This window comes from Cyanistes caeruleus, chromosome 4, assembly GCF_971803275.1.
Source record: "Cyanistes caeruleus chromosome 4, bCyaCae1.hap1.1, whole genome shotgun sequence".
Lineage (NCBI taxonomy): Eukaryota > Metazoa > Chordata > Aves > Passeriformes > Paridae > Cyanistes > Cyanistes caeruleus.
In genome coordinates, this window is record NC_141704.1 from 27963275 (window position 1) to 28187161 (window position 223887).

At 41.7% G+C, this 223887-nt stretch overlaps 3 protein-coding genes and 2 long non-coding RNA genes across 35 annotated transcripts; 3 read left to right on the forward strand and 2 right to left on the reverse strand.

Annotated features, from left to right (window-relative positions):
- Positions 1–3165: 3165 nt before the first annotated feature.
- Positions 3166–36659, reverse strand: PAH (phenylalanine hydroxylase). Of its 5 annotated transcripts, none has more exons than XM_086887137.1 (14): positions 36083–36659; positions 35784–35910; positions 31629–31736; positions 21675–21858; positions 16218–16306; positions 14081–14148; positions 11562–11758; positions 11051–11186; positions 10063–10132; positions 8543–8599; positions 7435–7530; positions 6980–7113; positions 4794–4909; positions 3166–4232 (listed from the first exon to the last, which is right to left on the reverse strand). In XM_086887137.1, the coding sequence occupies exons 2-14, from the start codon at positions 35823–35825 to the stop codon at positions 4189–4191; spliced, it is 1341 nt and encodes a 446-aa protein (XP_086743263.1). In that variant the 5' UTR covers positions 35826–35910; positions 36083–36659; the 3' UTR covers positions 3166–4188. The 5 variants fall into 5 exon arrangements, with proteins under 5 accessions (XP_086743263.1, XP_023792596.2, XP_086743264.1 ...); XM_023936828.2 differs by having other exon boundaries at positions 36025–36190; XM_086887138.1 differs by having other exon boundaries at positions 35784–35860; positions 36025–36160.
- An 8117-nt stretch (positions 36660–44776) lies between these two features.
- ASCL1 (achaete-scute family bHLH transcription factor 1) lies at positions 44777–45794 on the forward strand. Its single transcript, XM_086887139.1, has 2 exons — positions 44777–45524; positions 45715–45794. The coding sequence occupies exon 1, from the start codon at positions 44852–44854 to the stop codon at positions 45500–45502; it is 651 nt and encodes a 216-aa protein (XP_086743265.1). The 5' UTR covers positions 44777–44851; the 3' UTR covers positions 45503–45524; positions 45715–45794.
- Positions 45795–49094: 3300 nt separating this feature from the next.
- LOC111936091 (uncharacterized) lies at positions 49095–76792 on the forward strand. The gene is made up of 4 exons (XR_015286331.1): positions 49095–49170; positions 66733–66828; positions 67463–67541; positions 76594–76792. It is a non-coding gene; the product is annotated as an uncharacterized LOC111936091 (long non-coding RNA).
- LOC111936086 (uncharacterized) lies at positions 49749–61057 on the forward strand. Its single transcript, XR_015286332.1, has 4 exons — positions 49749–50075; positions 50324–50407; positions 56563–56660; positions 56744–61057. It is a non-coding gene; the product is annotated as an uncharacterized LOC111936086 (long non-coding RNA).
- Positions 62441–223655, reverse strand: LOC147653510 (uncharacterized). Of its 27 annotated transcripts, XR_015286307.1 has the most exons (11): positions 223410–223655; positions 176461–176584; positions 163671–163956; positions 162760–162882; positions 157335–157473; positions 144334–144433; positions 142480–142645; positions 141159–141205; positions 131221–131301; positions 127318–127569; positions 112210–114837 (listed from the first exon to the last, which is right to left on the reverse strand). XR_015286307.1 is itself a non-coding variant. In XM_086887140.1 (10 exons), the coding sequence occupies exons 6-10, from the start codon at positions 131293–131295 to the stop codon at positions 107403–107405; spliced, it is 333 nt and encodes a 110-aa protein (XP_086743266.1). In that variant the 5' UTR covers positions 131296–131301; positions 141159–141205; positions 142480–142581; positions 157335–157473; positions 163671–163956; positions 223410–223491; the 3' UTR covers positions 101743–107402. The 27 variants fall into 27 exon arrangements, 1 of the variants encoding a protein (XP_086743266.1); XM_086887140.1 differs by lacking the exons at positions 127318–127569; positions 144334–144433; positions 162760–162882; positions 176461–176584 and adding exons at positions 101743–107461; positions 108033–108087 and having other exon boundaries at positions 112929–112999; positions 114765–114837; positions 142480–142581; positions 223410–223491; XR_015286326.1 differs by lacking the exons at positions 176461–176584; positions 223410–223655 and adding an exon at positions 190719–190941 and having other exon boundaries at positions 113234–114837; positions 127472–127569; positions 142480–142581; positions 157294–157473.
- Between the last annotated feature and the right edge of the window lie 232 nt (positions 223656–223887).

The window sequence follows — 223887 nt, forward strand, 5'->3', positions numbered from 1 at the left end:
GTGTCTGCAAGCTGCTCAGCCCTGGATAGGGGTTCCTTTGTGGACAGGCAATTAGCCCGAGCTCCATTTACATCTCTCAGTCTGGACTGACCTACACCATGTCTGAGACTGTCCTTCATCCCCACTCTCTCTTACCTCACTGGCACTCTCTCTGTACTGTCTATAGCCTCTGTGAACCAATGGGCTCTTCTCCCAAATCACAGCCCAATCCAAGTGTTGTCTCTTCCGCACGGACACAGTTCCAGGAGTGCCAGAGAGACCTCAGCCAGAGTCAGAACTCATTGCTTACTTCTGAGCTGTTCCTACCCACAGGATCTGACCCTGTTCTACCCTACCCCTGCAAGAGAGGAGTGTTCCAGTCTCTGTTCCTCCATTGGAACTTGCTTCTGTCCTGGTTTTATCTCCAGTGAAACAGGCTTCAAAAAGACTAGAGTCACATCTTTGCTGTGGGTGGCAGGACAAGCTCCAGGGGAATTCAGCTCTGGTCCTGACAGGGCAGGCACATCTTCCCTTCCCTTACACTTGACATCAAAATAAACATTTCTGTGTATGAGCACCCATATCTTCATAATCTCAAGATACAGTGTGCCAGACCCCCTGGGGAGGCCATCTGCAGGTCCAGAGATTAGACCACCCCTCTGGCCTCCCTTTGCAGATGGAGCCATTTTTTATGTGTCCCTTACCTTATCCTGGCTCAGTCACACCCCTAAGGGCTTTTTTGTGCTCGTACTTCTTCCCTAGCCATGGAAGATAAACAAAATTTTGTCCTCTAGAGATCATGACAGCACCATGTTTTCTCTTGGGCTAAGAGAGAGCACTGGGAAGGTCTCGATTTCCTTACCTATTTCCCTACTGGCAGACAAACCCAAGGCGAACTTCGCAGCACCATGCCCAGGAGGGAGGTCTCAGCATCCTGAGGAATGTTGGCTCCTGCAGACCTCAGGTGCAGGGGGCTTTGCAGGGTGTGGTGAGTGCTGGCCTGGGAAGAGGGGTGTCCCAGGTGTCCCAGCCATGCCCAGAGGCCATGGGTCAGGCCACTGTCTGCCACGCAGAGCCCGCCCCTGACTCAGAACCCATCCCTCATGCACACTGCAGCACCCTCCAGGCCTGCCTTGTGTCCCAGGTGCCTCCAGAGGGAAAGGGAGCACCTCAGAGGTGGCTGAATGACAGCTGCAACTGAATTAGTTGGGTGGAGAAATGGACTATAAGAGGAAAAACCCCTCTTCCCACTCCCACTTCCCTCCACCAGCAGTGGTGGCAAAGCTGAGCACAGGAGAAGAAGGCCCTGTCTGATCACCACAAACAACCTGCCCTTTTTTTCATCTGGTACCATTGCTGGTATCTTTATCCTGTATGAGCAAAGCACCACTCATTTGAGATGGATGCAGCATTAATATTTTTAGTTTATTTAGGTTAATTTAGATGGTTACATCTGAACATCAAAATGTCTTCTCTGACAGCTGCCAGCATGGTTTGAAGCAGCAGAGGGAGGTTCAAAAATAATGCATTCCTGTGGACTGCCCCTGTGCTTAATCCTTTTTTCAACAATTTCTGCGTTCTTTGGGGAATTCCTTGGTCCCTTCTCCAAGGCTGCTGTCAGATGTAGACATCTTAAGACACCCAGAGGAGTCCACTTGTGCCAAAAAGTCCTCTCTCCATCACAACCATTGGCCTGGGCCAATGTCTCTGTAAAAGAAAGGGTCTCACAAAAACCTTTGATCACCTGGAACTGAGCTGGAGATGAGGACACCAAGAAATGTCATCATAGTGGGACAGAAGAGAGGAAGGTTACTTGAAAGCTTAGCTGGGGATAGGTTACTCAGAGTAGCACTCCAAGACTTATGGAGTATGCAAAAGTAGAGCAAGCTGGGCTTTGTTGCGCATTTCTAAGTAAAGGCACACATTGGGAAGGGTTTCTTTCAGGCTCATAATCTTGGCTGGATGAGTAACAACCAGCCAGTGTGAGAGAAACTTTTTCTGTGCTGGGTATCCTGTCCTACCTGGGTATTTAATTCTGGTAGACTTGAGTGGTTCCCATACAAGGAGGATTTACACTGGTCAGATAATGCAAAAAGCATTTTCCTACATAGCTGGAACTTTCTTTAAGCCTGGAAATAAGAAGTCACCCATTAAGGAGTGATTTATTTATTTTATTTTATTTAAATAAAAGAATATTATTTAAAATGTGATTTATTTGTAGCATTTAAAGTACTTATGTACAAGATTATTTGTTCTGCAAGAAAATCTACTTTGCATACATTTCCTCTGCTTTTAAAATGCTGAACATTTTATTTTTTCTCATCTGTCTTGCTGAGCAGCCATGCTATGCTGCTTTGGCTGGAGCTATTGCTCATTTAACCCTGCATCCATTAAAGGACAGAGAACCAGACATGTGGCATCAATAGTCTCTAACCATTCCACTTGCACATAAAAGAAAATCATGAGTCTTGGGCTCTCAATATCACTGTAGAACTACTGCCCCTGTCATTCATAGCAACAGGCAGAAGCCTGGAGGAGGAGCTTGGAAAGCTGTCTGAGGATTAGTTTGAAAGACTTTACCCTAGGGATGAAATTGTCTCTTTGTAGCATACAGTTACCTCATGGGTCCTATTATATTATAATATAATATAGTATAATATTATATGGGCTACTTTCACACTGAAAATACATGTCAAGTGGGATTGAAAGATCTAGAGACACAATGTGATGAGAAAAAAGGAATAAAAAGATGCTGAGATAAAAAAGGCTACTTCAAAGCACCAAAATGATACCATTTTGCATAAGCATATGTCTATTGAAAAGGTTTCCAGCTGGTAATCTTAGATTAATGTTATTACCCACTCTATATAATGAAAAGAACTGTACTTTCTTATCTTCCTAAAGGATGATGCTTACATTAAAGCACTATTGATTTTCAAACCATAAATAGAAAATTAGTGCTATGGCAGGTATGAGACTCATGAGCTTTAAAATCCCTCTCCATCTTTCAATCTTCCAACAGAAATGTGACCCCTGAGCCATGTTAGTGTCATGATGCAAAATTGTTTCAAGCTGGAAACGCTGCTCTGCTTCACTTTGCTCCATTCTGTTCCAATGCCAAGTCCCCTCCTTCAACCAGGGAGCTACAAGGAGACACTATAAAATGTGAACCAGTCCAAGAGGGCATTTAGCTGATTTGAGTGAAATTTATTGGATAAATACAGAAACAACTTCCTGAACAGCAAAACTCCTCTCTCCATGCTCAGCCATTGAGTTAAGCTGGAGCCACCTTTGGTTCCATTTGCTGACTCAGCTGACATATACTCCAGGAAAAACAAAACTGCTTTCACCTAAAAAAAGGGAGATTAAAGCTCAGATGGGCAGTGGAGATACAAAAAGGTGTTGTTACTTAGGACCTGTCTTGAAAGATAACATGTTTGGGTTTGAATGCAGTTAGACTGGGACAGAGCTGACCCAGGTCTTCCATGGCTTTGGTGGGGACTCCAGCCACAGATGCACTGAGTTAGGAGTTGGGAGGCTCTGTCATCTTCAGCTGCATTGTAACAGGCTTCTTCCTCTCCCTTTCCAAGGTGCTGCTTTCCACCTTGTGAGACCAGAAAGCTAAGAGACACTTCTCAGGGAAGGACACACACACAAAAAAATGTGGCCTTCACACATCAGCCATCCACTGTGAGTAGCTGCATATGTCCATGAAGAGAAATCTCCCTTTGTACCCTGAAAAATCTCCCTGTATACCCCAAAAGGTATAGAGTTTCAGACTCCATGGGAATCTTGGACAACTGGGAGGCGCTGAAGGGAGAGTGACTGTGAGAGAAGGCAAGGAGCATCAATCTGTTCATCATTGACATCCCACCCCTGGTCTCAGAGCTCATGGGTGCAGCAGATTATAGCTCTGCATGGGGAAGATCTCCTTCTGCTAGCCTTTGGCACAAAATGTATGCGGACTTCTCCCAGATTCCCAGGAAAAAGATAATTTTTATACATCAGTGAGAAAAAAATGGGTTAGTGTCTGAAGGCCAGAAGAGTTGAAAGTCTCCTATAGACATCTGTTTCTCTGCTAATCTCTAACAATTAAGATATATAACATAAGTGTTAATGCAGTACATTAGAAGATAATAGACTGAGGCTAGATCAAGACTGGCACTTGCACATGATAGCTTCTAGTCACTAGCAGGTTACAGCAGATCTTCATTTGATCTTCTGGAGGGCATTGCAAAGGATCCCAATCTCACCTGCAAAGGAAATAATCAGAGTAGTTAATTCCAGAACCAACACATTTCTAACACTCCTGAATGTTTTTACCCTTTATATCCATTCTCTTAAAGAATGAGGTGAGCAGAGAAGCACTGAACTGGACATGTTTATTAGGTTCTTATGGAGTTAGGTCTGCAGAGTCTTCCCTTGCCTTCATTAGCCATAGGAGGCTGGCTCACAGGATCAGAGGAGCTGGCTCTCAGCAGGCCAGCCAATGTGAGGGGGAAGATGAAGAAGCTATGCTTCTCCTTCTCCTCCTTACTGAAAACAGCTAGAGCCACAGGATCCACCTCAAGGCCATCTGACTTTTCCTAGCATCTCCCCCAAAAATGGGTTTTTCAGATTTAACAAGTTACAGTCAAGCTTGTTGAATCTTGGCTGGAATTGGGAAGTAATTTTTTCATGAGAAGGAAGATGTATGCTGCCTTATCTTGGATAGGCTCAGAGCATTAAATGCAACCAGATGGAATCCATCTTGTGGTTCCTATTTCTGGCCCAAGTTTTGAGGAATTCAAGGTAACAAATCTGCAGTTCCTTACTATTGATGGTGTCAGCTAAGTTCTTCAGCTGCTTTGCATTGTCCAAGACTTCAATCCTCTGTGTGTAGGGATTATAGCGAACAGAGAAAGGACGAGGGATTGTTTGAGCAAATTTCCTGAGGGAAAAAACATAAACAAATGTACAGCTGAATTTTATTTTTTTTCACTAACTCTTTTCTTGGTGTGTGCATTTGTTGATTGTGAGGATAAGAAAATCTATGGGAGGAAATAGCTGAAATTCCTACTGACTGATCTGAGACCTACAGTGTTCTGCAGCTCACTTGTAACTGCATTTGTCCTTACCACCTGTTTTTTTCTGAATAAGACTAACTAAGCTACTGGCATGGCAACACTGCTCCTGGTACAGGCCAGCTATGTAGCAACTGGGATCTGCCGAGCTTGAAAACCTCATCTTCCTTTTGTTACTGCAAAATGTTACTGCATTCTAATCCAAGTGTGAGCTCCAGGAGAATTAAGGCCAAGGGTCTATGCCATCCTGGCATGCCAAGGAGCAAGCAGAGACCTAACTTCTGACATGTTCTAGCTCTTAAATTACCTGGTAGCTTCCAGGGAATTTAAGAGCTAGACGATAGTTAAGGGAATGAAGCAGCATTCTCTGTTGCAAAATAGTTAAGTCCATGTCAGAATCATTAAGATTTTGGTGTCTTGGGAAAAATATTAATTTGCATAACCACAGAACTGTGGAAAGAAGGGCTCTGAATGGGATGAGATGGTCAGAGCTATTGTTCCAGACTCCTTGTAGACCCCAGCAGGATATTGGCTTATATATCTGCTTTGGATTACTGAAGTTATTGCTGAAAGAGGAAGGGAAGCACGCAGGAGTTGATTATGGAGCCCCACTACACAGACTGTGACTCAGCAGGGTAAATCCCATACAACTAGAACAGTGGAATATGCTGGATGCCACCCCCACAAAGCTTCTTCAGTTTAAACCTTATTATCACCAGCTAAGGACATTGTCTCAAACAGAATTCAGTAAGAGCAGGTCACCAGGTGTGAGAGTGAAAAAATATTACATTGACTATGATGAATTTAGCAGCACTGGTCTATTTTTTCTAAGAGGAGAGATCACATTAGAAGATGGCTTTCCTAAATCGTATCTGAAGATCCCAGTTAGAAGATGAATGCCTTAAACTGAGATCTTTTAGGTCAATCTCAGAATATTTTTTCAGAAAGGTATTCTGTGACCCACAAACATGCATGTCTAGATTCAAGTCACTAACACAGGCTCTAGACCAACCCCCAGAACCTCTACTTTAACCACTTTTTCAATTTGGTCACTGAAACGAGTGAAAAAAAGCTCCAACATATTTTGTTGCAGCTAAGTAAAGCAGGATTTTCCACTTCCTCAAGTGGAAAGCACAGCCCAGAAGAGAAGGCCATCTTTCCCAGAGAAAAGGACACAAGGAAAGGCTGCAGACTTATGACAATTAAGGAAGCAGCAGGGGAGAGAGCTAGGAAGACCTCAGAGCTGGGGAGCCTGAGGTAGCAGAGTATCTTGGGGTGTAGCACAATTTATCTGTGAATGATAGAGGAAGATAAGGGACTGCAGGTCTGGGACAAGTCCAGCATCTCCAAGTGAAAAACATGTTTAGTGTGAACCCAGGCTAACCCCCAGTGGCTTGACTAACACCCAGAAATATGGTGGTGTTTCAACAGGAATAGGAATGCTGTCAAGGTGAAAACCAAGCCAAACACCAGCACGAGCTGAGCCATTCCTGTTTGAAGAATCAGAGCTGAACCTGGACATAACTTCAGAGAAAAAGGAGTAGATAATACAAGGTATTTTGGGTTTTTTTACAAGAACTGCTAATTCTAGTAATGGCTCAAGTTACTTGGTTTGCATTAGTTAGCCAGATTTGACCTTAAATGTTGGTATCACTGCAGTTGAACAGAATTTTTTTTGTTGAATTTTGGTTAGACAGATGAAGCTCTTAGTTACACTTAGCACAAATTCTTGTCTTCATGCACGAGGTATATTCCTGTTACTACTCATTCTTCCCCAAGATTCTGAGGATATAAAATGTTTGTTATCATTAAGTATTGCACAAATTTTTCTGATGCCTCTCAAAACATGATTGTCAACCCAAGACCCATTATGGCAATGAGATCCACTGTATTTGCAGCAGGCAAGAATGGGTTCTTCTCTGGAATGACTGGAGTACCTTAGTTTTTCTTTTGCATCTTTGAAACTTTCAGCAACGTAGTAGATAGGCTGGAACTCAGTAACAGGGTACTTCTGCACAGAAGTCTTCTCCAGGACAAGAGGCTGAATCTCAGGCTTACTTGATAAACAATACTATGAACAAAAAGGTAAGAAATTTATTTCAGTGTAAGAGTGTTTGAATTTGCTGTGAAGGAAATAAAGAGCCACCCCATTTCAGACAGGGAAGAGTTGCTCCTGTGGTATACAGTGATAAAGTCACTCACTGGGAAAGAAGGAGATGTGAGTTCCCTGTGTATCCATACACCTACACATATATCAGAGCTCTATAATGAAGTACTACATTTCATGCTAGGTCTATGCACAAAGTATGAAGCAAAACCAAAGATCCAAAGACATTTTGAAAATAAATTTGAATAATTATAAACATATTTGAAATATTTTTCTAGAACACACCTGCAGCTCCCCAAAAGAAGACAGAAGCCCTGCACCATATGCCTTGAGAGAATCTCCTTCCTTACATAGTCCAAACTCCACTGTAAACCAATAAACCTGGAAAGAAAATGAGACAGAAACTTACAATTCCTCAATAGAAAGTAATATGTGTACACCCTTTATTTGAATACATCTGAAGTTTTCATTTCTGTGTGAAATGTTGCCCTGTGTCAAATTCAAGTGTATAAATGCAATAAATGTCTGAATTCAGACTAAAATTCTTCTTCTGGGAGAAGCACAGCACTAGATTCTTTCTGAGAATCAGTTCAGTTCCATGACAAACAAAGCTGTGTTTTACTCTGCTTATCTTTGTCAGCAGGGATGGTGAAATTATAGCAATAAAGCTTTCCTTTGGCTGGCCAACCCTGGAAGTTCTAACCTTAGTTTAGAAAAATTCGAGTTCTGCTTCACACTGGGCATCTGACTGCAGCAGGGGCGTGAACAGGCGCTGTTGGTGCCGTAGGGAAGGAAGATGGAGTGTGGCCTAATTTTACTCCTGGGTCTGTCCTTTTGGAGGGATACCTGCCCTGGCTCTGAAAAAACTGCCCCATCTATCAAGAGTGTCGAAGTTGGCGGAATTCTTTGCCCAGGTGGCCTCCATTTGGCACTGGGGACACTAATCTCAGAGGAAGATCCCTGGTTTTGTTCAAAGTTTGCGGCTCTGGGTCTCAGTAGTCTCAGAGTAACACCCAGGTGATCTATGCTGACTACAGAGGATATTGCCTGCCTGGCGAAGTGGAAGAGATGCTTGAAGGTAAAACAAATACAGAAGCTGCCTCTTGAAATTTCCTGTGGGGATGTAGTAACATATAATCTTTTCTTGCCCAATATGTTTGTGCTGGAGGAAATCTAGTTTGGGCTTCTGTGTTTAATCACAACTGTCACTTTGAATAAGGGGTGCCAAAGCTATTTTCCTTTAGTGCAACTGTTTCAGGGTGGGGTTTTCCAATCATGGTCTTCACTCTGATCCCATTCAGCTCTATGGGAGTTCTATCAGTGACTTCAGTGGCAGCAGAATTAAGACAACACAGGGTGCTTTGGAAAATTGAGCCCTCATTTATTAAATTACCGTAGCAAGTTTCTCGATGAAATCATCTGGAGCACCCAGAGATGCCAGTCCAATTTCCTGTAACAATAAACCATTATTCTTCAAGCTGTTTATTGCAAACATTCTTCCTGCCCCATCTTATGTAATTGCTCACATTTTAAATGTTACCATTGCTTGCTGCCACACACAAATGTTTACAGGACATGTTCCTATCATGCAAGATCAATTTTAAACCAGAAATCTCTCCAAAAATGAACAAAGGGTCTTGTCCAAATGTCATTTACAAGGCATGATCCTTTGTGCCTGGTACAAAGCCCATTGAGGTCAAATAAAATTTTCCTCTTGCTTTGACAGGCTTTTGATCAAGTCTACAATGAACATCTGAGAGCATGATAGGGACAAAAGGAGGCAAATCAATCACACCTACACACCTTATATATTCCTCTTTGTTTTGATGAGTCCTGATTAAAAGAGCTTTCCTGGAGCCTTGAATGAGCTGTTTTTTTCTGAATGACAGGGCATGATTTGAAAGAGCTCATTCATACCTTGGGAACTAAAGATTTTTCCAGGAGGCATGCAACAGTAGGATTCAAAACACACACACATGAGACCACACGTAACCAGGTTCCTTTCTTGATTTGCTCTAGTGAGGACTGCACAGTGCAAAAGTCAGAGGGTTCCCCCCACACACAGCACAGGCATTGGACCAGCTTCTCACCATTTCAAATCCTAGTAAGCCAAGGTACAGTAGGAAACACCAGTTCTGGGAAAGGGCTAAGCCTGAAGACAATACTGAGAACTTACTAATTAGATCAAACTGACTTTTGTCTTTTGAGATGTTACATTAAGCCTACGTTCTCTTCCTCCTTTTCCTTCTTCCTTCTTGCCTTTTCTTTCCTTCTTTCTTTTAACCTTCTTTTCTTTCTTTTTTCTCCCTCTCCCTCCCCCTTCTCTGTTTCTCTCTTTCATCTGTCAGTCTTTCTGTCTTTATGCCTTTCTGTCTTCGTGTATTTCCATGTTTTCTGGTAGGATGCAGCCAAGAGTTTACTGCTTCACCAGGCCTTGGCTTCTTTTCCAGAGACATTAACACTACCAAAAAGCAATCTCCTCTCCAGCCTTCTCCCATGTTAACAGCTGAGACAGTTCCTCACTTTACTCAGCCTCCAATGTCACTTCAACAGAAAGCAAAACAAAATCTCCACTTTCCCTAACATTTGAATATCATGGTGAGGTAACAATCCATCTGACTCATGAGCTATGTGACTTCACTCAGAAGGATCAACATCTGCAGGGAGGTTTTAAGATGATGGCTTCACAGCACCTGTCAAAAAGCAACTCACTCAAGATCATGTTTGGAGTAGGACTTTATGATTTCACCCATGTGAACTGTGTCCAGATTTCAAGCAATAAACAAGCCATCTCAGCCACTCTTACACAGTATGCTTAAAGGTGACTCTTCATCACCCTTCACAGCCCTTGGATCATACTCTGAATTGCTGTGTGTTTGACTATATAAATAATATAACCACCAAGCAACTTACCTGGGAGAACTGAGCAAAACTGGGATCAGCAAAAAGAGGCACGTGTCCTAGCAGCTCATGACAAATATCACTGCAGGGAAACATGACATCAGAATAACTGTGATTCAGGAAAAGTCCAGCAATGCTGGAAGAATGCCCTAGAGCCAACACACAGTCAAGAGTGCAGTGCATTTCCTCCTACAAAGCAGATGTCATTCACAGTAAAACATTTTGCTCTGAAGCTTTTCTTGTGATGGAAAGGCATGCAAATCCCAGGGGTTTTGTATTTTTTGTGTCACACATCCCTCAGCAGCAGGGACTGTTAGATTTTTTCAAATACAGGGAAGTGATTTGGTGAGATGGGAAAGGTGTAAGATGTCCAAAAAAGGCCAAGTCTGTGGAAAATGTTTCAGCCTGGCATGATGACAATGGGGTAAGGAGGAAGGAAAACAAGTAACAAAAATAGAAAAAAGAAAGGGAAAAGAGTTTGTGGAAAGTAGGAAGCAAAAGAACAAGGAGGAATTGCAACAATATGAAGCACAATAAGCAATCTGTTTTAAAAATGGCAAGTGGAAAAGGACAATGGACAGGGACAGAGAGAAACACTCCAAAAATGAAAAAGAGATGGGTTAAATAGTCTGGGCTTCTCCTGTCTTACTGCCAGGAGCTTGCTTGCAACAGGTTGAGTCCTTGCTGCACTACTTGAGTGCTAATAGCTTAGCTAAATGCCCTTGTACACTGCTCTCTTGCATCCCAGCCACCACACAAGCAAGCCTTCACTGGCAAAATGATCTCATCTGCCCCAGGAGAACTTGCAGAAGTGGATGCAGGCTGTTGAACAGACTAGAAACACTCCATATGTGTTTTCAGAAGAGAGCAGTGCCTTGGCTGCTCTCGCTTAGCTCTGCTCCCAGGAGTGCTGCAGAGTCCCTCGCAGTTATTCCCAGCTGGACTGGCCCTGCTGCTGGTGTGCCCCAGCTTTACACCCTTTGTGTGCCAGAGTACTTACGGCTCTGGGGTGTACATGGGCTTGGAGCCGTGGCGGATGTACTGCGTCGAGTGGAACACTCGGAACGCCAGCCCCGCCAGGAAATCCCGGGAGGAGAGCAAGCCTGCAACAGGGCGCAGCCGAAAGCCAGTGCAGCCTGGAGGGACAGAGAGACAGCATCTTAAAAACAGCTGATATGTTTGATTTATCCTTCTCCAGACTCCTCACAGCAGGAAAAGTCTGCTGATGGTTGGTTTTGTTTTTTAGTTTTATTCTCCTTATGTTAAATAGAGTTTAATTGCAGGCAATTTTCTGCCCAGGTATACCACCAGCACAGTGTCTGAGCATCTGTCCCATTGTACCCCTGGAAGCATTAGAGAAGGGTCTGGGACACAGGCTAAGTGATGTGCCCAAACAGCACAGGGAACCTTTGATAAATCAGGGATTGTTTTTCCTTCTCTGGAAGCACCACCCCCCACTGATGGTTGAGCCCTTTCATTCCATTTTGTTCTTTTAGGTGCTTTGAACTTACTCTGCAAGAAATTTGAAACATCTTCAAGCTGGGGAATATTGTCCTCCCTGTAGCCACAGTACTTCTCCAGCAGTGGGAACACGTGGTTGTGTTCATAGCAAGCATGAGTTGGATACAGACTCTTCAGCTCCCTGAAGACAGTGCCCCAAGTTTTCTTTTCTTCTTCTGTATAGGTGACACGAGGAATAGGTTGGCCACTAGAAAGAAAATGGACACCCTCAATAGCAGCCACAGAAAATGTCCTATTCCATCAACATCGTGCTCTTTGTCCTTTCCCACTTGCCATTTACAAAACATGTAAATGTTCTTCATGTTGCAGCTTTACTAGGGCTGGCCAGGAGCTGCTGGTGCAGGAGGGGAGATGCTTTTGGGCTGCCACACAGGTGCAAAAGGAGCCTCACTTGTCCCTAGGTACTGGCTGGAAAGGACTCTACTGATCTTGGCTGAGATAATGGCCTTTAGGCAATGCTCTTTGCATTATTGTGTTAAAAATAAATCAGTGCTTTTTTGTCTTTTAAAGGCTTTCTCCTAAAATACTTGCTGGCTGATTGATTTCAGTTGATTTCAATTTATTTTCCTACTAGATATGAAGGAGCTCTTTTACTTGCTCTAGTGAGCATTATATTAATTATTTTTGTAAAAACATGAAACCATCAGCTCCATAAAACTCTGTTGCAGTGGCAGAGAAATTCTGATCTGTTCTCTGTGCCATAAGAGGCACAGACTTCAGCCAGTTGGACTTTATAATTGTAAGGAGTACTTATGAGTTAAATCCCACCCTCAGGCCTCCACGTGCTTACTTGAAGCTAACAGGAGTTGTACATCACTAGCAGTGCAGTTTGGCCTCCTGTGAATAACCAACTTCTTAGCAATAATGTTAAGGTCATAGGTGAATCCAGCAGCTTTGAAAAATCAAAGGGGTTTAAGTAACTTAATAGGGTTAACAGCACTGCTAGAATAACTCTGAAGCTTTCCAAGCTCCAGAGATCCATTGTAAAACTCTTGATAACACCCCACCATCTCCCACTCCCTCATTTTTTTCTTGAGCCTCAGGGCAGCTCCTCTGGAGAACCATCACTTTCTGTCTCTCTATATCAGTTCTCCTTGATCTGTGGAGCTTTAAACACGTTGAATTATGAAGATTGCTGGGGGATTTTTTGTTCCTACAGCACTCCTAAATAATCCTCAACTACTTTCCAGGGATACAGGGGGAAGCTCTGGCTTAAAAACCTTTCAAATTTCAATTAAAAAAAAATTCTAGGGTCAATGGGGCCAGAAGCAAAGTAAGGCAGAGGGAAAAGGCAAGCTAAAAACAAAGAAAAGAGAAGTCAGGGAAATTGAACATTCAACAAAAACAGTGGGTAAATCTATCACGAGAGGAGGCAAAAAAGCAAAGGCAAAGTAGAGACACACAGCACAAAGGAAGAGGACAGAAGAGATGCAAAAGAAGGGATACAGAAAAGGAATAAATTAATGTTAGGAAGAAAACAACACAAGCAAGCACTGACCCATCTCACTGTTGCAGCTGTGTAGCACCTTCACAATTTAAGAACCCTTGCTTTTTCAGTAAAGCCTGATAACTTTGGTTGTGCCCCTCCTCCTGCCCACTTCTCTGTATCTTCTGTGGGATATCAAAGAATGGACATTAGATCTGTTCACATCTGGACACCAAATCTTATCCAAATTTTCTAGCTATAAACTGGATTTCTGACTTTTTTCACCTGACACTTCGTACTTTCCAGCTACCAGTTCAATTTTGTCTCTCATTTTTTGATTACATTATTAGCTCTTTGGCTCAGGGGCTATCTTTTGATCCTGTGCAAACATAGCCCAAAATTTACAATATATGCTAATTTTTTCTTTGCAAACACACTTTTTACCAGTCCAGCAAGAATCAGGCCCAATAGTATTGACCTATACACGTGAGTGTCTCTGGGAACGTATTTTTTTCTCCTTCAGATCTGATCATTGAAAGCAATCAAATAAGCCTGTTCTGACTAAATTTATCATCTCAATTTATTTTTCTTGGGAAATGAAAGCCTAAATTGCTGATTGCAGCTGGATTAGGCATGATAAAAGTAGGGTAACAGACACAGGATTAGCAGCAGAACCATAAGCTACTCATTATTTTAATAGTGTATGCAGATCCTGCTTTAATGTTAATGATAGGCACTCCTCCCTCAGCCCCAGTTTAATGGGGAATACCAGATTTATTCAATGCTCAGGTCTTTGTAGTAGCAACAGTCTGCTGCTCAATTAGAGAACAAAGCTGGGAAAGAGGGGTGTTGTGGGGAGAGAAGGGAGATGTCTCCTCTGAACGTGTGCCTGGAACAATTTACTTTTGTTTTGCTGCGATTTGGGAATAAATGCACAAACGGGAAGATTTAAACACGTGGCAGGGAAAAGCCAACAGCAGGAGGAAACAGCTTGTGGAAAAGCAGGGCTAGCCAGCAGGGTGAGCAGCCTAGGAGAGGGCAGGAGATGAGGGCTTGCTTTCTGCCCATGCAGTGGGCACTCACTGTCTGTAGTTGTAGGCGATATCTGCAAACTCCTTCCTCCGGGCCCGGTACACAGGATCTTTGAACCCCTGAAGAGAAATGGCCACGGTCAGCCCACACCAAAGTGAAAAGGTGAAGAGCCTTCCTCGCAGAGAGCACCCTCGGGTGTGGCTGGTGCATGCAGGCACAGCAAGGTGGGTGGGAAAGTGGCCTCCAGCTCCTCTCCCTCCCGGGCTGCAGAGCCACCGGAGCAGCCACCGCTTCGTCCCCCAGGCCCTTTTGTTTTCTCATTCCCTATAATACAGGTAAACTGTTCCTTTACAGCAACAACGAGGTGCTCCTGGCAAGAGCAACCCAGAATTATCAGTGCTTGGATAACCATGCCCTTCTGGTTTCCCGTGGAGCTTGCTGCTGTCCCTGGCACAGCTGGGCTGCTCTAGAGGAGCAGAATCAAAACACATTAGAAACACAAACATCGGCTCGATCGGACCTTTTAGGCAGATTTTCAGCATGAACCAAGCTTAAAAGTGCTCATTTTCCAACTGCTGGAGGATCAGTAGCCATTTATCAGGCCAAAAAACCCTATTTGTAGTACAAATTCAACCATTTGAATTGTGGCTGGGAGCTTGACCTTTGCAGCTAATTAGCTAATTAGCAACAAACCCAAGGATAAGAAATAAAACCTCTAAATCTTCATCTGGGATAACCATTCTCCTGTCCCAGTGTGCCTGCTGTTTAGACTAAAAGATCCTCAGGACCAGGAGTGACTTCACCAGCTGGAGTGCAGGAACATCCTCCTTCCAAGCCAGGATGCCCTTCTGCAGGACAAATTGGAACAGCTCCTGGGTGCTGCAGCAGTCCATAAACATTTCTCTTAGTGCTGAATGGCACAACTGGACTGAGGGGGCATAAAACACAACCAAGTACAGGAGGCAGCTGGAGTGTAAATTCAAGGGTGTGAATCAAAAGGAGATAAGCAATGGCTGAAAAAAATGCACTGTTCAAGATTAACCTGTCATGGAGGTCATTGTTATTAAATTCCATGCATCACTTAGCTACTAAAAACACGGTCTGCTTTAATTTCTCTTTTTCTGCACTTTATGGACCGTCATGCCTATTTACCCCAGCAGCTGGCTTTCTTTTTTAAGGCACAAGTGCTCACTAACTAATTCTAGGAACTGGAGGAGAGATGCTTCATTCCTTTTTATATATTTTTTTCTTTTCTTCTGGTTCTTTTTTCACATACAATCTTGGTCTATTCCCGCATGACACACAAGGGGGCCATTGGCTCAGTGTACCTCCTTTCATTCTGCCTTTCATGTGACCACAGTGAACATCATGGATCATTGTACATGGTACATAACACGTCTGGAATTAAGCAATAGGTAGTGAATAACTAATCACCCCATCTCAATTAAACTAATAGCAGCAATTTTTGGTGCGCTGCATGTAATTTATTTATAATCACCCTATCTCAATTAAACTAATAGCAGCAATTTCTGGTGCACTGCATGGAACTCAGCGTGTTTTGACAAATGAAAATAAGTTGTTGTTTGCTTGGAGAGGGAATAGAGGCAGAAAATATTCTTGTATCTGAACAACCAAAAAACCACAAAACAAATTTTTTTATCAGCTAAATCAATGAAAAAAACTTTCTGATGCTACCATTTAAACCACAAACTTTTTGAACCAAGAACCTTTTCTTTTGTTGTGTTTCACCATAAAAATACCGTGTGAGATTTAGCATCCACATAACAATACACTGAGCTAAGTCATGTGTAATCAAGGATGAAAAAAGTCTTTCTTTCTCTGGACTATGATGTGTTGCTTCTTTTTCTTGTTAGTGATACATAAAGTGAGCCTGAAATCACTACTACATCAGAGCCTCCTGGGAAGACTAGACGTGTCCCTGCAGTAGCCCTGTGGTCTGAAAACCACAACAACTTTTAAGGTCTCCTGGCATTTGCTCAATTACAACAGCCTTTGATTATTTCAGATTTATTCCATAACCAGGGATTGTGCTGATTATAACCCTAGAAATGTGGCAGCCTTCTTGCACCGTGTGAGACTCACTCTACTAGATCTGTACTAAAGAAAGCACATATGAGAGAAACATCAGTGCCAATAATTAGAAAAAAGTGCTAAAAATAATTCTTACAGGATGATCAGCATCCAATTCTGCTCCATAGCTTAGGATCTGATTGGCAAATCTGTCCAGCTCCTGGATACTTCTTGGGAACCACGGTACTGCAAAACAGAAAATAAATATAGACTGGTATCCTTCTTTGTTACTTGATTTTGGGCTGCCTTCTGACATTTTTATCTTTTCATCATATATATAAAGAACCATAGGCAAGGGGCTAAATTCTTTCAATCCTTTTCCCCATAGTAAGAAACAAGAACAAACCAAGGAAATTGGCTTGAGTTTCTGATTGTTTTACACTGTTGGAAGAACACAGAGCATCAAAAGCATCTGACCCTTGGTGCAGAGCTAGCTTGTAATGTTTATGATTTTCTGTTTATTACTTCTGGTCTCTTGGCTTATCAAAATGCAGAAAATTTTCACAATAAGCCAGAATTATCCCTTTCAAAGGAACAACAAGAAACCCCACAATAAGGATAAAGAATTTTTTGGACTGTCTGAAACACTCTAAGACCCACTAGAGCTAGGATTCTGAAACAAAACGATAAATGGCATCCTAACACCTCAGACTAGTGTCACATCACTGCAGTCATTACACAGTAATGCATTAACTTGATTAACTTCCTTGGTCTGGTTCTCTACTGCCTTGTAACTCGTATTCTGTGTGCACTGTCTCGGGCACAGCGAGCATGTGAGAAGGGACTGTGTTGGCCACACAGAGTGTAATGCCCATGTGACCCTCTTGTTACAGAAGGACATCAGGTGAAGGACAAAGAAGAATCACAGGGATTTCCAGATGCAATGTGTTGAGATAAGAAAAGAGTAAGTCAAGCATCTTCACAGCAATTCAATACAAGGACTGAACAGGGGCAGCCTCTATCAGTAAAAAGTTTGCAATTCATTGAAACTTTCTTGTACTAATGGGTGTTGTCTGCTCAGCCAGTGCTTGGAAAACAGCTGATTCCTCTCTGTGGCTCTCTGCTCAGCTGGGAGTGCCCATGCTGGGCCTTACCTCCCCATCTTACTTTGGGGGCTGTGCCAAGTGAACCTGATCCTCGGCCAGCAGCTGCTGAATGAGTTCTCTGCCTTGCCTCGGTGATGGGGCTCACCCCAGACCTGATGGACCACCTACAGGATAAGAGGATCTCTGTCTCCAGGACTATCCAGCCGTGCTCACAGCAATGGGTTTCTGCAGGGAACCTGCACCGAGGCGCTGGAGCAGCAACAGCGGCTCTGCAGGGCTCGCTTTGGGGGCCGCTGCTCAGCCCCACGCAGAGAGAGGGACAGAGAGCCCACTCCCCTGACTGCTGTCCCATCTCCAGCCTGGCTCCATGCCGGGAGCCCTCACGTTTGTTTCCAGCAGGAAAACTGGCTGCTGGCCAGGAGGATGCCGGGGTGCCGGAGCTTGCCGGGATGCAGGGACCCGCCTGCCGGTACCCCCGGCAGTGCCTTCTCCCGCCCAGCAGAAGCGGGATTTGGTCTGCATCCTCTCTGGGATGCGCAGGCTTCTCTTTGCCCGGAAAACCAGACCTGAGCAAGTCACTAGATGGCAGCAGCAGACCCAGGAAGGTCCCTAAATGGGTTTCTCTGCTGCTAGATGTGCCGCTCGAGAAACAGCTCTTAGCTGCTCGAGAAACCCTCTCTCCCCTCTCTGTTAGAAAGTTTCCTGCACCCCCAACCCCTTCACTTAAACTAGTCACAGGGGGGAGTAAAAAAAAAGGTGTGTTTGATCCATAGAGATCCATCTGATCCATGGTTACTACTTACACCATGTCCTGCCCATTTTCTATCTGGGTTTATCTCTTGGCTGTACCACTGATCTTAGTGTGATGGTGGGGAATTGCTTCATTGTGCTTCAGACTCCCCACTACCAGCCTGGGGTTAGGCACACTGGTGAATGGTTTTGTGTTAGGCACTGGGGAAGAAAAAGCTGCCTGGCAGTCCCACAGCAAAGGATTTGTCAGTGCTGTAGAGAAAACCACTCTTCTCAGGGATGCACCATGACCTGAAGGGTCCAGGCTGTGTAGAAAATTGGTGGGGGCTGAAGTCTGCACTGTATTTCAGCAGTGATGTCTCCAGGGCTTTGCTGGCCTGAATAAGAGAGGTCTCATTGGGCAGGGTTTGAACCATTGCTGACTTACCTTCCATATTGACTTACTTTCATTAAATATTTTATTCTCAAGATTGCCTTAGTACTTGGTGCAGACCTCATTAAAGACTCGAGGAAAAACTGACGCCAGGCTGCTGTGGTGTCAGGCCTGGGTGTGGAGATGGGTGACTTGCTTTTCCCCTACACAGGAGCAGCAATTTCTCTTCCTGGCATGCAGTCCTGATCCTGCCTACCCAAACACCAGCAGCAGCTGAACGAGAGCAGCTCTGGGCTTGCAGAGTTGGATGAACGTGGTGGTCAGTGAAAGGGAAGTCCCCAAGGAGACTTAGTGCTGCTTGCACCAGTATAAGTCGTTAAGTTGGGTCATGGAAAGTCTTGAGCTTTCTCAGCTCTTAAGGAAGCAAGAATCAACAACTTTGAACACAGTTCTGGGGCAAACACTTCATAAAGTCCATACAGCCCTCACATCGAGGTCCAGGGTGAAAAAAGGCTACTGGTGGGTCTTCTGCCTAGATGTGATGTGCCAGGATGCTGTCCCCAGCCCTCCCAGAAACTATTCAAAAGATCAAATCAAATTACCCCCGGCTAAATCTATCCCGTATTTTGTTTGCAACATCCTCCTCCCACCCGTTTGCCAGACTCGCTGTCTGTCTGCACAGCCATTAATGAATTGCCAGGGCGAGCTCTTGCAACACTGGCCCTCTGTGAAGGTCTGAGGAGCAAACGTGGGCTGATCAGTAATAAATATTGATTTGTCTGTAAGTGAAGCAGCAGCATTTATGGGATGGTGCTGGACACCCAAGTGGTGACCAAATTACCGTGGGGTCAAATGCTGAGCAGAATGCTAATAAGCCATTTATATGAGAGGCAGCAAAGCAGGGGCAGCGAGGACTTCTGCAGAATCCTCCACTTGGACCATTGTGAGGAGGGTCAAAGACAGGTCTATGCAATTTATAGCAGTTCAAGGCCCAGGTTTAGCCCTTTTTTAAACAGTCTCAAATGCTCTGGCCAGCCTCAGGGTCTAGCAAACAAGGCCCCTACAGATCCTCAGCTCCCAGCTTGTTTCAGAAATGCAATAAATTGTCTGCATATCCCTAATGCTGCAACAGAATAATATTTAATTACTTTTATTCATGGGCTCCAAGTAGACTGCAGACACCCATCTTGTTTTTCACAAAGAGACATTAAGTGATGCACTGTGATTTTACAACAAATCTTTCCATTTACACAAAGAGCTTTTGGCCCAGGAGCTGACTGTCCTACTCGTCTGAAGTTCTAAAGCTACATTTGGATTTAGAGCACTTTTCTGGCCTACCCTCACCTAAAATTTCACTGGTGATCCTAATCTGATATTTGTAACTGTGTAACTGTATCATCAAAACTGATATTTAAATGTGTCAATTAAATTTTGCATTTAGTGGAGAAAAGCTACTAAAAGCAGCTAAAGTGACCCAAAAAAAAAAAAAAAAAAAGGAAAAAAATGAAAAAAGAAGCCATTCCTTTATCCCTAGCCCAAGAAAACACATACACACAGTGTTTAACACTGAGCTATACAGAAGAAGCAGAACAAAGAAGTTTCCTCTGAGTGCCCACAAAGCAGTGCCCCAAGAAAGGGACTGTGTACTTCCCACAGGAAACAGAAAAATACCGTTTTTCTTCCTCAAATCATGAGCAGGAGCAAAATCTTTAGCAGGGAAGAAATAAGAGCATCTTAGGCAGCAGTAAAAGAATAAGTCCCTTGGGATTCCAGACTGCCTCTGGAAGAAAAACCTTCCCAGCCTTTACCTGCCCACTGAGACGAGTGTGGCAACATCCCCATAAACCATCTGTCTGAGATTTTGCTCCCTGGAGGCATTGTGCTCTTGTTCTGTGTTTTGGGAATAAGATTTCACACAAGCACGTCTGTGGACTATGACCAGATTTGCCAGGAGAATACATTTGAAAGACAAGCTGGCCTAAAATGCAGCACAAAGTCTGTTATTTGTTGATGCCATCACTGATAAAGGACAGCATCTCACCACACTTCCTACAGCTCGGGCTGTTCCCATCTCACACGGCCCCTGTAGCTGCCTCTGCCCAGGATTTGCCACCCACAGTTCATTCCCTAAGCAGGGCTTGTTTGACCTTTCGAAATACGGTCCTTTGGGGATTTCAGTTTGACTGGACTGGACCCTTATTACTCATGAGAGGAGTTGAAATTTAAAAAAAAAAAAAAATGAAAAAGGGAAAAAAGAAATATCAATCTTCCTCTCCCTCCTCAGTAATAAATTGTTCCCATTTTATACTATTTCTGAAGCTAACAAACAAATACAAGTTATCCTCTCAGACAGAAGAGGATCAAGTCCCTTTTTGAAGCACTGACAGGATAATCTAGCTCAAAAACTCCTTTGATCAACACAGTAACATGCAGTGAAATCCTAATCCTACAGCTGACCACAGGAGTTTTGACTTCTGTGAGGTCAGAATTTCACATGCAAGACTTTCCAGGAGGATATTTAGAGCTGTATCTCTGTCTGATTCTGGCATATGTTTATAGGCAACTTTATTATTTAGTAAAATCTATTATTAACTTCTTCATAGTAACTAGAAAATTAATGTTACGCCCTAGTAGGTCCTCCATCTTTCTTCTGAAAATAAAAAAGCCCCCAAAAGTGAACCTCTTCAATCTGACATGATCATAAATCACCTAATCAACCTTTTGTCCCTTTGTCTATGAATGGAGAAAACTGACTCCAAAGAGAATCTGCCTTCTTCTTTTTCATCTTCAAATGTAATGTCATGGGTAGGACACAAAGGAAACGGTAAAAGGATTATGAGCACTGATCTCAAGAAGGTATTAATGTCCTTTCATGTTGTTCCTAGGAAGGAAGAGGAAGATCCAGACCTAAAGTATTTAAAGTCTGAAATCCTATTAAAATCACATCTGTTATCTGAAAAGGCATTTAAGTCTGTCTCAGACTATCTGCTGGGCAGCCACCACTGCACCAAGCAGCCTCAACTCCAGCAAATTTCTGAGAATTAGGAACATGAACAACTCACAAAATCATTCCTTATTTCCCTCTGAAGGCAGAACTGCAACTGACCTCCTTGGGATTTCTTACAGTAATAGCAAGATAGTCCTGTTCCCACCAAAGTGGGTGGTGAAGCCTTCCTAGTTTCCCATTTCTGATTTCTAGTCAGAATCGTGGCAAAAATTTACACTGACATAAAATCTCCAAATGAAAAACTTACAGTATAGAAAATACAGAGACAAATGTAATCATAAAGACCCAAGAGGATCTCCTTTACTGCAGGGAAAAAAAAAGTAATTTCAGTATGTGACATAGTCTGAGTCAATGTTAACCTTGTCAGCATATCCTTACCAGTGTCCTTCTTCTTAGTTCGTGAAAGCTCATGAACTGTCGCTCCAATATCACTTCTCAAGGACTTGATGATCTTGTCCAGTGCTGGGACATTCTTGCCTTCCAAGTTAATGAAGAATTCATACTCATCTTTGTTGAGACGGGAAGGTCGGGACTCAATGTGGGTCAAGTTTATACCTTTTTCCTATAAGAAGGAGAAATTTTGATCCCACAGTTCTTGGGGGAAGGAATAAGACAAAGACTGAATAAATACACGTGTCAGTCAACAAACCATACTGTACCATCCAAATAACCCAAAAGCATCCACTGGACTTGAGGACTTTCACAACAGAGAGAGAAACAGAAAGGAAGAATGAGAAATATGTGGGATTCACCCTTGTACAGAGCACCATCACAAACACTAGGCACTACTGAAGGCTTAGAGGAAGGTGGAAGCAGAATATAAGTTGTAAACAGGCTTTCTATTGTAAATGGCAACTCCAGTACCTCAAGCACATAATGAGAGCTTGTCTGTGTTGACAGAGACATTTCCCCAGGTTCAACACAGGAAGGAGGCATTCCACCTGTAGAGCATCCTCTCATGGGAAACTGAATGCTGTTTTGATGAGCATCTTGACAGAAGACTAGATGAGCAGGCAGCTGGGCACCCTGTGAGATAAGCTTCTGCCAAACCTCTGCACAGTCACCTGCAAGGCCACCTGCACAGTTTCCAGTGCTGTGAGCAGCTGTTGGGCAAAGATCCAAAGGGAAACATGGATCTGCACCAAAAAAAGGCAGCCTACATTTGTACAAATAAAAAGATGATGTTCTAAACCACAGAGTTGGTGATGGGACCTCTGGAGATCAGCAAGTACAATAATCTGCTCAGGTTGCCTGAGCAGATTGCCTAGGGCTATGTCCAGTCAAGTTTTGAGACTCTTTAGTCTCTCTGAGCAACTGCTCATGAGCCTAATCACCCTCACAGAGAAGGAGTTTCTTATCTCAGAAATTCAAGCTCTGTCTCACCAAATATCTTTGCTAACCATCAGCAGTGTCTCCTAGCTCTGAAGAAAGAGACCATTGGCACCCGTAGCATTGACAACTACAGCCAGTGGGAGCCTGACCTCAGACATGCTGCCATGTCGATGTGTAAGTTGCAAGTGCAAGTAAGCAGTTGAACAAAAAAGTTCAGGAAAACAAACACAAAACAAAACAAAACCAGAAAGTACAAAAGAAAAGTCTACCCCTGTTAACTAACTCAAATGTTTTACTGAGCACTATAAGTTGAATATGAAACCACCGGGGTTTTTTTTCCTTTTTTTTTTTTGAGGAAAACCTTTCAAACAGGTTTCTATGGGCATCGATTTTGCCACCTGACCTTCCTGACACTCACACTGTTGCTGCAGACACAGCATGCCATGGCCAGGTCTGGACTTCTGTCCCCTGGGAGGAATACACAAATCTCTGGACAAAATCTGGGCCGGGCCTGGCCTGAAACCACAGAATCATAAAATCATTACCCACAGAAGAGTCAAGAGGGGCTGACACATGGTGATCAGCATCCCTGGAGAAACTTTTGGTTTTTGTCTTTCAAGCTAAAGATGGCTCCAAACTCCATGGGGTAAAGGGATGGCCCTGCTGCTGTCAATGTCTAATCTCCTGCTACGGTGGGATCAGGATTTCTTCCACAAAGTAACACTGTGAGGATCTACTTTTGACCTACAAGGAAGAAAAAGGGAAGATTTTTTAACTGTACATCCCTCTTTCTAAGCCTTTTTAGGGTTTTCTTTGCTCCTCTCAGTGCTTGCACAGCGCTGGAGGGCATCTGGCAATCAGCAGCAAAGGACTGATTTACTCCTCCACAAAAGGCAGTTTATTCCTTGGTAGGAAACATATATGTCATTACTCTGTTCCCTGAGCATTGCACACTACAGATGAACTCAAACTGTTTGGCTAGATACCAATACAATGAGTTGAAAAGGTCAAAAGCACATTCACCAACTGCTGCGCTCAAGAGATGCTGTTCTTGGGAGAGAATGGGCAGCACTGTCCTTGGCCCCAGGGACAGTTTGTTTTAGGCCTCCAAAGCCATTTCCCAAACAGACTGCACATTGTCCCATCCGTGTGGTGAGGCACTGGGAGCTCCTGACAGAGAGCAGCCACAGGGAGCTGCTTCGCTTTTGCTGTGTCTCAGCATCCTCATCCTAAAAGTTTGCTTCCTTATGCCTAGTCTGGATCTACACTTTTTAGTTTAAAACCATTATCCCATGTGCCATCACAAAAGGCCTTGCTAAAACTCTGTCCCCATCTTTCTTTCTTACAGGACCCCTCTGAGTACTTGAGGGCCACAATAAGATCACTCCAGCACCTTCTCTTCTCTGGGCTGAAAACTCCTTAAACTATATCCTTTTGTTTTTTGATCAGGTGATTCTTCTATTGTACCAGCTCTCCAGCTGGGCTCAGTGAGCAGCTGCACAGACAGCAATGCCCCCAAATGAATGGAATGATGCAGGGGCTGGGAATGAAGAGACAAACTGCAGGGTGGACACGAGACATGCTTAAGGCAGCAGGAGTACCAATACCTCTCAAACTATCACAACCTAATACTGAGACAAAGAGGCGGGAGGGAGGAAAAGAAGATGGAGGAAGGAGCCCATGGAAGAAGGAGCCCACAAAGAGAGTTACCTCCTTTCTTACACCTGAGAGAAGCAGAACACCTTCCCACAGAGTACCAAGCTGCTTTGCTGTTTATTTGAGGGATACCTGCCACTCAGCAATGTGCAGAGCCAACCTGTTACCTCTTTGTGCTGAGACTTCAGCACTTCACAACAGCGAAACTGAAGGGAGAACCCTTCTGGTGACTGTTTTAAGAGCAAGAATCCAGCAGCATATGTCCAATTCCCTGAACTGGCACTCCTGGAGAAATGTGTTCTTGCGTGCTGTGCCTTGCTACTAAACCCTTGATTTCAAAATATTTACAGTGGCTCTGTTACTAGAGTTGCTTTACAATACAAGTCTCAATTTCATTCTAGTCCAACTACTCCATCTAGTGTTTAATCTTCATAGTTTCACATTGTTCAGGACTTTTTTGTATCCTTGATGTTGCCAAATCTTGCTATTGCATCACATTTCTCCCAATAGCTGATGTTTTCTTTAAAGCTCAAACTTCTGGAGACAAATATTTACCTGAGAAAGGAGAATAGAGGTATTTTTTTGGTTCAGTTGTACATTTTAGGCAGTTTTCAATCTCTGTTTTTAGTAGAGATTGACCTCTTGACAATGTATGTCTTCAAAAGTCAGCTAATAAAAATTTTTCCATTTATATGAGCTATTTTTTGTTGATGGAACCTAACTCCTAACACCTTTGGAAGATGTCAGCTGTCACATATTTGTGGCTGGATTGCCACCTGAATTATGAACATGGATCTCTTCTGCCCTTCCTATTTTAGAGCTGGTGGGAATCAGATGAGCCCATGGAGTGAGATTAGACATGTCTTTGCTGAATTCATCCCACCACCCATTGCAGCTGCAAGGAACTTGGAGAGCAGGTTGGGACTTCTCTCCTCTTCAGGTTTGTGACCATGGGAGAGGTTGAATCTCTCCCCTATTGACTCATCCTGTCATACAACCATGTGTCTGCTGTAGGTTTTTTTTTCTTAAAACCCTCAGTCCTAGGGGTGGAAAACTCAGCTTTTGTTATTTTAACACCCAATTCAACTGTACCTCTATCACTGCCCATTAGAGAAGGAAGTCTCAAGACATTCTTGGAGCTCCAAAATCAAGTTAGAATTAGTTTTAACTGAGTTAGAAGGGGGCAGCGATACAAATATCAATTTAAAACAGAAACAATGGTGGATGTAGGGAGGAGATTGCCCATGTCCCTTCCTGCCTTACCTCACAGTGCTGGATTTCAGCCTTGGCTCCCTTTCAGAGTCTGTGAAGCAGCTCCAGCCCCTTGCCCAGGTTATTCCAGTTATTCCATCTTTACTGAGCACCACCTATGCTGCAGCTGCCCACACCAGCAAGAGAAAAGCAGACTGGTGCTGCACTACACTGGCAGTCTCACTGAGGTCACTGCCAAGAGAATTTAGTCCCACCCTCTGTTTAATGGCCTGGTCACTGGAAAAGGAAAGTTGGGTGTTCATAGCTACACAGGGAAGCTTTCAGTAGGGACAGATATCTTCTGAAAATATGAGTTATTACTTCCCATGAAACTCATTCATCCTTCTGTTCACTAATTACTAAATGCTCCTATAGCTGGTTCTCAAACTAATTACAGCTGTGAAATCCAGCTGCAGTTTGTTTTCATGACTGTTGTCAATTAAGTTTGGCTTCATCAGGAGATCCCACACTGTTACCGAATGAAGAACTTTTGACCACACTATGGTGCAACTAATAAACATTAAGTGAGAATTTGGGTAAAAATCTTCCAAAAGAAAGATTTTACTTGCACTTTCTGGTACCAAAAAAAAAAGAGATTACATGTTCTTTTAATCCTTGCCATGGTATAGTTCAGGGTTTCATGAGGGAGGACACTTTCAGAAGCACAAGTATAAACTCAGCGCTTAATTTTCATGTATCAGAGGACTTAGAAAGTTACAGTGGTGCCTTCAGCCATAGATTCTCAAAGCAAAGGCAAAGACAGCCATTTGATTCAGCTTTACTGTCCAAGAGCCTGCTTCTCATCTGGAGACAGTGCTTCCCCATCTTCTCCTTCCCAGCTGCTAGGGTCTTCCTTCCAAACTCCTGGAGGAAAAGTGTCCTAGAAGAGGTCACTGCCAGCAAAGAGCACGAGAGGGCAGCTGGCCTGGAGCAGCCCCTGGTTTCCATCACTCAGCACTTCTAACCCAGCCCTGAAATTCCATATGAGGCTTGCAGCAGAATCTGCTACAAAACACGTGGAGCAGGGCAAACCAAAAACGTGACAGCATTTGACATTACATAAGTACCTGTGAAGAGGACACTCCTCTCTTTAAACCCATGCTGGTTCTTTAGATCAAGAAATCCCGTTCTTGTGGCCATAGGAAAAGGAGGGATAACGCCAAAGATGTGGATTTGGAAGAGTGCAATGAAATGATCATCGCTGTGCATATGTACAGTGTAATGAAAAAACAATCTTGTGGTAGAGGCAAGCCTGGCCTGTTCACCTATCGCTGTAGGCACTCCCAACACACCCCCTGGCCAAAGTGACTGTTTTCTTCCCCTGATTTGGAAACAACCACCAAAGAGCCAATACCTTCCCAGGGGACAAAGCGATAGCAGTCACGTAGGACTTCTTGCAGAATAAACTTCCTAAACAGAAGCAGAGCAGTTACCTCTGCTGACTCTGGAAGTGCCAGGTCTCCTTTAGTACAGCCTCTTACTCCCATCCCATCCTTCCAGGAGCAGGAACTTATCCCCATGGGACAGATGGGACAGTAACTTACTCTGGGAGCAGGAGTACTTAGTGCAAATCAACTTTTTTTTTTTTTTTGAGCTAGAGCCCTACCCACTGATGGCTGTGCCTTTCACTGAGGTCCTGCTCTGTATCTGAGAAGGTCCAATCAGTGAGGAAAAGATAGAAGACTGCTCTCTGACAATGGGTTGAGCAAGCTTTTAATGTATCCCAGTGTTTGCCACATAAAACAGCTGATGATCTACTACTTGTAAATTCATCAGAAAAAGAACTTCAGAAAAAAATCAGTGTATTTACGAATTCATGTGGAAAATCTGCAATTAGAAACTGAAGGCAATCCTTTTTTTATATGAAAATCCATATTTCTGATAATTTTGATGATGAATTTAACTACAGAAAAGGCAATCTTTGAGGGGGAACAATGTGGGTTTTTCTTAATTTCTTTTTTCTTTCAGAATGAACTTGTTGTTTAAAAAGCTACCTCAATTTCAATAGGCTTTTATCACTACAGAGAAACAAATATTTCTACCACATGTAACACTTGGGTCAAAGTGCTCAGTTTTGCTTTTTCAGTTTTGATAAAAAACCTAGAAGATTTCTCCTTTTTTTTCACCTCAGCTTATATTCAGAACATATTTGCTGTGTCCAGTGAATCAAAAAAAGAAACAAATTTCATGATGACTGTTCTGTCTTCCTGATTTTAAGCATGATATTTTACTCATGTGTGCTGTTCTGTTTTAGATGAAGGTATTTATTCTATTTTTGGCTACCTAGCTGTCATCTTCTACAACACAAACAGCACAGGGCTGCACCAAGGAGTACCTCAGAGTACAGCAGATCCCATTAAAGTGAAGCTGGTGTGAAGACCCTGCTGGTGGGTTTGTGCTGTCCCTACAGCCACCCTCAAGCCTGCAATGAGGACAGAGGTGACAAAGGGACTTTTCAAGTACAAAACAATTGGGTTTGACAAGCAAAAAGTGAATGTCAGCCACATCCCAATATACAAACAGAGCAGTCAGTGCAGAAGCAAAGTGGAATCAGTTTTAGCAATCTGCTTACTGCTGAGCATGATTGAGCTGCTAGCACTTTACAGCACATCACAGTGTGAATCTGGCCCTGTGGACACATCTCTCCACAGGACAGGTGAAGAAGTGGCTGCAGGGGCTGTACCGCCAGCAGTGGCATAGAGCAGTCCAGGAGGAACAGATTCATGCAGTCAGACAAAGATTTGCTAAGGAGAGAGAAGGAAAAAGAGCCAGGGATCAGAAAAGCTTAGAATCCTACTGAGGTCTGGTGTTCACATGAGTTTTCCTGAGTAAACATGAGAAAAAACTGGAATTAATCAAATATTTTTTGGACATAAAGCCAACAGAAAAAAAGAGTTGAGTTCATTGAGGAGCTCAAGAAAAAAACCTTCAAGCAAAACAGGAAAAACAAAAGTTGTCACTGTAGCCACATACTTGTGTGCAACTGGGACATGAACAGAAGACTAGAGTTTGGGTCTGAGCAAAAAACAAATGTGAGAGCATGCAGTACTCTGCCAACTGCATGAGCAACCTGAGGGATGTTTGAGTAGAACAAACATTAATTTTTCCCAAAAACACATTGAAATTCTTTTAAACTTGGTGTCTCAGAGGACATAATTCTGTGCCATGAACACTCTGTAGTCTCTAGCCTTGAGCTTCCACCTACCTGGGGGAGGCTCCCCTACCTTCAGTCCATCCTGGCTCCCGTAATGGGGGCTTACCCCTTCCATCTGGGCTGTGTCTGGACACCAATTCCTTTCCTGGGTGGTTTGCTTTGTGGGTGAGTAGAGAGTCTACCTGCCACAATGCCTGATGAGCCAGAAGTCTTGAACCTCATCATATCCAGGGGCAGACCCAGCCTAGAGAGCACACCTTTTGGGCTCTTGCTGCCCATGGAGAACAAGCTGTGACAGGGGCTAAATCTGGGCAGTTTCACCCCAGCACAGGAGTGGGACATGGGCAGGATGTGCATCCCAGGAAGGGACTCAAGAGTGGCTGAACAACATTCCCAAAGTAACCATTTTTTTTTTTTTTCAGTTCTTAAACCAAAGAGAGGATGAACCTCCCCAGGTCCATACAGAAACCTCCTCTACAGAAAGACATCCTGTGTGCTGATGGCAGCTCAAGATCTCTCCTTTCTTTAGTTGTCCCCTTAATTCCCTATGACTTAGCCTTGATCTTGCTTCCATGATTCCTTCCCTGGGAGAGAGGGCAAAGTTTCAAATCTTTTATATTTACAGCTCATTCAACACTCCTCCTCTCCCCATCATATCCCAGACTAGTTTTACAGACTGTCTAGAAAATAGGAAAAATTGTCAAAGCCACTGCTGGAGGCAGCATCCCTTAATCACTCCCAAATCCAAGCTGGGAGGAGAGGGTTGAGCTGTGCTCACTCCCTGCATTCCCATGCATGAGTGCCCAGGGAGGTGCCAAGAGTCTGGGCAGCTCCCAGCCTCAACAAGGAGCAGAAAGTTTACAGACATGCAACACGTGGCCATCAGCACCAGCAGCTGCACAAGGTGTGGACCCCCTCCACAAAGTCAATAATTGCTGCACCACAGCTGCTCCTGGAAACAGTCTGATCCTATTTGTGGCTCATCAGTTTTCTCTTTTCCTTCTGCATGTGGCTGTGTGAGTCAATGACAGCTGGAGCAGTCATCCTCACATCTCCTCCTGTGGGGCCCCTCTGAGACAAACCCACCGCATTTCCACAAGCCAGCAACAAGCTGATGACACAAACCAGGGGACAAGGCTGGGTATCTCCCCACCCAAGGAGCCCACCCACAGAGAATCTGAGCTAACTCCTGTAGCATCTCACAGTTAATGTTGCTAGGCAGTGAAGGAGTACAAGACAAAAAAAATCCCTGAAGTTCTTTCTGTTTGTTTCCACTCTTCACCTGCATATCACCACTTTCCCTGTCTGTGCTGTGGATTCACTGGACACAAAGTGTGCTTCTCTGAGGCACCATAGCTATGGCCCAGGTGGAAAAGGAGGGAAGGCTATCTCAGCTGGGCATGTATGTGAGACTTACACCTCTGTGCAGTTCTTGGAATGGAGTTACAGCAGCCCAAAGGCAGCTGGTTCACACCAGGAATTCCCTAACAGCAGCCCTGAGGAGCTGTTCTCCTACCATTAAATCCCATCCACCCACCTATCCGTTTTCCCACTGCAATGCCAAATGTAAAACTGATATAAGAGCAGCTACGTCAGGTCTCTTGTCAAGTCCTGATGCTGGAGGAGGCTGCAATTTAGCACAGAAAGAATTGGCTTTGTTGGGATGGAAAACCAACTGAGTCCCAACCTCTCAGCTGCAATCAGGGTCACTTGGAAAAAACATGACTCAGATGGCCTAGTTTAGGTAACTGCTTCAGGGCAAGAAAAGTCACATCCTAGAAGTGGTTACTTCTCTCTTTCCTGTACTAGCTCCTCTACAATTTTTTTCTTTAGAGCTGGCAGCAATTTAGCTAGTAGACAGCAATGCATTTAATGAGAGAATATCTGGTCTCATTAATTCACTTACAGACATGCACATCACTGACATATGGACATTTTGCTGGACTTTACTGGTCAGTTCGTAGATTCAGACTTGCTCTTCTGTTGTTGGTGTGAATTTCCTTTTATCTTAGTTAATCAAATATGTCCTATTTTTCTTTTGTTCCCATAACACATAACCTTTCGTTTCCTGGTAAATTCAATTTAAGAATGGAAAATATGCAGGCCACAACTTTTTAGAAAGAAATTTCTGTTTTCAGGCACAACTATTACGCAAAAAAAAAAAAAAAAAAAAAAGCCACAGAACCAATATAAAAGTGTATTTGCTTGGGAGCACAGAGTACACAGTTGTGTGTGTTGCAACACAACCATCCTGAATTGCAAGGGTTTCATGCTTTTCAAACAATATTCATGATATCTGGACATATTTCTGCAAGAATTAATAGGCACACAATGTCCTGAAAGGTAAATGGCTCCTTTTTTTCCCTAAAGCTTTTCAAATCACTCAGCATAAGTTACTGAGTCCCACTGGTATAAAAAAAAAGTCATCATTTTATGCTGTTCTGTAGGCACCCCCTACTCACTCTGTAGAAGTACTGAAAGTGGGAGATGGTAGAAATTTTTATATCAGATTTATTGAGGTGGACAAGAGCTAAGAGCTGCCCCCAGCAGAATTACCTTGTGCAATGTGCATTGGGAGTCACATGGCTCACATGCAGGTTTTATTTGCCTTACAAGTTATAAGGCAAATTATTTTGTTTTAAGTCAGTCTTACAGCCCAACTTACTCCTGTCTCTTACTACAGCAGTTATAATTAAATATTTCCCTCTTAAGTGGAAAAAATGCATTTTTTCCCACCCTTGCGTCAGTTAAAAGTAGAGGTTTTAGTTTAAAAAAGCTACCTCTTCTCCAAGACTTTAAGGGATTTTAAGCCCAGAAAAGAAATGCAAGCTGATTTCCCCTGTAATAGCAATGAAATAGAATCACAAACCAAATCTCCAAGACCCCGAGAAAATGTGGTTGCAATGCAAAATTGTAAAGACCTGAAGGAAAATCTTTACCTCAAATGTGCGCAGGACTTTAGCCAATGCCCCAACTTCTTCTTTCAGAGAGAAAATCAAAGAAATCACACCATTTTTATTGGGGGAGTCTTCAATATAACTAGATTCCTGAAAGGAAAGAAAAAAAAATACACAGACAAAAATGACTACCGTTCACCCTAGGAGTCAGTTTTGCCTTTCTCCATTTCCCTCTTGCACAGCAGCAGTGATGTAAAGAGGGTATAAAACAGCTCCCAGTGGGAATCAAGGCAACTGTTGCTGCGAGAAGCAGAGCAGCTGTGGGGCTGCTCTGATTTATGGTGGTAGAGACACAAATCCCTTCCCTCAAACTGGAGCCCTCACGAGAGCAAGGTAGTCAAAAAGAACACGCAAATAAGCCTAATACCATCCTTGCCTCGATTCATCCCTCAGGGAAGACTGAAAATATTACTGCACTTCAGTTTCAGCTACAGTGCAAAGTCCTTCCCCTCAGGCTTCCCTTCCATCAGCACTCAGGGTTAAGCAGAGCAATGTAGATGTGCTCTGTGCAGAGATGCAGACCATGATCTGCTTCCCTTCAGTTCTGCTTGTACCTTCCAGGTACCCCCAGGAGAGAGGGGTAGTCACAGGAAGGATGGAAGGTGATTTTAAAACAAAATAACATCAAGCAAAGAAAACCAAAGGGAAAAAATAAAGAAAATTATTGGAGCAAACAGTTAGATCTTCCCTAAATCCCATAATGAGTAAGGATTCAATTAGGGCAAGATGTGTTTTCATTTATATTTGTTCCCTTTTTCTTATTGATTTTCTGCTGTGCAAATTCCAAAAGGAAATTTCCAGTACTCTCAAAGGTTTATTTTTGTTATTTTCACAGTTCTCATTACTAGAATGTCTTTGCATGTCTCTACATGTGTTTCTTTTCACAAAAGCCCTGTTAAGCAGGGAAGAGCTACTTCACCACTTCAGAAAGATTAAACTGAGCCCTGGAGTAGAGGCAGATCTTAAAAGCTGGGTACTTGGCATGGTACTTAATTTTTCTGATATCAGAATACATTTGATGCACAACCACCACAAACTTTTGGAGGCCACATTAATATCTCATTTGCTTGTTTATTTCATTTTTAAAAAAACGTTTACTGGCCTTGGACAAATTGCTTGTGGTTGGCATTTCAAAGATCACACCAGACATCTGCAACACAGATGAGTCCTGGTGTAACAAGTCCTGGGCTAAAGCTTGATTCAAGGTACTCATTCAAATATTCCTTATAAAGATCCGTATTTTTGGGCAGAGCTTGCCCTCGTTATGGCTATTGCACAATTAAACATATAAATCAGAGCAAAAAGAGTCCCAGTTCCCAAATATTGTCCTCAGTAGAGATAGCCTTTTCAGAAGACAAATTAATGATCAAACCCAGCTGCCCTGAAGCCATGAAGTTCTTGGTGGGCCTACATTTCCTGAGGCAGAGCTATGAAGAGCTGCCTTCTTTTGTAAAGTAAATAATGCTGATTCTTCAAGCCATCTCCAAGGAAGCTGCTAACAGACTGGCCACACATTTTTCTATCCAGCTTTATTTCCAGAGGCTGAAAAGGTTTTCCAAACGTCTTCCAGCTTTATGAGGGACCTCTAGTGGGAACTGTAGTAGAAGTGCTGGCTTTATGCACCAGAAGGAAGATTGCCACCTGTTCAGTTGTGACACTTCCTGCAGCATCTGTGTGTCTCCTGAGTCCTCATCCAGCCAGGGAGTCAGCCCAGCTCCGACATGGGGAGGACCAAGAGGAAAAGCAGCTGGAAGTGATGTGTCAGCTGGCTAATGAAACCCATTTACACCTCAAGCAACCACAAGGGAAAACGATGACAGGAGTCTGGCAAAAGTCAAAACAAACGTCTGTAGTACAGAAATTTTATGTTAGCGTGACCAAAACTGTCATCTCAAATACTGTCCATGCATTGATTTTTCCTTCTGTTTTCACCCACCACAGCCAAAACTGATCTTAAGGACAGAACTGGCTCCACCACTGTCTGTTCAATGGATCGAGATTTTGGTTTTCACTGTCTGCAACAAAACTGCTCTAAAAATCATGCAGTTATATATTTAACATATTCTTGCCAAGTCATGCTGTGAGGACCAACTTATATGACAGCTTGACTTGAATGTGTGTGACAAATGAAGAATTTGTGGTTTGGATACTTGCAAGGGATATAATGCAAAGTTGAAGTCCTGCAAGGTAATTCTGATGATTCTGATCTCTTAGTACAAAAAAGCCTTAAAAAAACCTTTCAAAACTTATTGGTCACTAGCCTTGATTTGTTGAGATCGGCTGCTTTCAATCTGTCCTCAGTCATTTTCCCATTCTTGCAAATTGATTTATATTGGTGCTCAAGAGAAAGGCACACTGTAGTAGGGAGTAGGCACTAGTGCTGTAAACAGCCTCATACTTGCTTAACTTCTTGCACATCTGCATATGCACTCAGTTCCCTGGAAGGCCTTTTAACAAGCATCAGTCCATGCCTGAGGCTGTCACAGAGGTGACATCTTTAATTGCAAAGGGGGAGAAGACTAAAATGATTGTTTTCATGGTACCCAGTTCTTGTCAGTATATAAGGAGGTGGCCTGCATCAATACACACTGCAGACAATAATCCTCAACACATGCACTGGAGGTGATAGCAGCAAAACCACAGCCAACTCACGTTATTGCTGAGCTTTTTGTAGTACTTATGCATATTTTAACTGTTGATCAGTTTTTCCATTCTTATTTTGGACTTTAACTTCTCATTCCTCAGCATACATGGAGGAATTGCAGCTTTGGGGTAGTTCTACTCTTCTGTTACTATTGTGATTATGATTCAGAGTTGAAGAAATAATTTTATTGTGTAGAAACATTGTTTCTTTGATATGTGTATGTGATTTATAGTGTGCAGTAAATTCAGCTCTAGTTTTCTTCCAGCTCTGTTTTTTTTCCAGGAAATAAAATAATAACTAGTTAATGAGCATGAACAACCATCCCTGGACCTAATACAATCTCAAAGAAAGTGATGTATGTAGATGCAATTTACCTCACAACAAACCTGCAGTTTTAGTTAGCCACTTTGCACATAGACTGGTATTGCCATTCTGACACAGGTGGCAGTATTAGGGGTCAATAACACAATCCTGTCAGCCTTCTAATCCATTGCTGAGATATTTAGCTAAAGCCCTTTAGAGTGAATTCCAACACTGATAAAGCCTGAGAAAGCTTTTCTTGTAATTTCCAGGATCAAAAATTTTCACCAGTCTGCTGTACATTTCAAACTTACTAGATATGCAACATGGGGGAGGGGGCGGGGAATATTTCAAATTAAAAGGTTTCTAAGTTACTTGTGAACATGGAACTACTTTCCAAGTCAGATTTCTTAAGGCATTTAAATGCTGATCACTGCAGTTCGTTGGAACCAAGCAATTACACAGCTTGGCTAAGCAGAAAGGTGAGACCCTAGAGAAATATTGTGGGAGTTCAGCCTCAGCACACAAAGCAATAGGAATAGAGGCATCTCTGCTCTTATAAAAAGTAGAAGCCCCTTTTTTTGCATATCTGATGCAGCTTGTCTCTAGCTTCAGCAGCATTGCATAGGACACACAAGTGCAGAATTTTGTCCTAATAATTAACCATGCTGGCCTCAGGTTACATCACTTGCCCCTGCAGTAACATCAGTGTCTGTATTCAAAGGCATGAAGTTCAGGTCTTTCCTGTACTTTCCAAAGTAGAGAGTTCAAAGTCAGTCAGTAAACATTTAAAAAGAGGACAAGAGAGTCACAAAATTTAACAAAAAGCTCCACCAGAAGAACACATAACTTCATCTGTTTTCCTTTAACAAAATAAGACAGCTTTCTTACATCACACACGTTTAAGACCTCCAGTAAGCTGATGCTTTGGTTTTTTGCCATGTATGTAAGAATACTGTTGCAATGTTTGTTTGCATTCTCTCTGCCTTTTTGTGAGCACAATTAACAGCAGACAAGCATGGGGGCTGCCAAAACTGTTCAGGTATGGCCAAGCATCACAAGAGGCCACCTTGATTCTTCCCCTCTGGAGTCACACTGCCTCTCAGAGAGTGGAGGACAAGCATAGGAGTGAAGGACTGAGGCAGGACATCCCTCCACCTCTACAAAAAGCAGACACAGACCCCCTTACTTACCAGGGAAGAGTCACCATTCATTTTGCAGTGCTGTGAGTCCATGTTGCAGAGCCAGCAATGCCCACACCAGGAGGCCCCTTTAATACAGCAGGTGAAGCCTTCAGACCTAACTGCAGTGGCCAGAAATCTGTGCAAAGGTATTTAAAGTGGAGCAAGCAAGGCGAAGCCACCCCCTTCCCCAGCTCCCTCCCCTGGACAGCGTGCCAAGGGGGCGTTCTCCCTGCACGCCCCCCCCACCCACCCCTGGCACACCAAGCAGCCGCTCCACGCTGGCCATCCCCTGTGAGCCCCACGCCTGCCTGCAGCAGCCCTACAGCAGATTGTTTCTATCTGCACCCAACGTGGAGGAGCAGCATGCTCTGAATTAACAGCCTTCCTCCTCCTGATCAACATCAGCTGTTTTCATTTTTTCACGTCAACACATCGTTTTCAGTTCAGTCTCGGGCCCGTTCCTTCCCGCTGCAGCTGCGTGTTCAGCCTCAGGTGGGTTTCCCATCGGAGTCACTTCCCTTGGACAGACATCAGACATTCTCCAGGATGTGTTCTTTGGATGTCAAACATCAGCCATGGAAGGCTCTGGCAAGGCACAGCAGCTGAGGGATTTGTCCTTTAATAGGGCCTCAGGGACTGCTTCCAAAGAGGTCAGAGAGCAGCAGCCACCACCCCGCTCACCAGACACTGGAGTGAGACACCCAGTACAAGGGAAACATGAATTAGGAGTTAGCTGCAGGAACCTCACAGTGGGATATTAACCTGAGCATGGGGAAAGGAAAGAAGGTAAAGGAGAAAAAGGAGCAAGAAAGAGTAGGTGAGAGCTCCAGGGCAGGAAGATGTGGAAGAACTGAAGATGATGTAAGTGTGCTTGCATATGGTGTCAGCACAAGGGGAACAGGGTGGGACATATAAATGATTTCAGGTGAGTAAAGTACTGATATGGAAGAGCCCAGATTTGGCTTAATAAGAATCACCAAAGGGGGTAAAGGAAATTAGAAAACTCTAGCCCAGTATCAGAAGGCAGGTGAAAAAATGAAGCAACTAGGCAAGTATCTATCTTGCTATTTAGGAAGGTGAAGTCTTCAAGAGATTTTTAGAGACAAATTGTGCCAAGGTGGGTAATCTTGCTGTATTTTCATGATGAAGACAAATTCTCTTTAGAGTTATTTTGTCCTTGAGGGAAGCTCTACTACACACACCTCTCTATGTGCTAGTGGTGAACACTAGCAAAGACTTACTGTAAATTGTTCATATGCAAAAAACCCAGCAGCCTTACACTGGGGAAACTGAGTGGAGCCATTTCCATGGTTCTCAGTCCAAATCTGTGTTGGACCCCATGACTGTAGAGTCAGAATTCATCCCACTGAAATTATCAATTATATAATATGCATCTGCAGTAACTCAGTGCTTTGGGTACAAATACATACCTTTTTCAGAAGAGCTGCTTCTTTGTGCATCCTGAAGCTGCCTGTAGGGATAGAAAGTTATTTCTGAAGTGATCAGCAAGCCTGTGTTATGGACTGGCAGGTCAAGATAGCCAAATACGATGCACACTAAACACACTGGACATTGCTCATATGACAGTAGGATGGGGCAAGGAAAGACAGAGCAGTAGGAGAAAGTATCCTCAGTAATTTCCAGGAGTAGAAAAACTACTTGTTTGTTAACTACTCAGCCAGTGAATTCATTAAATAGCCAGTATTTTGTGTCCTGTGTTTGTGCAGCACAAGGCACAGCCCTATCCATGACACAGATACACGAAGTCTACATTGGAAAAAAAAACAACAATGAGATGAGAATGGTGGCAACTCTGATTAGAGCCCATGTGCAGGACAAGTCAGACTCCAGGAACTAGTCTTGTTTACTTTCCCCACACACCATGCCTTGCCACCTGATGTATTTTTCAGTGAGATAAACTATTCTTTCCTCTGTTTGTGCCTTCCTCTTTCTTTCCTCATTCCTTCTCTTTACACTAGTCTTTTATATCTCTTTTACTTCTTTGTGGCTTTTACATGCTTTGGGTCTTTGTTCCTTCCCTTTCTCCATCCCTTTTCTTATACCTGTTCACTCTCTACCCAATGGTAGTGGCAAGACAAAGTGAAATATCAAATACCCAAAATACTGCTCAAGCCAAATCTTTGTCATTATGTATTTTGCCTCCTACCCCCTGCTTTTTGTATTTATTTTGCAAGACTATCTCTTAACCCTGTTGTTACACAATCATAATAATACCACCAGTGTACTGCCACCAGTTCACTGTTTAATCAGTCTGCACTGTCAGAGGCTGCCTGGTCACAAAAGGCACTGGCTGGAGGAAACAAGGCTCCATCTTGCCAGGAGGAATTCCCAAATTCTCTTGTTTTGGAGCAAAGTGGTACACGGGGGTGTGTGAGTATGTGTGGGCCCAGTGATGTTACTCTAGGAATATGCAGTTGCATCAGCAGCTGTTACCTTGGGCCCTTTCAGAGTCCAAACTGCGGGATCTTCCCTGTCCTCTTTGAAGTGCTACTTCAGCGTGCCAAGCATGAGTTCATCCCCCTGCAGTGACACTGCCAGACAGGTTTTCCCACTTGTGTTTCAGGTTCCCTCATGTGCCTGATTCCCCAGCCAGTGTGAGCACCTCAGCTTTAAGTCTGTTAGTCCTGACTTCTGCTGCAGCACCGTGCACTCCCTCTCCTTTCAACCATTTGAAGATATGCACTGATGTCCCACCTTGCTTTTGCCTAAAAACATGTGTTCTCCCTCCAAAATGCACTTTCTTTGTGTATGCACACACCACGTGTAGTCCTTTCTGGCTGTGCTCTCAGCCACAGCTCACAGAGTTCTTTGCACTGAAGTTGGCAGTCTCCCCTGGCCGGCACGATGCAAGTTCAAGGGGCCATGGACTTTGGCTGCTCTTCAGACTGCTCTTTGCTGCCCATTTGCAGAGTGGCAGCTCCTCTGGAGCTGTGAGTCTTTGTGTCTGGGTGAGGATGTCCCTTCTCCTGCCAGGACACTGGGCCTATCCTTGGCCGGCGGTTCCCTGCCGTCCCTGCTGGTCCAGGATGTCCCAGTGCATGAGAGGGAGCAGTGACGGAGCAGCGAGCAGTGGAAGGGAGATTTTCTAGTGAAAAGAGAAGCTTGTGGGAAAAGTTTCCAGATGAGGATTCTTGAGTATTTTAGGTAGTTTGTGTGTGTGTGTGCGTGTCAGGGGCACATCTCCCTTATCAATATCGTGTGTGCATTTAGCCAGAGATCTCAGGATGCTGTAGCTCTCGTTTACACCCCAAACAAGCAGCATTTCCCCGCACCTCCCTCTGCATCGTGCGGGCAAAGCGGCGCAGCCGTATCCCCTCTCACTGCAGAGCCGGGCTCCCTGACACCTCAAGGCTGCAATCCCTCCCCGGATTTCCCTGGCTCCTTCAGCGCTGGGCGCGGGTGGCCGGGAGGTGGCACTGTGTCCTCACGGCAGAGGCGGCTGCGGGAGCGGGGACCCGCCTGTCCCCTCTGCCTGCCCTCGCCGGGACCAGCGGGGGATCGGCTTCCCGGCCTGCGCAGGCATCACCCAAACCCTCTGCTGCCCCTCCTGCCAGGGACCACCGCCTCGGAGGGGCCGGGAACAAACCACCTCCCACCCAAGAAATTCGGCTCTCCGAAAAGCGGCGCCGGGGGGTGTGCGGGAGGGCAGCTCGGTGTGATTTATCCCCCGGGGCTGTGACGGACGCACAACTCGTGGCCGCACAATGGGGCCACCCGGCGGGCGGGGAGGGCAGGGGAGAGCGGGCGGCACCGCCCGGCTGGACCCGCGGGAGCCGCGGAGGGGCGAGCGGGACGGGACCGCGGGGGAAAAGCTGCTTCGGCGGCTGGTTTGGTTTTAGGATTTCGTTTTGGTGGGGTTTTTTTCTTTTTTCCTTTTTTTTTTTTTTTTTTCCTAGCCCTATATGCAAACTGTCACTTCAGGTTAGCACAAGACCTGATGTAGCTCATTAGCATGAGCTGTATCTAATATGCTTAAAACTTCTAATTATTTATTATGCACTAATTGGCAGCCCAAGAAATGTCTGCAAAGTGATGAGTGTTTATCCCAAGAAGCCTTTCGAGGAGAATTCAGAAGTGTCCCTGATCAAACGTCATTTTTAATTCTTCACTGGGGCACAGGCTTTATTCCTCTCTTAGATGATACAACACCAAGAAAACTCGAACTTGCTACCCGGATAACCAGCCTTCTCCACCCTGGGCAGGATGGGCAACAATTACTCAAGAATAAGGTTTCATGGTTCAGTTCTTATTTTCATAAAGGGATTGCTTAGGAAGAGGCATCAGACTTTATCAAGTATGCAAAAGTTCAAACAAAACGGTCCGTAAAAATTATTTATCTGAAGGAACATCTTGCCTTTTCAGGAGAAAATCACTTTTCTGACTTCTGAAATTTTGAAAATTATATTCACATGGAAACTGCTTCAAAATAAGTTTACCTCTCTGGGGTTGACGGCCCCCCCTGCCCCACTCCATTCTAAGTGCCTTTTTTTTTTTCTTTACAAGTCTGTATTATGTTTCTTCAGGCCGCACCAACTATTTATTTATCTTTATTCTTTCTCTCTTTCTTTTCATTCATTATTCTCTCTCCCTCTCTTTTTTCCCCCCTTCCTTGTGTGTGTGGCTTCTCGGTCTGATCTGTAGCTTGTTACCACCCACTGCACGCTCTCTCCTGCAGCCGAGGTGTTTCTATACAAACTTCAGCGTCCAGTTGTCATATTAATTATTACACTGAGTAATGACTGAAATAGTCAAAATAAGGGGAGACTCAAGAGAGCTTTTTCTTGCTGCTCAAAGATTCAGCAAAGAAGCCTTGCAACAAAGCACTAATTGGTCCCCAGAAATACTCTGACAAGGCATGGAAGATAGGTTTCATAAAGCCCAGCAATTGTGAAGGGGGAAAAGATCCTTGAATAGACCCCACGCTTCTTTTCTAAACTCTCTTGCTGAGCAAAAAATGGACTGCTTCTTGAATACTGGACTGATCTTGAATGCTATACCCAGCAGAGAAAAAAATGCACCATTTATTGTAAGTTTTTTTTTCCAGCTATTCATGTGTTCTATGTGGAGAATAAGCTGGTTTTGTTTACCATGAAAGACCTTTTACTTTATTTTCACTCTTGGGGGGGAAGCTGGAAAGGCGAGGGGGAGGGCGAGGGGAGGGAGAGAAACACATGTGCCCAAATCCAGACGAGCTGCCTACTGTAACAAAATGGAGTGTAACAAATCCTACAGAAGTCCCGAATGTATCAATTCTTTGAAGATCTATATAGATTAACGACTTTCGTTCTGCTTTTCCAAGACAGCATTTAATCATAACGTAAATGGCCTTTAAAACAGAAAAGAAGTGGCAAGGGAAAAAAAAAAAAAAAAAAGCATACCAGAGTTTTGTTTTTTGGTTTTTTGTTGTTTTTTTTTTTAAAAAAAAAAAAAGCAAGGACTTCAAAAGACCTCATGAGTGTGGCTACAATTTAAGCACACAAAATGTCACTAGAAAACAACGACAGTTCAAGATTAATAAATAAATAAATAAGACAGAAATAAAAGTGGCAAATGAAAAGAGCAAGGGCTATTTATCATTATATTAGAATTAAGAATTTTAAGGCGCAGGTGCAGGACTGTGCATAGGAGTGAGTGAAGGCGGGGGACCTTGGAACGATATTTATTATCTAGGAATCTGGTCCCTTACTCTGTGCAGTGAGCACACAGAGGAGCTGCTGAGATTGGAATTACCTCAGACGTGATGGGTGAGTTTGTTTCCCACTGGCAGTGGGAGGAAAGAGACAAGGGAGGAAAAGGCTCTGACCCCCTCATCCATCCCCCCCACACAAACACATACCATGACCCAGGGTAGCCAAATGGCCACAGGGCCACAGAGGCACAATTACATGAGTTACACTGGGTGACCTCTGGGACTCACAGGCTTTGCCTTTTTAAGAGCCCTCTGAAACTGGAGAAGAAGGGACACAGAAACTCCAATCTCATCCTGCCTCTTCCAGGAAAAAGGGCAGGAATGTCCCTGTACAGTGTTTCTATACCAGTTCTGGAAGTGGGCTGCTCCAAGAAGAATTACTCTGTTTAAATATATATATATACATAGTTTACAGGGCTGCAATTACTTTGATATTTCTGTTTGTGCTTCCCAAAGTCACAATGCAGAGCTGGTGATGCAACAACTGCTTCCAGTGTAGTCTGTTCTGACATCAGACAAGGGATGTTGAAAAAACCATCCAGGAGACCTGGTACTGAACATGGAGAGTTCCCCAAACAGGAAATACAAGCAAACATTTTATCCTGCTAGGGTCTGGCTGTTGTGCCCAGGAGTGGATAAAATAAGTTAAAACATTTCCCATGTGATTTCTCCCTTCCCAGTAGGCTAGAAGTCAGAAACAGGTCAGCCATCAGTGAAGAGGCCCCAGAATAAATATGACCACACGGAACTACTTCACATTTTTCATCACACGCGCCTTTAAAGCTGACATGTTAAAAAATCATAAAAATTCTAGCTAGCAGGTGCACATTGAGGCTCTCCTGTCCTATGTTTCTGATTAGCACTTCTTAAACTCACACACACAGCCAGGGTCAGAGATCCAGGGGCAGATGAGAAGTGATTTCTGCAGCTCCAGGCTGCTGTAATCGAGGTCAACAACAGCACAAGGATTACTTTTGCAGTCATTTCCACTGAAACTTTAACATGGACTGTGCAGGTCCCCTCCTTCCATGCTTTGGAAGCTTTTGGAGCTGGTACTCATACCAGGGATTAAAGCCACCTGCCAGGGACTTTCTAGGGACATAACACCATGACAAGGCTGTGGTACCATGGCTCTGCTCTTTTTAGGGTTAGAGAGCACACACATCGGAGTTTACAGGGTGGAAAGGTGCAGAGAGAAGTGGAAAAGAGACAGAGTAGAAGGCAGAAAATGTGCTAAAGATTTCAGAAATACATGGATCTCTGAAAGGCAGGAGGACAGGGACAGAATGCCCTGATCAGCATTCCCCCAGTGCTGAGCCTGTCCATGACTCCCCACGCTGCCTTCACCCTTGCAGCCCCAAGGGTCAGGGTGATCCCAAGACACACCAGCCTCAAACTCTCATCACCTCAGTGCTGCTTTTCCTCATTTGGTCCTGAACCACAAGTGAGACTTCACCTGGGAGCAGCGATAATTTCCCCTGGAAAATAGGCCACGTATAGCCTGACTCCCCAGTCACAGGCCAATGCCATTGCTTGCTTGGAAAGTTGGTGACATACTTTCACTTTGCAGGGTGCTGCAGGAGGAGCAGGGGGTCTGTGGCTTCCCCGGGCCCAGCAATCAGACTGTGTGACCTGGGAAACGGGATCTGGCAGAACGGCGGGCTGACCCCACACCTGCCAGCTCTGCCCGAAACACCCTTACTTTATGAGGCAAGCCTCCTCCCTCCCCGTGCTGGACCGTGCGCGTGGGACGTGCCCAAGAGCGGCTTGGCCTTTCTCTCCTGACAGGCTCACCCTGTGGTGCTCAACATTCCAGAGGGGTAATTCGAGGTGACTTCTCCCGAGAAGCCTCTACCCTGCTCTGCTCTCAGCCGCCCTCCTCCTATCACCCAGCGCGGCTCACCCGCCGTTGTCGCTGGCTAATAGAGCCATCAGCCCGTCCGGGGCGTGCGCGGCGCCGGGCACACGCGGCTCCGGCCGCTGGAAGCGGGCGGAGACCACAGCCTCCGGCGGTGGGGCTCGGACACTCACGGCGTTCAGCCTGGCAGCGCTCGGTGAGCGAAGGGAGCTATACCAGGCATCCCGGAGCTCTCTAGGGACAAGCAGAAGCCGATGTCCCGCACACGAAGTTTTCCCGAACGCGCCGCATCTCGCAATGGCAGGGGCGCTCCTCCCGCGGGCGAGCACCGCTTTGCCTGCCCACGCCACGGGACATCTCCGCGCCTACACATCCCGCAGCGCGGCTCTCCCTCCCCTCCAAACCCCGGCAGGTGCCGCTGAGGTGGCCCCAGCAGGGGATGCCCCGCACACCCGCGGGCTCCGCCGGGAGTCACCCGCTGCCTCTCCCTCAGCCGGCTCCGCACCCCGTCTCGGACACCCCTCGGCGGCCAGGGCTCCCCCCTTTCCCTTTCTCCCTCACGCTTTCCCGCCCCTGCGCCGCCCCCCCCCCGCGGCGCCCACGCGCGCCGCCCCCGCCCCGCCCCCGGCCCGCGCGGCGCCCCGGCGCGGGTGTTTGCTCAGGGCCGGGAGCGCGGCACGCGCCGGGCGCACGCACTTGCGACAACAAACCCGCGAGCGGCGGGGGCGGCGCGCGGGGCGGGGGCGGCGGGGGGAGGCGGGGCCGCGCGGCCGGCAGCGCGTGTGCGGCGGGGGGCGTGGGGGCTCGTGTGCGTGTGTGCGTGTGTGCGTGTGTGTGTGTGTCTGTGTGTGTGTGTGTGTGTGTCTGTCTGTCTGTCTGTCTGTGTGGGTGTGCGTGTCCCGCGCTGAAAAGGCGGCGGCGCTCCGCGCATCGCGGCCGGCAAAGCTGGGGAGCGTGGAAAGCGCAAGGTGCAGGGTGTGCGTGTGTGTGAGCGCGGGGGGTGGCGGGGGGAGGTTTGTCTCTGTGTGCGCGTGTGTGTGTGTGTGTGTGTGTGTGGGTAGGAGAAGGGGGGGGCGAGCCCCGTCCGCCCCTTATAAGAGACACAATCCTCAGCCACTTTTTTGCAAAAGGGGCTTTGCAAAGCAGGCTGCGCACACGCGAGCGCCACGAGCCTCCCCGCGGCCGCCGCACGGAGGGCGAGAGGGAGGGGGGCGGGCAGAGCCGCCCGCCCGGCTCTGCCGTCCGCTCCCGTTCGTCTCCGCTTCCCCTGTCCCCTGTCGTCTGTTGCCTAGCTCACTATTTTTTTAATTTTTTTTTAATTTTAAATTGAACGGGCAAGTTTTTTCTTTTTCTCTTTTTCGATTTTTTTCTATCTCTTTTCTTTTTTGGGTTTTTTTTTTTTTTTATTTGTTTGTTTTTTGGGTTTTTTTTTTTTGTGGTGGTGGTGGTGGGGGGACGGGGACCGACCGTCACTCGGGCGCCCCCGCCTCGCAGGACTCCCCCTCGCCCATGGCCAGCGGCAGCCCCGCCAGGATGTCCAGCGCCGCCGGGCAGCCGCCCTTCCTGCAGCCGGCGTGCTTCTTCGCCGCGGCGGTGGCCGCCGCCGCCGCCCCTCCGGGGCCGCCCCCGGGAGCGCCCCCGCCGCAGCTGAGCCCGGCGGGCGGGCAGCCCTCCCCGGGCGGCAAGCCCTCGGCGCCGCGGGCGGCCAAGCGGCAGCGCTCGGCCTCGCCGGAGCTGATGCGCTGCAAGAGGAGGCTCAACTTCAGCGGCTTCGGGTACAGCCTGCCGCAGCAGCAGCCGGCCGCCGTGGCGCGGCGCAACGAGCGGGAGCGCAACCGGGTGAAGCTGGTGAACCTGGGCTTCGCCACGCTGCGGGAGCACGTCCCCAACGGCGCTGCCAACAAGAAGATGAGCAAGGTGGAGACGCTCCGCTCCGCCGTCGAGTACATCCGCGCCCTGCAGCAGCTGCTCGACGAGCATGACGCCGTCAGCGCCGCCTTCCAGGCAGGCGTCCTCTCGCCCACTATCTCGCCCAGCTACTCCCACGACATGAACTCCATGGCGGGCTCCCCCGTCTCCTCCTACTCCTCCGACGAGGGCTCCTACGACCCGCTCAGCCCCGAGGAGCAGGAGCTTCTCGACTTCACAAGCTGGTTCTGAAGGCCGGCCGCCCTCCCGGCAGGTGGGTAGGAGCCGCGGAGGCCCGGGGGAGGCCGGGGGGGTAGCGGGGGGACGGACGCGGGGCGGCGGGGCCGCAGCCGCCGGGGCAGGGCCGCAGCCGGGGCTGCCCCTCGGGCGGGCGCCGCTCGTCCCGCGGCACTTACGAGCGGCTCTGGCGCAGCTCTCATCTCTTCTCTCTTTTATTGTTACAGGACAGTTGCAAAAGGGAAAAGAAAGAAACAAACAAAAAACAAAAAAACAAACCCACACAAAAACAGGTCACACACAGAAAGACAAAAAATCCACGCAGAAAAAGAACCTGTTGCGTTCCGGCTCCCCCGCCGTCGGAGGGCGGTGCGGGCACAGCGCTGCGCGCCGCGGGGGCGGTCGGGGCGCTCGGCCCCGGCCCCGGAGACCGGCCGGCCTTTGCACTCCGTCGCACTGCCACGGACTGCGCCCCGGAGGAGCGGGTGTGTCCGGCGGGGGAGCCCCGGGAAGCGGGAAAGGGCGCTGCGCTCCTCGGCCGGCGGAGGAGCTCTTCCTCTTCCTCCTCCTCAGCAAGAGAGGCGGCCCATCTTCGCACCTCGCCGCCGCCGCGGCCCTTCAGACACTGGCGTTCATCACCTGTGGACAAAGTTAGTTTCCCGATGTCTGTGGAGATGCTGAAGTTAAGCTATGCTGTACTCAAAGAAGTCCCTGGATCCCCGTCAACCCCCCATCTCCCCGTGCCTCTTCCTCCCCTCGATCCAAGCTTTTCCTCTCGTTTCCATCATAGAATGCTTCCAATCCTTTTTTTTTTGTGAATTTTTTTATGATGAGAAAATCTATTTGTATCTATCCTAACCCGGTTGGGGATATATTAAGCTATTTTTGTACATAAGAGAGAGAGAGATTTATAGAGGTTTTGTACAAATGGTTTAAAATGTGTATATCTTGATACTTTTTTTAATATGTAATGCTTATTACCTCCTCCTGTTTAGACTCGTAGTCAACGTTACCTTACAACTGCCATTTTTGTATGTGGTTTTGTAAAGGACTTGGATTTCCTCCAGATGTACTTTAGCACCAATGTGTCTTACTTTATAGAAACTTCGTTAATGTATTAATAATGTCATTAAACAATGTTCAAAGTGAACAAAGTTTATGCAGCTATTGTCCAAACGCAAAACGGTAGCTATTTGTTTTCATATGCTGCCTTTTGGGAGAAAAAGGAAAAAAAAAAGAAAAAAAAAAAAAAAAAAGAAAAAACAGACAAGCAACAAACAAACCCCCCCCCCACACACACACCACTGCCTTTTCTTACTGTTTTATTACAAACTTACAAAGGTCCTGTATAACCCTATTTTATACAATCTAGTTTCATAATAAAACTTTTTTTTAATTAAAATGAACAGCTGCCTACCGCATGCATTTTTTTTTTTCTTTCTGCCATTGGCAACGATGAATGTAAGGACAGAATGTTAACCGATGTTATACCGGAGCTAAGTTGCATATGAAGTGTTTGTATCTGATGGATGTAACATATATATCTTTATCTCTATATAAAAATGCAAAGATCTAGCCCTATCACCGTTGTTTTCTTGCCCTTCTGTGTTGCAAATGTGTATCCAAATCAAAAGGCGAGGGGATGATTAATGATTGCATTGTCCTTCCTGAAATCACTGCACATTACAGAATTCCCCCAAAAGCCCAAGTCTTAAAAAAAGAGGGCGCTCCATCCCGCGTTTGGGCGGTGTGACCCTGTCCTCCTCCGCGCCTCTGACCCAACGGGGCAGGAAAACACGGGGGATGGCACAGCCGCGCCACCCGAAACACGGGGCGCTCTGCTGCCTCTGCGAACACACTGGCTGGGGAAATAAAACCATCGCGGAGAAGACGGGAAGAGAGAGGAGAAGGGAGATAAAATTAAATAAATAAATGAAGTAGTAGAAATCGGTGGAAACGTTGAGATATTAGTCTTTCCAAACTTGTTATTCTGCCTAAATAGCGTGATCTGCCTGTAAAAGTAGCCAATTACCAAGACTCAAAAAGAAATTGGACTCTTCCCCCTATTCTCCGCTTCTTTTTTTTTTGGCTAGCCTGCTTGTTGTCAGTTAGCAAGGACGTGACCAGAATTCGCCTTCTTTTCGCCTGGCTCCTGCATCACTTGCAAATTCAGTTTGCGTGCACCAAGCCAAGCGGAAAGCAAAGCTCAAAATGCATTTTACAAAAAAAAAAAAAAAAAAAAAAAAAAAGAAAACCAACAAAGACCGGGGAGAGCCACTGTGCCGTACGGAGTTACAAAGAAAAAAAAAAAAAAAAAACTAGTCCACTCCGCTACAAATGTGCCGTCGAGTTGCGAGGGATGCGCTATTTTTAAGAAAGAAGAGGAAAAAAACTTTGGTGGAGGAGCCCGGAATTTTCCCTCTGTGTGTGTGTGTGTGTGTGTAACTAGAGCTAGTTAAATATATAAGCATATATATATATATGCACACATGGACTTTTATACGTGTGTATGTCAATGCACAGTCCTTCCTGCATTGCTTTAAAAGTATACACACGTTTGGCCCTTCGCCTCCTCCCCCCACGCCCTGAAATGATCAATACGTGATTTAATCGCGGGGGGAGGGGGAGGACGGGACGGGAGGACGGGACACGCTGGGGTCACGAAATCCCTCATTACTTTAGCACAAACACTCATTGTTTTAACCGCTCGTGGAACTAATGTTTAGTTATGAAAATAATAACCGCTATATGCCGCCATCCGCTGTCCCTTTACAGCATCTCCCTTTTTATTTACCCACTTTTGCAAGTGTACAGATAAGGTATGCAAAGAAAGTGTAGCGAGTAATTTATAGCTATGAATATAACATTAGGATAATGTTTCATTCTGTTACAAAGGCGAAATTTCTCTTCCTTGTGTAGACAGGTGTTCTTTTTTGCTCACTTCTGAATAGTAAATATCCAGACTCATTAAACTAAAGGCAAAGTTACGCTGTTGTTCGCTACAATGTATAAGACGGGCTCAGAAATTCACCACCTCCTCCCTCCCTTTTCCCCTCAGCCCCCTCCAGAAAGAAAGAAAGAAAGAAAACACACACACACAATTTTACTGAAGATAGGGAAAGGGCAAAGCAGGATTGGGGTAAATCTCATTACATCTGCTCTAATCGCTTAGCAACACAAAGCCTTTTCTTGTATTAGCGCGGAGAGCCTTTCAGCGCTGCCTGACAGACAGTATTCAGTTAGCATTAGTAAACTCCATAAATCAGGGACTTCTTTGGGCGCAGTATAAGTTTTAGAACTACTCAGGATTTGGTGGGGGGGGTGGGGGAAGAGGAGCAGAGAGGGGATATGCGTGCAGACGAAGGTCGCTTGGCCACGGATTTATTAATTTATCTACCTGCGTGTTTATTTATTGTAAGGCACCAAAAGCGTCCCGGTGACAAATGCCTCTGGCAGAGCGTGTGCCCTCCTCCAAGCCAAGGCCCTCGGGTAGCAGGCGAGGCCGGCGGAGGTGGGCAGCGCCTCCCCACACCACGGCCCGCGGGAGCCTCCCCTCGCCTTGGGGTCTGCCCTCACTCCCCATTCCTGCTCGGCCGCTGCCCCCCGCCCCCGTGATGCCACCTCATGCCCAAACTTTCTCCCGCACGGGGGAGCAGGGCCGGTCCCGCGGAGCCTCCGCACGGGTAAGAATGGAGGGGGAAGCCCCCCAGGCCCTGTCCCCGGGAAGGGATGTGGGGCCCCTTTGAGCCTCCTCTTGTCCCCAGCCCTTCTCTCACCTTCCCCTCAGAGAGAGGCGCCGGCCCTCACCCAGCTCCGCTAGCACTGGCTTTTGGGGAGCCTGGGGGTCCTTTCCCTGTTCTAAAAATCCTTTTTTTTTTTTTTTTTATTTTTTTTTCCTCTCTCTCTTTTTCCTTTTCCCTTTTTTTATTTTTATTTTTTTCTTTTTAATTTGTTTGTTTGTTCCCCCTCCTTCTTCCTTTTTCTTTCCCGCCCCTCCCCACGGCGCAGCTCCTGCCTTTTGTGTGCGGGCTCGCAGGGGCAGGCGGGGGGGCGGCGGGGGCCGGGCAGGCAGCGGGCAGCGCTGTCCCCGCGCGTGTCGTGCCTCAGCCTTTATCCCGGCGGCGGCGGCTCGGCGGGGGCCCGCGGGGCTCGGGGGCGGCGTGCGCCCGCCGCAGCTGCCGCCCGCCCGCCCGCCCCGCGCCGCCCGCCCCGCGCCGCCCCGGCCCGCCGGCGGCTGCGGCCGGCAGCACGCGAGGGGAGCGGGCACCTGCCCAAGGAGAGGCGGGCGCGGCCGGGAGGGGAACGGGGAAGGGGGGCACACACGGGACGGCCCCGGCTCGCCGCTCCGTAATGCAGCGCCTATTACTCAGTGCATTCAGGGATTAGCTGGACTTGAAGTGTGGGGCGATTCTGCGTCTCCCTGCTCCTCGCCCCTTGGAAAGGGGAGAGGGGAGAAGCGCCCCCTCGGTCGCACCCCCCCCGTCCCCACTCCCGGTTCGTCCCAGAGCGCAGCAACTTGGAGCTCCCAAGCGAGCGAGTTCTTAGCGTGTCAGGCCGCACAATGCGGGGCTAATTCCTGCTGCAAAAGGCAAGTGGTGAAGAATCAATCGCGGGCTTTATACAATCAAAAGGGATGATGGGCTTGGGGTTGCGAATTTTCTTTTTTTTTTTTTTTAAGTTCCCTGCCCCAGTCTGAGTTTCTCCTGCTCCTTACCCTCGTCCTATTAATAATCCCATGCAGGCGATTGCAGACCGAGGTAAAGCTATCATTTGTATGCGCCTGAAGATTAATTTCCCCCATGTACCAACTCAACGGCATAGTTATCTCTTTAACAGGGAAAACAGTTTGGCTCCATTGTCGGGTTGCCAAGACCGCCTTTTGAGAAAGGGAGCCCGGCTAGCCTCTGATCAAACTCAAAGGTTAGTTAAAAGACAAAAACAGCTGAAAATCTTCATGAATAATGCTGTTTCCCCGAACCCAGTATAGTGCAAGCGCACATTTCAATGCCAGAGCATTTTGTTATGCTGCTCGCCTAAGTCAGAATTTCACAGAAAAGGCAGAGAAGAAAAGCTCCAACAATTAGAGGGGGCCTGTCAGAAAACATTAACGCCTTCCTCGCCCAGCCTGTCAAGCGTGCTGGAAATAAAAAACGGGCATAGCGAATCGCACCTCCACCCTCCGGAGCTGCAGGAGGGAGAGGGAGGCGGGGTTAGAGACAGAGAAGTAAAGAGAGAGAGACAAATGGACAGGCCCAGGCAGTTAACAGTCCCCCTCGGCTTTGCAGTTCATCCAAAAGCTGGAAAAAGAAGGGGAAAGGACCTGCAGCTGGATGTTCTCGCTTGATATTCATCCTTCTGTTTCATGCTCCAGAATTAGATTTGTTCTCGGGAGCACTGCACACACACACACACACACACATGCACGCACTCACACCATCCCTTTACACCTTCAATCCTTTCCTGCAAAGCACGAAGTACCTGGTGAAACAGCAGCCCAGCAGAGCTGTTACCACTTTCTGCTTTCTTCTCCCTCCAGCCTCATTTCTGAGCTTCCATGTCTGTAACCGTGCAGATGCATGGTGCAGCCAACCTGCAGCTGGGCTGAAGGACTTCATGTCAGAGCTGTGCTTATGTATAGCACAGAGCTGTCTTACTCTTTAGAATTTTTTAGGAAAATGTGTTTCAAATGTACAGTTTTAACTAGACAGATCAGCTACCCATATGCTTGAGTCCTTTTCCCAAGTTAAATACCTACTGACAAGGACACTAAAATATTTAAATCTTCCCCTGCACTGATGCTGATTTCTGTAAGTGAACATCTAGACTTTGACTTTCCTGGCCAAAGCACAGAGTTTTACCGGTCATTTAAATAACAAGAGAGCTCTGGTTCATCTCTTACTGTGAGCAAAACCTCACACCATCACTTAAATTCTTTTTTTTTTCTTTTGCCCTTGTTGCCTTTGTTGTCTTATTGCAAATACATGTATATGTTAATAACTGATAAGGAGCAGATCAGCACTGAGCAGCTTCTCTATTCAGCCTTCTGCTGGGTGGGATAGAATGGGGGAGATTGCTGCTATGCATTGTAGTATTCATATGGGGGTTGGAAAAAATGAAATTCCAGCAATATACAAAGTGACTGAAGTAAAGGAGTACCTCCAACCATCCAATCTGAGGTGTTCCAGGGATTATATCTCTAAAGGGATTCAGCAACACAGCATGTGAAATACATCAGATTGTCCATGGTTAGAGAGATGTGTGATTCCTATACATCCTGTGGGGAGGAAACTCTAGCCTTGGGGACAGGAACCCCAGCCCTCCATCCCATACACACCCTGGAGCAGCACAGTACATCCAGGTGAAATGGTACTACTTGCTGGTGTCCTTCAGAGAAGGCAGGGATCTCCTTTGGCTTTGGAGCCAGATATGTCCCTTGAAGGAAAAAAAGCCTCGCAGAGCGCTGGGATTTTCACTGGCTCTGACGCTTCTGTCCTGGAGAAACACAAGCAACCGGTAGGAGAGGGGAGAAGTTTCAAGAGATACTTTTTCTCCCTTTATCTGGCTACCTATTACCTACTATTCTAATGACAGAGGCGTAATATGGGTAAAAATGCAGGCATGGGAAGCTAAGGGCATCAATTATGGACTGAAGCTATCTAGATTCATTGCTGACTATGACTTTGTCCTGACTAATCCATTTTAACCTGAGATCTGCAAGTGCTAAACAGAGATCATAAGATGCTCCTCACAGATGCCTGGGGATATGCAGCATTGGGAGAACATGAGAAAACTGGCAAGAGCAAGGGGACCTCTGACCCAGACCCTGCTTTGTGCAAGGTGCTGTGGGAAGAGCCTATGCACACTAATAATCTGCTTCATTTTTCTGGGAAACAAACAACCTGTGTTTCCTTTCATCCCACTGCAAGCAGGATTCAGTGCAGTTTTTGGTCTTTGTCTTCTACCCAGAAAAGGACAGCTACATATCCTAAAACATCAGAGTAAATATCCATGTGTTGTCCAATATGTTACCTGTAAATTATTTAGGAGTATAATTCCTTTGAAAATGTCACCCACCAAGCTATGTATTTCAATCTTCTCTTAGACCCTGTCAACAGCTACAGCAGTCAGTTGCAAAGTTTTCTGCTGGTCACTGCTGCTTTGCACAAACATGTAGCTTTCTTGCTTTCTGCTTCTATATATTCCCAATAGCACAGGGGAAGGAAAGGTAAATTTCACAAAGACCCCCTGCAACTGGCCCCAGTGGCATAATCCAGGCCTCTGCTCTAGCGGAGGCAATTGTCTTCCTAAATGGAGCTCAAACTCATTTGGTCCAATTTCACAGAAGCAGATCACAGAAAGAGTACGGGTTCCTGTTCTGGGATGGGGTCCTCCTCCCTCCCCATCAGTCACACCACGCTCTTTCTCACTCTCCCCTCCTGCTGCTGGTCACAGCTTGGAGCTATTTTAATTTGCACTTGCTGGACTGGTAGGGCTATATTGGTCTGGAACAGGAAAGGAAAAGCCCCATATTAGTAAAGTGTGAAATGCAGTTTTGACTGAACAAGGAAGCCATTTCGACATGATTATACCATGACAGTGCAGATTAAAACCCTGCCATATGGCCTAAGATAGGTTTGTTCTTACTTTCAGGTAACAACACATTGCTAATTAAGTGGTGATGACATATTCAAATGAAAAAGAAAAAAAGAAAAAGAAAAGCCACCTGTATGTGAAATAAAGACAGTCAAGAGAAGGGAAGACATCAATCGGTACTCATAATAGTGGAAATCAGCTCTCTTTATCATTGTGGTCTGCTCTGAATAGGAAAGAATTTGTTTGATTTGTTATTGAGTAAACAATAATTCATGTGTGCACTTGCAGATGTGAACACAGTGCTCCTGAAAGGCACCCGCCTGACAGTGCTGGAGAGCAAAGTCCTGCATCACATCCAGGACAAACACAGCCTGGGCAACAGCACAGAGAGGTTCCCCACCCTGCAAGAGGGTCATGGAGGTTTCCCTGAGCAGGGCAGGAAGCCAGCCCACCTCCCAAGTGGCAGTCACATTTAGGGACCTACTTTAGTCTCTCTCTGTGCAGAAGATCTTTGCTTTTGCTTCTCAGGGGATGCAGCAGCAAATGATGGTAGGACCAGCTGACACAAAACCTACAGTCCTGCTACATCCACTACTGTGTCTCTGTGGGATATCACTAGCTTTAAGAGAACAAATGGAAAAGTAATAGACTGTTGGTTTACAAGCAAAGGGTCACTTTACCCACTAATAACCAGCCCTTTGAGACTTTCAGATGAAGGGCATTCTTTAAAGACCCAAGATTTTACTTGCAGTTTCTTTTACTTGCACATATAAACGTGTATATATTCCTCTGTGCCATACAGACTCCATTTGGAGCAGCTGATCCCGAAGTCTGGAACAACAGGCAGTGGGACACATTTTGCTTCATCTTGTTTTATGTTTCACAGCAAACCTCATTTTAGGTTGCTCTAATGCACATCATGTGGGCCTGCCTGGTTATGAGCTCTGACTTAGGAAGGACAATTTCAGTAACTATCCTGTCAAGCAGGAGGCATTGAAAAAAAAAAACCAAAAACCAAAGAGGCACAACCTCCATACTTCCACCTCTTCCCGACTGTTGCTGCTCAGATGAGCTCCAGAGCTTCACGTGGTTCTCACAGATATTGCATGCTCAATGATTTGAAGTTGGAATTCAGCAACCAATTAAGGTTCTAGACAGATGTAAATCCATGGATGGGCCTGGCAGAACTTTATACTTTCTGCTCTCAATTTTTTGCTTCTTTCTCTTCTACCTCTTTGACCTCACACTTCTCATATCTGGGAGATTAAGAGTTATGCTTGAACCGGCTTCCAGGGTAAATACCCATTTGCAAACATCTTCACATAGGCATTCCCACATCTCTCACTAGCACTGTATATTGAGAACAACTGTGGGTTGGAAGGAGACCAGGAAACCAAGAAGAAAGCACAGATGAAGCCTTCAGAAGTATCTTATAACAGGTACTACCTACCTGAATCCCAAATGCCCCTGGTCTTCACCAAGATTTGGCTTCTGCCCCTTAGGGACTTACTGGTGAGGATGGTGGCCAACTTCTGCCTCTGAGGCCAGCAAACCTGTAGAAAATAATGCTGGGTACAAATGCTGACAATCGTTTCTACAAGTGCAGAAAGGAGGATGGCATGAACCTGCAGTGTCAGAGGATGCAGTGTAAGATGCTGTGGTGGAAAGTCACAGAAATCATGTCAGGGAGAGGGGGCCCTAGCAAACTGCAGTGCTGTGTGTACAGCACAGGGCAGGGTTCTGATGTGTAAAATGGGAGCATATAGAAAGAGCAATGCTGAGAAGATCCTCCTGACACCAGGCACTGCCAGCCCCAGACTATTCCATAGCAGCCAGCAGCACCCCAGGCTCTTGCAGGTCCCTCTTCTTGTGTTCATGTATATGTCAGTAGAGATGTGTTTGTGCAAGCAGAAAAGCTTGTAGAGAGGACTTTCAGGAGTGTGAAACAAACACAGGAGGATAATGGCTTTATCCTTAATTCAGCTACTTGGTCTCTTTCTGAAGGCAGGCGTATTTTCAATATATTTTCACCTTCTCCGAGATCCTGTGGCAATCACTATGGAGAAATTACAAGGTACAGACAAACAGAAACAAATAGCTCCTGGAGAAAGCAGTGAGCAAACCTCCTTCCCTCCTCCCCTACTCCAAGTTAAATGTCAGAAGACCACTGCAGCCCCAGGGCAGGTGACAATGACAGATCCAAGAGGGGCACTTTGCTCAGTCTGGGTTGTCCCTTGGCTTCCCTGCATGGCCAACCCCCGTCTTCTTGGCACTTCACTTTTAGTTACCACTAAGCCTCTCTCTCTGTGTGGGGAGCTGCTACTGACCAACAGAGCATTTATAAATAGAACAATGTTTAATTAACACAACAGTAGGACAGACTTGTTGAAATACTTCCCAGACAGCAGGCAAGAGTCCTGACAAGGAGACTATTATGGGAATTTTAATGAATTCTTCCAGAGTGGGACAGCTTCCATACACCTATACATTGCAATGACTAATTTTGTTTGTGAAAATTGCATTGGTAAATGATGCAGAGTGACAATAACTTTGGGGACCAGCAAACTGAATAAAGTCACTGGGTGACTGTGTGAAATACTGCCTACAGACAGAGCAGAGTGCTTACTAAATGCAGTGCAGTCATGGGTCCGAGTGCCCAAAAGCCCAGCTACAAATGGAGTTTGCATAAGGCAGGCAAAGAAGCAATTAAATAAGCCAAACAAGGATCTAGCTGTGCCAGATGACACCACAGCATGAAAAGAAGCAGGGGCTGAGCAACTACTTGTGTGAGACACAACCAGGAGCATGTGCCTTATTAACACCACTGTTAAATGCATGCTGCATTCCTGCTAGCTGCTGCTGCTGTAATTGAGACCACTCACAGATATCCTTGCCATCTCCCTTTCTAAGAAAACAGGAAATTAAAATGGTCTGCCCCAGTGCTGGGCCTGTGTGAAATTCCCCCCCTGTGATACAGCAGCCCACCTCTTCTATCAGGGATGTGAGAAATGTGAATCAGGGGGCACTGGAGGGACAAGGTGTACAATGTCAGTGCATTCCCTTGAGCTCACCTCCTCCTAGCTCTGTAAACTTTTCTTACTCCTCTAGCAGAGACATCGTACACCATCAGTAACCCAGAGGCTGTAATCAATAAGTACTAACGAGCTCAGAATTTCAGAAAGAGCTTTTAATCCTTAAAAATCTTAAGAAACAAAGCTCCCAGGAAGACAGTCTGCAATGAAAAATGCGTTATACTCAAATTTTCCAGTTCAGCTCTCTGCTGCGGTGCCGTATGAACAGCAGCCACAGCAAGGGACTCTCTGCAGGCCCTGTTCTTCTGACTTCGTTGTTATACATCTGAGGTTCTTTTCCCCCAAAGATCTAGATTTTAATGAATGGATCCAAGATATGCCTTATCTATCCAGGGACTCTGGGCACCACCAGTTATCTTCATTGATTTTGCCTTTTTCTCTTCCTTACAGACACGTCATATTTTTTTCTGGAGTATAACAAATTAGTTGAACGCACATTGACTACTGAAACATGTTGTAATGCATTCCAAACAAAACACTGTTGGAAGGTAAGCTTGGAACAGAAGTGTATGCCAGAATAGTAAGAAGAGCAGTAAAATAAAGATTTTGGTGCATTACTTCAAAAATACAGGAAGAAAATCATCTCTGAATTGTTGGGGATGACAACAACGTACACAAGGCTGACAAAGAAAGTCAACAATATTATTTCTCAAAACTTCAGTAACACACAAGGATTTCACAGAACTGGAGTCAAACTTTGTAAACTGCTTACCATAAGCTTTGGTTTGCTGAGGAAAAGATTTGAGGAAGGAGAGAATAAATTCTTCCTACTGCTACAGATGCTGCATTCAGAGGTGCAGGTTGCAAAAACATTGATTAATTTTTATCCACACGCATCTGTTTCCTGTTGAATTCTTCCTTTTGCATAATGTGGAGCCTTGCCTGTCAGATTAACGCAATGCTTCACCCCCAGACAAAAGTGCTGGCCTCTGACAAATCCATCTAGAGCACACCTAGCTCCATCGGTGGGCATATTATAAAAGGTAATGAGCTTGACACCCCCCCAGCTCCAGCTGCTGCAGCAGCGTGTAATGAGCCCTGCTCTATGGGCTCCGACACTCGCACTAAAACGCCATTGAGAACTGAGACAGCATGCCACTGAATTTAATTTACTGCTTAGCATTAGCTGGCCCCAGATGATGGAAGGTCATCTGTATGGAGGGTCAAGTGGGATAAACAGCTCCAAATCTCCCTCTGCCCAAGGGCTCGGAGCTGGTAAGCCCCAGGGCAAGCAGGCACAGACCTGATGGGGGCATGTTGGCTGAGCAGGCAGATTCCTTCGGAGCATCTGCTCTCCCAGATGAGGAATTCCTCCCATTGACCACATCCCACCAGCATTTTCACAGAAATTTTGGGAAAATCCAATGCAATAGACCAGGTTCCTTGGAGGAGTTAGTCTGCCATTGTAGGTATTTCTTTTCTGATGGAGTAACTTTCCAACTTTCATAACAACACATCAGACTGTATTTTGTTTGTAAGGTATCAAGAATGTTCAGATCATAAAGTACCATCACTCTGTTTCAAGAAAGCGAGGCTGAAGAGAAGGTTTGAATAGCCCAGAAAGGGTCAATGCCAGAGGTAGAAGGAAAAAATAACAAAAGGGAAGGACATGGTGATGCTACCTTCAGTGTAGTGCAGCTCAAGCATGTGAGGAGCCAAGGCAGTGATACTGTATTTAATTCCTCCCAGAGATCTTTTTTTCTGCCATACCATAAATATGCTGTAAGTGACTCTAAGCTTTGGATGTATATAAAACTAATCCAAATCAATGAGAAAATTTAAAAGATTCATTTGTTATGTTCAGCCTAACGGCTGGATCTGCCTCTGCTGAGACACTAGCAAGTCATCCCATGCTACAGAAGATTATGATCTTGGGAGAGAAGGACAGAGAAATGCAGGTCTGGAAGGGAAGAGGGTCTATTTCCCTCTGAGAAGATGAGAAATGCTCTTTTAAGGCTGTCCCAGACTTAAACTCAGAGATGTGACTATGCAGTAAGAAACAGCACAGCCAGATTCAGGCCTCTGAAAGGCGTAAAGATGCTAATGGGGATGGGGGCCTGGGGCATGGTATGCTCCAGGCAATTTCTGCATCTGCTCTTCAAAGATACAGCTACTGAATCCAATGAGACCACCTGAGGAGTAGGAAACCTTCCTGAGAGAGCAACACAGGCAGAATCAGACCCCCAGGGAGTGTAATATGGGTCTTTATAACTTTGCCTCACTGTGTGATGGTAGATTTCTCGCTGGCTTCTTTGCCTGCACACCCGCCTGCGTGTCTGTACTGGCAGTGCGTGCACTTGGTTTGATGCAGCCCTTACATGTGCATGTTCTTCTTGTTCACAGGACACCAGGGGCTTGGGACAGGCCACAGACACACACTTGGGGCTGGCAGGACCCAAAGACAGAGCTGCACAGCTATCTCCATGTGGGCAGGCTGTGTGGCACAAAGACAGGTACCATCGCTCTGCCTGCATACTGGTGCTGCACAGACATATTTATGCCCCAAATGTTTTCCTTTCTTTAGATATTGCCACCTCTTCCAGTGCAGACAAAGACCTGTTGTGAGGCTATGCTCCTTTTTTGTGCAGATGACAGGTGGGAAAGGAGGTTTGATATAAATATACCCTGGTCTGAAGTGGATCGGGAGCAAGATCTGGCCTAATTTTCCACCCTGAGCAAACAATTTTGCTTTGCTCAGTAATTTTTCTAAAAAGAATAAGCTCAATTAAGAAAACCACAACAGCACAACTTTTAAAAAATACCATTGTTATTGTTCATGTGGGTTTTGGGTGGGCTGTGGAAATTGATTTACGAGTCAACCACTTTTCTCTTTTCTTGCCATCTCTCGCTTGAGTGGTTTGTAGGCCTTGGCCCTTTCTTTCACTCAAGGAGAATAAGGTTGTCTATGGAAGAGGTCAGCATTTCAAATTGGTGGAGTTCAACTGCACAAATGACATAGAACTGACAAGAAAAGACAGGGGGTTTGGAGGTCATAGACTGCATAGGTCCTGGTTAGGGTTTTCGCTTTGTGATGGGACCTGGCACCAAAATGAATTAAATAACAGGCTTAAGGACTATTGAGGGAGGGCTGAATGCAAATCAAAGATAAGTAGAAGTTTTCTTTCCTAAAAGGGGAATAATTTTTTTTCCTTACCTCCCCCTTTCCATATCTGCGCAGGCAAGGTCTGCATGTTAAACATGATTTAGCAGGCATTATTCTGGAGCCTTTTCATCAGGTTTCTGCAGTGATTGCCTATCTTGGCCTATGATTAATGATCTGCTGTGCAATTTGGAGGCTATAATGACTCAACAATCCACACACAAACTATATAGTCGCATTCCTTTTGCAGATTTGCCAAGCTGTTACCAAGGGGCCCACAACCAAGCAGGATTGTTAGAGAGATAGCTAAACATTTCTGCAAATGCCATTCTGCCCTTATCTTGCTGAGAAGTGCGTTGGGTAGCGGGCTCATTTACAAAATTCAAAGCCTAGATTTTAGCGGTTCCTTTAAAAAAAAAGAAAAACCTGGACTGAAATAATCATTAAAAAGGCTGGTAAGAAAAGATCCTGGTATATGGCCTCTCAGTGATTATACAGACAAAATACTTTCTTTGTTTCCAAATTTTGAATCTGATTAATTGATGCCTAATGCTATTAATGCAGTTTGAAAGCAAAAAAGTTAATCTTTGGAAACCCATGCTATAAATGAAATCTGAAAATCTAAGCAGATTTTGAAGTGAAAGCTTTGTCTCCGTTTCAGTTTCAGAAATAGGCTATGGGATTTATTTATAGACTTCAACTGGATCTGTATCCAGTTAAAAACTGTCTGTAGAAAACTACTCTACAAACTTTTTTTTCAAAGCATGGGCCTTGATAATAATGATTTTGGAAAATCTAGCTTCTGTTTATAAGGTTGTTTTGAATAAAAGTAAATATAGAAAGGAAAAGTGAAGACAACTACTAATGGAGTCTGTCTTTCAGACATAAGTTATCTTCCAAAAAATAATTTTAGGATAATATAAATATGTTCCTGTTTCCATTGTTAGTTATTACATGAAGCCCAAATAATTCTGCCACGACCAAAAAGAGTTCTCATATTAGCTGGGTTGCAGTCACATACAGTTTAATAATTCATCTAGTTTTAGTTTCTGTCTGTCTTTTTTGTGGGCAAGAGGGATTGAGAACTAGAGGGGCAATATAGCATGTCCATGCACCTATGTCCATCCATGTCCATGCTATTGCTATTGTTGCAGTTGTTTTTATTATTATTATTATTAAAGTGATTGTGAGCTTTAAACACTGTGCTAATATTGAAGCCTCATAACAACACTGAGTCCCACAAAGAACTTTGTCTCCTAGTCCAGTACATAATGCCCTGAGATCCTGAATGCAGAGAGGCTTCATGATCCCAGATTTAAGTACAAGTGTAAGTGATTCTCTGCATCCAGGTTTAAGCAAATTAATCAGGGTTTACTTTATGTCCAGAGTGAAGACAGAGAAGTCCTCAAGCCTTTGGGAAGAAGGCCTTTTAGATTCCACTGTAGGTAACAAACCTCAGAGCCCAATGTGTTAGAGAACACCTGTTTAAAAAAATGCTACATTTTTAACACTGTAACAAAAACAAGAAAAATATAATATGCAGCTTGAAGACTTGGAGCAGTTACAGTTCCTTATTCCTTTCCTACTGATAGGGGAGAGGAGTAAGAAACATCCAGCTACAAATGTAAGCAAGCAAAGCAGCATTTACCCTCTCTTTATCCAGAATTTCATCCTTATGCCAAGAGTCAACCCACAGCTATGCACTGTGGATGCCCTACTGTTTTATAGGTTTTAAACTAATCTTTGCCTCAAATATGTACATAAATAAATAAAATTAGCTGTGAGCAGTCTGCTGTACAGCCATGATAGTGTTGCTGTGCGTGTAAGTCTATTAATCTCTGAATGGTTGTGTAGCTGACTCTGCCTTCAGGGCAAAGGATTGGACTAGATGAGGGTCAACAACCTTTTAGTGATGCTCTTCTAGTCTGAGGTTAATCAGCCCCAAAGTGGGGGTTAGGCAGGACAGAGACCACTGTTAGCTGGAAGATACTGCCTCAGAGAGGTAAAAGGCTGCTGCAGTGGGATCATTGGCCTGTGTGAGACAACCACCCTCCTGACCCAGGAGATGAAGCAAAGGCAGCAGCAGGGAGCCCTTTCACTCTCAGCACACCACGGCCTCTGGCTCTCAGTCTTGCCTGTGCCTCTGAAAATCAGTGACTGTCCTCTCGGGTAGATGGTGTCTCCAAGTCTGTTTGGGACTCCTTTGACTTCACTGAAGTCAGGAGGCAACTAAAGTATGCAATTTCCATACAATAAAAATAGGGTCAGAGCAGGCCTATACAGAGGAAATATTTCATCTGGGAGCCCACAGATGATTCTGAGAAAGATGAAAAAATCGACAAAAAATTAATTCGAATTTAGAAGCATCTTTGGTTGCTTCCTCGGGATGTTCACATCCATATGAATAACTTGGATGGGAATAAGGCAAGAGTCCCCACTGGTATCAGACCTTCACCATCCTCTGTATAGGATGGCACTAAGAGGGATACAGTGTCTTCACTAGAGCCACGTCCTTGGCTTTTCTACTGGAACCAGCTGTTAGAGATGTGGGATGTGCTTCCTGGGAGATAGCCAACTGCCTGCTGAGCAGTGTGATGAGCTCAACCTTATTTCACACCTCTCACCCTCTCTGTTTCTTTAGTTACCTTAATTTGAACTGTTGCTTAAAGGTGAACTGGATGGAGTTTCCAGAGGTCTGGGTGGCTGAAGACCATGGTGTCTGGGTATGCAAAAGACACACCTTATATTCCAAGAACGACTTGTATATGGACAGAGGAGAAATAAGCATGAGCTTTGCTCATGGCATCTTTTTGTAGTCCAGATGCTTCAGAAGTAAAATCTGTGGTCTTCAGTGATGGCTCAGTATTCCTGGAGGACCAGAGTTCAAGTGCTGGGATTTAAGTCTTAGGGAAGTTAGAAACTTTTGCAGGAGTCTTCAAGGTGCAAACTGATGTGTTTTGGAATCTGAGAGCGACTTAAGTTGTACTTCTCCTTTGATGAAAGAAAATTTTGTACCCTCAAGAATGTGGACAAGTGTGCAATTTTACACATCAGTGAGACAAGAAAACTGAATTCCATCAGAAACTGAGAAATCTGCCCCAGAATCACCCAGAATCACTTCAAGCACTGGCATATATATCAATGAGTAGTTTCCAAACTAACACACAGTGACTATCTCAGCTAGTAGATCATTTATTCAAAATGGGTGTAACAGACAGTTGTGCTGGCTATTGGCAAACAGTGGCTGACAATTGCAAACACCATTTTTATGGGTTGCTTTTAAAGTGAAAATTGTATCATTTGAGACAGGCAAGCAGGGATGACCACAGCTATTCCTAGGTAAGCCTGTCCACAGAACAGCTTGCCCAGAGTTGTTGTATCCCTCTGTTCACTTGGGAACCATAATTTTTTTCCCAGTTTACAGAATAACATTTAGGATGCCTGTCAGCCAGTTGCAAAGGCAGGAGCTAGAAGTTAACCCTTTTAAACAAGAAGAAAGTATTGAGTGATCAGTCCCTCTATAGAGAATCCCTTTCTCCATGCCTTTTTTAAAGTTACTTGAGCACCTTTATGTGCTACAGATAGGTTAAATGGGGTCATAAGGCTAAAGAACTTTGGAGAGACTTGGAGAAGGAATATGAATGCCTCTTGCCTACACTGCCTCTAGTCAAGCAGTAGGACAACAGTGCATGCTCCAGAAATAAAAATCTTGGCCTTCTGAAATATCTTGCTATATAATTGCTAACTAAATGCAGAGCAAGGCAGAAATTTCTATTATGTCTTGTGTACTCCATTGGGTTTAATAGGAACTATGGGACAGACTTTCCACAGACCGAGCTGCTAGGTTTTGATGTATTTGCTCTAAGACAAGCAGTGTAATCCAGACATTAATAGAATAAATATCAAGGGTTAAAACACAGTATTTCTCAAAGCTATGAACAGTTGTGTTATAGGGCTGGACCAGAAATCTGAACTTCAGATTACCTAGATAAGGGATCAGAAACACAGAAAGGGTTAATATCTGCTCTTCCAGATGTGAACTTCATTAATTTAATCTAAAACATCTTGAGAGATAATAATACACATATTTCCAATTACAACAATTATTTAAACAGCCCTAATCTTGCACTTCATGAAACCATTTACATTCACTGTAATGTCAAACTCCTCAGGGGAATATGTTAACAGAGGAAATCTAGCATCTTCTAATTACAGTACTTCTATGAAACAGAAACAAAACTGAGTTTTGAAGGCTGAGCTGAGAGCAGGAGCTATTCCATGGCAGATGCAGAAGCACCAGTGCAGATAGATGGTATAGTATATTTCACTTCTCTGCAGAGACACTGGCAGACACGTCTGGAAAAAGATGTATTATCATAAAACCCACACGTAATTTTGGAGTAAGTATGCATTCTCATTGACTGAGTAGCTTCTGTACTTATAGGTCATAAAAGAGAACTACCATATAGTCATGTGCCCTAATCTTTCTAAAAACCTGACACTGCTCATCAGAGAGTCACAATCCAAAGTCATATACAAAATGAGTCACAGCTATGCAATATTTTCAGATTCTTGCTCAGAACAAGAAAGGCAACTGTGACTCTGGCCATCTATTGGGGAGAGAGAGCAGCAAACAGCAGCACAGCATTTCCCTGTCAATTCCCATCTCACTCCTGGGGCTTTGCTTCAGCTCTGAAGGCCTCCATGGTGCCCCCACCACAGGCAGCTGCCTCAGGCTGCCCTCCTGGCTCTGTAAAGCTCAGCTCTTGGGGCTACCACAGCAGCGTGGAGGGTATGGCTAAGAAAAAGGTCCCAGGCCCAGGATGACATGTTAATGAAGCTTTAAAGGACATGTCAGGAAACACAATGTGAATTTGCAGATGGGAAAAGTTCAGATTATTACTCCAGACATGGTGCTGACAGTGCACCAGTGTGTTGTCCTCCATGGCACTGGGAGTGCCGCCACTGCTTTCATGGACACGTGGGTGGGTAGCTCAGAGGTGCTCATGGTCCGCTGAAATTCAGGATGAGTTGGGTGCCACATTGCTTCAGCTGTCGTTGTAAACCTTGGCCTCACTTACATTTCCTGGTTATCAGATAAGGTTTTCCCAAAAGTGTCGATGACTTCAGTGCTTTTTAGCAGTAACAATCTCCAAGTAATGTGATAGAAGCAAAGACACAAATTTATGCTGGAACTCTTCGTATGACATCACACAAGGAACAAAGACTGTTTCTATCAAGTGAGACTTGCTGTAAAAAGCTTTTCTCTCACATTATTACACTTGATCACCAAAATATGTATGCAGCTTTTTGGAGATGCAGCAGCTTGGTTCTCTCTTTGAACTTGACTGAACCACTGACTATCAGTAGCTGACAAAATGACTGCAGATATGCAAGCATAGGAATATGCAATTCCTGAAATAAATCCACAGGTGTGTGCATCCACCACCCGGGATTACCTCAACCCTTTGGTGGTGTGACTTGCTGGTGCCATGTCTATGCTGTACAGGTATATTAGTGACCCCCTTCCCACCCTACATCCCCCTTGGGAATTGGTCATTTGCTGCTAGACAACACAAGAAGTATGGTGGCTCTTGTTAGGGCTCTGGCACACACAAATAAATGAAAATCTGTCTTAAAATAATGAAGTAATCTTTTGTGCAAAAAGATTCAAAGTGTAGCAAAAGCTCATCCATCTAATAAATGACCCCCACCCCCCTGCCAGTGGAAAGGCTCAGCAGTGCAGGGAACAGGGGCTGGGAGAAGGTGATGGGGAGGGATTTTTTTTTTCAAATTGCGATTGTTTGGGTTTCTGATCCAAGGTAAATGACAAGAAATCGAAAAACACCCCCAACACACATATTTCAACTAAAGCAAGTGCTTGGGATTATTTTTTCCCCCTCTGTGTCTGTTTGAAGGTATTCTCTGAAGTTGACAAGCACGTGTTTTGGAGACCATTGAAAAGTTTCTGCCATAAATAGAGGAGGCAGCTTGGCTTAAGTGTTGCTAGGGAATACCTGGCAACAGGCAACAATAGTCCTTTTAGAGAGCCATGGGCAAACAGTGACCGTGGTAATGGGGTGGGCTTAGGGAGGTTCCTTGCCCAAAGCCCCTCCACTCACACTGTGCCTCCAGCCCTGGGCTGTGTTCCGGAAATTCCCTGCACAAAGCCCACCATTCAATGGGAGGTGGGCCCGTGCGTGTGCTTTTCTGGCAGGGAGGGGGGGCTGCAGAGGGAGGGGGCCTGCTTGCCAAAAAAAAAATCCAAATTTTTTTTTTTTTATTTTTTTTTTTTTTTTTTTTTTTTTTTTGCAAAGGCTAAGAGAAGCACAGAAAGTGCTAAGTTTGTAAAAGAAGCTGAAAAGGTTCAGAAAGGAGCATAATGGGGCCAGGGAATGCCCCATGAATTTTGAACAGAGAGCAGAAAAGAGACCCTAAAAAGCAATTAGTGATGCTGCTTGTCGCTGAAGAGGGAGCTTGAAGGAGGTGGGAAGGCGCAAAAGGAAGAGGGCAACTCCAATCACTTAGTAAAGTAGGAGGGAAAGGGAGGGGGGCAGGCACAGGGAGAGCGGCACCTTCGGCAATTTTTAGAGTAAAAGTAGATGGAGGCGCACGGCAAGGGCAGCGTCCAAGGAGCGTCTAGAGCCGACGGCACATGCCAAGATGCCTTTTGGCTTTGCCTCCCCTGCCCATTTCTGCAAAACCAGGGATCAGCAGGACTGGGCTGCTGTCTCTCTGCTAGCCCGATGTCACAGCCTCAGCCTCAAATCCTAAGCCATCCCTGCGGGGACGGCTCCACAGCCAAGGATCTCTGCCTGACAGATGAAGGCGATGGGGACATTTCTAAAAGACCTCCAGTCTCTCTTCCTCTGCTTTCCTCATCTCGTTCCAATTTCCAGAGACATGCACAGACACCTATTTAGCCATACATTCCCTGCACAAAATAAAAGTAACGCTGTCTGCTCATTAGCTGGGAGTTGTTAGGGGGAAAAAAAAAGAAGAAAAAAAGGGCTGTCTGAACAGAGCTGAATAGCTATAACCTTAATGGGTTGTCAGAAGTCTGCAGGCAGCAGGGTGAGGGGAGCCAATCCCCCTCTAGTCTTTTGTCCTAGACATTGTTTAGGATCAGTGGTAGCTCATTAGGTCGGGACAGTAATATTCCTAACGATCCTGTGGGGCTGAGGCTTCAGAATGTGTCTTCAGCTGTTTTCCTGATGTCAGTCTGATTCATGGAGAGGCATTTATCTCGACAGAGATCCAGGGTGGAAAGCCTTATTTACCTTCCATACTCTGATTATTAAACTTTGACAAAAGTTGCAGCTGGAAGGGGAAAAGGGGGAAGCTAAGAGAGTCCTGTTGGTATAAACTGAGGTGTGTTACAGTGAAAGCAAGCTGGAAAAGCCAAAAAGATGGGGCCTTGGCCTGCAATTTGACCCTACAGTTTGCCTCTTTTATTTCAGATTCCATCGGTAAAGTAAGGATTATCACCCATTTTGTGATGTGGTGGTGGTGGAAAAGAAAACACTGGAGTGTGAGGTTTCCAGGCAATGGGCCAGGTAAGTAGCTAAATTAATACCTTTCCTGCATTCAGGGATCCTAGAAGGGCTGGGACTTCTTGTTGTTCTTTTGTTTTGGTAGTATTTTTTCTGGTTTTCCAACAAAAACAAAAACCCAACTGAATTAAATTGTAAATCAGAATGGATTTTTCAGTTGTTTATGATTTTCCTTACATCCTGTACTTGTTTTCAGCCTAGAAACAGGAATCTGCTGAGGGAGGGAACAAAGTTAAACTCACACCTTCCCTCAGGCATTTCTGCAGGCATGGGGCTGAGCAGATGCTGTTCACTGACACAGGCCAAATCCCCCTCATTGGTCATTTGTGTTGCCCAACAGTGTCACAAATTCAAGATGACATATTATTAAAGTGATGACATTAAAGAATAATTGATCACAGGACAGAAATCCTTGTGATTAGGAAACACATTATATATCCATTTGCCAGTCCTGCCAAACAGAGGGAGAAGTACATTGTCATTCTTTACCCTCTCCAAGAGTTTGCTTCTGTTATTTAAGGCCTGGGGTTTTCTAAGGAAACTCTCAAAGCTCCGTGCAGCTGCCCTACATCCCTATTAAAAAACAGCCAAACTAACAAGTAATGATGAAATTATTTCCTTATTTATTTTGTGTTAGAAAACAGAGTGGACAATGAACTGCTCTCTGAAACAAAGGGGCAAGAACTACTTGTTCCTTTCACTCCAGTAAGAGGAGGGTAAGTACGCAAAGGTCAGCCTACAGACACTGAAAGGTTCAAACCAAGAGCACGAGGCAATGGAAAAAACATCCCCCAGATACTCAGTGAGTGCAAAGCAGCTGCCTCTGTGGTGCTCCAGAGCTGGCCAGAGCTGGAGCAGCTGCTGTGGGCATCCTGTGAGCCAAAATAGCCCCTAGTGGTTCTGTCACATTCCTTACTCTAAGATCCTGGGAAAGGATTTGGTACCATAGGACCCCATGAAAACACGTGGAGAGAGACACAGAAAAAGGCTTTGGGCTTCTCCACTGAGGCTTAGCTGGGATTGCATTTGGGTAACTCTGCTGCCTGGGGAGAGTTGCAAAGGAACATTGTGAATCATGAGGTCTGCACAAAGAACCATCCCACCACTCCAAGGAGGGATGGAATTTCAAACCCACATTTGTATATTCTAACAGTGGGGAGCATTATTCTGCTGCCAGTGAAAAGCCTTCTGGGCTAAATGGTATTCTTCACAGCTTACCTACTATAAGAGAGAATGAGCATCAAGAGGTACCTGCCACCAGCAGAACATGACAGAATGAAGAGGTCATGCCTCTTGAATAGATCCAGAATAGTTTTCTACCTGATGAGCATCAAAAGAAATGCTGCTCAGAAATGAAGCAATGGGACATATCTCATCATCTGCAAGACAGCTTTTGCCCAACAATTTTACTGATTTCTCTGGTACCCCAGAAATATTAAATATGAATTTCCATACCTGGGCTGCAAATGGCAGGTGTCTATTCCCATAATCACATGAAAGAATCAAGCTTGGCAGACTGTAGCAAAAAGGGGTGTTTTTTTAATGCAAGAGTCAAAATAAACAGCAGCATTACTATCATATGACAGAAATACTACAATAACTAATGGAACACATCCTGCTCTCTACCAGAATCAAGCAGAGAAAAAAAAAAAAATTCAGCAGAATCACTCAAAAGTTTCTGAAATATTTCAGTCTCTTAAAATGGTCTCTGTGTGGTATTTCTAGCAGGGGAAGTAAAGGGATATGAAGACAATACTAACTCATACAGTTTTTCCTGGTCCATACTGATTTATCTGTCTTGTGAAAGGTTTGAAAACTGCAGACCTCTAAAGAACTTGTGACTGTTGAACTGAGATCCTGACTGTGTGTAATCATGTTAAAATGATACAATTTTTAAATTTTATTGTAAAAAGGACACTGGTGAGCCACTGGACCAGTTTTACTAAAGAAGCTGGGAATCTTCCATCCCTGTCAGTGTCCAAGGCCAGGATGGATGCGCCTTGGAGCAATTTGGTCTAGCAGGAGGCATCCCCGCCCATGGCAAGGTGTTTGCAGCTAAATGATCTTTCACATCCCTTCCAGCCTGACCCATTCTGTGATTCCATGATGCATCTAACACATCAGCACCAGCAGGAGCAGTCTGCACGCCCCTGTACTCTCTCTCACTCTCACACCTGTGCTCTCTCAAGCGTGCCCGGGCGCTCACGCCTCCCACCCGGGCACCCCCGCGCCGCCGCCGGGCAGCACCACGGACAGCGCCCGGGCCAGCTCTCGGAGAGCACGGGCATTCTTCGGGGAGCGCCAGCAAAAACCACGCGGGAAACGCTCCCAGTTCCCGCAAAATCCACCAGCCCAAATCCCTGCCGAGACCCTTTGGTTTCAAAGGGAAGATTTTTATAATCACCTGGTTATATACATTATATATAATAAGATTATATTATATTATATTATATTATATTATATTATATTATATTATATTATATTATATTATATTATATTATATTATATTATATTATATTATATTATATTATATTATATCATATCATATCATATCATATCATATCATATTATATTATATTATATTATATTATATTTATTATAATAAACATATTTATATATATATATAATATAATATATAATAATTATATATAATGCTGAAGAAACATGCCTACCTGGAAAACATTCCTATGGCTGAGCACATCAAGAAAAGCTTTATTTCCATGCTGCACCTCTGGACAGCAAAGGCACAGGCATTTTGCCTGCCATGGCCAGGTGTTGTCAGGTACATTTCTAATACTTTGTATGCAGCATAGTGATATGAGGCATAACAGCACTGCACCTCCTCATGCTCCTGCATGAACCCACAAAACAGCTTCTCCCTTTGCCAGTGAAGACTTCAGAAGCAATGGCCTGGCTGAGATGACACTCCTAGCTTTGAGGTGAATGTGGCTGTTGTTCTTGATGAACATGTAATGATAAAAGCACATTTGATGTTATTGGGACACAGCAGCTGGGGTTCTCCAGCCTTCGTGCTCACTACTTGGGCACAAAAGAGGCCATTTCAGCACCAAGGTTGGATAGGCTGGGCCTGCTGGTGATATTTAGAAAAGAAGATTCATAGATGGATGACATACAGTCTACATATAGAAATTAACTCTGTGACCAGCAGGCAGATCTCAGTGACATCAGCACCCTGAGAGCCACTGGTTGCAGGCTCTGCTCACACTGCATTGGTCTAGATGTACTGCAAGGTTCACAGAGCTCAGGTGAACGCCTAATTTAACATCTTCAGTGCCAAGTCAATATCTTATTTTGATCAACACCCCCTTTCATGATACCAGAAAATACAGACTTTGGGTGCTACAAAGCAGCATTCAGCCAGCCAAGCCTTGAGCTTTGTAGAACTGCAGATGTGGGACTAAAGGAACAGTTAAACAGTGATTCTCAGATACCTTGTGTGGTCATTCCTCTAGGATTTTTAAAACACATCTAATAGAAAGGGTGTTCTGAATTTCTGTGAATGTGCTGTGCAGAGCATGGATTTTGTCCAATGACCATGAGACCCTTCAGAGTGCTCTGTGGTGCTCAGCCATCCATAAACACCTCCAGAATTTCTTGAATTAGCAATGCTTGTGAGAAATAAGGGTTTAGATGTGCCAAGGTACAACCCCTTCACAGCTGTAATAGATCTGACAGTTCAAATGGGCACCAGGTGGGAGAAAGAAAGCTTTGCAGCCACCCTTTCACAGCAAGCAAATTATCCCTTTCCCAAATCAGTTTGAAGTGGGGGCAGAGCCCAGTGGAGCACAGTGCTCAGGGGGACTGTCCCTCCGTGGGAGAGCATGCTGCCATGCAGACACACTTGCAGCAGGATGAGCGGCTTTATCAGCCTGACACACACATGGGCTTTTCCTCTCAGCCAAGGAGTATTCGCTTGGGCTCAGCTCAGCACCCTGTCAACACATGCATGGCCTTCAACTAGCAAATTCAGAGCCAACAGGGTCTTCTCACTGAACTCCCTGACAATGCAGCCATGATCTCTCTCACCCTGTCTGAGGCTCAGCCAAGCATGCAGAGTAAAAGACCCTCCACTATCCCTCCCCTTTGTGCTTTCTGGTTGTTTTGTGAGGTATCATGTGAGCCAGGGAAGGACACTCCTGCAAATTATTACCCATCCTAACTTCTTACATGTCTTTGCAATCATCCTCCACGACAAACACAGTGCCAGATACTGTGTACAGTGCTGTAACAAAGTACTGGCGTTATTACTGCATTTTTATTTTCAGCCTTGTGGCTGTCAAACAGCATTTGGGTCTAATTCATGACATCACCACAGAGGCTGAATGCAGGCAATACAGATCAGGGCAGCAAGAGATGCAGCATGTGCTTGAACAGCTAAAGTTGGCCCAATTTGCTCAGAGAGGAAGCAAGTTTGTAGTAGCCCAATCCCTTAAACAGCTTATCTCCTCCTCCCTGCTGGAGCACAGGGCACAATGGTGCAGTAAGGACTCCAGCCCCTCCCTGCTCATGCAGAGACACTTTGGGCAAGTTAGGATGTTGTCATGAGGTGACTTTGTGATGCTTGTATCCCCAGTCACCTTGTTTATGTTACATACTAAGTTCTGCATATTAAAGAGGGGGAAGAAGCCCCAGTTTTTGTTGAGAAAGAGCCCTCACTCCCTGCATCCTGCTCCTGGACTGTGCTGTCTGGAGCATGGACAGACAGCAGGACAGAGCCCTCCTTTTCTCTTAGTTTTTTAGCTAGCTGAGGCAGGGAAGTTCCCCAGACTGTTTTTTCCCTTGGATCTGTTCAAACCTGCTCTGGACTGAAAACTCAGACAAACCCTGGGAGCTCACACCTGTGGTCCATCGAGGCCTGGGCCTCAGCACTTTCCAGCACCAGAGGGACTGATGAGAACCTGAGTGAGCCAAGCTACACCCCAGGACAAGGACCTGTCTGGATGTGCCATCTCTTTGAACAGCAAGAGGTTTCATTGTTTAATATTGTTCAATTTCTCTTAAATAAACAGTTTTTTCCACTTTTCTCTAAGGAAATCTTTTCCCAAACCAGTTGGGGGAGGTGCTGCCTGAATTTGCTTTCTAGAGGGACCCCATTCGGAGGTTTCCTCCCAAATTTGCCCTAAACCAGGACAGATGTCCAGCAGAAACCTAAGAAATGGAAGAGGAAGATCTCTGATCTGCATTCTCAGAGAGGAGAATTGAACACACAAGTTCCAAAGGCAGAGGACCAGGTGCATGAGCATAGGTGGAGGTGAGCATCACTTTACTCTGGTGAGAAGCTGTTTTGTGATGCAGACTCTGACACGTCCCAGAAATGAGTACAGATCCTATACAGCCGGGAAAACAGGGCACCTAGCTACAGTTTGAACCTCCTGGCTGGGACTGAACTACCTGAATGTTACAGCCTGAAGAGTGGAAAAAGCCTTCAATGGTGTGAGTCAATCTATTCCTACCTAGATAATCTTCTGGCAATTAAAACATAATCAAAAACCCTCTTGTAGAGCCTGTTGGAAGGAAAATAGTGAGATGAAGAAGCATGAAGGCCTTAAAACACAAATTATCATTTCCCAGCCCAAATCATTAGTCAAGAAACTTTCCACAAAAGGAATAAACATAGAAAAACATTTTCAAAATAATTGTGGAAAAAAGGCAAATGTCCTGTAATGTATTAGGAATATTTTTCCCCAAAGTAATATATGAAATGACTGCATAAAAGAGAGAAAATGGAATTTTAGGTAGAGCTGTCTGAAATTAACCTGACAAGAGGACAAGGTAAAATTGCTTGTTTCTATTTTATGAGGAGGTATTTGCCACTCCAGCTGTGATGGTGGTGTGTGATGCCTGCCTGCCTTATTCCCACAGGGATTCATGGTGCCTGCACAGAGTCAGGCAAATGTGAGAGCCCCAGGGCCAGCTCTTCAGAACCCCCACCTGGCCAAGACCTGCCACACATCTGCCCAGATATGTGCTCTGTCAGACCTGGAGAATGTTCACGTGGAAACCCTCACGAAGCAGTGTGGACTTAACCTTGTTCCCACCACAGCACGTTCCAGAGCTTCCCACTGACTCTGACCATTGCTGGGCCATGCCTTGAAACACACCAGCAACTAAAGCACAGCATCCCCTCAGTGGCTGCTCTGTGTCATGAGACACTGTGTGAACACACCAGTGAAGAAAAGGAAAATCTTGTCCGTGATTTTAAATAGCCACAGGATATAGATCACAGCAGCAGCCAGCTAACAGTGTCTCCCAACTAGGAAAAATACTGTCTTTTCCCAGGCAGAAATGTCTACTTGTTTTTTTTTCTTTCAGCTGTTGGATTAATAAATCCTTAGGACAATTAACCTCTGAAATAACTAATCCTTGAAGGGAGAAGAGGGACAGATTGTCTCTTTGCTGAGGTAACTGCTGCAAAGGTAGGCCTTCTCTTGTGGGCTCACCATTTATTAAGAAATGATGTCATTTGTCCTTGATGCTGGGGGCCAAAGCTGAATCCATCTTTTTTGTTTAGCTCTTCCATGACAGTTTGGAAAGATTTATTTGTCCAAGCAAAGTTTTCATCCCTTCAATTCACCTGCAGAGATACCTCTTCAATGATGACCCATCACTATCGGGAAAAAATTTCATCTGTAATTGTTGAAAAATATTCATTTCACTAGCACGTAAAGCAAAATTGAGGACTCACGTATTTTGGGGAATAGCAAGACATTAAAAAAAAAAAAAAGTGAGAAACCATTGTTCAATATTTTTTTAAGGAAGCATATAGAACAGTCTTTAGTGAAATAAATGATCAATGCTTGCTTAAAATTGATCTTAAGTTTTCATGAGCTCTTTTCAGCAGTGTTACCGAGTTTTGGTGTTTTTTCTCAGAAATGTAAACTTCTTTTCTCTCTGTCTCTCTCCTTTTCTTAAAATAAACAAATAAATAAATAAACACATACATACATACATACATACATACATAACACATAGCTTTTAGTAAAGACAGTCAGTGAATTTTGAATTCAAAACCATTATGGCAGTCAAGGATGCTGTCCATCTTTTCGAAACAGAAATTGTGTCTTTACTTTGGTGCCCTCATCCCTCCCAAGACTGACTTTACCACACGAAACCTTCTATTTTTGTAGTTTCTCTTGGCTTACAGCAGCCTCTAAGAAGGAGAAGATTCTTTCTCCCCCATCCCTTGCAGGGCTGGCTCTTTCCTGTGTGAGATCACTTTGAGTAATTAACTGCTAAAAAGCCTGTGCCTATATTTGCACTGTAAACACACACACTGCATCAGAAATCTCTTTTCAGTACATTCTGCAAAGCTTAAACAAAATTCTTGATTTTGGAAACACTAGACAGGACATTGTAAATCACCACCTTTGAAGGCACAAGTCAATGCCTTCCTTTTGCAAAGTACACTTGTAAAAGTGCACATGGGCATTTACCAGAACTTTGAACAATTCGTTGTCCCAGTTAGACGAAAAAATGGTTTGCATACACCTGTATGGAAAGTGATATCTAATCTTTTATGTTTGAGATTGGAGAGTGCTCAGGTCAATCAACATGCAATAGAAGGTAGTGACAACTCTTATTTTCTATTTAATTTTACAGTCAAGGTTGAGTATTTGTTTTTGAAAGATTGGTGGAGTTGGTTGGCAGTGCCAGGGAATCGGACTCTTTTTATCTTTGGCGTGCCTGTTATGAGGAGGAGGCAGGTGCACAGCAAGCCTTCTAACACCGTCGGCAGCAATAATCCCCACCTGAGCACGGCCTGGCCACCTGCTCTCCAGGCTCAGAGATAACCCAGCCTCTAAGTCAGTGCTCTTCTAAGTCTTTGCTAAGTAAAGACTCATAAAATACTCAAATTACGGTAACATCAGTGGGTATGACAATATATCAATATTTGATCACTGACAGTGATTTCTTCCGGATTCACCCCAAGGCATGCAGCCCAATCTGAAATGGCTTAACCCAGCATAATGCACCTGTGTTTTATGGAGCCTGTTAAAGCCTTGCTGAAGATGGCATCTAACTTCCTGATAACCCTCATGCCACCAGTCACTCAGCTTGTTACTAGAGCCAAGGTACCCTCAAAGCTACTGAATGCTGGTCTTTCAGACAGTAGTTAAAGTTAAAATCCATAAGCTTCTCATGCAGAGATTGCCCTTCAATTTACAGTGGGATTTATCATTGCTATGGGAAATTACTTTCCCCTGCTTAGTGACATATCCATCCTAAAACACACCGTGAGGTGGCTGCCAATGGGTGCAGCAGACAGGAAAAAGCAGAGATGTGCAGAAGAAAGTATGTTAGGAGGTAATGCAACTTCTCTTATGTTGGGTTAAAAAAAAAGGAAAGACAGATGAGGTTTGGCTTCATTTTTCTGTTATCTAAATAGATTCATTTATAGCCTGTAAATTACAACTGTCTGCATGGCAAACATTCCTTGCTCCCCCGTCCTGATCCAATGACGTTCTTTCTCACTGATTGAACTACCAGGTTTTACTCCCCTGAGAGATTTTAAAGCTGCCCATTACAGAGATGCCAAAAAACACACCAAGGAAACAATCTGCAGCAGAGAAACCCTGCAGAAATAGGGCTTAAACAGCTGATTTGTTTATTCCTTTCAAAGAAATATGTTACATGCCATTGAAAGACCTGCTAGATACCTGTTTACATCACTCTTGCTTTCCTGCAGGGCAGACATCCCTGGGCTAAGGGGAGGTGGCAATGGGTGAGCAGTGCTATAGTCTGAGCTCAGCTGAGAGGCTTGGAGTATGATGTGTGAAGAGATAAATACTCAGTAAAAACCTCAATAGCACGTAATTAAGAAGCAGAGAAAGTTATTGGAGGCTGAATTTACCACTATGACAGGGGAAAATTAAATAAAGGCCTTGTCTTTCCCAAGTTTACAAGGGACAAACTCATCCATCATGTGATAGGGATGATAAAAATGAGACAGTAAAGGAACTGGTCATTGCTGACTCCTCACATGGACCCAGCTCAATAAACCCACAGTAAAAATCTAGCCCAAACCATCAAATTTTCCCTCACCCACTCCCCCACTTTAGGAAGCTGCTAAAACTCACAGCCTACTCTCTGCACTGCAGGTGAAGCAGGCAGTTACCAGTACCACTCTCCACAGTGCTGTTGGCTTCTTCTATGATATGGTGTGGGATGGTATGGTGTGGTATGATATGATGTGGCTGCAGGTGTCATTGTCACCACAGTGCACACAGGAAATGGAGGGGTTGGATGAAATGTGGAAAAAATGGAAGGGAGAAAATGAAGCTACCTGGAGAAAATGAATGACAGGTATGTACTGCTCGTGAAAGAAGGACTATCATGAAATTGTGAAGGTTTTGAAAACTTTTTCATGCCAGAGTATGCAGAAATATTATTAACTTTTAAATGTTTTTTATTTTTTAATAAAAACATTATTTATTCCACTCTTTCAAGCAAGGGGAAAAAGTAAAATAAATTTAAAAACCAAAGCCAAAAAAATCAGCAACTCTTCTGCTAACCAGATTATAAAACATTGTGATGCTGCTACCCTCACTACCTATAAGCCCCTCAAACCTCACAAAAAATTTAAAAATATCCTAAGAAGTCCACTTGAAAAGCCCCATCAAGAAAACAAAGTCATGGTCTCATGTATTCTATGAGCACTTGAAACTATAATTCGTAAACTCTGTAAATGTTGTCATTGAGCACACTGTATGTCTTCAGTTTATTGACTTTGTGTGTTCCTTTTGTCAGGATGTGTCCTTCAGTTTGTTCATACATGACACCTTTTCTAAACAAGTGCTGCTGGTGGCTGACTGAGGATATGCAGGCAATAAGAGTACAGGAAACTGCAGCAACGCTGTAACTTTCATCATTCCTTAACGTGGAACAAGGCCAAGAATATTTTAGCATATTCAGGAAGAAGAACTAAAAAGAAAACAGCACGCAGAGAACCGTTCTACACTCTGAATGAAGAGAGCACAGTTACTTCATGCTGGATTCATTTCAGCACAACATCATAACGGCTTTCCACAAAGTGGTTTAGATGGGATTCCCAGGTGACTTCTTGTGTATTTAAATACTGCCTGCCTAGGATTTAAATAAACAGCTTTTATATTAATTAGAAACAAATTCTCTCAATTGGAAGGTATTAACAGTTTTTAAATTGCACACACAACAGTTACTCAGACTTTGATTCAGTTATGTGCTTTTAAACTTGCCAGCCACTCGTAGTCTAATACGCTATAACCACAGTTTACAGCAGTGCAATAAAATATTGATTCAACTGTTTTTACCTTTCATCGATCGGCATAACACGTAATTAAGTCCTAGGAGCAAGCAGGCAGCTCATTGCTAGCACATCAGCCTAGGTACACATTTACAGCACAAGCCTAGCAGTATTGTTTTATGCATGTTTTGCAGTAATACACATGCCAATTATCTCTTTGCTGGTTTCTGATTACAGTTTAATCAAAGACACTCCACACCGCACAAGTAGGACCTGAATATAGACTGCCAGGCTCTTCATTGACCAAGTACATTGATTTTACCAGCTGAGAGCCTGACTCAGATGCTTTGTACTACACTCATTGCAAAATCCCTGAGAACGCGCCTGTGGCTCTCAGAAAGCACAAGAGTTGTAAGTTCCACCTGATCCTGGGAGTGCCAACTCCCTCTGAAGGCAGAGAAAAGCTGCCTGCTTAAATTCACAGGGTTAGTTAGTAGCTCTAAAGTTTTTAGAGGCTCAGAATCATCCCTCTCCATAAGATAACTGCCTTGTCTGGCTCCCAGGAACAATGTTCTGCTTTTCTCAGCTTTGACCCCATTAGGTAAATCCATGTGGATTTTTTTTTTTTCTGGCTAACTAGCTGAAAAAAAAAAAAAAAAAAAAAGATGTTTTTTCCCTTGGTTTACCTCATACCATTCAAAAAAGCTAAACAGATTCTCAAAATGTTTGTGATCAGATTGAATAGGCCAAATTAATCCTTTGTGCTTGCAGCCTGTTTTTCATTAATTAGTGGAAACCCAACCTGACAATATTCAATATCACAGTTTCCAGACTAAGAGTGCATTGCTGAGATAAATGGAGTAGAAGGAAGATGTCAGTTCCTGGCATTATCATCCTCCTGTACAATAGCATTTTGTTTGTTTGTTTGAATATATATCTGATAGTGGCAGAAAATACATTTTTATTTCTTCCAGAGCCTAGGACATTTCAATAAATTCATGTAAATAAAATACACAAAGAAAAATGGTGATTACCCATTTCTTTTTGAAATCTCCATAATATTGTACAAATGTCCTCTTTTGGGTGCCCTCACAGACATGTTGAACTCTGCTCCAGCCAGCTGTGAGTGGTAAAGGTGACCATGGTTAGAATATTACTTTTTCTAGATTTAGTCTCTTTCAAAAATAAACACACTCACAAGAAATGTTAAAATTCTTTAAAATGGCTCCAGGAAAAAAAAAAAAAAAAAAAAAAAACCAAAAAACTTTCATGTGAGGAGCAGGTATTAAAAAAAAAACCAACTTAAACCAACAAACAAACAAAAGAATCCAACAAAACAAAGCTAAAGTCAGTTTGTCTCCTTTGTAACATTCCTCTCTTACTGCGGAAGAGTGAAAGTTTTGCTTGAAAACCAAGTCCCTGTGGATTTGCTGCTTATTCCCTGTACACAGTGATCAAAGAGCAGGCTGTTGTTCTGAGCAAACCACAAAAATGATAGCCAGGGGCTTTGGTCTGCCAGGAAGGCTGACACCCTGCTCTGGCAGCGCTGCACAACATCACCTCCATCGCCTCCAGCGCCTGGAACACCTGACTTCTTGTGCCACACAAGTCAGTCTGACAGCCAGCACTTCCCTCACCCTGTTTATTCCCTTGCAACTGGAAAATAAGGCACTGTTTCTCTTTTGCAGGGATCCATTTCTCCATTAGCCATATTTTCCTGGGCTCTCGCATTACTTCTGGACACAGTTTTGCTCACTGTTGTGACAAGAGCTGTGCTCTGTACTCCACACTTATTTCTGTCATACAGCTATTTCATAAAGTTGAATTTACCTGAATTTTTCACTAGCTGTATAACAGGTATGTCTGAGCCTATTTGACCAAGACATCTTTATTTATTTAAGAAAAATTCACTGTGCTCTAAATGGGTCATTTTGTAGTCAATGTGTTTGAACTTCAATTACAACTTAAATGTTTAATGGCTGCAAGGGGGTTGCCCCTGGAAATCTTCTCTACAGAGTCTTTACTCTCCTACTGTTGTTTGATGAGTCCTGTGAACACAATAATCCAAAATCTAGGTAAGTTCTGTGGCCAGACCCTGCTGCTGGTGGGAAACTGGAATCATCCATAGAGAACCACTGATTTTTGCCCCCTAGCAGTCTGGCTTATATGAAATGAGGTGAAATAGTGGCTTTTAAAGCTATTGCAGAAAACACTAGGATTGAATTTCTCAGGCTGACAACAGATTCCATTTTGCTGTCATCCTTCTTAGTGGATAATTCTTGAAAAACATGAAGTCCCACAGGAGGTCAAAGGAACCTGGTGCTGTCTCAGCAGGCCAGCAGCAGACTTGCATCTGCATTTTTCTCACCCCTCTTTAGTTCCTCAGCTAGTAATGGTATAGCTGAGATTAGGTTTCAGGCTTTATTCCAGTAAGAAAGATTCATCTGTCTGCTTCTCTTCTGGACAAGATGATGAGTTCAAAAAACAGACCTGGACCTAGCTTAATCATGCATCACTTCCTAGGGAGCAGGGTTAATAAGGAGGAATACGAAAGAACCTCACCATATCCATATCCATATCCATATCCATATCCATATCCATATCCATGGACCAAACTTCAGGCAAACCAGCAAAGCAGAAATACTTTGCTTGGCAAGCTTTGCTGTCAGCCATATCTAATGAAAGGATGTCTTGTACACTTGTGCTGATCCCATCTACTGCATTATCACACAAGAAGCACAAATTTTCATGCAGAGCTTGACCTTCAGGATCATGAAATATTCACCCACAAGAAACTGTCCCAATAACATGCAACTGGCCTTATCCTGCATTTTCAAATTAAATACTTTCTTAATAGGCAATACAGACCCTGTCAACAAAACTGAGTTTACTTATTTTTTTTGTTTTACTAGAAACAGGAAAAAATATCATTTGGATAATGCCAAAACATTTTATTTCAGTAAAGTTGTTCCAAAACATAAAGAAGTGCTGTTTTTTCATGTGTATACACAGAAGTGAAAAAGCAACTCGAAGGGAATGAGTTTCTGATTTGTGGCTTCCTCTAAACCTAGGCATGATCTCAGATGTCTCCTCTTGGCTATGTTATAACACAGACAAAGGAATATAACAATGTTGAGTTACTGTCATCAAATCAACACCACCGCTTTAGATGCAGATAGAAACTGAATCTGACTGACCACAAATTCTACTGTGTGTGTTATCTCAGGGCTCTCTCTGGGACAGGAAAGTGTCAGCCCTTCACCGCCGTGGCTGGAGGACTCGTAGCATGTCAGCTGAAGGAGTGGGATCAAAACAACAATCAGAAGGGTGACGGGTCTTGCTGGGCTGACAGGCAGGGCGTGCATGTGGAGTGAGCACATACATGTGTACTCTGCTGCCCCTAAACTCCCCGCTGGCCCTTTTCTTGTGAGCCAGCGGGGCACCAGGCCCGCCGAGAGGGCTGACTTGTGCAATTTCAATGCCCTTTAGTGATGCACAAGAACAGAGCCGACAGGAAAACAGAGGGGACAGGGCATCGCAAGGCTGCTGTTTATTTGCATAGCCGTGAAACCCATGGTTTGCCCTCACCACGTGATTCAGGGACCAGCAATTACAGATATTTATACTGATAATTCTTTATAGCATATATTCTAAGGAGACCTCCCTTTCAGAGACTGCCATGTTCTAATTACAAAACAAAACCACTGATGCCTTCAAAGTCTTGCTTAGAATCATAGAAATCCCACTGTAGCCATTAGTCAGGGGGAACATCAATAAGTCATCCCAGACCCGTCCTACCCCTCTATTACTCTTACAGATTTTTGTGTGGACCAAAGTGGTAGTAACCAGCCTATAGTTACCTGGAGGTTTACCTCAAAAGCAGGGCAATCAGTAAGCTAAAACATTCCCCTTTTCTCAGTGACAGCCAGCAGAAAGAGGTAGCACAGAAATCTGAGATGGGCCACCTTCCCCAGTGACCCAAATTCCTGAATTATTGCTTCCTTCCACCACAAAATGTTCCCAAACCTACCATTTGAGAAAGAGGATGGAATACCCAAATGTCCTGTTCTGTCTCTCCCCAAATTATTCTAGATGTCCATATCCAAAACCTTAACAGCTTTGTTTGTGGTAAAGTAAATGCTGAAACCCATCTCTTGATATATTTCATACTCAAAAGTGGCACCAACAACTTTTTATGAGTTTAATCTTGCAAAGGAACTGTGAAAAAGTACATCATTATTTTCTGAAGAGGTTAAGAAATATCCATCTTGCTCTAATGTACACAAGTAAATCATCACACAAATACATACAAAAAAAGCAACACCAAAATATAATGAGCATGCGCTTATGTTGACTGTTTTGTTTGTAAAGATATTTTAACTTCGTTTAGAAATGCCTTCCTCTCTCTTTCTGGATACAAACATGTGGAACATCCAGAAAGAAATCCCAGTTTGCAGCACCCAGTTTGCATAGGGAGTTCTTGGCAAGCAAATTTCAGAGTCCATATTCTTCTTATGAGTCACTTTATCCACTGAAAAATTATTGCAATGAAAAGGTTTTTTTTTCTTTTTTTCTTTTCTTTTTTTTTTTCTTTTTTTTTTTCAGTTAAAGCACAATTAAAGTGACCTCCTTTGCTTAAGTTAAAACAGGAGTGAAATGAAGAATCTGACCCATTCCTCTAATTTTACAGGCTCAATAGTAATCTAGCTATGCTATTCACTTAGAGAAACCATTAATTTTGCTATGTGGCTGAAACTAGGAGGCTTCAGCTTTCTTTCTCTCACTTTCCTCCCCTCTTTTTGCTCTTTGTCTATGCACCTGTTTGCACCACTTTACCATCCCATTTGAAAAACTTTGGGTAATCCTCTGGCACTAACCCTGGTGTGATAATACTCCTGTTATTCAGCAGCATAATTACAAAGGACAACACAGATAAAACATGTCTTTCACTTCTGCTGTGAATATGCCAGTTTTGCCAGTCTTCAAGGTGAATGATTTCTAAAACCTTCTGTATTTAATGTTAATCTAAATTCTTCACACAATGAAACTTCCAGCACTTTAGGGAAAAATGGTTACTTTTGATACATCAAAGTGAATGCTAATGGTCAAAACTTTTACAGCAGCTTTTTTAGCAGCAGCCCCTTCTCCAAAACACTTCATCAACCTTGAACGGATCTGCTGAGGGACAGTTCAGTATTAGATTTTGCTTTGACAAGGGCAAGGTATAGCAGAGGGAAGTGACATGCTGGAACCAGGCAGCAGACCAGTGACATAGGCAGAAATAATTCCTTTGGTTGCTCAAAATTATGAATTGGGTGGTGTTTGCTTTCTTTTGTTTTTTGCGGGGCAATTTTAACTAACTTATCTTTCACCTGCAAGAAAGTTTGCTGCCCAATTAAAGGCTCAACAACACAATTAAATCTTGTCTAGTTCCCTAGTTCCTATTAGGGAAAGGGAATTCACCATATTCACATCCCTTTTTCCCTCCTGTTTTGCTCCTCAACGGGGAAGGCAAAGCTTTTCTTTTTTCTGTGTTTCTTAGCAGGTTTGGACTCATTGGGGCTGGAATCAAGTGGGAAGTGTCCTGGTGGCTTTGGTGTCTCCTCATGGATTTCAGACTGATAGCCACTCTTGTTAAACCCACAGGAGCATTTTCCTGAATGTCTTATGTAGGTGCAGTGGCTGAAACACTCAAAGAGGCAACAGGGAGCACACGGAGAGCTATAAAACAAGATAAACTACCCTGCACTTTCTTTTTGATAGCCTAAACAAATCATCAAAGTTTAGAAACAGTTTTTCTCCACCACAGGAGAGACAAATGTTGTTCCCTTGTGTTTCTCAGGCATGTTGTATTTTACTCAGACTGCTGAGCAGTTTGGGGCAGGACAGCTGTTCCAGAGCCTTGCTCAGCTCTGGGGCCACACCTGGACATGGTGATGATACAGTGAGGATAACAGCAGCAAATCTGACAGATAAGAGGAACAGCAGGTAAGTGCACATCCACCATGAATCTTAAAAATATTTGTGATTTTTTTTCTGGAACATTTGCTCAGCCAGAGGAAGTCCCCAAATATAGTGCTTGCAGACAGGAGCCAGTCTAGCACAGCCTCCTGTGCTGTCTAAGAGAGAAGAATAAAGTTATTGATCAGTGCCTAGAAGAAAGTCAACCACATTATGTGGTCCAAGTCAGCTGGAAGAGCTTTGGGTACTCTCAAGGTCGTCTCCAAACTACTGGATTTTACCCTGCCCCCCAGAGAACTGAATAAGGTCTAAGGAGAAGAGGGACATCTTCACTTGGTTCTTCACAAATTTCTCACCAATCTTTTTAGCCAAACTAGGAAAATTGTCACACAGGAACAATAATTAGCCACAACGGCAGCAAAAGGTAAGCTAAAACAGAGGGAAAGATTACCCTCTCCATCTATTGGTTTTGTTCCTCACAGCCTGTCCCAGCATCTCAGATTTCTCTGTAACAACATCCAGCCTAAATCAAACCATGTGCAGTGGGGAACAGACCTCCATATATCCTTTCTATCACTGCAGAAACGCAGTGATCGTTTCCAAATCTTGTAATTTTCTGCTAAAGGAACCATGGGATTGAGAAGTTTTTTCAATGTCTGAATCAAAACAGAAACTATCTGGGTTTGTGTCCATGAAAACTTGAAATGCATAAAAAACATTATCCCAAAGACGGCACAAATAGCCTGTGTACATATCGAGTCCATGAGGAGCCTTCCAAGGTCAAGAAAAAATAACATCTCCACAAAGAGGCAAAAAATAAACCTCATTAATTAATTCTCTGTACACAGGTTCATCAGGTGAAGGATGCCAGTTATTTTATGGATGGGCATATTTTCAAAGTTTCAATTTAATTAGGGTCATTATCTAACAGTTTGGCTGTTCATCAGAACCTCATCAGGATAGAAATTGGGCAGAAACCCTTCTAGAACAGACCTGACTGTGAGAGATCTTTCATTCCATGGTCTTAGCCAGCTGGAAACACTGTGAATAGCCTCTTCCATGATATTTCAGTCTCCTGCTTTTGGACCCAGATGAAACCAGGAAGTGCTGTGAAACCATAAATACCATTAAAAGACAGAGAGGGAGAAAGATTAACCAGATTTTGGCTAAGCTCCAAAACTCTGCATTTCAGTTTGGGGCAAAGGTTCAGGCTGGTTTTCACAGATCGGTTTGTCCACCTCAGTTATTTCCCACTCTTACACGATATAAAGTGCCTTTGTTTATCATTTACTCCCTTGTACACTAAGTGCCGGTCATAATCCTTATACATCAGGCAATGCATGTGCAGAAAGAGAAAGAGGACTGAAAGCATGGCAAGACTCCACAGCTAATTTAGGATCAGAAATAGTGGGCGGGAGAAGCTGATTCCAGCTGCAAGGGGTTATATGGAAATATCCCTCAATTTTTCAAAGCCTTGTCCTGTGTAGCATTGTTGGTCATTAACTGGAAATAATAATATGCATTATTGATCCCAAATGAATAGAGAAATTCATTGCATAGGTCAGCAGAGACAAAACAAAAAAATATGGTTTTTGTTATGGTTGTTAGCAGAGAGAGAAGTCCATTCCTTCTTACCTGGTCCTGTGTTCCAAGAGTCAGACACATGGTAGGAGTCAGTAGGAGCAAGGAAGGAGGGCTGCTGACCCCTTAGCCTCCTGAGTTTTAAAATAGCTACTCAAATGCCATTAAACACAAATGTAAGTGGTGTCCTAAGCAGAGATTGGTGTATTCTCTTACATTTGGAAACACTCTTCTCAGGTGTTGAGCAGCTCCTGCACCCACAGGGTGCCTTCAGCACTCAGCCTCAAACCACAGTGTGGGGTGCTGCCTCAGGATTTGAAACTGTGTTGTAGGATCACCTGGAGAGGACAAACTGATTGCTTTAGTGCCCACAGGGCTCCTGTGTGTGAAAGCACAGCCACAGATCCTGAGAATACCACTTGCCACTGCTGAAAAAATAAGGAGTGGACAGACACATCTGGAGCAGAGTGAGGCAACATCAACAAAAATGGCAGGTAGAAAGCAGCATATGATTTTCCAGAAATTATTTTCAGACAAATATATTTACTTTTCCTTTTGGGGAGAGCAGGGTAAAAGAGAGCTGCATGTCCTTTACAAACAGTGCTGGTATTATTCACACTGCCAACCAAACCACTTAAGCTAAAGAACCTTTGCAGTACCACAAGTGTAATACAAAAAAACAACCAAAAACCACTTACTTCCTTTTTTCCCCCCCTGAGTATTGACATTCTTGTGCAGTATTAGGAGAGCTAATTTAGCTTCCAGTTCTAAGAATTTTTGAATCTATAGCCAGTAATTATTTGCATTCAGGGGTACAAAAGAGGAAAACAAAGCCCACAAATTCTAGCACATTCATGTGGGATTGGGAGTTGAATTAGGATCCTCACACCCCATTGAATTATCGGCCCCCCTATTAGAGCCTTATTAAAATGGTAATGATTATAATGCCAGTCATAGGCAGGCTGTCGCACCTGTCAAAAAAAATACCCCGATTATCCTGTTCATTCAACTGTCTGGCATTCGAATCCGTGTCTCAGGTTTACTGTTCTGTGAAGTTTTTCTTTCTCTTTCTTTCTTTCTTTATGTGCATGTTGTTTTTTTGTGGATTTTTTTCGTTTTTATGAAGTAAAAGAAAAGATACAAGAACAAACACTTCCACAAAGGTGATTTAAAAAAAAAAAAAAATCCCCTCTAATTTAGCACATCTACTACCCATGTGGTGTTAAGGTATCTAGGACAGCAGTCTGAGGAAATAGATACACTTTCATTGGATTTCTCTGTAATGAGAAAGAATACAGAGGGCTACAGTAAGATCTCTTTATAAACAGTAACACTGGTTTTTAAGCACAAAAAGAACAATTGGCCTTCCTCTTTCCACACACACACCCCAACCATTTCTACACGCAGCTAGGATTACGTTACTCAGAGCAGTAAAATCTTTCTTCATACACAAAATAAACACCTTGGTTGGTTTAAAGGGACAGTCCTGAAAAGACCAAAAGTCTTTTCAAAGTCAGACTTTGCTAAGGAAGAAATTGTATTAATTCATTTTCTCCTTTAAAAGTAATGAACATAGAATTTGAAATAAGCAGCACAAATCTAGGGTCTAATCCTGAACACATTTAGTAAAAGGACACTGGGGCTTGAAGACCTCAGCCAGCTTTCAATTTAAAATCCTGCAGGGATTATTCCAATAACTTGTTAATAGCAAAACCAACATTAATTTTAATAAAGATATATGGATACTTGGCTTTCCCTAAAGTAGAAAAACAGCACAGACAAGTTCCTGAGAATTTAAAAGATAAATCAGGTGGAGAGAAGATTAAATATTTTCCACCCTATTCAAAAGATGCCTTTTTCCTTTCCTCCAGCCCTGTTGTATGAGTTTTTCAAATGCCACAGCATAAAAGAACGTCAGTGGAAGAGCATTTAGAGGCTGAATGCCTTCAATAGCATCTAAGACAGATGCTGTGTCACTGAGTGCCCCGGACCCTTTTGGGAAGTGGAGCGACCAACAAAAGACCGGTTGGGTTTTGTTTGTTTTGGTTTGTTCCAGAAAAACATTTTTGATGAAACATGAAAAAAAAAAAGAAAAAAAAAGCTAGGGTTTTCTTAGCACTGGGAATAAAGAAAAGTATAAGAACTGCACTTAGCAGGCATCAGCTCCTGAGTGCATAAAGCACTAGATTTGTTCCTGTTTTCACTGAAGTAACTAGGAAGAAATCCCTGTATTTTAGAAGCCCAAATATAAACTTGCAATGATTCCCATTCTAGGTTGATAGGGGTTGTAGCTAAATGTTAAGTTATCCATTGTGTTTCTAAATGCAATTTTTCTGAACTCACAAAGCCAAAAGAATATTTTTAAGAAGAAAGGGAACATAATTTTAAAGATGTTGTAAGGAAAAACAAGAAGTAACCATAGAATTGTAGCAAATAAATGAGTGAGCAAACAGCATGCAGCTGCTGCTTATTACCTCCTTGATCTGAACACACACACATTTTTTTTTTTTGGACCTGATGCTCCTCAATATTCTGTTTTCTGCTTTTTTAGATGGTAAATACTTAAAAGTAGGGATGGATGCTGCTTGTTCACTGCCTGCAAAGGGAACACTGGGCCTTAAAGAGGACTTTGGAATAATGCAGCGATTCCTTTCGTTCAAACCCCAGTTATCTCCAGGCAAATAGAGCTGGGCTAAGCTCAGAAATATTGTCTATAAATAATCACAGTCACTTAACCCAATCATTCACACAATCAGAGACATTTGAGCAATGTGTTTGAACAATGAGAAATAAGCATAATTTCCATTCTCCACTCCTAAATTCCAGGGGGTGAATCATCCAGTCTAAGAAGTTTGAAGGTCAGCTGAGCTTTAGCAAAGGGTTAGGGATGCCCTGAGACACCACTAACCTCATAGTGTATGTTGCCCCACTTTTTCTTGCCTTAATTGGCCTCTACCAGCTCAGAGTTTCTCATCCTCCATCCCCGTATCCTTGCTGTCTGAGTTGCTGGAATAAAGATCCTCACTTTTGCATGCTCGGCAGGGCTGCAACACTCAAAGTGATAGCAGGGAGCTGCAAGTCCTTGAAGGAATGAGAGAAACTACAGAGGGTGGAGAAACTGGGACAGGGTAGATGCAGGTGCTCCCTGAATATGTTTCTGCAGGTGACACATTGCCTGGATCAGGTGAGGAGCAGCTGGAGCAGTGGGACCACAGGCTGTTTCCCACCATCTTAATGTATCTCATCTTAAATGCTTCAGTCAAACAGCTGCAAGAAAATTCAGCAATCTGTCTTCTGAGAGCATTTCTAAGTGAAAGCTGTAACTGATTAAATGCTACCATAGCAATGGTGACAAATGGCTTCACCAAGAAGGGTCTCAAGATCACTTCACCAGTGACTCAGTTGCCCAGAACTTGCCTGCCAGAGTCCAGAATGCAAATATTTGAGGCAATGCCCTAGGTTGCATCCTCCTCTTTGAGGCATTTTCCTGCTTGAATTTCACCAACACTCATGTGGTTCTGTAGCTTTTAACCTCAAGTGAATGAGTGTTGCCACCCTTGTTGATATGGTAGCTAAAGAAACTATCCATTCCTTCTAAAAAATCCTCACCCAGAAACAGACCACCTACTCTCTATTAGCCAGGGTTACCAGTTAAAAACGTATGAAGGGAGTCACATGAATGGAGAGCAGTGTGCATGTTTTATTAGTTTGAACAACAAGGGAATAGATGGATGAAAGATAAGGTAATGATTTGTGACAGGAGCCCAAAATTTGATTTCAACAATTAAATTACCCTTCTAAGAGATCCCCAAGGAAATCTATTAAAATACCATCTTCCCCTATCCCCAAAGTATACAAAAGCTGCCTAGTAACTGTCCAGTATCACTGCCTTTGTGACATGTTGGATGATTCCCAAGACAAAAACCATATGCTGTCCGATGAATGGTAGAGCAATCCACAAGGAAAGGCTATTCTTTAAGTTACTCACCCTAAGAAAAAGAAAATAAATAAAGGAGAAACTAAAAACTATACCAGAAAGTTTTCACTAAAATATAGGGTTTGATTTTGTTCACTTGGTCTTCCACCAGGTAATCAGTACTACTCTCAGGTCACAAAAACCACATCCCTAGAAAGTGTGAAAGGATTTTCACTTTTGAAGCCATAGAACTCTGCACCAACAGCAATCCCCCATGTTCAGAGGAGCAGGCAGCAGTGAAAAGTGGGTTGCCTAATGATTGACCATTATATTAACCCTTTCATCAGTTCCCTGGGACCGTTACTGAAGCCTAAGCTTTCCCTCTCACAACTGCTCTTCAGCTATCTTGTACCATTGTTATGTCTAAAGTTACCCCACTGCATAAATAAAACTATTTCAACCCAAAAGTTTCAGACGTGAAGCAAAGAAATAAAAGAACATATGACAAACTTCTGCATCATTACAGAACTAATGTAAGCTCTGTCAAATCAAGGATTTGACAAAAGCTAGGTATAAATTTTTGGCCTAAAAATAACAGTAGAAGGCAAATGCAGAATGCAAAGTAACACTGAGCAACACAGGACTTAGACTCTTACCTATCTATGTCACATATGAGGTGCTCAGTTTGCCTACTCACCACTGAAAAATGTATCTGCTGATGGTAAGAAGCCACAGTTCAGATGTGGCATTTTGAAATGTGGCATTTTGTGGTATCTGGTACAAGAAATCAGTATCATTCACCGATATGGTTGGTATCATGGACAAGGCTTGCTCTTAGTCAGTTGCTCAGTGTAGTTCAGAATACTCCCCTCCCAGCTACTTTCACTATGAATTATTTTTAAAAGAAACAACTTCCAATCATCATCTCTCTGTGCAGTGAAACATTATGTGTTCAGACATGATTTTAAAAGTGATGAATAAAAGGCATTTTTTTAGTGAGAAACCTCACTAAAGGCAAGCATATATTTCAGTTTACTGCTTTGTGCACATGCATGCTCCAAATCCACAGATTTAGGCATTCACATAAATTTCACTGAAATAACAAAACCTCATCAAAATGTGCAGAATTTTAGGCAAAGGAGCAGTTTATGTTTAGGCAGATGTCTACAGTTAAGTGTTTGCAGAGCTAGGACTTAAGAGGTCTGGTATCTAGCTGTAGAGGGCTATGTGCATCTCAGGGAGGAGCTTTGTGAAAAGCACCAGAATGCTTTACCTACCCAGCCTGGAACATTTTCAATTCCAAAGCCTTCAATTCCATTCAAGTAATCAATAATCTCATAAAATTGCTGCAAAATTCAGCAACAACAGAAAAAAAAAAAAAAAAAAAAAGAAAAATTAATTTTTTACACAGTGTGATTTCCCTCCTCTTAGAGAAAACTTCAGCTCTTAGGATAACTATAGAAACTTCAAAGTATGATATCTATAAATTTTCCAGGTATACTTTCCCCTCTATATTAATACTTTTGATCCTAAAGCAAAAAACCCAGATCTGAAAAGCACTCAAACCCTTCTTCAGTCTGGCCCCAAGTCTAGTTAACATTCTGTTCAGAATATCCTGCTTTGACTGTGAAAAGGAGCAGTTACCTCTTTCCTAAGCTGCTTTAGAGAGGAAAAAGGAAAAAAAGAAAGCAAGAAAAGAAAAAAGAAAAAAGAAAAATTCTGTCCTTGAAAAGCTTGAATAGATGCATACCATTATGAGTCTGGTAGGAGTGACTGGGATAAGTACCTGAAAACACACTGAGGCCAAAACCCCCTCTGATTTACCACAGTCAGGGTTTTACTCCGTTGCCCCACTACACACATCTACACATGAATTCTGCAAAGCTGCTGCCCAACCCCGTGGACAGGTGGGGTCCCTGTTCTAGTATTTCTAAGGAGCTCCAAAGATACTGTGCTGACATGGATATACCCATTAAAGTTCTGATGTCTGGAATGCACTTAGGCTACACCTGGACCTGCTGAGATTCCTCGTTGTGATGTTCTTCTGCTTATCTTGTCTGCAAGACATGATGATCAGTGATCCCTGTGCCCATCAGTAAGGTACAAAATGCAGCAAGGCAAGAAGAGTCACCTGCCCTGCCGCAGCATCGGTTGGGTGTAACTCTCCAATAGCTAACTATGAATCTCATATACAGCCCACTTTCCAAAGGCAGTAATTGCAGAACCTCTTCATGTGATAACAGGAAACACAATACTTACACAATCAGTGGTTTGTGACTGTTTTTGAATGGCAATGATCACATAAAACGTGGTGTAAAAATGTTCATAGAGTTTTCCATTACCTTTGATGTTGGAGACCACTTTAGCTCTACACTCAAAACTTTTGTCAGGAAATGTGTTTGATACACATGCAATGCTTCTTGTACACATGCAATGCTTCTTGGTACTTTTATAATAATCAGGGCTATAAAGTGGCTACTCACCTGTTAGGAAAAAGTGGTAAAGGCTATAATTTTTTCCCCCCATTCTGATTATTGCAACAGGTAAAAGGATATAGAGAAATAACACTCTTGTTGTTATACAGTGTAAAATGGAATAGGAGACCATTTCTCAGTGCTTCCCCTGAAAAGCATCTTTGGCTATCATTGTGGTTTATGAAAAACTTAATTTTTCAAAGCAGACCAAAAAAAAACCAAAACAAAAAACCTTTACTTTCATTATGAACACTTTTGAACTTCCTTGTAACTTCCTGGGATGTTAAAATGACTGGGAAGAGACTGTATGATACTCACAGGGATTTTCAAATGTTTCCAAAAATTTCCAAATCAAATTATTTTGACTGGAATTTGGCCATTAATCCTGACTCAGGAGAAATCAACACAATGTGAGAGCACATGGTAAGGAAGAGGTAGAAGGGTGCAGCAAGTTCTGTGCCATGCGTCCAGCCAACATGTGATGGCACAGTTAAACACTGTGGCCACAGTGCACCCTTTCTGCATCATCCCAAGTGGATCATTTGGAGGATGCTTGGGGTGCATGCAGTGTGTCTGGGCAGTAGTCAGCACACAATAAATGAATGTCTGATCTGCCAGCAGTCAAGCAGGTGGGATGCAGCCCGGCCACTGGAGATGTAAGGAGGAACACGACACCATAGAAGAAATACATCAAATAAACTGACAAACGCACACACACACGTGCATGCTTTAGTTTTGATTCTCATCTCTGACTTTAACAGTATGACCCTGGTAAAGCCACTACATCTTCAAATCTCGTGTTTCCAGGTATGAAACATCCATTCATACTCCATTAAGCACAACAAGGTCTAAATGCTAACCTAATACAAATAACATACAGCAGGTGTGTGCTTCCAGGGAATGTTTTGCCAGTCATGTTTCCAGTAACCAGGAAAAATTCTGTTTATTCTCATGAATGGAAGGAGGGGAACTCACCATGGGGCACCCTTTCCCTATACTTCCTGGATCCCAGCAACACACGAGCTGCCCGTGCCTACTTGCCAAAGCCAAGGGATGGATTCCAAATCCGTGAGCCAAAAGCGTGATTATACTGTTTTTTGGACACACGTCCATTTCCCTTGGTGCTCCTTTCTACACCTCTCATTCCAGCAGAAACCTCATTGTCTCTTATCTTGCCTCTGCAGGATCTTGTCTATTTTTAGCCAGAGCAACACTGGATTTTATTTCCTCTTCTTTCCCTCCATCCAGTCCCCTCACCACAGCCCCCCCACCACCGTCATCCTATGCATTTGCAACAAAAGTGTAAACTTCAGAAACTATTTGTATTTCATGGGCATTCACACATTATGCCAAAACGATGGCCCAAAAGTTTGGCGGGTAATCTCAACCCCAGAATTCGTGAGCTGATGATGAATGGCTGTGAAGCCTTTGTGATTGCTCAGGCTCCATTGTGGCTGGAACAATGGAGGAGGACACAAGTCTGGCTCAGGAGAGCAACGGATAAAACTGTTGGGGAGAATGGCGGGCTCCTGCCGACATGACCACTTGTTGACATTGAAAGGATTCAAAAACAAGTGAGCAGAAACAGAAACGATTCTGTTCGGCGAGGCTATTAGTTGCAACGTGTGGCAGTGGAGCGGTCACTCCTGATGTGTTTCCTCGCTAATGAGCCCTGAATGCCCTATTAAACTGGGATGCTATAGGCCCAGCGCCACTGGGACAATGCTATGCATGAACGACTCCCCCGGCACCTATTGGCTGCCCGCATGAAGGAAGCAACTGGCAACACTCAGATTTAAACGGGGCTGACAGTACAGTTAAATGATCATTAATTAGAGTTGCTGAGCAGATAGGGACTCAAAGCAATTCTTAATGACAAGATAACAGTCTAGCATTACTCAGCTTTGCACAAGTTCAAGCTCGGACCCCATCTTGGTCTTTGTACGGTAAATGATGGGTGTCAAGTTGATTTTGGTTTCATTCCTATATTCACAAACCATAATAAAATCCTGACTGTGTATTGAGGCAGTATTAGAGATTTTTATATGTAAAGATAAAAATAAACCTGTGTTAAGAATAGATTTTGTGCAGAAAAAAATCACATTAGAAAATGGAAAAGAGAACTTTAAAAAGAATCACTTTCTGATTACATGTTTGTAAATGCATCCATAAGGAAGCCACCACTCATCCATTTTCCACGCTCCTTCATCAGCCTCTTTTCCCAGTACTTAACGTGATCTATTAATCCAACTTCACTCCTACCTTGCTCAAACCCCTGGTTTGTTCAATTGGTCGCTCAATAACTGGGAAGAGAACATAGAATCAAACTGTTGAGCATTAGAAGCAAAAAGTCAGAGTGAGACGAACTCTGGCTTGAGGGCATCATCCCCTTCCATGGGTTTGGGAAGAGCTCTTCCCCAAGAGCACATTATATCCTAATCAGCAGCTCCTGGGCTGGCTGCATCATTCAGTGAAACAATGCATATGGTCCCTCCTTGCATCAGGAAATGAGTCTGATTTCCTATAAGGAATCCTGTTCACTGAAGATTATTATGGACTATACACAGTATAGGACACAGCATAGTATAAACCGGTTCAAAAATACACAGTATGGCTCCTAAAGGCTCACAGGCCCTGGGCACTTGTGAAAGTTCTCCCATCAGGGAGTGAAGTGGTGAGACAAGCAATGTGCATTCGTGATTAGAATAATGAAGATCACTATTTGGAATTTGTACTTTCATTTGGCATTGTGGGTTTTGTTAGAATGTCGTCTTAAACTGTGAAAAGTATACTGCAATAGCCACTTAAGTTCCACAATAGCTTATGTAGGAACTCATGTACACGTCCTACTGCAAACTAAGAATAAGTTTCATGGTTGAAACATAAGATTACATAAACTCTTAGTAGCACATTATTCTGAAACTTTTTACAACTCTATTTGTACATTTTAACAAAGATGTTGTAGAGAGGCAAGTAGATCATGGCTATGAGGAGATTGTTGCAGATTTTTGAGCGACTCACTTAAGCAACTGTTCATATTTCTTAAGGAATTCTCTGATATGATGCATACAATATAACTTCAGTACATTCTATGAATCTTAAAACACCTCCATATAGCCCCTAATACAAGAAGTCCCTGGTCCAGAGGATTTCTGAGGCAGCACTGAATGCAATTACCAAGTAAACAATTTTTTTCTTTCATCTCTTCACTCCTCACCTCTATTGAAAGGAGCAACCTGTTTTAAGGAAATGACAATGTCATAGTAAATGCTATCATATCACCCATGAAATGTGTCACATTCTTACCTGCTTTTAATTTTTGTCATGGGAAATTTTGGGGGGGGAGTGGGGGGGGAGGGGGGTGTTGGGTGTTGTTCTTCCCTTTGCAAATCAGGCTGTGAAAACTTTCCCCAGAACACACAATCTCAATCCAGAGTATTAGCTTCTCCAAAGGAAAAGGAGTCACGCCTGGGATTGTGGGAGGAGTATGGTTCTCCCTTTAGCAGCAGGGGAGCAAGCATTGCTCTACAATCACTGAGGTGCAAAACAACTTGTGAAATGACATTCTGCTTGGTAGGTTCTAAACCTCGATTTCTAAGTGTAAAATTTTCCCAGCTAAAGAGGAATTAGAAAGGCATTAATGCAAAGAATAGTATTATTTTTCAAGTAGTAGGAGTCTTGCTTCACTGATCAACAGGGCAAGTGGAGAAGAGGATGAGGATGCCTCCCTTCCTCCCTCTTTATTTCCTCTTTCTCCCTCCACAGTGCTGCTAGCATCCTTCCAGCACATACACACTCAGCAGCAGAGGGTGATGGACTTGCAAATTTTGATCCATTAAATTCTGGGCCAGGACATGGCAAAACTCACTCTGACATCATGAGGTTGGGCGTCTATTTTACAGAGGCAGCAGGTGGTCGGGCTCTTTGTCTGGCAGGAAAGGCAGCCTATCTACATCAAATTCCAGCACTGAGACTCTCAATCACATCTGAACTTTCAGAAGTCCCAAGAAAATCTGTTCTTTAATTTCTGACTTCCAGGCAGTAAACATAGCCTCAGACAGTAAATCTCTAGATTTGTAGAGCCCGTCATAATGTCATTTTTTTTTTAATGAATGAATTTTAGACACCTCTGTAGAACTGTAAAATAACAGGATTGATCTTTTTATATCCTGAAAAAATGAAATCAGAGCCTAAAAACTTGTATTCTTCTGAAGACACTCACTGATTTCATAATTCTTTGGAGCTTTACATGACATATTCTGTGGGACTTTACACAAAGCAGATGAAAACATGAGGGGGGACACTGTGAGAAACACAAGGGGACATAGTGACATACATATGGATTTGACTGTTTGGGGTTTTTTTCTATTTAAAGTTTTACAGAAACTGAGAGACAACTGTGCAATTGAGCACTTACCTCATAGAATTTGTAAATCAGCTTGTTGTAGTAATATTTGTACAATAATCCCCATTTTACTTTTCTAGTTCAGGCCTCTGTCATGCATTGGTGGCTGCAGTGTCCAGAGGTCCCAGCAGAGAGGGGCCCCAGGGTGCTGAGTGCAGGATGAACATATAGGCTTTATTATGTTAAAACCCACACAATAATTACATCCTCCTCTTGGTAAAGGGATCATTGAGGAGGAGTATTGTGCATTTGCTATTGTCTCTCCCTCCTTTGATGCCTGGGCTGAGCTCTCATTAGGCTTAATTGGGCATTTGCAACATGCTTTCAGTGGGGGATATACCTGTGTGTTCTCCATAGTCAAGGACTGACTGGAAAATGGGATGGCTCCTTCAGGGAGGCTCTGGGGCCACACTGTGCTGGCCAGATGAAGATCTCTGAGGGCCAGCACTGCCAGAGCATGGCTGACATGAGGCCCCATGAGCAGTAGTTGGGGTTGAGACCTCAGAAACAGCAAGGCAGAGAACTGCAGCATCCCAGAAACCCCCTTGCCTCAGCTGAAGAAGGAGAGGGATGTCTGCTCTTCGCACAGTTCATCCCAGTGGGTTTAATTTCTTCAGTTTTTCTAAAGCAGTCTTACAGCTTTCAGGTCAGGCTGTGCTTCCTCCATGGCACTCAGGCAGTCTGTGAGACTGAGCTTATTTATGACAAAAACAAACAAACCGTGCTCTTTTGCATATGCTGGACTCTGGTTTAGTTGTTAAGATCAGGAAAAATAACATTTCATTTAAGGAAAGCTGGGAGGAAATATGTAGCCAGCCTTCCTACCAACCTGATGTATCTGTTCCAAATCTTGTCTGTTGATTTAAACCTCGGTGTTCATTTGTACTCTGAGAGGAAAACCAACACCAAAACAAACCCCACTTTTGTCAAGGAATATTCAAAGGAATGTCATGTCAGCAAAACTTCAATGAAAGCAAGGAGCATTGAGATGCATAAAACTATAATGTCTCCAGTCCTGCATAGTTCTGTACCATATGGCCAGAGAGAAGCAGATGGGCCAGGTCACAGCGGGGGAAGAGAGGGAGAGACTCGGGTTTGTTTATGTGACCCAGTGGGCCAACACTAACAGACTGTCCCCAGTGACCAGGCTATTATTAACAGAAAGAGTTGATAAGAACGTGATCCCCACATTTATTTGCACCCAGGTAGTTTTCACATGTGATGCCTGATCGAAATGACTTTTTTTTTTTGCAGATGTTTATTTTGGGGCTGGAACATTAGACTCACAAAGAAGCCATGAATTGCACTGCACTTGTCTTTTCTTGATTTTAGATGCCTACTATTTCTATCTGTTTCCTTTACTAAAAGTTCAGAAACTTGTCTAAACAAGACAAAGTCAACAATAAATAATGAAAAAAGTTTTTTTTAAAATTATTATTGTTATTGCTATTACATGGCTATGTAAACATCAGCCCAGCAAAAATAAAGCAGAATATCGTGAGTACTGTCAGAGAAATCCTGGAATGTCTGATATGATTTCAGCAGGAGAGTTCTATCTTACTGTGTTTCTCAGTGAGCTGCCCAGTATTAGCAAAAAGAGAAGTTCCCCAAACTATTAAAGTTCAAGGTATGGTTATCTAAACATTACATGGAAAGATTTTTGGAGGCATTATTACAAGAAAAAAAACCACCATAAACAAAAAAAGTACAAAACTGCATGAAAAATATTTGCATAGAAAAGCTGGAAACAGAAGTCAGCTCCTTCTGGTTATGATTCAAAGATGCCAAATATTTCACCTGAGGTGCAGAATGGACCCCATTAAGGGTAGTAACACTGCTGGTTTTACTCATAAGTTTATCTCTGTTAAATTTTATGGCTTTTCCTCTCAAACACCTAGCAGCTCCCAGCCTTTCTGAAGGACAAAGTACTACTACTCTCAACTTTATATTTAAGAGACCTCACCAGAGGAAAGCTCAGCATCTGCCCCATGGTGGGTGCAGAGCTCCTGAGCTCCTGGATTCTGGCCCCCCAAATCACAGCCATCCTTGCTCCTACTGCTGAAGGAGGGACCTCAGCCATGGACATGAGGCACCAATGCTCTTGCTAGAGCCAGGTTCTCCTGTGCTTGCAACACTGGGGATCGTGTCACTGCTTGGTATCTCCAACCAGCTGGAATGCTAACCAAGGTTTCTTTTTGCCCAAGACTGGGTATTTGTATTCCTTTTGGGGGAGTTATTTCTTAGCTGTGCCACTTGGATAAACAATAGGTGGAGATGGAGAAGCCATTTTTATAACAATGATATCATTTTCTCATCCCATACTAAGCTGCTTTGTAAAATAGAGACTTTGCTGACCAGATACTGTTGTTTGACCTTATGCACAACTAACTAGTTATGATGGCCTGCAAAAGCAGGAAAGCTCTGTGTCCAGAATCCCTAAACCTTATTAAAATGGCCATTTAGGACAGTGTCACTCTAGTTAAAATACTTACTGCTGCTAAATGACATTACTAGAGCTCAAATAATTTAGGCAGATGGTTACCTCTTGCTGAGCTTGGAGCCTCTGGCTGACCTCTCTGTGCCTCCTCTCCCTGATACACCATCCTTGGGAAACTCAGCACTTGCACAGAGATTTGGCATGGGGAGGGGTGTTTTTTTGTGTCCCAAAGGTGCAGTGGCAGGTCTTTTGGGCCTCCCCATATGACAGCACTTACTCAAGGCTGGAGATGTGCTGAGGGAAGGGGGATGTGCCTGTGTGTGTGCATCTGCATACAGCTAGGGGCAGTGGACAAGGGGTAATCAAGCCCTTCAAAGAGCATTTTGTTCCTACAGGATTGTCTATACCATTTACCAGTGTTTGGGGCTGTGGACTAGCTTTGGATTAGGATCCAATGCAAACTGTGGCTGAGCACACATTTTGCTGCATGGTATATAACATAACTACTCTTTGCAGTCTTTGTAGGCTGGAATTAAACTTTTCCACTAGTGACTTCTAATGGGACAAGTATTCTTGTCTAAACTACAGGAGCATGTAAGAAAAGCCCATTCCTTATCTATAGAGGTTTCAGAGCACATCTAAGAGAGGAAAGGGGAGATACTTGTTGGCTTACCACTCCTGGATTTTCCCCTCTGCTGAAAATGGTAAGGTTGCTACTGCAAATTAAGGTTATTCAAGATAATTCAAACATTTCTGGGTAAAAGAGGTCCTGGAGTCCCTGCTGTGAGCATGGGTATGAGGACACAGTACCTCTGGGCATGCCCCAGTGGAGGTGGTAACTCCTTATTGTGGGAGACACACAGCACCTACCTCAGCCATACACTGCCAGATTATGCACAGTGACATAGAGATACAGCATAGTCACAGCAGACTAACTTTATTTTCAATTCCATGGAGGCTCATTTGACCTCATCTTACTTCTGTAAAATACTTTTGCTCTTGTGCCTCTGAAGTAATATAATCCAGTTATTTTTATTTGGTCTAGTCTTAAAAATACTACGAACCAGCTTTGGTTTGAATACCTGATTGATTTGCTTTAAAGATGTTCTTTGCACTTCTGAACTGACTGTCTTTTCCCCCCATTTCCCCTACTTTAAGAAAAAGCATCCATTGACTGGTCAGACACAGAAATGTTTCTGAAAGGCAAGCAGCTAGACTTCTGGGAAAGGGAATGATATATTCAGAAATTTCCTAGAAATGACAAAAAGCTATATGTGGGTGCCAAAACTCTGGTCACTTACAAGGACTCTTTCAATATACATACACAAGCAAGAATGACAAAGAACAAAGAAAACAGAAGATATAAAGAGGGCAGGAAAACTAACTCCTCAAGTATTAAATGTTTAGAGACAGAATATTGGTCATTTAGTGTAAGTGATTTCCCCTGCTCACCAGGAATGCAATAGAAATAAAAATCAAAGTATAACTCTGCTCAATATACATTGTACCAGCTTGATGCTGCAAAGTACATTTCATTACAAGCCAAAAGAACAGCCCTCGCTGATGCTTGCTTGAATGTCTCAATTTCTGGATTAAGCTGTCCCATTGTTTTGAAGCATAGTTATGGTTTAGAGATCAATGGGACATAGACTATCCTAATCTACTATGAACAGCCCATAGCAGAGACAGGATACTCTGCACTAGAGAGCCATCTAAGTCTTCTAATTACTTTGGCTACTGATAGATTGGCTCTTACCCCCTTGAATTCCTTTGTCACTGAGGAGTTAAAATTCATGAGCGTCTATGCTGCTGAATGCTTACTCCAGTGCTGCTATTTTCTGCGCCAAGCTAGCCATCACCGCAAAGAGTCGGAGGTCTGTCAGGCCATCTGTTACATAATAGTCAACAATCTCTAAAATCTGGGGAAACTGAGATGGAGAGAGCAAAGATGATGAAGGGTTTAAAAAGAACAGATTGCTGCCTTGCTTGGAAAGGAGGGAGGCAGGGGGAAGGGGAGAAGGCTGGATAAAAAGCCCTGATGGAAGCAAACCCGATTAGCACAGCCAGCAAAACAATCCCCCCCAAATATTAATGCTTTCTCCAAAGAAGTTGACAAGGACACCAGATTGGTGGGGGGAAAAATGCTTTAGGGCAGGAAAGCTGAAGGAGGCCACGAAAAATTGCAGTGATAGTTTAGGCATTGCCATACACAAGTAGACACTGAAGACAATTTAAGAACATCCTCTAAATCGGTAAAGAAGACTACTACAAATATTTTTGCCTCTCTGTTACACAACACACTCTTACTGTACCAGAGAAAAGTAAGTGTAATATTTTCATTCCACTCCTTTCCTTCCTTCCCCTCTCCCTTTGCAAAGGAGGTCTTTGCTGATTCTAAGGCATCAGAATGGTGATGACTTCCAAGTAGGGCTTGGCCACCTCGTATTTGTCCTGCTTTGTGTCCACATTTTAAAAAAGACTAATTATGAGTGCAAAATGCTCTCAGGAGACATAATATCCATTTAACTGCCTCTGCAGCCACTGAAATTGTACCAGCAGTAATACTGGTTGGGTGAGCCACCCAGCTGCATTTAAACTCTCCTAACATGGGTTGCCTTTTAGTCTGCTCTGTCCAGTTCTGTCTTTTTCCTTACTGTCCTGGCTAAAAGCTTGCAGAGCTTACTCTACCAGCAATAACCACAATGCTGGTGTGTTCTCCATTTCCTTGTCATAGGGGGATGTGCCAGGCTAAGCACACTGAAAAGTCTCACCACCAGACTCCTTGAAGTTTTCTCCAAATGGATCAAATGAATCTCCAACTGGATCTCCCTTCTACATCAAGGTACAAATTTTACCCCCAGACTCTCCTGACATGAAAAACCACTGAGAATCAGAAGTCTTATGACAGTTTTGGGAAATTATTTCTGCTCGAAGAGAAATGGGAAGCAACAAGCAGATTCTAGGTTTTGGTTCTGTCAACCCTCTGCCTTTCAGGGACTAGACCCTGTCCACAGGACTTGGAATCTTCTCACAACATGAAAACACATGGTCTTCACTCCTGTAAAGTTCATGTGCTTCAGAGCATTTCCTCAGATCATGCTGGAGTTGTACGTGTTCTCTTGCTCAGGGGCTTTGTTTTATTACCCCTTTGAGCAAATAATTTTTAACTGCATCAGAAAATGCAATGGAAGCTGAGGAAGGGAGAGGAAAGGAGTATTTTATGAATGCACATTTACAAACAACTAAAGATCCAGGGGTGACTTTTCTGGTTAACTTTTCATATGACAGTGACCACTGCCAAAGAAAACACATCATAATGGAAACAATTAAAATCTGTGTTCATTCACTCATTGTTGCTACTATAGGTTAAGGTGGTTCATTAACGGATATGTAAGTGCATAGTGTAATGCATCCCTCTTAGCTGAATTAAGGGATCATGTAAGATAATGCTGACAGATGGAAAAGATGAGCTTTATAGGTCTGATAAAAATAAACAATAAATGCAGGCAGTGCTGAACTGGATTATCATAGTGCCACAGGAGTTGTGTAATGATGTTAGCACTGGCGCCTGCCTCAGAGCTGATGCTTCAGAATACTAACATTGAGCCACTAGATACGTGTTTGATGTCTAAACAAATCACATCCTTTGCTGAGAGGAACAAAATGTGATGGAGACTGGATGTGGGGCTTCAAGTTTCAGATAAAAATCTGTCCAGAAGAATTCTATACAAATAATTTTCAAAAATACTTTCTACTTTTAATCATATGAAATATGTGGTTGGACCCTTTTTACTTCTTTTGTTGGTTTTTTGTTTTAAACATCCAAATAACTTGGTCCCCACTCTAGTGCTAAAGCCTTGTCTAACATTTCGTGCTGGGAATGCAAAGCAGGGCACCAAGTACAGTAGTACAAATAACACTTTATTTACAGTTTCATGGCTTTCAGATTTCCTGTCTCCATAATCACTTCCTACTAATTTCCTTCTGTTTTGTTTGAAATGGTAGTCTTTTCAAAGAAAGTGCCCAAAGAAACAACGCCTTTGTAAGGTTTGGATTAAATCACGGAGGTTTTTATACTTCTCTTTCTGCATTTCCCAGTACCGGTTTTCTGCATTAACAGAGTTTGTGCTGTATGTCTGGATGGTTCAAACAGGATCGTGATAAGAGAACTGCTAAAAGGCCAGCACTGAAGGGCCAAAGTCTCAGCTGGAGGAAGCTGGCACAGCTCCACTGATGTGCTTCAGCTACAAACCAGCATCATTTGAAGAGCCAAAGAAATGTTTTAATGCTGGACATGGAAAACTTTCAAGCACCACTATGACACTTGGAAAATTTACTATTACTTGAGCACATTAAGATAAAATCAAATACTGTTGTGTTGTAGGCAGTAAATAAAAGCAACTACCACAGAAGTGGAGTTTCTATACAGGGCAACAAGCTTGATCTGAAATTAAATCCACAGAGTATTTGACATATATTTATCTTGTGTAGAGGTTTCAGTTGCCTAATGAGCAACATCTACTACAGCTATATTTAGACTCCTCTACATCATGCCAAGTTGGCTGATGAAAATGGGATAGATCCCAAATCCTCTGTCACTTTTCAAAATGAAGCTAACAATTGAAACAAGAAAAAAAACTATGCAAAGACATTACATTGAGTAGCATGAGTAGACTGTACACTTAAGTGTTATCTTCTTGTTCTATCCCAACTTCCTGGCCAAGGTTACTCATCTGAAAATGAAGGCATACACCCCATTTCCACTGCTGACCTCTGACCTTCCCCTTCCTTCAGAGCTCTGATTTCTCTCCAGGCCTTCCAGACCTTAAACACTACTCTTGTTTCCAAAAAGTGATGGAAAAGGAATGTGTTATTTAATTTATTACTGGGTTATCCATAGAATTGTTTAATTAAAAAATACCTCACACTTGTGCCAGTGCTGCTGGTGAGATTGCTTTCCTTTATGAAAGAGGAATGTTGACCAACCAAATATCACGACAAACAATGACAGTGTGAATACTGGAAATTTTTGCCACCCTTCTCACACTTTCCCAGGAATGGATCTGTTGGCATTACTTACACTGTAAGTTAATAAAGAGGCAACTTCTTTCAAGGCCGTCAAAACTTTCTAGGGGTTCAAGTACCCATCTCATCAGCATCCTCCTGCAAGGACACTCACAATATTAGTTTTCAGAAAATTAGACAGTCCCCTCTGGGCAGAGCTCCAGTGTCTCAGAGTGTGGCTTTTACAATGCCTAGTTAAGCTCTGCTTTCATTTTTCAAGTTGAAGGAAACCCTCAAAACCTATTGCTCTTTCCCTTCACTGAACACAAAAGCACAATAGTTTAGCTTTTCTTGGCTCCACACCACCTTCTTCACCAATTAGTCATTTCTCAATACATAATACAACAGTAGTAGTAGTAGTAGTAGTAGTAGTAGTAGTAGTAGTAGTAGTAGTAGTAGTAGTAGTAGTAGTAGAAAACTAAGAACTTTGAAAATTCCAAAATTTTATGAATATACAAAAATTCTGAAAGAAAGGTGGGATTTTACATCTGTCTATGGCTTTGCATCATACTGAGCTAAAATACATTACAGTCTTTCTACAGAGATACTAATATTCATTATTTTTCTCAGTGAGATGATACATCAGATATTTACAGGTATTGCACAATCTAAATGGCTTTATCAACTTCTGGAGAGGACATAGAGACACAGAAGAAAAGATCTGAACAGGCAAGAATTGATATGATTTACAGCTTTTTTTACACAAACCAACCCTTTTTACTAATAAGTCATTCACATACAAGACTATTACCTTTTTCTTTTTTTTTTTTCCACCACAGCTGTCTCTTATGGAGCTTCAGTGCTTACCTGGTTAATTATAAGGAGCACGTAGCTTATGACTGGAAAATTCCTTACCATAATCTATAGCATATTTACTAGATTTGAAAGATCCAAGTCACATGGGAGATGATGCCACATCACAAACTGGAGGATAATGCAGAGATTCCTCAGCTGATGGGGCCCTGAACAGATATACCCCCCTGTTTCAGTACCCAACAGTCTACAACAACTACCATGGGTTTGGGAGCAGCTTATCCACAGTCAGGGCAGTGCTGCTGAGTCCACACACGTTATCCTCCACAGAACAGGTCAGACTGTGCACCTTCTGACACAGCTGCTGAGTGTCTGGGCCTGCATTCCCTCACACCCAGCTGGGTTTGGCTCCCTCTAGACTGTAGGTCCTTACACATCCACTTTGAGGTTTGCATGAGTTAAGGCAAGTAAACGTGATCAGTGGAGAAAATCTGGTCATGTTGTTCTCTTATTACACTTGAAGTTTTACCAGCATCGTCTGTCTTAGTCAGACTGGCCTACTGAAAACACATGCTCCTCAAATGATCATTATGAAACATTTCCTCTTCAGATTCAACAGTCCACGTAGGAGAGGGTGTAGGCTTGTGAGCTTTCTTAAAAGTTTGTGCTCCATCTTCTCTTTCCTATCTCCAGGAGTTAGAGCAGAAGTGAGATTGATTCTCATTGTAGTGATAGACAGAAGAACTTTTCTGGAGAAGAGCTTAAATAGTGTAAGGACTGATCTCTTAGAGACTTTTATCAGCCTCTGATTATTCCTAGAACCTCCAAAAATAATTAGTAATGGTAATTTTAAAAACCCAAACAATATCTACTCCATGCTAAAGTAGGTCTTGGTTACAAACCAGGAATGTCTTTTCTAGGAAAAGGACATAAAAACTGAAATTGTAATGCAGACACTGAGCAAAAAGAGAATAGTTTGTGTTTTATGAGGAGAGAAAGCAAATATGGAGGCATTCCATGCTTCTTATAACGACAAAATTGTGGATTCCCTCCCCTGCTCTCAAGTTCACCAGCTGCACTTGTTTATACTTGCAGTTCAATCAAGATGATAATGAAGTAATAGCATTCAGGAAATGACACATAAAAAGGAAGAATCAAGTGCAAAAAGCAGTATCAGGCATAACCTGAAACTTGAGCATCCTCCTTCAATCAACTTTATATCCCAAGTAAGGGTGAGAGCTTAGGCAAGCTCTTTAAGTATGCCTTTGATCTGTTCAGATGCTCAAGAGAGAGTCCAAGCCCAAACACCTGGCACCCAGGGAAACTGTTGTCTAGAGAAAGGTGCTCTTCAGGTCCCCACTGAGCAAGGGAAGGGGCAGAAGCTGTGTGGGAGGTGTTCTCCAGCTGTGGAGAGATGCAAACACTTTGCTGCTGTCCTGATATTTCACACCCCAGACCAGACCACAAGACAAACGAACCGGGTTGTTTCAACTGTCTCATTTGACATGGTCTAACGCTACAAGAAGTGAAAGAAAACCTTAGCACTCCTCCCACCTCCCTCTTTGGACCAATTGAGCTGTCACTGTCTGCACACAACTGTTCAGTTGAAATCACATTTTGGCCCGATGCAAACGGAACAGTCTTGAAAAGTGGAGTTTCCTTTTGTGCCTCCCCTCCAAGGGGAGTGAAAGGCAGCAAGAGGAGAGGCAGGAGGGAGGGAGGTGACCACTGTGCACCATCAGCACTCCATGTTGCCTGCTCTGCAGACAGCCCTAAAGGCAGCCTGATGCCTTGCCAGGGGGTTGAACAGTCTTGTACAGGCAGTGAGATATTTTCAGGGAGAAATATTCAGAGGGAGCTAGAAAAAAGTGTTGGGGTGATGGAGTTTCAAAACCAGAGCTTTGCTAAGCAGCAGGTTGCAACCTTTGGTTAAAGTTTATCTTGCAGAGGTTGGTAGCTTAGTAACAAGGGCTTTTTTGTTTGTTTTTGTAGAAACAGAAGCAGCAGCATCAGGCATGTCAGAGTATAGATGTGTCAAGGCGTCAGGGGAGAATCACTGGGGAACAGTGATTTGCAGCAGGGATGAGCAGGGATACCCATCTCCAGCAACACAGGACTCTCCTTCACACATGAGCATGAGATTGTCAGGACACAGAGGATTTTCAAGATCCAATCCAGAGTAAAGTCACTCCCATTCAATTTTACTTATATATGCTAAGAGACTATTTTCAGTTTTAAAGGTGTCTGTGAAGTAAACATCAAGGAGTTGACTTCCTATTTTGAAGAGTATCCCTGACTACTAAAGTTCATTTTAATTTGGGTGCAGAATAATGTAATACATGAGAGGGAAAAAAAAAAAAAAAAAGCAAGCCATATATGCAAGTAACAAATAGATGTTCTGCCATCAAGCAAACTGAGAATTTGTATCTTGGGGTGTTTTTGCAGGCCAACTGGACTATTGATCAGCCCCCATTCAGCATCTTTCCAGGCAGCAGTTTTCACTTTCATCTCAGTACTGAAAATCAACAATGAAGAAGCTGTCACATCCCACCACATCACGTCCTTCATCTGCTCCCTTGAGAACCTGCATACACAGACAGTATCCCTTTCTGTTCAAGTCAATAAATATTTTGATGGCTAATACCAGTAAGTTTCACAAACTCTCAACAGAGAAATACAGCCACCGAAAGCAAAAGATGTCCTAATTACTCACAGGTAATGATCTCAGGTTCTCACTAATCATTCATATCCCTACCCTCCACTAATGAATTCATTATGTAATAAGAGTTCAGCAGCAGCAGAAAGCACAAGTTACACAGCCAGTCTGATGTACAGCTATGTTGCATAGAACAGGTGACACTCTGCTCCAGTAAAGTTTCACCTTAAAAAGGGTAGGAAGCCAAATTTCTCCAGAGCTTTCCATTCAGCAGAACTAAAGGCAAGCAAAACAGGACTACCCTACACCAGCAGGTGCCTGGGGGACCACTCAGTGCCCCCATGGGACCCTGCCTGCTCTCCATGCAGTGAACAAGGCAGGGCTCCAAAGAACAGGAGAGCCTTCACCATTAACACAAGGACATTCCTCTTAGACACTTTGAAAGAGAAGCACACAGAAGAGAGGGTGTAGAAATACCCTCTGTAGCCAGACAAATTTGTGCAAACAGCCCTCAGATCACAGGTTGACACAGGTCTTACTGACACTGGTAGCACCACAGGGTCATTTGCACACAGATAGCCTGGGCCTGGCAGCACATTAAGGACTAAGGCTTTTGTTACACTCTGCCACAAAGCTCTGGTTGTTTGGAAGTGTGCTTGAGCAAGCTCAATTATCAATGTGAAAACCGATGCAACCAAGTGACTAGAAAGCATAGTCCCTTCTTCCTATCCAGTCACTAAACCACCTTTTCACTGTCTTGGAAAATACTGTTTTATCTTCCAAAGATTGTGGAAAGAGAGTAAAGTGGACTTCGGACACCACTGTGACCAGCTTGCCAACTACTAACGTGCAAACATCTTGAAATGAAGCCTTCTATTAGAGAAGTCTAATGAACATGTTATGGGTTGGTAGTTCTGAGGGCAGGGGTAAAGTGTTGATGTATTGCTGGTTTTAGTTTTACTTATACAACTTCTCTCTCTTTTAGACACACACACAAATACACATCTTTCACAATTTATGTGATATACAATAACATTAATTTTGTCAGGTTGCACAAACATTTATCCTAAGAAACCAAGTATTTCCACTACTTGTGTGAGCTCCCATTAAACAGAAGGTTCCAGCAGATGGACAGTGGCACCTTACCTGAAAAAAAAATGTCATTATGAGACTTAATCTCACCCAAAGCTTTCAAAGGATCAGAAACACGGAAGCAAGTGTTCAGACCTTAAGAATTCCATTGGATTTAAAACTTCCAACCCATCAGATTAAAATCTTCCATAGTAATGATCCATGCCATCAGAAACTGAAATTTTAGGACCAACCTTGTTTTCTTGGAAGGGAAACTTGTTTTCTTATACCCATTTGTGATTGCTTTGCAGATCTACAGAAGGTTTTCCACTTCTGCAGGCGGGCCAAAATATTACACAAAGCACAACCCAATAAAGTGTCCCCACCATAATGTAAGAGAGAACTATCACTAATCAGCACACACACTGAAAAACACAGCCCAAATTACATAAATCAAAATCTAAATGCCATTCCAGATTCAATATTCTAAATTGAAAGTGACTCCAACAATTATAACTATTCCTTATTTAAAATGATAGGTTGAGTGAACAAGAGAAAAGAAAGGCATGGAATGAATGGAGAGAAACATAAGCAGGACTTCGGTGTCACAGTGAATCACAGATTTGTCAAATTCAGCAATATTTACAGAATGAATCACTCCTCTTCCTGACCAGAAGCACTAAGCTCAGGTGGGCAAATACCTAGCAGGAGAAGCAGTTGTTCAATTAGCAAAAGTTTAAAAATTACAAGAATCAGAGTCTCATAGAGAACTGGAAGTTAGGGAGGACTAGAGGGGCAAAGTTCAGGTCAGTGTCCGAAGGCTCCTACCTCAGGATTAAGAACAGGATTTTCTGCTGTTAGACAGGGATGTGACAGAGGAGGTGGAAGTTCATGTGAGACTGGCCAAGCAAGAGAGAAATTTGAGATAGAATCATGATGCAGATGTGAGAAATGTGATGTAAAGTCTGTTGAGGAGGATATTTCCAGTAGAGAATTACCAGTAAGTAGCAGTGGAAGGACTTTTTTTTGTGCTGATGGCTGGAGGTCTATTTGACTCTTCCAGACTGCCAGAGAGCCCTCTCTGATCACCCCAAAGGCTGCCCTGCTCCTGGGGCTGAGCTGCAGGGTCAGCCCTGACATGGCACCACTGGCCAACCTGGCTGACTGGACTGCCTGGAGCCTCCCTGGGGCCTCGAGCAGGAGCTCAGGAGCTGTGTTTAAGCTCTCACACTTGCCCTTGGACCCCACATGAGCGACATTGTTGACCCTGACCTGTGGTCTGACTTCTTGGCTCGACCTCAGACCTGCCTCATTGCTATGGATGTGTCTAGAGCCATTAGGCTGCCTTTGACCCTGGTGACTGCCAGTGGATGTGTCCAGCTCTCCTCACTTCACTGCCCTGCCCATCCTGCTGCCCTGCCTCACCCTTGATTCCCAGCTCTCCTGCCCTTGTTGTGCCCAGATGCAGGAGGAGAGAGGCAGCCTGGAGCAGGTTCAGGGTGATGAGAGCAGCACAAGGGAGACTGACAGGGCCTGCTTTGGTCAGCCTGGCAATACCACAGCTGAGCTGGAGCACAGCCACCTCGCTAAATGTCTCCAAGGTAAGCAGGCAGGAAAAGGCGCAAGCTAAAAAAGCTGGCAGTGCTAGCATGAAGACAAATGTCTCTTGGAAATTAAACACAGATTTCTTACCACCAGAGCAGCCTGCCTCTTGAAAGGCCTGCTAATCAGTGCAGAGGGAGCAGGAATGACAGCTTTTAGATTGAGTTTGAGCAGCTCACAGAAGAGATTATATGCCAGGGAGAGCAAGGGCCAAGCTCTTACTTGTGCAATGAACACAGAAATGCTCAGCATATCCCTGGGGCTGGCAGAAGACTGAGGAATGGGGGATACCTGAGGAAGCCAAACTTTTTCTCCTCACTCATCTTCTCACTGCAACCTTTGTGCCTTGTTTCCCTGCTTCCTTCTCTACACTGCATATTGTCGGCACTGTGACTCCACCACAGCTGGCTAAGGGGAAGGAGATACAAGTCTCTGTATATCTTTTTGGTAAATTTCCCCTTGTTTTAAACTTTTTTTTAAAAAAAAAAATATTAGCACTACCACGCTCATTTTAGGTTTTTATACCTGGTGAATACTGGAGTTAATTACAGTCATTGTGCTCACTGCAATGGACCCCTTCCTCTGCACGGTTCTCTCACGGTGAGCTAAAGAGAAAGCCTAAGCCCATATCTAAAATCCTCATTCAAATACTGCATTCAGTCAAGCAGTTTAAAATTGCTTTTAGGAAGGGAGAGAGGAGAGATGGAGGAGGACTGGGGGGAGTGTGGTCTTGTACTTGGTGACTGCTGCAAGCTGGAACAGCACAGAGAAGGAAGGGCCTGTTTTTTGATATTCATAGCAGGGAATTCAATTTAAGGCTGATGTGTTGCTGGTTGGAAATATGTATTAAATACCCAGATGCAAGAGAAATGGGCACAGAAAACAGCAAAATAAATACAGGATATTGGCTCATCTATGCAGAGTGCTGATTTCCTAAACCTGGCACATTGGGGATTCACTGCCTGCCCTGATTTTGTGTGTCACTGATTTGGCTAGGATCTAAACACAGAGCTTCACAGTTACTGAACCACCGTCCCAGACCCAGCCAAGGCTGAGCACAAAGCAGGCCTGAACAAACCAGCAGGCAGACTACAAAGGGAAAGCAATTGTTCTGCTTAGCAGCAGCACTGTTTCTGCTATGCTTAGCATAGGAACAAGTTAATTTGGGAGCACAATCTTCTTAAAAGGAAGCGCTCCTCATGCCAGCATCCCCAGGTTCCATGCAGTGTTCTGTCCTTTTTTACCATGCATGAGCCATGGATGTTACTCACAATGTACTTTTTTTTTTTACTACTCAAGCAGTATAAAAGTTTCTGATAAAAAACAGCTTTCTTAAACCTCTGTCTGGCATCTTGTTAAAAACTGACATTGTGTTTGCCTGTCATCATTGGCTCACAAGGAAGTTTCTGTCATGATTTAATAAACAAGAAGGCTTTTACTGTTAAGGCAAAACAAGAAATTGCAATATCAAAACATTCATATAATTTTTCTCCAGCACCCTTGGTCTAAAATATTTGGTCTTAATTGACTCTCTGCAGAGGTAAAGATAGATCATGAGTAAAAAACATGTCAAAAAAATATAGATCAGAGCCTCTAAATGCACATAAGCATGTCCACAGCTCCATCCATATTAACAGAGGTGTAGAGACATGCCCCAAGAGAGTTAAGCAGCTCAAGAGCCAAAAGCAGAGCAAGGAGGGGGCACCTGAGCACACAGACTGAGACCTACAGTGTCCAGCATGGCCAGAGGAGCCTTAGGGTGGACAAGCTCCTTTGGCATAGGGAAGGTGGGGAATTGTCCTGCCAGCAGCACAGCACAGGCACCCAAGTTCTCTCCTTCTCTTGGGAAGGGAGAGATACAGCCTTGTCTCCTCTTTGCTGTAGCGATTACCTTCAGATGTTTTCACATTTCCTGGGGGTAGATAACATAAATCAGAGCAATTTTCAACCCCTTCTAAGACATTCAGGGCAGCCAGAGATGTAGCCTGCACTTTTCTCTCACTGCTGGCTTAACTAGAGTTCTCCTCAGCTGCATGAGCTGCTCCTTTGCTACCCGTGGCAAGCAATCTCATAGCTGTGACCCACCACACTTGGTTCTCCTACATTTTTGTGTAACAGCCTACAAAATGGCACAAAAGGAGGGCACGCAGCCCTTTGGACCCTCTGTATCTCACAGAGCCGGGCGCATTGTGAGGAGCACGGGGTGAGAGGGGGAGAGCTCCTTCCCTCCTCTGTGCAGCAGCAGAGCTCTAAATTCCACTCTGGCCTCATTCCCCAGAGGCTGCAGCTGCACCAGGGCTGAATGAAGACCCAGAAGCCCAGCCCCACATTTGGCATGGTGCGGGCAGTGGGGCAGTGCTGCCCTTCAGCCACTTCAGGGGCTATTCCTGAGCCATCAGCTGCTGTGGGTGCAGCAGGGGCACGGAGCCCTGCTCGGGCACCCAGGACATGAACAAAATGACTGCTTCATATAGCACCCTCATTCAAATAGCACAGCGTTTTAGCACCAGAAATAGTATCTTTCTATTTTCCTTTTTCTTTTTCTTTTTTTTTTTTTTTTCCAGTGAAACTACTGGCAGAGAAAGATACAACTTAGCATGAAAATAAGTATCAGAATAAGGCCCTAGCTGAATAGTCAGTACTCTGCATAATTCTCTCTTTTCATCCCCTCAGCCTAGATCCTCTCCAAATATTCAGATCAAAATTTGCAAAGTAGCTCCAGCATTTTGGCCATCAAAGTAAAAGCTGGAAAATTTAGATTCTGCCACCATCATATCCCTCTACTGTGAATAAAATCAGCTCTCTGATTTTGCCATCAGGCTAATTATGAAGTCTGTCCTTTTCTTTCTCTCTCTCCATCAAAGATCAAAGAGCCACAAGAGATATACTTACTAGTAAAAAAAAGAAATGTACATTTTAAGGAATGCATTCAATTCCCCTCTCTACCAATATATTTTATGTGCAACATCTTCACCTTCAGCCTATAAGAAGCATGTAATGGAAAGGACAGAGAGAAAACCACAAGTCAGGACAAACTGCAGAATAATATTCCTGCCACTTAATGGCAAAAGTCTTTCAAAGATCCCTGCATGCTTTGCACAGATTCTACATTTGAATGATGCATTGTTAGACAATAGAGAAGACCAGCAGAGGGAAGAAGTTGAAAATTGTAAGTGAAAATTAAAAATTACGAGCAAAAATACAGAACAGGAGACAAATTCAACCACAAAACTTTCATTTTAACTCTCTGGGCGGTACAGCAAAAGGGCCAGCATACACTCCTATCAAAAGCAGTGAGTATAACCCTTAGAGCCATCTTTTTCAAATCACAGATGAATTCAAATGGGAAGAGGCACGCAACAACAAAAAAAAATAGTTGTTAATGCATAAAACTACTGTATGACTTCCAATAGTTGGACTCAAGAACCCTGGTTAAATACTGACTTTCTTTCAGAGTCAATCAGATAATAAGACCCCTTTAGAAGCACAGAATAGTTAAATTCATCACCATAATTTAATTGTAGAAGGTTATTAAAGAGCACTTCGACTCCCCTCCTGCTTCGGCGCTGCTTTTGTGTATTAAACTCAGACTAATCAAATTGCAGATTCCAAGAGTACTGTATTAGTCATCCCCATCCCTTTTAATTTGTTTAATGGCCTCCTTTTTTCTCCCCCCTCTTGTGTGTGTGTTCTGACTGGCTGTGCAGCGCTTAGGCTCACGACATGTAAATAAAGAATGGATAGGGGAACAGTTCGTCGAAAAGAATAAAGCGTGCCTCCATTCTAAAGTTACATTTGATGTCAGCGTAATTCATGGGACGTGTACTGCAAGCAATGGTGCTTATTATTTCTGCTTAGCTGTCTACAGACACAGGAGGAGAGGGAGAGGGGGAAAAAAAAGGAAGAAAGGAAAAGAAAAGAAGTCTGAATTTACACTTACTGCTTCAAAAGCCCTTTTGTGCTTCGCCAACTTCTCCTGGCTGAAGATGCAGTATTTTGCCAAAAAGTCGACTGCAAGAGCAGACAAAAAAAAGGATAAAATAGCCCATAAAAGAACTCTTTTCCCCATTTTTCCTTAAGAATTTCTGTGAATTGCCATGAAGAGAATTATTTTTTTTAGGTGCACAACAACAGTGGTCACAGACAACTCCTCTTGCAGAAATTTCAATTTATGGTTTGCTTCTTGTGTTTTGGTTGTTCTTGTTGTGGGGTTTTTTGGGGTTTTTTTTTTCCCCCTTCTCTGTCTTATTTGGAAATGTCTTTTCACCTGGCCCAGGGCACAAAGTCAAAGTCAGCTGTGAATAGGAGATGTTTAACATGTGTAAAGCATAGGAGCTTCATCCTGGTCAGGCAGTAGTCTGGGAGTGTGGCAAGGGCTTGTTGTTATTTGTTTTAAATGTTAAAGGAATTAACATCTTCAGACTCAAGATCTGCAGAGCAGCATCCTCCATAGGTTCTTCCGAAGATACCACTAGAAATTAAATTCCTTTGGTTTGTTCCAGTCAGAAGAGACAGGTACACAAAAAAACTTTTGTCTTTCAGTATTAAGCAGCAATATTACAGAAAAGACACACCTTTTCCTATTTCTCTCTCTTATTGAGATCAAGTAGGATGTATTAAACCATTAAAAAATACCATAGGGGATTCCCTATCCTCAAATTTTTTTGCTTGTTTCCAGGCCTTTCATCCAAGAAGACAAAGTATGAAGCTGGCCTTGCTTCCTCATGCCTAACACAGCATGAAAAGCTGCTGGGAGTAGAATGAGAAAATTGGAGGGAAAGTCAGGTCATGCCACAAACACAGGCTGAGCTCATGAGTTTTGTGGATGGTACCAGCTACGTTGCCTCTGCATTCAAACTCCTCTTAATACTTATTAGTTCCTTTACAACCTCTTTCTCTGTGTCTCTAGACTGCTATTTCTATCACATCATGGCCATGCTCATAGGAAAGAAACCCTACTTTCATATCAAGGGAAACCGCCAGGAAATTCTGGACCCGATGGGGGAAAAGTGTTGGGTTTCAGCTCTTCCAATTTCTTGTTCATTTAGAATGAGAACCAGAAAACAGAAATAATTTGCAAAATTGTGGCAGAAAAAAAAATCTGAATTATCATTATCATCATTATCAAAAAAATTATTTTACTGTAAAGAGAGAAGGAGTGATTCATTATGTGCTAATGTGGCATTCTGGCTGGTATCTAAACAAGCTTGTAACATAAATCTCTTCTTTCTTTTTAAAAGGGTACATTTGTCTTCAGGTTGCGTTTTGGGCCATGTGCAAGAAAGGTTCTTATTGGGAGGGAATGTTAATTTTTTGTTTATTGCTGTGTCCTAAAGGGTACAAAAGAACAAATAAAGATTCCTGAATGACATTGTTTCTTATCCTATATACTCCAGAAGAACCAAATCTGTGTGACAAAAGCAACAAAAATGTCCTGGTTTTCAATGTCAAAACAGCAGCAGAGATTTCTATTTCAAGCACAGATTGACAGATGCTCCAAGATTGTTGTTATCACATGGTGTTCTTCCTAATTCCAAACTTAACTGTGATGCTTAAAGGAACGAGAAAACTGATTTCTGGCCAAACTGGTTTTGCACAGGTCTATCTTACTGTCAGCATCTAAGAAAGATTTAAGTCAAAGACAACTAATGCACTAATAGCATAGGTTCCAGAAAAGATTTGTACTGCGCTTAGTGTTGAGCACTTCTCCAGGACCTAATATGTCTTTTCACCACTAAAGTGCACTAAAAAGTTGCACTTTTGTTTGTTTGCACACCGACATGGGCTTGGGAGATGTAGATGTTCCAACACTCTGGGAAGCAGATCTGCATTGGCGCCCTCTGGTGATTCTGGAAAACAGCAAACCATGAAAGATAAACTGTCATTTCACTTGTAATAAAATCTTGACATTTCTTCTCACCCAAGTATTTCACAAAGTTGAAACTTTCCTTGCAACTGAGTGGTTAACCAAATAGCCCTGTAACAATTTTGGGAAGGGAAAGATGGAGGGTCATGTCTCACCCAGAAATGGAGGATCAGGAAAGAAAACTTCAGTTTTTATTTAAGCAACTTATAAAGTCAGATTAGGCTCTTAAACCATCTACTCTGCTTTGGTGAATCACAAAGGCCAAAGGATGTCATATATTCCTGTGTAACTGGTCCAATTATTTATATCTAGCCAAAGCACAGCTATCAGGAAGACTTTCTGAAGCTGGCAGAATATGGAGAGTCCCATGAGGATGTACAGTACTTTGTTTCTAAGACCAGTGTTTGGCTTACATGACACTTGAACTTGTTTTAAATCTCAACAAAATCAGTTTTCGCAAGGTTAAAGAACCCTTTATTTAGTATATCCTCCCTGTAAAATTACTTATATACTGTAGTAAAGATTATGCTCAGAGGAAATCAAATGAAGTATTTCTGTCAGACATTTTCACCATTCCTTAAAAGATTGTTCAGTGATTCTTGTCCCCCCTAAAAAGACTGACAGCTTTTTAAAACATAGGCACCAAAACTGTATGGACAACCTCACCAGCACCACTGATCTCCTCTTACTCATTCTTTTCCTCCCGTATGGCCAAAAGGGCAAACAAAGAGCAGTTTTCCATTCCAATTTTGGGCAATAATTTCAACTTTAGGAAATGGATTTTCTCCAGCCATGTTCCTCATGCATCTGTTTCTCTCTCTTTGTTTATTCTCCCCATCCCCAGGAAGTTTTAAAATCGTTGATCAATTTTGACCAAGTGAGACAGAGGCGTAGAGGGTTGACAGGAATTAAGTACCTACAAGTTTCATGAAAATAGGCAGCAGAGTAGAGGGAGGGAGGGAGGCCCTATTAATTCCCTCATTGAGGGAAAGACCTCAGCATGAGCTCAACTTTTGTTACAGCCTGGAAATCCACACGAGAGAGAAAACCTGGAAAGCAGCCATCATTAGTAGCACTGCTCATGGAACCACCTGTTTAATTAATTATTCTCTGCTGTAAAGAACCTTTTAAAAACAGCTCCATAGCTTTCAATATAAGCTTGCTTGCAGTGCCCCCAGTAGGAGTCACGGAGACTGAGGTCAGGGGGAACCGGGCCCCATGTGCATTGTACCTCTCATAATATATACCCTAAAAGGCTGCTAGAGGTCTTTGGGCTCTGGCAGACCCACGTTTGGACCTGCCATATTTTTCCTCCTGTTGCTCAGCACTTTACAGCCAGGAGCACTCTCCTGCCTTCCTGCCATCAGGGTCTGTCTCCTCTCACTGCCCTTACCAGGGAGGGAGCCCAGAATAACTGCATGCAAAGTCATGCTCAGGCCCTCACTCTGTAGCTACACAGTTTGCACAGAGGAGGAAAGCCTAAGAAAAACCAGCTGCAAAACTCCAAGTAAATCCATCTGAGCATGTCTGTACTGAAACAACATCATGAACAGGCGAGACTTACAGGATAGAGAGACTGTGCACCCCTCAGGCTGGGCTAATTAGTCACCCTGTACCAAATGTGAAGTCATAGAACCATAGAATACCCTGAGCTGAAAGGGACCCACAGGGACCATCGAGTCCAATTCCTGCCCCTGCATAACACAAGCCCAAATCTTGACTCCAAAGCAGGTAAGTATTCCAGCTTTGCAGAGACACAGTAGCTATTAGTCACAAGGCTGTTAGTTCCTTAGGTAGAGGGAGAATAATGTACTTTCGCCCAGTGCTGAGAATTAAAAAGGTTGTTTTTACTGAAACCAGAAGTAATTCTAACAAAATATTTCAAAGGGGATTGCAAAACTCAAATTTAATTATTTAAAGACAAAAGAATTAGCTGGTACTAGAACACATTTTAGTCCAGTATTTCTAAGATCATACCTCAAAAAGGCACTTGAGAGGAAAACAAGCTTTATTACTAGTGCAAAGAACAAGAAAATTAGTCTTTGGTTCTTTGTTTCCAAGCTGGCCATCACCTGTAGCATTTAATCTATGCACACAGTTGTGCCTGTACATCTGCTTTCTGAACTCCTGCATGCTTTGCAGGGTGCACAGGGTGCGATCCATGAAATGAGTTGTAAGTTTGCAGAGAGGAGGGCCCAGCAAGTGGGTATGAGCAAGAGTAGGAAAGGAAAAGGCCAGGCAAATACAGGAGGCTTCCAGACACACCCAGGGGAACACCCAGGCATGGGGGGACACTTGTATGGGGACCTTGTGGCCGTGCAGAACTCATGGGCCACGTCAGCTTTGGCAGTATGCCCTGTTCCTGAGGAGGGGAAGGTGGCTTACTTTGCTTTTGTAAACTAAAACTCTCATACTTGCAGTAAGCTACTCATATTAAAAGAATATTAAAACTGAAAAGTCAGGTACTTTAGGCCAGGAAATTAAGGAAAATACTACAGTATTGCATGATTAAAGGCCACATCATGATGCAAGAATGAGGGTAGAAGTCAAACTATACACAAAATTTTAACCTTGTCATTTCAAAACGTTTCAAAACAAGAGAAAAACTGAGGTAGCCATACCATGAAATCAATACCAACCTCTATTCCTACCCAGCTCCATAACTTGCATTTAGTTTTTTATTACATTTGTTGTCTGTTCTTAAAACTATAAAGAAGATCTTGTAACATTTTATGAACATCAAAAGATTAACCCTCTTAACCTTCCCTGAATAACACATTTTTCCCCATTTTACAGATAGGGAAACCAAAAGATTAAGTAACATTTCCAAAGCCAGTGAACACAGTGGTGGCAGGCACAGAAATCACTGCTCTTCAGTGCTGTGCTTTAACTGGAGACAATGGTCTCCCATGGGATATCTGTGTCAGAGCTTTGAAGGACATCAAAGTACACCAGGCTGTCAGTAGAGATAATGGAATAATTGGCAACTGTGTCCAGGATGCTTTTCCTTTCAGGAAAGCTGGATTAGGATCTTCAGCCAATTAAGTAATGCTGTTGACTGGGCAATCATAGATGTTTATAGACAGATAGAAAGGAAACTACAAGGGATAGAATAACCAGGGACTCAATTAAATTCTAAATATGGTATACTACTTACAAGAAGCTGAAGAAACTTTTCTGGAGTAGAAACTCACTTATGCTGGGGCTTCCCCAATAAAACAGGGCTGGGAACAAAAACCTTCAGGCTTCTAGCAATAATTCTGAATTAACACACTTGCTTTTCAGAGCCAACCATTTCATATGAAACCAGGGATCAGACTAATATTGTGTAAAAAGATATAAACTGAATGTCAAAAGTATATGCACAGGCACACACCTCTTTCCAAAAATCAGCCTCTTTTAAAGTCCATCAATATTTTGTAAATGTAAAGGGATTTCTTTCTTATCTGCATTTGAATGACTTTAGAATTTCATGGTTTTAATCAAATCCTTTTTATGTACCCTATTGCAAGAAAAATATGACAATACATTCAATCAAAAATGTTTTCTAAATGGGGCTGTCCAACACTTTTACAGGCTTTCAGTGTTTGCCATGAACTACAGGCAGAGATAGATTTAACACACCACCACTGGCAGATAAAAGCACAGAATAGGTTCAAGAGTCTGTAAAGTTTGTACTCCCATGTTAAACAAGTAACAGTAAATTGAGGCACACTGCAACACTTTCATATGAAAGAGGAGACCTCTTTTCTAGGTTAAAGAGGTCCAAAGGGCACCTCATTTTACAGGCATCCCCAACAGGCGGTCCTGCAACTTCCAGGTGTGGAATCCATGAGACATTGTAAATAACTCACTTTATTCCCCCTTAAAAAGAAATACACCTTATAAATTTAAGATTCAGACTTTGATCTGAAACTAGTTTCTCCACTCTTCTCCCCCGTCCTTCTTTCTCTCACACATGCACATAAACATAGAGATCCTAATATTTTGGATACCTCTTGCTAGGTTACACAAATGTCACCTAGTCTTTGCAAATAAGGGTGTGGATGCTATTGTAACAGCAAGAGACTGCCAGTCCACCATTCCCAAAGCTCTGCCATGAAATAGGAAAGGCCAGGAGGGGAAAAATTCAACTGTATATCATCAAACTCAGCCTCCCTGGGCAATAAATATATAAGCACAATCTCTTCAATAAAGATTGCATAGGTAAGGGAAGATTCTCAGTAAAGTGTGATGAAACTGTGTGAAAGTGTGAAGAAGGTCTGTGTGTACCCCTCCCACCCCATAGATGGGCAGGACAATATGTTTCACAGCACCTTAATAAAACTTGTACATTACCATATTGTGTAGTTCAAACAATGATATATGTTATGAAGAAATGCATTTCTCTCAAGACACCATTCTTCTGGACAGCTTTCATATTTTAGCTCCATTTTTTCCTTTGCTAGCCCAGCTGCCAGGGCTGGACATGCTTTCCTTTTATACTTTGTCTTCACTTCTGCCAAAGTAGAAGTAGACCTGTACCTTCCTACACCCTCCTAAGGACTTTCTGCTGACTTTTGAAAATGTCTGGCTCTATAATATCAGGCAGGCATTCTGATTCATACTACCCCTGTCTCATGCTTCCCTGGTTAGGCACTAGTTCAAGAAGGATTTACAGAAAGTTATTATGTTTTACTTCATTAGGTCTTACCCTTTCAGAGTGTATTAAAGTTCAATAGCATTGTAGCTTCATGCCTGGCTTTGCAACTAATGATTCTTTCAAGATGCTCTGTCCACAGAGCTGTGGGCCATTAGACACTTTCCAGTTTCTTACCATCAAAAATGCGTCAGCAGAAAAAGCCTCAGTGATCCTGCTTTATAAAAACAAACAGGCAACCAAACTCACAACAGATACTCTCATCCTTGGCTCTGATGTGAAGGTTTACTAGTGAGTGAGAGAGAGTTTGGGGCCTTAATTCTTCACTTGCATGAACTTTTGGGGTCAGCTGGCAAATCTTGATCAAATCAAACCAACTCCAAGGCAGCGCCTGTCTTGTCAGGAAAAAATGGGAAGCCTTTTGTTTCTGTGGGACTCAGGCCTTATCAGCTCATTCTGTCACTCATACTTCCTCAGCCCACTTGCAAATCCTCCTGGATTTACTGCAGATGTATGAAGCTTGCTGGAAATAATGGTACAAGCGAAGAGGCTAGTCCAGCTATCGACTCCAAGCTCTGGGTAATACCAGTGGGAAATTACTCACACAAAAGGTGCGCTGGGGTGACAAATGAAGAGTGTGTTTTGGCCCTTTGGAGATGCTGGGAGCTTGGACAAAGCTAACACACTAATGCCAAACAGCTCACTTTATCTGATTACATACTGAGCACTCACCTCCCCTTCCCAGTACCAACACCCTGCCCACCCCTCACATCAGCCTTTCATGCCTTGTTTTCTCACATCTGCCACCCACACCACTGAGACAAGGAAATAATTCTTTTCCCCCTTTTTAATATCTGAGTCTCACCCCATCACTGCATGCCCTGCCTTTCTTTTTTGTTTTTTTGAAGGTCATAAATATATTCCTAATGGATATCCTGCAGGGACTGCATGGAAAGACTAGTTTGGCCCTTGGGCCAGTTAGGAAGCAGTATGGTCCACCAACTACACCCACTATCACTGCTTTGTCCCCAGGAAAGGATGCACAATGAAACCAGCATGGGCTGAGCCTCCAAAGGCCTGACTGCTCTGGCTCTTCTGTGTGACACAATATTACATTAGGCATGGCAGCAACATCCAGGTGTGCTGTGAAGGACTCTGGAAACTTGCTGACCTTCATGAGGCTGAGATCCTTAGTCAAACAGTGGATAATTTCAGTACTTTCAGTATTTCAAAGAATCTTATAAAAAAAAATGGTAAGCAACATTTTACATGGGCAAATAGTGATAGGACAAGGAGGAATTGTTTTAAACTAAAAGAGGGGAGGTTTAGGTTAGATATTAGGATGGATTTCTTTACTTGGAAGTGATGAAGCATTGGAACAGACCATCCAGAGAAGCTGTGGTTGCTTGAACAATCCCTCACTGTGATTGTTCAAGGCCAAATCAAATGGGGCTCTGACTAACCTCCTCTAGCAGGCAACATCCCTGTCTATGGCATGGGGGTGGAACAAGATATTTAAGGGCCAAGCCAAGCCAAGCCAATCCATCCCTATTCTATTCTATTCTATTCTATTCTATTCTATTCTATTCTATTCTATTCTATTCTATTCTATTCTATTCTATTCTATTCTATTCTATTCTATTCTATTCTATTCTATTCTATTCTATTCGTTCTGTTCTATTCTATTCTCTTTAGAAGTCTTCACCTGAAGCTCATAAAGTGCATTGAGGTAAATTCCCATATTGAAAGACTTAAACTATATCAGAAGCAAAATCTCCTAACTATGGCTTTACACTACTGATTTTAAGAAGAAGGGACACAAATGCCAATAATAGCAATAAGGAAAAAGAACACATGTTCAATATATAGCCCTTTGGTGTAGTTAGGAAAAACCACCAAACTGCTATACTGAGCACTTATTTCATTTACTGATACAAAGAAAATCAGAGGATGATTATTATATGCCTTCCACTGCAATAGCAGCCTATAGAGGAATTAAAAAGCAAGGACAAAAATTAGACATCAGCCAACCTGGAAAATTATTTCCAAGAGTTTTAACAGAAACTGAAGCAGTTCTTTGGCTCCTCATTTCCCAAACACTGAGGAAGTGCCAGAGCTGGGAGGAAAGCTAATATTGTGCCACTGTTTAAAAGGGTAAATGGCACGACCCAGGTAATTATAGACCTGTCAGCTTGACATAAAACCCAGGCTAAACAGTGCAGCAGCTGATAAAGGATTTGATTAATAAAGAATGGAAGGAGGGAAATATAATTAATGCCAGTCAACACAGGTTTATGAAAATAGATCTTGTCAAACTAACTTGATTTGTTTTCTGGATAAGATTACTGGTTTGGTTGATATAGGAGGACTTCTGCTGTGCATTTCACTTGGTATCACATGAAACTTTGATTAAGGCACTGGAATAACACCAAACTATCATGCTACCTATTAAGTGGGTTAAAATCTGGCTGACAGGTATAAAAGTGTCATTACAAATGAACAACATTTATCATGATGTATTTTGGTCCACTCCTATTTAACATCTTTGTCAATAATGTAGAAGAAAAACTTGTCTCTGAAGACCACAGAGGGTCAGTTGGAGGATGATGTATTATTAAGCAGCTTTGCAGCTGATACAGAGTAATTAGGATCATTTAGCTGAAACGTACTCAACAGACTCAAGCACTATCCTTTAATGTCTTGTCAGTACCCAGACAGCCTGGAAGGCAGGGCTACAAGGGTGGTGTCTTCCTTATTGCATTATTCAACACATCTCTTCAGCAAGGATTTCTTCCATCTAAAGCTGCCCAAGTTAGCTAAAACATCTACACCATGGCCAGCTCACTCTCACCCACATTGTGAGCTTGTGCTCACACAACAGTTGTCACCCACAAAACAGCTTGTGCAGTTTTCCATGAGCACAATCCAGTTTTTGTTAGCCCCTTTGCTGAGATTTTTAGGAGTCCATGGCCTGGGTTGCCTTCTGTTCCCACAAGGAGGCCCATGACTTTCTCTGTGTGGATGAGATACAGTATCAACAGATGACATTACAAATTTGTCAGGGTCTTTCGAAGTCAGAACCTGCATGAGCTCTTTGTTACCTGGTTGACTACTTTGCCCAACAGGGATGGAGTCCTGAAGCAGTCTGAGGCACATTAAGGGTATTTTACATGGATGATAGCTCAGGTGATGACATGCTCACAGAGGCTGTGAAGTGAGCAGCACCCACATAGCCTTAATGTGATACTGATGTCAGTGTCACAGAAACATTGCCCAAGTCCCTCTCCACAGCACACTTAAGAGGGGGGCAGAGAAAAGCCACACCATGTTCAGCAGAGCAATTTTCATAGCTACATAATTGTTAAAGTCTCTCTTGGTGACACTGAGTGATGATTACATGAGACACGCTTTGAGAAGCAAAGATGCATCAGGTCACCCTCCTAAAAGGAAGTGAGGAAGCTGCTCCAAGGGTCTTCATTTAGTGATTTTTTTCACTAGGGCAAGGACTAGGACAGGGCATTCACTGACTTTCACAATTCCCAGAAAGACAACACTGAACAAGTGACACCTGAGAGGACAATTTGGAATTTTCCCATCAAATTGAACTGCTTTCAGTTCTGTGTAAGGCAAAAATGGGCTCATGACACCACAGAAGTAAAGATGCACTCTGACTGTTGTAAATTCTGTATGGCACCCGACATGCCTCATGGTGGAAACAGATTTTTAAGCAGTTGCTAAATTTCTGATTTGGGTTTCATGTAGGGCAAAAAAAAAGGAGCAACTTTTCTGGTTTATTTTAGGATTATGTTAAGTACAGTTCTATTTTAGATTTAATACAAAAATTTCCTTCTATCAACACTCTTGGCACTGAACAAAACCTCAGCCTTTCCTATATTTTTATGGGGCCTCTGGTTCTTTCAGATGTATTTTAATGCATATTGTTTCTGTTTTAGCGAGTGTTGCTCATTTTGTCAGAAGCAGATGGTGTTTACTGAATTTTGTTTGTTCCAAGAATAAGCAACATCCAACTGTTCACTATGGAGGTGCGAAAGAGGAAAGGCCTGAATCATAAATACAGCTTCTCCTTCTTACTTCCCCTTGTTTTTCTTCTTGTGAAAGGAACTGTCAGTGTCTCCTTACAAGCCTCTAAAACAGAGGAGTTTGTGCTGTCACTCTACCAGAGAGGACACACAGCTCCAATCAGAGTTGCTGCCAGAGCAAAGCAGCTAACAGCTCTTGGGGTTCCAGCTCAGAGGGCTTTGTAACAGCTTCTTTGCAGCCCACCAAAGGAGGAAAACACTTCTTATTAGCTGGTGTTAGCAGCCAGACTAAATGAGGACACATCAGGCTCCCTCTCTGGTCAGTAGAGAGAAGAAGGCTTTTTTTTTTGGGTAGCACAAGTAAAATGTCTCTATTGAATAAAGAGGCAACTGGAAAAGATCTATTTCCAACTTAGAGTTCCATGGGCAAATGAGTCTCCACTCTGCTGACCTCCCACCATGTATACTTGGCAGAAAAAGCAGTGCAGAGGCTGTGCAAAGTCCCAAGGGATGGATGTTTTAGTGCATCTTCAGATTGCTCAGAACACAGAGCAACCACTGCTTTTCAAGACCGGGCTCTACCAGGAGGAGTGACATGCGTCAGGGGTTAGAGGATAGATATATTCTGATTCCCATCAAGAAGCTCACAACAGCACACAGGAGTCACAAGGAGACAGTTCTAGAGTCAGCATTATAAACATGATCTGTAACAACCTGAGCAGGGGCTGAACTTTGCCAGGATCCCAGACATCAGCTCCACACCTGAGGTTTACTCTGCAGGGTCAGGCACAGAGGTCCAGGAGTACCAGCTCCGTGGGGCTTGGAGCTGCACTGTGCTATCCACACGCACCTGAAAACACCAGCATCAAGCCCTCCCTTGGATTTGCACCTCCACCTTATTAATCCTCCTCCTGACCTGAATGAGTCAAGGCCAGTTGCTTTGCTTTGATTAGACAGTTAAAAAGTGTCAATTTTGCCAAACTATCTGGCAGCACACACTAATATCCTTTGCTAGCTAAAGCTTCTTAATGACTCGTGAGGGCAGCTGCTTGCCAGCAGACAAGGCTGAGAAAGGGATCTAGGAACACCAGTGATTAAACATTGTCAGACAGGCGAACCTGCGGCGTCCCGGAATATCTTTTCTGAATAAAACATTAAAAAAGATAACCACTGCAGGGTGCCCTATTATGTTTTTAAAACTCTCCAAGTTTGCTTAGTGTTTATCCAAAAAAGCTAATTATACTTTCCCCTTAATGTAAATCACTCAATAAATAAACACAGAAATAGGAGCTTAGTGACTCCTATGATCTCTTTAAAATGATGTCTTGAAGGCTCATTATGCTAAATGCAAAAGAGAAGAGAATTTCTTGCAATGTACTTATTAAAGGCACATTTTCTACAGAAATGATTATAGTATGATTGCACAATAGCATATAATTGGCTTTGTTGGCATTTTTAGTGGGAATCTTGGCGACAGCAAGTGTAGATGGGAAAAGTGGCTGCAGGGCCACTGCTTGTGTTGTTAGGAGCTGTCAGCAGTGATTCAGGAGGAGGATGCCCCAGCCCAGAAGAGGAGCACTGGCACAATGAGAACAGCTGACAACGGGGCAAGAAACCCCACAGCTCATTTGTGCACACACACCTATGCCTGTGGTAATGGAAGAGTTCAAATTCCTGCTGGCACCTCAGAGGGTTTACATGGCACTGTTATGGTCACCAACAGCAGAAGACTGTGTGGAAGGTCCCCAGGTCTACCAATGGGATCCAAACCAGGCATGTCTACTTAGCTGTATTTTTATCAGGGCTGACAGAAAGGTGCAATGTGGAGTTATGTGACACTAACGTCCTCATGCTCTCTTAATTCCACAAAACAGTATAAAACAGACCTGATACAGGTCAGGGGGGAAAGTGACATATGAAAATTGCACTGCATGACATAAAACTGGCAAGTACCAAACTCACTCATTTAAAACAGATCATGACTTTGCATCACGGCCATGGTACTTTGCACAGCGAGAGGAGGCCTGAAGTCAGTGATGCCTTGTCATCACCCACTGCCTTGGGAGAGAGAGAGTTTCCAGAGAAGCGACAGGGAACACATCTCAATGGGGTTTGAGTTGAGGGTTGGTTTTTTTTCTTGTAGAGATGCAACCAAATAAAAGGATCAGCTACTGGAGGAGGAAAACATAAGAATGATAAACCTGAGATTGACCCCTGAAGTGCCTATTGACTCTAAACAGCAAACAGTTGGATATGAGTTTGTCCCCACTTAAGTTAAACATCTGCAGGACACAGATGCAATTTTCCCTGCAAGGCACCAAAACAGCTCCAGAGCCGCCCAAGCCTTGGCATACACAGCAAGGAAATGGGACTGCTGAGGTCAGGAACTGCTCTGGGCAGGCTGTGTTTTCCATGCCTGGCTGTGGCCAGGCTGCAGGTCACTGGGTAGACTGAAACACTCACAAAAGAAATTTGTCTTTCACCTTTCTAGTCTCTTGAGAGACTTTTATTTGCCACTGGTGTCAGTCTGATGGATGTTTTAACTTTGTCAAATTCTTCCTAGGAATTGTATATTAGTTTACACTGCCTTTGAAACCCAGTTGTTATCTTGAAAGGGCAGGAAATAGGGATTAAGTCCATTAGATGTTGTTTGAACAACTTTCTTTTCACTCAGTGTTGTGACTCTGAAGCTTGCCAGCACACTTCAGCCTCTTTCCAGCAACTGGCACTGCAAGATGAAGCACTGCTGTCTAAAGACCTGGCATCTGCGCTGATTTTCTAGGTACTACACTGGAAGAACTGGAGAAGAAAACCCAGTGGCAGAGGAGAAAGAAACATCCTTGGCACCACCTTTGCAAGTGGAACGCGGAAGACCTGGGTTCCAAAGAAGCCCTCTGCTGCTTGTGGGATTCAGGTGCAAAGTACATTATTCAGCTGGAAAATGTGACAACCTAATCATCCTGAAGGGTACTATTATTGTCTGCTTAATATGCTGTACAGTCCCAATGAACAGGAAAGGCTGGCTGACAAGTGTAGGATGATGTATCTAATGGCTCCATGCTACCGTGATGGAACCATAAAAGGAATCTAATTTCACAGTTTGGGGAAAACACAGACCATACAGTTAGCTCTTTGAGGCCACAGATTTCAGCAGCCTGGACAAATAATTCCAGCTTAGGATATTCTGATCATTTAATGTTTTGCTTTACTTGTTGCTGCTTAATTTAAATTTGGGACCTAATTCCAGAATCTGTGAAGGCTAACACATTACCGAATGCAAATCATGTTTGCCAATCACAGGGTAAAATCAACAAAAATGTTTTCAGTTGTAATCAGATGAAACAGTGCATTTGAAAATTCCTTGGGTCAGGATTATACAGCAAAAAAGCTTAAATTGCACATGCAAAAAAATTATAACTCTCATGCATGTCACTGCTGCAGAATCTGAATTTCTTCTTGGCAATTGCACATGACAATCCAATTATTTTATAGACATAAATAGATCCAATTGTGTAAAACAAAGGTTTGCTCAGGTTTTGAGTGTATTATTTAGTTTTTAAAATCCCCTGTCTCTTCTGCTATAATGCAAGATATCACTTTACAGAGGACATAACCTTCAGAAGTGTATTTGGGATGATTAAGGGTTATTTGGTAATCACAATCACGTCTGAAGTATGGCAACAGAATAGGAAATGGCGCAGGCAGGAGTTTGATTCTAGTGGTACAGCTACCTTCTTCACCTTTGATCTGGGGATTTAAACACAAGCTTAACATTAAAGCTCACCATCTTAGAAGCTGGAGATGGTCTGAGCTTTCTTGGCTTATGAATAAATACGAATCATAGAAAATAGAATATGCTGACTTGGAAGGGATCCATCAGGATCATTGAGTCCAACTCCTATACAGGACAAGGAAAGACTTGTGCTTCTTCCTCTCACCGCTCTGCATATTGGGGGTTCCTGCAATCCAGGTTGGCAAGCCTACCAAAGTCCACACAAGTCTCATGAAGGCCTTCTGCAGAGTTCAGAAGTCCTACCTGCAACAAAAAAACATCTTTCTCTTCACGTGAGTCTTAACTGGTTCTTTTACCTCTAAGTAACAAAAGGTAAATCACATAAAGATACAGAATTGTTTCAAATCAGGAAAAAAATTCTTAGAGACTAGGGGTGTGTATCTTTCGGCCCTTCCCTGGCCAGCAGTTAAGAAAATCAAGATGTTAATAGTTCAAAGTGCTGAGTGTTCATACTTTTCTTGTCAAGTAAAGAAGTTGCCTACCTCACATTCCCAGCACTGTGACTACTCTCATTTCAGTTGTCTCCCCAGAAATTTTGTAATGAATGTGCATGTCCTGTTCATAAAAATCTAGAAGATTCATCTTAGAAGTTAAACTGGCTACTAGGAAAAAAAAAACCCACCAAACAAATCTGTCTAGAGTTCAGCCCTATCTCATTAAAAGTTGTGCTTATCCAATTAGTTTCATTTAGCACTTTAATCTGTCCATTAGGAAGCCTTCAGCCTGGTGACCATTGTTGGGTGGGGAGGAAGGATCTCTGAAAGCCTCAGGGCACCGTACATGTAGAGTCAGCCCAATGTAGTTGTTCTTTTTGGAAAACCAAAGATTTTCTTCAGGAGGAATTAAAAAACCTGAGCCAAACAATGAAGGCTATTGGTTGGATTACTAGGAGCTCAAAGCAAATACATCAATACAAGGGCCAAGATGATATTATCCCTTCTAACTACAGCCAAGCGCAATGGTTGTAACTGTGTGGGAATCATGGGCTTTGTTGAATGATTTTAAGAAGTTAAGCACAGATTGCCACTGGACATCTAATCTTTCTAATCCAAAATTTAGGCAATTATTTATTTCAGTGGGTGATTCCTGTGAATAAAGTGAGCAGGATTTGGCTCTGGATATGGATAAGTGAAGAGGAGACCAAAGCATAAAATGGCAGCTTAGAAGGACAGAGGAGCTCCTAACCCTGGGGAGCCCATTTAAGCCAGCCAGCATGGTTCAGACAAAACACTAAGAGGGGACACGGTCCCTTTCTGAAAAGAAAGAAAGGAAATTGCCCCTAAAAGAAAAATCCATAATCAGGATGACCATCAATAGAGGAGATTCCCTGTTGGCGAGGTACCTTCTTTCGACCGAGAAAATTCCCCACATTTGTTGATTCTGGTCCAGCTGGCCTGACTTAGATTTCTAACCACCAGATGCATTGCAAACAACTATGGACATTCTAAAGAAAATCAAATAAAGGCTTTTTTCAGACCAATAAGTACCATTCTTGCAGATGGATGCAGAAGACAATCAGTCACAAAATGGATAAAATTGCTGCCTCCCTTCCAAAATATTTAAGATGCCTGCATCAAGCTGCCTTTGGTTTGTATACATATCAGATTATAGAAGATCTGCCTCTTTAATTTTTCTTAAAAAGGATGGCAGCCTTAGCTCAATAGTTAGTGAGACAATCCTTTAAGCTGTGTCAAAATGCCAGTTATCCTAAGATGCCACCCAGATTTGAATAATTTAGAAAGAGACAAAACCAGAGAAAGGAGGAATCATCCTTTGACTACTTCTGCTTTTGACACAGCTGCCTCCCTCTCCTTTTTACCAAAGCATCTTCGTCTCTCTATCAGTCATGACAAGTGCCAATCAAACCTTCTCTTTCTAAGGTTCTGCGGGGAAAGTGAAACATGAAACATTTTCTAACAATCAGTGCCCAAAAGTCCACTATCAGTGTGTGGTCTGGGGGAAGCCAGCCTTTTCCTTTTTCACTTCTAATCTCTGACCCACTATTTACCTCTTCTTTTTTTATATACTTTAATCTCTTTGTTGCTCCAAAGGATCCTAAACAAATTGCAGGTCAGTGTGGATTAGGCTGCTTTGTTACCAATGATTAGTACATTTACTTTTGCTTTAACATCTTCAGCAACAGCTGAATGTCAAAAAGATCCAGCAAGAGTTTGTTTAATCACAACAAAAACTATACCCACATAGTCTTACAATTGCATTGTCAATCTCAGCATAAAAAACTGGGATACAATAGGAGACAGTGACCATGGACCTGCATTGTTAACATGTGTTTTCAGAGGTACTATTCCAGTAATTCCGTACTACTATAACCAGATTCACAGTAACCTTTATCAGATCAGGATAAAAATTAAGCTTCAGATATTTGCCTAAGAGTCAGAATTCTCTCATTTGCGTAGTAGTTGCACTTAATTCAGAAACATTTCATGCAGCTTAAAGCTGTAGAAATGTGTTCAATAGAAAAGTTATATAAAGTTGCTCAACAATCATGCAAACAGGTGGATCAGAATTAAAGAAGGGAATTATCAAATATACTGGGCTAGTTTCAAAAGGATGTACAAGGATCAGATGTCTTAAAGCAACTAGATTCAGGTAAGCTTTCTTAAACCAGCATTGCATCTGCCCAGCCTGTGTGCAATGGAGTTATGTTGCTGTGATTTACATGTAGTAGGCCATAAAGAAATAAAAATGGGCAGAAGAGGAGAGGAATTTTGTTTGAAGTCCCTTGATACTGAAATTGCACCTACATTAGCAATCACCTTATACATTAGCAAGGCCAGGGTCAGGAAGTCTTTGTAAGATGCCCAGAGCAAATAAATAAGATCATCTTTTTACCCTATTGCCCCCCCTTATCTTTCTACATCAAATTCAAGGTTTTTGTCATCAAAATGGCATTACCAGTCTTGCCAGTGTTTTCCTTTCACCTGACATTGTTTCCCATCCTCCAAGCCCCACCAGAAATATCAGACCTGGCCCCTCTTTGTTCGTGTCACTGACAACTACTGCAATTGTCTTCTCACATTTATTTGACGTAGGAAGTGACAATCCCAATCTGAACCATCAAATCACTACATTCCTCTGCACCAAAATGCTCCTGACTTCTATCACCAGGCAAAAACCCTTCTCATCCAATTTTCTATGGGAAATTCCCCAGAACAATACTGCTAGTACAAGAGGTTGTTGCAAGTATCTGATATAACAGACAGCTTAGTAAGGTTTCCAGTTGCTTTTAATTTCATAACTTTAGTTGTTTTAGAGTTTCTGTCAATAGTAGTAATGTGGTGACATGAAGGTTCATGAAGGTCAGCAGTTACTCCTATGGTTCTTTTTACTGACAGAAAAATAAAACACATGCCCAGGGAACTTTTAGAAATGTTTGAGTGATTTGGAAACTGCAAAAATACACAGAAATGCACAGAGCCATATCCAGTATCTTATAAGAGTCATCCAAATAATAGCATTTATGAAGTATGCTGTCTATATATCTTACTACACTTAAGGCCAGAGAAAAATGGACAAAAATATGTGTAATATTGGAGAAAAGAAAAACACAATCATTGGATTATAAACCATCCAAGAGCTTTAAGGTCCCCAAATCAAGCAATCAAAAGCAAGTGCTATTTGAGAGCAGCCTTCATCAACAACCTATGAGAGGTTTAATACAGACAAACTGAGGGATCAGATGAATAAACCCAACAGCAAGCATGAGCAGAGATCAGATAAGAAAAGGGACTAGAACCCAGGGATAAATCAGGAGTTTATCAAGGGAATCAGAACTGCTTGTTATTAGATATTCAGGCTGGTGCACTTTAATGAGAATGTAAACAAAATATGTAAAAGTTAAGAACGCCTTTAAGGAAACAATTCTTGGCTTACCTGTACCATCCCAAGTCTTACACAATTGTGCAGTAAAGTGACTGCCTCAATTCTCCAGTATGGGTTCAGCCTCATGAAAACCTGTCAAAAAATGTTACAATAAATGAGACTGAACAATGAACAAGATATTTTTATAGTTTCTTAAATATTAAATATTAAGTTTATCAGTGAAAGTACCCGAGCCCCTATTTTAGCATAATGGTCTCTAGTTTTCATATTATTCCAGTTAAAGATATGCAAAGAAATATTTGACAATAACAACGTCAGATCTCAAGATTAGTGGAATAACTGGGTTTTCCTTTAAAGTTTAACATTTAAAATGTCTTTTAAGAGGCCTATTTTTAATTTTCATATATGTATATATATATATCTGAGAAAGAAAAACTAAACTATATTAAAAAAACCCAAAACTGTAATCTGGATGCTTTGTCAGTTTTTGCACATTAAAGAGTTTCTCTAATGAAGTGATGGACACAGAGCAATTTTAGCCCAGACCAAGGCCCCAAAAGTTTTGGCACCCTCTTCCCAATGAGTCATGGGAAGGCAGACCCAAGAGCAAGGACCAAGCACATGTTGTCTGAGTGGCTCCAGGGCCACTTCTCTCTCCAGCCACTGCAGAGGGCTTTGCAAGCCATTTGAAGGCAGTTTGCCATTAGTTACAGTAAGGACCATTTCCTCAGCACAGTGGAAAGCTAATTTTAGAAGCTATTCCTGCAGATTGCCATCACCTGCCATAAATCGTTATGTGACTCACTGTTGCTTTATTCGCACTGAACAGAGCCAGTCTGCCTCTCCCTCCTGCAAAGCCCTCAAATCTGAGCTGTGGGACACAACAGTCTGGCTGTGAGGGTGTAGTTGGATAGACAAACCACAAGTTACATCATAAATTTGGGTTCAGACCTGAAACAGCCATATGAGGGTGTCCCTCACACAGAAACACCTTGTAGGCTGTATCATCCCAGTCACCTCACTTCCTTTACTTCTTTTCCCCCAGTCTGGTCAGCTTTTGCAGCATGTTTTGCCCTGCTGCTGCCAGAGGAAATGAAAATATTACATTTAGGGGTCTTGGCTCTTACACAAAATCCTTTAGATTTTAAAAAAAATTGAGACTGAGAGAAACAGTCTTTACCTCCCACAGTACAAGATATTGAAGATAGATACTTATGATTATTTGATGACTCTTAAAAGTCTAAAGAAATATTAAATAACACATCAATAAAGAGAAGCAAGTGCCATCATCTGCAAAATAAGCTGTACCTTCAAGTCACTTTATGCAGGTAGAAAATTCAGGGAACTGAAAATGCTGTAGTTTTGAATGTGAGAACTTGCAAGGGATTTCAGGGGAATAAACTGTAATCTTTATTTTTTTCCTGATGTTGGGGCATTTTAAAAGAGCTCATGTTGAGGTTGCAGTTGACTGCTTATTCTTCAGACAGGCAAAGATTTCCAAATAATCACAAAGAAGGTATAAAGACATCTGTAAAGACTGAGATAACCCAAGTGGTCCGTCTGCTGGAAGTCTGCATGTACACCCCCTTGCTCCATGGCAAACCAGAAGAGCTAATTTAATAATCTCAAGTAGGCTTTAAGCCTGTTCCTGAGGTTTAGATGTTTGAGAAGTCTGAAGAGCATCATCTCCTCTCTATGAGCTCTCTGGGTATGTCCTATGCAAGAAATAAGGAGGATTTTAAAAGTTCTTAAAGCAAATATCTACATAAGTAACACTGGTTTAGCTACAAAACATTTGCAGATCAGACTTTCCTGAGTCACTGTCTATGGTAATTAACTTTTTGAGAAAATTTTCTGCCCACTACAGCTCATAAATTATTGTGGTTAGATTGGCCTAATTATAGAACGTGTACAGACCTTTCATAAATAAAATACCACTGATGTCTTCACTCTAATTGTTGTGTAACTCTAGCCTCACATGCCCAGGAGTAGCTGTGCTAAAACACTGTAAATCAGTTTAGCAGTCCCATTCACACATTGACAGACTCTGTGACAAACAGGATCACATTTCCTGCCTAGACAGCCCCTGCTAAGCAGTCAGTTTTAAAAAGAGGAATTTGAACAGGGTCACATACAGAAATATACGATACCATACAGAGGAAACTGTCATGATGTTATTTCTGCCCCCATCCCCACAACAATATATAGCATATATATATGCTACATAGCTAAATGTTCTTTCTGTGGTCTAATTCACTGTAAAACCTCAGGAAACAAAAGGAAAACATTAGTGAGTTAACAAAGACTATTTGAGGACTTTTAAACAGATTAAAATGTTCTACTTTAAAGTGTAGTTCAGTGTAACAACATGAAAAAATGTTCAATGCTGGGCAACGCTGCAAGGGAGGGTGAAGACTGAAGACTGCTTGTGACAATAGCACTGATGCTTGGTTACTAAATTTTGTTTTCAGTGACATTGTAGAGATGCGAACTCCAGAGTTGCCACTTTCCTTTGCTTCCTGTCCTGTACTGCCTGTCAAAGCAGCACTGGTCTAGCTCACTCTAAAGCCTGGGGGTGGCTGTGGACTGAAGCAAAGCTGGTGGTCCTGGTGGACAACACAGCTCTGTGTGTTTCAGTGGAGCAGGAAATAGCAGGGATGGGAAAGGCACATAACAAGATATTCACTCGACTAAGGCATAAATGTTCCAGAACAGCTGAAGAGATGCAAAATTGGTGGGGCAATGACTGGTGGGGCTCTACACAATTTTCGGGGTCTTTCACTACAGTTGAGAGGTAGGAACTGCTTCACCACATTAAAGGAAACCCTAAGACTCCCCATGGATGGAAAGGTTTGATGGGGGCTGACAAGAAGATGATCCTCACAGAGGTCTAACTGAGCACCCCACAAATCCTGCACGGAACTTTCCCAGCTTTCCTTAACCCTCCACCATGTAAATTAACCAGCAGTGTGCTGTGACTCCTGGTTCCAAACCTGCTTCATTTGTGGATACTCCTGCATCATTACCAAGAGACCAAACATTCATATTTGGCCATATACATCCTTAACACTGAATTCAGGACATGGAATTATTTGCCTGTCTTGTCACATCTGCCTACTTTCTTACGTTTGAGTCTTCTTACGTCTGAAATCTAAATATCTAATTTTACACATTCAAATATCTCCTCAAAGAGGGAAAATTCCATACTTCCATAAACACTTTAACATTAGAATGGACTTCAAATTTATAACAATTCAATATTATGTGGAATAGTACAGTACTTTCTAAAGGGAGTATATCCAGTGTTAAAATACTTTGAAGAGCAGATAGAGACTCTCACAGGACAACATGAAATTTTATATTTTTTTTGCTTTATAGAGAAAAATATGCAGTCCATAAAATCAGATGATTTTGTCTTTTCCCATATAATTGTAAAATTCATCTCTTCTTCAGTATGCAGTTAATATGTATGTAATTAGCTGTAAACGTGATTCTGCTTCCTACTCATCCAGTAAATGGGATGGTCAGCAGCAGCTTTTAAACAAAGCAGATTCTGATACTTTTATTCCACCACTCATTTCAATACATTTTGGAAGTAGAGAAAGAATTTTTGAGGGTGCTAGGTGATTTTATTCCAGAAGACTGCAAAGAAAGAGAAATCATTTTCCTTTAGAAGCACTCTAAATCTTGCAATTATCTCCTGGTACTGAAGAATACTCAAACCTATGTTAGACACAGTCCCAGCCAAATACAGAAACCAGGATCTTTTACACTGATTTCAGTATTATAAATCAGACACACCTCTTAGTGTGATATATAAGGCTGTGCTATGCAGACATGGCACATAAGGTCTCTCAAACTGAAGATTTAGTTGAACAAAGTGCTAAGTGCCCTGGCTGTGAGTGCCTACACTGGGAATGATCCATGAGTTAGCAGTCTGGGCATGCACACTCAGCACAGGAGGGCCAGGCTGTGAGGACACCTCAGGACTCTGCTCCAGGTGTGCCCTACTCAGGGGATGGTCACCAAGCAGACCAGCCAGGTTCAAAGGCAGAAAGGAAGGAGGAGGGCTTCAAAACTTCCACTGGCTTCACCACATTAAAGGAAACCCTAAGACTCCCCATGGGTGGAAAGGTTTGGTGGGGGCTGATGAGAAGGTGATCCTCAGAGGTCAGTGAGTGCCACAGTGCCAGTGAGTGCCAGAAGAGACTGCATTAGCACTTCTGGGGGACCAGCCTTGTACTCACAGCTGCATATGAGCTGGAGAACAAAGACATCAAGCTGCAGTGTTTCCTCTTCACTTCTTCCTACAAATCCTAAGCAAAATGATGGATTATACAAGTTCTGTTGCAATATCTGTTCCTCACAAGTGTGTTAGGTATCACACTGCTTCAGTGAGAACAGAAGTACTAACCCTAATACAGTGTTAATACAAATCCTCTGGGAGCTCTGATTTTGGAAACCAAGGTGGCTATAACTACATTTTATTACCATGAGTAGGAAACAACTTTTGCTGAGTCTTGTTTCATAGCCATGATACACACAATATGCTGTGACATCTTTTTCCCTCTTCCTCTCTCTATACCTCATAAAACACTTCAATAATGGAGAAGTATAAATGCATTTTTAAGTATTTAGTAAAACCAGCCCTTATTTCTAGAGAGCCATCAGATCCCTGTTCGCAGTCACACTGCCCCAGGGGCAGTCATTTCCTTCCGTGTCAAATATATGCCAGAGTACTGATAACAGTAGTTATTTGCTTTGTGCAATATGTGAGGTTTCCAGGCATGGATGAGACCTCACAGCAGTGGGACATATACACTTATGGAGAATAAAACATGGAGTTAGTTCTGCTTGCGATAAACTCCCCTCATGTTCAGGTAGGATGGAAATTCAGGGAATCTCTTTCTACCTTTGCTTTATTTATTTGGGTTTGGTGCTGATTGTTTGTCTTGATTTTGATGTGAAAATTTTCAAAACAATCAGTTTGCAGGATGACAGAAGTGATATTAATTTAAGTATATCTTTAAAATAGCTTGCAATAAATAAATTAACTAGAATAAAGCTTTTTATCAGCTGATTTTTTTAGCATTAAAGGGAATGTGGCTTAGCTGGACAGGTATATTTTGACCACCAGAGTGCTCCTGCATTTTTTTCTATTCCTAAATAAAAGCACTTAACAGTTGCTGGCCTCATTAAAAATTACTGAAAGAATAATCTGTAGTTAGCAATATATTTGATTAGTTTCACCTGTATTTTTACCTGGATTACTGTGGGCAGAATGGGAAAATACGTAACCTATAAATTATTCAAATATAATCACAAATGTTTTTACCACATGTTTTCAGATTTTAAAATTGTTCATATGTAGATATTACAGTTAAATATCTGATTTTTGATTTGCATGGTTATTTCAGATATTAGTGAAACAAATACTGTATGTTCACTTTTATGACTCATTTAATTTGTATATCACTTGCCAAAAAGCACAAATGGACAGATAGAAGACTACTGAATATGAGGGAAAAACTGCTGGTGTGCACTGCTTCTGGGTGATACCAAACCTGAACATTGCACATTACTCCTGAAATTCCATCAGCAAGAAACAGAAAATATATCACTACACTGTCCTGAACCAAATAAAACAACCAAAATTTGAAACTTTTGTATGTCAACACACAGTGGAATCACTCTTTCAAGGGACAGCTTCAGCTTTAAAAAACTGATTGGTAAGCCTGCTCAGGGTAGGAAGGCAGCACCCTCTCAGACATTTCTGGAAAAGGAGCAAGTAGCTATTTTCAGAGTCCTGACAAAACATTTGCTTTCATGTCACTGACCCTCACCTGATATGGACATGACAGACTAATTCACAAATCCTTCTCTTTAATAACCAGTCACTTGGTATGTTCTATGGAGCTCTGCTGATTTAGATGTTCTGGTCCTATTTCTGGTTTACCCAAGTTTCTTCTTATTCTAGACATCCAGTGCCTTCCAGGCTAATGGGACAAGTTGACACTACCTGAAATGTCTCACAGGGTTTTCTGTTGGGCTACATTTGGACCTTTGTGTGGAAGACAGCATAGCCCTAAATCTGAGTATTTTCCTTTTCCAGTGGGTAAAGGTTGTCAGCCCTTTGACATCTGTCCAGACACATGTATTTCTCCTGTCCTTGGGTTGGTGCTGCTCATACTACTGAGAGAGAAGCTTTGCTGGCATCTTAGGAGGGGACCACACCACTTTTCCTCTTTCCTTTGCAAGCATAAAGTCCTTTATGAGAATATCTTGGCTTTACCCAATACTTAGAATCATAGAACATCCTGAGTTGAAGGTACCCACCAGGAACATTGAGTCCAACTCCTGGCCTTGACCAGGACACTCATGAAACAGACCTTTGGCAGGTATTTTCCAATTGAATGCTGTATGGTTGGCACCATTCATAAGACAGAGCCAAGTTAAATATGCAAGTACAACAAAAATCTCCTACTACAAATTAACAAACCACTTTATGCACTCCTGATGAAAGATTATTGTTCCATACACGCTAAAATGAGAGGTTGCTGGGAGCCTGAGGAACTAAACCCCTTATGTTCTCTGATTTCTGATAAAATACTGGTTCAGTAAATATTTATCAAAATTATAGGTCCAGCCCATAAAGTATTTGAAGCAACAGAATGTCTTCTTCTGGAGAAGATCAGTAGGATAGGGACTAAGTAATTCTCATATGTATTTTTAAAAATTTATTATGGATCTTTAACATTTTTAAATATTATGAAGAAACACAGAACATGCCTCTTGTCCTCAGGCTTTAATTCTGGGGAGAAGAAAGCTTTCTAAAAACAAAGCAAAATATAGGAATGTCTTCTTTGCATTCTCCTACTTCCACTCAAAATCTGTAATATTTTTCTAAACTTTCATTTTGATCTGGAATTACTTAAGGAAGGACATTTTCCTTAAGAGCCTTTACCACTGTGAGTGGACACATCAGTGGTTCTGGCCACTTGACACAGCTGCTGCTTTGAAGCTCTGGCCACTGCTCACTAATGCAACGAAAGCTGTAGATCTTTCATTTCTTTCAGATACAGAGTAAAACGAATTGGCAGGAGTTAAGTCCTTAAGAAGTCTTGAAGATCTTTCAGCTCTTTTCCTTTTGGACTAGAGGAAGCTCTTCTCACCATCTGTGTTAGTGTGGTCCAGCTCAAAGCACAGAGGAAAAGACTGGATGCTGTTACAATGGGAGGTTCTTACAGTGGGAATGGGCAGCCATAACATCAAAATGATAGTTTGACTACCTGGTACTCATTCTCTGGGTTTGCCCAGATGTTCAGGTTGCTCCCTCTCCTCTGGCCATGACCATACCCACCACAGATTGTTGAAGCACAGATTGGGCTAGCACTGACTTAAACCAGGGTGAGCTTTCCCCACAGAAACTCAAGTGTAAAAAGCTGAATTTTATGCTTAAAAAACTCCATCCCAAAAGAAAGACCCTGCCTGACTCATTTTATGGGGTCTTTTCTTTCTCCTCAGATAAATATAAACTTCCCACCCAAAAATTGCCCAAACAATTGAAAGCTACTTTTTCCAGGTTTGAATATATCTGGGGGGGAAAGCCCAACAAAATTTCAAGTGCTGATTTCCTATATTCTATATGAAATATTCTATTTCAGTCTTTCAGACCCAGTGCATTGCACAGATTGCATCTGCTTATGGTCTATGCAGGCTTACAGGTCATGTGCAGCTTCACTGAAAAACAGGAGTGCTCCAAGGGGCTCAAGATTGTTTCCATCATCATCACACTCTTCCCAGAGGCTCTGACCTTGGTGACAATTATGTGTAGGAGCCAAACACAACACAAATATCTGCAGTGACAGCAGGCAGAGAACACTGTCTCTTGCAGCCAAAAAGTTCACACAACTACAGCTCAGGTGCCAGGATAATTGTTGGAAGACCTGAGCCTATAACCCCTCCATGGGCTGTTCTGATCCCATCTTTTCAGTGTTGGCAATCCTGTTGCATGTAACACGCTCTCTTATTTCATTCCTCTTTTTAATTATGGCAGTGAAGGTTTACACCTGAATTAAACGTAGTTAAGAAAGCTTCCCACCATTGTGAAAAGGAACCCCTCCATGTTTTGTATCTTTAATATGGTTAATTTGCAGGGTCCTTTAAGAGCAGCTGCCAGTTTCATGTGTCAAACGACTGCCACACAAAAGAGAATGTGGCAGCGAGCTGTGGGTTTTGCTGACACAGCATACTGTTTCAATTGAAAACAAGAAATAGAAGGAGCAGTTTGAGAAACCTGACACTAGCTGTTACCTTTTGAAATCAAACCTTAACAAAATAAAGGCAAGCATATGTATCACCTATTGGTTTTTTTTTAATGAAATATTGTTAGATGCTGTTGGAGATACAGGTGATCAGCAAGTCCTTCTGAGGAAACATCTGTTACAAAGGAGAAGAGAGGGAAGTGGAGAAGATACCATTTTTCTATCACTATAGTAAACACCTAATGCACCATAAACAGAGCAAGTCATGCGGTAAAACATGAAGAAGCTCTTTTTTAATCATCTGAATAGAAATTTAATATCTTTGCATTTGCTAAGTAAGGCAACTTGCCCAAGGAACCAGATACACAAAGCCTTATGCATTTATTCTACCTTTGTGGCTACTGAACAAAGCTTCTAAGTCACAAGCATTAAGGTTGGTATTTACTAAGCAGTTGCACACGAGGACTCATTAGGAATATTAGGGTATCCAAACACATAAGGAAACTTGAGAAATCAAACAGTCACATATACGGTATGACACACAAAAAAAGTCTATGTGCATTCCCAGTATTTTTTTCTCCTTGATTCAGAGGTCCAACAGCCAAAATCAACTCCCCAGAGTATCCCCTGCTGTGGAGTGCTGAGCAAGAGCAGCACAGTCCCAGGTCACGCTGTGAGGAGTGGAGTTCTTTGAGTTGTGGGGGGATGATGTGCTACAGAAAGCCTTTGCTACAAAACCTGCCCATACTTACTGAGCTGCACCAGTGCTATGTCAAGAACAGGAGAACATTCAAAAACCCCAACCACTACAACTCAGGAGACATGGGAAATTTGGTGTTTCTGTCTTAGTGTTGTCTGGCAGCTTCCAAGAATCCACAGTTCTTGGCCCTGGCTCTTTTCAAAGCATGGTTTCAGAAGTTGAGAGCACTGTTATTGTGATCAGCATGCTTTGGTTTTCTCCTCCTTTTCTGCTCTCTTTGGGGGGACGAGCAGCCTCTGGCAAACATCAAGGTCACATAAATGTACCAAAATTCTAGCCTGAAAGAATGAAAACCAATTTTCTAGAATGGAGTAGCAGTAAAAAGGCTTGTTTTCAACATACCAGCAGAACTCTCGTGCTGCAACAGCACGACGGCCCTCCACCAGCTTTTTGGCACTGCTGATTGCACTGCTGCAAGCAATACAACAGGAAAAAATCTTCCAAGAACCCTGCCAAATATATAGGCACTCTAACAACCCTACAGATAAAGGCAGAAGAAGATCTGCGGATCTTCAGGGGGTAGCAAATATTTCTATTGCTCAGCACTCTATGACAAATTAGAAACCCATTTATGTGACAGCTATAGAATTAGTTCTGCAGACAACTAGAAAACCTTCCTTCTGGGCAGAAAATAAAACAGGACCTCAGCTGCAGACCAGGCTATGAAAAAAAAAAGGAAATTCCTAATCAGAATGTCAATATGAAGAATTCTTTCAGAGACAGAGATCTGATTTAGCCTCCAGATCAAACGGCTCTTGTAGATGGCATTTCAGTAGGCAAATGTGATGGTTTGTGCTAAAATCCTTCAAAATAAGAGCTTTAAATAAACATCTTTGCTTAAAGTACTTTGTTGTTACTGCTGTAGTCCTTCTCTGTTGCCACATTCAAAACTTTTATGTCTGACTGCAACAGCTCTGAGAAGAAAGAGAGAGATGAGCCAACCATCCCAACCCCAGGACATTTACCTGGCATAGAGATTCCTCAATTCAGGTTCCTGTTCTGAGATGGGTACCTGGAAAAAACATTTTATCTTTTAATGATTTGAGCATCTCTGCATGGTACATTTTCACTGTACAGTGTACTTCTATGGGGTACCTCTTCACCTGCACCACTTGGATACACATACTCACACTTTTGCCACTTTTCTTTAATTGCTCCATTTTCACTGAGTGTCCCCTCTTTGTTTTTCTCATTAAATTGAGAGCTCTCAATAAAGAATTACTTTTAGCAACAGATCCTGACAGAGTGGGTTGTTGATATAGATTCCTAACAATCATAGATAATAAAGTATTCCTTAATGGAACATAAGCTGGCTTTATCAATCACAACGCTGCCATGTGCAGCTGCATTTTTCTAATATTTTAAATGCTCTGGGCCAAATACAAGGAGCTAATTGGTGCCTGTGTGTGTCTTTGATAACTACCCATACAAAAAATGCAGAAGGAAAGAATACATTTAACTATTTTACAGATGGGAAGTGAGGCTCAGAAAAACCAGAAGACAGTAGCAGGGAAGCAGTGGCATGGCAGAGAACTGGTTTGCACACCTCAGGCTAATTCATGCTTTAAGCAAAAGACCTCCTTTCCATGCCAATACTTCTGCCAGCAGAAGCATGACATCCTGAATTCTAGCAGTTATGCATTTTGTTTCCAGTGATGCTTATAAAATGGAAATTCCTGGTAAAACACATGACCTTTCCTCTTATATTTGTGAATAAGATTTTAGTTATCCTTTTTATGAATAGTTCCTGCCATTCTCTTCACATTCTGATTCACAGATACAGCTTTCCCTTGATATCTTCTTTTCTTGTGCTTCAAGGTCGCAATCTATTCTTCAGAAAGTTTATGTACATACACACACACCTACATTTATATATGTGGGTGCAAATATATATATAAATATGCACACTCCTGTATATATGTGACAGATGTATGTATCATATGGAGCAAATGCAAATGAACATACAGTTTTGATTCATCTCCCACTTTGTTTGCCAGTAGAGAATTACTGAGACATAGCAGTTTCATGACTTGAAAGATGAGATCATGATACTGCTATTTCTGCCCTTCCAAGGAGAGTGCAGGTGTTTCAAAGCATTTATGAAATTGCATGATTGACTCATATAGAAATCTATTGACAATAAGTTGAACCTTTGCAGCTAGGCTGTAAAAGATTTGATTATAGTAACAATAGTCACCGTCATGAATGTCATAAATCTTAAGAGAAAGGACACATATGTCACATATAATGCATGAAAAAGTTGTTCTTTTATCATGGATAACTTACCATTGTGTAGATACTCTGCTGATCAGCTACTGCATTATTTGAATAAGTATCTGATGTCTTGTTTTCTTTCAAGGAGGCAGGTGCAGGATGAAGCAGGGAAGCCTGCCAAGATAGATGATAAATTGCCACTTGGTGCTGGGGACCAGTGCTTAACATTAATGCAATCCTGCCAGGAATTAAGCAGTAGAGTAATAAGAAACTAGGAAGAAAATAACTTCTCATCCCCATTGGATAGATCAGCTCAATTTTCTTTCTTGATTATAACTTCTAGTATACCTAAAACAAAACACTGCCATTGTCCCATTACAAACAAAACATAACAAAATTGGAAAACATCCTATGATTGACAAGCCATAGAACTATATAATAAAGATACCAGTTGCTTTTCTTCTGGGGGAGTAATCCTGAAGCTAAAAAGTTCAAATAAAATTATAAAGAAAAATAATTGCAAAGAAGTATGGCCTAGATTTTGAAACCCCTACCCACTCTGGCAAGTGTTACTCCCTGGCTGAACTGGGTCACTCAGTTAGTGGATCATGGTGTAGTCAGAAGTGACAGAGGGTCCAGAATGCCCCAAGTTTCTTTGTCTACTATTTATCCCTTATTGCACTGAATGTGTACGATTATGAGATAAAATTAAAGAGAATTCCATGTGATTAGTTATGTGAGAAATGAAGAGAATCCTTGTAGCAAAATTGAAATTGGGTACCTACAGCTGAATAAAATATTGTGCAAAATGCAGATTGAGTGAGAAGCTTGTCATTAATGCTGACCCAAAATAGTGTTTCATGAAAAATGGGTTCTTAGACACATTAGATTTTTCACTTTCCTAAACCAGCAATTAAAAGCAAAATAAATTTATGTTTAATTTCTCCTTAGTATGTAGAATAGAATATGTGGGGAAAATATGTTTAAAAACACTCTATCTCCTGAAAGCTTTGACTTCTGAGGCAGCTAAGGGCAAGTTGCAGTCAAGGAGAGACAGTCAAATTCTGCTGACATTTGACTCCCCAGGAACAAAACTCTGGTAGGAACAAGGGTGTTCCTTGCAGGTTGAAGAACCCTTCTCTTTTGGTGTGCTCTTTCCTAGGTAGCCAGGTCATAGATACTCTGAAAAATAACTGGAAGACCGGCCTTGGAAAGATGCCTGGTTTATTTGTTCTGGGCAGTGGTGCAGGATCAGTAATATACATATAACCAGAGGCTCTTTTCAGACAGTAAAATAGGATTAAACACGCTGTAAACATGCTATGCTGTATTGTCCCCCATGATTTGGGAACAAAACTAGTCCTGCTCATACAGAGCCAACTCAAAAATAAACCGTGTTCAAATCAGGTGTTTTAAAAATAATCTGGGCTTTGCCAGCTATGGAAAATACAGGTCTTGGATTCTCTTCATCCCTTGCATATAAAACAAATATAAATTAAAAAACAAATATATATATCACCTTGGGACATCCAACCCAACCTTATCCAAGTAATAGGTACTAGAGAAACCCACATCAGCATTTTACTGAAATGCTGACACATAAAAATTAACTAAGGTTTTTTTTCAACATTCATCCATCAGAAAAATTAAAACTAAATTGCACAACAGATGATCAATTTAATTCCTCTTCCTGCACCACAATAACTTACAGTAATCTCTATATTTTGAAATTGGGCCATAAGTTAAATATTTCATCATCAGGAATCTTCATCTTGATATAGGAAACCTACCTTAAAGCCATCAAGATGAAAACCATTTAAGAATTTTAAAGCTTGCACAAGATGTATATTCTCATCTGTATCATGTCCAGAAAAGTGCATGACATTCAGAATGGAGGCTGAAAAGCTGTGTGCTATTTAATCTTACCTGCATTTCCTCCAGGAGTATGCATCATTCCAGCAAAGCAATGATGGGACAGAGAAAGATAGCTCACCACTTAGGTGTTCATTTTTCAAGTTGTACATCCCTATGAAACAATTCATTAGCAAGTGTAGCTTATGTCCTAGTTTTACTTGTTACGCATGCAGTGTGTCTGTGTCTCAGTTTATTTTACCAAAGTAAATTTCCTCTTTGCAGATGTGACTATGTCATGATTAGTTCTGTTTCTCCCACATAACAGGGAATCAAAGACAGCAAAAGCTTTCAAATTACATCTCAAGAAAATATGATACAGTTTAGAGAAGGGAGAGAGTAAGGCTGCAGCAAATCTGGGGACAATTGTGTCTGTTCCTGAAATTAATGTAATTAACTGATCCTGGGAGCCATGGTGGTACCACAAAAGAGCTCACTCATCCCCACAGGAGAAGCACAAGTGCTAAGTTAATAATCAAAATTCCTTTCTCATTTAAACTCAAACACCTTCATGATGCCATGACTGTTCACACAACCAAGCAAAGCACCGGTTCTTGAGAACACGACCTGTGGGTTGGCATTTCAGTGCTTCTGAAGGAAGGAGTTCCCATGCTCAGAATTTCCAACTTATGAGCTTTGCCAACAGGCTCATGATATCTAGAATGAAATATGTATTCCTAAACAGCATTCATGATTTTTCATCCTCAGCCACTGAGGTGTTAGCCTTGACCAGAGGGACTATATAAGGGAACAACAGGGTGCCCCTCAGGAGTGGCTTTATAAGAGCTTCACTAAAAGGAAGATATATCTGAGCTCAGTGAAAACATTCTTGGCCTCTGTAGATTGGTACAGCTCACACAGATGTCTTCCCTGCCAGATAGTTGGATTTAGCATATTTACAGGCAAATGTTTTAATTGCTGTCCAGCTGAAGATTAAATTTACTTCAAAGTATTGTCCCATTGATGTGACCTCCTACCATTTATGTTCAACAGTAGACTGCAGGTAATAGGTTCAATAATATTTTGCCTCTTATATCCTTCAAGATCCTTGGAAATTTTTCTTTCGTCCTAAATCATTTTAATGATAATAAAGATTTTAATGCTAATAAAGATATACTTTTGTGGTATATCTTTTCCTGTTTCTGGTGATCCAGTAGAGAAAGTTGAGGCTACCCATTCATGTATTCATTGTTACATGCATAACCAATACTCAAAACTCAGTTCATGAAGGGAAAACAATGTTATTAATTATGCTGACATTTTCTGAAGGGCTAAAGTGATGTGCTGTTTCTCTTGTGAATAGTTAAGAGAATTCCTAAGAAGTATCCCTTCTGTTCTGACTTCTTAAGAGAGAAAGATAGAAAAAATGCCACAATATTAAATTACAGCAAATCGGGGGTTAAAACGCAAATACAAAATATTTATAAACATAAAATATAGCACTGAGATTTTCCAGTTCCTTTTTGCATGTGTATTCCTTTTTTTTGCAGTAACTGCAATACTCCTCTAAAATGCCTTTTGCAACACAATACTAAAATGCCTTCTGTGATTCTTTTCTCTACAGTCAACAACAGCAAATGAATTTCAGCTGAAGCCTGAAATGCTTTTATACTCCTGTGCTACTATAGATAATAATAACCCAGCCTGCCAAATACCTCATTTCCATTGCAACCAAATAAACCTTACTTATATATATATATATATATGTGTGTGTGTGTGTGTGTGTGTATATATATATATGTATATATACATAAAAACCAATGGTTTAGTGTCATTTCACTCTAATCTGCCCCAAGGGAATCTATTAATAAGAACCTCAGTCCCCTTTGCCTTCAGGGGCAGGGCATAGCTGTCATGTTCCAAGATCAGATGACCCAGACCAGCATTCATAGAAATGAATGACATTATTAATAAAGTCTTAATTAAATAATAAAAACTTCATTCCTTCAATTTACCCATCAGTTACCCTACTAATACTAGTGGTCACCCCCAGGACATCAAGACTTCAAACAGGCAGATTAAAGCCAAGACAAGCAATTAATTTCAATTCTCAAGCAAGCAAGAATACCAAAAAATCCTGAAACAGCAACCTGTACATAAACTAAACTCAGTGGAAAGAGAAAGCAGCAACTGCTTGTTTATTGGTTTTCTCTGTATCATATTCAAGTCTGGGAAACATGAAAAGAGAAAAACATAAAGGGAAAGTGATGGGTAGCACCTATTATGCATCTAACATAAAATACATTATGTTGATATTTCCCATGGAAGTAGAATCAAAAAATTTCATTGCAGAGGTCCTTGTTTTGATGATGGACCTTGTTTTCACATTATCAAATATTTCATAGTGATGTTTCATGTTTCTTTTTAAAATCTTGTATCATAAAGTAAATTACAACATAAAGATAAGTAAGAAAACATGAAACAAAGTAATTTGAACTTGAAAATAAAAATATCACTTTGGAAGTTTTGTTAAAAATTGTGATAAAATCAGTATCATTTTGGGAAGCATACTGTTTTTCTAAGATCAATATTTTGTGAAAGGGATATTCATCAAAACAGGACCTATTCAGCCCAAATAAAAAGAGCAAAGTCATTCAGAAACATTTTAGAAACCATCTAAGTCCTACATGAAATATTTCAGTAGGAATCAAAGCAACTTTGAGTAGCTTCTGTGCATCATCACTTTCAATTCATCTTTAAATTCCTACACAGGAGAAATCCCCCATAAGTGAAGAATGTCAATGGTTAAACATCATCATCATGAGCAGAGTAGAGTAGGAGCAGAATAGAACAGAGTAGAATAGAGTTGAATAGAAGTAGAAATAATAGAAATAGAAATAGAAATAGAAATAGAAATAGAAATAGAAATAATAGAAATAATAGAAATAATAGAAATAATAGAAATAATAGAAATAATAGAAAGAACAGAACAGAACAGAACAGAACAGAATAGAATAGAATAGAATAGAATAGAATAGAATAGAATAGAATAGAATATTTTCAGCTGAAAGAGAGTTACAACTATCATCAACTGCCTGACTCAGTAATGGATTCTTTCCCATCCAATGAGCCTGGAATGGTTCCTGAACATCAGACTTTGAAAAAGGTCTATTTTTCACATTCTGTCATTCTAAGAAAGCTGCATCAATCTGTTGTTATTTTGCCAGACAGGTGAAATTATTCGTGTGATTAGGGCAAGCTCAACTTGGCCTTCTTGCTGACCGTGTGGTCCAAATTTTAGCAAATTAGTGGAAAGTTTGAGTTAAATGTCTTTTCATCAGTGGATTCCTCACAGACTATTGCACACTCAACACTTCTAGGATATTGGGAAATTCTATCAGGTGGGAGGTGCACCTCTTAGTGAGGACTTGGGAGTCAGCACAGGACTCTGGAGAGCAGCCACAGCTTTTCTCAGTGGTGGGAACACATGGCTTGGCCTTAGCCAGCCTTGGCGTGAGCGTCTTGTTCATATTGCGCTCGCTCACAGGATTAACGTGGGAATTAGCACAGTCAGCTCCCATATGAGTAGCATTATGTTATCCAATTTGCATAGTCTCCCCATGCTTGCAACACGATACCAACCCTGACAGTAGGAGCCTATGTGTTTGGAGCAGAAGGTACAGCGCTCTATCTCCAGTGACAACCATGACGTCTATATGGCAAGGGCAAGCAGAACACTTGACAACCATGAAGTCTCTATAGCCTTTGAATTGTTACAGTGGACATATTTTAAGACATCAGCAGCCTGTGAGAACTCTTTGCATATTTTCCTACTGGATCTGATCAAAAGAGCAACCACCTTCATTTTGTTTATGAGATCCCTATAGAAATTTCAGATACTGATCAAATAATAAATACCCATCTCACTCATGAGCATAACAAGGACTCTGCCATGCTTACGCTAGACTCCTGTGAAAAAGGCGTGGGTTCCCCTCCAATCTATTCAGCTATGCAATGTCCTCAAACAGTGAAAGGGAAACCATAAAACTGAATGTGATGCACATCATCCCGAGAAATTCATGCCCTGTGAGACCCTTGGCAAAATTCTCCCAGCTTCAGAAATGCTCTACTTTGCAAAAGTGCCTGAAGCAATTTAACATCGGATCTGCTTGGTTCTTCCTGGAACAATGTCAGATCTCCTGAGACGAGAGCTTCCCATGACACACTGCAATTAGAGTCGGTGTCAATAAAGAGCCCTCTTGTTAAGACCATCCAACAATCTTCATGAGAACCTGTTCTTAGCTGCCTACAGAAAACTGCAACAGATAACTACAAAAATTAGTTTAGAAATTTCTGGTGTTGTGAATTTATTTTCTACTGTTTAGAGACAAGGACTTTCAATCAGTTTTTAGTCTAATAACTAAATCTACAACCAGAGACTATAGTAACAGGTGAGCACAGAACAGAGATGGCAAAAATACTGTGTTTTCAGCTAAGAAGAGTAACTAATAAAACAGATTTTGTATCTTGTTTGTATGACTGACTTACAAGAGTAAGAGCTGTAATGTAAACAGGAATTACTTGAAGAAAAGATAACTGTGGAGATGGAAAATTTCAGTGATCCCAAAGAAGCACTTTTACAGTCAAGTATAACAATTACTAGCACCCTTCTATGGCAATAGACTGAATTTCAAACAATGTTTTAGCCCTCTGTTTCAGATCCATGACCTCAAATGCTTAAGTTTTACTGTAGAAGTCTTTGCAGCACTAGTAGAGGCATCTAGTAGTAAAGAGATAAATATAGCTATTTACTGTTTGGCCTATCATAAGCACCATTCAAAATTGTCCCATAAATGTTATCATTTAGAAGAAGTAATTATATTTTTTTTCACTTCAAGATTAACCACTCTGTACCACAGCATGCACAGTTTTAAAATTGCCTTGTAGGCTAAAATGCTAGATTGAGATACTGTCACTCTGACTGTGAAAAACACAGTTTGATGGGTTCCTGTCATTTTCAGAAATCACGCCACCAGGTCAGCCAACTATGATTTACAGAGATTTTGCTGCTAGTCCCTGATATTAAAAATAATTGGTATAAGTATTTTAAACACATATTCCATGAGCTAATAAACTGAGTTTTCAGATATTCTGCAAGGATTCATAAAGAAGCACTATCCAAGCCACCTCTCCTTGTTACAGTAAATTATGTTGTCCATTCCTCTGTTTGATTGGCAGCCTTTAAATCTCTCTTCCCCACTGAGTTTGTGCCATGTGAAGCAACTGCAAAAGAAGATCTTGTTTTCAATTTTTCAGGGTCAGATTGTCTTTCAGTAACACGGATGTCATTCATGACACAATGAATGAGAGTCATACCCAGGCCACCAAAAGAAGAGTTGTTAACTCTGAAAATAAAAAAAAAACATCAAAGGTAATAGTAAAAAACTCTGTTTAAGTCAAAAACAGGCAGAAAGGCAGCAGGCAGAGGCACGGACTGATGCAGAAAGATAGCGTCAGGCACAAACCCCAATATGTTCTCTGCATGACCAGTTTACCAGTGCTGCTACTTACAACACAGCAATTCATAGCAGGACTAAAAATCTCCAGAGCTGACACCTCAAAAACATTGGCTACAAACATAGAACATTCTCTGCATACTCCAAATGAATTAATCTACTTTTTTGAGAAATATTTTCTCCAGTAAGGGTATTAAGAAAGAAACAAAACATCCTTACTAGAAGCAAGACAAAATGCAAGTATTAAAACTTTAGCTTGGAGTTCTGCTCTGAAACCTGTTCTGATTATGTGATAGGACTACAGTTTGTTTTCACCTAGGCCAGTGCTCAGATGAGCAAAGCTATAATTCCAGCTCTGAAGTAAGAGCCCTGAAACCACATTTTTCACCCAAGCATAGTTCATTGCAGTCAGAGACGAAATTTTAACATGATTTTATATGAGGTTGTGCTTTTGTGTGTCTTTGCCAGCTCTTTCTCTATTACTATTATAATTTGCTGATTTTTAAGTGTCAGTTATCATGATCAAAAGTTTGGTGAGAGAGGTTTAAGTCATGGTCACTCCGCCTTCCCATCTGGGTCAGCTACATATGTGCAAACAGCCATTAAAAAAGTTAGAGAGGGAGAGAGAAAAGGAGGATGGAAGGCTTCACCACACTAAATGAAAAGCAAACAATATGCATATCAGCATCCTAAGGAGATGTACCACTCTGCTGGGAAAAATCAAGACAAAAGAATTATCTGACACAACAGTTCAAAGCATATTGCACCTGTCAAAACGTCTGTCATCTTCTATAGAAATGCACCATTCTAAAAGAAAAAAGGGAAACTCTAGCAAAGTCACTCAGAAACAACAGACCACTTTGTCTCCTTCCTTCCAGCCAACTCCTCCATCTGAAAGCCATTTAACTCAATGCTAAAGATTGCCTGGAAGGACCAGACAATAGGAAGGTCTCTTTCATTGTCAAGGACAGTTACACTTTGAAGATGATGCTCAAAAGGGGTTAAAATGGGTCAACAAGCAATTGTTGGGTCTATCCAAGGAAATGTGAACAGAACATTGTTAAAGTCACACACAAAAAAAAATCTAAAAGAGCACATCTTTAAGCTGGGGAAGTATGGGGGGGCACACACAAAATGCTGATGTAATGTCATAGTCAAATGGAGATTAAAAAACTCTATTAGAATAAATGGTAAAACTGGATTTCAGTAGATATGTCAGTTCTTAGCAATATTCATCCAGAGCACAGTAAAGGCAAGACACTAACAGTAAAGACAAACTGACTAACAAAGGGAAAAACAACAGCAACTCTGACAGAATTAAATGTCACTTTTCCATAACTTTTCATCTGTCTGCTTCCAATTCTCACACGATGACTTTGGGAATCACTGTGTGTTGCACAGCTAGATGCAAAAGATACATTTTAGGTACTGAAATGGACTCACTTCTTTGTATATAATAGCTGTTTTAAAGGAAAAAAGGTGGAAAATATTTTTGCTGTCATGCAGATTATCTAAATCAATACTTATACGGCCTACTGAAACCTCTTTGAGTGAGCATGTTCTCCTCATGCTTACATGAAACACAGAAGATGCTATTTTATAAGAGATTCTAGACTTAATTTACACAAATCTAATTTCTAAGGCAAATCTTCCATGAAATAAAGGATTCATCTAAAGACATTTATTTATCCAAATCCAATTCTCATTTTTATTATTAGAAGTCTAATTTCTCTGTTAATCAAATTTTGACTTGTTTTTGATTCTTAAATGCAGCATCACCTATGAATACGAATACAGTCATCGAGTCTGAAAAAGCCTCACTCAGTTCAGCAGAGCTAGCCATGAAGCATATTCATTTGCATCTGCATTTGCAGCAAAGGTCCATTCCATTATGAGCAGCTTCAGACAGGAAAAATCCTGGAAAGCTCAGTTTTGTTGAAGGTAGTGGCAAAACTTCCAACAAATCCACAGCAGGCAAGGAGTCAGTCCTGTTTTTGCAAATTCACACCTCTGAACTAGGTCAGTGATTACATAATCACAGAATAGCAGGAGTCCCGTGGGACCCACAAGAATCATTGAGTCCAGCCCCATACAGAGCCAGAATTCCCACCATGTGCCTGAGAGTATTGTCCAAGTGCTCCTCAAACTCTGTCAGGCTTGGTGCTGTGCCCACATCTCCGGAGAACCTGTTCCAGTGCCCAATCACCCACCGGGGGAAGAACCTTTCCCTGATTTTCCTAACCTCTCCTGACACAACTTCTTGGAGTCCCCTCAGGTCCTGCCATTGGTACCAGAGAGAAGAGATCAGTGTCTGCCCCTCTTCTTCCCCTCATGAGGAAGCTGCAGACTGCAATGAGGCCTCCCCATTGTCTCCTCTTGTCCAGGATGAACAGACCAAATGACCTCAGACACTCTTCATATGGTTTTCTTTCTAGACACTTCACCACCTTCATGGCCCCACTCTGGACACTCTCTGAGAGCTTTAGAAATCCATTATATTGTGGCACCCAAAATTGCCACCAGGACATGAGGTGAAGCTGCCCCAGTGGAGAGCAGAGCAGGACAATTCCCTTCCTTGCCTGGCTGGTGAAGATGTGCCTGATGTACCAGGACCATTTCTTCAAGACTGAGAAATAATGGACGCAACACTACTTACTATTATTATCCCTCCCATTAAAAAGTAATTTCCCTCATCTATAACCTCTATTATGCTTTTTTCCCTTGTAAAGCCAGATATTCCTAAAATGCTAATCAAAACTCAACATTTTCAAGAGTTTGAAAAGACTTTTTTGGTATAAAATCTATTTCAGCTGTCTTTTTAACAAAGAATTTGATCTCAAATAACACTGGAAGCTCGTCTTGTAACACGCCCTGGTCAGATTTTAGAGATATGATGAAATCCCTTTTTTATCTGCTTGTTTTCTATACTTCATGTCTATATACTGACTTCCAAGAGAAAGAATTAAGTACTCAAAAATAGTGATGTCTCAGTGTTCAACCAACACCAAACTCGTCTATTAATATAAGATGAGTTGAAAGCCCCATAGACTTATCCTTGATACTTCATGCCCTTTGCCTCTGAATTTCAAACTTGTTTTTTCAGGAGCCTTTTATAGCCTCATGGAAATGATTAGTCAGTACTAAAATGTAGTGGGAGTCACAGTAGCATTATCAGTGTCTCTTTCAAAATCAACTATTTTCAAGATTTTTAGGCTTGCTGCAAAAGCTGTTTCAAACTAGACCACTCCAAACAGTGATGAAAATGATAATTACACAACCAATGGCACATGCTGTGCAATTTAAAAATATATGGCTATACTAGCTTCACAAGAAATGCCTGACAGGGGTCAAAGTACAAAACTTCCCTTACCAGCAGTGTGGGGCAACCCAGGTTATGTCATTATTCTGGTTTTCCTCCTCTATCCTGCATTTCCTCTCATACTCTTCCATTATCCTCCACAACACCATGCTCACCACTCACTGCATTTCCTTCAGGTGACATATCCCCCTACACAGCTCATGAGTCACAGAAGACCATTTCCCAGAGAATTAGGGAATCAATGTCCCCTTGACAGGTTTTGACACTGAGGATGACAGCAGGCTGCTGCACCAGGGGCAAAAGAGAAGGGAAGCAATGTTTGAGATCATAAAATGGGGATGCCACAAAAACAGTTGTCTTCTCAGGATATGTGAAACCTCTGTGTGCTTAGGGTCAGTGGCAGCTTGGGAGAATGAAATGCTAAACTCTCAACAAGGCTACAGTACACATGGGGAAATCCTACTTGCATAATCTAAGACTGAAATTAAACTCATATTCTGTATGAAGTTCCATCTATAAATACAGACACAATATTTTTTCCCTTTTTCTACTTACTATCATGATCACAATTAATTTTTCTCACTGAAAAAAAAAAAGAACAACTATATCCTGCCTAAATCTATTTCTATTGGAGGACACTGGCAAATAATACCTCCTGAAATTTTCCGAAATGCTATATCCTAACATCAAGACCTGGCAAAAGGAAAAATCAGCTTTAATATTAGCTTGGCTAAGTAATGCAAATGAAAAAAATTGTGATGATGACTGTGGATAGACATCACTAAAAGCACCATAAATTCAATAAACTGAAATTCAGTATCAAATAAAAAGGCTATTCATGACAAATGTGGGTTTGAGTTTATGATTTTTTTCTAATTAGAATGTAATTAGGATTTATATTTCCCTGTGACTGATAGCACTCTGTAGATAACACAAAAATGCTGGGTCAATGTTTTTGCTGGTGTGTCTCTGTGAGAGGCAGCTGACAAGCAGCAAATTTGTCTTTTTTTTTTTTTCACTTGGCTACAATCATGTGTTTATCATGTGAGTCTGTACAGCGTTAAGGCAGACATATTTTCCAATACTGACCATTCTCCTGTACTCATGTATGAACATGTGACCAAGAACAAGCTTTAATCACAGATCATTACCTGTCTTTATAGAAGGACCAATCCTTACATCAGGAGAAAGAGAAAATAATGTGTAACTTTAGATAAGCAATTATTGTCCATGAATAATAACTAGCAGTGGATCAGAAGGAACAGTTCACAGAAAATACAGATGTAAGTTTTCTGAAACGAACTTAAAACTTTTGCAGGTAGCAAACATATTCAAAAATTCAAAGTTCTTTAATTAATGACTAAAGAGCAAAAGTGCTAAGTCCACCCAATAGTGTAATTGCAATGAATCATTTAGACAACCAGTGCATTTCAGACACACTTCTGAAGATGAGAAATAAAAAAAAAAAATATGTCCCCTTTGGATAGTTTTTTCAGTGTTTTCATAAGATATCAGGGGTTTTCCTCACTCAAAAAGCCTGTTTCATCTAATCTCAGGAGTGTTTACCTGACTGTCACAATGCAATTCGATTCTGTCACTAGGAGATACAATACAACTCTGTTCTTCTTTCATGTGTCATCATTAGTTTGACTAGATAAATTAGTATTTCAGGACGTTTTAGGATTTTTTTTTTGTGTCTGTTTACCAAAGAGAACAAGGAATCACACACAGTCTCCTCCTTGTCACTCTAAATAGTTCCCTCCAAAGCTAGGTCCAAAAGGCAGCAGGGCCAGGTGCATGCGTCGAAGTCCTGCCAGCCAAGCCTCAACAGCAGGGGCATGAAAAGCACCAAGAGCAGATGCAGAACACCAGCCAAGCTCCTGGCTGAGTTTCATGTAGTTCCTGTTCTGCTGCCAGATGAGAGCCCTGGCCGTCTGCCTGGCCAGCTCAGGACCAGCCAGCCCCACACCACTGGAGCCCCGGCAGCAGCAGCAGCAGCAGCAGCAGCAGCAGCAGCAGCAGCAGCAGCAGCACCTCCTCAGGGCTCTGCTGGCCAGTGATGCATTCACACTGACAGTAACAAAATGTGAGCTCAGAAAACAATAACTGTCAGCCATGTAACCGCGCAAGAAAGCAGCAGAGACTTAAGGTACCTTGGGGATTACTGACCATACACAGAGGTCTGCATGTTCAAGTCAGAATAGCCACCTCAAGTACCAGTGAAACTCAGCTTCAGCATGGGCTACCTGTCCAAACACTTAATGGAACCCATTTTACATCACATTTCTGAAGCTGACTATATTAAAGCAAGCTGATATTCACCCATCCTCTGTGCCTCCAGGTGAATTGTGGTTAAATCTCTCCTTGCTCTTGAGAGCAGAGACCTCAGGAGGACACATCTCCTGCCTCTGTGTGGGAAAGGCAAACATCATGTCTGCCCTCCAGCAGGTCAACACTCCCACCCAACATGGTGTCACCTGCAAACTGACTAAGGGTACACTGGATCCCCTCATCCAGATTGTTGATAAAGACGTTAAATAGGTCTGGCCCTAGTCTTGAGCCCTCAGGAACACTGCTATGTTGCTCTGAGAATTAAACCTTCTGATCTTGTTTTCATAATTGCTAGCCACTTTCCCAGGAAAGTAACTATAAACATGGATGTTTACACATTCCATTAAAGAAATGTCTCTTGATGGATGTTTCTCACGACCAGTGTGGTTGGGAAGGTGGTAACCTAACTATCCAGTCCCTGGTGATTGTTGAGAATCTATAAATACTGAAACCACAGAATAAATCACACTCCTTTTCCTATCACACTTTGAGCTGTGTCTGTGCGAATCATTTCGTGTCCAACAGCGACACCGCTACTTGCCAGCCACCAGGTGGATGTAACACCAATTACCACCTCTCTGTGGGCCTTGCCATCCAGACAGTTTTCTACACATTGAACTGTGCACCCATCCAAGCCATGAGCACCCAGTTTCTTCAAGGATAATGTAATGAAAAACAGTGACAAGGTGGACTAAAGTCCAGGCAGACAACATCCACAGCCTTTCCGTATCTACTAACTGGGTCACCTGTCATAGAAGGAGATGAGGTTGGTCAAGCAGGACCTGCCTTTCACAAACTTAAGCTGGCTGGCTTGACTGGCTGGTTGTCCTGTACGTGCTGTTTGATGGCATTCAAGATGATCTGCTCCAGGACATTTCCTGGCACCAAGCTCGGGCTGACAGGCCTGGAGTTCCCCACATCTTCCTTACAGACTTTATTGCAGGTTGACATCTCATCAGCTAACCTCCAGTCATCTGGGACCTCCCCAGTTAGTCAGGACTGCTGGTAAATGATGGAAAGTGGTTTGGTGGTCTCTTCTACAAGCTCCCCTAATACCATGGCATGGATTCCATCTGGCCCTATAGGCTGTGTGTGTCTAAGTGTTTTAGAAGTTCAGTGACCTTCCTAGGATCATAGACCATGCTGAAGTGGAAGAGACCCACAAGAATCATTGAGTCCAGCTTCTGGTCCTGCACAGAACACCCCAAGAATCACACCATGTTCCTGAGAGTGTTGTCTGAACTCTTCTTAAGCCCCATCAAGGAGCTTGGTGCTGTGACCACTTCCGCAAGGAGCCTGTTCCAGTGCCCAACCACCCTCTGTGTGTAGAACCTTTTCCTGATATCCAACCTAAACTTCCTCTGACACAACTTCAGGCCGATAATCCTTGAGTCCTGTCACTGATCACAAGAGTGAAGAAATTGGTACTTGCCCCTCCTCTTTCCCTTGCAAGCAAGCTGTAGGCCATGATGAGGCCTCCCCTCAGCCTCCTCCAGGCTGAACACACCAAGTGCTGTCAGCCACTTCTCATACCCTCCAGACCCTTCACCAGGGCTTTCATGGACAGATTTACCATGACCTTCCTTTGGACACTCTCTAGGAGATTAATGTCTTTTTGATATGGTGGTGCCGAAAACTGCACACAACGCTCAAGGCGGGACTGCACCACTGTGAGCAGAGCAGGAAAATCACCTCATTTGCCTGACTGGTGATGGATTATTGGGGTTTCATTCTGCTCCCTGCTTTTCAGTTCAGGGGTTGGGTATATAGAGAGCAATTCATCTTACTATTGAGGACTAAGGCAAAGAAAGCACTAAGTAGTGAGCACTCCAGTTTCCCCATCCTTTTTCACTCTACCTTCTTCCTCACCTGCTTGTCTTCCAGCATGTGGAGACAGACTGCTTCCATACCTTTACGATCACCTTCTTGGAGAATGTCCATCCTTCCTGGACTCCTTTGCTCTTCAGGACTGCCTCCCAATGGACTCTGCAAAAGATGCTCCTAAACAGGCCACAGTCTGCTTACTGGGAGTCCAATAGCTAACACCAGCTGTAAAGAAATGAACAAATATCTAAGTCCACTGAACTGTCACTGGGAGTATTAGAATCTTGATTTATCAAGCCCCAAATGAGTTTCATTCTCTATTACAATTATAGAAGCAAAATTTGTTTAAGACCCATGTAACACCACAAATAAGCAGTTCCAGCTGTAGATCCAACATTTATTTCTACCATAGTGAAAAAACAAGTTAAAGTGTCTCTCTTATCTCTAAGGTGAAATTAGATAACTAAATAAAACCCCACAGTAAAATAGTTATTTTAATACAGATGGCATCCAACAGCTTAGGTGCAACAGAGAAAATGAATGCAGAGAAATGTGGGTTATGACATTTTTCCCCAGAGCCCAATTAAAATAAGCAAAGTAAAACACACAGAAATAAAATATGTCTAGCAAATATGTTTCTCCTAGCTTGATTTGCTGCACACTACTGCATTACTGAAATGTGAATATTATCCACAAATTATACTTCATATTAAGGACAGATGAAATGTATTGCTAATGTGTACTATATAAGGCATAATGAATCACAGACAGTCTCCAATTAGAGTTTTTTCCAGAATAAACAGTCATTATGGTCTAGATTAATAGATATTACAGCCAGAGGGGACTACTGTGATCATCTTTGACCATTGTTATCATTGCTTTTCAGTGCATAAATCAATTGTTAAAACCTTACTTTAGATATAATTTAATTATGAGTTATGCAACAAAACACAAAGGAGGTTCACTGAAATAGCCTATAATTAAGTTCAATGATTTGCTTTCCTCCCCTTCATTCCATCATTATTAAGATTTTTGTCTTCCTGTAGTTCGTGAAATTTAGTAGCATTTACAGCACTGAAGTTCTAAGTGGTACGGTTATTCAAGGAAAAACAACATTTATGTAAAGAATTAGGAATGTCTGCTCAGGAAAGAAGGGTTCACATCTTAAAATAAATTTTAAAAAAAAAAAAAAAAAAAAAAAAAGGAAAGCGGCACGCGATATACCAGATTCCTATTGTGAGGCACAAATTCTTCACAATACTGGGAGACATTGCAGAACAAAATTACTATTAAAACTCTTTCAAAGGGAACATTTTTGGCTAGGATAGAGACTTTTGACATTATTTATTAGGTTCAAAAATGCCTAACAAAGGCCTAACAATAGTCCTGTGGAAACCACTACATCTGAGGCACTTTCTGTTGTTATGTGCAGGCATTGATTTGAAGATGGCCAGCATTAGTAGAACAATTCCCTCACAGCAGTCAATGCAAGTGAGCATTCATACACAACACAAGCAAAAGCCTGTGAACAAACCATATGGAAACAAGAAAAAAAGTAAACATTTATTAACCTCTTTGTTGGAAGATGGGTGGAAGAACAGGCAAGCAGCGAAGGAGACGGTCATGCCAAATTTCTGCGAAAGAAGGTGTTTGCCCCGAGCCTTTTTTTTTTTTTTTGCAGAATATGAAAAAGGCTGGAGAATGTCTTCAGTGCCATGGAAACTGGGGCTTCTGGGGCTGCCAGCAGTGCCACCACCCTCGGCCACCCAGACACACAGACTGCATGATGCTCAGGTTGTCAGGTTTGGATGCTGCTCCTGCCCCCTTCTTCACCCATGGCTGAGAGGACAATGGCAAATGTGGAAAAAACTAAGCAAATTTATGGGAAAATAAACATAACTGAGAATTTAGTTCAGCAACTATGACATATAAGCACACACAAACAAAGAAACAGAAAGACTTACTATTCTCACTACAGAGGTACAGAACTGCATAAAGCCTGTGCAGCTGGTACAGGCAGAAGGTTTGTGAGTGGTGGAGGCCAATGAAATGGTGCCTGTAGACCATCTTCCTACCATAGTGAGGTCAGAAAGTCACCTCCATCTTCACCTGAAGGTAGATATACTGAGACAGCAAACAAAACCTCACCTGACTCATAAGGTCACCAGGACCTGAACATCTTATGCCATTGAACAGCCAGAATAACATCTCACAATTAAACTGCTGAGGGTTACAGCTCAGTTCCTCTTCTTTTGCATTAACCTCAATATAATCTTCCTTATGATAGAAATTCTCATTTTCTAGTGTAATCAGTATTTAAATTGATGTTGGAGGAAAGGGAGAGGAGCTCCAAGAACTGGAAAATGCACTCTCAAGATAGGTCTTTCATTTGCATTTCAAATGTGATGAATGGGATTACTGGTTTCTGAAATATGCTACAGAATATTAGCTGATATAAAGAAATCTCAAACAGGCTTGGTTTGGTGCTGTTGAAGATGAGATTGAAAGAGCAAATGAGTCCATTCAAAGAAGGAGGAGAGAGCTAACACAGAACCTATTTGTCCCTGGCCCAGCAGATGCTCTCTCACAGCTGATTAACCTGGGCAATGCCCCACTACAGCCCAGGGAGCAGCTCACCTCTGCTCTCACCAAGCCACAGCCTCCTAAAGCTTTGCTTTTGCATAGAATGCAGCAGCATTTTTATTCAGTGCCAGTGTTGGCCCACAGGTTAGAAGGAGATTTGGGTCCTTGCTTGTCCTCGGCCTGGTAGGGAAGACCTCCTGGGTGGGGGTGATTAGGAAATGCCATGATCATGATGGCACAATATTTGTCATCTCCTCTAAAACAGACTGAAACAGATGGAGAAAGCTACCCAAACATTATGCAGCAGAGCAACAACCACCAATCTAAAGTTAGTAACTACCTTCCCTTTCACATGAAAACACTGCCTTTTCAGTCTTTATAGATGAAAGAACCTGAATTTCTAAATGCCAAGAGGGAGTTTCTGAGTGCTGGGACACAGAAATTCTGTCTGCTTCAATCCAGCAGCTCAGAATGTTTAAGACTAGCCTATATACCCACACAGCTACCCTTAAAAATCAGGTTGATGCAGAAACCCCGAAGATCCAGACAGAATCATAGATTACGTATGTTCTTCATTTAATTTGCCTTCTCCTCCTTCAGACCATTTGCTGCCAACAGTTTAACTCTCCACCCAGTCTGGCTCTTTTTTCTATTTGCTTTTAATTTTGGATGAGTTCAGTGTTTTAAGCCTGATCAAAACAGGGTGTTTGTATGACTTATTTCAACTCGTTTCTGAAAATGGAAAGATTGCTAGCAGTGAACCCTCCTGTTTCCTGTGCACTAGACCCTGACAAGCAACAGCTGAATGTTTTCCCACACCTCCTCAAGCCTGGCTGGGAGTGACATGCTTTTGTATGGACAGTTTATTATGTTCAACATACATACATTATATTACTAGGGGGGTAGGTTACATACAGTGCTTTAAAAAAAGGGCATAGAAAACATGCAATTTATATTAATTACTATGTGAACTTAAAACTGCACAAAAGTTCCTGAGTGCATTCATCAGTTCCGTATTTTCTGAGCATATCTCACTGCACTGCCTTCAAATATTTTGAAGAAGGTTCTTAAGGATTCCCACTTCTGTAGTAAGTAATCTGTTAATCAGGAAAATATTGCCTCTGAAGGCAGTTCAGACACATGATTTTAACTTCATTTAAAGTCCAAGATTAGATTTAAAATACCTTTTCTTTTGAATGATACCTTATTTTAGTAGACCACCTGAATATATTAGTGTGATTATTATGTTACAAAGCATATAAGAATAGTAATTTGTATTAAATTATAATATTCTAGCTATTGAATCATAGAATATCCTGATTTCAAAGGAACTCACAATGATTACTAAAGTCCACCTCCTGGTACAGGACAACCCCAGGAATCACTCCATGCTGGGTGTGATATAATATGCTATGCATTATATTATAATACAATAAAATATACTACAATATAGTACATTAAAATATGCCTAAAATAATAATGTGTTAAATTTAATTAAATTAAGTCACATAAAATTGTGTGAAATTTACGTAAATAATTAGAATTTAACTATTAAAATGTTGTTTCAGTGATTTTAATTATAACAAAAGGCAATATGTTATGGTTCTTGCTATATATTTTAGCTTAAGGTAAATTTTGAAGTTTTTAACATTTTCATAAATGGTTTACTGCCTGTACAAATTCCTTTCAAGCCTTACTGAAGATAATGATAACTTTAAAAAAATACTTTGAAAAGAGAAGTTGTTTATTTTAAATACTCTAGGTGATTTGGCCACATGGTACATGTAAAAAAAATTGAAATCAATAAACATTTAATATAAAAACAATAATCTAAATGTAGAGCTACTAGAATTTAGAAAACAGTAGGATGGTAGATCCAAAGAATCAGAGTTTTGGCCAGAAATTGAAGTCCTCAGCTTGTGTGCAATTCAAGAGGAATTAATGATAAAAGCATTTCCCGAGAGCTTCACAAGATTGTAGTAGAAGCTTTAAGGAAAAAACAACAAAACAGTAATAACAGGTTTTATACAGAGCTTCTTATCCACACATCTATTGAGAGAAATATATACAATTGATTTGACATTAAAATTATGCCACTAGCTGCTCCATCATTCATTGGTTTCAGTCAGGTTTAAAATACTGTTCTGATGATGTCTAACCAAAAATAAAATGAAATGTACCCAAGATGTGCACAAACAAAAAAATGGAAACAGCCAGGAGGGTTTGAAGCATGTTAAGGGGTAGGAGAAGGCCAGGAGCTCTCTTAAGTCTGTCAGTTGAGGATTGCTGTGGAAATGTATGTTCAAACTCCGTTTTTGCCAGCAAGCACCTGGGAAGTGGTCAGCAAAATAAATGTGACAGCCCTATTCTTGTCCCAAAATGAAGCAGTATGTAAAGAGTGAAAATAACCATCTATGCTTGATTAATTAGGTTTGTAAGTATTCTTCAAGAACTAAACAATATTTCTAAAGATTTCAATAGTTCAAAGATTGCCCTATGGCCGCCTGGCCAATACATCTTCCAGCACACACAGTTTACAAGCATTTTTCTTCCCAATATGTTGTCTTCGTTTGGTGTGACATTGTTTGAGCACAGGTCTGTTTGGGTCAGCGTGGTTTTCTTCGCATCACAGCAGTGGTGCTGAGGACAGCACTCAGACCATACATCTTCCATGTCATTTCAGTCAAAGGCACATGATGCTTCCCGGTGCCCAATCAGGAAGGGTCCGGCACTGGGACAGGGGGGCATATTGGCAAACTCAGCTTTCTTAATGACAGCCATTGTTGCAGACAAACAAAAGCACGGTTCTGAATATTAGCGTGCGGCCGCGTGTTAAGGTCATCTGTATGGCACATCCATCATCTCCCAAAACAGGGGGCAAAATGCTTTAAAAAAAATCTGTCAAAACATGGTATTTTCAGAACACACCTCAAAGCTGGCAACTGATACAAGTGCAGTGACCACTTTGATCAGTTCTCCTCCTCCTCCACCTCCTCCTCCTCCTCCTCCTCCTCCTCCTCCTCCTCCTCCTCCTCCTCCTCCTCAGCAATTCTGCATGGGGGCAGCAGAGAAAAAATACAAGATAATAGATACAGTCTTCTAACTGCAAGTAGCAGGGGCTACCTTAATTAGGCTACTCCATTAAAAAAATTAATCCAATAATCTGTAACAATTAAGTTGAACAGAAGTTCCTCCTGTAAGTTAGAGCTCCACGATAGTGCTCGTATTGACTAACTAGTAATGAATGGGTAGTCAGCAACGCTCTGGTTTTGAGGCTCACTGTTACACTGTTCACTCGTGAAAGCATCTGAAAATTGAAATAAAAAGGATATAATGCAGCAGGCTAAAATCATTGACTGATCTTTCAGTAGTCATGAAAATAATGCCAGTGAGGTTACACCAATTAATTGTCAGTCATATTACTTACATCAGCAACTGTTTCTCAGTATATGACATTCACAGTCTGACCCTTAGATGGCATGGAAGGGAAAAAATGGGTGGAAACATTTTAGAGGTCTCTTTAGTAAAATTAATAGATGACAGGAAAAGTCCATTACCAGTGTTCATTCATTTAAGTAAATTAAATAGTTTAACTCCTTTGTTCACTGAACAAATACTGGCTTCCCAATCATTTTCTGCCCCACTAAATAGTTAGAAACAAGAAACATTATTTATTGGTAATTTTGGTTTTAATAACAGCTCAATGTACAACAGAATTGTACAATATATATTCAAAAGGAAAATATGAATAATACATTTCTGTAAAATGTCCCTTTTTTAATTTGGGAAGACTATTTATTTAACAGTGGAACAATGAAGAGGAACACTGGAATACTCACAAGCATTTTGTGTGAGCAAGGCTGAACCTGGCTGATGGCCCAAGCCCCTCCAGCAAGGGGGCTGCAGCAGTGGGGCTCCTGGACTCACGTCCCCAGCGGTGCTGATGTGGCAGGTAAATGCCTACCATGCTGTTTCAGAGCCTCTGGATGCATGGCTGAGCTCCCTGAGTCCAGAAATGCTTCTCAGGAATGTTTCTCATGGCTCCCTGTTTCCAAAAGCTCTCTCCTAAAACCCAGTAGCATATATGTTGCTCCTGGTCATTTCTGTTCTTACCTCCCAGGGTGCCTGCCAGGAACAAAGGACAGGTTTGGTCACTACCTTCTCAATCCACTCCTGGAGACAGATCATACCATACTCCATGGCTGCAAGATGAGGTCAGTGGGCCCTGCCACCACAAACAAGGCTCCCACCTGCATATCAGGTGGACACACACCTGCCACTCAAATAACACAACCATACAAGAGGCCTTCACTCAGGTCACGCTAATAAAAACCCAGAGGCAAACCCAAACATCCCATGCAACAAATATTTCCAATATTATTAGAATGGTGGGGTCAGATTCTTCATTGACTGCAAAACAGCACTTGTTCAAAGACTGAAGGAGCAGACAAATAGACAAATGTGCATGGTAAACAAATCTAGGCATAAGTTACTTCCCTGACTGAGCCACAGAATTGATTGCATATTAAAAACTGGGATTTGCTTTGGCACTGGGTCCTTTTCTGCATTAGTGAGTGCCTGACTTTGTGTAACATTGTCAGAATGAAGATTAGGTAACTACACAGAAGAGCCACGACATACACACATCCCAGCTATCAACATACATCTCTCAATTTATTAAGAAATACCAATTTCTTCATCCAAAAAAAGTCATACCTTTTGAAAACACCAAAAGCATGTAAAGTTTTCATTCGTAGGACAGGGAAGAAGTATTTGCTCCCTTCAAAATCAGTTTTCTTCAAGTTTCTGGTTTGTTTGATTTTTTTTTCCCCTACTTTATAGTTCATGAGGATTTCCAAGGAGATGGTAAATGCCAGAAACAACATTTGGGTTATGGAAGATTATCATCTGCACTAAGTAACAAGAGAAAATTAGGTTCCTGTCCTGCAACCTCAGCCATATCACACAGTTTTACCAATAAGCTCAGAATTTATTGATCCTTATGAAATCTACATGCTTGTGTCTGTCCATACATGTAAAGTTTGTAGGACTGAGTGTTGTAAGTGTGCATGAGAACTACACGGAGAAAAGAAAAAGATGCTTGTTAGCTGAACTGTGATAGGCCAAAACTGAGTCTTTTTATACGCAAAATATGTAGAGCACAAGTACTTAGATTCTCATTCTGCTAGGCTATATGGGTACCATTGTCATTTAGACCATTAGGAAATTCAATACACCCCTGGTTTTTGTCACTGCTATCGCTTCTGCCATTTTTGTCAATCCCAGTATTTAAAGTGTGTTTGGCAAGTTTGTCTACACAAAAAATAAAATCAACATAGCATAAGCATTCCTATTTAATTGGTAGATATGTATATATATAGATCTACACTCAAGCTATCCATAAAACCATCTGACATTTTTTCTGATGTCCCTTCCTCTTATCTAAATCTAGTCTGCAGTCTTTCTGCTTGTGTTTCTCTCAACTTTCAGCAATATTGAAGCACATAATCACAGAGAGTCAGAGCACATAAGTCAGTCTCATATCCATGGCTAATTCATCATCCAGTTTTTGCAAAATGCAAAGAATGTTACTGTAAATGGAATGATATTGCACACTCCCTGGCAAAGAGAAGAAAACCACAAGACCTGTTTATCATTGATCTCTTTAGGTACACTTGACAAAGTGATACAAAAAGCTGACACAGGCATCAAATGAAGTACGTGTAGGGGTGACCAGTTCAAGTAAGAAGCAAGTGATTTGGTGGCATTAGGGGGAGGTGGCATTAGGGGGAGCACAGGTTTATGAGAGCACAGAGGTACTGACAGCACAGTAATGGGATTAACTTTATTGGAGTAGAAGAAACATCCTTACTTGTGCTTCAGCTAAGCTGAATAAGCAGCATGCTCTGAGCCAGACTCTTCTGCCTGCAACCCAAAAATCTAGCAGAGCATCAAGCTAAACCACCCTCAAGTGCAGCAGCCAATCCATGAAACAGTCCCATGCAAGAGGGATACGTGCAACAGGGTTACACTGCCTGAGGAGGCTGCAGAGACCTCACCTCTGCAAGCCTCCACCAGCCCATGAGACAGATGAGTCAGGATAAATAGACAAGTACATAAATTATATAAAATGTTATCTATTATGTATATAATTGTATATTATATGTAAGTAATAGGTACATACACAGATGTGTTATATTTTATACATGATATAATACAATATAATATACGTATCTATGGCATCCCAGACACCCTGAGGTCTCTTCTGACCATCTGAAATTCAGTGGTTAGTTATAGTTTTGTGATAAATTCTCCTCTGAGAAAAAGAATAACTAATAGCAGGGAGGTTTGGTCTTCTACCCTAACATAATTAAAATAAATTCAGATTTATTCACTTCCTGAGAGATGGACAGGACTTTTGCCTGAGATTCCCAAAGGAAGGGGCTGTAAAGTCCTTGCTTAATCTCCCATTTAAACCATCTGCTTGAATACAACTGCTAGAGAAAAAAATTCTCAGAGCAAATAAAATAGTGGGAAATATAAATATAAAAATTTTATATTTTTATCTTTTCATTTTTTCAACCCTGAAACTGCTAATGTGTGACACAAGAATGGCAGTATGGTATCTCCCCAAACTATACTGAGTTCATGTCCCACTTCAGCATGTTGGAGATGGTAGCAAAGCCTAAATATCCAATAAACATTTGTGATGATTTAGCAAAAAAGGCTGACAAAGCTGAAAGAAGCATTATTCAAAATTATTTAATATGTTTTTCTCAGAAAAAAAAAATTCCTATATTCTGAGTAAGCATTTATTACTCTCTATGTGAATGGACTTAGTAAAAATATATGCAGCAAGATTTCAAATACACAACCTAACATTTATTGGCACGTATAATCATCACACATCCCTCATTAAATCTCCCATTTAAGCCAATTTGATTCATGTAATCTACATAAGATGTAAAAGGATGAGACAAGGATGAGAACAGCACAACTCAGCTGTTCTTAGAGTGAGTTGCATTTTACCCTAGCAACTGAATAAACAGTACATTTCATCTAAATGTATAAGTCCATCAGCTCAGCAAAGGACTGTACCATGATTTAGGAGAACCGGATGAAGTAGAAAAGTCTGGGCTCCTCGACTTAGCCAGAAAGGGCTGCATTGCTCTCTAACCATAATTTTTGACACTTTATAGACTATTTTTTTGCTAGGGAAGTATACCAGTTACCAGCATGAAACTTATGGCCTTGACAAAGAAGAAAGCTTTTCATTATATCTAGGCTTTCAAAAGTCTTCTCTTGCTGGTTGCATAAAAGGGAGCTAATCAAAAGCTGAAATTAAACCAAACATTTCAATGTCTGTGTGTTTGTAATTTAGTTCAGCAAAACGAACCCTCAAAACTTATCCCTGCAACTTGTCTTCATTCACAAACCAAAACATTATGTTCATCTATCATCATCTGGACACTTTGATAAGGTTCTTGTCAACACTTTAAACCCAGAACTGTACCATGAACAGCAGAAGTACCAAAGCACAGAAACAAATAACTTTTCAAACAATGAAATGTTGTACAACCCATCCCCATTCTCTACTTCATGTAGGAACCTGAACAATCAACAGCAAATTTTGATTTGAAGAATATTTTTGCCAAATTCCAATCTTCTGAGCACTTCAAGCAAAGCAGACAAAATATTAAATCCTGTCTTACCAACAATGTGTAGTATTCCAGCTGATTACAAAAGAAAAAATGTACAATCTGAAATATCATTAGTTATTAACACAGAGATGAACTAATTTTTGTCTTTTGCAGCTGGAACATAATCTAGGACACCGATACTTGGGCTGTTTACCTCATTCATTCCAAACCATTTTTGAGATTTTAAAGTCTAAAGATTGCATTACATGCTTAATGTATTTCAAAAGCAAATGAGGAACAGATTACAATTTACTAAATGCATTGTAAAAAAAGAATAAAACATACTTTTAACAAAATACTCATAAAATAGTCTAAGAACAGACAAAGAGATGAGTGGTTGTGCATGGAGAAATCACTTCAAAAACACCTTTTGGATTAGAAGCACTTTATGAAGAAATTGGTTCGTAATGTTTCCCCATCATTTCAGGACAATATCTGGTGCTCTGAAAAAGGACTGCTCTTACACTCAGGTTCCTTATCTTTGTTCTTTGTGACACAATGTTGTTAATATGTACCTTTTATTTTCAAAATAAATTATTTTGCTATTCTTGTATATCTTTATGTCTGAAAAATAGCATGGCAGTGTGTATGCATGTATATTGCATCTTTAAGTGTAAATGTGTATACAGACACATTTTCATGCCACCTCCTCCTCTCTCCCATTTTGCAAAATGCCTTTAACACCTGACCTGAGGCTTTAGGAATTCTGTTGAAGTTTCCTAATAACCATTTATCTGCTTATGGATTTTTTCTCATGGAAAAAGAGATTGTTGGCCATTATGTTTGGCAGGCATTCAAGGTTACAAATTTCAATTATTATAATTCTTTTCAAATCTCTACCCAAACTGTGAGGGACATTTCCCAGCCAGGTGAGCAGAGAACTCTTCAGCCTCAGATGGGCAGCAGGTGGAGCACTCATGGAGGAACACCTGAAGAGGCACTGGGGGTTTGGCATTACCTCCAAAGGCAATGGGAAGCAGTGATCTGAAAATCCAGCCCTCTGTCTAGCAGTCTAACACTGGCAGTGCACTGAGACGTAGATGTTCTGCAGCATCTTCTGGATAGTGGTCCTAACCTGCTGGACTGACTTCCTGCTAAAAACAGAAGTTTTCCTTCTCTCTAACACAGATAGGGAAATCACTGAGGAGAAATGGCATATGCACTGACTGAGTGAGCAGCTGTCATGAACCAAGGAGATCACAAGAGCCCAGAAATGCAGGTAATGCATGACAGGACCAAGGGGAATGCAGAATATCCACACAACATGCTTGCTCAGACCACGGTCTGAGCAAAAAAGCTGAATAGAAGGTTCATCACATAAAACACACTAGCTTCCTCCTTTCTCCAGAAGAAATAATCACTGCTGGCAGCATTATGGGCTAGTGAACTTCCTCCTCATAAAGGAGGTAGAGACAATAAAATGTGTTCCCCTGATCACTTATGGAAAAGTATCAAGCCCTAATTAAAAATAGTGCTATTTACCACCTCACCTGCAGAAAAAGCAACAGGATAATTCAAGATAGAAACACATTATTTTCTTTTTGCTCAGTCTCCTCTGTGTGTACTTGCACAAGTGCATCAAACATCAGCCTGTGCAGAGGCTCCCTGTGAGCAGCACTGCAAGAGCACCAGATCCCACCCCTGGAATCAACAGGCCTGGTTTTGATATGCAAAAATTAAAAAATGGAAGTTGATGTGAGGACTCTGAAGCCACATGGCTGGTATTCACTTGACAGCCTGCCCAGCAACACCAGGTCATGAGTTTGCCATACGGGCTGTTCACTTCAGAGTTGGACTTGATAATCCTTGTGAGTCCCTTCCAACCCAGAATATTGTGTGATTCTGTGTCATCCTGTTGTCTCTGTGGCACACAGATACAGATTTGTAAACAGCCAGGAATGTAAAGCCGCAACAAGGCACATGCACCTTTCTGCTTATAAAGAGAAATTTCAAACTCAGAGAACTGTAAAATATTACTTGAAGTTGGTTCTGTAAAATATCTTCATTTCTTTCTGCTTTTATTTTTGGAGAGAGGGGGAAGAGGATGGGGCAGCAGGGGGAGAGGAGGTCCTGTGTATGTTTATGAAAAATATGATAGCGAAGAACGCTTACATAACAATAATCCTCAATCAAGACCTCACATATCACATTTCACCTGAGAAACCTTGTGTGCTGCTCCTGACAAATGACTGTGAATGATTCACCTGTAAGGCCTCTCTCATGCTGGGCAGTTTCCTGCACTTCACTTTTCCTTTCCCATCCTCCATGTTCTGCAACCAGCATTACCAACATCCCTTTGGGAAGGCTGTGCAGCTTCAGAAGGGATCTTGCAATACCTTCATTGTTTGACAACTCATGGAGGTTCTTCCTAACCCCCATGAAAGACATGAGAAAATTCTCACCTGACACAATTTGCTGTAATCAATTAAAATTTAATTTGCAGATAGTTCAAACCCACCCAATTTCATTTTGAATGACACTAAAGCTTAAAAAAACCTCTGCATGGAAACTTTCAGTGCCTTCCCCATTCAGGCACTGTCTGGATGATATGAAATCCAGAAAGCACACAAGTTGTAAAGGCAGCGTGCTCAAATTAATCTTACCCTCCCGTACTAAGCTCCTCTGGAAAAAAACACTAACTCATTTCAGGTTTGAGTATTCTGAATCTAAAACAGGTCTTATCTAAACTTGCTTATGTGAGATTTACAAATGAGAAAAGAACAAATAAAGAGTAATTTAAATTTTAATTTAAAACCCCTCCATTTTCTTATCCCTTATCAAACTGCCAGCATTTTTCCTGCTAACAATGAGCTGAGTGTCATGGGCACAGCACAGCCCCCTACCACAAACCAAGTAATCTCTTTCATCTAAAACCCTGATCCCTTTAATAAACAAAATACGAAAAGGCAGTCAAAATTACGCTCTGGCTTTATGAAAGAAGCAGGGAAATCCTTAGAGCACAATCCCCTACTTGTTATTTTCACAGCCCATGTGACCCAAAGTCATTCTGAAGGATAAAAAGACAAGAGGCTGCCACCAGATCTCTGCCATGATTTTTCCACAGTTCCCAGCCTCAGCCCATCTGTTATGCAGCGGCCACATGAATGGCATGTGTCAAGAGAGTCATCACTGTGCAAACTGTCCAAAGAAATCAACCAGCCAACTTCCTTTTGCTTCCATGGCTTCAGCAATTGTTGCTGAGCTGGCCACCATATGGTGAATAATTAGTTTTTCGACCCCACTCTAGAAAAATGTTCGCCCCATTGCCAGGCATTAGCAATATGTGTGTTAATGAACAGCAGATGATGAATGCCTATACATTAACAAAAGTTGAGATTTTCTGGCAGCAAGCTGCACTCACTGCACAAATCCTAGTTACTCTTAAGGAACTGAGAGATGGATGGCAGCAAGTCCTGGCTGAAAAGTGCAATTCATCCAAATTTCTCCATTTCTCAAACACTAAAGGAACTTTGCAATAAACTACCCCACTCCTCTCATCTTGCCGCTCGCTTTCTTAAAATGATCAATTCCAGCCACGTAAAGGATTGGCAATGCAAAGCTCTCAAACAGACGTCCTCTGTTCCCGGGCAATTGAGGTGCGTTGTGTAAATAGCCGGGACGCAGGTTCCTCCACACTTCTTTTTGTCTGAGGGCTTGATGCATATGAATTTATACTGAGTACCTGCAGTGTGCAAGCCCCTTGAGGAGTCAGTCCCAGACCTCTGAGCAAACACTCACCTCCAAGGACCAAGGCTGGTAAATATGTCTGATGGTTCCATCAAATGGACTTAAAAGCTCAGCTAAGACCTCTAAGTACACTTTGCTCCATGAAGTGATTTTTTTTCCTAGCTCTCTAATTAAAAAGAGATCTCCCCTACATTCTTGTGTAGGATGAAATATCCCCATATGGTGCAGGCATCATAAACTAATGACCACATTCAGGAAAGCTGATTGTTCTGACTCTTACCTGTCATTAGGAGAGTTCCAAATGCAGCCCAAAGACATTTTAAAATAAAAGCAACTACTTGCAAATGGACTTGTTAGGAAACAACTACTCATCTTGGGGACGACTACAACCCTGGCAAATATATTTTTTGTGTAAAGACGTATTAACATGCATCACAATTATAACACTTTAGATGAAAGCCATTCTTCAGAAGACAGGGAGCAATACACCTCAGTTTCCTTCATGAAGATTCAATGGTGAAAGGCATAAACAAGTGCAGGGCATGATCCCTGATCAGATCCTGTTGCCATCACTGGCAAAATTTTGGGCAAGTCATTCATGTTTAAGCACCACATGGCCTGATAGACCACTGTACCAGTGGTGCCCAACTCTCCCCAGAGCACCTTTTTTGGCTATACAAATAACTCATAAGCAAGAAGAAGTCAATTGGATCACAAAAGGCAGCTGTACACATGTATTACCTCATTTTCCAGATCTGGCTAGCAGGCAGGTCTCAAAATCTGTATTTGCACGTGTTATTTTTATATTATGTTTGTTATTTTTATATAGTGTTGTCCATTAGTTAGGCATTTTTTTCCCCAGACTATCTCAAATTTTGGACACAGCTAACGTGCACAGGCAGTGCTGATGGGTTTGGGTTTTTCTTATTAACAGATTGCAGGTGGTTGCAGATTTAACTCCATTCGGTGCAGTCTCAAGCACCAAGTGATCCAATTAATTTGAGAGTATCAAAACAAGAAAATTATCATGTGACAGCCGAATGTTCCACTAAATCTTGCTGATAACAATCAGCACAGGACCCCCTACTTTAGTTCAAATAGTGGTATTGCCTATTGAAAAGTAAAATTCACTACCTGCAGGAGTTTAAAATTTACAGGAGCAAAGGAGCACAGAATTATAAAGTTAAATCTAGCTGATGCCATAAGCTCCTTGGTAGCAGCTTCCTGTGGCAACCACTCACCCTTTTTAGATATGACCAGCTTCTTCCAGTTGATCTGAGTGGTTTGGACATTCTGGGGACAGTATTTTAATTTTGATTAATGAGTAACGATATACAAAGGACACAGAGCAGAATTATGTCTACACAACAACAGCTGGAGTGCCAGAACTCTGGTATGGAGCTCTGGTCCAGTAGCCAGGCCCAGCCTGAGATCAAGTTAGGTCAAACTCCAGGATACAGTTTCATGACTCTCAAACCTGCAGGCAAAGCTGGTTTAAGACATTCCTGTCCTCTGTGCTTACCTGTGCTACTGCCTTCAGACTGCCTCTACCACATTCTCTCTTATGCCTGATCACAGAAATGCTGTGTTTTAAAACAAACAAACAAACAAAAAAAAAACACAAAATGCCTTGGAACTTCACTCCATTCACTCCAATCAGTAATTAGCTGGGGGATTATTTGTACTGTGAAAATTACCAGCATTCAAAATAAAGGTCAGTTGTACCAATAGATATGCATAATAATAATGTTTGGCCAAAGCCTTAGGGAATTATTCAATTCTTTACATTAATAGGATTTACATTAGTAAGATTTTTACACACAAAATACATTGAGAAACCACATCAACAGTTGTGTTTAAGGTCTGAGAATTTCCATATTTTATTAAAATCAAATTCCGATTCTTTGTAATCAAAGTTATACCACTTGTACCCAAGCTACCTAATTCCTTGTAAAATCATTTGCCTGGTAAGCAAATATCCATTTTAAAACACATTATGATTTAAAGAAGGTGTACCTTCAAAGACTTTATGATCTTCCAGCTTTGATTTTGGTTGAGATAGTACTTCCAATCAAATTCTTCCCTTGTGCAGGCAAAAGTATGCTTCTTAGAGTTACAAAATTTCAAATAACACAACAAAAGTTTTCAGCCTCTTTTAAATTGGTCAAAGAGAGACATCCAGTACCTTGTGGATGTAACATTTGCTGGCTGTGACTTGACACAATGGGAATTTCAGTGTCCCTAAAAAGTTGGTACGTTAACTCTTTACTTTATGAAGAGGTAAACAACCACAATTAAAACTACTTCCTGCCCATGTGATTGAAATGTTCCTAAAAGTCCAACCACCTAAAGCATCCAGCTAGGAGACCAGCTACAGCAGCTACAAAAGCTAACTGTATTTTACTGAACAAAAAAGCCATGCTTTCCTGTATTGCTCTCAAAATTTAAATCTATCCCCAAAAGATGAATATCTATATAATTCTTCTATCACCCAGGACAATCTCAAGGCAGACCAGGTGCTTCACTCCTGTGTGCAGGGAGGGCTTTTCATGGCTGACCAGGGACAGTAAGAAACTACAGAGACTCAGAGAAGGCCACAGAATAAAAAAAAAAAAATTGAAATGATTGCCATAGTTTATCTTTGAGAGGAGGTAACAACAGATATGATTCAAGTGCATAAAACAATGGATGGCCTAAAAATTGGGAGCTTTTAAGAGGAACTTTTTAAGACCTTTTCCTGCAGGAACAAGGAGACAGTCAGTTTCAAAGTTCCTCCAGTTACTAGACTGCAAATACAGTGATATTTTTCTAAATACTAGCCATGGAAAACAGTTATTTCAAACAGCCTAGGATCATATCATCTTGTATGTCAACAGTAATAAGAAACAGAAAACTCACTCATTCCAATGATAAACAGAGTCTTGTTAATATCTGTGGAACTCCACCGTGCCTTAGAGGGTTTATGGACATGAGAGTACCAGGTAAAAATAACAGTTTTGCACAAGTGGAACCACATATCTCTTTTCTCCTGCAAGATTTCTTCTTCAGGTCAAACACATCCTGAGCCTCAGCAGCCAAGAAACTATATGGCAGTGATCTCTGGAAAAGATAAATCTTATTTGCTACCTAATTAAATTCAAAGCCAGTGTCACACCATGAACCCAGAACCTTTCATGCTGTTCTATTGTCACTGTTCAGGTAGAACTAGAATTTAAATAATGGGTTCCTGGAAATCTATGAAATGTGGTTCTTGTGAAAAGAATAGTAAGAAGAAGAATTAAATACCCTTATTATCTTTACAGGAAAAAAAAAAAAATTAAATCTGACTTTTAAGAAGAATAGTATATACACCGAACAAAACAAAAAACTGTGGGAGTATTCATAATGATGTAAAAGGTAAAAATATTCTCAGAATAATTGCAGTACACACAAAACCACAAAATTATTGTGCAAACTAAAAAGTTTAACTTTTTAAAAGAATCAGAGAGATGGAATTAAGATATTGTATTGAAAATCTGTGGAATACCTTTTTTTAGCTAGGCTTTGAAAAAAAGCCCTTCCATTCCAAAAAGAATATCTTTAAAAGTCATTATGTAGTTAAATGATCTTAAAAGGCCGCATAGAAGCAGTCAAGGAAAATTCCTGACACGCATTTTAATGGCACTGGTGCAGTGGCATTTATAGCAATGTTCAAGATAAGCAGTACAAATGTATACCATTCTTTTAGTTATTTGTGGTTTATCTAACTATCTTTAGGACTGTTCTAGTGGTTAAAGAATGTATCTGACTAAAAAATAATAAATATCTCTAAAATATAGAGATTTTCTTAAGTATTTGCCTTTAAAAAACTGAAATATTTGCCTAAACAAAGGCCTTTAAGTGAAAAGGCTAAAACCCTTCCACTGATGAATCCAAATTTTTTCCAAAGAGGGCTATGCTGGCAACCTGCCAGGAGCTTTAAGGCTGAAGCTAATTTGCATGAAATGGAGGAAATTGCAGCTGCCCTGAGAATTAATATGGAGACACAGACAGCCCCAATTGAGACAGAACATTGCACAACAGGATTTGTGAATACAAACATGCCACACTTCCTTATTTAAGATGAAAGTAGCTATAGGCAACAGAGTAAGTCTCCATGAAAGCTACTTAGATACCTTTACCCCCACCTTTCAGGCCAAATGACCTCATTTCAAACCCAGGTGGGGGCTGTCACTAAACCACAAATGGAAATGAAAGTTGATTCCAGAAGACAACCACTTTCAGAAAAAGTGCTTGAGCATAGGATTAAATCCCATTCAAATGCCCTCCTGGAAAAGAATACAACTCAACGCGTCCTTAAAAGCACTTAAAAATTCTTTAATCAGGGCCTGAAAAAGCTCCTCCTAGTCATTACTTGTTGTCACCATCAACACATGGTTGTATGGCTCAGGACCACATGAATCACTGAAGCTGGATGCTTGCACATCTGCTCTGAACAACTCTTGAAAAATTGCATCAGGTTATTATTAGTTTGATCATATTGACAGGATTTCATGCTCCTCATATAAAATAACATCTTGATGTTATTATCAAGATTTCTACAAGATGTCTAACTGATGTGTTTGTGTAATATCTCAATTTAATAAGTACTATTGTCATGACTTGCAAGGGAAGAAAGACACATTGCATTAGGTTTTCATCATACTCCTCATTCTAGACAATGGTGGGCTGACTCTCAAAAATATAAAAACCTGTGAAAGTACATCACAAGAAGTTAAATGCACAAAGAGAATCTGAATTCTCAGTAACCAGACCCGGTATTATCAGCCATTTATTCTCAGTTTGAGCTTCCTACATCCCTTCAGAAATTTGGGTTGGCTCCTTACTCCTGTAAAACACATTGTCTCAATACAAAGTCCCAGTAAAATGACAGTCCTCCCCTCCTTTCCTGGCTGTAGCAATTAGCTTTTCTAGTGCTAGTTGTTGCAGTGAAAACAATCACTGCTCCAGCAAGAGGGGCCAATTGCAGTATGGTCAATTGTACATTTTTGCCATGTGTTACAGAGGCTGTGAGGCTTCCTCTTTATTAAAGGAACACTCCTCTTACCTGTAACTTAGATTGAGGATTTTCACTCCCCTCTATCTTCTTCTCTCTTTTCCATATCCCAGTCTGCTATAGCTTTTGTTCACCCCAACTAGATAACCAAATCTTGTTTGACCTTGCAATAACCCATTGTTTCTTCTCTGTAATTTCTGAACCCACCTGAAGACAAAGGACGAGACAGCCATGTAAGGTCACTGGGCAGAGCTCTGTACTCCTGCTTCTAAGCTAGATATCTAAAAAGCAGAGAGCTGAGATCACCTGAGACAGTGTTCATCATTCTCTCCTGTATATAAAAAGAGTTTGGACAAAGAGATTAGTTCAGATGAGTTGCCTGACTTCCAGCTGGCTAAATTCCAGGAAGGGAAAATAACACACCTAGAGAAATGAATGGAACAACAGAGAGCAACTCCTGATTTCCACTGCCCTGTTCTCTTATGGACCTCCTCAAGGAATAGGCACAAACCCACACTGGTGTCCTGCAGCTGCTCCATACCTCTCTACAGACAGGCAGCTTTTTTTACCTCCCCTAGGTGAACTGGTGTTTCTGGCCTGTTTCCTGCAGCATGGAGCTTGGGCCAGGGCTGCTGCAGGGTACTTGAGGGCTCTCCCTCTGCTGGCCCACCAAGTGCCCTAGGCTCTGGAGCACCTCCCTCTCTGTCCCAAAACACTGCACAAATCCTCCACAGCCATAGTAAAAAGTACATATTATGTTATCTTTTCATTTACAAGTAACCAAGATAGCTGGAACAAGCCTTGATTGTAGTAATTGTTCACAGACTGTCAAAAATTCACAGACTGTTCAGCATACAGTCACTAAAAATGCACAAATAACCACACATTTACTATTCTAGATCAGCAAACAAATGCCTTGTAGCACACAAAAACACCCCAGATCTAAAATTCAGAAGGCAATACATCTGGGAGTGAGGAAATAATTTGGGAATCTGTGAAGCCAGCTTCAACTGACTGTCCTTTCAATCTTAGGAGATGAGACAGACCTAAAACTGACTTACATTGTTCCTTCTGTGCTTAAGTAATTTCAGGCAACAAGAACAAGCTGCAAGAATGGACTGGGACAATGATTTTGCTATTGGCCCTTTCAGCTACAGTGATATATCAAATTAGTATTAAAAAATCAAACAAAAAATTATAAAACCACTCCCTTGACAGCTCACCCAGAAATGTATTCGATATGTTAGAATAAAACCTTTATATCTTTTGTAAACTGGCAAACACTCAAAAGGTATGAAAGATGTCTCAGTCAGATGATGAAATATGGATTTAGAACCTGACCCACAGCAGTCAGTTAAGAAAATAACTTTATTTAGACCCCATGACTTTAAAGAAGTTCTATTACAACAAAACATGAAACCTTGTGTTTACAAGGCTTTGCCTGATGAAAGGCAGAATGTCTACTCCATTCCTGGTGGGAAATGTGATGACAGCAACAATAGAAACTCTTCCACATGGATCACTACAGGACCACAGGAGGTCAGACTTCATCTACTCCATCCCCTGTTCCAAGGCAGGCTCAGCATTATGTGTCCTAGCCCTGATTTCTGCCAAAGTTATTCTGAGAAATTATGAGCACTCAAATTATACATCCTTGCCATTAAGAAAAAAAATCCAAAATTAATTCTGTGGCTGTAGTTTAAAAGTATTATGTCTTGCCCTAGCAGTTATGGACAGGAAGAAAAACATTACTCCCTTCCTCTTTGCAACAGTCTTTCATGTTCTCCAAGACTCTTCTCTGCTCTGCCAAGAGTCTTATCATCTTTTCTGTTCCAAATTAGGCACTGTATCTCTCCTGCAATTTGCAACCCAAGCAAACAAAACACTCCAGCGAGCAGGCCTGAGGAGTGCAGACAGTCTTTGTACAGTGTTTGACAGGACATCCCACACTTACCATACCACCACTGCAAATTGTAGCTGTTCATCAGGCTGAGTACCTGAGTAGTCAGTTTTGCACACAGTCCCTTCTAGAATAACCTAGGCTACAATTATCTGGTTGCTTAGGGGAGTGTTGCCACATCAGCTGCTCTCAAAAGCTCAACACTTCTCATCTAGCAAGAAAAAGGAATAAACACATTTTGTTTATGACACAAACACCTGGGGGAGGGAATTGGTTTTTTTTCAATTTTGTGGATAAGAAATACTTCTGGAAAAAGAAACATTACTGCAGGATGCAGCAGTCATGGGTTCCACTTTAAGCAATGCAACTGCACAGTTGTTGCTCATGTTGGCAGTAGTAGCAATCTATATTCAGATATCATATGTGATTCCCCTGCAACACATCATGTATGTCAGTAGCTTTATTTTTTATCAGGGACATTGCTTCTCCTTTCACCAGAGGATTTTGGTCAGCACCTAAGGGATGAAAGGAAATATGTAAAAGGCTTCATAATGGATACTTATGTGACAGCAGTCTGTAAGGGACTGTGTTTCTATATTCTTCATTAACGAGTGCCACCATGGAGTGGAAGATCTTATGCACTATGTGTTTAAAATCCTGTTAGCTGAGCAATTCTACCCATGCCATTACCCTTTTTGCTTTTAGAATTTCTATAGAAAATTATGCCACACAACCCTGGAATCACTCATCACCAATAGATAATAGTCTAAAACAATATTTTAATATTATTGACTACAATACATGAAGCAGAAAAAGGTGCTCAGCACAACTAAAATTGCAGAATAAAGTGCCACAATTTCTGCAGTCCATAGTAGAAAAATGATTATGTAGTATGAATCAATTGTACAACATGATTTGTAGGAGAAGTTCTAAAAGTCAAAGAATAAAGCAGGCTATAAAAAAGGGAATCCTGGGAAAATCAGACATACTATGAAAGTGAAGGAGGAGCTCACTGCAGGATGTCCTGCTGCTTGAAATTGGCCTTATCAACCTGAAAGAGATTCATTTTCAGAGCAGCATTTGAAAAGACAAAGTCAGGCCACTGCTGATGTAAGGCTACAGTCAATCAAGTTCTCCCTCTCTCTGGCAGAGGGAAGGAGAGTTGGTTTTAACAGAAGTAAATGGTGGCAAAGAGAGAAAAGGAGTCTGAAGGCCTGTGTCCTGTGACATTCAGGGGATGTTGTAGGACCAAGACCAGCAGGGCTGGACCCTGGAGCATTCTGTAGGTGGTGGGCACAATATGACAGACACCCAGCACTGCAGCAATGGGTTCATAAATGGAAGCCTGCAGTACATGTTGGGACAAAGGTGTGGGTAGGAAAGTGGGAACAGAAATTATTTAGGAAGCCTTAGAAACAAGAGGAATAGAGACAGAAAGATGTTTCCCTGGCCCTGTGAAAAAATGTCCATCTCCAAGAGGATGTTAGAAACTCACTGTTTGAGAAAAGCACTCTGCCTGACTGATTTGCTATGGCACCTACATCCTTTGGAACAGATCTTCCAGAAGGCCTACAATAGAGGATATCAGTTCATATGAATGTTAAGTTTCTGTAAGAGACCATGACACTGTAATTTGTTAGGTTCAATGTAACCCAAGTGTCCTGAAAGACAGGATGTCTGTGAGACTGGACAAACAGACAAAGGCTAGAATCTCTAATTACGGTGGATAACAATAAACACAGGCATAAATGTAGATAAAACATGGATATGCAAGTCATGACCAGAATATTTTAGAAAGCCTTTAAGGTATTTTGTATCCAACCCAATGAATGATAAACACATGAAAAGTCTTCAAGGATATTCTACTCACAAAAAAGGAGTTATTGTGCATATTTGAAATTAACTCCGTTAGGGTCATTCAAGGACCATAGTATGTCCTCTTTTTAAGGGTTTATGCTTCAATTTTAGCTCTGCTAAACCCTGAAATTTCAGACCTTTAACCCATCTATACCACAAGATTGATTACTACTCATCCTACGTTCTGCACTGATGAAAAGAAGTGGGGGCCTACAGCAGAGGAAGGGGTCAGCCTTCATCTATGAGGCAGAAAAGAATGCTTTTTGGAAAGCTGAGGTCATTAAAAGAAATAGAGAGGGCTGGACCAGTGTACAGAGAGAGAGAGTTTAATAGTCAGGTGCTGGATACTGGCAGCTTATCATGCAGCTTCCCAAAGGCTAACATTAGCATGCATTTTCATGTGTGAGTATATATTAATGAAAAGTGTGAGTCTGTACTTCCCAACTCACTTCTGTGCATGAAAGCTGCTAGAACTGTGTGTTTCTCCAAAGCTGCCCCTGCCCACCAGCTCCACTCTCCAGCCAGTGATTGAAATGATACACAAAAGTATTTGCTCCACAAAAGCAGCTAAGTGAGAGCATTCCACATGTGCTCCCTGCCACACTCTGCAGAAATAAACAAAACACAATGAAAGAAAAAACACTGGGTTTACACTGAGTGTATTTCAGGCAGATAGGGACACTAACACAGGGCTTAGTATAGACAAATCTGCAGGGAATGATCCATGGGGGAAAATTCAAGAAGCATACCTTATAGAGAGAGAGGTTTATAGAATTCCCAGTGCCTATGGTACTCTTATAAACACGCCGTCTTTTGTTCCTGCAGGGCTCCAAAGAATAATAAAAGAAAACACAAAGCAGAAGAGGCACCACTGAGTGAGTGCAACAGTGTTTTATTAATCCATGTGATTAATCCAGCATGCTGAGGAAGATTCTTTACAGAATCAAAACGTTCATGTTTTTTGATCCACATGGATTAAGGGAACACTGTGGCATTTGCTCAGTGGTGCTGCCTTTGCTTTGTGTTTTGGTTTTATTCTTTGGAGTCCAGCAGCAACAAAAGAGGGAGCATTTATATGAGTACAGCAGCATGGAGACTTGGATAACCTCCCCTCCCTTCCTGAAGGATGCTGCATGAATGTTTCTGAGGGCTACGTCTCTTGTTTGTGTCTACAGCCTGCCCTTCAGAAACCAAACCACTACCAAATAATAGAAGGCTGTTTCTGCAAATCCTGAATGACAGTCATGCTGCCAAGCGAGCTTTCTATAAATCAGGCACATACCTGTGTAAAGTTACCAGAAAATTATTAGAAACACTGGCTACATTCAAAATGTATGTTGGAGGGGAGGAAAAAAAAACACAATTCAGCTGACTTCTTTTTGTCAAGGCAAAGGATTCAGGCATCATACATGGGACCTGACAAAATACTTAAGTCTACGTTTAGGGTTAAAGACAGACTGCTTTGCATTTAAGTTTTTTTTTTGTGCTCAAATGCTTTCCTGTAGAGAGCCTGAATTTCTGCTTGTTTGAACTGAAAGTGACCTGCAACAGCAAGTTTGCTTATAACTAAATCAGGTGTAAGGCACAGCCCTTTAGCCTGACAGAAAATTCAGCATCTGATTTCCAGTGAGCCATCCCAATCACATTTAGAGGACCACTTATTTGCTAAGCACCTAGGGAAAAACATGAGAGAGTTTATAAACTCTATCCATTATGGTAGCAGCTCATTTTCTACGGTGGTGTCTAAATTCTGCTAAATTCTATAGTAGTGTCTAAATTTCTAAATTGCCATGCTCTAAAACCATCAGCAATCTCTACATCTGTTTCTGAATTTTACCTTCAGGCTTCTTTGTACACTCTTCTTTTGCTTGTGAATTGCTTCTTTCCTACCTCTTGGTTCTAGCTTCTCCCTAGGCTCCCCAGTTTTGCTGGGTTTAATCAAGGTCAACTTTTTCTTGGGAAATTGGCTCACTATCAACCTTCTTATGCTCAGAACAAGGGAAAAATCTCTACATGCTATCAAATACAAAGTCTAACTTGACCAGACTACACCAAGAAGAGCAGTTCTGTTAATGCAGCTCTAAAAATAACATATAAAAAATTATGCTCTTTGCAAAGTTCAGGTCTCTGGCAAATAGCAAAACCTGGACAGAGGCATAAATCCTTCTCGAACTAGTCCCTGCACCCAGGGAACTCCAGTATTTCCCAAAGAAATACACTCACCCCTCCCCCCTAAAGCCAAGCAGTTTTCCCTGACACTTCTCAGAAGCAGCATGAGTGCTTTCAATGGAAACTGTTAAAAAGACATGACTCTATCTTTTGTATCCGTCTGAGTCTGACAGATACAAAAATAAAATTAAACCTGAGAAGTTAAAATTTGGTAATGTGTTCTTGTTGCCTTCCACAACTGATAACAGAAAATTAAAGTATAGGATGTCCAGACCTTATAATAACAAACAAAGATTACAAGTTAAGGCAACAGTGTCTGATAATCAATATATTAACAAAACCCTTTTCCTCTTATTCTAGGTATTACAATTTATTTACACACTCACATAGGTTGAAGTTAGTTCATATAAGAAACTGAAAACCACTCAGAAAACTCCAGCTTGTCTGTCTTCCCAATATTCTTCTTAATAACCATGCATCAACTAGTTTTATATTTGACAGTTTTCTCCTTATGTCAGACATTCAACTTGCAATCTCTACATAGAGGCAGTCTGAGTACACTTTAATACATTGTGAATTAATGCTAAATTATCTTGCAACCTAACACCAAAAAAAACACATTTTTTTTTTGCCCTATATATTACTGGAAATTGCATAGGTCACACTCACTCTGTTATTTTCAAAATGCTCTTCAGAAGATTCTCACAGCTTTCAGTCTAGAAGACATAAAAATCCAAATTTATCTTAAGGGAACAGCAGACTTGCTAAATCAAGAAAGTCCTCTCCTGTTCTCAGCATATGTTTCCAAACCCCTTTACTGCTAAAGATTTGACTCAGTCCCTAAATTTGTGCTTCTTATCACAACTTCCCTTAGGAATCTCTGCCCTCTCTTGGCAATAATTTGAGATAAACTGTAGCCCTTAGTCTACCAGGAGAAATTTCTAAAGCACTTGGCATTTGGCCTCACACCAATTCTCCTTTGAAGCTGGAGACTATACAGAAAACCTCTTGCTCCCTGCAGAGCAAACATTTGACCCTAGACTACTGGAAAGAAACAAACTGGACCTTCTGCTTTTCAGGGTAAGCTAAAAGGTTACACAGTCCCTCCTGCTGAATCCTAACAGCTCAAGGCAATATTCCTAAGTAGGTTCTGCATGCTGAGGTGTCGCCAAGGCTCTTTCCAAGACGCAGAATATGGTATTCATGGAAATCAGTATGATGTGTTTCTGGTGCACTTCCAGCCCATCTTGGAAAAAACTGGAATTTTGTGTCAGAGTGATACAGAAAGATGGAACAGAGAAGCCACGAGAGCTTTCTTCATCTATGGACGGTACCATGGCGAGAAAAAGGGCCACATTTTTATTTGCAAAAATTATCTAGAAAGTGACTATCTTGAAGAGATCAATAAATACACAGAGTTATCCAAAAGTGGGAAGGGAGACAGAAAAGCAAAAGGTGCTGATGATGATATAGATGTTGGGAGAGTTGGTTTGGGAGAAATACAGCAGCCTCTTCACTCCTGAGAACCCTAAAAATGGAGATTGAACTTCTCTATTTCAATGCTACCTCCATCCATCAGGTGATCTGTCCTGGCCTATGAGGAAGATTAAGCCAGATAATTGAAATAGTCCTTGTTAGCACGTAAATAACTACAGGTATCTTCAGGCAAATTATAATTTTTTTAAAAGACAAGGGCTGCAAGAAAACAATGCAATAAGCAAAACATGATGCCTTTATACTGCTAATAACAAGCAAGAAATAGAAATTCATTGCCATAGATTATTTAGCCATTTGCAATTGGTGAAAATTTAAAAATTACCCTCAAGATGGCATGTTACCTGATTCTACTCTATGTCTCAAGATGATGCTGCCACATGCAATGCAAGAATAATTTTAGCACACGAGTACAGTTATAGTAAATAATTCCTCTCCACTTTGAGGAGAGGAATTGGACACTAATCCCTGAAGGGTTTTGTATACAACAAGCTTATGTGCCCACTAATATTTTTCTGAGAAGGGGAAGCTCCCCCTGTTTTGACTCTCCTGTTTAGCTAGATTGCCCTGGAACTTGGTGCTGAGCCCAGGACTACACAACACCCTCAGCAGAACCACAAATCCAGGCCCAGGCAGGGAAGACTTCTCTCTGAGTGCTCTATGAAGTGGAACACCAGTGAGATTACACATATCTCTCTGCATGTTGCATGAGACACTGTACAAACAGCACTAAAGTGGAGGTGTAAGAAGTATTTTCCAGCAAATTCTGTCTTTTTTAAATTCCAGGCATAAGAAGAGTTTATAAAGAGAAAGAAGATATATACAGTTTTGATACAGTTTGAAAATAAGTCAGGTTTTTCTAGTCATCTTCACTTCTAGTTACCTCACATTCATTTTCAAAAAGTAACTTAATTTTTTATTTTAAGATGAGCTTTTTAGATGTAAGCATCAGAATCTGGGCAAAATAAAGCCCACACATTTCCAGGAACCATGCAGAGACCAATTAAACATCACTATATGTTGACTACTGGAGAATCTGTTTTGGTTTATGCAGAGCTAATGTTTTTCAAAGGCACAGTAACCTGCCCATTTAACACGGCATGTCAGCCCTCTTGTGTTTGCAGCAGCTCTCACTGAATCCCTCCCCCACAACTTTAGAGCCTGAGTGAGCAACCTTGACCAGTCCCCTGAGCATGCCAGACATTCCACCTCCCCTCCACATCCCTCCATGTTTCTGAACCCTCTGGCTGTCAAGAGAGACATCGATGACTGAAATAAATTTTTTGTCTATATTATGTATGCCAGCTCTACAGTGTATACCCTGGGCATCTAACCCTAATGTCTTGGATAAGCCAGAGACTCTGGAAAATGCAAGGGAGGAGATTTTGGCACTATCAAGAGGTAAGGCTCATGGGGAATTAGTGGGAAGAAATAGTTCAGTGGGAGACATACCTCCACCAGCCTCCAAAGCCAAGCTTTGGTCTTTGAGCCAAGCTCAGGACTTGAACTTCCTGCAATTTCAAAGCTCCCAGGAGACTGAACACCCACCTTCAGCAGCCTTCTCTATAGGCTGTCATTCTCAGTGCATAACAGGTTCAAAAATATTTCCATCATTTATTTGCATACAGATTCCCTCTTCCCCTCTGGATTCCCAAATCCTGGCAAAGATGGCAAAAGCAAGTACACTGAATAGCAGCAAGGGAACTTTGGAACCCTTAAACTCTTCACCACTCCAGTTCTCCATTAAAGGAGCACTCATAGCTTCTGACACAGTCAAGAGTTTTGCACAGGATCAAGAGTTTTACTGAGTGAAGGTTTATGCTTCTGCGTAACTGAAATTCATAACCATTTGAAATGTGGCATTGTAAAGATTATCTGCTTAATAAACCATGGAAGAAGAGAGAGAAAAGCAAAGCTGAACAGTGAAATGAGCAATCATTTCCTTTCCATTAACACCTTCCAGTTTCAGCAAATTGGCCTGCAAACTTCATATCTTCCCTACACCTGTTTTCAGCATCTCTTTTTCTCATTTGTGCTCCAACACTGTGGATTAAAAAATTATAGATGAAAGGCTCAGCACAGGAAAAGGTAGCATAAGAATTTATTGCAATGGATGATGCTCTCTTTTTATAATGCAGGTGAGAGAGAGGGAAATCAATGCAAATCAAAGACCCAAGACTTTACAGCAAAATGCAATCTCAGAAAATAAACTCATTATTACTGAGAAACTGTTCCTGAGATTTCTTAGTTGTCTTATTCAATATGAATGTTTCCTTGAGGGGGAAACTTTATTTCCCCAAGTAGCCAAGTGGTGCATAGACCCGTATTTCTCCACACGGTGAAATGCAGATTTGATGTCTCCCCCAGCAGCCCTTGCTGCAATCACTGCCAAGAGAACTCCACTCTTAAAAACCATGAGGAGCAGTGGTCTGAGCGCCTCTGCTGGGGGCTGGACACTCACTCTGCTGCTGAACAAATTACTGCTTTTACTGTTGCTATAAATCATATTGATGATGTCCAAACAAATGCTTTAAGGATGAGAACGACTGCAAGCACCTCTCAGATCTAACCATTCAGCTGATTTTGGTTTGTGTAATAAATGAACAGACCAGAGCCATAGGACATGGAGGGTTAAGTGTGACTCATTGCAGAGAACATGCCCTTTTCAATAACACCCCACTTCTGGTCAACTAAAAGCAAGGCCTTGCATATTATACACAATCCACTTTTTAAACAAGGCAAACTCACACACTGCAAAGATACTAGAACAGTAAATATTGATTTTCTTGGCTGAGGGTACACCTCACGCCACACAGCCCACTCAAGCATCTGCTTGTTACCAAAAGCTATTCCCTTTGTAAAGGAAAAAAGAAAAGTGGCATTAAGTGCTATCAGTTGTGGATTGCAAATATTTAAAAGAAATAAATTTCTCAGAATGAAAGGTACCTTCTTTTGATTAAAAGAAAAACAACAACTATTTACTTTAGTTCTATACCCGCTCCTAGCACCTGTACTTTTTAATTGTTGGCTTGCCAAGAACACTGCAGTTTTCTTCCTGGCTTTTCCCTTAAATAACTATTTATTATGCACAAAATATCTATTAAAGATGAACAATATTTTACCAGACAAATACATAGCTTGAAAATGCTGCAGGAAACTCCAGCTATTCATATAATGTTATATGTGTTCTGGTACATTAACAAGAGCTAAACACATATATGTGCTATGAAACAAAAAGCATTCACTAAATAAATCATTTATGTATTCTTAATCTTCAGCTTTTCTTGGTAGACTTAATGGTATATTTTGCTAAAGTTACACTTTACTACAGCAATTACAATAAAAGTATATTTGCAATTATATCAGAGATATATCAGGAGTTAGAGAGATCAGGTAGCATTAGATAATATTTCTGCCTTTCTACAGAGAATAAAACTTATCACTGCAAATTAAAAGATTGTGTTTAGTGGTGGAAAAGGGGCTTTCAGGCCTCTAAACAATAAAAAGATCCAAATACAATGATTTCCCCTGTTATACATTAAAAAAAATAAAAAAAAATAAGCTTTTAGTGCATTTAAAGTTCAGAAACATGGAACCAGTAAATACAGTGGATTAGGAAAAAAAGACAAATTAAAGTTTCTACTGTTTGGAAAGACAGAAGCAGAAATTTGCCAAATGCATCTTAGAAGGAAGTCCTACATACAAAGAACAAGGCTAGAGAACAATGTGTCATTACTTGTCCTAAACTATGGTATAGGGCTTCCTATGTGTCTCCTTTTCTGTTTTATTAATTGGATAAAAGAATCATAATTCAATTACTTAACGATTTATTACAAAATTCTTTGCCCACACAAGATTTTTCAGCATGTAAACACCATACTATAAGACTATCTACTATAACAGGCCCAGCATTTCAGATTTCATTAGTAAATAAAGCCAGGTTTATTTGTAATAAAGTTAAGCCCTTCCAACCACTGACCATGGAAACCAGATTTTGAAATAATTCAGATTTGTGTTTCTGTTCTTTCTAATTAAGGGTAATATCTGGAAGGACAGACAGTGGGTAGCATTGTTCAAGCACCATGGATTTAAGCAAGAAAATCTGATTATCAGCTCATGTCAGAAGCCAAGCGATAATGCAGCTTAGCATTCGTTTGGGCTTTTGCTTTAGCCAAAAGATAATTACTGTTCGTTAAGTCTTACGTAAGTGTATCTAATATCTATGGTCCTAAAAATTATGAATAGTAAAAGCACACAATAGGAAAAGAAGAGTTATTGTATCTATTATTTACTTGGGCTGTTCCATCATGATAATTACATTAGCCAGGAAAGTTAAAATTCATGTCAAACTATAATTTCTTAAAGGCCAAAAAGTTAAACATCAACTCCTTTGCAAGTAATACCAGAAGTTACATTTTTTTATGAAGACACAAAAGCCTCATTAAAATGACCTCAGGCCCATTGCTGCAGGATCTGCATCTTGGGCTGTCTGCAGGGTGCCCAAAACTCTCTGCTCACACTGAAGTCAGCCTGGCTAACTTTTAAGTGTTGGAGCCCTCTGACAAAATACTAATGTTTCATCATAAAAGCATGTGCTTTCCTGGGTATCACATCACTGACAGGGTGTGTCAAATGATCTCTGCGTGCTAATAACTTCTCACTGTACCAGCAGATCTCACCTGAAGGAAGGAGCTGAACTGACACTCTCTCTCAACACGTTGGAAGGGGCTGGGGGGGAAGAAAAAGCCCCTTGGCTAGGAGGGGCTGGCAGCATGCTGGGCACAGGTAGCAGGGCACACCTGGGAGGGAGCTGGAAGCCGCACCATCTCTGCTGGGGTCCCACAACAGGGGTCTATCTTTGACATAGACCTCAGGAAATAAAGCAGCAAGTACTCATTTAGGTGACTAAATAAGGAGACTCAGCAGCCTAAACCCTGTGATACAAGGCAAATTCTCTCTGGCAGACAATGTAGAGCAGGGACTGACTTAGACACTTGAAATTGCAGCAGCTGCTTCCTTAAAACCACCTTCTGCTGAGCACCTCTTGGGCATGATCCCCAGGAGCCTCAGGGGTGACCTCATGAGGAAGCAGCAGCAAGGATCCACCTATCCCACCAGGAAATAACAGGCCAGCTACCGATGCTGAGGTCTGTAGGAATATGCTCTTTGAGACTTCAAATTGCCACTGAAAAATAGAAGAAAATTCAGTGAAAAGCACAGATTGCCAAACCCTAAGTAGCAGCCACATGAAGAGCCAGGAGATAGGTGCCTTAGAAAGTCATTATTGACCCTCTATATTTAACCCCAAACCCCCTCTTTAAATCAAATACAGCCTTTAAAGGAGTTGGCATTTACACAGCCAAAGACAATTACAAATTCTGTGTAGTGATTTATGGTAGCTAAAAGACTTGATTAGGCCTGATACACTCTAGAGGTGAGAAGTGCAGCAATAGTGTGTGCAGGGGGAAAAAATCCCCTGATGAGAGCATTGACACCCAGATTAAAGCAGGAAAGTCCTTTAAAACTAGGGTACATTTATAATGCACAGATAGCACTGTTAAATTTACTTCATTAGACTTCTGGAGTGTCAGACCAGGGTGGAGACCCTATTGCAAAGAAAACTGCAGCTTTACATCCTTACTTCTAGGGGATTTGAACTTTGAACTCATGGAAAGCTGAAGGAACTCATTGCTGAGCAGAACACCACCTTGCTCCTTTTGCCTGCTAAAAGGTAAGAAAGAGGAGTCTGCAAGACAAACAAGAACGTTCTTAAACCACCTCTGTCTAGAGCCCAATTCAGTACATACAGCCACACCTGCTCCAAGTTACAATTCTGATCACTGTAATCATTACCCTTGAAATTCTAAATAATTTTTCCTAATTAAAGCAAAGCACAAGCCAGCTGGAAGATTTCTATACCTGTAAAGCATGCTGAGAAGTCATTTGAACAAGGTAATCAATCAGAAATGAAAGAGAAAAGGCAGCTTATTTGGCCTACCAGCCTCCTTGCCAATGCCATGAAACAGCCATTAGAAGACAAAGTAAACAGAGGAAAAGAAAAACCAGTTTGCCTATAAAGTAGGCTACTTAAAAAAGATGCCATTTTCATTAATTTTAAAGTATCATGCAGGGAAAACAAAATTATCAAGCAATGAGGAACAGGTGTAATCATGAAACACCAACCTATGTTTATTTTTTATGTGTACATTTTATGGTTGGCAGGGATCATTAGGATGACTTACAGTGACTTTCACCATAAGGCAGGGCACATCTTTTTAACCCAAATAATAATTATTTTTAAAAAGGTTCTATCAGCTTATATTAATTTATACTTGGTAGCTAAATAATAATTAGTATGATAAGGCAGGCTGCAGTGATCAGGGACACTATTGCTACTGGTAAAGATTAGATCTTAAGCATGGGACTTTTCAAGCACCTCTTCCCAGAAAGCATTACATGGATGTAAATGGGAGTCTTCTCATTCAGGCAGGGAGTTCACAGGACTCTGGCCCTGGATATCCTAACTTCATAAAGCTATGAAGAAACAGCCCTTTCCCCCCATGCTCTCCAGCAAGGATGCTGATGTCTCAGAGACAATGGACAAAGCTAAGCCCAGCGTGGGCCAGGCAGGGTATGTGTCACCCACGTGGCTGCACTGGCCTTCCTCATGGTCCCAGTAACCTGGAATTAGCACCCTCCAGTGTGTGAACCTCAAAAATCACACCAGGTTTTTCAGTTTTAGTTTCCCTTACCACCATATCCAGAAATACTTTATGGCTCTAAAGCCCTTCACAGGATATAAATTTTTTCCCATCTAAAACTGTAACGCATCTCATTACTTTCCTTCTCTTCATATAATGCTATAGTACTGTTAAAAACTCGCTGTTATTAATTAAAAATAATGTCATGGAGTTACTTTACCTTTAAGGGAGTTGGAGTTGCTGGGAAGTGCTTGGAGTCTTTTCTCCTGACCAATTATCGGTCATTGCTGGGAATTGACAGCAGTTTAGGCCATTGAAAAGTGGGATCAACTTGTGAACCCTACCTTAAAATGTAAAAGCAGAGCTCTCTGAGTTCTCTTTGTTTCCTGGCTGTGGAGGGTGGCGGAGCTCCAGGCCTCCCGTCCCTGCCCAGGCCATGCGGCCGGGCGGGGATGGGGCCGGGCCTGCCCCGTCTCCCGGCCGGGAGAAGGGGGGGCCTGGGGAAGGTTTTCCTCGGGCCCGGGCCGGGCCGAGCCGATCTCTGGCTCGGCTGCAGGTTTTGCTGTAACTACATTTACTAGAAACTGCCCAGTGAAGAAAGAGGGAAGCCCTGGGCTTGCAGTGGGTCAGAGCAGAGACTACACGTTCCAGAGCAGCCATGAGGAACTTCCCATCGCAGACGGCTCCAGCTCCTGTTCAGCAGAGATCCTCGAACCATCTACAAAAGCCTGGGCAAGATTTTAACTCTTTCATTACCCAGATGAGACTTGCGGATTAATTTTTTTATCCAGAGAGAGAGAGAGAGAGAGAGATCAACATGAAAAGAGACTTTATAAACTACCAGTGACAAGAAAGAAAAGAAGCTTCAGGAAAAGTAGAAAATTAAGAAGATGCTTTAATTAAGCTGAAATATCTCCCTGTTAAAACTATGGAGATGGACAATGAAGTCCTGAAAAGAACTCCTTTAATTCATGATATAGGATCTAGAGAGGAATAGTGTTCAAAGTGTAAATTTGAGTAAAGAGTAATTATAGTATAGTGAAGTACTGGGAGATTAAAAGCCTTGAGAGGCCATGAGAAAACTGTTGAGAGATTTGAAGCCCTGAGAGGCCATGAGAAAACTGTTTTCTGGTGAAGCTCACAGAAACAGATGAAGAAGACTTTTTTTCTTTTTTTGCCTTTGAATAACTTATCCTTAAAAATGCTATCTCTAGACGCATGGCCCATACACACTTCAGAGTGATGTGAGAATGAGAAGAGTGAACTCTAATAATAGCAGCTCTGAGCAGCTAACATTAGAGCAATAGAAAACTATAACAAAAATAGTTTTCTTGTGAGAAACTCCATAAATTAACAGGAAGAAACTTCTGTTTCTCTATAAAGATTAATAAAAAGACTAGCAAAAATTGGGACTGTTTTAACTATCAGAGTTCCAGAGTTTTTGTCTCTGTTGTCATGTGAACAAGGGAATAGTGAGTAGATAGGAGATGGAAAGGTTTTTCTGGAAGTTTATTCTGGTGTTCTTATTATTGTGGTTTGTCAATAAACTTTCTTTTTTTTTTTCCCCTTTTAAGTTGTATACCTGTTTTGCTCTTATTCTAATCCATATCTCACAGCAAGAAGTAAGTAATTTTCTTAGTTAGTAGTTTAAAACCACGACAAATAACTTGCTCCAAAAATTGATTAAACATCTTTTTTCTTTCTCTTGCAAACACTCGTGGCTACATGGTGCCTCGCTGTTTTCTCTCTTTAAATAAATGTCTTTAAAAAGCACAAATAAAGAGAATTAAATGCTGTGTCAAACTCCTGGTACAGCATGTTTAAACACCTGCTTCCCTTCATCAGTCTTTCATAACATTGTTAAACGATAATTATACATACTGATGAGTAATGAATCAAAATACTGTAATCTATCCTGAAAGGGGTTTTGCTAATAATACACATAGGCATTAATGGAATATTTAGACTGTTCTTGTTAGAGAAAACATACCTATCTATACAAAGAAAGAAAAACACCACAAGAACCCACTGCATTTTTTCTCTATATATCTCACATCATGCAAAACATGGGTTGCTACTCCTCCAGGATTTTAAATACAAAAAGAGGTATTTGGGGCTATTCTTGTCTCTTAGCTGGAATCATGTATTGCAATTTACTTCACAATTTTTGCTGCAGTGTCTGTGGTTAATGGGCTGGGGATACGAGGGTGATGCGCTGCCCACAGGAGAGGGATGGTCCCCACCTTTCCACCCTTTGATTCAGCTCATGGCCATTACTGCTCAGTCCAGGTATTCAGGGAAAACAACACAGCTCCTCCAGTAAAAACTGAAACAACCTCCATTTTTTTCTCACCATTTCATTTTCTAAGAGCTTTAAAAAAAATGTCACAGCAGATTAATTTCTTCATATTTTACCTGAGCTTGACAAGTTGTGGTTCTAGAGGGAAAAGGAGTCCCTTTCAAAAGAGTAAATAAGAAATAGGCAAATATTTTACTCCTATTTGCCAATATCCTCTGATTTCAAGGTTGTGGGGTTTGTTCTGCAGTTCTTAATAAAAATAATGCAAAAAACAAACTCTAGATATCTGTGACAAGACCATAAACTAGCATGCTGAAACCTTGTAAGCTGCCTGCCTTTCAGACCATAGCTGAAATAATTCCCTTCAGAGCCAATAATGAATGGGTGTGTCTCAGTGACTTAAAATCACCTGGCAGATGAATTTAAGTTGCTTATACCTTGAGGGAAGGTTACATAGTGTTACCACTGCATCTTTTTTCCCACCATCTATCCCCCTAACACCTTATAATATGTAATAGCCTCACACAATTGTAAACTGCAATTTCATCTCATTTTATCTTTAGAGTTATGATTTTCCCTTGAAGCTTTCCACAGAAAATAAATAAACCATCACAGGGTTCATCACTCCAGAGTGGCTCCAGCAATGTGCCATTATCTCATTCAGCAGCATGTCTTAATCCATGCACCTTAAACAAATGTAGCTGTTTCACACTGTTCAGAAAGTAAACTTGACTGCTGTTTTTATATTGCATTCACACAAATTTCAGATGCTGAATCTGGTGTACCAGTGCAGTTATGCATAGTTAGTCACGTTGGCTATAGCAATCAGTGCTAATGAGATTTTCAAAACTTTCACTTGATTTAAAGCTTACACTAAGCATTTGCTTTAAATGCCACCCTCTCTGAGCCTGACTGAAAGCCTATGAAGCAATTTTAAAATCTGGGCCCATAGGAATTAAAGCAGGCAGCCCAAAAGGCCTGAGTTTGTTGCTTTCAGAGGTGTAAATGTGGAGCTACTCCTCAGAAGTCAGCAAAATCACACCAGGTCCCCCCTGAATCCTGAGTACCCTCACCACGGAAAAAAATCTTGTAAATCACTGAACTGTCTCTCAGAGTGTGAACACCAAGGTGATACTTAATAACCTTTCCACTTGTTTGCAAAACAAAATGAAAGAAGCAGAATGAATGTCGGTTTTTGCATGCAAACAAAATCAGAAGTCATGGAAAATTTTCTCACTTAACTGGGTAATCAAAAGAAAAGCATAAATACAGGATAAACATTTATATGTGAAGTGTAGATACTAAAGGATCAGCATTGACTTCTTCCTCCTGTTTTTGATTCTGCCATATCTATAGCAGTTTGATTTTTATTTCTTTTTAATAATATAATCACTGGTATATTTTATGTGGAAATGTTTTCCTACTTGCAATACTGATAAAAATCTTATAAAATAATATCATATTATGCCTATTGTGTTATTAAATAAACAATTTCTCATATAACATTTTGTGAGTGAAAGCTAAATTGCAACATTTCTTGAGAAGCCAAATATTATAGACTTCAAATATATTTTCTTCCCCCAGCATAACATATTCCAGTTTAAAGTAATATCCTTTACTTAACTGATAAATTATTCAGGGTGAAGACTAGAGATTTTCTGGTTCATGTATATTAGCCCTTTCTTGAGCCTTTTCCATGACACTGATATTATCTCATAACAAAAGAGAAGCATCACAGAAGGGCAACACATCTTAGTTTTGCTCCTACTGAAAATAATGTGGGTTAGAAAAAAAGTAGTAGATATGCCGGAGTATTAATTTCTGAAAAAATATCCAGTCATTCAAGTATAACATTGTTATAAATCTTGATAAAATACCATGCAACTTTACACTTGTAAATGATTTTGGGGAGAGTTTGTTTGTTTATTTATTCAACTGAATCCCCATATTTCCCTTTCTAATTTAGCAGTAGATATTCCAGTGTTCCCATGGACTTTTCAGAGTGGGAAAATAATAGTGGCAAGAAAGACCACACAACAAATTCTCACCTCTGCTTACTTGCAAACATCAGGAAAGCACAATTAAATAAATAAACAAAGTAATTTTAAAAAGGTGATAATACTTCTATTCTGTGTAGCTATGCATTACAAATTGAGGGTAAATTACTTTACCCCCATGTATGATACAGCAAAGTATTGGTCTATGCTGCAGAGCTCTGCCTGCCTAGTAACAGTGGCTAGGAGACATGGAAATAAATCATATTTTCTGACCATCACAATATACAAGCAAATTGTTTTCTACACAATCCTACAGCAGCTGTACAGTATGTGATAAAGCTGTCCTGAAGTTGCTTAAATTGGTGTTTAAATTTGCTGGCAAGCCCCCTCCTCTGGCTGGCAGACCTCTTGTCTCCACTAGAGGGTATTACCAGTATGTCTATACTGCCACAGGTGCACCAGCACTGCCTGCACACTTCCCTTTCCAGGCTCAGAATTTGCACCAAACCCAGCTGGTTTTACCTATCATGGACCAGTTGCATCCCCACAGCTCTGCAGCCAGTCAGAGGGACATTCCCGAGCTTCTGCAGTACAGAGACGTGCACCAAGAGCCTGCAGGCTCCTGCATACCTTGTCCAGCAAGGAACTATTTAGTTCTAGGTACTCTAGAGAGCCAGCACTTCCATTACCAGGGCAGCCCTGCAGACCCCTACACACACAGGCTGCTGACTCCAGAAGCACATGGCACACCTCAAGGCTGCAAGACCACAAAATTTACTTTTGTGTGTGCTCTGGGAGACAAAATGAAACTTATGTGTCTCCCTTTAAGAGTCATTTATAACTAAGGAAAACACAGTGTGAAGAAGCTGACACAAAATGCTTGGATTATTTGTACTGCAGAGGAAAGAAAATATGGTGAGAGAAAGGCAAGTAGGGAATCTTCCATATGTTGGACAAATAAAAGCATGAACGCACTGGAATAGTGATTTATATCCATCTAGGCAAATGTTGACTAGGCAATGCCTTAAGCTAATTTTTATAACTACAGAGCTTGAAAAAGAATAGCCAAGATCTACCATGTAAAACACTGCACAGGACATAAGTGTCACTTCCTGCCCCTAAAACCTCACAGCGTAATTGGACAGCAAAGGCAGGGAGAAAGGCCTGTGCCTGAGGTGAAGGAACACCAAAGCCAAGAGCTCAGGAATAACTACTGTTCCAGCATTGTCACAAGAAACAGCAGAGTTCACAAAGGTAGAGGAATAGCAGCTTTTGTGATTTTTCACAAAAATTTTACAAAAACCTGCTCCACTGGCTTTACTTCCCAGCTGCCCTAAAAACCTCAGGGCTGAAGAAATGCAAAAGAAGACTACAAATTGGAAGTGTCATGAGAAAAGAGGAAGAAAATTGAGTAACTGTAACCCTAATCCTGCCTCCTTCTTCTACAGTGTTGGGACATTTCACTGGATCATTATCTCAGGCCAGACTTAGTCTTTTGGGCTATGTGCTATCTTAAAAACCTAAAGTGCTGTCATTGAGCGAGATGTATGTTACAGCTGAACAAAACAAAGGAGAGAATGGGTCTCACTTTCCAGTTCACACAGACTTTAATAAGTGAAAGCCAGCCAACAAGTTGGGTTTTATTATTAGCACCATTAATAATCATATAATTATGCATATTAAATTGATAATGGTTACCTATATTATTTGGTACCATTACTAAATATTATTTTTAAGTGGAACAGCCTTAAACATTTCCAGGCACTGAAAAGTTGCAATACTCATCCTCGGGGTAAAATACCACTTTCAAACCTAGAAACAAGGTGGAGTCCTCTACATTGAGTCAAATGTTCCTTCTTGATGAGTAAAAATGTTTTTTAACATAAGAATAAACTAGTTTTACATCACTTGAAGTCACTTTACATTTTCCTGATTTATTAGAGTAAAAAGAACTTTAGCTCCAGTGGAAACAAGGTCTATAAGCTCTCGTGATTCACACTAATTCTCTGTTTTCCCTCTGATACAGGGGAAAGTCTGTAGAAAGAGAGGGGAAGCATTTCTGCACAGGCATAGCTGCATGGCCCCCAAGAGGGAATATGTGGAGATAACAGGTCCTGCAGTGGAGGTGAAGTTCAGATCAGATCAGACTAAATACCAAAAATCTGATTCTTCAGATCCTGTTAGAAAGACATTTCCCATCTTTTACTGCAGACCCCATAGGAAGGCTGTACCGGAGGACATGTTTGGGCACTGGGGGACATGTTTGGACAGAGATGTTTTATTCCTGCTTGTGCAAGGCCAGCTGCCCACTGACATTGTGTCACCGTGGCAGTGCCCAGACTGGCACAGCAGCAGCAGCTGCAGCACAGCTGGGTACCTGCACAAGGCAGCCTGTGTTCAGCATGAACCTGGGCTCACTACAGACAGCAATGCACAAAATTAAAGTGCAGGTGTATCTCTCTGTTTAAAACACTGGTGAATTTAAGAAAGTGCCACAGCTGACCACGGTGTGGTCATTCCCCCAAGGTGCATTTAAAGCTAAGGCCCAAACAGCTGTCAGTTCTCACACAATATGAGTATGCACATATCTAAGGTACTGCATGTTGTATCCCACAGACACACCCAGGCAGGCTAAATCCTTTCCATGCCAGAACAGCACAGAGAAAAAAACATGGGCAAAGTGTGTGGCCTGAGTTTGAAGAGTGTGGTGGTCACCACTGAAGGCTTACTCCTTTCACCATTCATTGTAAAGAGGAAGGAAATTAGGACAATTAGAACAGTTAAAATGTAAATGACAAAAATAGCTGAAAACCTTTTTTTTTTTTCTTGTTTAAACAAAGCCCTAACAAGCTACAATCAGAGGGGCTTGCAATGGATCCATGGCAACAGAAAGCTTTGGCCTATGGCTACCATCTTCCCCAGCACACTACCATTAATTTACCAGATATACATGTACACATTGCAGGAAAAATCACCAGGCTCAAGCTTCATTCACTGAAAAAGGAGATCATTAGCAAATGAAAGAAAAATATAACAGGTCAGCAATTTCCTTGATGAACTCATCTATTTATTTTTATTTGAAAGAGAAAGATGAAATTATTCTTGCAATTTTTGGTCTTTGTACCTCTAGTGAAGAGAAAATTGCACCTATAAAGCTGATTTTGATTCTTATACAGCAGATGAATAATAAAATCAATGCTTCAACATCGATGTATTTCTAAAATATTCTTCACAGGGCATCTGAATAGCACATTAAATGCAAAAGGTGATAGTACTAGAATGCTACTAGAGATTACACCAAACGAGGTTTTATTTGTTGTTGTTTTGTGTTGCTTTATAATCCATGTGTGCGGAAAAGGGGTTATTTAATCAGTCAGAAGATCAAGAGCTATCCAACAGCATAAGAACACTTGTTCCAAGCCTGAACATAAATTCCTGAAAACCACATGAGAAATGAGGTACACACAAAAAATAAGCAAAGCCATCTCCCACAGTTATGATGGGAATTCTGGATATTCTGTACCCTACCAATGTAGAAACAGTGCTTATTAAATAATGAGATAAAAACCAGTTAACTTTGTGGGTGGAAAAGGGAGACTCTGTGTGCGACTATGGGTAGAGCACAGCAGTAAATGTCTCCAGCCCATGACACTCCATTCACATGGGCTGTGCCACAAGGGACAGCCTGCAATGGATTTAATAAGTAGTGTGGTTTACTTTTATTCTGGTTTTGCAGGCTCTGCACACAACTTCTAGAAGTGACTTACAAAGCATATTTCAAAGATATAACAGATCTAAAGAGGCTCTCAGGTGTCACAACAGAAATTTTAGCAGATGTTTTAGTCTTACCTTCTGTGAGTTTGCAGCATGGCAGAGGGATCTGAGAGACAAATCATGAGATTGCTCCATTTTATATTGGCTGATATTTTTGACCCACTCAAAATAACCATAAATCAATAAATAAATAAAATCAGATACTTGTGACTTAACTCACTATTATTCTCATAGTAGATTGAAGCCCTGTATCAATAACAATTGCTCACCTTTCCTTTTCCAAGCCAAACCCAGGAACCTATCATACATGTGTTCTAAAGCCATGCACAAAACACTTGCCTTGAGGTACCACCATGCTCTCCCATGATGCATCTTGAAGCAATTCCAAGCTGTCTTTGCTTAATGAGCTATGCCAGCAGATGCCTACATTTTGGCTCTTTCATAAAAGCTCAGTCATGGAAAGTGCTAAGCAGACAGAGAGGGGGCTGATCAAATCTGAGATGCCAGTAGAAATTATTCAGAAAAATCCCACAGTGCACGTTTGACTTTCAACATATGATATACACCCTTGTGAATCACTCTGGCAATAAGCACCTCTAATTACTCCTGCTAGAGATCAAACAACACATGTAACACACTCAGCTGTGATGCTAATGTAGGACTCTAATCCTGACTGGGGTTACTACCAAACTACCAACATTAACTGGAAGCAGATAGTGCTCTCTGATAAGCACTGTCACTTACATACTTTTGCTAATAAATATGATTTACTGTCTTTCATGGCAGAAATTCTCTCATCTTATTTCATGTTGTAATTTGTTTGACAGGAACACTATGAAGATCAATTACATTTTAACTGTACTGTGCTTCTTTTTCTCATTTAAATTATCTGCAATGTCTGACAAACAGCAGTCTTGAGAATTACTCTGGGGATTCTTTTTCACACTATTTATAATCAGGGCAAATGTATTCTTTAAAGGTTTTGTTACTAATAAGGAGTAATTTCTTCGTAACTGTAAAGAGCTGTTGTGGTTGGGGTGTCCAGCAGGACCATGTTCATAACCACTAGTGCTCAATCTGTTTGTGAAGTTCCTTAAAGGTCTAATAAGGCAAAACAGGAAGGCTGTTGGTGGGCATCAATGCGAAAATGAGTTCTCAGAAGAGCTATAGCTCCAGCTTTAATGCTTGTAGGATCTCCAGGCCTCAGGTTACCATGGCAGAAGCAATAGCAAACAAAGATGAGCCAACACTTTATATAACAAAATATGAACTATAGCCCAGTTATTATGGATACATAACTTCAAATAGCCAAATCTTTTTTTTGGCAGGCAGTCCTTATAAAGCAAGGCAAGAAATATTACTCAATGTTATTTTTCTCTAAATATCTAGGAAAAGACACTACACGTGCCTGTACATACACATATTTCCATTTGGATAATCTAGCATAAGCAGCATTACTGAACCCTTCTAGGTCAAAACATAACATTTCACTATAGCCAAAGTCTAGGAATTTCTTCATCCATCAAAATGCAACCAGGACAGGGGTAGGATATGGCAACCATGCTAATGAATTAACATAGCATGCAGCAGTTATAAAGACCTCAAGGGAAAATGCACTGCTCTGAGAGGGACTAAAGAATGCTGGTAGCTAGAAAGCAATTTGGTCAGGGCAGGATCTCACATCTGTTGAGGGTTAAGTTCAAGTGGAATTTGAACTACAGAAAAAGTCAGGACCCAATTTTACCTTGGATTCAAAGAAGGTCTTTCCCAAAGCATATTTTCTGAGGGTCCTAGGTCCTATCTGACAATAAGAGCAGAACTGTATTTTCATGCCCAGAACTACAATAAAGCAGATGACTCCAGAAGAATTCCACACAACATCAGCTATCAGAGCAGGGTTTACAGCTGTACAGATGTATTCTTCCAATGCTGCTTTAGAGGTTCGTGGGAGCAGATCATCGTCATGGAGTGAGACAACACACAGCAGCTGAGGATCTGTGGTTTGAACCATATAAGACCTGTTCATTCCCACTGGTCTTTAGCAGCACATGAATATATAGATGCCTGTGAAATAGTACTATCCCGTCAAAGTTTAGCTAGTGTAAAACATCACTGCTTTTAATTTGAGTGCTCACCTGTCTTGAACCTTAACTGCTTGCAAAACTATGTGGAAGCATTAGTTTGCACCCATACTCTCACAATGATAAATATGCTTTCTTGTTAGAATGACTATACATCTCAGTATGTGCCAGCTACAGATGTTAATCCTGTATATAATCATGACTAGTAAGGTTGTAAAAGACCTCTAGGATCATGAAGTCCAACCATGAACTTTCTCATGACAATAGAAAGGTATCTAGGAATGATCTCTCACCTTGATTAGCATAAAATGGTTTTAATAACATTGGCAGTCCTTCCAAGTCTACTTGGAGTCTTCCTTCCAAATCTACTAATCACAAACTGAGGATAAACTAGCAGTTACAGATTGACTGTCTTTGTCAAATATCTTTAGCACTCCACCTAAAGAGAAAGCGTCTGTAATATGGGAATGGTTGGGGGCTTTTGCAAAGTTTTGACCTCATCATGTTTCAGTTGGTCTAACACACAGGTATGATTTCTTTGTAGATTAAAAAAGTATTGTAATCAACAAAGGAAAAAAGAAATACTTGAAAGTAACAAGTAGCTCAGATATTCATTACTAGCCATTAACCTGATTTTCTAATGAATACGACATTAGGCATTCATTAACAATCATTTGTGTTTATGTGGAACAGTGGCTGTATAATGAAGGTTGATAAATGAATAGAAATGAAACGAGGGAATTTTGGACACTTGTAAAGTAATTAACTTGTTTGGCATTAATTACATATTGAAAAGCTAAATCAAGTACATTTGGAAAGCCACTAGGACAGAGGCACAGACCAAGGATAGATTTAAAGACTAGATATAAAAGAAAAGCTTTATTTCTTTTAAATAAAGGAATACAGACAGAAGTATGGTATTAATGACAAACAAAGTCCATTTCTAGCAAAAGAAATCAGATTGCAGCCTGCATGTTAATAACAATTAAAAAAATCATGAGAAGCAAAACAATGAAGCCAATAAAATAACCCCTCACAGTTGACAATGAAGTGCAAACAGGTGGTGTACTAGAGGGTTAATGTTTTTGTTTCTTAAAGAAAGAGCCATACAAGTGCCCACACACTTGAATGTATGCTAATAAATAAAACCACCTAGCAAATTAGATGCTAGAAATGAGGGAATATGGAAGCTCATTTTACAGTTACCAGGACACATTCCCTCTAATGAGCTGGTAACCTGATCTTCTCAGGCAGTTTTGACAGTATCATTTCTGCAGTGTGGCCCCAACCCCGAAAACAGATGCTTTCCAGACCCTTTGCCTGCACAGATACCTATTAACTATAAGGAAAGCGACACAGCCTCAGCAAACACTTTCCACACATCTCTTTTGCAGTGTCAAATATCAGAGGCAAAAGGAAGAAAGAGAAGGTTACACAGAAAAAAAATGGGGGAACTTTTTCTTAGCTAGGATTTGCTAAAGTGAATCTCTTGTAGCAAAGGAAAAGGAATCTCCCATGGCACATTCTATTCCTTTGCCCAGTCTCTTCCACAGTCCACCCCACATCTCTGAATGAAGCAAGTCCACTTTACCTCCCATGGCAACACCCAGGACAATTCTCAAGTGCAGGAGCTCTGCCCTGCTCCTGACTGCCCTTAGAGCTCACGGGAAGCTCTGGTCCCACTGAGAAAGGACTGCCAGCAGAGCAGGACCTCAGCTGACAGAGAGTTTGTATGGTTTGACCCTGGCAACAAAGTTCGATGCTGCAAACTGAGGTTCCCTTGTGCCATGGCAGCAGGTAATGGTGGTGAGAGCTATCCCTCTGTCAGGACATCAGTTCTTCTGTCAGAGAGTTGGGCCTTCTCACCTGCTCAAACCAGTGACCTGAGTGCTGCCAGCTCCCAAACCATGCCATCAAGAAAAAAAAAGATCTTTTCTCTTCTGTTGCTACTAGAGAAAAGCTAAAATTTTAAGCTCCATCAAAGACTCATGCAGACACTCACACATCCTGAATTAGACCAAGAGACCCATCAGTAGTGTTTCCTGCTTCAAAAGGATTCTGCAATCATTCAATACATAACACAGTTACATTTCCAAGAGTTATTAACAATCTTTTTCTCTAGTCAAATGCTCTTTGTCATTGGTTGCACTTACAAAATGCCAATCTGATCACACTTACAAAAGCATACAGAAGATTACTGATATCTGTGCATTTCTCCTGCTAAAAGAGCTTTACACACTTTACCTGGTAACTGCTATCTAAATTCAGTCAGTGGTCTGGATTAATAACCTATACCATAAAAACTGTTTATTCTCTCCTGTGTTGCAAGCACTTTCTCACAACACAAGAACTAAATAGAACTTACCTTGCTCCAACTAATCTTGCCTGGACTCACAGCCAAGCCCTGGTGGATACATTCTTGATACTGCATGGCTCATATCAAAGACATGGTCTGCCACAGATACATCACCAACTCTATAGGGAGAACATAATTTTATTTACTTTGCACCACACTATACGTCAGTTAGTAGGAGTAGCCTCATTGAAAATTAGTTTTAAACTTGCTCAATGTGCTTCTCTTCCACTGCTGTAGAACTTTGGTGTTAGCTGGGAAACCCAGTGAATTTTCAGAAAGACCCAGCCCCACTATAGGAAACCACAAATCCTTAACTAACATATGCTAACTTTTCTCCCCCGAACAAAAGCTTCATCTCTGTTGTCCCCTCAGCAGAAAACACTAATCAAAGGCAACTCTTTTCACAACAAATGTTAGCCAGGAACTTCAGTTGTGTTTAATTAAGTTCTTCCGAAAGAAACTTCACGCTGTGGCACTGAAAAGGTTATCAGAGGTCAGCTGCCTGCCATGACTTTGTGACCCCCAAAAGGCAAAATAAAAGATAGTGGTATCCCTGCTGGTAAGATTGGCTTCCGCATTTGTTTCCTTCCCTTTCTGCTTTAATTTAATAGCAATCAGCACAATATGGCTGCTTTTCTTCCAACAATGGGATGGGCAGAAGTTAGATTTATAGCACTGCAAGGGGGAAAGCAGGAGAGAGGGGAAGCACACTATGGCTCTTGATCTACAATAGGAACATCACTTTGATACCCATAAATAACTTGCAAACCTACTTAAGATTCATTACTGTCAAAAGCTGACAGATGTGCACTTTTTTGAAATTTGGTATTACATTATGGAGCCTCTCAAAGACACCACTGTTGAGTCAAACAACTGACTTTTAAAATGGGAGATAATTCAGGTCCATGTTGAATATATAATGTATTTGCAATACTTCTCTGAGCCACTGTATAGAGAAGAGCTATCAACACAGATGTATAAATCCACGTTTAAACCACTCACAAAGTGAAACTACTGAGGAGGCTGACAAGACACTCTCAGCAATCTCCTCCAGGTGACTTTGGTCACAGCAAATGTTCCTAGAGTCTCTGTGATTATCAAAGTGTGCATTGGGATTTCTCCTGAAGGTTCCAAGCAAAAGGTAGGTATAACTCCAAAGATTTCAGAACACCAATTATTACACTTCTACCCTGATCATAACTTTACAGCATTCCATCAATATTAGTGAAATTTCCTCTGAAATTTAGTTATGAGGATAAGGTAAAATTGAGATTTTCAGCCTTCAAATTTTGTTGTATCATTTTAAGTTGCAAGAGCTGTAGACATTAGAATCCATTTCTGTTAGTGGCTGAGAAGATGCAAGTTGAGCGGTGGGTTGATTTTTATTTTTTTTTAAACTATTTCCAGTCTTGTCAGTTGCTGTCCCTTGCTTCTGTCTCATTGCTACCCAGCAAACTCCATTATTTGAATATTTCCATCATAGGAATCTTTTCAGGAGCTTCCTTCAGGTGCAGTATGGGATGGCATCCATAGCCTTGCTGATAAATGCCCTCATCGTGCCACACCAAAGCCTGACCTTATCCAAGTCCATGTCAAAATCCACACAGACTTCAGTGGAGACAGGACTGATCACAGCTCTTTGGTCAAAATCAAGCTCTGCCTCTCTCTTTCTCCATTACCTCTAGCCTACTTTCTGAAATATGATCAAGTCACCCCTGCTCCAAAAGCCAAGGCAGAATTGTAAAGGCTTGAATCAGGGGCAGTCTCAGCCCAGAGAGGGAGCCTGAGACCACGGTCACCACGAATACACAAGCTGCTAACCCCTGTTTGTTCTTAGCAATTGAGCCATTTACCAAAATAAAGGGAGATGATTCTACCCCCTTGTTGGGTCACATTCATTTTAGGTTGAAGAGAGGTCAAGTAACAGAAGGATGATTGGCTATAAAACCGCAAAATCTCCCACTGAAATCAGTACATGTCAAGGTACATTAGGAACACAATGTATTTGTACTGTGAATATTACCTTAATTTGTAACCTCAGGAAATACAGAAAATAACTTTTATACATTCTAAATGTATATAATATTGAATCTCAGGTCATTACCATGCTAAGCAGCACAGAGCAGAGTGTTAGATATGTCACAGCAGGACCCTTTTTTTTTCCCTCAGTAAATCCCTTTAGCAAGAAAGTATTAGTGGTTTTGTTTGCCAGGTGAATTGGTCTCTAGAAAATGCAGCTGGTCTTCCAAGAAGGATTATCTCTGTACTGCAACGATGTGCAAAATTTTTATTGATAACTGCATTAATTCCAGTTGCAAGATCAGCGTTGCTGTTCAGAAATATACATTTTAAAGTCAATCAAAATTAGAAAACCAGATCCAAGAACAAAGTTATGAGAGATAAAAAGACACAAGCCACTGTTAGTTTTCTGTAGCAGGAATCAGGCCTGTTCTTCCATCTGCTTGAATTTTCTTCTCTGTTGAAACACTGTAGTCATAAGGCTTTAATCAATACACAAAGCAATTATTTTCTAAAGTAAACCAATCTGAACTCAGCTAAAGATAATAGAAATCATACAGGCAGTTAATCATGTCTAAATGCAAGGCTTCTGGATTCACTTCCAGACCAATCCAAATGACAAGGATACAATATTTGTTTTCCCTAGTAACACAAACAGGGATACCACAGCATATACTTCAACTGAGTACAGTCTCCTGTGTTTGTCCTCAGCTTGTTCCACATAATTCAGTAAAATACACAGACAAGTGCCACATCTGGATTTGTTACCTAGGCAGCAAATAAACTTCATCTGAAACCTCACAGCAAAATACGCTGTTTGAAATTTCGACTGATGTGTAGAGTGCCTCATTTATCAAACTTACATGGAGAAAAACAAAATACAAGTGAACAACGGCATCTCACTTAAAATGAAGTTGCATTGGGGATTTTGAACTTCAAAACTTTAATTTTCTAGCTCTTACTTTTATAAAACAATGTAATATTGAAGTGAGCACTGGAACACACCAGTGTGACCACAGATTCCTGGCTCTAGTCAGATAACAAGGCAAAACCATCCTCACAGCAGCAATTATACTAGATTAACAGCAGAAATTTTGATTCCATCTACTGTATCAGGTGTTTTTAATAAAAATCACATTTTGAAAAAAATAAGCAAACAAATACAGCTCATCAGCCAGAACAAAAACTAAGAAAGCCTGATCATTCCTTCATATCTCTGTGTAATTCAGTAGAGGTGAAGAAAATACTTTTCATGTTTTTATGATACTGAATTTGAGGCTACTTTAAAGAGGTTTACAAATATCTTGGCCTTCAGAAGACTTGGAGACAGTAAGTATCATCATCCAAGTCACAGTCTGTTTTAAATAGAGTTCTTTAGTATTAGTTGCTCAAAATATCTTTCTGAAACAAGTGACCAAGCTGTCATATTGAGCCACTGGCCAGTTTAGGATTTTTCTTCTCCCTCTGAGAATAATACATCGTCCCTCTTCCATGTAATAGGAAGTCATTTATACTTCAGATATAAAGCAAATTATTTGGCCTAATTTCTATTAGAAAGCAAAATGAGTGTTTGCTGCCGTTTCAAATGATTGCATGAGTGTATCTTAACCTTCTGTGCTGTGGCTCAAGACATGATGCCCAAAATTTTCAAAGAGAGTCAGTACACTAACAGGAGAAGCTTACCTGATTATTATCCACTTAATACTAGTCTAAGCCAAGTGGTTTCCATAGGTATTTTCAGGCATGAGCTCATCATATAAATTATAAACTGGAGGAAGAACATACACTCCTGAGATCTGATGAAAGCCCATAAATGTGATTTCACACATAAAGGCTGGCTGTTCAGAGCAAAAATACAATAAGACTTAAACTAACATTTTGTAGAAGGATAGATCAAACTTGTCCAGTGTATGAAAGTTCAAGATACCATTACTGTGCATTGTTCATATAGAAATAGGAACACTTAAAAAACAGACTATGCACTATCATTAGTCAGAGATGTTGGTGGAAAATCTATTTCTTAGACCTCTCAGGCCTTTACACTATCTTTCCAAGGAGAGTTAAACAACCAAATCTCATTGCTGAGATTATCTAGGATAAACTCAGTCATCCCTGGAGCAGAATTCAAGAGAATAAGGGAGAAAGGGAGGGTTATGTCTTATTAATAAAGCAGCTTACATCACCTCAGATCATTTTGCCCAGTGGAAAATTTAACTGTGTAAGGAAGAGATGCAATTACAGACCTATTCGTTTTGAGTCTGAATCTGCAAAGGATATGTGCAACCCCATCTGTACTAAGAATAGTTCAAATGTCCAACCAAATAAATTCAAGTTTAAACACAAGCATAATATCTGAGCATATGCAATGGGAACAATCTGGGAATGCTGGCAATCACAGATATCTCGACTGCAGAAAAGGATATTGGTGAGGGTACCAGAATTATATTGGTATATCCTCAGAGACCAGGCTTCCTTTCATACCTCTGGCACACTGTCCCTTTCCTGTTTTTACCCCAAAGCCTTCTCTGGAGAGTCAAAGTCAAATCCAGGACCTTCCCTAAGGGCATGTGTGAGACAGACCAGTACCACAGAGGTCCCAAATGTCAGTGCCACCTGTGGAGGGAGGACTCAGTGTCCCCTTTTGAAGAGCTGGCAAGTTTGCATTGCAGCCCTCTTCCATGTAAACTCTGTGTGAGGGGGATACCAGGTTCTCAAACATCCAAATTCCTGGACTCCATTAGTCACCAAAGCTATGCAAGTCCAGAAGCAATGTCACACCTATCAGCTACACTGTCTGTCACCCATGACAACTGCATTCACAAACTAGCACTCACTACTTTTTTTTCTGCCTAGTTTTACCCAACTGACAAGATTTTTTTTTCAAATGTTCTTGTTTTAGAATGTTTGACCTTGGAAACTCTGCTTCATCAGAACTACCCCTTCACCAAGGGCAGGGCAGAGAAAACTAAACATGTTCCCTGCTACAGTATTTAAAATTCAAATACATAGGAGTAATATATTCCAAAATAAATCATTTTAAAAGGTAGGTAAATAATACCAAAAGAACTAAAAAGTGCCTCAATATGTCATGAAAAGAAAATTATGAGAGTCCACAAAATATTACATTATTCCTTGTAATTACATTCTAGTAATAGTTCACATTGTTTTCCTAATAAACAAATATACAACTTTCTGAATGTCAGGCTTTGGAACATATATTTTGAAGTCTTAGGACATGAGACGATTGTTAACTGCAGAAAAAGAAATAATGATTGATTTAAATCAGCACATTTGTATCAACCTTAGCAGAGCCATGCTTCTGTGAGAACCTGCTACAAAACTTCAGTTTGAATATTAACACAAGTGAATCCTGGGCAGAGAGCAGCCCCTGGGCTGCTTTGACAATGCCATGCAATTTGATAGCTATCTACACTGTGGGCTTCAAATCCCTCCTCCATCAAAGAGGAGCTTGAACTGCACTGCCTCAGCTCACTGCTTGAGAAACATCTCTTCTCCCTGTGGGAATTGAAGGTAAATTTTGTATCCTTTTTACTTCATGTAGTCAAGATGCAACCAAGTTCAACTATGATATTAAATAACACAAAGTTAAAGTATTCTTTACTAGGACAAATCTCATAAATAACACACATTCTTTTCCAACATTTTCACATCACAATTTTCATTCAGACTGGGGGTTTCTTCTGTCATCTTTTTGTCAATGTTCTTTAATCAGAAACAACCAAAACTATGTTTGTTCAGGATGGCATCCAAAATAAAACAGAATACAAACACCAACCGAGCAAGATAGCATGGAAACTGTAAATGTATATCTAAACCAATTTTTCTACACCTGTAATGTTGATCACAAGCCATTGAGGGTGGGGTTTTCCAAAATGATCTGTGTTGGTCCAGTTTTCAGTAGGCCAGCACAGACTGCTCTGTAAGATACAGTCAGGTTATTTAAGATGGAAAACATTGTCATCACTGGATGATCCTTTCTCCTGACCATAAGAGAAGCAAGAATTGAACAGGAGAGCACAATGAGATCAAGACACATAGCCTCAACTTCACTTATTCATTTCTAAAATAAATCCTTTGTCCTTCTATGTGGAAGGAAAATGGCTGTTTCTTATGGAAAAAAAGTTATAAATTGCAGCTGAAAAACACTGGCCATAGTTAATGAGAAAAAAAATATCCCTTATTCCTTCTTACCCCTCCCTCCCCATTCTTTTTATCATGATGATTTGGGATAAATTTAACACAAGTTTTGAGTATTCTTACCTTCTCACCCTAGACATAAAGAACAGCAATTTTATTTTTTTTAAAATCAAAATATTTTTAGCTGCTTTTCTCTTTTGTTGATCAGTCTTTTGAATAGCAGATCCTTCCTGACAACCTGTGGCCACTTTCCTTGGCTTTCCTCAGAGTGACTAGAGGGGAAGGGACACCAGGAGCTTGACAAGAGGACTCTACCCCACAAGAGATGGGCAAGAACTGTGCACCCTGTGTGGAGACTGAAATGCTTGCTCTCCCAAGTAGGACTGCAGACTCCTTGTGACAACAAGGAGCCTCATCCAAGAAACACCTTACACTGAAACCTAGACCCACAAGGCATAGCAAGTCCCAGTCCCCAGTTTTTTTTCTTTGCTAAAAAACAAGTGAGCCTAAAGCTCAAATAGGTCTTAAGCCTAAAGCTACAATATACCTCGTGGTGTGAGCAATAGCTGAGTATAAATCACATTCAGATTCTTAACCCTGTAGCCAGCTGATTACAACAGAGACACAGTTTACAATGGCTGGACTCCATGATCTAAAAGGTCCTTTCAAACCCGCATGAATCAATGTTTCTATGGCTATTCTGATTACTGGCACCCACTATTCCTGGGTTCCTTTCAATTATTTCTTTTAGGAACTTCTGAATTTCATCTCAATGAATGACAAAAAATTTGTTGGTATTGATAGCATCAGGTGTTCCTTACTCCTTTTTGCTTTTTCTTTTCCAAATAGTTGGATAGAAGAGCCGTTCCTGGGCAATATTTATGCATCTTTTATTCACTGCCAGAAGGCGGAAAGGATTGATTTTGCTCAAAATTTTACATTTGGCCAAGTTTCTTCAAATCCCTTTAAAAAACCTTTAAGCCTATCTGCAAGTCAAAAAGGTACAACTTCAGAAAGCAAAGGAAATAAATCTCTTTGAAATGCTAATGCAGTGAAATACTTTCTACCATTTCAAGAAATAATCTGTACTTTTGGAAAATTTGTAAAGGAGCTTGCTCTAATGAAGATATTTTCATTTATGTCATGCAATTATAGTTCAGTGAAAACAATATTGCCCTGTCTCAACCTTGTTCCTTGCATTGTGAAAATATAAACACAGTTATGAGAGAGAAACTGCTGCTTTTAGGAATTCACAATGTTTCACCAGCTTTGTCAAAGATGAACAAAGCCCTGAGCTCTGTGTAGATGGCTAAAAGGTACGGTTTTCTTTTACAGTGACACTGCAGTTATTTTGCTTTAAGCATTTTTAAATTCAGGGAAACAGAATCTAGTATGTGTCTGTCCAGAGCTTTAAGGAACTGGAATGAAAATACAGACAGACAGGACAACACTTGGTATTGTATCAGCCACCGCATGCCTGATGAAAAGCCTACCTAGCACCAGGTTAGGACTGGTGATGGAGAAAAGATACAATGCCCAAATATGGCTCACTGCACTAAGATATGGATCTGGGAACATGAGAAAAGAAAAAAAAAAAATAGGAAAAAAAAAGAAACATTCAAAAGAAAAGTAAAACAATGCTGCTAAAATAGGCCTGATTATGTGGGTCACTAAGTACTGTGTATTTCCCCTGTAGCATTTCATAGTCGTTACTGTTGCCAGGGGAAGCTTGATCCTCTCATTATGTATGTTTGTCTTTCACATCAGAGCTCCTCTCTTTCTTTCCCTGCCCCGGCACTGTAACAGAAATAAAAATAAGGAATGAACCCCCATTATTACCCAAATACCTACAAAGCAGAGGGAGTGACCCTGGCAGGTCGGCTGGTCAGCCCCCTCATCATTGATGCACTTGCTCCAGCAGACCCCTGCCTTTTGTCACGGGGTCAAAGCCAAGACCTCTGCTGAGTGTCCTCAGTGAAGAATTAACAAGTGTGACAATTTGCGGTCCCTCCTCCCCCAGCCCCCGGTCCTGCCTGTGTGAATGCTGTAAATAGAGACATCTGGATGGAGGCCTTTCACTGCAGTAATTGAAAATGAACATGGATCAAGTTCTGGCCTGTTGTATTCATAAATCTTTGGGCTTAATTACATTAAAGGGAAATCTAGGGCCCAGCTCTATGGAAACAACAGATCCTATCAGGCTCTCAGATCGTGAATCTTTAAGATAAGTGTTTTTCCTCTCTTCACGACAGTCAGATGAGAAATTTTGATTGGGTCCTTCCAGCGTCAGAAACCCGTCAAAGATCTATAATTGTTCTTTGTGTTTTACTTTCCCTTTGTATGTGATGTGCTTCCAGCAGCAGGGAGCAGGACTTGGACATGTGAGGTACCAGGCTATCCTCATGCCCAGTATTCAGGCAGCTGGTCTTGGAGGGCCACAAACACCCTCCATGTAGAAATGTAGCAGAGGGAAAATGTATAGGTAGCTCAGTAGCACAGCTCTCACTCACACAGAGCCCTCGGTCCTGCTTCCCAGGGAAGAGCTGGAGCACAATAAGCAAATGGAGTCTGCAGTTCTGCTTGCTCGCTTCAAAAAGAAAATGGATTTTAAGCTCAGAGCAAACCCCCAACACATCTGTCTGTTGAAAACTTAGCTGTACTTGAAGGAACAAACTGATATTCTGCAAACACAATAAGCAAACAAGTGGCAAAAGTGCAAAATGTTCGGATTTTGAAAGAAACTGCTAGTTGTCAAGAGGTGGTCGATTCACAAAAATATTGATGTTTTCAGCAGCATTTCTGTCTCTGAAATAAGCTCCAATCAGTCACAAACTTCATAGCAAGTTTGTGAATGAGTCAGGTTTTCAAAGCAGCAGAAGTTTTGATTAAAAGAACACCCAAAATGGAATAAAGACGCAAAAGAGACATATTTTTATGTGAAGGAAGGGTTTTCCAAAACACCACCCAGAAAAAGTGCTGCTGCAGACAGACCTCTTTAATTAAATTCTGCAGGAACTAATTTGATACCATGTAAGTTGACTGCTGTCTCCACAGCCACCAGACAATGCCACTGATCCACAATAAGGCCATGTAAAACTGACTCCTCCTGCTCATTGCAGGACCAGTGGGACAGCATGGCACAGAAAATAAAGAAATCTTACATCTTGGCCTTTATAAACACTGTGAATAAACCACTGTGTGGTTTATCTGTGAATATTTTCAAGAAAAATAAATTACCATCCACCAGAAATAAAATAATCCAACCAGCTCAAAACCAACATGAATGCTCAAGACATTTTTATGAAAAGAAGAGGGAAAAAAAACACAAAACCAATTGACTTTCCAATTGCAACTTTGCTTCCATTAAATTTCAGCCTGAATGAACTTCAATATAATGGTTAGAAATTTTATGTTAATAATAGTAAGATGAGTTCCACGCAGAAACCAAATTCAGTTCTCGATGTCCATGGCTGCAGTTTCCCTTCAACCACAGGGGTTTCTTCACTCCACTCCTTGCAGATCAGGAGAACTTTGCAGCAGTGAGTGGCAGTAGATAGCAAGCAGGTCCTCCAAAAAATCAGCTTGTCCTGACTCTCAGCTTAAGGGTGTATTGCAAAAAATAAAATTCCTAAAAAATATCTCCTGAACTGGAAACAAGAGCAACCCATCCTCTTTAACAAAACTTGACTTTCTTCCAGGACTTGTACAAACTGCTGTGGCAGAAAACTATCAATAATGTTTGCTCTGCAGGAGAAGAGCAGGGTTAGTCACAGCCTTTTAAGAACCAGCACTCCGGTAACAAGTGGTTTTGCTGTCAGCATTTGCCATCGTATTGACAGAAAGGGCAGGGTAATGACTCAAGGATTATTTATGTGAAACCCAGAGCCAGCAGCACTGTAAGTCAAGGAGAGAGGGAAAGCTCCCAGAGCCTGAATGAGAAGGGACACACCTTCTGTTAGCAGGCTCAGGGACTGGGCTAGAGATCCAGAACTACAGGCTCCTACCTGAGCTCACACATTTCCCAACAGCTCGGAAGGGTAACACTGCAAAATAGATCATGTTGCAGTGATACCAGCCCTCATCCCTGCAAGGCTTTCTTGTCTGACAGGTTTACTCAAGTTCCTTTTGTACTTGTACTGGCACTCTGCTGCTGGATTCTGTGTCTCACCCGTGTCTTAATTGTAGCTTTAATTGTTGAACCATTTAGGTGTGGTCCATCTTATAAAAGTCTTTCTGTCATACATTTGAAGGGAACTCCAGATTCTAGACCCCCTTTCTGTTGCATTTACTACCATGAAAAAAGGAGCACTGGCAGTAAAATTAGCAAAGGCACAGAACATAATCCTAGGGGGTTTAACCACCTACCTTGTTAATATAGCATTTGGAAGATACCAGAATTGTTATCAAATGTGATACACCTTTCCCAGTTCTGAAACTTCCAAGCCATGCTGGTGATAGGGGCTAATTTCTACAACAACTGGGCTCATGCCCTGTCCTGTGCCCTCTCCTTCTCACTGACCAGGCCAGAATGCAGACCCTGTGCCACAAAGTGACTGCTCTGATATGGGCTCAGGCAAGCATGGAGGGTAGTGTGAAATACGCTGAGGAATGCCCTCCTCCTGCAAACGCTTTGGAAGGAAAACAAATAAGCAACTTTACTTTCCTCTTTTTCCTGGCAAGGAGCATCCAGAAGCAGCAAATTAATAATAAATTAATTGAATTAACATTATAATTTTAGCCCTTCTCATGACCAACCAATGTCTGCCTGGTTACTTTCAGAGCTAGTCCGTTTTTATCAAGGTATTTTTTTGACTTTAAATTATTAAACATACAATAGAAAGCAGCCATTGTGCACGTGTGCTGCAGCATTTTGTACACTTCATGCTGCCAGCACTGTTGCTGGCTGTGAGTTCATTAAAGAAGGTAAATTGGTGACTGGTTATTCCCTTTTTTATTGTACTACATGGCAATATACTTCTGTGAACCAGGAGACAACCTCTGTGCACAATTTTATTTAAGGTACTCAGGGTTGGGTGCCCAACTCTCAGTGACATCTATGACAATATCAATTTACAATAACAGGTGACAATATCACCTGTTTCAGCAAACACAGAAACAACCACAGAATCACAGAATGGGTAAGGTTTGAAGGGACCACAGTGGGTCATCTGGTCTAACCTTCCTAGTCAAGCAGAGTCAGCCTAGAGAACATGGCACAGAACTGCATCAAACTTGTTCTTCTATATCTCCAGTGGAGCAATGCCTAAAATATTTAAAATAGGATGTATTGCCTAGAAATAATGAATGGCTACACCAAAATCCATTAAAAAAATGTTAACTTTTCAACAGGCACCCAGTAGAGAAAACCCAATTGCAGCAGTAAAATTTGATACAACTTTTGTTTACTTTAATTCTTTACCAATGCTAAATATACAGCTGTTGATGGATATCAGCAAGCATAATTCAGGTGAAGAACTGTCAAATTATGATGGATACCAATGGAAAGCATCAGTTCCATCATGCTGTACAGATCCAAACAGCTAAAAGTCACACCAGAGTCCCAATTTCCCTACACTCTCAAACCTCACGTATATTTGTTCACATTCCAGCTACCGCATATATCTATTCACTCCTTATATCCTCACAGCCAGCTACTTTGCAAGAGCAAATATTAGGGCTCTAAGGCCACAGGAGTAACTTCTTTGCTCAAATTTTAAGCCAGTGCTTTGGCCAGAGCAGTTTCTGCATGGCATATTCATGCGGGAACAAATCCATTTGAAACACTAGAATATTTGGGATGAAAATACCATCCCTTTAGTGGTGGGCCAGCACTAAACCCTAGCAGCAAAAGTCTTCAGAGGGAACATGAAATTGCATCCTAAATTCATGGGAAGTCTCTGTAAAGACTCCTCTGAATACTGATGCAGAAAGCCATGTAGCACAGAATAGATAGGAAATATTTCCACATTTGACACTAACGTTTCTTTATATGTTTCTTCTCCCTTTGACTCTACAGACTTCACAGTCTGGCACACCAGGGATAAAAGTAAAGATTCTTTATGCTGTAGTTGTATCATGCCTTTAACATCACACAAATTGAAAATACTTGTGGCAAGCCCAGAAACCTTGACAGATACATTTCAGGGCAATGATATATTTAATTTCTCCATGACTGTACTGCCTGAAATTTTATATACCTATATTTTATATGTAAACTGTACATATATATAGCCCAAGAACATCTGAAGTTTCAGTAAAACTACCTATGGCCAACATCCAGAACCCTCTTCCATTGCATGGAGGCCTCACAGTGTCTCTGCATATGCTGAAAAGATGTAGTGACAGCTGGCAAGGTCATTGTAAATGAGGGAAAAAGAGAGTCTTGTCTCCATTACCAAACGGCAGCAACTAATCACTGTCACATCATGATGTGGTTCAGGACTGTCCACAGGTTTATTGTGGCCATTAACTTATTCAAATATTCTACTTGAGGAGAGAAAGTCTGGGGCCCAGTCTGGATCCTTAAATCTTCTGCAGCAATTTCAACAAAGCTACTGTAAAACATCATCACATCAGATTACCTCTCTACAGAGCAAACACAGAGAGGCAATTAGAGCTTGAATATATAGTATATTACTGTATACAGCCCCCACACAGGATTTTTTATCCTGTGAACAAGGCAAAATAGCTTTTGCAGCTTGTGCTGAAACAGGGAAAGGCACCAGGCAGCGTCTGAGGCTCTGCAAGCTCACACCCCACCCCACAGCAATCTCCTCATGCCACCACTGTCAGGGTGACAGTACTTTATGGCCACCTCCCTACAGTGCAAATAATTACCCCAGAGCAGAGAAAGGGTAAAACACACTGCAGGAAGGAAGGAGAGGAATTGCTAGTTTCCTCCCTTTTTGAAGTTAAGGACCTTTGTCATGTGTTTACATTACCCTGACAATAGGGGGTTGATTCCCACACTGATTTTCTTGTGGGCTGTCAACATTGTTGAGAGTTATATGTAAGCAGTGAATAGTTTCTCTCTTCACCACTGTTTATGTTGAAAATGTTATGTTGAAATCTGGAAATCTGTTGAAATCAAAAATTATTTAAATTAAAGCCATACATGTTTTTTTGTTTATTTGGTTTAGTTTGAGGTTTTTTTTCCTCACAGAAATGAGCTTAATGAATGTAAGACAAAGCAATATTTCAATGGGCATATGCCTACACTGCATGAGGCTGAAGTTTTCACACACTACATGCAGCCACTACTCTACCTAGAATAAAACCATACCTAGGAAATAGAAAGCAGGACAACTCATGGGTGAACATCACACAAACCTTTAGACAAAGAAAAGTTCCTAACACTGTTTAATCAACATTATGTGGTGGTCATACAGAGTGGGAAGTCTCTGCACCTTTGCAGTATGTGGCAAAAAAGGGTATATCCTCAAGGATAATTCAGGAAAAGAGGAAAGTCATGGCACAAGACTGAGTTTCAGATGGTATGGCTTAAAATCGCTGTGGGCAGGGCCCTCAGCAATGTGTGACCTTTGGAGATGGCATCTGCTTTGCCTGATAACCCAGCTGTACTAAGACACACTTAGTGTGTAGGGCCAGCCACTGAGCTCAGGTACTCGGTGGGGCCAGGAGGAGTAGCCTGGGAATCAGCACATGGGAGCCTCTTAAGTGGGTTTATTCCAGCAGTCTGTACTGCCATAACATCACCACCACCAGTACCCAAACCACCTAACGCACATCCAGGTGATCCATGTTCACATGCACTTCACAAGGACTTTCAGTCTTCAAGAGGCAACCAAGACCATCTACTCAGGGAAGCTGGGTCCCTCAGTTTTCCCTCCCAGAACCTGAACAGCTGAAGAACCCGTGATCTTGACTCTGGACCTCAGACCTGTATGTCAACCTGTCAAAAGCTGGCTTTGTGATGCACCTCACACTGGAAACTAGAGAAAAAAAATACTACTTTAGATGCTTGATAAGTGTATGATCATTTCAAAGGCTCAATATCACTGCAAATTTTTATGGTATCTACATCTGTAAAGACAAGGTCTCAGATGGCCTTCCAAGGTGATACTCTAGCAATTGTTAAAATAATGATTTTTTGCAATAACCAAAGTAGCTATATCATGGACAAATGGAGCCCTTGTGCTCTTCTTAAGAAGATGCCTTTGAAAAGTATTCAGCATAGAAGAAATTTCCAGGAAAATACCCATGAAAATCTGAGCAATAGTCTCTTTCTTCTAAACTGAGCAAGTCAAAGAAATAGATGCAAATAATTTATCAGTGTTGGAACCCAAACGCTCCTGCATGATATGCAAGTCATTGCAGACACTTAACACATCTGCCACTCTATAGCTGCATTTTATTTAGCGCTCTGGAAATACAAATGCTCGCCTACTAGTGGAACCACATAGTTTCCAAAAGCTGTCTTCCATTGAGAGGACAATTGTTTTCTATAGAGATGAGAAACAAATACCCATGACCCACGTCACCTTGCCCCAGCAGGCTTTTGCTGCGGCTTCCTCTGTGCAAATACAACAAAGTCTGGCAGCAGTCAATCCTGCCAGCCCACACTGAGCCACCACAGAGTGCAGAGCTATTTACCCTTCCTATTAATCTGTCAGTGTTCTAGTCAAACACGCAAAACAATATGGTGCGTGCATATCTTGACTGGTCATTGCTAAGTTACTGAGGAGCAACATGAATGAGTGGAAAACCATGCAACAAACTATAACACTAGATTTTTAAGGTATGGAATATTGGAGTTTTCAATTGTCAGCATGAAGGAAGCAGCCATGGTGTTCGTAGCATGGTGACAATAATGCACAAGCCAGAAACTATAGCCAGCCTGCCTCTTTCAGCTTCCAATAAATGGGACCTGTTTGTTTTGCTCAGATGCAGATTTAATCCCAAGTCTTTCATAGGCTCCCTGCTCTGTGCAGTCAGGAAACAATTAGGAAACTTGGGATGGATCCTGTCCATCACTTACTTCACACAACCAGATTGCTGCCACAGTGCAGAAACCAAAGACTGCAGTTACCAGGGATGTGGCAGGGCTAGATTTTAAAGCATTTGGAAGTTAAAATACTGTTAAGGTACAAACCCTGTTAGAGAAACCCTGTAGAATCTAAAAGCTGTGTAGTGGATAACACCATAGCATGCACTCCAGCACTCCTTACTCAGATATATTCAGCCCACTGGTACCAATTCTTGCCCAGGAGAGCACCTTTAAGAACAAGTCAATAAAACCTGTCAGGCTGCTGAGCCAAGCACCCTCCTCAAATAATAATCTTATTTGATGATGCTTCAAGGCCCTACTAGAGCTGAAAATTCACTGCCTGCTATCTCTTTAATCTGTTTCCTAGCCATGAACAAAAGGAAGAGTGTGCATATGAGAAAGCAGAAATAGAGGATATAGGTCAAAGAGTGTATTTCGAGTGTCAGGAAGACATTATCTCAAAGAGAATAGTCTTTCCATAGTCAGCAAACTCCTCAGAGCCAAACAAAACAGCAAAAAAGCATGACTACAGACACTGCAAAACGAAATGACAGTCCAAATAAAAGTACTGAGCTACTTTCAAAAGCCTTGACTCATTCTTTGCTTTGTGGTCAAGAAAGTTCTACTTTGGCACTGCTGGAAGAGAAGATAAACCTTGCTTATAAGCATAAGCACATATATAGGTATACATATCTGAAGGTATTTGTAGATACAACAAATTAAACCAAGCAATTTATAATGAACAAAAGCACATTTCAGATTCACTGCTGCAACCATTTCCATAGTTTTATACTTTTTAACTAGTCCCATCAACTTCAGTAATTATTTATATATGAAGGTATTCAGATGGATAATCCCGAAAGGTCTTGGCCTTATGTTTTCACTCGTGATTGGTAATAACAGAACTATACAAAGCTGTAAAGAATTCCTGGATAAGGTTGCAGACTAGTGATTTACAAAGTGATAAATTGCAATAATTCATTATGCTGTAATTGTCCTAGCCAATACCCATTTGAATATGAGGTTCATTGTCTGATCAGCTTCAAGTTGACCAAAATAGGCCATAGTATAAGTCTCTTTGGACTTCTGAAAGATGAACAATCCAGAGATGTCCAAAAAAGTGTCTGGAACAGATCCAAAGGCAAAGAAAATATCTTAATCTCAGTCCATGCTCAAGCATCAACTAACGAAGCATACAGAAAGCAGATCTACCCCACACAATCAAGCTCTCAGTCTCAAGATTTTACAGGCAAAATATGACCCTTCTAGTAAATCACTGCAAGTCACACAGAACTTATTTAACCCCATTATCACAAAGGGCAGGTAAGCACACCAGCATTTCAAGAGGAATTAGGGAATCATAGTTCTGCTGTTAAGACAATTAAGGTGCTAAAATCCCAGACTGCACACAGCACTGGAATGTCTTTCAGCTTGCAAGGAAAATGCCAATTATTCACAACCCTGTTGTGGCAAAGCCCACACAAACTGGGAGCAGCAATAGCTCCTCTGTCCCATTTACTGCTGTGTGCTAAGGTTGATGATGTTATCAACAGCACACCAAAACAGAATCAAGTTTTCACAAAATATCCCAAACCTTGTCCTAAGCAAAAAATCTTAGTTATGCTTTAGCCAAACATAACAGATTTCTGTTTAACTCAGAGTAATTAATTCTAAGATAAGCACACCTAACTCCCACCAGGACAGGAACACATGGATGTACATTTGATTTGAAATTCCCAGAAGCAATACACTTACTGTTCTGGTTAGACTCGCTGAAAAGGGTAAAAGTTCACAGAATCAGTGTAATATGGCCCTGCACAGACATTTCAATGAAGTTTTAAGTGAGCCAAAGCTCCCTGAGGCCAACAGAAAAATTAATTGTCCTTTGATTCAACTCTACAGTTAAGGTCTATCTAAGGAGCAAAAAATTCATTTATTCCTGTCATCTTAATACAAAAGATAACTACTAGAAAAGAAAGACTTTTGCACTAGCAAACAATATTTTGAACTACTTTAAACTGTAGGTTTAATAGGATAAGCCAGACCACTACAAGACTACATTGCAGATCTAAAATTTTCATACTACATTCTTTTGTGCAAGTATCTTCAGGATTCTTAGATATAGCCAAAAAACTACAAAGCATCTTTAAAAAAAAACAAAAAAAAAAAAGAGAGAGAAAGGAAAAAAAAAGAAAAAAAGTTCTCCAATTTTACTAAAGCATATTTAAATTGTTCAGGGAACAGAGAAGATTATTTAATTTATTAAGATAAAGTTGATCATACTGTTCAGTTCAACCCTTACCACAGTGGTTCCATCTTATTCCAATTAGCAGGAAAGTTGTACACAGGAGTTGTAGATATCAGGCTAGATCTAAAAATGCCAAGCATCAGGTTACTTTTGTGGATCCACCAGAAATGCAAGTCCCTATCAAGTAATACCAAAACCTGGTATACGTGTTCAATAAGTTGTACTTGAATCCAGAGACTCCCCTATGAAACAAGACATGATAGTTCAAGGCACTGAGGAGATTGGTGACCATGCTCTCATTTCCCCACCTTTGATTAATATCCTCAACAAAATACCAGATCAATTTCCAAATAAAAAATGCAGCAATCTTCTCTGTTTCAAACATACATTTCAATCTACTAAGTTGCATGCAGTTACACTTATAATTGAAAAAAAGTATGAAGAGGTAGGATGAAGTTTGGGGGAAATTGGGAAGTTTTTCTTTCCTTTTTTGAACAAAGTTCTTAGCAACAGAAACAATCAAGACAATGAATGTTGGGTTTTTATAACTTTATCAAAATAAAAGGCTTTGGTAAATTCAAGACTGTACAAGTTCTAATGAGCTGAATCCCAAAGGAAAAACTGGGGACAGAAAAGGGCCATAGTGAAGGACATAGAGAATCATAATAAGTTATATTAGTTTTTTCAAATGAAGAGAAGTCAGCTTCAAAAAAATTATAATTTTGTGAAATAATGAACCACTTTGGCTGTTCCGGAGAGAGAAGAGGTTTCTCTCTGGGAAGAGCTCTCTTGGATGCAAATAAGGACCTCTGTTACAAGATTTTAAAGAAAATATCTGCCTACTCTGACACAAACTGGGGTGTTCACCCCAAGAAGTAATGGGGACCTGGCTCACAATACATCTATAGGAATGAGGAATCTTGGGGTCAAGAGATGTCTCCTTCATCAGCCTGAGAGTCAGTTAAGCCAGGGTCCCTTTTTTATATGTCCTCTTAATGATATTTTGTTAGTCTATTCCAACACTGAAGAGGAAGATAAATGTCTTTTTACAGTCTAAAGCAGTCATATTTAACTAGTGTCTAGTACCTATACAAGAAAGTCTGAACTGTAATACTGAGACCTGGGGCTGTGTGGCATAAGTAAGGATGCCCCTTGGACTTCAGGGCAGGCCCTGGCTTCACAGGTCACGGGGACTTGGTGGCCATTTCAGGGATGCGCTTCAGAAGAAATAGAGGGCTCTTGGTTCCTGCAGGATTATCACAGAGCAGTACTGATAACCTGACAGATCACTAGGCTGAACCTTCCATTTCTCTTTTCATCTCATTTCTCTGTTTCCCAAGTTCAGCATCCTCTCAATTCTGGCACTTGTATTCAATAGTATTTCTGTGGCTTTTTTAAACTCCGCAGTTCTGGATGAGTTAAAAAGCCACCACTGTGTGCAATTGTGACTGCAGCGCAACTTGAAAACAGTGCCTTGCCTCGCTATTTATATATATCTTTTTGTTTGTGTCTTCTACAGCTCCTTCCTTGAAAACTACAGGTGTTTGCAGGCATAATGCTCCCAGTGCTGTAGAAAAGAGTTTATTGTGAGGCCTTTTCTTTGCCACTTGTCCTGAACCTGTTCGCAAAGTGCTACATGCGTTCTACCGATCACCATAAAAATCAAGGAACAAGAAGTCCTCTGTAAGCCTACCCAGCAGCACCACTATGACATTGGTTGCGACAGCTTTGTGACCCTGCATTGTTTTTCATTCATTCACAAGCTTCTTTCCTTGCTTTTAGTTTTTCTTCTTTTTTCCTTATAAAAAAAGAGAGGGGTGAAGCCTTTATAGGCATTTTCATCTACTGTAAAAAAATGTGTGTGTTTGCCCGCGTAATAGATTAAAAAAAGAAACAACACAAAGTGACAGCTACTTTAGAGAACACTGTGTGGAGTTACAGTAGTTATAGTTTCCAAAACCACCTGCAAACAAATGCAGATACCATAGCAAACCGCCCTTAGGATTTCTTTTTTCTTTTTCCTTACATGCTCCTTCTTTTTCTTTATTTTTAAGTTCCCTCTTTCTATTCTAAGCCTGCAGTCGGCAATGAATTTATGTGACAGCTATGAAGCTAGTATTAAAATTGTGAATAGTGGCAAACAGTGCTCGAGCCCTCGGTGTTTAGCATCTTCACAGAGCAGTGAATGCGGGCTGAGGCTGCTGAAAGGGAGGGAAGCGAAGGGGGGAGGCAGGTGGAGGGCCTGGGTTCTCTCTCTTGTTTATCTGTACACCAGCGTCTGGGAGGGGGGCACATGATGGAAGGAGCAAGATGCGAGCTCCAGGGCTCCTTCTCGTGCTCGTGGCCTGGACGCTGAAGGAGAGAGAGCAAGACGTGAGCACCAAGAGAGACCGGGGATGCTTCTGCCTGTTTGTCTGCTGAAGGGTGTGCAGTCAAGGAGAGGAAGCGACAGGGATTGAAAGGCATCAGTTTTTGCTTCTATCTAAACATGTTTGAGCAGGCTGAAGGAGTTGTGACCACAGGCGCAGTACAGGAAAGGACAGCAAATGCAGAGGGAGGTTCCTGGCGCTCTCCCACACAGGACAGTCAAATTAGTCATCTCCCCAGCCTATTTTATACACACACATAAACACAGATGAGGTTAAGGGGGCAAAAGGAAGAGGAAGAGAGAGGTGCCCAATGAGGCAGTGAGTGATGTTGTGCCTCAGTGGGTCAGGCTGAGGCAGAGGGGCCTCAAGTCCCCTCATCCCTCTGCTAGAAGGGAAAGAGGGCAGGAGGGAGAGGGGTACAAGAGAGACATGGTTGAAGGGTCACGGGGAGTAGGGAAATAGGGGGCACCCTTTGGCCGTCCCTCCTTCCAGCAGGGTTTCAGCAGGAGAGGAGGCAGGGCTGGAGCTGGGCGGGCAGGATGAAGGCCCGCGCTCCTCTCTCCCCACAAGCGCTGGAAGGCCACGGTGCCGGGGCAGGGGGCGAGCCGGGGGGGCCGGGGGGAGGCTGCGTGTTATTAGCGGAGAAACCTCAAGACCGAAGTCGAGGCCGAAGAAGATAAAAGGAGCAATATGATCAATATGGTTTCATTGTTGAGCCCCCGCTTACCTCGGCGGGAGACCATCTGCTCCCTGTCAATGCATCACCTGCTTGTCTGGCCTGTTGGCCGGGCAACGCGGGCGGGGGGATTAAGGGGGCAGGGGGGGCCGGGGGCCCAGCCAGGGGCTGCTCCCCCGTGTCGGGGCAGGCACCGCGGGAGGCGAGCCCAGGGGAGGTGGGAAGCCGAGCGGGCTCCGCGATTTCCAGAGGAGGACATAAAACAAACGCAGCGTTTCGAGCCAGCGGGGCGGTTTCAGGAAAGGCCCTTCCTGCCCCTGGAAGTCAGCATTTTGCTGCACACGCTGGATTTAGGGATGCATGAATGAGCCCGCCACAATGGACACCCAGGGAAGAAAGGGCAGCCGAGGGGTCCCCACAAAGCCAGGCACTTCGCCGCCGCACTCACAGAAGGAAAACAACGCGCAGTGCTCTCAAATTCCATCAACTCCAGAAGAAAATTTGCTGTGGGAGATATTGAAATAGCACT

What these genes read in the sequence shown, in the direction of transcription:
- PAH (XM_023936828.2), bottom strand. Translation starts at nt 36,176, where the DNA reads ATGTTGATCAGGAGGAGGAAGGCTGTTAATTCAGAGCATGCTGCTCCT. An exon ending in AACTAAGAAGAAGGACACTG is followed by an intron (nt 16,307 to 21,674) that starts GTAAGGATATGC and finishes TCTGTTTTGCAG; the next exon opens with TACCGTGGTTCCCAAGAAGT. An exon ending in ATCGCCTACAACTACAGACA is followed by an intron (nt 11,759 to 14,080) that starts GTGAGTGCCCAC and finishes TTTTCTTTCTAG; the next exon opens with TGGCCAACCTATTCCTCGTG.
- ASCL1 (XM_086887139.1), top strand. Translation starts at nt 44,852, where the DNA reads ATGGCCAGCGGCAGCCCCGCCAGGATGTCCAGCGCCGCCGGGCAGCCG.
- LOC147653510 (XM_086887140.1), bottom strand. Translation starts at nt 131,295, where the DNA reads ATGAGGCTGAACCCATACTGGAGAATTGAGGCAGTCACTTTACTGCAC. An exon ending in CATCTCCCAAGCCCATGTCG is followed by an intron (nt 113,000 to 114,764) that starts GTGTGCAAACAA and finishes CTGCTCTTGCAG; the next exon opens with TCGACTTTTTGGCAAAATAC. An exon ending in ACAAAAGGGCTTTTGAAGCA is followed by an intron (nt 108,088 to 112,928) that starts GTAAGTGTAAAT and finishes TTCTCCTGCTAG; the next exon opens with GTATTTGCCCACCTGAGCTT.